The sequence below is a fragment of the Choloepus didactylus genome, chromosome 20 (assembly GCF_015220235.1).
Source record: "Choloepus didactylus isolate mChoDid1 chromosome 20, mChoDid1.pri, whole genome shotgun sequence".
In the NCBI taxonomy this organism is placed as follows: domain Eukaryota; kingdom Metazoa; phylum Chordata; class Mammalia; order Pilosa; family Megalonychidae; genus Choloepus; species Choloepus didactylus.
Genome location: NC_051326.1, coordinates 60,400,602 through 60,688,959, shown reverse-complemented (window position 1 = coordinate 60,688,959; position 288,358 = coordinate 60,400,602). Strand labels below are relative to the sequence as shown.

Below are 288,358 nucleotides of genomic sequence, written 5' to 3'. Positions count from 1 at the left end.
AGCTCAAGATAATGCTTCTCTGGGCCTGTCTAACACATTTAAATGCAAGGCCTGAAAAGGCCCAATTTTTGTCAAGTAACATAAATATGTACTAGAACATAGTATAGGAATATTTGTAGGAATACAAGAATATCCAGCAACAAGGTAGAATTCACAACATCTGCTATCCAACAAAAAAACTTACTGGGCAAGCAAAGATAGAGGAAAGTACAAACAAAATGAGGATAAAAGCAATCAGTTGAAGCTGGCACAGTTAATCCAGAGCTGACACAGATGTCAGAATTAGCAGACAATGGCATTAAAACAATTATTGTAATTGCATCCCATATCAGAAAATATGGAATATATAAAATACCCAAATCAAACTTCTATAGATGAAACTACAATATCTGAGATGAAAAATACACTGACTGAGATTAATGGTAGACTTCATTTTGCAAAAGAAAAGATTAGTAAACTTGAAGGCATACAAACAGAATTTATCCAAGATGAAACAGAGAAAATAAACTATAATAAAAGAGAACATCCTCAAGCTATGGGGCAAGCATCCTATTGAAGAATATATTTGAAATTCTCAAAGGAGAGGGGGAGGCAGAAAATATTTGAAGAAATAGTGGTTAACATTTTTCTAAATTTGATGAAAACTATAAACCCACAAATCTAAAAATATACTGAACTCAAAGAACAAGAAACAGGAAGAAAACTGAATCAAGATGCATCATACTCAAATTGCTCAATGTCAGTGATATAGAGAAACTCTTAACAATAGAGAAAAAAGGCATGTTACATATAGAACAAAGATAAGTATGACAGCTGATTTCCTTTTGGAAGTTATTCAATTGAGCAGACAGTGGAACAATATCTTTAAGGTAAAAAGAAAAAAAAACCTCTTAACCTAGAAGTCTATATTCCAAAGAAAAAGATCTTTTAAAAATGTAGGTAAAAATAAATATGTTTTCAGTTGAAATAAGTCATTACTAGCAGATCCACATAACAAGAAATCTTACAAGAATGTTTTTACAGACAGAAGGAAACTTCTGCACTCTCTCCAAGTGACACGTGGCAATGTCTGGGGATGTTTTGGGTTGTCACCACTGTGGATGGATAGAGAGGAGGCTGCAAAATATCCAGCAATGCACAGGACAGCCATTCATAACAAAAAGTTACCCAGCCAAACATGCAACAGTAGCAAGAGTGGTAACCCCTAGGTTGAAAGTAAAAGAATAAACCACAATAGGGATAATCAAATGCTATAGTGTGCAGAGAAAACTGTAAGACCAAAGACAGGTCATTTCATTTCATTATTTTCAGAGTCAAATTCATTGAGAGAACATAACAACCCTAAATAGACAAATCCACAATTATACTCAGAGATTTCAATGCTTCTCTCATGAACTGATAAGACAAGTGAATGAAAATCAGTAAGTACACAGAAGACTTGAATAATTCCATCAATCAAGTTGAGCCAGTTGACACAGAACCCCCAGGCCAGCAGCTGCAGAACACACGTTCTTTTCAAGTGCACGTGAAGCACTCACTGAAGTAGACCTCATGCTGGGCTCCAAAACACACCTCAATAAGCGAAGCAAAGCTCAAGTCACACCAACAGGATATTTGATCACAGTGGAATTAAATTAGGACTCAAAAGGAGTAAGAAAACTCCTATTTTTTTTAAACAAAGAAAAAAATGTTTCTTCGATGACCCTGAATGTAGCACGCAAAAAAAGTGATGGTTCCCCGGGCTCCATCAGCAATGGAGGAGAACAGAGCTCAGGGGTGTAGAGATGTGTAACACAACTCTAAATAACCCATGGTTCACATAAAATACTCAAAAGGGAAATCAGAACAAAAACAAAAACACAGCTTATTAAATTATGCAATTTGCTGCTGAAGGAGAACTATTTTGAAATTTATGGCACCAAATGATGGCATTAGGGAAAAGAAAGGTCTTAAGTCAGTGATGCAGCTTACGCTCAAGAAAAACACAGCCATCCACCCATCAAAAATATTTGAGTGGCTCAACAGCCTTCCCATAGAGAACACCCCAGATTCAGATGGCTTCATTGGGGAATTCCACCAAACATTGAAAAACAAATAGCAGTGCTAATTGTATGCAAACGATTCCAAGAAATTGAAGAGGAAGAAATAGACTAATTCACTGAGGCCAGCATTGCTCAGATACTAAAACAGCAAACACATTTCAAGAAAAGAAAGCTATAGATCAATATCATTCACGAACAGAGATGCAAACATTTTAAACACTATTTTAGAAAATCTAAAGTATATGACACAACATATAAAACAATGTATGACCAAGTGGGATTTATCCCCCCAAAAATATGTTTGTTTAACACTCAAAACTCAGTCATTCACATCCCAGAGTAATTGGGGCAGATAATAAAAAATATATTTACAGCCTCCCCCTCCCCAGCCCCGAGGATCTGGGGGAAGGTGCGGATGTGTTGGACATCCTCACCTGGACTGGTGTTGATGTTGTCACAAACATAGGGACTGGTGGTTTGATGTGCTGAGCCCTCGAGCATGGGACTTGCCTTTATGAAGCTCATTACCACAAAGGAGAGTCTAAACTTGTATGTAATGGTGCCTAAGAGTCTCCCCCTGAGTACCTCTTTGTTGCTCAGATGTGACCCTCTCTCTCTCTAACTGAGCCATCTCAACAGGTGAACTCGCTGCCCTCCCCTCTACGTGGGACCCTACTCCCAGGGTTGTAAATCTCCCTGGCAATGCAGAATATGACTCCCGGGGATGAATGTGGACCCGGCATCGTGGGACTGAGAGTATCTTCTTGACCAAAAGGGGGATGCAAAATGAGACGAAATAGTTTCAGTGGCTGAGAGATTTCAAATGGAGTCAAGAGGTCACTCTGGTGGACGTTCTTATGCACTATATAGATAACACCTCTTAGGTTTTAATGTATTGGAATAGTTAGAAGTAAATACCTGAAACTACCAAACTCCAACCCAGCAGTCTGGACTCCTGAAGACAATTATATAATAATGTAGATTACAAGGGGTGACAGTGTGATTGTGAAGACCTTGTGGATCACACTCCCTTTATCTAGTGTATGGATGAGTAGAAAAATGGGGATAAAAACAAAAGGACAAATGGGGTGGGATGGGGGGATGATTTGGGTGTTCTTTTTTCACTTTTATTTCTTATTCTTGTTCTGGTTCTTTCTGATGTAAGGAAAATGTTCAGAGATAGATTGTGGTGATGAACGCATAACTATGTTATCATACTGTGGACAGTGGATTGTATACCATGGATGATTGTATGGTGCGTGAATGTATCTCAATAAAACTGAATTTAATAAAAAAAAAAAAGAAGAAGCAATCCAAAAATAAATAAATAAATAAAGGGACTATCAAAGGCAAAAAAAAAAAAAAAAAACCGCAGTCATTATAATTCCCCAGATTAATAAACCAAAAAGAAAAAGAAAAAACACACGATCATCTCAGTAGATGTGGGAAAAAGCTTTTGATATAATCCAATATCCTGAAAAAAGTTCTCAGCCAACCAGGAGTGGAATGGAACTTCCTCCACCTGGTAAGGGCATGAGTGAAGACCTAAAGTTAACGTTGTCCTAAGGAACGAGAGCCTGATGCTTTCCCACTAAGAAGAGGAATGAGATAAGTGTGTCTGCTCTGGCCACATCTACTCAAGAAAAAGAAATAAAGGTGTCCAGATTGGAAAGGAAGGAAAAAACTGCCTTTATTCATAAACGACATGATTATCTCTATAGAAAAGCCTATGGACTCCATGAAAAAAGTACTACAACTGAAAAATGAGTTTAGCAAACTTCCAGGATACAACACATAAAAATCAATTGAATATGTATATACTAATATCAGAAAATTAGAAATTGATTTTTCTAATTTTACAATAACATAAAAATTATTACAATAGCATAAAATTGTGAATGCTTTGGTTACATCTAGCAAAATAGTGCAAGGGCTGCACACTGAAAACTGAAAAATAAGCATTTTTTTTGAGAATAATTAAAGAAGATCTAATAAATGAAGAGATACACATGTTTGTGGGTTGGGAAACTGAATACCGGTAAGAAGTCAATTGTCCACAAATTGTTCTAAAGTTTTAATGCAATTCCAATAAAAAATTCCAGCAGGTCTTTTTTGAAGAAATTGACAAGCTGTTTCTAAGATTCATATAGGAATGAAAAGGACCTGGAATACTAAACAACTTTGAAAGAGAGAACAAAATTGGAGGAATGACAGGACCTGATTTCAAGACTTACTGAAGATTTCAGTAACAAAGGTAGTCTGGTATTGGCATAAAGATAGTTCAATGGAAAAGATAAAAAATTAGAATCTGTTCTTCCGAAGACATTGTTAAGTAAATGAAAAGATAAGACTTAGATTGGAAGAAAAGATTTGCGTATCATATCGCTGATGAAGTTCTTGAATGCAGAATATATAAAGACCTTTTAAAACTCAATAGTAAGAAAACAACCCAATTTAGAAACAGACAAAAGATCTGGACATTTCATAACTGACAACATATGGATGTCAAATAAGCCCATGAAAAACACTCAGTGTCGTTAACCATTGGGAGAATTGACTTACCAACACCATGAGGTACCACGACAGGCTTGTTAGAATCGCGAAAAGTTAAAAGACTGACCATGCCAGGAATTCCTGAGGCTGTGGAGACACTGAAACTCCTGGTGGGAACGGACAAGTGCACTCGCCATGCGGTTTGGTAGTTTCCTAAAATGTTGGACGAGCATCTACCGCCTGCCACAGCTGTTCCACGCCTCGGGTTCCACGGAGAAGAGGCGGCCTGTGTTTAAAGCAGAAAACACCAAGGCTCGCTGCAGCTTTATTTGTAATCAGCGGAAGTCACCCAGGTGCCCGCCAGCGCGAGAAGAGGCGAGGAAACGGGCGTGTCCCCGCGATGGAGGGCGGCTCACAGATGGGGCAGTGAGGGCCCCCCCGCCCCGGGTGCAGAGTCACCGACGTCCAGGGTGACATTCTCGCCAGGCGAGCCTGTCAGGTAATGGGGGCCGCAGGATTTGACAGGAGCAGACCCTGGTGGGCTGGAGCAGGCGGGTCTCCAGGAACGGGCAGCCGAGGGGACTGGAGGTTGCAGACGTGAAGCAGAGTGCCCGGGCAGCGCGTGCTGAGGGCTGGTCGGGGCGGGTGAAACAGCAACTGCTCTCAGTACTATTGCCACTGTCATAGCTTTAGTGCGTGATGGCAGAGCTTTGGGGTCTAGGTTCTGGCCTCAGAAACCCCCCGTTGTGCAAGCAACAAACAGAATTGAACATGGCCTTTCTGGCACTAAAATCTGGGCAAACAAGCGTCTGCCCGAGAGCAGCACCGGAGCTGGCGGCTGCCGCCCCTCGGTCGGCCTGGCGGGGCGCGCCGCTCTGCGCCCGGACGCCAGCCTCCACTCCCGCAAGCCCGTCGAGGCTGGCTCAGCTTCAGCCGGTGCCACCGTGGGTGAGCGGCAACCGGCCCGAGCCCCACGCTTGCCATCCTCCGAGGGCAGGGAGTGTCGACACCGTGAGCTTGTTCACGAGAGTCACCAGACGAGCGAGGGACGTGCTGGGGTCCGAGGCTGACGCGGCTGTGATGATGACAACGACGATTATTGTCCACTCCTTTTCTGGCAGGGAAACAGTCCTCTGACTGACCCGTGATGCCTGGAGGAGGGAAGCAGGAGAAGGAAAGGAGCAGGTGCTGACCCCGGTGCTGACCTCCCAGCTGGTGGAGGAGCCTGGCTGGGGGCTCCGCCTTCTTGGGAAAGTCAAGGTTGAGGCGGTGCAGGAGGCAAACCAGCAAACGCCCGTGTGTGCCATCCTGCGCCCCGTGCGTGCGACAGCCCGGGATGAGCTGTCCTGGCTGCCCAATCCAAGTGCCGCACGCTCGGGGGCTGTGCTCAGCAGACATTTGTTCTCAGAGTCGGAAGTCAGGGTGCCATCAGGCCGCTCCCTCCAGGGGCCCCGGGTCCCCTCCCAGCCTTGCCCTCTCCTGGGCTCCTGGGCTCCTGGGCGTGGCACCTCCCTGGCCCCTGCCTCCCCGTGCCGTGCTCGCCCACACCGCTCTCCTCCTCCCATGGAGCGCCTGCCTCTGCACGCAGGGCCCGCTCCACGCCCAGGGTGACCTCGCCTCCGAGTCCTCACCTGATCACGTCTGCACCGAGTCCAAGCTCGGCCCGACACCCGGCCCAGGGCTCGTCTCAGAGCGTTGCCCGTGGAAGACGAGGGTCCTAGCGACCCACCCCTCCACCTCCGCGGCTTCCGCTGGTCTAGTCAACCCAAATGGATGGGTACCTACCACGACCCAGGAACTTTTCTAGGCCCTGGGGATTCGTCAGCAAAACATAAAACAGACCTGCCCTGTGGCACGTGCAGCCGGCTGGGGGCAGGGGGCAGAGAACACGTGAGATGGACAAGTGAGCTACAGACACATCCTCCACCTCCTCGCATCAGATGCTGCTGAGCTCTAGACCCAGGCTCACAGAACGCAGGTGTCCGTCAGCACGTCCTCGTAGCATTGAAGTTACTGTTATCATCTGTTGTAGCATTATTCATTGTTATGTTTTGTTATGGCATGGAAGAAGGTACAATTTTGACCACAAAACTCAATACAGCACTTAAGCCAAGTGACTCAGGAAACAGTCTTGAGTTAGGTTCTAACACACCTCATGGAAAGCCAGGGCTGGGGTTGGGGTTGAAAAGCGTGTTGGGGTGACTCGGTGGTCTCTGGGGGTCAGTGCCCAAGCAGGAGCCACGGCACAGAGTGGAGTTTTGGCAACCAGGAAGCCGTGCTTTAAGCAGTTTACACCCTAACATGATCGTTTATCACTTACGTGTATAGATTTCTAGGTATTGGGGGTTTGGGGTGGATGTGGACTGTGTTACACATTTCCCCAAATGAAGTAAGGGAAAGAAGCTCTTGGTTAACTTACAGTTTGGGGCCCTGGGCCCTCTCGCAGCCAGGCCTGCTTCTCTGCAGTGGCAGTGCCGGCGGACAGGGAGACAGGCCCCTTCTGTGGGAATCTGACCCCAAAAGTGGCCCCTGGGTGCTGGAAGTCAGGGGTGCACTGGCCACTCGGGGTCTCCCACATGGAACTCGCCCGGCCCGGCCTGACAACCCCGAAGGAAGAGCAGGGCTGGCTGCCTGTCCCGGGGCCTCCGCAGGGGAACACCCGCTTCCAGAGCTTTCTCCTTTCTGGATGGTAGCTGCAGACAGGAAGTCTCCCACAGATTTCCTCCGCTTGTGGTTGTTTCTTAGCTTTGGGGAAAAATGCAGCGGGGGGACAAGAGCCTCCCCCCTCAGGGGGCCTACAGCTCGGAGTGGAAAGGCTGGAGGCAGGAGCTGCACCTGACTCGATTTCTCCTCGTGGGGGGCCTCCCAGCTGCCCCTCCAGGGTGGGGCCCAGAGCTCCGAACGCTGCCCTGTTTTCACACGGGGTCCCCTGGGTGAGAAGTGGTCTCCTCAGGGCTGGGGCCCACCTAAGGGAACCATGTAGTGCAGCAGCCAAATCTCAAAGCTCAGCCTTGTGAGTTCCAGGTGACATAACCGCAGTCGCCCCGGGTGACAGCTGGGCAGGACTGCGGGGTCCAAAGTCCACAGCAGCTGGGACCTCACAGGCGAGTGCTACGTGGTTTACACACACATGTGCACCCGTTGAGGAGCGAGGGAAGAGCCAGCCGGGGCTCCTTGCTGCTTTCTTCTCAGGAAGAGGGTGCAAAGGACACGACACATGGGCTTGGATGAAGCGCGGCCTTGGCTCCAGGAGCTTTAAAAGCTGGAGCTGCCCAGCTGCGGCCCTCCTGCCTGGGGACTACAAGCGGCAATTAGCTGACACATGTGCAGGTGAGAGGCCCGCTCACCGCGGGTTAGAGCATGGACTCTGAGCCAGACCACCCCGTTAGAACCCCTGTGCTCAGTTCTGTCATCCGTAAAACGGAAATATTGGAACCCATGCTTTACAGGCTGTGACGACGGATTGTGGTGGTAGCTCCAGAGTGCTTACAAGGGTGCTTGGCGTATAAGTCCTAGACAATGTCAATTGTTATTATCACATAAATAATGCATGCATTATAACACATGATTATTTATGAATAAAAGCAACCTATACTTCTGGCAAATCAGTGTACAGTGGGATTCTTAAACCAACCCCTCCTACATTCCACAGCAGGACCGTGCTGATAGTGCTTCATAAGAAGATACATGTTTTTTGGTACTTCTGCCATGGGTTGGATCCAGGCCAGAGCCTCTTTAAATTAATTTTTTTTTTAAATTCTAGCAGATAGTGTTATAGCAGGATGCTGGCATGGCACGGGGTAAACCCAACACTCCTGCTTTCCCAGGCTCACCTGCAGATTTCTCCCCTCTGCAGCAAAAGGGGGCATGGAGGTCTCTGCTTGCACACCTGGACACCTGAGCCTCAGGTGTGCCTCCGGTGCGGGATCGCGGGCGCAGAGGACAACAGCTGGTGGCTGCGGCGAGTCAGCTCCTCCTCACCTGCACACGGCTGCACAGATGCTGCCAGCTTTATGCTCAATTAATCTCCATTGAATTGATCATCCACTTATGAAGAAAACCATTAGCAATAAGCAAAACTTCCCAAAGAGCTTTTATGGAAAGGAAAGGAAGTGATTTGGTTTTTAGAGGAAATTGAGATGAACTGTGTTTGAAAAGAACAAGAGCCAGCTTCTCTCCACATGGCTGCCTCAGCCCGAAGAGGGTGGAATAATGAAGTAATTTTTTCACATGTTCATCTCAGGAATCATTAAAGCAAACATGTTTAAAATGAGCAGCACCTATAAACCTCAGCTGGTACTAGGCTTTATTTTAAGCTGGAAACTCTACTCATAGTCGACCAACTCATATAGCTCGCTCACCCTGTGAGGTGGGGGCTTGGTCTGCACCCATTTCCCAGGTGAGAGAACTGAGGCACAGGTGGAGTCATGTGACCATGGCCTCCTGGGACCCCCCCCCCCCCCGACTGGGGTGGCCCCAGTCTCACCTTCAGTTCAGGTGCTCATTGCCTGTTCATGGCATCTGACACTTGTACTAACACCACATGTGTGTGCTTTTAAAAAGTATTACCCAGGTAATACTCAGTCATTTTAGAAAAACATTGACAGAAATTGCTGAGAAGCAAATAGAAGAAAATAATAATTATTCCTACTCCACCTAAGGTAACCCTTGTTCGTATTTTGCCTTTTATTCCCCTGGATTGTTCCTCTGCATGACCTTTTCAAAGAAAAGCTACACACAGTTCTGTGACTCGATCTTGTTCACCCAGCAGTAGAGTGCAAACGTTTTTCAACTTTAATAAATATTCTTCCATGACATCACTTTTAGTTTGTAAGAAATATTCTACCATGCGGCTACATCACAGTCGAGCCAACCCATCCTTTCCTTTCTGGGCAATTAAGTTGTTCCCAAATTTTTGAAAGTAGAAATAAGGCTGCTATGAACATCCTTGTAGCACATTTAAAATATCTTAATTATTTAATTAGCATCAGTGAATGTTAATAATATTACTACTTAATTATTATAAATTCCTATTGCTTCAAAGGTTTATTTTAAAAATGACACTATCTTCCACTTTAAGGTGTTTACCTGGTAGTGGAGGGCACCATTGGGATCAGAAGTAAATACTGTGCATTTCATCAACGTAAATCTTGATTTCATTAAAAACGTTGTGAACCATTTTTAGTCTTTCAAAAGATAACTGGTGGCACACAAACAAACCCAAAGGAAGAAGCAGCCTCCGCTGTCAGCCCTTGGCAGCCCCCCCAGGCTTCTGCACCCCAGATCCTGTCAGCCCTCAGTGGTGCCCCCGACAGGCTCCTGCACCCCAGATCCTGTCAGCCCTCAGTGGCGCCCCCCCAGGCTCCTGCACCCCAGATCCTGTCAGCCCTCGGCGGCCCCCCCGACAGTCTCCTGCACCCCAGATCCCGTCAGCCCTCAGTGGTGCCCCCGACAGGCTCCTGCACCCCAGATCCTGTCAGCCCTTGGCAGCCTCCCCAGGCTCCTGCACCCCAGATCCTGTCAGCCCTCAGTGGTGCCCCCGACAGGCTCCTGCACCCCAGATCCTGTCAGCCCTTGGCAGCCTCCCCAGGCTCCTGCACCCCAGATCCTGTCAGCCCTCGGCGGCCCCCCCGATGGGCTCCTGCACCCCAGATCCTGTCAGCCCTCAGTGGTGCCCCCGACAGGCTCCTGAACCCCAGATCCTGTCAGCCCTTGGCAGCCTCCCCAGGCTCCTGCACCCCAGATCCTGTCAGCCCTCGGCGGCCCCCCCGATGGGCTCCTGCACCCCAGATCCTGTCAGCCCTCAGTGGTGCCCCCGACAGGCTCCTGAACCCCAGATCCTGTCAGCCCTCGGAGGCCCCCCCAGGGCTCCTGCACCCCAGATCCTGTCAGCCCTCAGTGGTGCCCCCGACAGGCTCCTGCACCCCAGATCCTGTCAGCCCTCAGTGGTGCCCCCGACGGGCTCCTGCACCCCGGATCCTGTCAGCCCTCGGAGGCCCCCCCGACGGGCTCCTGCACCCCAGATCCTGTCAGCCCTCGGCGGCCCCCCAGGGCTCCTGCACCCCAGATCCTGTCAGCCCTCGGCGGCCCCCCCAGGGCTCCTGCACCCCAGATCCTGTGGGGTGGAGGTGCCAGCATCCAGAGAAGCTCTTGCTCGTGATATCTGGACGCCCCTCAGGCTGCCACTTGGCCCTCCCTTGGGTCCCGGTGCTCATTCGTCCTTCCTGAAACCCTCCCTGCTGGAGCTCCCCTTCTCCAAGTACCCTGCGCGCTGCCCTTGTCCGTAGCCGCACCCCTGCCCAACAGTGCGCAGGTCCCCGGAAGCCGCCTCGGCCCCTCATTCAGAGTGGAGCACAGCGGAGGGGTCAGCTCAGTGTCAGGCTGCTGACTCGGGTCTCTCCCGCCATCGCCGCTGCCCCAGAACGCCCGCCACTCCAGGCTCGAGCCGGCACCTCCCCAGGAGTGTTTATTGGTGGGCAGGAAGAGCTCAGGGTGCTGCGAGGGGAGCATCGGGTTCCAGACCCTTTCCCAGAGGATCTGGTCCTGGTCCAGAGCTGTCCAGGGACCCCATGGGTGGCATCCACTCTCCTCTGTGCTCACTGCCCTGTGCCCACTGCCCCGTGCCCACCTGCCCCATGCCCACCTGCCCTGTGCCCACCTGCCCAGCGGCGACAGATGACCCTTCCCCTCCGCTCCCAGTTGAGTTGGACGCTGGAGGATGAATGCGCTCCACAGGCCTCGCTTCACAGCTGAGGGAGATAAACTGGAAACAACCTGCCCAAACTGCCCACTGACATCGGTCCTTCCCCCCACCTCGACCCCCACAACCCTGTAAAGGGGCTCGTGACGAGATGACAGGAGCAGAGTGACGGTGCTGCCCGTGGAGTGTGGGCCACAGGTGCGGTGACCGCAGCAGGGCCGCAGACCAGCCACCTGTGAGCTGCACCCAGAGCAGTACCCGCTTCTCCACCACCTGCAACAGCCAGGAGGGGTGAGGCTCGATGGGGCACGGACCAGAGGGGGCTCACGCTGAGTGGAGCTCAGGGCTGGGAGCACAGAAATGCCCAAACAGTAAGACTGAAAAGTTTAGGACATTTTTGGGCATTGATGATATTAACTTCCTTTACATAAATATGCATTTGCCAAATACCCGACAAGGACCAGCTGCTGTGCTGTCCCCGAGAGGGCCCTGGATTCTCCCTGGTGTCGGAGCAGGGGGAGCCTCTGAGAAGTTGCTACCAGGGTGCTGCTGCTCAGCTGTGAGACGGACTCACCTGAATTCTCCCGTCCTCCAGCCCGGGACCCTTCAGTTCCTTGAACCGTCAGGAAATTCCAACACTCTTAAAATTCAAATTAATTATGCCTTGATTCTTTATTTTAAAAATCGAGGAAGATTGCAAACAAGGTTATTACAATAGGGTGGAATGAAATAGAAATGGAAAATTAGACCCAAGGAAAATGAGTCTATGGATATGCTAATTATGATTAATTTGTCTTGATTGCGGCTTAAATCTGGCTCCCAGCTTCACGGAAGCCCAGGTGAAAGGGAAATAAGATGCATTGCATCGTTCTCCACAGCTTCCTTGAGGAGGTGGCCCCGACTCAGCGCTGTGAAATCCCAAAAATGACTTTCATGGCGCTGGACTCGGGGTGTTTGGCCTGAGGCCCACTGGCCCATCCCTGACAGAACAGCCTGAGGCAAAGTGCCCGTCCCTGTGCCAGTGTCCTCCTGGTTCCTGAACGGGCCCTGGTGGAGTGGCCATCTGCACCGTGTGCTGGGATCGCTTGATTTTACCAAACGCGCTTCACTGTCCAGGCCTGCCATGGATTTCCCCAGGCCTGCACCCGTGAGCTGTTCCCCCCACCCACGCCGGACTCCACCCTGGGACCTGTCCACAAAGGAGGCTGGGCCTTCAGGGCCTGCGGGCTCTGCTCACTCTCGTGAGAACACGCCCGTCCAGCTGCAGCCCACGGAGGCCGCTGGCATGGAGCTCAGTGCCCAGGTGAGCATGGGTCTGTTGACCCCTCACCCACCGAGGCCCCCACCGGAGTGAAAGAAAGTCTCAGGGTTGTGGGATGTCTTGTTATGCTTCAGCGTGGAACAGCTGCTGGCTAATACGACAGCTGCAGTGGCCAAACCTGGAAAGGGACATGTGATGTGTTATTGAGTTGGAATAAAAATTTCAAAACCAGAAATCTGCTTTTGTAGAATAATATAAATGCCTGATCTTGTATGGTTAAAAAGAAAAGAATAATATACTAAATATTAAAAATTCTTAGGGGTGGCATTCATTTCTTTAGAAATATATATTTTAAAAGTATATTCTTTTAAAAATTTTGGTGCTGTGAGGGGTAGTTCTTTCTCGCCATTGTGTATGTGTGTCTGTGTGTGTGTGAATGTGTGACTCATGCACTGAGGAGTCTTCACAGACCAGAGGCAGCAGCCTCCCCCGGCCTGGCGAGGTCAGTGGCCACCAGCCAGGATGTGGCTCTGTGCCCCGAGCTCTGAGATGGCACCTCTCTCCCACCTGCCCACCTGCATCCTCTGAGCCAGCAGCCGCTCACCCAGGTGGCTGTGGGACTGCCCAGCGAGGAGGGACAGTCGCCGGCACCGGAAGCCACGGTGGTCTGCTGGTGGGCCCTCGTGTCCTCCTCCGGAAACCTGTGCCGTGGGTGTGGCCACACCAGGTGGCTGTTTCCACGGGGCACTGGCCAATGTCACGTCCGTTCTTTGTTACGCAAATGCATCATTTCACCTAAGTGCATGGGTGGATCTCACAGGCTGTGCTTTTCAATTTAGTACAGTCTCATTTTTCTGTTCTGTCTGTGCTGCACGGCTCCTTCCTTTTGCTCTCTGTCTCGGTGACTTCCCACTTGAACCCTCCCAGCTCCATGTAAACCGCGTTGACAAACTAGCTCGATTCTTCCTGAACTTTTCCCCACTGTGATGTATCCAAGGTCAGACATATTTTTGGCCTAAGGTAGGAAGCCTCGTGTTCTTGCCATTCTATGACCCAGTGGCCACTTCTTGTTTTATAATCAGGAAAAAGGCTCATGCGGGATAAAGTGCTCAGGTCAGTCTAGGGCAGGTGTGGCGATAACGCCCCCAGAATTCTGCCCCAATTCTCTTTCACCAACCGTTGCTTTGCCGTTCACCCCTGGGCTCTCCCCTTCTCTGTTCAGCACCAACACAAGGGGGTCCCAGGCCCAGCGCCACGTCCTTGAGTTCTGGGGTGGGCTGAGGGGGCAGCGGGCAGGGGACGGGCCCCTGGGCCAGTGTCGTGCTCACCCTGAGGCTTCTGGTTGGGATGACGGGTGGGAACTGCATCCGGAATGAGGGCTTTCGAGAGCAAAGGGGGCTCTGTTGGTAATTCCTTCAGGAAAACACGCACGGGGACCTCCAGGAAGCTAGGACCCGTGGCCTCGGCTCCCACGTTACCGAGCAGAGAGGATGTGCCCCCACCTGTGCTTCACGTGACTTGTCTTAACTTTAACACCCCGGGACCCCTCCCCACCCACAGAAGTGGGCCTGGCCTCTCGGCCTCTGGGGTCCCAGGTCCCCACGGCTGCTCCCCAAGGAGTTCGTACTTTAATTTTTCGGAAAGGTGTGTTTAATGGCTGTGTCCCCGGATGGAATAGCCACGGTTTCTCTCCTGGGCGGGTGAGGGCCGTGAGACCGTGCAGGCCCGGCCCCTGGCTCCCCGTTTACTGACTTTGGCTCTTGCCTCAATGGCTGTCGTGACCACCACACAGCAGCACATGCGAACGAGACCGGGGCCCTGTTTCCGCAGCCCTGGCAGCAGTGGGGCCACCCAGAAGTGAGCCTGAGGGCCCAGTTGGCCAAGGGGTGGTGAAGGGATTTGCAAAACTAAAGCACCACGAATCGGGAATTCACAGACTGACGGTGCCGTGTGTGGAGGGGCCGGGAGGGTGCCAGGGGAACGGGGGCTTCCAGGGGGATGTGCCTTGTGCTGCAAAGTTCAGTCTCACTTTATGCTCAGTGAAACCTTTAGCTTAAAAGGAAAAACGGAATGAGATATTTATCACTTATAAACATAAAACAGGATAGTAATTATGATTATTTTAAATTAATTTGCCATCCTGGCGGCTTTGGTTTCCCAGCTGCTAAAACAAATACCCTGCAATGGGTCGGCCTGAACGGGGGTATTCCTGGCTCACGGTTCGGAGGCCGGGAGGAGTCAGAAATCGAGGTGGCATCGAGGTGATGCCTCCCCCCAGGAGCCTGTGGTGTTCCCAGTGGGCGCTGGCTGTCCTCGGTCCCCGGCTTTTCTGTCTCCGGGTGTGGGAGGAGCCGGGAGCCAGTGGGGCCCCACGGAGAACACGGAGGCAGTGCCCCGTGATGTCCTGCGGCTGCCACAAAGGCCCTGCGCTGGCAGCGAGCAGCTCCCCAGATGCCAGGACCCCAGAGTCCCTGCCATCCGCACCACGAGACCACCGACCCCCGCTGCTCAGGGCAACCCACCGTGTGCTGTGCGTCACGGCTGCCCACAAACCAAGACAGACTGTGACCTCAGTTCCTTCCTTAGCCGATCTAACAAGCTGGCGCTTCTGTTCCATTTTATTCTGGAATCCATATGCTCAAATCAGTTTTCACAGGATGAAGTCTCTATTGGACGGAATATTTACAGGAGAGATCTCTTTTTAATAAGATTTTTTTTCAGGTTAAATGAAATTTAGATATTTTAAAGTAATTTTACCCTTCAAATATGGTTTCTAATATAGCATGAGGACAATACTTAGCTTGGTTCTTGGGACACAGAAGGAAGGCTAATAAATGCGGGTTTTTAATAACTCGCTGCGGCTCTCAGTTTAGGTGACACCATTTGTGCTGAGCTGCCTGGGGACAGTCTTGCTCTGCCTGCTTGCTATGGTGGAACTTTGGGCAAAGTCTGCAAATGTTGAGACTTTGTAAAATGGGAATAGCAAAAGTAACTTTTGGATTAAATTGTGAGGATTAAAGTTTTAATAGAAAAAAGTGCTTAGAACAGCGCTTAACATATAAAATTGTCAATGTTTATTTACTGCCATGATTATCATTATAATATTAATAATAATAAGTGACCTGTGTGCCAGGTGAAAAGCCTTCTGTGTATTGGCAGAATTCATGGTGATCACTACTGTTTTCCTTCCTCAGCCCTTTCTTGTTTCTCTCTAGCATCAGTGTCCTAACAAGCGCATGGAGCGCAGTCTTCGATTCTTCTCTCTCTCCCTTCCTCTCCCCAGCCTTCTGCTCCCCGTTAGATCCAGGCAAATTCGAAATGCAGATTCTCTTTGGCGCCTTTTTCTCCTGGCCCCGCCTGGCTTCCCGACCCGCCGCCCGGTGCTGGCTGCCACAGGAGGGCAGAGCGCGGCTCCCGCGCCCGGAACTGGAGACCCCGCCTCGGCCGCCCTCCCTCTCCGAGCCGTCCCCCCGCCGCTCCCTGCGGGCTCCCTGCGGAGACTCTTCCTGCAGATCGCGTGGGGGCGGTTTCCTCGTGAAGCGCTAACACGTCGCGCAGAAGGCACAGGTCCCTCAGCCGCCCCTGCCCGACCCCACGCGCGTCCCCTCTCCCCGGCGATGGCCGCTCTCCCTTGCCAGAGGTCTAGTCTGCCACGCCTTTCCTGTGCATTTGTGCGCGTGTGTGCACACTTCCAGAAAACGCGTGGTGTGCTGTGCTGTTTTGTGTGCGGGTGTGTCTATGACATAAATAACATCAAACTGTAGGTGTCACTCTGCGGCCTGCTTTTCTCCCCCAGCAATACGCCCGGCAGTCTCTCCATCAAGATACATCCTAAACGCAACCACGAATTTCTCAAAACTTCACGAGACACCGCTTACTGGAAGTACTCTCCTGACTGAAGCTCCCCTGAATCTCTTAAGAAACTTCCTGTTTTGTATGTGTGAGTGTGAATGCATAGACTTATGAGTGAGTTTTATATATACACCTTTCTATAATTTCCAAAGTTTCAGCTGTCACTCCATTTTATATTTTAAGCAAATACACGCTCTGCACACACACACGTGCGTTTTCCTTTCCTTGCTCTAACTTTAGACTCACTCAGAAACCTAAGCACTAACTTGTATTCCCAGGCACCTTGATTCTGGGAAGGCAGGTGCCTTGGAGAGAGAGGGGCTTGTAGGTCACTGGGAAAATGTGCTGCTGTGCAAACTCTCCCAGATGCAGCCAATTCCTGGGCTGTTATGGGTAAATAGTAGCAACCAAAGATCTGTGAGGTGGTGAAGTCAGCTTCCCCAGCAGCTGCACCCCAGTTCAGGAGCGCCAGCCTCGGGGGAGACTGTGCACAGTGCTCAAGCCAGAAGGAAAGAGGTGGCCTCTCTATGCACCTACCACAGTGTCCCCATATTTCGACCCAAGTGGAAGAAGTTACAGTTCTACAATCAAAACGTGGGCTCTGCAGGAAGCTTCACCTTGCCCAGTCTCCTTGCTCACCATCCAGGCCTCCAAAACCCACCCAGCCACAATGCAGCGGCGCAGGCCCCGGAGCCGCCAGCTCATCAGAGGCTGCCATGCTTGGTGCACAGTGGTGCAGCCCTGCAAAATGAGCAGTTGCCTGTCTTTATTTTGAATTTTTGATATTTGCTCATTTTGAATTTGTTGCATTAATTTAGATTTGTCTATTTGTTTTCACCATTGCAGTTCCTGGTACTCCTTTCATTTTTGCAGTCAAGGGAGGGCCTGCCTCCGCTGACCCTCGTCCCAGCCCCATGGCCACACATGGCACCGTTTATTCAGGAAGCATTTACCAACAAACAAGCACAGAGCAGCATGCACAGGCTGTTCTGGAAGCTCGATGGAGTTCTCACTCTCTGACCACACCCCACGTGAAAGCTGTGCTCCTCAGAGGCGATCCTAACAGAGGCGGATTCTGTGTCTCTTAGAGCCAGAGTTGGGCAGTGAGACTCTTCCAGGCTGAGGCTGCTTGCACAGGCCTGCTTGGGCCCTGGCCACAGACGCCACCCTCAGGCCTCGCTAGCACCCGTCCCCTGTTCCTGCAAGAGGACGACATGCCTTTGAATGTCTGGGTCAATCCATATTTCTTGACTGCCTTTAATTTTACCAATTTCTAATATTGATCGTGATATTTAGGAAGCGTCATCAATTAAAAATCTATTTGTGACGTTCCCTCTGTCAGCAAAGCGTCAGGTACCGGCCACGATTGGCAGCCGGGCACTCTGGTGGTGATGCATCCGGCTGCATTCTTTCCATTGTGGGCTGGCGGACAACCCCAGAGTGCGGTGTCTGTTGGAGCAACCCAGAGGGAAGCTTGAACTAGTCACTGTTCATAGCATCCACCATCCAGCTGCACATTGGTAGTCTGGTTTCCTCGTCTCAGTTGACTGCAAGTGAGGGAGACTCTGGGTTCTTGGGTAATCCGTCATGGTGTTTGACAAACCGGCTTCAGGGTGGTGGTGGCATCACTCCCTGGCCGCCCCTTCAGCCTCACTCTCCAGGCAGCGTCTGCAGATCAATGTGATGTCAGCAGCCAGCAAGGGGGGGGGGTGGCTGTCTGAGCACATGGTGGTCGAGGGAGGTGTCACAGGCAGGAAAATCATGAACTGCAGCGAGCGGAGAAAGGAGATCCCGGGTATGAAAAATGCAGGGGCCGCAGGAGGGGTGAGCCAGCAGGGCCTGCTGCAGAGAAGGTGCGTGGGAAGCTCGGGGCCCTGGAAACTGAGATGGGTGAGACCCAAAGCCAAGGAATGGTGACTTTGGTGTAAAATCCTCACTGTCCCCAGGCTGCGGTGACCACGGAATAAAGATTGCGTCCAGGCACACGGCCAGCTCTAAGCCGAGGTTCGTGAGGCAGAGGATTTTTGCTGTCATTCCTGGGGACCCTATTTGAGCGGCCATCACACAATTCTGTTTCTCTTCAGATATAGAGACAGGATTCACCCTTTACCAGACTCGAGAAACTGTTCCCTGGAACTCACTGCTCAGCATCCACCTCGTGGATTATTGGTTTAATTTCTAGAGATCTGAAAATTTATCCTAGAAGAAAATGGCAAGAATGACTTCTGGCTCACCAAAGACATGGGTTTGGTTATAGCTCAGTCCCAGCTGGCCAATGCTTTAACAACTGTTGACATTAACTGAATACTGGCTATGTGCTGTGCATGCTGCCCATTTCCCACGCGTTAGTTTATCCCCACATGATGGTGAGAGCCTGCGTGGTTAAGTCACTGGCTCATCTTGGAGCAGGGATTCGAGCTTGGTGCATCTTTCCCCACAACCTGCACTTGGCACTATTGTCTGTGGTCAATGGTGGGTAGAATTTCTTGGAAGAATGCATTTACTTCTTTGTTTTTCCCATAAGAAGGGACTGCTGCTTTGCTGACATACGAGCATGTGAGTTCCTCTGCCTTTGCTGAGAAATAACAGATGAAGCTATCGGAGCGTGTGGCTTTGGAAGGCCCAGCAACCGCTTCACAAGCTGAGGCAGCTGTGAGCCAGGTGGACATGCTGTCTCCTTCCCAGCAATCTGAGAGAGAGCAAAGTGCAGAGTTTAAACTCAGCGCATAGCCATTTGCTAATTTAAAAAGAAAACCTCGAGTGAGTGAGTTGTTAGGAACTGTCTCAAAATGTATCCATCTTTTAATATGATCATATACCCAATAAGTAGTGGGCTAATTTCTGCTTCCCTCCTTCTCATTGGATGAACTTGGAAAGATCACTTAGTTCCTTGATTCTCCGTATTCTTATCAGTGAAGCAGAGTTCTGATAAGATTATTGTCCCAAAAAGGTTGCTTTTGTTATTCCATCTTTCTCCCATCCTGCTTTCAAAGTTTGGAAAACTTTGCCAGTACAACAAATTGTACTGAAGTGAGGTTTCTTTTGATTTTTCATTTTTCCCATGAGTGAGAGACTTTTGAAACAGCCCATGTGGGCTTCGCTGAACACAAGAATAACCTAATGAAAGCACAGAAATGTTTTAATTTGGTCTTCACCATGTTGGGATAGTGGACGGTTTCTTTTACAAATTGAAATATTGATTATACTAGCCTGGATGTCTTTGAAATGCTGATTTGGTGACTGCTGGGCTAGATGATCACAGACTCGTTTTGCTTATAAATTGCAAGTGAGTCTGTGTTTCCTGGTAGCTGCGGCTGCTCGCCCCCCACCAGGGAAGACACGCAGGCCCCAAGCATCCCGACAACTGGCGCCCAGAGCTCGCGGCCGCCTCGCCATGGAGTGCCGACTTCCCAACCGCCACAGCGGCTGCACTTAAACTAAATACGGACCCGGAATTTACTTTGAAATGGGGGGAAATTAGTAAATAATTCACTGCAAATGCTCATCCATAAGGGAAAAATTAATACTTCAAAAGTTAGGAAGGAAACATGCAACGATGCTCCAACCACGGCCGGCAGGTGGGTCTCTCTCGGTGCTCGGGGTTTCTCCCTATCCTGGGGCCACCATGTCCCCCTTCGGCCCACCCCGTGGCGTCATCCCCTGACCCAGGAACTGGAAGACGTGAGTCCTGTTCCCAGATCAAGCTGGGGCCACAGATCAGCCCGGTGGCCGCTCAGCTTTAGCTTCACTGTCTGTAAGATGCAGACAATGCTGAGCTACCGTCCTAGAGAACTGCAAAGCACAAAGCAACGGGTGAGAAAGAACTTATTTATTTATAAAAGGTTATGGCAGTAGCGATATGTGAGGCACTACAACTAATTAGAAATTCAATTAGTTAAATGAATAAATGAAAATGAAAATTAAAAGTTAATGGATAAATGATGAATTAGGCAAAATATTTGAGGGAGTGTTTTACTTTACCAAAGAGCTATCACATCACATTTCATCTACACCGCAGCAAGATTGGCCTGTAGCGAGGTAATGCAGGCATAATTTCTTTTTTTTTTAACAGATAATAAAAGTTAAGAAAACATTTATTGGAACGTGCATCTGGGGTCAATTTTCTAACCAACATTTTATTATGAAAACTTTGAATCATACAGAAAAGTTTGAAGAATTTACTGAGAACACCCAAAAACCCAACACCTAGATTCTGCAATTAGCATTTTACCGTATTTGCTTTATGGTACATCTGCACGTCCATCTGGACTCCCCTCCATCTGTTCATCCATCCCAGATTTTGGATATGTTTCTGAGGAACTTGCAGCATCATTTCTCATCCCCTAACTGGGCGGGCAGCACATATCATCACTTAGAGCTTACCAGCTGCCTGCAGTTCTTTTTTCTCCTGATGTAAATGTGATCTAATTTAATGTCATAAAAATCACGATGCTGTATTTTTTTTTTCTTGCTGTTTTGCTATCTAAGAAGTGAAACCCTCTTCTCAAACTAAGTCCTACGCAGAAGCTGGCAGGTGGGACAAGCACAAGCTGCTTTGGATGACATGAGGGTGGGTCCCGCGGCACCTGCCCCTGAGCCCCCTCCAGGGCTGCCTACAGGGAACTCCTCCGGGGTCTTGGAAAATCAAAATCAGGTGGGTTTCTTAACCTCACAGGCCTCAGTCTGATCATCCATAAAACCGGCGCCTTTCAAGCTGGTCTCTCATTCCTGCGGTGACGGAGCAGGGCACCTGTTTCAGACTCTCACTTTTGTAAACCTTGCGGCAGAAAGCATTCTTTTGTTTTAAGAGAAGCCACATTTAGGAACCTAAAGTCTGGAGTGAGAACCAGCCAGCAGGGCTGCCTGTGGAGTGGGAGAAGGCTGGGCAAACAACAGCCTGACCTGAGCATTTAGCAGGTGCTCAAGGCTCTCTTCACCCATCTCCCAGGGCTCTTGTTGCGTCGTGACCGGGAACGCCTCACAGGAAACTCTGTGTCCCGCCACAGCGGAGTCTGCTTGGGGTGGTGCACACCCTCTCCTGGGACTCCTTGGGACACGGTTCCCCTGGGTGGGTCGGACAGGCCGGTGCCATCTGGAGCCAGGAGGACGTGGCTGGGGATGAGGGCGAGTCCCAGGTGGGTGCCGAGGCTGGGCCAGAGGGGCTGGGGTGGGGTGTTCAGGCCACTGCCATGGAGAGCACGTGACTGTCCAGCTCCACAAGAAGAAAGCGGCCTGTGGAATGGATGGGAAGAAAGGTCTTGGCCACAGAAGGAGTTGTGAAGTGCCGGGGGTGGTTCTTACCAGATGTCAAGACCGTGTGTGGGCTCCGGGCCCCCTTTGTGCCTGGGTCCTGGAAAGGTGCCCGGCCGGGAGCAGCTGGGTCCTGGAGAGGTTTCCCTGGGGGAAGGAAGGAATGGAGAGGAGTGAAGCCGGACCTGGGGGCCTGAGTGTGGCAGGGTAAGGCGGGCCTCCAGCATAACCGCCGCAGCCTGGCAAGCTTGCCATCGAGACCCTGAACCTGACGTCTTCACCAATTCGCCTGTTCAGGGATCTAAAAACATTTGACCACAATGCACAGCAAAGCACGTGTTCTATATGATGGCCCAGTACAGACACATGCACACACACATGCCCAAAAACAACAGTGTCTTAAAATGTGAAGCATTCCAATCATTTCCATGCCTTTCCATCCCATCCTGTTCCAAAAATACTGGCTTGTGATCCAGAGACTGAAAAACTCTGCTCTAGACCCAAACCTTTTTATCTCTTCTGGGACTTCATTTTCGCAATGATCACTTTCCTTTCCAGAAATCTTCACCTCTCACATCTGTATGGGAGTTAATCTTCTTTTTCTACAAACATAGTCAGATTTATCCTGTTTTACAAAAACAAAAAGAATTCTTCTCTTGACCTGCTCTCCTCTAGTGATAGGTCTCACGACATTTTCCTTTTATAGGAATAGCCTCTAAATAACTGGCCTGCTCCTCCTCCTTCCCTTCCTACCCTCCCTCTCATTCCCTAGCTGCCCCCCAACTCTCTCTCAAAAGCCCCTAATGACCTTCGGGGATGCAAATACAACACTGTTTGGTTTTTTTTCTTCATTCTTTTTCTCCTACTTTTCTTGACTGTTGATGATGTTGAACACCCTATTCTCTCAACAAGTCTCACCTTTCTTGGTTTATTTCTATTCATGCAGTCATTCATTTATTTGTTACTCAGTCAGCTATGGCTTAAGGGACATCTGCAATGTATAAAACATGGGCCTAGATGCTACAGGGAAACAAAGACGAGCAAGATGCACAGCCCCCACCACAGCCTGTCTGCCCACCTTCCTCCAGACAGCTGCACCACGGCCCAGGCGCAGGGGGTGCAGTGCCCAGGTGGGGCGGCTGCGGTGCTAAGGGGGCGGGGAAGCACAGGGCCAGCAGGGAGCTAGAGCTGGGGGCTCCTTGTTCCTCTCTGGCATGTGCAGACGCAGGCTTTGATGTTGGCATTTTGGCTCATTAACAACTAATTTACATTTCCCAGACAGCAATTTGTGATCTGACACAAATTTATAAAAGAGCTCCAAATGGTGAGACGCTCTTACACAATGAGTCCTTTGTGGGTTGTTGTTTTTTTTTAACTTAAGGAGTTTGTGATTAAAATTTTAATGGAATCATTGCAGTCTCATGGGCTACTTAAAAACAAGACACCAACTGACTTCCTCTGTTTCCCTTCTCTCAGGGCTCGTGACAACAGCTGGGGGTCCTCCATGGACCCCAAACGCTGCGATTGCTTTCCCATTGCCCTGAGCCCCAGGTGAACAGGAGGGGGGCTGTGGGCAGGGGGCTGCGGGCAGGGGCACCTGCTCCTCTGCTCCTTAGGCCAGCTACCTTGGGTGGCAGACGCACAGGTCCCTCTCGCTGTCCCCAGGATGCCCAGGGGGATTCCCGCTGCCCAGATGCCTGCCGGCCTGAGTAGCTTATTTTGGAGACACAGAGGGGCTGATCAGAGCACCCATGGTTAGGAATTTCATATTGGTCTTTTCCTCCTGCCTGTGTCTTGGAGGCCAAATGCATCCAGGGAAACATGGAGGTTTCTCTGTACTTCGCTCAGGTTTCTGTGGGATGATGTGGAGGTCAAGGGCAGTTGCAAGTGAGCTGCTGGAAGTTGCTTCTCGGTGACGGTGCCCACTCTGCCCTGTGTCTCTGCAAATGGCTCTGCCATCTTCCTGCTGACGACTCAGCGAGTGGGGAGAAGACGCGGCACGTCCGTCACCTGGAAACACCTTCCCTGGACTGCGGAGGGGCCTGGGCTCCGGGCGGTGGGGAGACGGTCCTGAGGCGCGGAGCCGAGCGCTGGCCGGGGTCTGGCTCTGCTGAGGGACAATCTGCTCGGAGAAGGAGTTGAGGAAACAGCCGCTGGGTTGTTGGTGGGAGACATTCCCACAACGAAGAGGTCGGATTTTAAACGGTCACCCGCGGGGACGGCACACAGAGAGCCAACATGCCGCCCTGGTTCCCTCTAATATTTCCAATAACAGAAAGGATGGATTGGGAATTCCAGGCAGAGGCGTGCACTGGACACGGTGCCAGGGTCTCATCTGCTTGTGTCTTTTCACACAAGCGTTTTGCAGAGAGACTGTTTCCCTCCCCACGCTCGTCCCTCCCAGTGGGGGAACCTGAGGCTCCCGGCTCACCTTGGCTGTAGGGACCTGCGGACAATGCCGGGAAAGCTCAGAGCTGGGTGGCCGTGCCGGCCTCCTGGGCACACTCGCCGCTGGCCTCTGGCGTGACCCCAGGGTGCGTGGGAATGGGGAGAACTGGGTTTGGTGGTGTCCCATGGGCCGTGGGTCTCCGACAGGACACCAGTGTGCCATCCACCAGGTTGGTGGGAGCAGCTGGGGATCCACACAGCACCCTGCAGACAACCTCGAGCACCCAGCCCTGTGTGCACCCCGACAGTACTTAGGGGTGCTCTGGGCACCTGGAGCGGGGTCATTTGGGAAGCATGTGCGGCAGTTTCACCCTGGATGGCTCGTATCGCACTGGACTGTTCCATGTCTCGGAGACCAGGCTGGATTTCCTGGAAGGGAGTGAACTCTGTCCCCAGCCACAGAGGACAAAAAGATCCATCTTCCCATTGGTTTGGACGTGGCCTCTTCTCCCGGCTGTGCCGGGCTTGTGTTCATCGATCTGTGGGTCGACTTTGGGGTCAGGTTAGGTTTGGATCCTGGCTCCTCTCCCCGTGGGTGAACCTGGAGCTGCCGCTTCACCGCCCCGAGCTGCTGACCCCTCAGCCCCACGAAGCAGCTGGGAGCAGCTAAAGGGATTTCTTGGAGACTCTGGGAGCCATTTGCAGCGGTTTCTGAAACGAGGCACTTTTCCACGTAACTGTCCCGGTAGATGCTGCTGAAGCCCTTACGCGGAGAACGCCTGGTAGGGTCACTGGGCCCCGGACGGGGACGACCATGCGGCACGGCAGGAAGCTCAGGCCAAGGGGTGAATGCGGCTCACCCAGTGTGGCCACAGCCTCGGCTCCCCCTCTGAATCAGGGCTCTCAGCAGCTGCCTCCCGAGGGGGTCGCAGGGAAGCCGAGGAGGTGACACAAGGGCCGACACCTCCCCGGCTGCACCTGGTCCAACCCTGTCCACCGAGCCCGGACTGAGGGCTCCGACGGTGCTCTGTGCTCTGTCCCTAGCGCCCCACACCGAGCTGCGCCTTCCTGCTAAACTCACGCTGCAGGGAACGGTTTCCTCCTTCTCGATCCTCCAAGCTGGAAAGAAGGGTGGACACGCCCTTGAGGTTTCCCTCTCCCTCTGCCTGGAAATCCCTGTCCGATGGGTGGTGGGAGAATCTGGGAAGGTTGGGTTGGGGGCTGGACGCGACGCTCCAGGCAAGATGCCATCCGTTCCCTGTGCACCTGCCGGCCTCACAATGCAAGTAGTCTTAGGAGGAGAGAGCGGAGAGAACCAACCAGAGTTTCCAGCTAATTCATGCACGATGTGGCAATGAATTATTAGATGGAAGTAGAGGGAAAGGGACAGAGCGGAGAGGCTTTGGAAGCTGAAACTTGGCAAGGGTTGATATGACACATACTGGACTGGAGAGAGTCAGAGAAGATTCCGGAACTTCCTGCTGGGGAGCCAATTTGGAAGGAAAGGTTTATATTCCTTTTAAATGAACTCGGTATCACAGAATTTCAAATAGTCAATGCGTTATGCTTTTTTTGCCCTAGGCTTTAACATGTACCTGTGTCCCCAAAGAGCTGTGGTGATATCCTAGATAAAAGAACAAAGTGTACAGAGACGTATCTTTCATAGTTTTGCCCTTGTTTCCTTATCCCACCATCCCTGCAATGAAGATTATTTATTGATTATTAGACTGAGGGTCTGTGGAACAGCTGCACTTAGTGCCTTTTGTAGCAGTTTCTGAAAATACTGGATTAAATGACAACAACTCTTTAAAAAGCACACCCACCACCCACCGCAGAAGTTTGCAAACCCCGAGGATCACTCCATTCTCCCGAGCTGAAGAGATGCAAAGGCATTGCACCGCAGATCCCACGGGAATCAGGGACTTGCTGGGAGATGCTTTGGGTTGGGGCCGAAGGCTTCCCAGGCTTGGGGTGCCTCCAGGAGGCTGGTGGGGGTGCGGTGGAGGGCTGACGGGGAGCTCACCCCTCTGCACGGCTGCTCCTCTGGTTCAGGCACTGGGTTTCCAGCTGCAAAGCCAACAAGTGCAGACAGAAAGTGCTAAATCTCTAACTAAGCCAGACAAAGCTGGTCAGTCCAGTTCACCACATGTTTGTGGACTTCGTGTTTGATCTGGTTATGATCACAGTGCCCCTTGACCTTGCTTTTGATGTTGGAAATGGAGGCCTGCAGAAGTGCCGCCTTCACTCACAGCAGCGGAGGCTGCTCCAGCCATCATTCTAGCCATCGTTCTCCTTTCTGCCCCCACAGCGCGGCCCAGACAGCCGCGCACTCCCTTCCTGGGCCTCTCCTGCAGCTAGTCACAATATAACCCAGTTCCAGCCAGCGAGACAGTGAGACCACCCTCTCCCTCTGTCTCCTGTCTTATGTGTAGGTCAGATGACTGGGGCTTCTGCAGCTGTTTTATCACAAGTGGTGATGATTACGAAGACGAAAAGCCAACATGCTGAGGGTGCGGAGATGGTGGAACCCAAAGAGAGCCTGGGTCCTCAGTGGCTTCACTGAGCAGCTGAGCCAACATTAGCTACAACCACCCACTGGGCACTTCCACCATGTGAGAAACATAAACCACCGTTTGTTCCGACCACTGTTAGTTGGGTTTTCTGTTCCTTGCAGCTGAAGGCATTCTTAATTGACACTGAGCCAATAGCCAATCAATGGGAGGACCAGGAAGGTAATTTTTTAGATCCATTTCCATCTATGTGACCCTGGACAAGTCACTCGTCTTCAAATGTATCTACAAAATAGTGAATCAGGTGTAAGAGTTTATAATCTCTGACATTTGTGTTCCTGTGATGCCACCAAGACACACACAAACAAATGCAAAACTTACATCAGGTACTTTCTCATTAATCTCTTCAGGGTTACTTGTCTTATAACAAGCACGTTCTCCTCTCCTAGGGTTCCCAGGAACACCTTCACCCCAGATAAAGCACTCTTTCCCCTAAATTATTAAAAGTTTTGATGGAAAATACTTGATAACACACATTTCAGTCACTGAGTGTTCAGCACACGTAACCAACAAGCGCTCCTGGGCGAGGAGGCTGGCAGCCCTGTGCTCTCTGTGGCAATCAGTGACACATGATTTCTTCCTGAACCAGGCGTGCGAGTTCTTGAGGACACTTTTGGTGCTGGGCCTCCTTGACTTCCTAAGAATCTCGAGGAAATGCCGAGTCTTAGAGGAAGGCAGGAACTGCCCCTCAACGTGGCCCCTGTCGGGCTTCTACCTCTTGCTTTGCGGGGCCCACTGCTTGCCCCACGAGGAAACGCAAGTCTCTGGATCCCTTTCTGATTGCACCAGAGGGAGGAGAACTTTATTGCTTTTGCTTGGTGTTCCCAGAAGTGTAATTAAGCGAGATCAGCAGGATAAACTTAGGAATTAAACAAACCAGGGTTTGATTTCCAGTTTCAAATACCACTTTCTCCTTTTATATGCCTATAAAAAGAGTGTCTGGCCTAGTTTAGAGATAAAATGATTTCTCTTAACAAGCATGAAATGCAGATCTGGAGAACTATGCAATGCTTAGGTGGCACTTGAAAATGAGAGCGTCTCAGAGGCTGGAATTGAGTGAGGGTTGAACGGTGTCCCTGTGTTTCCCACATGGGTTCCCCAGCACTCGGCTTCCACACCCTTGGTGCATCCTCATTTCTAGAGCGTTCAGTTCTCTCGGGGCTGTGCCCGGGCGCCTGCCTTCCCTTCTGGAGGGTGGGTTCCCCGAGGGCGGAGTCCCTGGCACTGCCTGGTGGGCATCTGAGGACTGAACTCTGCCCACGCACTGCAGCTTTGGGGCGTCTTCGTCCTTGGGGCATAGACTTGAGTGACCTTAACTAGGCTTCTGAGGCTGTCTCCAAGGTCAATATGTTAGTATCACAGAGCTGATGACTCGGCGTCCCATAATTAGGCCATAATTAAGCTAAAAGTGTGCGGCATATTGAAATAACTCTAACTGCGTTAAGGCTGGTGCGTGACCGGCACAGATGCCCCTGCCCTCCTCTCCTGGAGGGTCATTAGCAAAGGCCGGCCCGTCTGGGTTTGGCGGCACCTGAAGGGAAATTTGGATTTATATGGGAATCCTGGTTAGGGAAATTTGGATTTATACGGGAAAGAGATTGGGGCATTATCATTTCCCTTTTTAAAATGCCTGAAAATAACATTCCTTTAAATGGTAAATCTTTTAAAAGTTTTGAAATTCAAATAATCTTGAGGGAAAGACAACCAATAAGAGACTTTTACAAGTGGCCGCTTCGAGGGAGGAGGACGGGGAGCTGGGCCTGGGGTGGGAGGAAGATGAACTTTTCACTGAAAACTGTTTCTGGGTACAGCACTGCTGTGCATTCAATTGTGCCCCCAAAAGGATTTGCTGATGTCCAAATCCTCTGCACCTGTGCGTGTGACCTTATTTGGAAGCTTGCAGGTGGAATCAGGTTAAAATGAGGCCATAAATCCATGAATCCATCGAGTTGTGTCCTCACGGGAAGGCCACGTGAAGACAGATGTGGAGAAGAGGGTGCAGAGGTAGGCCGAGGGTGGGTCACGGTGGCCGGCGGGTATGGAGCAGACCCCAGGGCCTTCAGAGGGGCACCTGCTAACACCCCATTCCCCACTGGGAAGCAATTCATTTCTGTTGTCTTAAGCCCCCCAGATTGTGGTAATTTGTTACAGCAGCCTAGGAAACTAATACAATTACTATTCAAAGACAAATAAATATACAAACAAGTAAATATAACTCGATACAATTCCAAAAAAGAACAAAGTTAGAGGATTTGCCCTGCCCAGTTTTAATATTCCCTATAAAACAGAAGCGTACAGGAATGTGGTATTGATCTAACCTCCGCTACTCCTCCAGTACAGTGGGTGTAGTCCCGCTAGATACTGGGATGCTGACCCACTTTTTATTTTATTCTTCCCCCTTTATGCCATAAAGTTGGGTTAGACTTTCCAGTGGCTGCCTTACTCTGTCACCTGATGTGGGGCATGTAGGCAATGAATTAAAACTAACCCTAGAATAAAAACCAGAAAGTGACCCAGAACACCACTGCCAGTGACACATCAGCTGGAAAAGTTCTGCTAAATCCACAGGGACCGTGCATTTGGGGAAACCAGGAGTCTGCATTCTGAAACAAGTGAGTGAGTCAGCTGAAAGTCCCAAAGCCATGCTGCGGTGTGGGGAAATGGGGGACTGGCGTTTGGAGATGGACTAGTTCTTTAAAAAAAAAAAAGCCGGGGAATGGCTGCAGATACGACAGGGAGAGCTGCACAGTGAAGCACGGCGGGGTGGGCTGGGCTAACGCCTCAGTGTCTGGCATGGAGGATACCCCTTCCCACACCCGCTGCTGATTGTCTCGGGGCCAGAGGAGCAGAGGGGAGCCAAAAGGAGAAAAAAAACCTCATTCCTTGCAGCCATCTCCCCAGCGGGCAGGAGATGCTCCTGCCTGGGGCCAGACCCACAGTCCCACACCAAGAAACCCAGCATGATGGAGAATCTTTCCCACAGCACTACAGTATTGGCCGTGGACAGTGGCCTTTAATGCAACCGTGGCTGATTGTCCCAGAGCTGGGAGGGCAGAGCTGTGCGAAAAGGGGGAAGTTAACGCGTCCCATTCAACCATCCTTGAAGCGGGCTGGGAGCGCCCCTGCAAGGCCCAGCGACCCAGGGCTTCTCTGGTGGGCTTGTGCACACTAGTGATGTGGCGGGGCCCTCCCTCAGCAGAGGTCCTGGAAGAGCACACCTGGGAAGAGGGACCCACTCAGAAATCCCAGGGACCCTACGTGAATACCAAGGACTTGTGGGTCAGCGGCAGAGACAATTGGTGGAAAGACTGAAATGAAGGCTTAAGCTCCTGCAACAGCCTTAAATCTCCGGGAACACCTGGGAGGTTTGATTATTAAAGATGCCCTGCCTGCCTAACCACCCAGACACACGCCCCACATTCAGGGCGGACAGCACCAGCAACAGACCCAAACATAGTGCACCAATTGGACCCCACAAGAATCAGACCCCAACACACCACAAAGACAAAGTGGGGGAGAACTGACTTGAGGGGAATAGGTGACTCACGGATGCCATCTGCTGGTTAGTTAGAGAAAGTGTACGCCACCAAGCTGCAGTTCTGTCAAATTAGGAATCAAGTAAAGCAAATGCCAAGAGGCCAAAAACAACAGAAAATCTTAAAGCATATGATAAAACCAGATGATATGGAGAACACAAACCAAAACACCCAAATCAAAAGATCAGAAGACACAAAATACTTGGCACAATTAATCAAAGAATTACAGACAGGCAACAAGAGCATGGCTCAAGATATAAAGGACATGAAGAAGAGCATGGCACAGGATATAAAGGACATAAAGAAGACCCTAGAAGAGCATAAAGAAGACATTGCAAGAGTAAATAAAAAAATAGACGATCTTATGGAAATAAAAGAAACCGTTGGCCAAATTAAAAAGACTCTGGATACTCATAATACAAGATTAAAGGAAGCTGAATAACAACTCAGCCTCCTTGAGGACCACAGAACAGAAAATGAAAGAACAAAAGAAAGAATGGGGAAAAAATTTAAAAAAATCGAAATGGGTCTCGGGGATATGATAGATAAAATAAAACATCCAAATTTAAGACTCATTGATGTCCCAGAAGGGGAAGAGAGGAGTAAAGATCTAGAAAGAGTATTCAAAGAAATTGTTGGAGAAAACTTCCCAAACCTTCTACACAATATAAATACACAAAGCATAAATGCCCAGAAAACTCCAAATAGAATAAATCCAAATAAACCCAATCCAAGACATATTCTGATCAGACTCTCAAATACCTAAGAGAAGGAGAAAGTTCTGAAAGCAGCAAGAGAAAAGCAATTCACCACATACAAAGGAAACAACATAACACTAAGTAGTGACTACTCAGCAGCCACCATGGAGGTGAGAAGGCAGTGGCACGATATATTTAAAATTCTGAGAGAGAAAAATTTCCAACCAAGAATACTTTATGCAGCAAACCTCTCCTTCAAATTTGAGGGAGAGCTTAAATTTTTCACAGACAAACAAATGCTGAGAGATTTTCCTAATAAAAGATCTGCCCTACTTCAGATACTAGAGGGAGCCTTACTGACGGAGAAAAAAGCTGAGGGACTTCATCGCCAGTAGATCAGTCCTATAAGAAACACTAAAGGGAGTTGAGCAGGCTGAAAGGAAGGGATGCTAAACAATTGACTGAAACTACATGAAGTAATAAAGGGTACCACTAAAGATCACAGGGTAAATATAAATACCAATACTACTGTATTTTTGATTTGTAACTCCACTATTTACTTCCTACAGGATCTAAAATACATAAACTGTAATGATAAATCAGTGTTTTTGGACTCAATGTAAAATTGTAATTTTTGACAAGAACTACATAAAAGTGGGGGAATGATGGACTATAGGAACATAGTTTTTGTGTAATATTGAAGTTAAGTTGGTATTAAGAAAAACAAGATTGTTATAGATTTAAGATGTTAAATTTAAGCCCGATGGTAAACACAAAGAAAGTATCAGAGAATATGATCATAGAGATGAAAAGTAGAGTAGGGGTTCTGAGAAGTGGGGGAAGGGGCAATGGGGAGTTAAGAAATGAGTGTAGGGTTTCTGTTTGGGGTGAAGGGAAACTTCTAGAAAGGGATGTTGGGAAGGTGATAGCATTGCAACATTCTAAATGTGATTAATCCCACTAATGGAATGCTAGGGAGGGGGTGGAATGGGACAATTTAGGCTGTATATATGTTTCCACAATTGAAAAAAAAAAAAAAGGCAGTCTAAATAGATGACAACTAAATGCCAAGGATGATCCTGGATGGGATCTGAGGATGGAGGAGAGGAGGCTCAAAGGGACACAGATGGGACATAAGGAAAAAAAAAAAAGGAAGTATAGAATGTAAGCTTTGAATCAATGTTGAATTTCTTGAACTTCTTAGCTGTGCTTAATGGGATTGCATAAAAGAATGTCCTTGTTCATGGGAAGTGTATATGTGAATTATATTGTTTGTTCAAGGATGTGTGCAGCTAACTCGTATGTTCAGAAGACAGAGCAATAGATGATGGATGATAGGGAGGGAGGGAGTGAGGGAAAGAAAGAAATGGTGCTGTGACAGGATGTTAAATGTTGTGGATCGGGGTATCGGGGGAGGGGGGTTGGGGTATGCTGGAGTTCTATGTATGGGGTTTGTACTGTTTTTGCAACTGTTCCTGTAAGTTTGAATTTATCTCAAAATAAAATTTCTTATATATATATGTAAAAAAACTAACCCTAAAATTTCCAATATAAATGCTACCAAGTCAAGTCTTTATTTAATAGTCACGTAACTGATTGTTTCAACCCCTGTTTTAGTTTCCTAGGCGGCTCAAGCAAATACCACGAAATGGTTTGGTTTAAATGATGGGAATTTATTAGCTCAGGTTTCAAGGCTAAAAGAAAGTTCAAATCAAGTCATCCTCAAGGTGACATCTTCTCCCCAAAGACTGCGGCCCTGGGGCTGTTCTTAGCAGCTCTGTGCTGTGGCAGGACACATGGCGGCCTCTCCTCGTCTCTCCCCTCATGTTGGATTCCCTCTACGTCCGGTCTCTGGCTTCCGTGGCCCTCTCTCTCCGTGTCTGAGTTTCCTTCTCTTAGGAAGGGCTCCGATCAGAGGACTGAGACCCTTCCTGAGCGGGCCGGGCCGCACCTCAGCTGAAGGAGCCTCGTCAGGAGGCCTCGCTCACAGTGGTTCCACCCACAGCAGTGGGTTAGATTTAAGAACATGTTTTTCTGGGGTACATATAGCTCCAAACCACACACCCCGAAATAAAATTTATATTTATTGCCGTTAACTTTAATTCTGATTTTTGTTTACTCTCCTCAGTCTGTTTCACCTCTTAGTTGAATAAGCAGTGACTTTGTGCACCTGCATCAGGCCTGTCCTGCTCCCGAGAGCTCACCCAGTGCGGCTCAGCAACGGGCTCCGGAGCTCCCCTGGTCATCGGCAGGAAGCCTCTGGCCTGGTGCTCTCTGCAGGGCTGTAAACACCCAAGTCTCTCTTTTAGGGCCTCCAGGAAGCCGTTCACTCTCTTTGGCATTTGACATTTTTATTTCCATTCTCTAGGGTACTGCAATAGCCACTAATGCGGTCTCCGACCTTGTCGCTTTGGGTGCTCATTTTGGGGCCTGAAGGCTTATGCTCACTTGAGCTGCTTCATGATCTCCGACATCTTCTCTCTCTGGGACTTTGGTTTCTTCCAGTTTGAATCTCATTATTCATGGTGCGAGGACAGAAACAAGTTCAAGTGTGGTTCTTTAACTGTCGATGACCTCGGGGGAGCAGGTTGTTCCCTGTGGGCTTGCCGTGGGGGTGAAGAGAAGATGCACGGCAAGAGCTGAAAGGGCAGGGTGGGAGCCAGGGCTGGGTGGCCCTGGGGTGATGGGCACCACAGCCGAGAAGGCTGTCGGGGTTGGGGGCTCTTCTGCAGAGGGTGCCCCTCGCCGGGTCCTCCTCCCGACCTTCCATCACCTCCAAGTGAGACACGGAGGACTCTGTGGAAAGGATTCAGGCTGGGGTCCTGGGTGTCGCCTGGGGGCTTTGTGAGGGGCTGGGGAGTGGAGACCCGGGGAGACCAGGGTCAGCAGTGGGGCCACTCAGCCGGCCACTGGGGGAGGAACTGTGGCTGGAGACGCGTGTCCTGGTGGTTCCGACCCACTGGGGTGCGGTTGCATTTGGGATGTGGTGGGCTGGTGGTGGTGCTTGGCGTAATCCCCCACGAGGACAAGCTGCACAGATGTGGCCGGTGATAAGGTCTCAGTGGGTCCGACCAGCGAGGAGTAAATGTAGTGCAAAGCCAAGTGGACCCACGAAGGCTTCTCGTGGGGGCTCCAGGACGCCCCCCCCCGGCTGCGTGAGGGGCTTAGGTAACTGTCCCAAAGGTCTGCACAAGGCATTCCCGGTGGTAGGTGAGGGCTGCAGAGTCCCGACGGCTGGAATAAAGAGCTAATGATCGGGATGCGATCTGATGGAAAGGGCAGCAGGGACAGCCCACTATTCCAGCAGGCAGGCCCCGTGCCCAGTGGAAATGCTGGATGTGGGCCTGGGAGGGGAAGGTGATCTCCCCTCCCCCCAGGCCCATGCCCCAACCCGTGATGGACAGTGACCCCAACAGGGGATGGTCACCCCTGCTGCAGGGTGCGCTCCCCGCTGAGCCTCCCACCAAAAGTGCTCCCCACCTTGAGGCTCGTGGGGAGCAGGCCGACCCAGATTCTCCACCAAAGGCAGACGCAGCCGTGGGTGTGGGTTGGGCTGGGAGAGGAGCGCGGGCAGTGGTGGCCGAGACATCGTCCCGGGTGTGGGCTGCACGGGAGCTGCAGCTCCAAGCCTCCGCCGTGTGCTCACCTGCAAACCACAAATCCAGAGGCAAGTTGTGGACATTGCTGGCTCCTTGTTGGCACCCCAGTGCCCACACCCTTTCATTCCACGGCATTCACCGAGCTCTGTGAGGGTGGCCAGTGGTCAGCAAACATTCCTGAAGAAGGGAAGGCATTCGTTCCTGTTTCTAATTGATACTGTTTAGGGGGAGATGCAAGCTGAAGTTTACAGACTTTGGGGAATCCTCTTTAAGAAAAAGAATACAAAATTAAAGATTAGGAATGAACATAAACATTTATTTGGAAGGAGTAAAGAGGTCACAGCAATTACTAGAGGCTTAGAGAATCACATCCCTTCCTTCTGAGCTCTTTTCAGCCTGTTTGCCAGAAATGCTTTCTTAGGAATGGTTCCCCCTTGTAAACTGGCTTCCTCACCCCACCGGGAACACTCTGAAAGTCCCAGCAGCTCCCAGCACCTGACAGTTCCACATTGAACCTGCACCTGATTGCTTTATGATGGTCCCGAGAACCTGAGAGGCCCTAGAAAGAATAGGGTGGGCAGAAAGAGAGAAAGAAAGAACTCTGGCCAGGTAGCCATTGGCCCCTTGAGAAAATTGGAAAGAATTAGGACAAACCGGCCCAGAGCAGACAGGCCTCTGCCCCCCGGGCCCCCTGGAGCAGCTCTCTTTTGGCTCCTGCAGGAGCTCCTGACATCGCCTTCTCTTGACCAGGTCTGGGCAGCACTGACTTCTTGTCTCTGGGTTGCCACTGGGTCAAGCCTTGGGCATATGTAGGTTTGGATAAATTCTGTGCTTTACCTGTTGGCAGTCAATGGGGATGGAGTAAGGGCAGTTGTTCTTTCTCTCTTTTCTTTCACCTTATTTTCTATCCTCTCAGAGAGGGGGGCATCTGGGCCCTTCATCTTCTTCTGGAACCTAAAATCAAGCTCTCCAAGGCCATGTGAAGGAGCCCCGATACTCATTTTTCCTTTCTCGCTGGGTCTCTTCAATTCCTTCAGAGATCTTTGAGATCACATTTGCATCATGCATCAGACATGGCAAGTCTTTTCCATAAGATTTCCAGGTCCAGAATATCTTGAAGTGCAGGCACGAGAGTCAGCTGGATTCAGCAAGTATGTGTGGCACTGTGTAAAGGCATCACAAGGAGCTGGGTTAGACATGGAGCCTCCCAGGGGCACATGCTACTTAGGGGAAGATGGAGAACAATCACTGTGCTATGTCCCTGCAACACAAAGCAGATTGCAATGATGTATCATAAGACAGGTTTAAAAAAGGGCAGGGGGAGGGGTTCTAAGAATCCAAGAAGGGAATGTCAAAGGCAGGTAGGAGCTCAGCAAGGATGGACTGGGAGAGTCAGACAGAGGGATGTGTTGCAGGAAGAGGGTGCAGCATTTACACAGAAGACATGCGGGAGTGCGTGGGGCCTGCAGCTTTGCGGTGACATGGTTGAACATGCTGGGAAACAGTGAGAAAAGAAGCAAGAAAGGATGGATTGGGTGTGACCCATAGATGTCCTTGATATAACGGAGCGTGGTGTGTTGACGTGCTCACCCAACACAGAGAGGATGGGGTCATCTGACGGCAACCCATGAGCCGACCAACGCCGGGAAAATTGGTAAATGCCTGGAGACTCACTGACAGAACGGGGACACTGTCTGAACTAAGGGTCGGAGGCTGTGGTGGGGCCCAAAATAAAGGAGAGGAAGGACAGCCATCGGTTCTCCAGCTCTCCCAAGACACATCCCCAGTGCCCGATCCTTGGGGTGGAAACCAGGGCTCTGTTCCCAGGAGTGGACACGTCGGCGCGGGAAGCTGACATGCAGGCACACAGCTGCCCAAAGGACGTGACCAACCTCAGGCAGCGATGATCGCCATGGAGGGTCAGAGGGACGGCACAACAGGACAGGCAGCAGGGCTGGGCTACAAGGTCAGGGGAGGCTTTGTGAGGAGACGTGACGCTCTAGGGGACTGGAGTCCAGACAGACGTAGCAGCCAGGGTGAGGGTCGGACGGAGAGCACTGGGGACACAGGACACGGGGGAGGGAAGGAGCCGGCCCGGAGCAGAGGGGGCCGGGCAGTTTAGCAAAAGGGGTCTGTTTTCCTAATCCAAGGGTATGAGAAGCACGAGCTGGTTTAAAGCAAGGGAGGGCACAGTCCGTTCACTCAGGAGAATTGCCGAGGGAAAAGCGTGTAAGGGAGGGATTCACTGCGGGAATTCAGGCCTGGTGGCTCGGATAAGGTGGATTTGGTACAGAAATGCGTGGCTGGGGTGGGGGCTCCTTAGGGTATCACCACAAAGTTGCTGATAGGTTAGATGTGACTAAAGATAAATCGCTGAGGAAGATGAGTCACAGTGCGCGAAGCCCTGTGTTCCCACGAAGATCAGCACTGCCCTTTCCGTCGGTCAGTGAGAGCAGGCTGATGGTCTCGAGCTCGGGGGCGACATGAGGCAGTGCGTGGTGAGTCAGGGCCCGCGGGAGGACACTTGGATCGCCCGTGCTCCCGCTGGCCTGCGCACGCCCTCAGCTGGGGCCCTGCTAAACCCCGGCTCCCGGCGCCCACGTCCAGGAAAGGGCTGAGTTTCCGGGGGACGTGTGCAGATGGCACCTGCAGCAGCACAGCGTCCAGGAGAGTGACTCGGGGGACATGAACGAGGGCTTGAGGAGGGTGGGAGGGCGGTACAGGGAAGGGGAGTGTCCTTTCGCAGCGCGGCACATGTCCTGAATCACGAAAAGCAGAGGTTTTCAGTCCAGGTGATCGGGAAACTGCAGCATCATTACTTTAAGAACTGAAACCCAGAGGGGGTTTGGGTTTTCTCATCTGCGGTTCCCTTGTGTGGCGGGGGCCCGATCGGGACACTGGGGTGGGAGCCCCCCATCAGTCTTGTCTAGAGGGTCGAAGGGCCAGCAGTTCTGTCCATCCTCCCACGTCTGCCTAATGTGGACCAGAAACCCGATGACCTCAAAAGGGCCCCAAGGGAAGGAGGCCTGGGGACCCAAATTCCAACAGCAAGTCACCCGGACGGACGTCAGGCCTGGCCTCAGTCCCTGAGGGTTTACTCGGGGCGTCCGGAGGCCACCGCGGCCCTGCTCCGGCATATTCCGCTCTGCTGCACTACTGCAGCCCCCGGCCCCAGGACCGGGACACACGCACTGACCGGGCGGTGGCAGGGCTGGGACCACCAGCCCGTCACCTGGAGTCTATTCCAGAACCGAGTTCTCTCTCTCGCTCAGGTGGACCCCGGGCCGGGCCTGTGCCCGCCCCGCCCTGCCCCTGACCCCGTGTGGCCTCAGCAATGCTCTCGCCGCCCCTGAGCCGAGAAGCCTGGAGAAAAGGGTGAGAGGGCCCCTGACCAGTGCTGACCCCCACCCAGCCCCAAGCTCCCAGGTCATGCAGTGCTGGGAAGTACCCGGGGCCCGAACCTTCGAGAGGCTTCCCCGGGACCCCGGGGAGATGCTGGGGCGAGCCCCCGGCTGAGGGCTCCTGAAGGAGCGAGCACCCTCTGCACCAAATTAGTAGGACTTGGTGATGTGAATCTCCAGGGACCAGAATGATCCAGCGGCGCGTCCTTCCGGCCCAGCACCTCCGGGGCTGCAGGGCAGCCGGGTCTGCAGCACACGTGCTGGATCTTCCAGGTGAGAAACACAGATGTGCGGAAGCTGATCCTTCTTTGTTTGTTTGCTTCTCCAGAGGGCCCCCCGGGGGGCCTGGGGTCGCTCGGGGTGCAGGGGGACTGGCCTGCGCCTACCACGCGCCGTCTGTCCGGCAGGACCCACCTCGACATGGCCCCGCGGGGTCTGGGCAGCCTCTGTGGGAACCTCGCCGTGCCCGTCTGGGTGCAGGAGGGTCCAGGCCTCAGGGGGTGTGGCGGGTGCACGAGGAGCAGCGGGCAGCAGCCCTGGCCTCGGGGATTTCTGCCGCCGGCCCCTCCCACCAAACGGCCTGGTCCGTTTTTATTTTAAAACCCCTCGGCTGTGAGGCTGGTGCGTGTCTCTGCGGCCTGTCCACCCCCTCCGATGGCCATGGCCTCTGCAGACACTGGGCCCAGGGGTGTTTGCCTTTCCCCAGCAGCAACATCACGAGGAGGCCGCTTGGCCGCCGGAGCCAAGCCCTCGGACACCAGCTCGGAAGCAGGACAAGTACATTTTGTTTCTGAGATTCAGCCCAGAGAACTGCTTGGTCTCTTAGAGTGTGCTTGTGCAACCCCAGAAGCCACTTCCAAAACGCGGCTCTGGAGTTGGCCAAGGGTTTCGTTTCTCGGGGGATGAACGCAGGCGTGTGGCAGGCCCGGGTGGGCCCGGTGTGCCCGTAGGACTCTGGGGCTCAGCTCTCTGAGACAGCGGGGGTCCTGAGAGGCAGGCGGGGGGCTCACCCCACGGGGACACAGCCTCGGGGACACTGCAGTGAGGCTGCCCGGGGCCAGGAGCTGGCGGACACCGCAGAGGGGAGCAGGGCGAGCTACCGGCTTGGCTGCTGCACTGAGCATCTGCCCTGCTTTCCTGAAGCTGCCGGATAAGGGCTCCCCCACAGTCCCTGCACCCCAGGCCATGGGGCAAGAAGGCACACACACACACATACACACACACACACATGCACACACACACGCACACAATGCACACGCAAACACACCAGGGAGTGGTTGTAACAGTGAAAATCCTCTCCTGCTGCACGTGTGCCCAGTACACATGCTCGTATGCAGAGAAATCAAGAGCTATTAAATGTGCATGCGTGTGTATGTGAGCAGAATTTAAAGGGCTAACATAGGGTGACTTTCAAAGGTCAATCTTACAATAATAAACTCTTACACTTTGTAGTACTTTCCAGTCTACAAATAGGTCACACAGCTGTGTAAAGTGGGCATTTGTTTCTTCCCCATTTTAACACTGGAGGAAACTAAATATCAGAGAGATTAAGTGATTTGCTCAAGATCACACAGCAACTAAGTTCCAGAATCAGAATAAAAGACACGGGCCACCCCCTTCCAATCTTTATACCGTATTGGCTCTCTAACCTCAATGTTAGAAAGGCAGGAGATTTATAGAGCCGGGAGCTAAGGCCTGGCGCCTCCAAGTGTGGCCTGGGACCCGCAGCCACGTGCACCTCACAGGCCTGCCCAGGGCCTCTGAGTCGGGCTCTGCATTTGACAGGACTCCCCGGGCGATTTGTGTGCAGTCAAGTCTGGGGTTTCAGTCTTAGCTTTGCCACACCCGGGGGTCCCTTAGCAGCTGGAATGCATCATCGGGGGGCCTTTAAAAAGCACCTGTGCTGGACCCCACTCAAGGGATCCTAACTCTTCCATGAGACCAGGGTGCCCATGAGCCTTGGAACCCCCAGGTGGTCCCAGCGTGCAGCCAGGTGCAGAGCTGCTGGAAGGGGCTGTCTCAGAGGCCTGTTCCACGTTTTCTGAGTCCGGGAGCCCATCTGTGGGGTTAGGGTTCCCTATATGTGCTTCACCCCCAGCCAATGCTTTAACCTTCTTTTCAGGGTTCATGCAGCATTTTGCAATGAACCCCAAACTCCTCCTTCTGCCCGAAGTCCTGGCTTTTATCAGCTCCTCCAAGAGTGCCAAGTATACTACATGGTAACAATGCTGATGGGATGGGGAATTTTATTCCCTTTCTCTGTCAGGAAAAAGGAGTGAAAGTTGAATGAAGGGGCTCCGGGCACAGCGGCCGCACAGACCTCCGCATGGGGGTGCCCCGCTGCTTCCTCGGAGCGGGACTGGGCACAGGACCTCAGCCGCATAGACGCCCTTGGGTTCAGGCTCCAGGTGATGCTCTCAGGTGCCCCCAGGCCTGACAGAACAGAGGCAGACAGCGAGTGCCACCCAGATCACCAAGGGGGCAAGGCCCAGGCAAGAGCTGGGTCCCAGGGGGACGCAGATCTAACCAACAAAGCCACAACTGCCTTTTCCTGTGTGTGCAGAATCGTGTCGTAAGGTTCCTGCTGAGCCCGTGGCTTGGGATTTCGTGGGAAACCCATGAGGGGCCGTGTCAGTGGAGGACAGCCCCATCCAGCCGAGGCTGCCCAGCCAGCCCAGCATGAGGGGGTGCGGGCCCCTGGCCGCCCTGCTCCCGGGTCTGAGATTTCTGGGGTGAGCCAGGCGGCACCTGAGAAGCTGGCTGGTGAGAGACATCCAGAAACTGGCAGCCCTCCTGGAGCTGGGGCAGGTGCTGCTGCCACGTTCTTGCCGCCAGGCCCCACGGGGACACCTGAGGACATGCACATCCTCAAGGTGCCAGTGCAGAGCATGGCAGCTGCAGGGCCCTGGCGGCCACACGGCCTGTTGGTTTAGCTCCTCACCCCAGACTCATTGGACTCTTCTCCTCACCCCTTCCTTGCTGCCTGGCACCAGCCCCTCCACAGCTCGACCCCCGCCCCGGGCTCAGGACCATGGCCAGGTGTAGAAAAGGTTCTGGGTGCCTCTTGTCTGGAGCCTTGCGGCCCCTCTTTCCACATGCATCGCTTTCCTGTGGCCATCCAGGGCCGGCCAGTGTGGCTGCCCATCCGGGAGGAGGGACAGCGGGGATGCGGGCGTCTCTCTGCAGGTCTGACAAGGCCTGGAAGCGTGGGGGGACTGCTCGAGCCACTGGTTCTCCATCTCACTGCCCGCTCTCCTGACCTCCTCTCCCAAGGTGGGGGATGGCATTTCCCAACTTCTAACCCTAGACTGCGGCTGAAAGGGAGCAGGGGGTCCTCACGTCTGCTGACCCAGTGTGAACACTGTGCCAAAAAGCTGCAGTCCAGCTGCCCTGGTCCACACATGGCTGCTAACCACAGTCACCTGTTGCCCACAGGCACTGCCCATGAACAAGGTGCTGCCACTACACACCGGTGCCGGGAAGCAGCTCACCACATCCCCCCTGCTCTCCTCACAGCCCCTGCCTGGGGCCCCTCCCCACTGCTTGTTCAGTCCTCTTGCCTCCACAGCTAAGAGCTTTCCAATTTGCCTTCACTTCTCTCTCAGGAGCGCCTCTGGGAAGGGTCCGCTGCTGCAGAACCATCCTCACACCATCGTCCAGGCTCACGGCTGAGGCCACGGCCCCTGTCCACAGTGACGGGTCTGAGGGGAAGGCTTTGCAAAGGGCACCCCCATACCGGGCTCTGGTCCCACTGCTGAGGGCCCCCACAAGAGACCAGAGGTCGCCCGGCCTGGGTGCGCGGCCCTGTCTGAAGAACCTTTCCCCCAGTGGGGATGCTCTGGGGCTGCAGCATCCTGGTTGGCAGCTGCCAGCCACGTTCACAATCAGCCAGTGTGTCCGAGGAACTGCACTTTACGTTCACTTATTTTGGTGAACTAACGCTAAGTAGCCCCATGTGGCCAGGGCCGCTGGTCTGGACGGGGTCTGCGGCGTCAGGCAAGCGTGTGTGTGTGGGGGGGCAGGAGGCAGCGTCCGCCCCACGTGGGAATGCCAGGGACTTGGGGGCGAGATGCTCCCGTTTTCAGATGCAGTCCAGAGGTTTGTTTGAAATCTCCCATTTTAAATGTTGCAGACTATTACAGAAATGTTACGTAGCTTGTGACTTTTCACCTAGTACAGCTCCTTCTTTTGCAGATGGTGAAACTGAGACGCAGGGACATGTCGTGTCTTCCCCACACCCACGGGGGTGACGAGCTTTCTTGGCCCAGGACTCCCGGGCCACCGTCCCGTCTCTTACCTGACGTCTCAGGGGAGATTCTGTGCGCCCTCACTCCACACAGGCCTGCTCTGTCCTCCTAACATTTGCGTTTGGCCAGACCAATGTGTGAGTTCATTTGCTGCTCTTATCCCACCAGTGAGCAAGAGCCTTTTGCAAGCCTCCAAAGGGCCCCTTGACAGAGGAGACGAACTTTGCCACATGGATTTAGGGGGCTGGAGGCAGATTCTCTACAGGTCTGAAATTTTTTTGAAGTCTCATATTTTATCTTTTAAAAAAGCATGCAAACTTGGCAGTCTACTCCACATATTTGTGCTTATTTTAACTTTTAAGACAACGTTCCACTTCAAACCCTCGAGCGAAAGTGAAGTTTCAAAGAGAAGCAGCAATTTAATGTTGTGGCTTCACGAATCATCAGACCCACAGCTCAACTCACAGGGCACCCAGTCCCAGTCTGAAATGCTGCTGCGTGGCAGACAACTCCCACGGTCGATTTCAAGTTCTCTGCCCTTCCAACGAATCGTCAAGTACCAGAGGAGATGGCCTGTTTGGGGCTGTCAAGGTTACTAGTCCTTCCTAGGAAGGTGTGGGTCGTTTGGGGGAGCATCAACTTGGGTCCTTGGAGTTAAGTGTTTTGGGGTGTAAATCAGGGGTGAGCACAGCCGGGGAAAGTCTTCAGGATGAGGGGACCAGCCCCCAGCCTCCCAGGCGGCTTTTGCCCTCAGAGGGAAGGACCTTGGGAAGTCACGGGGCTCCAGGGCGGGAGCTGGTGAAAGGGATCTTAGCTCAGCCCTGCACCGTGGTCTTGCACAGTTGGCGCAGGGAGCCTGCCAGGCGCACGGCCGAGCCCGTGGGAGGGACGGTGCGGGCGAGCGGTTGCAGCTCACGGGGAAGCCGGGACGGCTGTCTGGGCCGCTTCTGCTGCTCTGTGGTCTCGTGGGGCATCACCTTGGTTTTGTCTACGTTACCCCCTCCTCACCGTAAATCTCTCAAGTCAGGGATGGAAAGGAAAGCTCAAGAACCCTCACGTGAGTTTGTGGCTAACTGTGGCCTCACGAGGCTGGTGGTAGAGCAGCGGGAGTGTGTCCTGAAGCAGTTTGGGCACAAAGATCGGTGAGACGTGGGACACTGCACGCTTGTGCCGCACGTGGCCACTCTCTTGGACACAACTGGCCCCATAATGAGCTTCAGTCGTCTGGGTGAATCTTTGGGTCTGTTTGTTCTCCTTCCTACGTTTTGTGTTTTATCTGTTTAAATCTGGAATTCATCAGAAGACATCATGGTTTCCACGACCATGTTCCCCAAAACATCACCCTAGTATTTCTAATTGCCGGGTAGTTAGATGTTACCTGTAAGCTTACCGAACTTAAAATTTCCTAAGCTGAGTTCATCCTTTTTTTCTTCCAAACCTGCTTAAATCCCATACTTTCTCTTTCAGGTTGTGGCAAAATGGCTCACTTAGTTTCTCAAGTACGATGGCCCTGAGCTACCTTTGATTTCTCTGTCTTGTTAAATTCCTTGTCACCTCGTTGGCAGGGTCCTTTGTTTGACTTTGATTCTGCCCCTTATCGGGTCTTGTCTAGAACTCTGCTACGGTCTCTAAAGGGTTTCTTTCCTGATCGCCTCTCTCTCCCCTCCCTGGGGTCACACTACCACTGCCCACCTGAAATCATTTTTTAAAAATTGGATGTAGCAATCTCCTCTGTTCCAGAGGCAGGTTCTCTGTGAGGTTTGCAAGGTTGACCCCAAACTGATCTGAGTCCAGCCCTTCACCGGATCCCTCGCCCTGCTCACCCACGTGCACCGCGCAGCCACACGGTGCCGTCCTGACCCTCCCCGTGCCCTCTCGGGACGGCAGGTGGGTGCTCTCCCTCCTGTCTGGGGCACCCTTGCTGCCCTTCTTCCTCACTCAGCTTCCGAGTCCAGTGTCAACGGCCAACTCCTTTTGGATGTTTTCCTGTCCGCTGGTCGGGATCAGCTCTTCTGGCTCTGAACCTCCTGCTGCTTTGCCCAGTGCCTTTCACAGCGGTGGTGCTTTGTGGACAGTTTGTGATTTATCTGTTTTCTCCCCCGGATGCGACTCTGAGGGCTCACCTTGTTTATGCCCAGCAAAGCTTCGCGCAGAAACTCGCCGTCCCCTCCCCAGGGACCAGCTCCGGCCCTGCTGAGAGGTGAGGCCGCGGCTCACGCGTCTTCTTATCAGCACCAAGTGTCTGACTCCGTGAATCAGTGACTCCAGACATGGAGCGTGGAGACGGCTCGGTCACCGCCGTTTGTGGCCTTGGATGGTTCCCAGTCGCTGTTGGAAACCAAGACCTCCGAAGACCAAGACTCCACCATGGTGGCTGCACTTTGTTTCATTTTATTTCTGCCCAGAAATAATACTGAGTGGTGGAAGCCACTAATTACGGAGGGCCTGCCATGTGCCAAGGTTTGCATTAAAAATTACCTCACTCAATTAGCATTTCTTTAAAGTCAGTTATGACTGAACTGAGGGCTGCCATCAGAACCCTGGAATTCATTTAACATCACCTTGTGCACATCTGAAAGACTCAAATTGTTGTGTAAGCCCTGCAGACATCACCCCACTAATCCTCTTCTGATGACCTCATCGCAAGGAACAGGTGGACAGTCACTCTCCTCTCCTAATGACATAACGAGCAGATTCGGGTAGTCACATAATAACGCAGAGTGATTTCAGGGCGTTTTAGATCAAATATACGACTATTTAGATGGCTGTCATTGCAACTATCTCATCACTTTTAGAAATTAAATGGAGATGGAAATGGAAAAAGCAAACATCTGGGAGTTTCTAAATCTGTTGCACTTGGTTTAGCAACTTAAATGCTCTGTGTTTGTAGCAAAGTTAGGAAATTTGGTTCATAGAAAATGCAACCACTAAAGCTCTGCACAAGATATCAAAAATTGATCTGAGGTAGAAGTAACTAGAGCCCTTGGGGTTGAGGTAACGTGCCCACTTGCCAGTTCCTGTCTCTGTGCCTTCCATTATCTCTGACTATTCCCTCGTCTCCATCCCACCGTCATCCCCTGGAGTGCTCCTTTTCGATGCATATTAGACCTTCTCCCTCTCTCCTTCTTGCTCCTTAACCTCCCTTTCATATTTTTCATCTCTTTGCCTATTTATACTGCATTTTTGGTTACTTGTTCAGCCTGATGTTTAAGTTCACTAATTTTCACTTCAGTTCTAACTACTTTTGTTTCTCAAATTTGTGATTAATCTTTTTTCAAAATCTCTCTGATTACATTTGACAGTTTCTTGATTCTCTGCCAACTTTTTGATGCCATTTTTCATTTTTTAGAGATATCAAATAAACATATTTTATATTCTCATCAGATAATCTTGTTATCTGCATTGCTACATGGCCTGATTTTGTAATTGTCCGGCGCCGCCCCGCTCGACCCCTGTTCCCCGGCCGGCGAGGGGAGAAACAAGGGATGAGAGAGAGAGAGATGCAGACCACGCAAACTGACCTGGCTGGAAGTCACGACTCGAGCCACACGGCGGTTGCGAGAGCAAGTCTTTTACTGAAGCTAGATAAGCATTCTCTGTTACAGGTTTCCACGCGGGGCAGAGTGCCTCGCGGGAGAGCAGCCTCGATGTGGCCGTCAGGTACGGCTCCTAGTGGGCTGTCTCCCCGAGGTTCGCTTGGGCAAACTCTTAAGTACTCTACTCATAACCAATGATCTAGCGCCGCGCATATGCACTCAATTGGCAGATAGGAATAGTGAGTGTGCACGTCATAAGCGGAAGCAGGAAATGGGCGCCATCTTGGCTCATTCGATGGGCGGGGGGACTTTGGAGCAGGTTTACAGCGCATGCGCTATGCCCGTCCCGGGAGACGGCTCTCCACATCTCCCCCTTTATTATTTATATCGACCCAGTGTCCCCAGTGATGAGTGTGCTCCCGTGAACCCAGATGGCTCACAATTTGTTCCGGTGCTTTGGGGAGTCTGGACTAGGTCTCAGCCATTTAGCGGCGGAGCCTCTAGCACCGACCAGAATGCTCACCTCATATGGAGACAGGAGAGTCCGTGAGCTGGAAACAACATGACTCTCCCTGCAGTGCTTTGCCTTGCAACTGGGGGACAAAGGCGGGGGCAGGGATAGCATTAACCAGAGTCGGAGGTGTCACTAGGCGTCCCTATGCATTGGCTAGAGTCAAGTCTGGCCACAACTATGACTCTGCCTTAGGGACCTACCTGAGACAAAAATTATGACTGCTGGCGTCGCCCGTTATACCCGGGACACAGCTGCGCGCTTAGCTACAAACCTCGCTCCCGAGTGCCCCGCCCGAGGCGGCCAGGATGGGGTATGGCCATCAGAATGGTCGCTGTTGGGGGTATCAAAGGTGGAGGACATAGCCATCATAGTGGTAACACGGTACTGCCGCGCTTGAAACAGGCGTTCTAGCAAAGATTTAACAATGACTAATCCCACCAATGGTCCCACCATCAAGAGAATCCAATTAGTCAAATTGGGCCAAGAGAACCAAGAGGTGACTTGGTCCCACAGATTTTTTACAGTCTCGCCCAGTGTGGAAAGGTCGAAACTAACAGGCTTCAATTTCCTAATGTTCTCAAGTCCCTGAAGGTCGGATTTCACTTGGTCGGAGAGATTGGTGAAGTTGGGGAGATAAGTGTCCTTGAGCCACTCGGCGACATCTTGCTGCTCCTCTGTCAAGTTCACCCTAACCGGGGTGACACAAAGCCTCCCGAATAACCATCGGGTATCACACGTCTGCTGGAGAACTCTCCAGAGTCCATCTATTTCTAGTCCAAGTTCATCTATCTCCGCTAGGAGTTTCTGAATGGCCTGGAAATTTAAGTTCAGCATCTGATTGTGGTGGCGTAGCACGTCTCGGGTAAGGTATGCCTCTTGGACGCCTAGACTTAGAGAAGGGGATATTGTTAAGTGAAACAACTTGAGAAACAGGGCCAACCCAGTCGGTTGCCTTGATGGGGAGCCAGACATAACTTGGGCGATACACTAGGATAGCGGGGCGGCGAGGCATCCGGGTCTTTGGAACGGTTGCAGACTGTAGGAGCAAACCCCGGAAGGAAAAGGCACCTTTGAGTCTCATTTTTACTCAAGATCCCTTCACAAGACTGGCGGCTCTTCCCTGTAACGTTAAGAAATTCAAGCAAGACTCCCTTACTTAACTCGCCATTACCAGTTTCACAAGTAGCATTCGCCGCAACTGTGGTGTTGACAACCTTGACAGAGAGGTTAGCAAAAGAGAGGATCAGTGTGTCATTGGTGAGGGGGAAGGACTCGTTGAAGCTTGTGGAGGAAATATTTCTGTCAGAAGGCAGGTGGTGGAGACCTAGAGACAGGGTACGAGTGAAAAACACAGGAGAGGCGGGAGACCCAGCAGAGAATGGGGGCCAGGGTCGGGGGATGATGCCACAGGCCCCAAAGACCACTCTCCTGCGCTACCACAGTTCCACTAAAAAAAAGAAAAAGGCAGATTAGAAGGATTGCTATAGGAGAGCAAAGAACAGAGTTACCGATCCTCTTTTTGGGCAACCGCGGGGTGGTCAGTCCTACTATTATCGTCTTGTCGGTCGTCGCCATCATCAGCAGGGTCGGAGGCTTGGTCTAATGGTTCAGGTTGTATATTCGTTGGCGTTTCTGACAGCTGTTCCTTGGCTTCTTCAGGTGATGCCACGGTTCCCACCAGTCTTTCCGGAACCCACACTGGTTGACGTCCTGGTTCCTGGGGAAAAACACAAACAGAGCCTCCGGCCCAGCCGAGCACCGGGTCAGGGCCTTTCCACTGTGACGTGGAGGGAGCGATATGGCCCTTAACAGTCTCCCATATAAGGCCAAGAGGGCAGATTAAGGCTGCCAGAACAAGGAAACCAGGGGGCAAAAGTGGCCACATCATCAAGAAATCGCTGGAGAGAACTTCTCTTAATTGAGATACCCCGCTGTTTCAAAAGGGTCTTTAAGGGGGTTAATAGGGGTGAACTCCCAGACTGCCCCATGCTTGCAGTCGGCACTATCTCTTAATCACTCGGAGAGCTCTTCCGAGTCCCCGGGGCTACCTGAACGCCCACGGGCCCTAGTCCTCACACGAAAAAAGGGGGTGCTTACCTTCTCGCGGTGATCAGTCGCGGAGGTCAAACCACGGATCCCGGGAGCACGTCTCCGTCGGGGCGAGGGGAACGCAAATGAGGTTGCGGGTTCGAAGTTCCCCGTACGGGCCACCACTTGTCCGGCGCCGCCCCGCTCGACCCCTGTTCCCCGGCCGGCGAGGGGAGAAACAAGGGATGAGAGAGAGAGAGATGCAGACCACGCAAACTGACCTGGCTGGAAGTCACGACTCGAGCCACACGGCGGTTGCGAGAGCAAGTCTTTTACTGAAGCTAGATAAGCATTCTCTGTTACAGGTTTCCACGCGGGACAGAGTGCCTCGCGGGAGAGCAGCCTCGATGTGGCCGTCAGGTACGGCTCCTAGTGGGCTGTCTCTCCGAGGTTCGCTTGGGCAAACTCTTAAGTACTCTACTCATAACCAATGATCTAGCGCCGCGCATATGCACTCAATTGGCAGATAGGAATAGTGAGTGTGCACGTCATAAGCGGAAGCAGGATATGGGCGCCATCTTGGCTCATTCGATGGGCGGGGGGACTTTGGAGCAGGTTTACAGCGCATGCGCTATGCCCGTCCCGGGAGACGGCTCTCCACATGTAATGTGTTGTTTCTGTTGACTCTTCTCATGGTGGCCTGTCTCCCTCCTTGCTTTAAAACCTCCTTCCCCCCCTCCTCACTCACTCCCTCCTCCCTCTTTCCTCCCTCCTCCTCCCTCCTCCCTCCCCCTCATTCCTTCCCTCCCTCCTCCCTCCCTCCCTCCCTCTCTCCCCCTATCATTTTCCAGAAGCAGCCCCTGCCCGTGGCCTCTCTCCATCTCAGAGCTCATGGAGACAAGGCCAGCCCACGCCTCATGGCTCCACCGCCTGCTCCCAGGTGACTTGGGTGAAGAACTGAGCTCCTCCACCTCCTTCATCTGTGAAGCAAGGATGAGGCACCAGTCACTGTCTTTCAGAGCATTGTTATCAAGCTAAAGCAAGATAAAATGTGTGAAGGACTTTAAAAACATCGACAGCCATGTACACATGGATGTGCTACGATGAAGCTGCGTGTTCCTGGCCGCCCCACTCAGTGTCCTTGTGACTTCGCACCTGTCCATGGCTGTCAGCTGCTCCCTCACCTGCCCTCTGCACCTGTCGATTAAAACAGACTCGCCCCTTTACCTCCCACAGAATGTGGCCTGAAGCCGAGCCGAGGCAAGCATTCTGGCCTCGTGTTTGCTTATAGGGTGGTCATCATCTTCACTCATCTGCGCGTCGACACATAGTTACTGCCTTTTAACCGTGTTCCAGACACAGCGCTAGTGAGAGAACGAGGCAGACATGGTCTCCCCCATGGGCCACAGTCTCCAGTGGGAGTCGGACAATTAAATAATAACAAACACAGGCCACGAGAAGGGGCTACAAAATGTCCAAGAGGGAACTCACCCAGAGCCGGGACATGAGGCTTTCCGGGGTGGCTTAGTGGGAGAAGCCTGAGGGGCAGGAGCAAGGAAGGGCCCCTCTCAGAGCTTGCAGGGCACCAGCACAGACACTGTGGGCAGCAGGGTCTCCAGAGACTGGGCATCCCCAGTCCATGGCCGGGTTCCCCTGAAGGCGCAGCATCCTGGGGCTGGTTCGCTGTGTCCTGGGGGCCTATGAGCTGCGTCCAGCAAACGCCATCCCTTTCTCCTTGTGTCACTGACTTCCGGATCCTCCCTGTGCCCTCCTGTCCCGTCTGGCTTCCAGTCTCCTCTTTCGAGGCCTGCACCACGTGGCTGGAGACCTCGCTGGCTTGGGGGGGGCATCCTCACCACAGACAGCATCTTCAGAAGGTCCAACTCACGCCCATGCCAGGGGCAGTTGGGACTGAGAGCTCGGCATCCACTGGGGTCCGCGGTTCAGGCCACCCCAGTCCCCTGCCTGGAAATGGGTCTTTGAGGTTGTGATTAGTTACAATGAGGCCGTGCTGCCCTGGGGTCTTTATGAGAAGAGGACAGAGGTAGACGGACACCACGGGGACAGGGCCCAGGGCTCAGGCAAGGAGGCATCTCCCCCCACCTTGACCCCGGCCTGAGACCCATGAGATGATGCTATGCCCCCATCCCGAGCCACCCAGCTGTGGTGCTGTGTCTGACAGCCCTGGGACTGGGGTGCTGGGCAGGCTGCGGGGTGTTTCCAATTGTAGGGTCACAGATTGTGGATTTCAGAGATGAGTATGAAACAGCCCTTCCCGCCACAAAACTCAGAGCCCAGTGTGTGGGTAAACAGAGGCACAAGCCAACTGCAACGTGCGGAGAGGAGGCCTTGTGGCTCAAGGAGTCATGGGGTAAGAGGTCGGCTACCCCGGCCAAGGTTTCGTTGTTGGTGAATGAGCCACAACCCCGGGGTGGGGGTCCTGGGGGCAGAGCAGCTGCTGGGGCCGCCTGGCTGACAAGTGGAGGCCCAGGAGGCTGAGGTCACCAGGTCTTTCTGGGGAGGCCATCGCTCGCCGAGTACCTCCGTCGGGTCTCGCTGGGCTGACCCATCATGTTCTTCTTTGGTGGCTGGAGCTCTGTAGGGGAAACCCTGACAGGTGATCTGCAGCCCCCTCGGCCTCCCCGGTGGCTGGGGGTCCCTGCCAGCTTACCCTGGTGTGCCTGTGGGTAACGGCAATCTTGATGGAGAAGTTGGGGGCAGTCTGCCCTGGCTCTGCCTCAGCCGCAGCTCTTCCGTGCAGGTGGCAGCCGTTTCAGCCGAACGGTTCATTTCAGCCTCAGAACACGCATTAAGTGTGAGCTGTGTTGTCCCCCACCCTTCAGATCAAATGCATTCGGTTGCTGGTTGGGTGCTCAGAAAGCACGTCTCTGATGGAGCTGGAGTTGGGTATCCTGTCCCCAGGCTCCAAGTGCCTCCCACTGACACACTGCCACTGTGTCCCCTGGGGGCTCAGCAGAAGAAACCCTTCTCCAATTCGTCTCCCAAAACTGTCGTGCCTCGTGTCCAGGGACACTCGGCCATCCAGGAGGGCACATGTTGGTGGGCAGAGCTGGCACCATGGCCTGAGGACGGCTGCAGGGAGAGCCCTTGTCACCACGAGGTTTCCACTTGCTTCTTAAAAAGTTACTATTTTGGGCCAATTATATTTTACAATCAACACTTTCCTTTACTAAGTGCATCAAAGACAGGAAGTCAGAGGTACGTGTGCTCTTCCTGTGAGCCGACAGAGAACTCTCTCTCGCCTGCCCTGGGGCCCCCAGACCCAGCGGCACTGGCAGGATGGAGGGCGGCAAGCTGGGCCCACGTGGGAGTGGAGCAGTGGGGCCACACCTGGCAGCACAGCAAAGGGGCGCACGGGGCGGGAGCCGGGCAGGTACGAGAGCCAGGGCAGGTACGAGAGCCAGGGCAGGTACAAGAACTGGGACAGGTGTGGAGCTGGGCTGGGGCAGCAGTGTCCCTCCCGGGGTGCGAGTGTGGCAGGTGCAGCACTTCAGTGTCAGTCAATCTGGAGCGACAACCCTGGGCCTTCTGGGGAGCCGGTGGGAGAGTGGCCGGGGACACAGGGGTGCCAGGGATGGGGCTCGTTTCACCACCTCGTGCTGGATGCTTTCAGCCTCACTGATGCGTCCAGCACTGAGCCACAGACCACCAATTTGCGACGAGTGATCTGTTTTTCAACACGGGCCAGTGAGCCACAGCTATCAGGGAAAGGACCGATGCTGCAGGGCTGAGAGATGGCTCTTCCTTGGCTGCTTGCGAGGAGCCAGTGGCACGTGCTCCCCCAGCCGCACCCACCTGCCTGCTCTCCCCAGGGCCGCGGGGGGCCGAGCACGGGGCTGACACGTTCCAGAGAATGTGCGACGGCCTGGGAACCGGAGGACCTCCCTGCGGAGAGATTGTTCAACCACTATCCCCTGCCCAAACGGGGAACCTGCCACCCCTTATGGTGCCGGGAAAGTGGACTGGTGTCTCTCCCCAGAGCAGCCACTCCATCTTCCCACAGAAGCTGCCCGGAGCCCACACTCAGGCCAGGCTCCGGGTTTCCCGGGAGGCTCCCCGTCCGCTCTGGCTTACCTGCCGCCCCCCAGCACTGTCGTCGTGCTTGAGCCACCACATGGGCCCAGCTGCAAGCTCCTCCTCTGCTGGTGTTCCTGGCCTTTGGCCTCTTTCTTTCCATCATCCTTTCTTCCAAAGTGTTTGTGTTTTCCCTGCCCCTCATGGTGCTGGGGAGCACTGCTGGGGGAGCACAGTTGGAGAGCATTCCTGGAGGAGCACTCCCTAAGAGCAATTGCTGGGGAAGTACAGCCAGGGAACACAGAGGAGCATTGCCAGGGGAGCACTGACAGAGGAGCACTGTGGGGGAGCACAGCTGGGGAGCATTAACCAGGGTGTTGGGGGAGGACTGCCTGTGGAACACTAGTGGGGGAGCAGTGCCTGAGGTGTACAACCTGGGAGCACAGCTGAGGAGCATTGCTGGGGGAGCACTAACAGGGGACCACTGCCTGGGGAGCACAGTCATCAGTGAGATTTTCTTCCGTTTGCACGTGGTGGCTGTTTGGGAGGTGCTGCCTGAACACAGAAGCGGGGAGTCCCAGGGCTGTTCCGAGCTGACTACCGTCAACAGGAGGCTGAAGGCAGGTGAACACATGCACGTTCAAGGACTGTGCTGAGAGGAAGCTTGTGCCCGTGTGTGTCCCCACAGGGAGAGGAGCCACCATCAGTCAGACCACGGACGCGGAGAACTGGAGCGCCTCGGATGGCAGCCACTCAGGCAGGGGAGGCAGCGAGTAAATGACAGAAAAGTGCGGGAAACAGTGAGGTGGAACTCGTGAAACCAAGACACAGCTGACGACAACACGGTATTGCCACAGACAGAAAGAATTTGCGTCCAGGTTTTCTTACCTGAGTGACACCAAAGAAGAGCAAACCCTTGTGCCTTTGCCACTGACAGAGCAGCAGGAGGCCACGGACGTCACAGCTTCAGGGGCTTAAAACCGACAGCGATAAATCAACAGGTCACTTACATAATGTGAAAATAGAATCTTGGGATATCTTAATGAGGAACAGATCTTTAACGTGTTGATTCTTTGAATAGTCATTCAAAGATTCAAGACAGAAATCATGAGAAAACTTCCAGGTACCTGTCTAAGTCCATTTCTTTTAGTACAATTACTTTATTATTATTATTTCTAATTGCTTTTTAATTTATTTCCATTGTGTCATAATATAAGTGATCAGTTTTCTATGAAACTTGAGTTTTGTGTTTAAAAGTTTTAACTATGAAACAATATCAATTACCAGTGAATTCTTGTACTGAATCAGATTTTAGCTCTAGGAACACCCACAAGGTGTGTTTCCCTGACTCGTATCAGCTCTTCTTCGGGAGGGTCATCTTCACCGCAGGACCCAGGCTGGAGGGACAGCCCTGCGGGGACGTCGCCACTCCATGGATGGGGGAAGGAAGAAGCAGCCTGACGACATGGCTCTCAGAAGATGCGGGTGTCATTACTTTAGCTATGTGGCCGAGCTTCAGGGCCAGAAGCTGAGCCTCGTGTCCACCACCCTACGAGCATGGTGCGCACAAGATCGTGCAGCCTTGCAGGCGATCTCATTTGTTCTAGTTTGCTAATGCTGCAGAATGCAAAACACCAGAGATGGACTGGCTTTTATAAAATGGGGGTTTATTTCACTACACAGTTACAGTCTTAAGGCCACAAAACATCCAAGGTAACACATCAGTAATCGGGTACCTTCACTGGAGGATGGCAAATGGCGTCCGGAAAACCTCTGTTAGCTGGGAAGGCACGTGGCTGGCGTCTGCTCCAAAGTTCTGGTTTCAAAATGGCTTTCTCCCAGGACGTTCCTCTCTAGCAAGCTTGCTCCTCTTCAAAACGTCACTCACAGCTGCACTCTGTTTCATCTCTGAGTCAGCACATTTATATGGCTCCACTGATCAAGGCCCACCCTGAATGGGTGGGGTCACGCCTCCATGCGAGTATCCCACCAAAGTCACCACCCACAGCTGGGTGGGGCACATTCCAAGCAAATCTAACCAGCACCAAAACGTCTGTCCCACAAGACCACAAAGATAATGGCATTTGGGGGACACAATACATTCAAACTGGCACATCATTCCATCACTGAGGTTTCTGAATAAGGATCTGAGGCCTCAGAGGGGAAATGGATCTCTGGGAGTCACCACCTTGGGTCATGGCCCTGATGGAGAGACCCTCAGCGGGACTTACCTCCGCGCTTGTGTGAACATATTACCCCTGAGAATGTGCAGGCTGAACTTCAGACTAGTTCTGTACAAAAGCAAAACAATGCCAAAAATAACTGCATTTCACCAAAGAACTCAGACCAGTGCTCCTGCCCTGTGTGTCTCCTCCACACCCACCAAGTACGTACATGGAAGAAATAGAAATTATTATAATAGTCATGGGCATGTATTAAAATAACAAACTCAGGATGCTGAAAGAAGACGGTGCCGAGTGCCTGCTGTGCATCACACCCGAGGGGAGAGTTGGGCTGCACGGATGAAATGGAGCATCGCACACTCGCGCGGCGTTGGGACCAGTGGGAGAGAACGGCACAGACCACATCGGTCTACACTGTAGGTGCGAATGGCCGGACAGCAAATGTGAGCAGAGGGTTTTGTCATACCATGGGAAACTCACTAAAAACGGCTTGCTCCATTTGCTGCCAGGCCTGCCAGCTACACTGGGCCCCAATCCCCTCCTCTGCCGCTTTCAGTCACTTTTGTGGCTCTTCCCTCTGGAGACTCCCAGAGCAATTGAGCCCCTCCTCAAAAGGATGGTACTTTGTGGGAAGCCACCATCTTCTCTTCCAAGGCCAGTTTCTTTGTTGGCTGGGGGCTGCGGAAACAGATCAATAGACAGGCGGCTCACCAGCAGGGTCACTGGCTCACCTGCGGGGTCACTGGGTCACCCATGGGGTCACTGGCTCTCCAGAGGGGTCACTGGCTCACCTGTGGGGTCACTGGGTCGCCCGTGGGGTCACTGGCTCACCCACGGGGTCACTGGCTCACCTGCGGGGTCACTGGGTCACCCATGAGGTCACTGGCTCACCCATGGGGTCACTGGCTCTCCAGAGGGGTCACTGGCTCACCTGTGGGGTCACTGGCTCACCTGTGGGGTCACTGTCTCGCCCACAGGATTACTGGCTCACCCACGGGGTCACTGGCTCACCCACAGGTCACTGGCTCACCCACAGGTCACTGGCTCACCTGTGGGGTCACTGTCTCGCCTACAGGTCACTGGCTCACCCATGGGGTCACTGGCTCGCCGTCTGGAGGCCGCGCCTTCCCCGGGGACTGTGGCACCTGGTGGTGACCATCCATCCATCTCCATCTTTGTGCCACGGCGACACGTTTCCTTGTCTTCCTTCCTGCACAGTCGTCCGTGTGTCCGTCTAGAGCTCCTCTCCTCAGAGACTCCAGCCCACCCTGGTTCCATTGGCCTCGTCCAGGTGGGACCTGTGAAGTTCCCGTCCACGCCCCCAGGACAGGGGTCAGGCCTTGAGTGTGTCTTCATGGGGAACAAGTCTACGAACCACAGTTGACCTTGGTTCTGTAACCTGTTGCTTCTGTGCCACTGGGTCAAGGGCTACCCCTGTTTTAATCACTCTCTTCTGGATACGTTTGACTTTCTCATTATTGTCGTCCTTGGACTGGAAAGCCAGAGCAACACAGCACAATATTCTGGGTTTAGGTGGAAAGACAAATAAATGAGGACTAATTTAAAAGTAAAATAAAAAGGAGCCTGGCTGTGGTTTATGAGCATGTGTGTGAGCGTGTGTATGCAATCGCGTGTTTATGGAATGAGGAGAGAACATGGTTTTATTTCTAATTTTACATAACTCAAAATCAGTTCAAAGATTCCACAGAATAGCCAAGTGGATTTTGACTGTGTTAGATTTTCATTCTTTGGTGCTTTTGTGCTAAATGCTAAGAAATCTTCATGAAAGTACCCGACCTTTTTCTCTGGGAGGTGCTAAGTCGGTCTCAATCGTCACTGACCCTCCTCCATGGCCGGGGCGTCAGCGTCCCGGACGGTCAACCCTACATCATTGGCCCAGTTCTAAGCCGCGTCCTCTCAGGTTGGCGACATCGGAGCCGAGGCCGAGCCCTGCGGCGGAGGAGGATGGCGTGGACTCTGCCTGCGCGCAGGCGGTGGCCGTTCGGGTCACCATCTGTGGCCAGTGCCGGGCGGGCGCGTGAGCCCGTCCCCAGCTAGGGGCAGCAGCCTGCGCGGCCTCTCGCCGCCCTGGGGGTGGACACCTGGCGAGGCAAGATTCCCGCTTCCGATTCATCCTGGGAGACTCTCCCAGGGCTTCCAAATTCACCCGCCACAGGCACCCGCACCTCTTCCAACTGCGCCCTTCCCGGGCTCCCCTGCAGACAGGGTTGTGGAGCGGAGCGCTCCCCAGTGAGAGGCGCTCGCGTGAGATGCGCAGGTGGAAATGCGGCAGAGGCCCGAGGTCTGCAGCTGTCGCTGCGGTTGCGGACAAGCAAGGCCTTGGCGAGGTGGGTTTTCCTGCCGTAAAACTCCGCGGTGCGGTCTCAGCTTCGCGGGAGCTGCAGGTGGTGGGGGCGGCCCGCGGCTGCTTTCCCGACTCCCCAGGAGAGGCGTCCTGCTGAGCCCGGCCCCGCTGTGCCGGCCCAGCGGTGTGGTCCGGGGTGACGTCTGCACACCCGCGCTCGAGCGCCCTGCAGCCCTCCCAGGGCTTCGAAAGCACCGAGTCCCTGTGCTCAGCCCCTTTCCACCGACGATGCTACAGAGGTTTCTGCCCCCAGCAGCTGAGCCCCGACGGGAAACCCTATCAGGGCGGCACACACAAGGGGACGTCCCTCCTCAGTAAAGCGCCTTCGATCGAGCACCACTCGCCGTCTGCACCCGAAGAGCCCGTGTCCACAGCTCTGCCCTGGCCCGTGACCTCGAGACCGTCCTTCCCCTCCGCTGCGTGCAGGCATTGCTCCCTGCCCTGCATTCGTGCGCTCAGGTGGAGGGAATGTCCGTGTAGGTGGGTTCCAAGCAATGGAATGCTGATGCTCTCTTTTCTCCCGAGTGCAGTGTACCCCCAAATGAAACTCAGTCTCTTGATTCAACAAATATCGTTAGAAAGTGTCCACTCATCATAAGTGAAAACTAAATCCAATGTCCTGCCTTGCATTTTCTTTAGGATTCCCTGAAATCAGGTCAACCCCAATGCCTGAGACTCCCAGGGAGAGAGTTGACCTATAAGTAGTAATTTCTATGGGAAGAAGCAGAAATTGACTTCAAGGGACCTTTCAATGTCAGACAGATGTCAGGACAGAGATTTGTTTCATCTAGCACATGAATTGAATGGTCTATTAAAAAGCCCATGGTAAAAGGGACAATTTATTAAAAATGGCCAAAGACATCACATGCTATGGATCCACTATAGAATGTGGAAATGAGAACACTCACCCAATGGGCCCTACTCACTTTTTAGGAATAAAGCCAGGAATCTGCAATTGCAAAAAGTGAATCAGGGATTCTGCTGGGGGGTGGAATCTTGTACTTTGTGAAAGTGTGATTGACAAGCTAAAGTCTAATTCTTAATATAGTCTTGTTCTCCATCAGACATAGTCAAGATGCTCACTCCCATGTTGCTCACCCCTCCCTCTGTTGTAGTGAAGGTACCCCCTGAACCTGCACACTGTTTATGGGTCACAAACTAGTTTGTTTTCTGTCTTGTCCATACACTGTGATTTTACTGGAATTTCCCTCCTATTCTCAATTTTACCTTATTGGACTTATCCTCATCCTTCAGGAATCTACTTACATATATCATCTTGATAGACTTCCCAAACATTTCACTTAACATTGGCCCCTATTTTGTGCTCCCTCAAATCTCCCCATTCCTCCAGCAAGGCATGCACCACTCTTCACAGTGATTTCTAACGTGAATTTCTGCTCTTCTGGACTGTGTGAGCCGAACAGAGTAGAGACCACACCTGTCTGGATCACTCTTGTCCCACAGAGAAGAGACTCGCCAAATGTGACCAATGTATGTAGTAAAGTATAAATAATATATAGAAAAAAGTCTTTGATTTAGACATACCAGCATTGGACCACATTTTCCACACCTTTCTTCTACCTAGTAAAAGGATGGAAAATATTTAAAACCTGTACCTAAAACGAAAATGGAGAGAACATTGATGGAACATCCTCATGGACTGAGTCCACAGTACTTCTCACATCCAAATTCTCTAAGTGAACTTTCAGGATCTGGGGACTCTGTCTCCTTGTAGACAGCCTCTTTCTATGCTGAAAGCCTAACTTCTTGTGGGATTTTTCTCAATTCAGTGAGTATAACGACAAATTGATGTAAGTACCAACTGCTACACAAAATACTTGAGGAGATAAAGGCAAAGCTATGCTTGGGGTCTGTGATGGTTAGGTTCATGTGTCAACTTGGCCAGGTGATAGTACCCAGCTGTCTGGTCAAGCAAACACTGGCCTAACAATTGCTGCAAGGATGTTTGTGGCTGGTTAATAAACCAACAGGCTTGTTTATTAAATCATCAGTCAGTTGACGGCAGCTGTGACTGATGACTCACCAAAGGGCGTGTCTTCTGCAATGAGAATGCAATTGGCTGGATTTAATCCAATTAATCAGTTGAAGAGTATAAGTGAGACAGATAGAGGACTTCACTTCTTCTTCGGCCCCAGCAAAGTGTTTCCTGAGGAGTTTGTCAAAGTTGCCAGTTCGTTTTCTGAGGAGTTCATCGGACATCTTCCTCAGAGTTGACAGTTTGCTGACTGCCCTACAGAATTTGGACTGATGCATACCCACAGTTGTGTGAGTCACTTTTATAAATTTTATAGTCATAGACACCTCTCCTTGATTCTGTTTCCCTAGAGAACCCTAACTAATACAGGGTCCATAGAGTTGTCCCTGGGCCAGTGTTCAATCAGGTGATACTGGTAAAATTGTTGGGAGATAAGTTGAAGTGTGTTACTCAGGCACAGGAAGAGAACTATCTGTCCTTCAAGCTCTGTGTTTCTCCCCCTGTCATATTACAGTACTGTCATTTGAGACTTCCATCTCCTCCATATGGGGACATGCCACTGTCCCTATGATAGAGAAAAGTTACCTGGTCACCTGAAGAGGGAATGCTAGGTGTTCTAGTTTGCTAATGCTGTGGAATGCAAAACACCAGAGATGGATTGGCTTTTATAAAAAGGGGGTTTATTTGGCTATACAGTTACAGTCTTAAGGCCATAAAGTGTCCAAGGGAACACATCAGTAATCGGGTACCTTCACTGGAGGATGGCCAATGGTGTCCGGGAAACCTCTGTTAGCTGGGAAGGCACGTGGCTGGCATCTGCTCCAAAGTTCTGGTTTCAAAATGGCTTTCTCCCAGGACGTTCCTCTCTAGCAAGCTTGCTCCTCTTCCAATTGTCACTCACAGCTGCACTGAGTTCCTTCTGTTATGTCAGCTCATTTATATGGCTCCACTGATCAATTTAAACCCACCCTGGATGGGTGGAGCAACACCTCCATGGAAATTATCCAGTCAGAGTCATCACCCACAGCTGGGTGGGGTGCATTCCAAAGAAACACTCAAAGAATTACAATCTGATCAACCCTGATAACGTCTGCCCATACAAGATTACATCAAAGATAGTGGCGTTTGGGGGACATAATACATTCAAACTGGCACACTAGGGAAAAGAGAGAAATTATCCTCCTGAATGCATAAGCCTAGAAATGCTTGCATGCTGGCTTTAGGTACAGAATGTTTCATAAAGATCAAGTTAGTAGTGATAAACTTTCCTTCAGAAGGTATTTTCTATGGACAAGTAAACATAATGCAGCAACAATTTTTAGAGAACTCAATAAAAAAATTGGGACTATTATGTTTTTGTATGTTGTTTTAAGAGCTTAAATCACATATTTTAAAATTTTTTAATGATTTATCAGTTTTTATCTATTTTGAATGATGCAAATTATATCATAGCATCTAATTGCATTTTTTGGGACTATTGTTTCTATGAAAAGAAAATTTCCATTACCATATTATGTAGGTAAAAGTTTTTCCTGTTTGTCTTAAAATTTTCATTAGAGAAGTTGTAGGTTTACAAAAAATCATGCAGAAAATACAGAGCTCCCCACCAGTATTCCCTGTTATTAACAACTGATGAATTATTAACAATTGATGAAACAATATCATTATAATTTTACTAAAACTATAGTCCACAGTTTTCATTAGGGTTTACTGTTTATGTTGAACAGTCCTAAGTTTTTGTTAATTTTTATTCAAATAACATATATATGTATATATATAATATCCCTTTTAACCAGGTTCAAATACATAATTCAGTGCTGTTAATAACATTCACAATGTCATGCTATCATCACCACTATCCATTATCAAAATGGTTATATCACCTCAAACAGAAACTTTTTACCAATTAAGCATTAACTTCCCATAATCTACCCTAACCCCAACCCCTGGTAACCTGTATTCTAGCTTCTGATTCTGAATTTTCCCACTGTAATTATTTTATGTCAGTGAGATCGTAAGTATTTGTCCTTTTGTGACTGGCTTATGTCACTCACAATAATGTTATCAAGGTTCATCCACGTTATTGTATGTATCAGAACTTCATTCCATTTTTTTTTTTTTTAGCAAAACAAAGCTGCATGTTTTATTTCTCCAAGACAATGGAAAAAATTAGAAAATACAGAGAAATACAAAAGATGTTACAAAGTATAAATTTTATTTTTTCAAAATGGAAAAATGTCCCTGAATAGTTGAATGTACCTTTTAGTAGTCAGATCTAATGATGAATAAGCAACCAATTTTATATGTTTTATATAGTTGTATTAAATGATTTTGAAGTTTAAAAGATATAATTCCCATCAGTTTTTTATGTTGGCATTCAAAAGTAAAGAGATAATGAAAAAGAAAAAACTGGTGAGATACAAAATGATCTGCATGATGCGAAATGTAGTAGCTTATGAATGTAAAGCAGATTCCAGTTGTAATAATGGTTACTATGGTCTATTTTTAATCTCTCCTCCTACACACACACTTTCTCTAAACACACTTACACACCCCAGCCATATTATCTAGAAACATTCTTATTTCCATAGTTTGAAAATGGATATTTTGCATCTCTCAATTCAGGATATGAATTTTACAAGTTATTCATACTACCATAAAGCAAGAAACTATTAATAATACAAGTTTTTATTTGCTAAGCTTAATTTAAACACCTAAAGAAAAAATTATTACAATGACATTGAAAGATACTTTTATTGGCTTTTTAAAAGACAAATGCAAATGTGAATAACTTATTCAGAAAACCAATTGTCAAAACTTAAATGAAATAAATATATCTAATACAATCTCTTCCTACAAGGATCTATATAAGATGGGCATTGCTAAAAATCAATTTCCTCATTTGGGAATTCTTAAAGCTGGTGTATCCCTTAAAAACCAAAAAAAAAAGAAAGAAAGATATTCTTATAAATGACATTTAGTACCCCCAGATTTTCTTAAAATTTGTCCTGACACAATCTATATCTTTAACATCCAAATTTTCTCTATATATATTAAATTCATTTAATTTAAAATTAATGAAAAGATCTCTAGACACAGTTTCTGAGAAAACAATGCAGAAAGTAATTTCTGCATGGTTATTTACAGAAAGAGTTTTACTGAATAATGTAAATAACATGGTCAAAAATCTGACAAAACCTATCTAATAATCTGCACTGCAGGTTTCAAAAGACTTTATATATTTATAACGAAGAATGTTTTATATGCAGTTAGTAGATGAATCTAAGAGCCAGACACTAAAGCATCTGACATGGTAATAATTTCAGTTTTACTATACTAAATGTCAGGTCAAAAGTCAGTGGCACTCATGTGCTAGAAGGCTGTTATCACTCAAATTCCTCAATTATATCAAACACTGATTAACCAAGTGTGACTGGGCATTACTGTAGCCAACTTTAAGGTTTCTTTCAAGTATATGCAAATCTTTTAAATGGGCACATATGCAAATGTGCAAAACAAATAAAATATGAATATTTAAGAGACTGAACAGAAATGGCTTTTAGGCAATAAACCATCCTGCCATTCAATTTTGAAACTGTATCTTTTCTTCACTAATTTGTCTTCTGTTGTAAGTAGTCTTCTATCCTATTGTAGGCTTACAGATCATCTGGAAATTTCATGTTGGTATAGGAAAGGAACGTCTGGTTGCTGCATTCTCTATAAGAAGAAGAAATACCTTGTTCTATGAGCAGCTGCCATACTTTCAGACATATTTCTGACTTGTAGATAATTAACAAATCCTCTGAAGAAAAGAAGTCCAAGTACAAGAAATATCCACCAAAGCCAATACTGTCCATTGAAATATCCAGTAAAGTAATCAGAAAACCTGACAATAAGGATGCATTTGATCAATGAAAGGCCAAATCCACAGATAGCACCATACCTTCCAGCTATGGTATTGGTTATACTGAAGAATAAACAAAATCCAAGCCAGTTGAAAACAAATGCCAGGAAAAACGCCAGCATGAAAATGCCATCATTACCCACTCTAAGCTGGTCTGCATCATTCAAGTCAACCCTTGGTGGACATTCTTCCTCCTGAATTCTTTGAGATGTTTCTGCTGCAGCAGCTGCCATTGCAGCAGCTTTAGCCTTCTCAGCTTCATCGTATGCAGGAAGAGAGGAAGCAACGCTGTACGGAGGTGGCACAGGATAACTCACTGTAAACTTCTGCATCTGAAGTTGTAGGTACTTCCCCAGTAATACTACTGTAAGGTGGAGGAGAAGAGTCAGTTTCAAGGCCTGGTGCTGAAGGAGCTGTGTGCATTATCTGTGGTGCTGGGTTTGAAGCTGATGGCTGCTCTATAGCAGATGATTCTGAACTATCCTCTTCACTGTGAAGCACTTGAGAGCGACCAGTGCCTGACTGGTGAAGGTCCATCCTGCCCGACTCGGGATCCGGCTTCCGAGTGGGCAAGTCTCCTCGGCGCTCGCCCTCTTCGGCCACCCCGATCGATGTCGTCGTCGCTGCTCCCGCAGCGCCCCTTCCGCGTCACTTCTTTCCGTTTCACCTAATACTCCTTTGTATGGATATACCACAATTTGTTTCTCCATTCATCAATAGATGGGCACTTGGATATCTTCCACCTTTTGGAAATTGTGAATCATTCTGCTATGAACATCATGGGAAAATATAGGTTTGACTCCTTGTTTCACGCTTCTGGGTATATACCGAGAAGTGGGATTTCTGGGTTATATGGTAATTCTACACTTGAGTTTCTGAGGAACCACGAAACTGTCTTCCACAGTGGCTACACATTTTACAATTCCACCAACAAGGAACAAGTGTCCTTCCCATTTCCTTCAGCCCAAGAGGCCTAGCGGACTCACTCCCCCTCCCCGCCTCATCGGTGAGAGTGAGAGGACAACACCGGAAGCGCGTTACTTCCTCGGTCCACGTTGCCTGAAGGGCTGTTATCGCGAGAGTTCGGTCCACTGGGGAGCTTCCGTCAACTCCCAGAGCGCCTGAGAGCCCGAGGAAGCTGGAGCCGGAGGCGGTGGAGCCAGGTGTGGTGCGGGATGGCTGCGGCAACCTCAGCCCTGGTGAGTGAGTTCCTCGTGCCCTCAGGCTGCTCCACAGCCGGCCGAGGGGTCGCCGGCCTGGCCCGGGAAGCGCGGGGCCTCGCGGAGGCGGGGAAGCCGCTTCGTGTTCCTTTCGGGCCCGCGCGGCCTGTCCTCGGGAGGGGGAGGGGCGGGAGCGTGCCGGCGGCGGGCAGTGTCTTTAATTGTGTTCTTTTATGTCAGCCAAGCAAAATCGACTTACAGAGGTGTTGGTGTTGTAATAATAACTCATTAAGATTTAAAAAAAGATTGTATGTATTAAAATTGTGAGCAGTCTAGGTGATTGAAGGTACTTTTATTGGACGATGGCATTGCTAGTTCAGTTCTTCTTTATGGTTCTTATCAATTTGCATAGATTTTTTTCTAATATGATGAAAATTTTCGAAAGCATGGGACCTTTGAAACTTTTGAAAACATGGGAGAGTTATCAGGTCATAAGTAAATGTTACTTGATACATTAACGTATGTCAGACAAAATTCTATGTAGCTTGTATATACTACCTCATTATTTCTCACCAAATGTTACATAAGAGGTAGTCATAATTATTGTTCACATTGATAGATGAGAAATTTTAGGCCAAGACAGGAGAAGTGAGGTGACAAATTCAGACAATAAATGTTGTCACTCAGAATCGTCCTCAAGCAGTCTCAGAGAATCAGTGGTTATAAGCCTAAGTTATGAGCTTATGTCCTCTTATTGTTCCCACTTCACAGAGTGGAAAATGAGAGCATGAAAAGGCCAAGTCACCCCAAAACTCCCACTTGTGCATTTGACCCTCAACTTTCCAGCAGATTATGCTGCTTCAACTTTTGCAAGGAAAAGGTTTTAAGAGAGTTAGTACACAAACATTCTGTTTTTTTTTTTTAACATTTGCGACTTGCATTTCATTTATCTCAGCCAGTTTCCATTTTGAAAGATCCTGACATCCTGGTTCTATGATAATATGGTCCTTATTTCTTTGTTTGAGATCAGGTATGATGTTGCCTGGGATTGGGGATTTCTTTCTTATAAAAATAAGTAAGTATCCAGTCGTTCTTTGATGGACATTTGGGCTGTTTCCATCTCTTGGTAATTGTGAATAATGCTGCAGTAAACATTGGTTTACAAATGTCTGTTTGTGTCTTAAGTTTCAGTTCCTCTGAGTATATACACATGATGGAATATTATGCAGCTGTAAGACAGAACAAAGACATGGATCATGTAATAATGTGGATGAACCTTGAGGACATTATGTTGAGTGAAGTTAGCCAGAAACAAAAGGACAGATTCTGTATGGTCTCACTAATATGAACAGACATTAATGAACAAACTTTGGGAGTTAAAAGCTGACAACACAGGTGACCAGGAGATAGAAAGAGGGCAGAGATCAGCCATTTGATGCTGAAGGACTACAGAATGTTTAGGATTGATTGCATAGATCCAGAAATAGATAGCATAATACTGTGTGATGGTAGCACAGTATTGTAAGTACACTGACCAAAGATGGCTGTGAGTAAAGCTGAAAGAGGTGGGATAGGAGAATGTATGACACCAGAGGTAAAGATAAATGATAAAGACTGGGACTGTATAACGTGGCAAAAACTGGAGTGGCCAATGACTGTTACTAAATATACAAATATAAAAATGTTTTTGCATATGGGAAAGCAAATGAATGTCAACCATGTAGAGAGCTGAAAGAGGGATGATATTCAGGAAAAAACATAATCAAAGCAAACTGGAGTCTATGGTCAACAGTAACATTGTAATATACCTCCATTAAATGTAACAAAGGCAGTATGCCAATGCTAAATGTATATGAGAGGGGGATATAGTGGAGGAATATGGGATTCTTGGTAGTGGTGTTATTTGCTGTCCTTACTAGTATATTGTATTGTATGACATGTTATTTTTCTTTTTATCATTTTTTTCTTATTGCTAAAAAAAACAATTTTTCTTGTACTAATCAATATGTTCAAGGGCTGATTGTGGTGAAAAAAAAGTAAGTAATTAATGATAGGAATATCTGTATCATTCTTCCAGATATTGGTGATCTGGTAACCTTTTCTAATTTATGTGAGCTATTGGTTTCACTCATACTTAAAATGAAAATATAATTTAAACTACCATTCACTTCCCGTCCTCAGTATCTTGATATATCAATCAGGACAATTTCCAGTATTCAAGCTGGTGACCTAAGGTATGTGGAGGACATCCCACTCTTCCCTTAAGCAAAAACACTTCTGGGTTTTCTGTGGCTTTACATTGGCCAAATTCTAAGCACTGTAGAATCTGGGATTGGGGATAAGGACAGAAACTCATAAAAATGGAGTATCTTTGGAGCAAGGTCCCTCTGATTCAGGGTGATTTGCTACCCAGGCCTAAAAGAGTTTAGGAGCCCTCTCCAGTAGAAGTAACCAATGTCCAGGACACCTGAATTACTGAGGATCCAGCAGTCTCAGCAATCTTCAAGCCTTGCAAAGGAACATGTAATGGAAGGGAAGAAGCAATCAGCACTGACTCATAATGTGAAATCTCATGGCTTAAATGTGTGTATCCCCACTGGGTTCTAAAGTATTTTCTGTTTCTTCTGGATAGAAGGTGTCTTGATCCCCATTCTGTACTGTTTTAACCTTGACTCTGACATAGGAAAGGTATGTTTCATAAAATCCTGTTAAGCTTAGGCTAGAGCTGGAGACATAATTGTTCTACATTTTTTATTGTGAAATATAACATATATACAGAACAGTGATAACTTTCAAAGTATGATTTAACAAGTAGTTAGAGTGCAAATTTCAAATTTCAAAGAATGTTATAGGTTACAGTTCCACAATTTCAGTTATTTTCTTATTGTGACATATTACTTATATATGGAAAGGTGATAAATTTCAAAGATGGTTTAACAAGTAGTTACATAGGTAATTTCAAAGGTCATTGTGGGTTAAAGTTTGACAGTTTCAGTTGTTTCCTCACTGTGAAATATAGCATATATACATAAAGATAATAACTTTCAAAGTACAATTTAACTAGTAGCTATAGGATAAATTTCAAAGAATGTTATGGGTTACAGTTCCACCATTTCAGTTATTTCCTTCTATCTATTATGATACCCTAGCATTTAAAAAAATTTTATATAAAGATTCAGTATTCAAAATCCTTTGTTAAATCCTGTCTTGTCTGTTGTTACATCTCACTCTTCTTTAATCATTTTCTTGATCTTCAGGGATGTCTAGGCCAGAGACTTCCCTAACTTGTTTATACTGAAAAGAGGTGTCGACATTATGGGGAGGGTCTGGTCTGTCTGTGGTTGATGTTCTTGAAGAGGCTGTTGTCTCTGGGTTTTGGAACTTTTCTGGCATAGAAACACTCTGGAGGATTTAAGTTTCTGAAAATAAACTTAGTGAGTAAAACTTTTATAGAGTCTCAGATAGGGTCCTAGGTATTTTGTGAGTATGGTTGGTTAGGGCTTGGCATACTGTGGCCATTGGGGATATCTAGCTGCAGCTTGGCTAAGTAACTTCCAGGATAGCCTCTTGACTCTATTTGAAATCTCTTAGCCACTGTCACCTTATTTTATTACCTTTATATTTCCCCTTTTGGTCAAGAAGGCATTTTCAATCCTTCAGTGCCAGTGCAGGGCTCATTCCTGGAAGTCATGTCCCACGTTGCCAGGGAGATTCACTCCCCTGTGAGTCATGTCCCATGAAGGGGGAAGTTAATGAATTTGTGGAGTTGGTCTTAGAGGCCACATCTGAGCAACAAAGAAGTAATCTGGAGGTGCCTTTTGGCATAATTAGAGGTGGGATTAGCCTCCTTTTTATAACCCTAAGTTTCACAAGAGCAAACCTCAAGTTCGAGGGCTTGGTTTATTAAGTAGGGGGTTCCTAATTTCACATGGCATATATTCTATCCAAGATAAACAATCAGTGTCTCACATTATCTTCACTTCATCATCATTCTCAATTTTGAACAGTTATCATAACACAATACACCACAAAGTTCTTATCAGCCCCTAAATATTCATCCCTAGTATTAGTGTAGTACTGGTAAGGTATTCCTATAAAATACAGTCTATAATATGCAATGGTTACTTTTTCCCATATCCACTCTGTTAACTGTACCTGTGTCATACCTTGGAAGTATATCATGCAACCAGTTATTTATATTTGTAGTGCTAATCTGTGGGGTACATGCCTTTAAACAACTGCTTTTGATCATCTTCACCTTCAGTGCAGCACTAGTATTTATAATCCCATTAACAAACATCACCCCTGTCCAATCCCATACCTCATTAACATGTCTGTACATATTAACATGTCTGTACATATTAGGTTCTCATTTTCCCTTCATAGCTTCTGTCTCAAGGGCCCCTATATTCTACATTATAATACACTGATTTTACATTGTTAGGGAGTTCATGTTAGTGGTAACATACAAGATCTTTCCTTTTTTGCCTGACTTACTTCACTCAGCATTATGTCTTCAGGGTTCATCCATGTTGTCAGACATTTCAGGATCTCATTCCTTCTTACTACTGCATGGAATTTCATTATATGTATATGGAACCTTTTGTTTTTCCACTTATATGTTGAAAGACACTTGGATTGCTTGCCTCTCTTGGCAATTATGAACAATGCTGCTGTGAGCATTGGTGTGCAGGTGCCTGTTCATGTCACTGCTTTCACATGTTCTTGGAGTATATTGAGAAGTGAAATTATTGGATCATGGGGTTACTCGACATCTAGTGTTCTGAGGAAATGCCAAACTGTCTTCCACAGTGACTGTACCATTACACATTCCTACCAGCAGTGGATAAGAGTTCTAATTTCTCTGCATCCTCTCCAGCCTTCGTAATTTCCTGTTTGTTTAATGGTGGTCATTCCTATTGGTGTTAGATGATATCTCATTGTGCTTTTGATTTGCATTTCCCTAATAGCTAGTGAAGATGAGTATTTTCTCATGTGTTTCTTAGCCATTTCTATATCCTCTTCAGAAAAATGTCTTTTCATATCTTTTGCCCATTTTATAATTTGGCTATTTGTACTATTTTCGTTGAGTTGTAGGATTTCTTTATATATGCTGGGTATCAGTCTGTTACCAAATATTTTCTCCCATTGAGTTGGCTGACTCTTCACCATTTTGACAAAGTCCTTTGAGGTACAGAAGCTTTTGATTTTGAGGAGTTTCCCGTTTATCTATTTTTTCTTTTTTTCCTGTGCTTTGGGTATAAAGTTAAAGAAGCTACCTACTATTATTAGATCTTGAAGATGTTTCTCTCTGCTATCTTCTAGGAGTTTTATGATACTGTCTTTTTTTTTTTTTTTTTTTATCATCATTTTATTGAGATATATTCACATACCACGCAGTCATACAAAACAAATTGTACTTTCGATTGTTTACAGTACCATTACATAGTTGTACATTCATCACCTAAATCAATCCCTGACACCTTCATTAGCACACACACAAAAATAACAAGAATAATAATTAGAGTGAAAAAGAGCAATTGAAGTAAAAAAGAACACTGGGTACCTTTGTCTGTTTGTTTGCTTCCCCTACTTTTCTACACATCCATCCATAAACTAGACAAAGTGGAGTTTGGTCCTTATGGCATTCCCAATCCCACTGTCACCCCTCATAAGCTACATTTTTATACAACTGTCTTCGAGATTCATGGGTTCTGGGTTGTAGTTTAATAGTTTCAGGTATCCACCACCAGCTACCCCAATTCTTTAGAACCTAAAAAAGGTTGTCTAAAGTGTGCGTAAGAGTGCCCACCAGAGTGATCTCTCGGCTCGTTTTGGAATCTCTCTGCCACTGAAGCTTATTTCATTTCCTTTCCCATCCCCCTTTTGGTCAAGAAGATGTTCTCCATCCCACGATGCCGGGTCTACATTCCTCCCCGGGAGTCATATTCCACGTTGCCAGGGAGATTCACTTCCCTGGGTGTCTGATCCCACGTAGGGGGGAGGGCAGTGATTTCACCTTTCAAGTTGGCTTAGCCAGAGAGAGAGGGCCACATCTGAGCAACAAAGAGGCATTCAGGAGGAGACTCTTAGGCACAAATACAGGGAGGCCTAGCCTCTCCTTTGCAGCAACCGTCTTCCCAAGGGTAAAACTTATGGTAGAGGGCTCAACCCATCAAACCACCAGTCCCCTATGTCTGTGGTCATGTTAGCAACCATGAAGGTGGGGTAGGCAAATACCCCTGCGTTCTCCACAGGCTCCTCAAGAGGGCACTACATCTTTTTTTATTTTTTTTTTCCTTGTTTGTCTTTTTTTTTTTTTTTTTTTTTTTTTAACTTTCCCTTCTTTTTTAAATCAACTGTATGAAAAAAAAAGTTAAAAAGAAAACAAACATACAATAAAAGAACATTTCAAAGAGACCATAACAAGGGAGTAAGAAAAAGACAACTAACCTAAGATAACTGCTTAACTTCCAACATGTTCCTACTTTACCCCAAGAAAGTTACATAATATAGCAACATTTCAGTGAACTTGTTCCTACTACATCCATCAGAAATTAACAGACCATAGTCATTTCTGGGCATCCCCAGAACGTTAAATAGCTTATCTGTTCTTCTTGGATTATTGTTCCCCCTTCCTTAATTGCTCTCTACTGCTAGTTCCCCTACATTCTACATTATAAACCATTTGTTTTACATTTTTCAAAGTTCACATTAGTGGTAGCATATAATATTTCTCTTTTTGTGCCTGGCTTATTTCGCTCAGCATTATGTCTTCAAGGTTCATCCATGTTGTCATATGTTTCACCAGATCGTTCCTTCTTACTGCCGCGTAGTATTCCATCGTGTGTATATACCACATTTTATTTATCCACTCATCTGTTGAAGGACATTTGGGTTGTTTCCATCTCTTGGCAATTGTGAATAATGCTGCTATGAACATTGGCGTGCAGGTATCTGTTCGTGTCACTGCTTTCCGATCTTCCGGGTATATACCGAGAAGTGCAATCGCTGGATCGAATGGTAGCTCTATATCTAGTTTTCTAAGGAACTGCCAGACTGACTTCCAGAGTGGCTGAACCATTATACAGTCCCACCAACAATGAATAAGAGTTCCAATTTCTCCACATCCCCTCCAGCATTTGTAGTTTCCTGTTTGTTTAATGGCAGCCATTCTAACCGGTGTTAGATGGTATCTCATTGTGGTCTTAATTTGCATCTCTCTAATAGCTAGTGAAGCTGAACATTTTTTCATGTGTTTCTTGGCCATTTGTATTTCCTCTTCAGAGAACTGTCTTTTCATATCTTTTGCCCATTTTATAATTGGGCTGTCTGTACTATTGTCATTGAGTTGTAGGATTTCTTTGTATATGCAAGATATCAGTCTTTTGTCAGATACATGGTTTCCAAAAATTTTTTCCCATTGAGTTGGCTGCCTCTTTACCTTTTTGAGAAATTCCTTTGAGGTGCAGAAACTTCTAAGCTTGAGGAGTTCCCATTTATCTATTTTCTCTTTTGTTGTTTGTGCTTTGGGTGTAAAGTCTAGGAAGTGGCCTCCTAATACAAGGTCTTGAAGATGTTTTCCTACATTATCTTCTAGGAGTTTTATGGTACTTTCTTTTATATTGAGATCTTTGGTCCATTTTGAGTTAATTTTTGTGTAGGGGGTGAGGTAGGGGTCCTCTTTCATTCTTTTGGATATGGATATCCAACTCTCCCAGCCCCATTTGTTGAAAAGACCATTATGGCTCAGTTCGGTGACTTTGGGGGCCTTATCAAAGATCAGTCGGCCATAGATCTGAGGGTCTATCTCTGAATTCTCAATTCGATTCCATTGATCTATATGTCTATCTTTGTGCCAGTACCATGCTGTTTTGGCAACTGTGGCTTTATAATAAGCTTCAAAGTCAGGGAGTGTAAGTCCTCCCACTTCGTTTTTCTTTTTTAGAGTGTCTTTAGCAATTCGAGGCATCTTCCCTTTCCAAATAAATTTGATAACTAGCTTTTCCAAGTCTGCAAAGTAGGTTGTTGGAATTTTGATTGGGATTGCATTGAATCTGTAGATGAGTTTGGGTAGAATTGACATCTTAATGACATTTAGCCTTCCTATCCATGAGCATGGAATATTTTTCCATCTTTTAAGGTCCCCTTCTATTTCTTTTAGTAGAGTTATGTAGTTTTCTTTGTATAGGTCTTTTACATCTTTGGTTAAGTTGATTCCTAGGTACTTGATTTTTTTAGTTGCTATTGAAAATGGTATCTTTTTCTTGAGTGTCTCTTCAGTTTGTTCATTTCTAGCATATAGAAACATTACTGACTTATGTGCATTAATCTTGTATCCTGCTACTTTGCTAAATTTGTTTATTAGCTCTAGTAGGTGTATCGTCGATTTCTCAGGGTTTTCTAGATATAAGATCATATCATCTGCAAACAATGACAGTTTTACTTCTTCTTTTCCAATTTGGATGCCTTTTATTTCTTTGTCTTGCCGGATTGCCCTGGCTAGCACTTCCAGCACAATGTTGAATAACAGTGGTGACAGCGGGCATCCTTGTCTTGTTCCTGATCTTAGAAGGAAGGCTTTCAGTCTCTCACCATTGAGTACTATGCTGGCTGTGGGTTTTTCATATATGCTCTTTATCATGTTGAGGAAGTTTCCTTCAATTCCTACCTTTTGAAGTGTTTTTATCAAAAAGGGATGTTGGATTTTGTCAAATGCTTTTTCAGCATCTATTGAGATGATCAATTGATTTTTCCCTTTCGAGTTTTTAATGTGTTGTAATACATTGATTGTTTTTCTTATGTTGAACCATCCTTGCATGCCTGGAATGAACCCCACTTGGTCATGGTGTATGATTTTTTTAATGTGTCTTTGGATTCGATTTGCAAGTATTTTGTTGAGGATTTTTGCATCTATATTCATTAGGGAGATTGGCCGGTAGTTTTCCTTTTTTGTAGCATCTTTGCCTGGTTTTGGTATTAGATTGATGTTAGCTTCATAAAATGAGTTAGGCAGTGTTCCACTTTTTTCAATGTTTTGAAAGAGTTTGAGTAAGATTGGTGTCAGTTCTTTCTGGAAAGTTTGGTAGAATTCCCCTGTGAAGCCATCTGGCCCTGGGCATTTATTTGTGGGAAGATTTTTGATGACTGATTGGATCTCTGCTTGTGATTGGTTGGTTGAGGTCTTCTATTTCTTCTCTGGTCAGTCTAGGTTGTTCATATGTTTCCAGGAAATTGTCCATTTCTTCTACATTATCCAGTTTGTTGCCATACAGTTGTTCATAATATCCTCTTATAATTTTTTTAATTTCTTCAGGATCTGCAGTTATGTTACCTTTTTCATTCATTATTTTGTATATATGGGTCTTCTCTCTTTTTGATTTTGTCAGTCTAGCTAGGGGCTTGTCAATCTTGTTGATCTTCTCAAAGAACCAACTTTTGGTGATATTTATCCTTTCTATTGTTTTTTTGTTCTCTATGTCATTTATTTCTGCTTTAATCCTTGTTATTTCTTTTCTTGTACTTGGTTTAGGATTGGTTTGCTGTTCATTTTCTAGCTTCTTCAGTTGATCCATTAGTTCTTTGATTTTGGCTCTTTCTTCCTTTTTAATATATGCGTTTAGTGCTATAAATTTCCCCCTTAGCACTGCTTTTGCTGCATCCCATAGGTTTTGGTATGTTGTGTTCTCATTTTCATTCATTTCTATGTATTTAGCAATTTCTCTTGCTATTTCTTCTTTAACCCACTGATTGTTTAGGAGTGTGTTGTTTAACCTCCAGGTATTTGTGAATTTTCTAAGTCTCTGATGGTTATTGACTTCTAATTGTATTCCGTTGTGGTCAGAGAATGTGCTTTGAATAATTTCAATCTTTTTAAATTTATTGAGGCTTGTTTTATGTCCCAGCATATGATCTATTCTGGAGAAAGTTCCGTGAGCACTAGAAAAGTATGTGTATCCTGGTGATTTGGGATGTAATGTCCTGTAGATGTCTGTTAAATCTAATTCATTTATCATATTGTTTAGGTTTTCAATTTCCTTATTGGTCTTCTGTCTGGTTGATCTATCTATAGGAGAGAGTGATGTGTTGAAGTCTCCCACAATTATTGTGGAAACATCAATTGCTTCCTTTAGTTTTGCCAATGTTTCTCTCATGTATTTTGTGGCACCTTGATTGGGTGCATAGACATTTACGATTGTTATTTCTTCTTGCTGAATTGCCCCTTTTATTAGTATGTAGTGGCCTTCTTTGTCTCTCAAAACATCCCTGCATTTGAAGTCTATTTTATCTGAGATTAATATTGCTACACCTGCTTTCTTTTGGCTGTAGCTTGCATGAAATATTTTTTTCCATCCTTTCACTTTCAGTTTCTTTGTGTCCCTGTGTCTAAGATGAGTCTCTTGTATGCAACATATTGATGGTTCATTTTTTTTGATCCATTCTGTGAATCTATATCTTTTAATTGGGGAGTTTAATCCATTTACATTCAACGTTAAAACCGTGAAGGCATTTCTTGAATCGGCCATCTTATCCTTTGGATTATGTTTGCCATATTTTTCCCTCTCTCTATTAATATCCTTTATTGTACCCATACCGAATCTCTTTAGTACTGAACCTTTCTCCAAGTCTCTCTGTCCTGTCTTTGTTTCTCTGTCTGTAGGGCTCCCTTTAGTATCTCCAGTAGGGCAGGTCTCTTGTTAGCAAATTCTCTCAGCATTTCTTTGTCTGTGAAAAATTTAAGCTCTCCCTCAAATTTGAAGGAGAGCTTTGCTGGATAAAGTATTCTTGGCTGGAAATTCCTCTCACTCAGAATTTTAAATATATCGTGCCACTGCCTTCTTGCCTCCATGGTGGCTGCTGAGTAGTCACTACTTAGTCTTATGCTGTTTCCTTTGTATGTGGTGAATTGCTTTTCTCTTGCTGCTTTCAGAACTTGCTCCTTCTCTTCTATGTTTGACAGTGTGATCAGTATATGTCTCGGAGTGGGTTTTTTTTGGATTTATTCTATTTGGAGTTCGCTGAGCATTTATGATTTGTGTATTTATGTTGTTTAGAAGATTTGGGAAGTTTTCCCCAACAATTTCTTTGAATACTCTTCCTAGACCTTTACCCTTTTCTTCCCCTTCTGGGACACCAATGAGTCTTATATTCGGACGTTTCATATTATCTATCATATCCCTGAGGTCCATTTCGAGTTTTTCAATTTTTTTCCCCATTCTTTCTTTTATGCTTTCATTTTCCATTCTGTCATCTTCCAGGTCACTGATTCGGTGTTCAACTTCCTCTAGTCTTGTAGTATGAGTGTCCAGAATCTTTTTAATTTGGTCAACAGTTTCTTTAATTTCCATAAGATCATCCATTTTTTTATTTAGTCTTGCAATGTCTTCTTTATGCTCTTCTAGGGTCTTCTTGATTTCCTTCATATCCCGTACTAGGGTCTCATTGTTCATCTTTAGTTCTTTGAGTAGCTGCTCTAGGTGGTGTGTCTCTTCTGGTCTTTTGATTTGGGTGCTTGGGCTTGGGTTATCCATATCGTCTGGTTTTTTCATATGCTTTATAATTTTCTGTTGTTTTTGGCCTCGTGGCATTTGCTGAACTTGATAGGGTTCTTTTAGGGTTTGTAGACCAGTTGAAGTCCTTATCTCTAATTTATCAGATCTACAGCTTCGTGGAGTACACTTTCTCTAACTAACCAGCAGGTGGCGTCCACGAGCCACCTGTTCTCCACAAGCCAGATCTCCCCTGCTTAGCCTTTTTGGTGAGTGGGGGAGTGAGTCTTGTGGGGCCCAATTGGTGTACCAAGCTTGCGTGTGTAGTTGGTGTTGCCTGCCCTGTATGTGGGGCGTGTTTCTGGGCAGTCGGGGAGGAGGGGTGGCCCTAACAATCAAATCTCCCTGATGATCCTAGAGTTTTAGAGCTGCTGCAATAGTCTAATCCTTCAGTTCAGTCCTGCCACAGTTTGTCTCTGCCACTGACCCACAAGTCTTTGGTATTGGCGTATGGCTCCTGAGACTTGCAAGTGGGCCCCTCTTCCAGGCTGTGCACCCCGGGTCCTCTGTTGAGGGATGACTGTGCTATGTCACAGGTGAGTGCCGTCTCCCCAGGGCAGTTCTGGGCTGCTGGGCTGTGTTGGGAGGCTCCCAGTCTGCTCAAATGATGGCTGAATGGGGCTCTGTTAATTCACACTGCTCCCCCTTCCCAGCTCTGGGACATTCAGCTGAGGTTGCAGGGAAGGCTAATGTCCACGCCCAGTTTTGTGGTGTGTGCCTGTTATTTGAAGCACTTCCGTCACACTGGGTTGTCTGGGGCAGCTCTGGGCTATGGGGCTGGCGATGGGCAGGAGTGTTTCCTGTCCACCAGGATGATGGCTGTGAGCGGACACCCCCCTTTTCTTGGGAAGTTGTGTTGTTTAGTGAATTTTCTCAGCCACTGGAATATTGCCTTTTGTCTCAGAGCTCTCTTAGTTCTGCTCTTGACTTGACGTGCCCAAATTTCAATTCTTTGAAGCTTTCTGTATTGAGCTTCTTAGAGTAATTGTTTTAGAAAAAGCAAAAAGGATTTAAAAAAAAAAAAAAAAAAAAAAAAAAAAACGGCCCTCCTCAGAGATCTAATGGGTTATTGAAATGCTAATAGACAAAGCAACCAGGGCCATTAAGGAAAGGTGCCCAGGGCAGAGAGATCAGCTTTGCTTCGGGATTTGCATATGCGCCTCAAGGCCTGATCTCCGCCCTTCCCCTTTCTGTGTTCACCAGAACTCGAAAAATCCTCTGCTTTTATTTTGGAGTTTTTCGTGTTGTTTTTTTTCTATGTCTGTCTCCTCTCTGCTGGGCTGGCTGCTCTCAGAGTCTCTGGTGTCTGGTCTCAGTCTATCTATGGTTGGAGTTTGAATCAGTAGAATGAGTTTCCGATAAGAGCAGCCACTGCAATTCTCCCTTCTCCTTCCCGGAGCTGACAGCCCCTCCTCCCCCGGGACTGAGCCTGGCAGGGAGGGGCGCGGGTCCCCTGGCCGCAAAAACTTACAGATTTCGCTGATCTCAGCAGTTCCACGTTTTCATGAGTGTTGTATGAAGTATGCCCAAAGACAGATTGCTCTGTGGTGTCCAGTCCACGCAGTTCCTGGCTTTTTACCTACTTTCCTGGAGGAGTCAGGAGTTGTTTTGAAGGCTTGTGTTCTCTGTGGCATATGGCAGTTATTGCCCACGTGCTGGTGGCCTACAGGTCCCACTGTAGACCGATACTGTCTTTTATATTGAGGTCTTTGATCCATTTTGAGTTAATTTTCTATAGCGTGTGTGGTAGGGGTCCTCTTTCATTCTTTTGAATATGGATATCCAGTTTCCCTGCCCCATGTGTTTAAGAAACTGTTCTGTCCCAGTTCAGTGGATTTTGGGGCTTATCAAAAATCAGATGACCATAGCTCTGGGGCTCTGTTTCCAAAGTCTTGTTTGATTCCATGGATCAATATGTCTGTTTTTGTGCTAGTGCCATGCTGCTTTTACTACTGTGGCTTTATAGTAGTCTTTAAAGACAGAAAGTGTAAGTCCTCTTACTTCATTCTTCTTTGGTTACAGGCCCCCACTCTTCCAAATCAATTTGGTAGCTATCCTTTCCAAGTCAGCAAAGTATGTTGTTGGAATTTTGATTGGAATTGTGTTGAATCTGTAGATCAGTATGGGTAGAATTGGCGTCATCACAATGTTTCACCTTCCTATCCATGAACATGGAAAATCTTACCACCTAGTTAGGTTTTCTTGATTTTGTTTATTAAAGTTTTGTAATTTTCTGTGTAGAAGTTTGTTTTTTGTGTTTTTTTTTTTGTTTTTTTTTTTTTTTGAAATTTTTGAATAAATGTTTAATTTTCCTCATGCAACATAGCTGGAATATTGAAAGTTTTTTTATGCATTTTTACTGAGATATATTTACGTACCATGCAGTCATACAAAGTGTATATTCAGTTGTTCACAGTACCATTATATAGTTGTGCATTCATCACCAAAATTAATTTTTGAACATTTTCATTAGCACACACACAAAAATAATAAGAGTAAAAATTAAAGTGAAAAGAACAATTAAAGAACAGAGAAACTAAGATGGCAGCTAGGTGAGACAGGGCAAAGGAACACCTCTGTGAAAAACACTAGATGAGGACCAGAGAGTGACCCAGAATACTGGTTATAGCAATGCGCCAGCTGGACAAGATCTGCTAGTTCCCAGGGGCTGTATACTTGGTGAAACTGGGAGTCTGTATTCTGAAATGAGTGAGTAAGCTGGCTGGAAGACCCACAGATGTGCGGCCATCTGGGGAAGCCAGGGTTTGGCGTCTGGAGACTGACGGGCTCTCTTAATAAAAAAAAAAAAAAAAAAAAAAGGGAAAAACCCAGGAGCGGCTGCAGCTGCGATTGTGGGAACTATGCAGTAAAACACAGCAAGAGGGGGCTGGTCCAGCCTCTCGGTGTCTGGCCTGGAAGATAGCCCGCTGCAGATATCCCTGGGGCCAGGGGAACAGAGGGGAAAGCCAGAAGCTGAAAGAAACCCCGTGGCTAGCAGCTCACTCCTGGGAGGGCTGGATAAACTCCTGCCCGGGGCCGTGCCCACAGCCCAGAGCCCCGGCAGTTGTCCCGGATCTGGGAAGGAGGAACTGTGCGAGGAGATGGGTGTGGAGATGCCCCGTTCGGCCATTTTTGTATCAGGCTGAAAGTGAGCTGGCACGGCCTGGCGGCCCAGGGCTTCCCTTGAGGGATGGTGTGCACTGGTGATGTAGCACGGCATTCCCTCGGCAGAGGTCCTGGAGGATTGTGGCTGGGCGGGGGGACCTGCTCGGGGAACCCAGGGACACTACGCCAAGTCTGGTGGTTTATGGGACAGCGAGAGAGAGGGGCTGGGGCTGAAATGAAATGAAGGCTTGGACTCTTGCAGTGGCCTTGAATCTCCGGGAACCGGGGGGATTTGAATATTGAGGCTGTCCTTCCTCCCTGGCCACCCATACAAGCGCCCTGCATTCAGGGCGGATGGCTCCAGCAGCACACCCAGTCTGAGTTCTCTGGCTGGACCCCACAAGAATCATTTCCCCTCACACCACGGGGAGAAAGAGAACTGACTTGAGAGGTATAGGTGATTCACAGACGCCATCTGCTGGTTAGTTAGTTAAAGTGTATGTCACCAAACTGTGTTTCTGAAAAGTTAGATAGGTTTTTTTTTACAAATTGAAAGAACCCTGTTGAGCAGAGCAAATGCCAAGAGGCCAAAAACAACGGAAAATCTCAATGCATCTGATAAAACCAGACGATATGGAGAATCCAACTCCAAACACACAAATCAAGTTATCAGAAGAAACAAAGTTCCTCGCAGAATTAATCAAAGAAATACAATTGAGAAATGAAAACATGGCAAAGGATTTATAGGACATCAAGAAGACCATGGCCCAGGATATAAGCAACATAAAGAAGACCCTAGAAGAGCATAGAGAAGACACTGCAAGAGTAAATAAAAAAATAGAAGATCTTATGGAAATAAAAGAAACTGTTGGTCAAATTAAAAAGACTCTGGATATTCACAATACAAGACTAGAGGAAGCTGAACAACATCTCAGTGTCCTAGAAGTCCACAGAACAGAAAATGAAAGAACAAAAGAAAGAATGGAGAAAAAAATTGAAAAAATCGAAATGGATCTCAGGGAAACAATAGATAAAATAAAACGTCCAAACTTGAGACTCATTGGTGTCCCAGAAGGGGAAGAGAAGGGTAAAGATCTAGAAAGACCATTCAAAGAAATTGTTGGGGAAAACTTCCCCAACCTTCTACACAATATAAATACACAAAGCATAAATGCCCAGCGAACTCCAAATAGAATAAATCCAAATAAACCCACTCCAAGACATATTCTGATCAGACTGTCAAATACTGAAGAGAAGGAGCAAGTTCTGAAAGCAGCAAGAGAAAAGCAATTCACCACATACAAAGGAAACAACATAAGACTAAGTAGTGACTACTCTGCGGCCACCATGGAGGTGAGAAGGCAGTGGCATGACATATTTCAAATTCTGAGAGAGAAAAATTTCCAACCAAGAATACTTTATCCAGCAAAACTCTCCTTCAAATTTGAGGGAGAGCTTAAATTTTTCACATACAAACAAATGCTGAGAGACTTTGCTAATAAAAGACCTGCCCTACTTCAGATTCTAAAGGGAGCCCTACCAACAGAGAAACAACAGAAAGGAGAAAGAGATACAGAGAATTTAAACAGACATATATAGTACCTTACATCCCAAAGCACCAGGACACTCATTTTTCTCTAGTGATCACGGATCTTTCTCCAGAAGGGACCATAAGCTGGGACATAAAACAAGCCTCAAGAAATAAAAAAAAAAAAAAAAATTGAATATACTCAAAGCACATTCTCCAACCACAATGGAGTACAAATAGAAGTCAATAATTTTTGAACTGTAACTCCACTATTTACTTCCTACATGATATAAAATACACAAACTCTAATGACAAATCAGTCATTTTGAGCTCAATGTAAAATATGTAATTTTAGACAACTATATAAAGGTGGGGAAATGGAGGAGTATAGGAACATAGTTTATGTGTCCTATTGAAATGAAGGTGGTATCAAAGAAAAACAAGATTGATATGGATTTAAGAGGTTAATTTTAATCCCCACAGCAAACCCAAAGAAATTATCATAGAGATGAAATGTAGAGTTTGGGTTAAGAGAAATGGGGGAAGGAGCAATGGGGAGTTAAGAAATGAGGGTGGAATTGCTGTTTAAGGTGAAGGGAAATTGCTAGTAATGGATGGTGGGAAAAAGCATTACAACATTCTAAAGTTGATTAATCCCACTAATGGAAGGCTAGGGAGGGGGTGGAATGGGAAGATTTAGGCTGTATATATGTTTCCGCAACTGAAAAAAAAATAAAAAAAAGACAGTCTAAATAGATGATGACTGAATGCCAAGGATGAACTTGGATGGGATTGGAGTATAAAGGATAGGTGGCTCAAAGGGACACAGTTGAGACATAAGGTAAAGGAAATATAGAATGTAAGCTTTGTATCATTGTTGAATCTCTTGTACTTCGTAGCTGCCCTTAATGGGATTGCATAAAAGAATGTTCTTGTTCATGGGAAGTGTCTACGTGAATTATAGTGTATGTTCAAGGATGTGTGCAGCTAGCTCTCATATGTTCAGAAGACAGAGCAATAGATGATGGATGATAGATAGGGAGGGAGGGAGGGAAAGAAATAGCGATGTGACAGTGTGTTAAAGTTGGTGGATTGAGCTATCAGGGGAGGGGGGTCAGAGTATGATGGAATTCTTTGTATGTGGTTAGTATTGTTTTTGCAACTGTTCCTATAACTTTGAATTTATTTAAAAAAAAAAAACAAAAAAAAAAACACCTCCCAACAAAGGAAAGTCTAGGACCAGTTGGCTTCACTGGTGATCTTTAGCAAACATTCATAGAAGAATTAATCCCAATCTTCTTCAAGTTCTTCCAAAAAATAAAGAGTAGGGGCGACTTCCTAATTCTTTCTCGGAAGCCATCACTTTAATACCAAAACTGCACAGAAATATCACACAAAAAGAAAATTAAGCATGAAGTAGACTTTTAGGCTGATATAGATGTGTTTTATCATGTAGAAAAGTACTCATTTTAACAAAGGCCTTTTTATCATTTGGGAATAGATTGTATGATTTTTCTCTTTTGCACCAACATTATGGTGAATTATATTACTACATTTCCTAATATTGAACGATCTTTGTATTTGTGGGAAAAAAATCCCAGCATTGTTGTATTTTTGCCTCCTAATACTTTATCTCTCTATATATTTGCAGTGATATTTAAAAATGAGATTGGTCTTTAGTTGTTCGTCACTTTTTTTCTCTGTTATGTTTGTTAGGTTTGGGCATCAATGTCTTAAGCTTCAGAAAATGAATTTAAGTCTTCCCTTTTTTTATGTTCTATAACAATTCAAATAAACTGAAATTCATTTCTTAAAAAAAAAAAGAACAATTAAAATAAAAAAGAACACTGGGTACTCTTTTTTTGTCGTCCCCCCCCCCATTTTTGTACTCATCCATCCATACACTAGACAAAGGGGAGTGTGGTCTATATGGCTTTCCCACTCACATTGTCACCCCTCATAAGCTACATTTTTATACAATTGTCTTCAAGATTCATGGGTTCTGGGTTGTAGTTTGATAGTTTCAGGTATTTACCGCTCACTGTTCCAATTCATTAGAACCTAAAAATGTTGTCTATATTGTGCGTAAGAGTACCCACCAGAGTGATCTCTCGGCTCCTTTTGGAATCTCTCTGGCACTGAAGCTTATTTCATTTCCTTTCACAACCCCCTTTTGGTCAAGAAGATGTTCTCCGTTCTACGATGCCGGATCTGGATTCCTCCCCAGGAGTCATATTCCAGATTACCAGGGAGAGTTACTCCCTTGGGTGTCTGATCCCACATAGGGGGGAGGGCAGTGATTTCACCTGCCAAGTTGGCTTAGCTAGAGAGAGAGGGCCACATCTGAGCAAGAAAGAGGCATTTGGGAGGAGGCTCTTAGGCACAGTTATAGGGAGGCCTAGCCTCTCTGCAGCAACCGTCTTGCCAAGGGCAAGTCCCATCGTAGAAGGCTCAGCCCATCAAACCACCCATCCCCTGTATCTGTGAGCACATCAGCAACCATCAAGGTGGGAAAGCCCAACATCCCTGCATTCTCCACCAGCTCCTCTAAGTGGGCTCTGGAAAAAATATGTGTAGAAGTTGTTAAGTCCTTGGTTAAGTTTATTCCTAAGTACTTGATTTTTTTAAGTTTCTGTTGTGAATGAGATTTTTTTTCTTGAGTGTCTCTTCAGTTAGGTCATTTCTTTTGTATAGGATCATTACTGACTTTTACATATTAATGTTGTATCCTACCATTTTCCTGAATTAGTTCATGTAGCTTTGTTATTGATTTATCAGGATTTTCCTAATATAAGATCATATCATCTGGAAATAATGACAGTTTTACATCTTACTTTCCAGTTTGGATGCCTTTTGTTTCTTTGTCTTGCTGAATTATCCTGGCTAGAATTTCTAGCACAGTGTTCAATAATAGTGGTGACAGTCGGCATCCTTGTGTCTTTCCCCATCTTTGTGTAAGGCTTTCAGTCTCCCATTGTTGAATACTATGCTCACTGTGGGTTTTCCAGTCAAAATTCCAACAACATACTTTGCTGACTTGGAAAGGATAGCTACCAAATTGATTTGGAAGAGTAGGGGCCTCTAACCAAAAAAGAAGAACGAAGTAAGAGGACTTACACTTTCTGTCTTTAAAGCCTACTATAAAGCCACAGTAGTCAAAGCAGCATGGCACCTTTTATATACCCTTTATCATATTGAGGAATTTGTTTCAGTTCCTACGTTTTGAAGTGTTTTTATCAAAATGGGATGCTGAATTTTGTTGAATGCTTTTTCAGCATCTATTGAGATGATCATTTGACTTTTCCCTTTTGATTTCTTAATGTGTTATATTACACTGATTGATTTTCTTATGTTGAACCATCTTTGCATGCCGGGAATGAACCCCACTTGGCTGTGGTTGTATAATTCTTTTAATGTGCCTTTGGATTCGATTTGCAAGTATTTCATTGAGAATTTTTGAATTTATTCATTTGGGAGATTGGCCTATAGTTCTCCTTTCTTGTATTATCTCTTTCTGATTTTGGTATTTGAGTGATATTTGCTTCATAAAAAGAATTAGGCAGTGTTCGTTTTTCTTCAAATTTGGAAGAGTTTGAGCAGGAATGGTGTCCATTCTTTTTGGAAATTTTGGTAAAGTTCTCCTCTGAAGTTATGTGGCCCTGGGCTTTTTATTTGTAGAAAGCTTTTTGGTGACTGATTGGATCTCTTTACTTGTGATTGAGTTGTTGAGTTCTTTTTCTTCTCAGTCAGTCTAGGTTGTTCATGTGTTTCCAGGAAATTGTCCATGTCCTCTAAGTTGTCTAGATTGTTGATGTACAGTGTCCATATATATGTTTTTTTTTAATCATATTTTTTATTGTGGCATATAACATATAGATAGAAGTGATAACTTTCCAAGTGCAATTTAACATGTAGTTAGAGAACAAATTTCAAAGAATGTTATGGGTTATAGTTCCACAATTTCAGTTATTTCTGTATTGTGAAATGTAGCATACATAACAAGCAGTTATGTAGGAAATTTCCAAAAATGTTATGAGTTATAGTACCATAGTTTCAGTTATTTCCTTATTGTGAAATACAACATTTACAAAAAGTGATAACTTTCAAATTGCAAATTAACAGGTAGGTATTTAGCAAATTTCAAAGAATGTTATGAGTTACATTTCTACCATTTCATTTCTTTCCTTCTAGCAATTCTAATACTCTAGCAACTCAGAAAAAGAAAATTGTGTAGTAATTCTGTATTCATAATCCTTTGTTAAATTCCATCTTGTCTGTTGCTACACCTTCCTCTAGTTTAATCCCTTTCCCAATATTCAGGGATGTCTAGGCAGTGACCACGGAACTTGTTCATATTGAAATGGGGTGTTGACATTATAGGAAAAGGGGATGCAGGGATGCATCTGGTTGATATTCTTGAAGAGGCCTTTGCCTTTGCATTTTGGGACATAGGTGGCATAGGAGCTCTCTGGAGGATTTAAGTTTCTGAAGAATAAACTTAGTGAGTAAAAGTTTAAAGAGTCTCAGATAGGGATCTGGGTATTCTTTAGGGTTTTGAGGACTACTGTTGACTTGGGCTTATCATTCTGTTGCCATTTGGCGTATCTAGGTGCAGCTTGCATAGGAGTAATCTCCAGGACAGCCTGTTGACTCTATTTGAAATCTCTTAGCCACTGAAACCTTATTTTATTGCTCTTCTTTTCCCCCTTTTGGTCAAAAAAGCATTCTCAATCCCTCAATTCCAGGTTCAGGGTCATTCCTGGGATCTGTGCCCTACATTGCCATGGAGACTCACTCAGCAGGAAGACCTATCCCATATCAGAGGGAGGGCGGTGAACTTTTTTGCAGAGTTGAACTTAGAGAGGGAAAGGCCAGATCTGAGCGACCAAAGAGATTCTTTTTGGAAATTTGGTAAAATTCTCCTGTGAAAACATCTGGTTCTGGGCTTTTTTGTATAGGAAGATTTTTGATGAGTGGTTGGTTGGTTGATGTGTTCTATTTCTTCTTGGGTCAGTGGAGGCTTTTCATATATTTCCAGGAAGTTGTCCCTTTCCTCTATGTTGTCTAGTTTATTGTTGGTTTAGAGTTGTTCATGGTATCCTTTTAAGATTTTTAAAATTTCTTTTTCTTTGGGGTCCATTGTAATGACCCTGCTCTCATTTTTTTTATTTTATTTGGGTCTTCTCTCATTGACATTGTCAGTCTAGCTGAGGGTTTGTCAATCTTGTTGATCTGTTCAAAAAACCAACTTTTCATTTTGTTTATTCTTATTATTGTTTTTGCTGTTCTCCTGGTCATTTATTTCTGCTTTAATCTTTGTTATTTCTTTTCTTCTATTTGCTTTAGTGTTAGTATGCTGATCATTCTCTGACATCTTCAGTTTTCAGTTTGGTCTTTAGTTTTAGCTCTTTTCCTTTTTGATGTATCCATTTAAAGCTATAAATTTCCTCTTACCACAGCCTTCGCTTCATCCTGTAGAGTTTGATATGTTGTGTTCTCATTTTCATTCATCTCTATATATTTACTGATTTGTCTTGCAATTTCTTCTTTGACCCCCTGGTTGTTTAGGAGTGTATTATTTAACTCCATATATTTGTGACATTATTGGCTTTTTTTTAATTGTTATTGTTCACATACCATACAATTATCCAAAGATCCAAAGTGTACCATCAGTTGCCCCCAGTACCATCATACAGCTGTGCATCCATCACCACAATTAATTTTTGTTCAATTTTTAAAACATTTTCATCACTCCAGAAAAGAAATAAAGACAAAGAAGAGAAACAGAATGAAAAGGAAATGCAAATCCTCCCGTATCCCTAACCACGCCCCCTCCATTGTTGACTTGTAGTGTTGGTATAGTACATTTGGTTATGTTTATGAAAGAATGTTGAAATATTACTAACTGTATAGTTTGCAATAGGTATATATTTTTCCCTATATGTCCCTCTGTTATTAACTTCTAATTGTAGTGTTATACATTTGTTCTGTTTCATGAAAGAGATTTCTAATATTTTTACTGTTAATCTCGGACATTGCCCACCACAAGGTTTACTGTTTTATACATTCTTATCTTTTAATGTTGAACTTTCCTTCTGGTGACATACATGACTCGGAGCTTCCCCTTTCCACCATATTCATGCACCATTCAGCACTGTTAGTTATTCTCACAACGTGCTACCATCACCTCTGTTCATTTTCAGACATTTAAGTTCATCCTAGTTGAACATTCTGTTCATCGTTAGCAACCGCTCCCCATTCTTTAGCCTCGTTCTATATCTTGGTACCTTATATTTCATGTCTATGAGTTTATATATTATAATTAGCTCCTATCAGTGAGACCCTGCAATATTTGTCCTTATGTGTCTGGCTTATTTCACTCAGTATATTGCCCTCAAGGTTTTGTCATAAACCCATTTTTTTTTTTTTTTTTTTTTTTTTCTGGAGGAGAAAAGAATTTATTTACGATCTTGCAAGATGGGGCGTCCAGCCAAACACGCGGAAGGCTGGCGCGCCAGAGGAAGAGAATGGCGATGTTTAAATCTCCTACTCCTAATTCGCAAGTCCCTCCCCTGTTTCCCCATTGACTGGGTACTACAGAGGTTACAGCCTATCCGAGAACACTAACTAATTCATCTTTTGAGATTTTAATTTGTACAGCCAATCCCAGAGAGCCAACTAGCTCATTATTGAGATTTTGAACTGATTAGCCAATGCCCCCCCCAAATTTTTATTTTTTTGCTGTGAGTTCCCGCCTCTGATACTACCTCATGTCTCTTTACATCAGGCAGATTCTCTCTTCTCTTTGTCTGGGGCTTGTTTAAACTGGTTTTGCCTCCATTTCCCTTATTCCATGCTGTCTTTATGTGAAAACGAAACTTATTCCTTTCTTACAGATTCCCTCCTCTTTCTTTTTAAACACTTTTAGTTTTCACATTTTAGATTTTTAAATTTGCTAAGGGCTTTTTTACATTTTTTATCATAGGGATCTTTTTTTATTTTTGATTCTAGTGGTTTTGATGGGTTTTTGAACTAGCCTTTGAGCACACGGGATTATGTAGCACCCAGCTGTTATAAACATTTGGCTGGAATGATAAGGAAAATTAAAATAGATGTTGCAATTCCTTTCCATTTCTCGAACTAATTTTCCAACCATTCTATGAGTGGGTTGTTAATGCTAGAATTCTTTTCTAGTTTTTGAAATAAGTCTGTTAAGTCTTGTAGGGCTTTGGTGATAGTTCCATTAGGTGCAGTATTATTGGGGATGAATGTGCGACAATTTTCTCCAACTATAGCACAGATGCCTCCTTTTTCAGCTAGCGTTATGTCTAGGGCCATTTTGTTCTCCCATGCCATTCGGCTAGTGGCATCTAACTGTTCTGCTATTTTTTTAATGACATTCCTGGTATAGTTGATGAATTTTAGCTGATGATTGACATTTTTATTGATGGTGACCTACCAGAATAAGGATGATTTAAATTCTGCGGCTAATTGATTTTTAGTTTTAAACTTATTAGGAACTTTCTGGGGAACCCCTATACTATCTACAAACATTTTTTATTGAAGGAACTAGGTACACTTTGTACATTTTTCTTTTCTCCTTTGCCTTGGGTTGGTACTTTATTACTTTCAAATGCCAGGGTAAATGAGATAGCCAATTGAACCAGAGCACAGATTCCTCCCCACCTTTCAGGTAGTGTTGGCCAGAGGATGCCCTTCCCACAGTACCACCAGAGGTCTGCTCGGGGTATAGTTAGGCTGGAGAAGTTGCCAGTACTATCCTTGCTCACATTCCACACCTGTGTACACAGAGCCATGGTATCAAGATCCTGGAGCCCTTCTTCCCATCTGGAGAGACAGGCAGAGTGGTTTCCGGGACCAAGGTGAGACGCTGGTATGGCTTTGACACTTCCCTCCTGGACTGGAGGGAAAAGGGAGGACAACGTACTACAACTTTCACCAGGAGTAGCATTTTGAAAGAGGAGTGTTATACATTTAAACTCCCTTTCATGCTTTTTCATCCCTAAGGGGAAGGGCATAATCTGAACAGTGGGTTGTTTGGTTGTACAAGCATAACAGTCACTTCTGTTTAGACTCTGGATGGTATGTTTGCCCCATTCTACCCAGGCATTTGTATTTCCATAACCTGTCTCTATTTCTGTGGTTTGCTTTAAGTCTTTGGTCTTAAGTATTCTAATGACCTTGGGGTCAATTTGTATTGGAGAGTTAAATTTTAGCCAAGTTTCCCTTAATGGTTTTTCCTTCAACCTGGGTAAGACCCATCCCTCATACTGTGTGGTCCACCAAGCAGTGTTCCAAGAATAACAGGGGTTAGGTGTCTTATAAGTTATACTCTTAAATGTTCGCCCAACAATTTTGCTTTCTATTTGAACAGTCTGTTTACATAAATGCTTATATTCCTCCCTCAGTTGTTGCTGATGTTTTAGATTTTTACAGCTCATTACTTGACAAACATCAAATTGTACAGTTTGAGACTTTAACCTTTGACTACACTTATAACCAGCTTAGTAGAACCTGTTACTCCTTGAATATAGAACATTATGATCAGCATAAGCAATTTCATCATTAAGCTATACACAGAGCACAATGCAAACATAGGGTTTAATTCAGCCCTTTCTCTCTTCTAATATGTTTCTTTAACTGTTGCCTATTTAAAGTGATCCTTAGGGGATCTGAGGTAGGAGTCACTTTCCAGGATTCAGGTTGAGTTGCTGGATACTTATCGTCTGGTTCAGGCACCGGTCCCTTCACTTGTGTGTAATGAGTCCAGCCTCTTTCTGCCATTCGGACTGCCGTCTTAGTTGTCAGCAAGACTTGATAGGGTTCTTCCCAGATCGGTTGAAGTTTGGATTCTTTCCACGACTGGATCAGAACCCAGCTGCCAGGCTGATGTCAATGGGCAGCAAATTCAAGAGGCGGGGTCTGAGCCAGCAGTCCACGGTGCCTTGGTCCGTGCACGGAGTTGCCTGGTTAACCAGAGGCAGGCTCTTTTTTTCTTTTCCCCCTTTTCTCATTCACAACCGGCAGATCCAAGTATCTGGTCTCGGGCCCTTTAGCTGCCGGAGATGGGCCCCCAATGGCGGAGTCCGAGACCGCTCAATCAGCGGGGCGCGCCTTCCCTTTGTCCACCTCGGGGGTCCCCCTCCGAAGCTTTGGATCCCGGACGAGCCCCCAAGTTGTCGGAAATAAAGTGGTACCTGTAAGGGAATAAACGCTCTTTCGGTTCTGGAGGAGAAAAGAATTTATTTACGATCTTGCAAGATGGGGCGTCCAGCCAAACACGCGGAAGGCTGGCGCCAAACCCATTTTTTTTTTAAGATGGTTTTGTTCACACCCCATACATTTCATCCTAAGTAAACAATCAATGGTTCCCTGTACAGTCACATATTTATGTGTTCACCATCCTCTATATAAGGACCTCTACATTTCTTCCACAAAGCAGGAGGAAGTGTCAAAGAAGGTAGAGAGGAAAAAGAAAAAAAAAGGGGGAAAAACATGACAGTTAGGAAGCAGCAAAAGGAAAGATAACCTTAGATCAAAGTAGAATAAAGAATCAGACAACACCACCAATGCCAAGAGTCTCACACCCCTCCCCTATGCCCCCCTCTTATCTGCATTTACCTTGGTATATTGCCTTTGTTACATTAAAGGAAGCATAACACAGTGATTCTGTTAATTATAGTCTCCAGTTTACATTGATAGTATTTTTCCCCCAATACTTCCCTATTTTTAACACCTTGCAAGGTTAACATCCATTTGTTCACCCTCATGAAAAAACATATTTGTACGTTTTATCACAAGTGTTGAACCGTCTAGATTTCACTGGGTTATAGAGTCCCAGTCTTTGTCTTTCCTCTTTTTTTCTGGTGTCACACATGCTCCTAACCTTCCTCTTTCAACCATATTCATAGTTATCTTTGTTTGGTGTACTTACATTGCTGTGCTACCATCACCCAAAATTGTGTTCCAGAGCTCTCGCTCCTGTCTTTTCCTATCAGTCTGTAGTGCTCTCATTAGTATTTCCTGTAGGGCAGGTATCTTGTTCACAAACTCTGTCATTGTCTGTTTGTCAGAAAATATTTTGTACTGTCTCTAATATTTGAAGGACAGTTTTGCCGGATATAGGATTCTTGGTGGTTTTTCTCTTTCAATTTCTTAAATATATCACACCACTTTCTTGCGTCCATGGTTTCTGCTGAGAGATCCACACATAGTCTTATTAAGCTTCCTTTGTATGTGATGGATTGCTTTTATCTTGCTGCTTTCAGGATTCTCTCATTGTCTTTGATTTTGGTAATCTGTTATTAAGTGTCTTGGCATAGGCCTATTCAGAGCTATTTGGTTTGGGGTACGCTGTGCTTCTTGGATCTGTAATTTTATGTCTTTCGTAAAAGAGATGGGAAATTATCATTGATAATTGCTTCTGCCCCCTTTCCCTTCTTTTCTCCTTCTGGGACACCAGTGATATGTACATTCTTGTATTTCGTTTTGTCCTTAAGTTCCTGAAGACGTTGCTCATATTTTTCCATTCTTATCTCTATCTGTTCTTTTCTGTGAAGGCTTTCAGATGCCTTGTTCTCCAGTTCCTGAGTGTTTTCTTCTGTCTCTTGAGATCTGCTGTTGGATGTTTCCATTGTGTCTTTCACTCTTGTGTAGTGTCTTTCATTTCCATAGATTCTGCCAGTTGTTTTTTCGAACTTCTGATTTCTGCCTTATTTACACCCATAAGCCTTTATCTCTTTTGCATATCTTCCCTACACTTTTTGAATTGATTTAGCATTAGTTGTTTCAATTTCTGTATCTCAGTTGAAATGTAAATTTGTTCCTTTGACTGGGCCATAACTTTGTTTTTCTTAGTGTACATTGTAGTTTTGTGTTGTCTAGGCACCTGACCTTCTTGGCCACCCCAGACAGGTTTTCTCAGATGAGAACAGGCTCAGGTTCCAGAAACAGGAAATATTCAGGATCCAGTTTCCCTGATGGTGTGTCTTAGAGGATTGGCACACCCTCTGCTTTTCTGCCCGGCAGGTGATGCCTGGCAGCCCATCACTACAGACTGGTGTAAGGAGCTGTGGCCCACGGCTGTTTTCCCCCAGGCTCTGGGATCTGGTTCTGAATGGAAGGCAGGTAGTAGAGCTGGGCCCCACCTCTTTCCTCTTGAGAAGATGTGCCCCCTAGAGAGAGGTCATTTGCATATAAATAGATTCTTTGTTTCTCTGACTCAGCTGTCTCCACCCCTGTCTGGGTCAGAATGCTGCGAGTTTAAAATGGCTGAGGCTTTCTCTACTGCAGAGCATTGCCACCCAAAAATGGTTGAGGTTGTCTCCACTGAGCCACCCAGGTTGAGAGAGAGAGATTGGGACAGAAAGCCCCCAGATTCACCCATCCTCCATAGATAGCATCTGATCCTTTGGGCTCCCCATCCTGAGACACATACGTCCCCTGACTCTCCAAGGTCAGTTGTCAACAAAAGCGTCTGTCTGCTTGTTGGGGATTTGCAGTCTGTATTGAGTGGTTAAGATTAAAACCCCAGTTGAAACTGGGCTGAGGTATATTCACTGGTTCACAGAGTGCTGCTCTCTAGCACCATGAGGCTTCCGTGAGGGAGGGGCTCTTGGCTCGGGACCACAGTTTTTACTTACAGATTTTATGCTATGATCTCAGGCATTCCTTCCAATTCTGGTTGGTTTATGATGGGTGGGCAGTCATGTTTATCTCCCCGAGTTATTCCAGGTTATTAACTAGCTGTTTCTGTTGTTTATTAGTTGTTCCAGGGGGCTAACTAGCTTCCACTCCTTTGTGTGCTGCCATCTTAGCTCCTCTTTCCATAATTGGCTTTTGAGAAACATTAGTGCAAACCTTGCCTTTATTATGTGGAAGATCCCATTTTGTACTGTTTTAAAGTTAGATGAAATAACTTCAGCTGTGGTGCTTGGGAACTTCATTACCTAATTTTCATTTATTTGCCATAGATTAGTAGGGCAAATAACAGGTAAATAATGTTTATGTTAGAAGTTAAATTATTTAGTGTGCTATAGAAAATAGAGATCCTGTACCAAATAAACATCTCTTTCCTTGGTCTCATGCAGAAGTTGAAGTTTTAAAATGCAGTCAGTATCGTCCTTTACCCTTGTGTGTGATTTGCCTTAGTCCTAACTAGATCTGCTTCATTCATCTCTTTAATTGAGGTCTGAACTCTTTTTCAGCTTTTTGAACAGTTGCTGTATGAGGTAGTAATTACGTTCATAAATGACAAGCTCTAGCTCTGAGTTTCAAATGTCACACAGATACCCAAAGTTCCAGAGACCGACCAGGTCATACACAAAGAGCTCAGGATCCGGAATTTAGAGAATTTTAAGATAACCATTACAACTCAATAATAGGTGTGACTTCTGTAAGAGCTTGCAGTCTGGTTACCATTACAATAAGCATTTCCCTGGTAAGCTGTGCTCTAAGATTCAGTTCTCAGAGTTTACACATTATAGGTAGTCCTTATTAGTGAAGCATAGTTTGTCTTTTTGTTTCTGATGTACTTTACTTAAAATGCTGTCCTCAAGATCCATTTACATAGTTGAGTGTCTCACAGCTTCATTCCTTCTTGCCATTGCTCAATATCCTGTTGTATGCACACACCACAGTCAGTTGTTCACAGTATCATATAGTTTTGCCTTTACCCCATAATCAATCTTTGAACATTTTCATTACTCCAAAAAATAAAATAAATATTTAAAAAGAAGAACATCTAAAACATCCCATTCGCTGCCTCTTCCATTGTTCATTTACTCTTTTTAATACAATTTTATTGAGATATATGCACACCCTAAAGTCATTCACATTGTACAGTCATTCATAGCACTGTCATTCAGTTGTGTGTTCATCACTAGAATCAATTTTTGCACCTTTGCCTTACTCCAAAATAAACATAAAAGCAAAAAAGAACACCCAAAACTTTCCATCCCCTCCATCCCACCATATTCTTTATCTAATTTGTCTCCATTTTTCCACTCATCTGTCCATACACTGGATAAAGGGAGTGCGAGCCACAAGGTGTTCACAGTCACACTGTGCAAGCTACATAGTTATACAATCGTCTTCAAGAATCAAGGCTTGTGGGTTGCAGTTTGACAGCTTCAGGTATTTCCCTGTAGCCGTTTCAACATACTAAAAATTAAAAAGTGATAACCTATATAGCACGTGAGAATACCCTCCAGAGTGACCTTTCAACTCCATATGAAATCTCTCAGCCACTGAAACCTTATATTGTTTCATCTCTGTTTCCCCTTTTGGTCAAGAAAATGTTCTCAATCCTGCAGTGTTGGGTCCAGCCTCATGTCCAGGAATCATTTCCTGCTTTGCCAGGGGGATTCACATCCCTGGAGCAACAGCAAGAGCAAGGCTTATATAGGCAGAACAAGACTGTCTTAAAGAAAATAATGCTATTTATTGGCACATGATGGTTTTTCTTGCTTGTCTTCGCCTTGACTTAGAGGAACTAAGCTAGAAGAAAAGGAGAGCTGGCAAGTTATATTTGGCTATTCTCAGGTTTCAGGTTTGGGAGAAGGAGCACTTAGAAGAGAAAGGAAGTTAGTTAAGTTCTGGTTTGATGACATGGGCTTAGCATGAGGGATTCCATCTCAGGCCTACTTTATCCTGTTATGCTTGGGTCTCTGACTTGTTTTGACAATAAAAATCCTTACTTCTTTCTCAAAAAAAAGAAGGATGAATTCCACAATTATTGAACAGATGTATATATGAATGTACCATATCCCAAAAAAGAAAATCTGTCTTTAAAGAGCCCATGGACCCAACAGACTAATGGTTCCTAACATAAGATGGAGGAAAACCTCAAAAATTTGAAAGGGATAACCAGTGTTCTCTAGTCAAAGGAAATAAAGCCAGATAATATAATCTATGAACTGAAAATTAATGGGGAAAACTCTTCACAATAAACTTGGCACACAGTTTTAAAATGTACATTATGAAAAAAATAGTTGAAAATATTACATAAAATTGCTAAAGTCACAAAGATAAACCAGTGTTCCTAGTTGAATTAGTGGCCTTCAAAATACTTATAATAATTAAAATACATAATTAAATGATAACCTCTACCTTAAGAAATTAAAAGAAATGCAATAAAGCATCATTTAAGGAATTTTAGAAAAGAATTAATAAAGCAATGCCAAATAGAAATCATTTGTAAATAGATAATGTGGAACAAATATCCAAGAATCCAGATCAACATGCCTAATAGTACTTTCTATGTGAAGATAATATTGCTTATCTGCACAGTGCATTACAGAAGCTACTAGCTATATGTGACTAGTGGGCATTTGAAATTTCCTAGTGCTACTGACTTTTTTTAAAAAAATTTAATTAATTTAAATTTAATAGCCACGTGTGGCTTAAAAGTATTTAATGTTTACAGTATTGGACAGCAAAGACCTAGAATCTTGGAGGAGGCACTTAAAAGTAATGAAATAGATTCAAGACAAAAATGGGCAAAGGACACAAATAGTCAAAATAGGAAATAAGTATGGTGAGGTCAAAGTGACAAATGTACACTGTTGGTTTGATTTATTATTGAAAGAGTCTGAATATTGTCAGGACTTGTAAAATGTATATAAATGAGGTTTGCTCACATCTGTTTGGAGAACTTGTCAGAACCCAGCAATTGGAAGACTCAGTGAAGTCAACTAGATTCTGAGACTGGTTACAAAGGAAAGCAGCACTTTGCTCTTCTCCCCAGTTGCTGCCCTGTTCAGCTTGTGTTTCTCAAGATGAGTATAACCTCTGTTTTGAATTCCCTATGAAACCTAATAAGGGCTGTATTCCAGGAGTCACACCCTTACTCCACAGATAATAAACCTATTAATGCTTCATCCTGTGGGACACTCACTTGTTGATCTTGATTGGAAATACTAGACAAGTACAAAATTATAACCCTCTTATGATGATATGTAAGGCCATTGTGAAGCCCAGTTTTGAAAATTCATTCATTCCTTTATTCATAAATCCATTTGAATGTATTATGTGTTGCAGGTAATAGTCCAGGTCCTGGAAATTCAGCAGGGAGGCTAATAACACTGGGTCTGTACAAAAAAATGGCTGGAATTTTCTGAAATAAATCTGGAAATAGACATAAATGGAGGATGAATAAACATGAATGTTTTCCACATTCTTAATGGTGTGGCAAAAATACCACAGTTACTCAGATGAAGAATAGAGGTTGGAAGTGGTAGTACTGTCTTGAACAGGTTAAAAATGTTGCTAGTTATCATAAGCAAAATTGAAGCTAATTTTATACTTTTTTTTTTTCTAGGCTGTACCTGATGAGTTTTTGTTTTTTCCCTTTTTTTTATTGTGGAATTTAACATATATACTTAAATGTATGCCATCACTTTCAAAGTGTAATTTAACAAGTACTTAGCAAATTTCAAAGAATGTTGTGTGTTACAGTTCCAAAGTTTCAGTTATTTCCTTATTGTGAGATATAGTCACATACCATACAACAGTCCATGCTGTACAATCACCTGTTCACAGTACCATCATATAGTTGTGCATTCATCACCCCAGTCTATTTTTTGAACATTATCCTTACACCAGAAAGAATCAAAATAAGAATAAAAAATAAAAATAAAAAAGAACATGCAAATCATCCACCCCATCCCACCCTATTTTTCATTTAGTTTTTGTCCCCGTTATTCAACTCATCCATCCATACACTGGATGAAGGGAGTGCAATCCACAAGGTTTTCACAATCACAGTGTCACCCTTTGTAATCTACATTGTTATATGGTCATCTTCAAGAGTCAAGGCTCCTGGGTTGGAGTTTGATAGTTTCAGGTATTTACTTCTAGCCATTCCAATACAATAAAACCTAAAAAGTGCAATCTGTATAGTACATAAGAATATCCACCAGAGTGTGCTCTCGACTGCATTTGAAATCTCTCAGCCACCGATGCTTTATTTCGTTTCATGTTGCATCCCCTTTCAGTCAAGAAGATGTTCTCAATCCCACAATGCTGGGTCCAGATTCATCCCCAGGAGTCATATCCTGTGTTGCCAGAGAGATTTACACCCCTGGGAGTCAGGTACCATGTAGGGGGAGGGCAGTGAGATCACCTGCCAAGGTGGCTTAGTTAGAGAGAGAGGGCCACATCTGAGCAACAAAGAGGCACTCAGGGGGAGACTGTTAGGCACAATTATAATCATTTCCCTGTTAGGCTGTGCTCTAAGATTCAATTCTGAGTTTACACATTGTAGTTAGTCCATATCAGTGAGGCATTATATTGTTTGACTTTGTTTTTTGCATACTTCACTCAAAATGCTGTCTACAGGATCCAGTCCACCTTATGTGTCTCACAGCTTCACTCCTCCTAGTTGCTCAATATTCCATTGCATGCACACACCACAGTTCACCATTCTGTTCCTCAGTCAGTGTACCCTTAGGCCACCTCTACCCACTGCAGATCATGAATACTGCCTCCATAAACACCAGTGTGCAAATGTCCGTTCATGTCTCTGCTCTCAGATCTTCCAAGTACATACCCCGTAATGAGGTTGCAGGACCTTATGGCCCCCACATGCTTAGCTTCTTGTGGAGCCACAACAGTGACCTCCAGAAAGGCTACACCATTCTGCCTCATCAACAGTAAATAGGTACATCCCTCTCTCCATATTTTCTCCAGCACTTTTATCCGTTTATATATTTTCCTACAGTTTTATAGATTTATTCACATAACATACAGTTTTCCACAGTGTACAATCAGTTTTTCACAGTATCATATAGTTGTGTATTTATCACCACAGTCAGCACTTGAAAATATTGATTACTATGAAAAACTTTTTTTTTTGGTGAATGATTAAAAAGGTAACAATAAAAAGAAAAATGAAGTGTCATACAATACAATGTATTAGTAAAGACAGAAAACAGCAGTACCAAGCAAGAATCCCATATCCCTTCCTTGTATCCCCGTGTCATACTTGTATCCCCGTGTCATATACATTTATCTTTGGTATATTGCCTTTGTTACATTTAATGGAAGCATATTACAATGTTATTGTTGACCATAGACTCCAGTTTGCTTTGATTTTGTTTTTATCCGAAATACCATCCCTTTTTCAACACTTGGCATGGTTGACATTCATTTGTTCTCCCACATGTGAGAACATTTTTATATTTGTACATTTAGGAACAGTCATTGGCCACTCCAGTTTTTGCCAAGTTATACAGTCCCAGTCTTCATCATCTATCTTTACTTCTGGTGTCATGCATTCCCCTGTCCCACCTCTTTCAGCCTTACCCACAGACATCTTTGTTCCATGTACTTACAATAATGTGCTACCATCACACAGTATCATGCTATCTGTTTCTGGATCTCTACAATCAATCCTGCTGAATGTTCTGTAGTCCTTCGGCATCAAATGCCTGATCTCTACCCTCTGTCTCCTGGTAGCCTGTGTTATCAGCTTTTAGCTCTCAGAGTTTGCTCACTAGTGTTAGTTCATAATAGACCATACAGTATTTGTCCTTTTGTTTCTGGCTAACTTCATTCTACATGTGTTCCAGGTTCATTCATGTTATTATATGTTCCATGTCTTTGTTCTGTCTTACAGCTGCATAATATTCCATCATGTGTGTATACCACAGTTTATTTATCAACTCCTCCGTTGATGGATATTTGGGCTGCTTCCACCTCTTAGGAATCATGAGTAATGCTGCAATAAACATCAGTTTACTAATGTCCATTTGTGTCTTAACTTTCAGTTCCTTTGAGTATATACCTAGCAATAGAATAGCTGGGTCATATGGCAGATCTACACTTAACTTCCTGAGGAAACTCCACACTGTCTTCCAGAGTGGTTGCAGCATTCTACATTCCCACTAGCAATGAATAAGTGTGCCTCTTTCTCCACATCCTCTCCAGCATTTGTAATTTTCTGTTTTTTGTTTTTTTTTTTTTTTTTTTTTTTTTGGCTAATGACTATTCTGGTAGTTGTGAGATGATATCTCATTGTGGTTTTGATTTGCATTTCCCTAATAGCCAGTGAAGTTGAGCATTTTTTCATATGTTTTTGAGCCATTTGTATTTCCACTTCAGAAAAGTGTCTTTCCGTGTCTTTTGCCCATTTTTTAATTGGGTTGTTTGTCTTTCTGTTGTTGAGTTGTACGATTGCTTTATATATTTGGGATCTTAAACCGTTATCTGATATGTGGTTTCCAAATACTGTCTCCCATTGTGTAGACTGCCTTTTTACTTTTTTTAACAAAGTCCTTTGATATACAAAAGTGTGTGATTTGAGGAGATCTCATTTGTCTGTTTGTTTTTCGGTTGCTTGCGCTTTGGGTGTGAGGTCTAGGAAACCACGTCCTATCACAAGGTCTTTAAGATGTTGCCCTACTTTTTCTTCTAAGAGTGTTATAGTCTTAGCGCTTATGTTTAGGTCTTGGATCCACCTGGAGTTAACTTTTGTATAAGGTGTGAGGTAGGAGTCTTCTTTCATTCTTTTGGAAATGGATATCCATTTCTCCAAACACCATTTGTTGAAGAGGCTGCTCTGTCCCAGTTGATGTGGCTTGGACTGCCTTATCAAAGATCAGTTGCCCATAGATGCCAGAGTCTATTTCTGAACACTCTTTTCGATTCCATTGGTCAGTATCTCTGTCCTTATGCCAGTACCATGCTGTTTTGAGAAGTATAGGTTTGTAATATGCTTCAGAGTCAGGTAGTGTGATACCCCCCACTTAGTTCTTCTTTCTCAAGATATTTTTGGCTATTCGGGACACCTTGCCCTTCCAAATAAATTTGGCTATTGGTTTTTCTGCTTCTGCAAAGTAAGTTGCTGGGATTTTATATTGCATTGAATCTATAAATCAGTTTAGGTAGAGTTGACACCTTAATATTATATTTCGTCTTCCAATGCATGAACATGGTACATTCTTCCTTTTTTTTTAGGTCCTATTCGATTTGTTTTAGCAGTTTCTTGGAATTTTCTTTGTATAGATCTTTTGTGGCCTTCATTAAGTTTATTCATTAATACTTGATTCTTTGGGTTGCTGTTGTAAATGGATTTTTTTTAAATTTCTTCTTCTTGTTGCACTTGTGTATAAGAACATTACAGATTTTTACATGTTGATCTTGTAGCCTGCCATCAAAGTACCAACTTTTGATTTAGTTGATTTTTTTCTAATCCGTTTCCACTCTAATCTTTGCTATTTCCTTCCTTCTCATAATTTTAGGTTTAAGTTGGTCTTCTTATAGTTTCTTGAAATGTAGAGTTAGGTTTTTCTTTTTTTTTTTCCAATTTTTTTTTGTTTTTACAGTTTCTTCACATAGTATAAAATCATCCAAAGTATATAATTCTTTGATCAGATTACTATAATGTAGTTGTTCATTCATTACTGGGAGTCATGTCCCAAGTCACCAGAAGATTCATTCCCCAGGAGTCATGACACATGGTGGGGGCTGATAATGAATTTATTTGAGGAATTGGCTTAGAGAGATAAGGGCCACATCTGATCAACAAAAGAGGTCTGTGGAGGTGACTGCTAGGTATAATTATAGGTAGACTTTGACTCCCTTTTACAGCCATAATTTTCACAAGAATATGCCTCAAGATTGAGGGCTTGACTTATTAACTACAGGGTTCCTAATTTCACATAACGTATATTCTGACCAAGATAAACAATCAGTGTCTCACACGATCTTCACTTAATTGTACAGTCATAATCAGTCAATTTTAAACAATTATCATAACACAAAACACCCCAGAGTTCTTGTCAGCCACTAATTACTTATCCCTAGTTTTAGTTCAGTGCTAGTAACATATTCCTATTAAATATAGTCCTTAGTATGCAATAGGTAGTTTTTCCCTTATACTGTCCTCTTATTAACTTTGTACCAGTGTCATACCTTAGAAGTAGAACATGAAAGCCCTTAGTTATATTTGTGGAGCTAATCTGTGGGATACATGCCCTTCAACAACCCCTTTCAATCCTGTTCGACTTCAAGGCATCCCTGATACTTATAATCCCATTAACAAACTATCATCACCCCTGTCCTTTCCCATATCCTTAAGTTCAAATTTGTTAACAGGTCTGTACATATTAGGTAGTCATTCCCCTTTCTCTAGCTTCTGTCTGTCTCTAGGTCTCCCGTATTCTACAGTTTAAGACACTGATTTTACATTATTCAGGCAGTTCATTGTAGTGATAACATAGAATATGTCTCCTTTGGTGTTTCACTTATTTCACTCAGATTATGTCCTCAGAGTTCATCCATGTAGCCATATGTTTCAGGACCTTATTCCTTCTTACTGCTGCATAGTATTGCATTGTACATATATGCCAAATTTTGCTTATCCATTCATCTGTTGAAGGATACGTGGATTGTTTCCGTCTTCTGGCAGTTGTGAACAGTATACCTATGAACATTGGTGTACAAGTGTCTGTTTGTGTCACTGCTTTTAGATCTTCAGGGTACATAACGAGAAATGAAATTTCTGGATCATAGGGTAACTTGACATCTATTTTTCTGAGGAAATGTCAAACTGTGTTCCACAGCAGCTGTACCAGTATACATTCCCACCAGCAAAGAATAAGAGTTCCAATTTCTTCACATCCCCTCTGCATTTGTAGCTTCCTTTTTGTTTAATGGCAGCCATTTTTAATGATGTGAGAGGATATCTCATTGTGGCTTCGATTTGCATTCCCCTATTAGCTAGTGAAGATGAACTTATTTATTGTGATTTTTCGCCATTTATATTTCTTCTTTGGGAAAATATCTTTTCATATCATTTGTCCATTTGATAATTAAGCTGCTTGTGCTATTGTCATTGTGATATAGGATTTCTTTGTACATGCTGGATATCAGTCTCTTATCAGATATATGTTGTTCCACTTTGCTAATGCTCCTGTTGTGCAAAATAACTGAAAAGGATTGGTTTTTATAAAGGAAGTTTATTAGGTTATAAATTTATATCCAGATTAAGGCAATCAACAAGATTGTACCTTCACTGAAGGAAGGCCAATGACATTTGAAACACCTCTGTCAGCTGGGAAGGCATGTGGCTGGTAGGTCTGCTCATCCTGGGTTGAGTTTTAGCTCCTCTCTCTCAGGTCCTTTGCATCCTTACTTCTTTCTCCCATGGCGTTTCTCTCTAAGCATCTGGGTGTCCTCTCGTAGCTTCTCTGGGGCAAACTCTGGGTCTCATCTCTTAGCTTCTCCAAATGTCTTTGTTTCTGCAATTCCAAGCATCTCTAAGATCAAGCATCAGCATCTGTGTCAGCTCTGGAGCTCTCTTAAATACTCCAGTGAAGTAATCAAGACCCACCCCGAGTGGGCAGGGTCAAGGCCACTGGGTTGGAGTTTGGTAGTTTCAGGTATTTACTTCTAACTATTCCAATATATTAAAACCTAAAAAGTGTTATCTATATAGTGCATAAGAATGTCCACCAGAGTGACCTCTCAACTTCATGTGAAATCTCTCAGCCACTGAAGCTTTATTTTGTTTCATTTCTCATCCCTTTTGGTCAAGAAGATTTTCTCAATCCCATGATGCCAGGTCCAGATTCATTCCTGGGAATCATATCCCGTGTTTCCAGGAGATTTACACTCCTGGGAGTCAGGTCCCAAGTAGGCAGAAGGTAGTGAGATCACCTGCCAAGGTGGCTTAGTTAAAAACAGAGGGCCACATCTAAACAACAAAGAGGTACTCAGTGGGAGACTCCTAGGCACAATTATAAGCAGTTTTATCCTCTCCTTTGCAGCAACAAGCTTCATAGGGGCCAGCACCAAGATAGAGGGCTCAGCACATCAAGTCGTCAGTCCCCAATGTTGTGAGAACATCAGCAACAATCCAGGGGAGGAAGTCCAACACCTCCGCATCCTCCTCCAGCTCCTCATAGGGGCCCTGAATATATATTTTTATTCTCCACCAAAATTAGTTTAGGATGTGTTGCTCTTTCATTCTAATCTATACAGACCTATCATAGCTCACTTCCTTTTCAAAGTTCCATGTAATTGTAGTGTTTGAACAAACTGACTGTAGAAGTTATATTGTTTAGAAAATATAGATCCTACACCAAGTAAACATCTCTTTCCTTGGTCTCACATGGAAGTTGAAGTTTGAACACAGTCAGTTTCAACTTTTACCCTTTGGCCCAATTTGCTCTAGTCTTAACCAGATCTGATTTATTCATATCTCTAATTGAATTCTGGGTGTGTTTCAGGTGTTTTTTTTTTTTTAACAGTTGCTGTGTGTGTAAATACTGATACTCATATCTGCCGTGCTTTAGCTCTGAGTTTCAGGTTTAAATGACACGATGGTTTTTACAAACACTGGTTTATCTTCCTGAATACATGTTAACCCTTTTTTACTTCTCAATAGAAGTCTGTAAAAAATCTAAGTTACATGTTATATTTTTACAGTAAAATGGTAAAGACAGTTAATACTGTCTCAGGCAAACAGAAGAGTTGAAGAATTGTCTAAGACAATGTCAGGGTATCCAAAAATCTCCATAAGTTATAGTGCTTCTCCTCTAGTCAACCAGCTGGAAAAACTGTGGGAGTAAATAATTTATTTCATACCTCATAATAAATCTGTGCATTATCTGGAAGTCAAGTTATTTCCCTATTTCCCCACCCCACCCCTTTTCCCAGGCATTGATTCTTCTAAAAATTGTGGTTTCAGAAGTGGTTCCAAAATGTGGTGAACACTCCATAGAAGGAACAACGCTGAGGTGTTTGCGTCTCGCATTTCTTGCCATCAAAAATCACCCAAGTTGTCCATTGATGATTCCTTCTTTTGGGATCTTTTCCGATCAAGATGCAAAGGAGGGACTTACTGGAGCATGGGACCCCTGGCATCTCAGAACCGAATGCCATGCAGCCACCGGCATGGGCCGGTGACCCACTGTCTGCCCTGGGGCCTGCCTGAAGAAACCATCAGAAACCACAGCTCTTCCTTGGTGGGACCAAGTCAGCCCCAAAGCCTGGAGGGGGCGGGAGGTGAGGTCAGCAGGGAGGAAGCCTGAAGAAGCCACGGAGGATGGGTTGTTTGTGGCAAAGGACCTAGTTCCACAACATGTCACCAGATTTCAGGATTTTTAAAGAGAAGCAAGAAATCTGGATGTACATGTGAAATCTCCTGTGCCACACGCAGCACAGCGGAGGCCAAATGGACCTTGGGCCCCAGCAGTGGCTCCCGCCTGGGCATCATCCAAGTGCCAGCAGCTCAGAAAGTGAACGGAAGGAGTTCTGCTCAGGAGGTCCAGGAAAGCTCCAGTTCTCAATACTTTGACTTCTATCCTTGAACATATGCTGACACAGGTTAGCACATGTCCCCATTTCTCATTTTACAAGTTCAGTTTTGATGGCCCTAGTTCCTGGTTTGGGCCCCCTTGGAAGTCAAGGGCCCTGTAAGGTCAGGGGAGAGAGGAGGATCAGACCTGAATAGGAAAGAACAGAAGAGGGGAGCCCGGGGAAGGCCCCCTTCTCCTTCCACCTCTCTCAGGGAGCCCGGAGCCTGGGTCTTGGCCACTTTCACACTTTCCAATGGAGACATTCCCTGGTGCCTGCAGACTTTGGGTGGCACCAGGAGGTGGTCAGTGGGGCAGCACTTGGAGAACACCGAGGCCCTGTGCCGGGGTCGGATGCCAACAGCCCAGGAGAGTGACCGAGCTCCATCCCCAGCAGCGCCCACTGCGGAGCCAGGAGCAACACCCATGGCAGGTGCCAGGCACGAGCATTGGGAGCCTCCCGGGGTCCTTTACCAGGCCCTGCCTTCTCCAGATGAGGCTCATTTGCTCCTGTTGTGCCAGCTCCAGCAAAGTGAGCTGGAAAGGGAGAGAGAAGGGAATAAATTGTCCACCTTACTGAAAAGGCTCATGATTAATCACACTCATCTGCAGGCATGTGCCTTGCCAGAGCCACTCTGCACAGCAGCGACCCGGGAGCTGGCAGCCTCCCACTGTGGAGCCCGGCTCAGGGACGGGCAGGCCCCGGGGGCCCGGCGCCCGTACCCCGAGATGAGGAAAAGGCCAGGTGAGGCAGGCCTGGTGCCACTGGCCCCCAGACGCTAAGTCAATCTGCCTGTTCTGTGCTCCGTGCTGCCTAAAATATTCAGGAGCTCAGCTGGCATGGAGGCCGTATTCTTTCTTGTTGCACCAGTGACCCCTGACACAGGCCACCTTCGGAGGACCCAGGGCTGCCCTCACCTGCTGCCACAGCTGCAGGGAGCTGGAAACATCCCTTCTCTTTTCCAGGCAATACAAGCCCCGAGGGGCTCAGGGCAGGCCATGGGAATCACCCCAAACAGAAACCCTGCACTCATTTCTTAACTCCCCATTGCCCCTTCCCCCACTTCTTGGAACCCCTGCTCTACTTTTCATCTCATATTCTCTGATACTTTCTTTATGTTTGCCATGGGGCTTAAATTTAACATCTTAAATCTATAACAATCTTGTTTTCCTTTGATACCAACTTAACTTCAGTATGACACATAAACTATGTTCCTATACTCCCTCATTCCCCCACTTTTACATAGTTCTTGTCAAAAGTTACATATTTTACATTGAGTCCAAAACCACTGATTTATCATTACAGTTTATGTATTTTAGATTCTGTAGGAAGTAAATAGTGGAGTTACAAATCAAAAATACAGTAGTATTGGTATTTATATTTACCATGTGATCTTAAGTGGTACCCTTTATTTCCTCATGTCGTTTCAGTCAATTGTTTAGTGTCCCTTCCTTTCAGCCTGCTCAACTCCCTTTAGCATTTCTTATAGGACTGATCTACTGGTGGTGAATTCCCTCAGTTTTTTTCTCTGTCGGTAGGGCTCCCTTTAGTATCTGAAGTAAGGCAGGTCTTTTATTAGCAAAATCTCTCAGCATTTGTTTGTCTGTGAAAAAGTTAAGCTCTCCCTCAAATTTGAAGGAGAGTTTTGCTGGATAAAGTATTCTTGGTTGGAAATTTTTCTCTCTCAGAATTTTAAATATGTCATGCCACTGCCTTCTCGCCTCCATGGTGCCGCTGAGTAGTCACTACTTAGTCTTATGTTGTTTCCTTTGTATGTGGTGAATTGCTTTTCCCTTGCTGCTTTCAGAACTTGCTCCTTCTCTTCAGTATTTGAGAGTCTGATCAGAATGTGTCTTGGAGTGAGTTTATTTCGATTTATTCTATTTGGAGTTTGCTGGGCATTTATGCTTTGTGTATTTATATTTGTAGAAGGTTTGGGAAGTTTTCCCTAACAATTTCTTTGAATACTCTTTCTAGACCTTTACCCTTCTCTTCCCCTTCTGGGACACCAGTGAGTCTTAAATTTGGATGTTTTATTTTATCTATCATATCCCTGAGATCCATTTTGATTTTTTTGATTTTTTTCTCCATTCTTTCTTTTATTCTTTCATTTTCTGTTCTGTGGTCCTTGAGGAGGCTGAGTCATTGTTCAGCTTCCTCTAATCTTGTACTATGAGTATCCAGAGTCTTTTTAATTTGGCCAACAGTTTCTTTTATTTCCATAAGATCTTCTGTTTTTTAATTTACTCCTGCAATTTCTTCTTTATGCTCTTCTAGAGTCTTCTTTATGTCCTTTACATCCTGTGCCATGCTCTTCTTCATGTCCTTTATATCCTGAGCCATGCTCTTGTTGCCTTTCTGTAATTCTTTGATTAATTGTGCCAAGTACTGTGTGTTTTCTGATCCTTTGATTTGGGTGTTTTGGTTTGGGTTCTCCATATCATCTGGTTTTATCATATCCTTTAAGATTTTCTGTTGTTTTTGGCCTCTTGGCATTTGCTTTATTTGATCCCTAATTTGACAGTGCTGCAGCTTGGTGGCATACACTTTCTCTAACTAACCAGCAGATGGCATCCGTGAGTCACCTATTCCCCTCAAGTCAGTTCTCCCCTACTTTGTCTTTGTGGTGTTTGGGGGACTGATTCTTGTGGGGTCCAGTTGTTTGGGTGTGTTTCTGGTGTTGTCTGCCCTGAATGTGGGGCATGTATCTGGGTGGTTAGGCAGGCAGGACAGCTTTAATAATCAAAATCCTGGGTGTTCCTGGAGATTTAAGGCTGTTGCTAGAGCCTAAGCCTTCATTTCAGTCTTTCCACTGATTGTCTCTGCCGCTGACCTGCAAGTCCTTGGTATTCACGTAGGGTCCCTGGGATTTCCGAGCAGTTCCCCCTTCCCAGCTGTGCTCTTCCAGGACTTCTGCTGAGGGAGGGCTGCGCCATGTCACCAGTGCGCACCCGCCTGCCAGGGAAGCCCTGGGTTGCTGGGCCATGCAGGTGTGCTCCCAACCCACTTCAAAGATGGTTGAATGATACATGTTAACTTCCCCCTTTTCGCACAGCTCTGCCCTCCCAGCTCTGGGACAATCAGCCGTGGGTGTATTACAGACCACTGTCCACGGCTGATAGTGTGGCTTGTGTGTAGTGCTGCGGGAAAGATTCCCTGTCACACTGGGTTTCTTGGTGCAGCTCTGGGCTGTGGGTCTGGCCCCGGGCAGGGGTGTCCCCCGCCTGCTGGGGAGATGGCTGCAAGGAATGTGGTTTTTTTTCTTCTTTTGGCTCCTCTCTGCTCCTCTGGTCTCGAGACAATCAGCAGTGGGTGTGGGAAGGGGTATCCTCCATGCCAGACACCAAGGCGTTAGCCCAGCCCGCTACCCCTGTGCTTCACTGCACGGCTCTCCCCATCGTATCTGCAGCCACTACCAGGCTTTTTTTTTTAAAGAACTAGTCTATCTCCAAACGCCAGCCCACCGTTTCCCCACACCGCAGCGCAGCCATGGGACTTTCAGCTGACTCGCTCACTCGTTTCAGGATGTAGGCTCCTGGTTTCACCAAATGCACGTTCCCTGTGGATTTAGCAGACCTTGTCTGGCTGGTGCATTGCTGGCAGTGGTGTTCTGGGTCACTTTCTGGTTTTTATCTAATATTTTTCACGGAGGTGTTTTTTTGCCCCGTCTCCCCTAGCTGCCGTTTTAGGTTCTCCACATTCACAGGGTGGTTCTTAATGCTCTTACTGGAATCCTTTATAAGAGGATAAAAGGCAGAGAGAAGATGCAGAAGAGGGTATCACAGAAGCTAAGAGAGACAGAAGCTAAAGGAGAGAAACTCGCAGAAGGTCAAAGAAGAAGCCACTGCAGCTTGAAGCTGGAAGCAATGAAAATTGGATGAGAAGGAAGAGACCTGCAGACATACCTTGTACCTTCCCATGTGACAAAGGAGTCCCAGATCACCAGCAGCCTTTCTTCCGGAAGAACATATCGTTCTGTTGGTGCCTTGTCATTTTCATGGCCTCAGAATTGTAAACTTGTAAGCTAATAAATCCCCATTGTAAAAGCCAACCCATTTCTGGTATATTGCTTTTCATCAGCTTTAGCAAACTAATACAACATCCAAACTTCTCAGTCCCTGTTCAAGTCCCTGCAAGATCATTCCCTATGCCACCTTCTCAACATCTACTTCTCCCACTTGTAGACCCTGCCCTTTGGCCAAACAGAAGTTCTCAAGGTTATATGTATATATATATCTACACACACACACATACTTTTTCTGCTTTAGTTCATGTTTTTATTTTTTTTTCTGGTCATGAATGTCCTTGCCATGATCCTTGTTTTGACCCATTATAATCAATTCCTACTAGTCAGTCAAAATTCTTGATTATCCCCTTCTGCTCAACTTGCTCTTTTCCAGTGTTTCCCATATCAGTGTAAAGCTCCCCCATCTACCTGGTTGCTCAGTTTCCAAACCTAAGAGTCAACTTCGTGTCTATTGTTTCCTTGATCCCCTAAACCCAATTATTAAACAAATCCTCCCAGCTTTACTCCCAAAATGTGTCTAGAATCTCACCACTTCATTCCATCTCCAAAGCGATCTTCCAGATCAAAGTCACCTTTATCTATTTCCTGGACTTCTAGAGTAGCCTCCTAATTAATCTCCCTATTTTCATATCATTCCATTGTCTACGTGGCATCTAGAGTAATTTTCTATAAATATAAATCAGATCATGGTACTCCTCTGTTAAAAACCCTTAAGTGGCTTCGTATTTCTTTTAGAATAAAACACAATCTTACTTGATCTGCTCCCAGTGTGTTTTTACAAATCTCACTTTATTCCTTCCTTCCCCTTGTTCTCATGCTCAAGCCACACTGATCTCTTTCTATATCTAAAAGAGGCCAATTAATTGATAATTTGCATTTTCTTTCCCATATTCCTGGACCATTCTCTTTCCACATCTTTTCATATCTGGCTCCTTCTCTTTCCTGGCTCATTTCACATGTCTCCTCTTCAGAAATACTGTCCCTGCTCCTATATAAAATAGCTTCTTGTCCTTATTCTATCAAGTAATTCAGATAATTTCCTTTAAAGCATTTATCACAGTCTGCAATTTCTCAATTATTTATCTCTTTCTCTTTGTATTAGCTGTATATCCCCTCCACCCCCAACTAAATGTAAATTTGTCTGTCTTCTTGTTCACTGCACAACTTCCAACATCTGAAACTCGTCTGAACATAACAAGTACCCAGTAAATATTTGCTGAATGGATGAATGAAGGTCCATTGCAAATACCATCTCATCCAGGAGGACTTTCTTCTTTTCACAGTCAGAAGCAGTGCCCTTTACTGGTATTTCAGAGCTTGTTCTCCCTGATCTCAAGTTTCATACTTTCTACTTTCTAGATGGGATTCTATGTATTTATAAGCATATCTAACTTTCCCTAATGGAGTTTGAGGTCATTGTCAGTGCATCTGACTCAACTGTGTGTTGTTACCCAAGTTTCTTACACATAGTAGGTATTCAATAAATATTTCATGAAGTTATAATTAGAAGGAATACTTACTCATTGTGGATTTCAATTAAGGATTCCTTGTTCTTGTTCACTGCACAAGTGAATCCCAAAGTGAGATTCAAAAACTATTTACATTTTCTTTTCTTTGAATTTGGTTGCCCATCACTAGCCAACTAAAGCTGTGAGCATCATTTCATCATTTGCTCCTCAGACTTCATATTTGTGGGTTGCAATGTGGAATTTGTTCAATCCCTAAGCAGGTTATTTTTTTTCCCTTGTTTTTTTTTTTAAATCAACTGTATAAAAAATAAAAAAAAATTAAAAAAAATTAAAAAAAAACATACAGTGAAAGAACATTTCAAACAGACCATAACAAGGGAGTAAGAAAAAGACAACTAACCTAAGATAACTACTTTACTTCCAGCAGGTTCCTACTCTACCCCAAGAAAGTAACCTAATATAGCAACATTTCTGTGAACTTGTCCCTACTATACCCATCAGAAATTAACAGACCATAGTCATTCCTGGGCATTCCCAGAATGTTAAATTTACCCACGATAACTTATATGTTCTTATTGGATTATTGTTCCCCCTTTCTTAATTGCTCTCTATCGCTAGTTCCCCTACATTCTACATTATAAACCATTCGTTTTACATTTTTCAAAGTTCACATTAGTGGTAGCATATAATATTTCTCTTTTTGTGCCTGGCTTATTTCGCTCAGCATTATGTCTTCAAGGTTCATCCATGTTGTCATATGTTTCACGAGATCGTTCCTTCTTACTGCCGTGTAGTATTCCATCGTGTGTATATACCACATTTTATTTATCCACTCATCTGTTGAAGGACATTTGGGTTGTTTCCATCTCTTGGCAATTGTGAATAATGCTGCTATGAACATTGGCGTGCAGATATCCCTAAGCAGGTTCTTTGACTCTACTGCATCACAAGGCTTGATTTAGAAGGTAAATCCCTGCATTTGTTGTCATTACCCAAAGCTTCCAAGCTTCTGTGGCTATTGTCTTGTATTATTGTTATTTCTTCATACGTGTTTCTTTCCTACAGTCATCTTCGTAGTAAGTTGTTCATACACACCCTATCATTGGCCTGTTGTTTCAAAGGCAGCAAAAATTGCTTAAAACAGGTGTGAAATTTTGAAAGGCATGCAGATTTATGGGGCTGACAGTAGCATGTACGTCAACTAAATTAGAAATCCCTCTTTCACAGTTTAGGGAAGACAGCTGACTTAGAAAAATCCAGAACAGGAGGATTTCTCTTGAACTTTATTTTCCAGTTAAATTTTCATTCACCCTGGTTCCCTGAATATTCTCTTTCTAGACCTTAAGCAACTTGAGAACAACAGAGCCTCTGTGTTGTTTACTTCTGTTTTCCCAATAACTGGCTGAAATATTAATTTGCTAACTGAAACTTATGCTACAATAACTCCTTTCCTAGGCCTTGTTTCTTAGGCCTATCTTGGTCTGGTCTGCTAGGTTTGCCAGGCCCTTGCTCCCAGTGTTTTTGGCTTGAGTCTTCTAAAGTCTTCCTTGGCCTCCCAACCAGATTCCTCTCTTCACTTTTGATCCAGGTTTTCTTCTTCTCTGTCCTTGGGAAGAAGCCTTTATTTTCCTATTACTAATTACCTCTTAACAATTAAAGAGACTTGGATGGGAAACTTGGCTCTTACTGGCAGACTTTATGGCCAAGACCTAAGGCTGTTAATTCTATCCTCTACCTGAGCCAAAAGTGTAATACGGCTGCCAAAAGAGAGTTCATGTGGACTTGGAGCATATTAATAGTCTTCATTTGTTGAGTTCTTTTCTCTCTTACTGGCACTTTGCTAAGCAGCTTGCCTGCACTGTCCTCATGTTCAACCCTCCCAAGACTCTCTGGCTAGGTGTGGTTATTTTCCATTTGCCAGATAAGAAATCAGGTTCACATGAAAGTTAAGTAACATGGGTAAGGTCACAGCAGCAAAGTTAGAATTTGGGCCAAGATCTACCTGATTTCAGAGGTTGAGCTTTGAAATCCACTATGATGTTAATGAAAGCCTTATCAATGGAAACATGGTGACCAGAGTTCACTATATTCAGAGCTCTGGAGTTTTGAGTTAGGTCTCATTTTAAAAGATAGAAACGAACTGACCCAGATTAGGGATCATGATCTGTCAGAAACCTTTGAAGAAACTGCAGTTTTAACTGGCAAAATAAGAAATTTAAAGGATAGTGGATTGAAGCCTTCAAATTTTTGTATCAGAGTCTATCCTCTGAAAGAAAATTTAGACTTCATTTGTCTATTTATTTTCTGCAGAAGTCTGAAGAAAGAATGCAAATACATATTTGGAGCCACTCTAAGAAGAAACTTTGTGACCATTCCAGCTGGCCGTCAGTGGAGTGGCTACTTTAAGAACTGATGAAGTTTTGAAATAGTTACTAAATTTTTTCAATATTTAAAACCTTTACAACAGAGTCTTGCATATAGCAAGCATTACATACATACATATATATATATATATATATATATATATATATATACACACGTATCTGCTTGTAATTTTTTGGGACTAACTCCCCATGAGACTTTGAGATCCTTGAGCGAAAGATTTAATTGATGTCCTTAGCCCCTAGGCTAAGGCTGGTGACTGGCACATAGTAGGTGATTGATACATGTTTGTTGAAATGAATATATAACTGTGAAAGGATGAGAGAGAGGCTAGACAATTTAATATGTTAAATTTGGAAAGGACCTTGGTGGTCACCTAGAACAGTGATTCCCCAACCCACCTGCATATTAATATTAGAAAGCCTGCTAAAATTTTGGATTGTGGACCCCACTCCAAAACAGAATCTTTGGGGGCAGGGACCCAGGAATTAGAATCTGTGTCAATATTCCCAGGAATTTTCCAGCAGCCAGCCTAGCACTTTCTTCAGGTAGTCTATAGATGAGGAAACCAAAGCACTGAGAGGTTGAATTGTCTCAGTATCAGAGATCTTGAGATTGACTGAGTGAGATTAAAACCCAGTTCTCCTCATCTTCTTGACCAAAGAGGGGATGCAAAATGAAACAAAATAAAGCTTCAGTGGCTGAGAGATTTCAGATGGAGTCGAGAGGTCACTCTGGTGGACATTCTTATGCACTATACACATGACACTTTTTAGGTTTTGATGTATTGGAGTGGCTGGAAGTAAATACCTGAAACTGCCAAACTCCAACCCAGTGGCCTTGACTCTTGAGGTCGATTGTATGGCAGTGTAGATTATGGGGGGTGGCGGTGTGATTGTGGGAACCTTGTGGATTGCACTCCCTTTGCCTGGTGTGTGGATGGATGGGTGGAAAAATAGGGACGAAAACAAAATGAAAAATAGGGTGGGATGGGGAGGGGGGATGATTTGGGTGTTCTTTTTTATTTTTATTTTTTTATTCTTACTCTGATTCTTTCTGGAATAAGGAAAATGTTCAGGGATGGATTGGGGTGATGGATGAACAACTGTATGATGGTGCTGTGGACAGTTGATTATGCACCATGGATGATTGTATGGTATGTGAATATATCTCAATAAAACTGAATTAAAACAAAATGAAACAAAACAAAGCAAAAAAACACTCAGTTCTCCTGATGCCCAGGCCACTGGGTTGTGGGGAGGATTTCTGGATTGTATGAGAAGGTGAGATAAAATGACCTCTCAGATAAGTATTCAGTCAGTCAATTAGTTAATCAGTCAGTTCTGGGATAGTTGTTGAACATCTGATAATGCTGGTTGCTATGCTCTGCTGTATGGGATGTCCAGAAAAATGAGATATTGATCATTTCCCTGTAGGAATTTACAATCTGGTGCAAGAAATAAGGCTTCTAGGCAGTGCAAGATGGGAAGTGGCAAGGCTGGAGGTCTGCCTACTCGGCCACCATCTTGTGTCCTAAACGTTGTGTCAGGAAGTCCTGCTCTCCTCAAGGGCAATCCCCCACCAGGTGGCTCCTCTTCCTACTCTTGCTTAATAAATCTAAATCCCTCTTCCACAGGAGACCACCTGCTAGGTACTTGATCTGGAATTCATTACACCGATCATTTGATTGCTCTGAGGACACCTCCTTTCCTAAATGTCATGGCACATGCAAATTTCATTCATGCCCTATGCAGTTATATAATCAATAAATATTATTGTTTGCCTATTCCTATATGAGATAACATTGACTGAGTGTCCACTATGCACCAGGCACTCTTTTAAGTTTTGTATTAATTTCTTTAATCCTATATTAAAGGAAGAGTCCCCCTCTCCATATTTGAAACAATATTTGAAGCTGAATTTATTGTTTGCTAAGCAAGGGAGAGCTGAAAATATCTCTGAATAAAACAAAAGTTGAACTTTATATATAGAGTTTTGGAAGGCATAGAGTTGGGATATTAGTGGAAATACACAAGTCAGAGGGTTTAGGGGTTGACTGACTTTCAAATTTGGAAATGTGGTTCCTGGAGTGTACTGTGGTTGATTGAACTGCCTTTCAGATGTCGGTAGACTACAAATGGGAAAAGGATAGAATGTAGGAGTGGCCACAATGAGAAGAATGGAGAGGACAGGAAGGCAGGGGACCCAAAGTTTTTCTTGATCTAGAGACCACACTCTCAGGTTTGCCTGCCTGACCCTGTTTTAACAGTTCTTTCAGTCTTCACTATCTCTGCTCCAGCCAATGAATCGGGCACGATGTCAATTCCATCCTTGGTCATAGGTGTCCTTTGCTTGATTAGGTCCAGTCTCCTCCCTGTGCTATCAAATCATAAAGACATACAGATAACCTGCAATAGCATCTAAGAGGATCACTGGTTGGCTGGAGAAATCAGGGAGGGCTTCTTTCATTTAACAATCGAAATATGTTTATTGAATGCCTACAAACTCCCAGGCACTTTCTCAGTACTGTGGAGACAACGCTGTAACCAACCAGCAGACCTCTCTCATCGAACTTAATCTCTATTAGAGAAACAGATATTTGAATAAATAAATTCATAAATATAGATTGTATGTCACATTTTGATCACTGTTCTGAAGAAAAATAAGGCAGAGAAAGGAAATAAGAGAGGGGTGATTGCAGTTTTAAAAGGGAGGTGAAGAACGGCCTTGCTGAGAAGCTGATGTTTGAGGAAAGAGCTCAAAGGATAGTGATGAGACCAGTGAATATGGAGTTGGGTGAACTAAGAGGACAGTGACAAGAGATGAGGTCTGAGATCCAAGAAATAATGGGAGGAGGGGTTTATGTAGGTCATTTTGCAGACTTTGACTTTTAGTTTGATGAAATGAGGAGTCATTGAATTATTTTGAGCAGAGGAGTCATCTTTTCAAAGTAATTTAGGAGCTGCTGTGTAGTGAATAGTCCACAGAAGGTGAGGATCAGGGAAAGAGTGGAGGCTGGGAGGTTAGTTGGAGGCAACTGAAGTAATCCAGGCATTTTTTTTTTTTTTTTTTTTTGGTGGCTTACACTAAGGTTGTAAGAGGGGAGTTGATGAAAAGCAGTTGGATTCTGGGTATGTTCTTCATAGTAGACTCCCCCAATTTAACAATTTTATTATTAATCATTGTAAGCAGTAGCAATTAAAATGGTAGTCTTCAGTATGGGTCCTCAAACAACAACAATACAGGATAACCTATTGTGGAATCTCTAGAAGGATTTTCACAACCTTGGTGAATTCAAGGGAGCTAAGAGGCACAAAATCACATCTGGTAATAGAAATAAAATGTATCTGTCAAGAAGAGAGGCATAATATCTACATCCAACTCTTCATAGTTTGTTTTTTTAAGAGTATTTTCTCCCAGTTAATTGTATGAATTATGGGGATTTTTCTTGAATTCATTGCTGTGAAGACAATGATGATTTTAATTTTATTGCTATTCTGGTTTAAGTGGGTGTTTGACATCTTTTATTTTATTGCATGTATGTGCATACATGTGTGCATGTGTGGGAAAGAGAGAGGGTGGGAGAGAAGGAGAGAGAGAGACTCAGAGGAGGCTAAAGAGTTGCTGCTATTCCCTGGGCAATAAAAACCTGGAATCCTACTAATGAGGTTTTAAAAAAACACTGACTTTTCCTGTGTGCTTAATAATTGCACTGCCTGCTGAGACAACCAGGGTCCTCTGAATAATTGCCCTCTTTCCCAATTTATTTTTAGGTCCTAAAGAAAGTTTTTGGGAAAATGCCTTCAGGTGTAGAATATTGCCATCTGAGAGTTCAATTCCAAAACTCTTTGGAATGGCCCTAAAACATGTTAAATGTATCCTTTCAAGGGAAAGATAAGTGAAAGTGAAGGATAGAACTAAAATTTGTCATTGGAGCTCTGGATGACCAAACCTTCGGTGTGAGGCTGAAAGACTGATCCTTCACTGCAGATTGTGTCTTTCCCAAATCAAGAAACTTCCTGTGATGTCTTTATCTGCCCTTGTGGACATTATTCTTGGTTTCCAACATTAAAACTAAAGGGTTTATAAAGCCACAGAATTTTACCAGAACCTGTAACTTGGAGGAGAAAATGGAGTCTAAGATATAATTAATATTAATACTGTTAGAGCCCTCAGTTAGTACAGAAATATTCAAAATATGTATAGTGAGGGTCCTCCCCCCCCTTAATAGCCCATCACGTTTTTAATTAAATTAATTTAAAAAATTGTTTCTGGAAAATTCCATGACCAAGTGAACATATATAGTGTAAGGAGGAGAGAGATACTGATTAGAAAAAGAGAACATGATCAGATGAAAGCTTGGGACAGATTTTGGTTGAATACCTGGATTAAGTTGCCAGAATTATTTTTGTGGAAGGCTATTTTGGGTAGGCAGTAATCTTTATTCTCAGATATAGATTTCCATGTTGACTTTATTCACTGACTAGCAATTGTACGGTTCTGAACATAGTTCTGTTCCATCCTTCTAGCTCTGCTTAAACTTCAAGTTTGAAAAGTGTAAAGGCATTAAAGATAGATTTACACAAACCATCATGCTGCTTAATGTTTTTTTAATCATCCTTTCTGTAGAAAATGGTTGGGTAGATTTAAGGAGAGGCTGTCAGGGACAGAGCAGTATCTACAATATAGAGAGTCATTTAAACATAGGTTTGAAATATAAAATGAGGAGCAATGACATGTTGATATCATTCTTATTCTTTAGGAATGATTTATTTAAAGGGAAAATATGGTAATCCTTAATAAATTATAAAAGAGTGTGTGCACATGAAATCAACATGGGCTTGTGTTTATAAAGATCTTTTTGTACATGATTTTGAAAAGTTTTTGCAAGAGTGAGTGAGTAAAAAGGGTTGAATTTACATTTCCTGGGCTTCTCCACATTACTGGATGTGAAACCAGATGATCAGGAATGGAAAATAGAAATAACTTTCTTCCTGCACAGATTTTGTAATCTAGTTCAAGGAAAAATTGAGTAATGGCTGCATACACCTAAAGGAAGAGCATACATACATTCAGAAAAACATATATTCGTGTATGCCATTCCTCCAAGAAAGAAACGGCCAGCTCTCTCCCTTGGAAAATTTCAACATTTACTTTCTTGAGGGTGACCAGATGATCTCTCTCAGTCCTTTCCATAATACAGATGCATCAAACCCAAGATGTAGCTTTATAAAATTCAATTTGGTATTCCAATCTGAAAATGCATCACTGCTTCTTTGAGGTAAAGCAATTGGTATACAACCAGTTGCTGTTTTCTCCTATACCTCTGCGCAGACCTTCATCCTAAGACTCAAAAATGCTAGATGACTTTGCACAAGGAAATGAAACCAGAAGCTTGCTGCCTCAGTTATATGCTCAATTTGCCAGATTCTGAAAGTTAGGAAAAATAGTATATAATTTATATTTTGAAAGGATACTTGTAGCATAGAGGCAATGTTAAATATAGGTAAAATTTCAGGGGAGGCTTTTCCCCATCCTTTTTTCCAATTCCTAAATCCCCTTCCTTTCACCTCACTTTGCCGTGGTGGAGTGGAGAATGTTTCTAAAGAAAAGATCTATTGGCAGTCATTTGGATTTGTTGGAAAGCTAATGAATGTTTTATCCTCTTATAGGGATGGTTCTTCTGTATGCTACCTGTCTAGTTATGGAAATAAAGGCATTATTCTTTCAACTACAGACACCATTCAACAGGGAAATGGTGTACAAGATGGTACCCTTTCTGATCATCCCTGAAAGTATACTGAATAAATGGTCACCCACTCCGTGTTAACCCGGCCCAATACAGAGGAACATGTATAATAAGGTAGATTTACTTAGCCCATAAATTGTGAGCTTTCTGGAATTTGCCTTAATTCTGTCATGCCTTTGGGCACCATAAGAAATGGCAAACTTCAATGCCCCCAAAAGTGCCTTTATGTATTAAAAGAAGATATGTTATTTGGAGCTGGGATGCTGATCCATTTTTTTCCTTCTGCTTTCTTGCATGACTTAATTATATTATCTCTTAAACATAATTCATGTGCTTCTAAGTGATCAACAAGAGATGGTTCCAAGTAAGAAGAGTGCTGTTCTAGTGGATGGGGTCATACTGAATGGTCCCACAACAAATGCAAAAGCAGGAGAAAAGTTTGTTGAAGAAGTCTGTAGGCTAATGGAAGAGGTGGTTTTGAAGGCTATCAATGTCAACGAGAAAGTAAAATTAAAAACCTGTAAGGAATCTCAGGAATGGGAAAGATAAGTTTTTCCAAATTTGGATGGCCAGATGTATGGGATATGGGAAGCACAAGCTTTCATGCCTCTATACCTTTGTTTCAAGGGGATGTTCAGATACTAAAGTTTGCACACACACACACACACACACACACACACACACACACAGCATCTGCTTTTCTTGAAGGGTGCACTCTTTTGTCTGTCAGCTGTCATTTGTTTGGAGATTTGCTGAGGCCCTAGCTGTTAACCAGGTGAGGCCATGAGGCAGGGGGATGGAGCCTCAACCATTCTTCCTTCAGCACTCCCTGCCCTCCAAACCCCAAGAATTCACAAACTTTCTATAAAATAAGCTAGATTGTAAATGACCTGCTGATCCCGTTTATATACTGCCTAAAACACTCTGTTCTCTCCATTTTTGTACACATTTTGTATGTTGCTAGTGAAAATCAAGCAGAAGGTAGAAGAGCATATGGAAAGGTTTTATTTATCTGAGGGTCTTTACCAGAATCTTGTCTGAACTTAGACTAGAACCCTTGGATTTTTACATTTGAGTTCTGACTGGCACCAATATTGATGCTAGTTTTCAATTCAGGTCCAAATTCAGGTTCAAATTGATTTTAAAACTACTATTACTAACATCCACTCTTAGGAATATTCAAAACATGCCAGGCAGTGCTCTAATGACTTATACATATGTACTTGTGTATTTAATCTTCACAAAAACCCTGAGACATATGCTATTATCATCACCATTTTAGAGATGAAGAAGAAACTGAGGCACAGAGAAGTTAAATATCCTGCCCAAGATCATACGGTAGTAAATGTCAGAGATGAGATTAAAATCCAGGCAGTCTGTCTTCAGTGTCTATACCATACAGTTAAAATCGCTAAATTACCCTTTATCACAATGATCACTTTTCATATTGGAATTGGATTGCCAACAGATGGACATGTGGAAGAGATTTTTATTCCAATTAAATTAGCCATAAATAAATGTCATTTAAAAAAAGATTTTGAATGTGAAGTGGTATTTACTCTGAATTTTTGATCAAATGCGTTTGGTAAAACTAATAGGGAAATAGATTGAAATGACCTGTGAACTTGGAATAGTTATGTTCAAGGCAAAATCACTGATGGTATTTCCCATTCAGCTGGATTATATATTTATAATTGCATGTTTTCTGGTCTTGTCTGTATTTAGAAAATATTTTAGATCCTGCTTTACCTTTGAGTACACTGCTCCTCTGGTGAATGTTTTTTTTTTTTTAAATTGGCCTTTATTCAGTCATTAAATATTAACTGTTAGCTATGGGTAAAGCATTATATTAGGCTCTGGGGGATATGAAGAAAAATGAGGTAAAGGCCCAGCTTTGAACAGAATTTACAGTCCAATTGGAAGAATAAGGTTTCACTGGAAAACAGAACACAGTTGCCAGCGAGAGTGTGATAAATGGCATGTGAATGGGGCAGACTTTGGGGATTTCACAGCTGAGTGAGCACTTTGAGCTTTGATATGGAATGTGAAGGCTAAGCATGATTCTGATGGGCAGAGAGGGGTCAGAGAGGTATTGCTCATTGGTAGGGATGTTGAAAAATGCAGAAGTTAAATAATAGGAAGAGTGTTGCAAAAGGAGAAGATGTAGTGAACATAGCTTGGGGACCTTTTGCCTGGAAAGAAGGGATCACACAGTGAGGGCTAATGGGAAATAAGATGAAAATGGGAGGTTTAACATCCTGAGTTATAAACGAAGGATCACAAGTTGATCTCATTATAGGAGACATTCAGGCTATCCATGAGGTGCTGGATTGAAAGGTATGTTTTGCTTGGGGGGGGAGGTGAAGTTTTTATGCCATTGCTAACTTGGCCTATTTTGACAAAGATCCAACAGGGCATTAGAAGGCAACCTGCAAATATATCTCATGCTTAGTGAGACCATTACTTCTGGTTGCTTTCTTCAACTTTACAACTTTGCTCAGCTTCCTTGTTTTTCCCCCTTAAATTAAGGTACAATTTGCATTCAGTGAAATTTACCCTTTTTGGTGTACAGTCTTATGCATTTTGACAAGTACATAGAGTTACGCAACCACCACTGCAATCAAGATATAGAATAGTTCCATCACCCCTGTTGCAGTTTCCTGGCTGCTAAAACAAATACCATGCTGTAAATTGGTTTAAACAATGGGAATTTATTGGTTCATGTTTTTGAGGCTAGAAGTCCAAATTGAAGTATCATGAAGGCAATGCTTTCTCCCAGAAGACTATGACTTTCTGGGCCTGGCGGTATAGATCCTCGGTCCTTGGCTTTTCTGTCTCATGGATGCACATGGTGACCTCTTCTGGCTTCTCTTCCAAGTTCCATTGACTTCCAGCTCCTGGCTGCTTCCTCAGGCTTCTCTCTGTGTGGTCTTCCCTAGAAGCGTTCAATAATAGGATTAAGACCCATCCTGACTGAGTTAGGCCACACTTTAACTGAAGTAACCTCATCCAAAGGTCCTGTTTCCAATGGGTTCATACCCACAGGAGTGGATTAAGATTAAGAATATGTTTTTCTGGAATACACAGCTCCAAGCCACTATCAAACCCAACCCCCACCCCCCAATTTCCCTGTTCCCCTCTATAGTCAATCTCTCCTCTCATCTCTAGCCCCCAACAACCACTCATCTGTTTTCTGTCTGTATTTTTTGCCATTTCCACAATGTCATATAGATAGAATCCTATTGTGAGTAACCTTTGGAGACTTGCTTTTTTCCTCCACAAAATGGATTTGAGATTCACCCTTCTTTTTGCATTTATCAATACTCATTCCTTTTGATTGTCTCAGCCACTTTTGATTTACCTCTGCCTATCATGGTTATAATATCAGGGTTTAATTTCATACCCTTTGCACAACTCAATATTTCCTCCTGGTTCCCCAACCACCCACCTCCCAGGCTTTTCAACCCCTGGCTCCTCCGCTATCTCTCTCCTCCCCTCTTTTTTTGAGTTTAGCAGCCAAACTTTTTAAAAAGTGTCTACACTTCCTCCCTCCCTCTATTTCCTCACCTCCTACCTCCTCACTTCATGGCAATCTGGCCTCTCTAAGTCAAACTACTTTTGCCAAGAACACCTACTTGTTGTTAAACCCCGTGAGCACTTCTCAGTTTTTATCAAATTTGGCTTCTCAGCAGTACTTGACATGGGTGACCACTTCCTCCTCTTTTTTGTTTTGTTTTGTTTTGTTTTGTTTTGTTTTAATAGCACTAAGCTCTCCTAGATTTTTCCCTACCTCTCTGGCCTACCTGCAGGTAAGCTCCTCTTCCCGTGCCTATTCCTTTGGTGTTGGTGTTGTCCTGGTGAGATCCTGAGCCTTTTCCTCTGCTCTGCAGGCTCTTCCTGAACTGTGCCACCTACCATTATATTGCCCTAGGGTATGCCTGTTATTCAGAAGAGCTTCAGACCAACTGCTACTCCCCTTTTAGATGTTCTGAAGGTGCCTTAGACTAAAGACGCTCAAAACACATCATCCCACCTTATCCACCACCATATTCTCCTGTTATTCTCATCACCACTGTCAACCCATGTCCAAGCTAGAAACCTCCAGATCATCCTTCTCCCTCCTTCAACAGGTAATTTATTTCCAAGCTCTATTGATTCTACATTTTAAATATCTCTAGAAACTATGTACTTCACTCCTACAGCCCTACCTTTATCACCTCTCTTGCCTGGTGTATTACGGTAATCTCCTATTTCCATTTTACATGGAATCTCCACATAGCAACAAAAGCTATAGTGCAAAACACAAATGTGATCATATCACTCTTCTGTCTGAAACTTTTCAATCTTTTGCTTAGAACCAAGTGCAAGCTCTGTAGCGTGCCACATGAAGCCTTCATAATCTGAGCCCTGCTCATCTCTTCATTCACTTTTTCATTCATTCACACGTATTTATTGAGCATCTTATAAGGCAGGCTCTGTGTTTGTATCTGAACAAACAGATCTAGAGCTCTGCTTTCATGGAGAATATGTTGGATTTAATAAATAAATGAATTGCATAATATGTTGGAAGGTGATAAGAACTATTGAAAAAGGAAGAGCAGGGCAAGTAAGGAGGTATCAATAGACATGGGGTAAGGGCAGATTGCTACTTTAAACAAGCGAGCCAGAATAGCTGTCTTTGAGGAAGTGACATTTGAGTAACATTTATTTTTAAAGTAAAAGAAGTGAAGAAGTTAGCTATGAGGATATTTGGGAAAGGAACATTTCAGGCAGAGGGCACAGCTGGTGCCAAGACCCTTGGATGGGTTATGCCTGATGTGTTCAAAAAACAGCAAGGCTAGTGTCAGGAGCAGAGTCAACAAGAAAAGGGGGGTATAGTGCTAGAGGAGACTAGCAGAGGGGGAACACGGCCCCTGCTTCCCCTGGAAGCAGATCGTTTAGGGTGTGGTGGTTTGAAGCTGTATGTATGCCAGAAAAACATGTTTTTAAGTTAATCCATTCCTGTGGATGTGGACCTATTGTAAGTGGGACCTTTTGATGAGGTTACTTCAGTTAAGGTGTGTCCTGCCTCAATCAGGATGGGTCTTAATCCTATTACTAGAGCTCTTCATAAGCTGAATGAATCCAGACATAGGAGAAATAAAGCCACAGAATCAAGAAGCTGAAATCAACAAAACCCAGAAGAGAAGGGGGAGACCAGCAGATGCCGCCATGTGACATAGGAGCCATGAACCTTGAATTGTATATTTTCCCAGCCTCAAAGCCATGAGTGAATAAATTCCCATTGTTTAACGCCATCCATTTCAGGGTATTTGCTTTGAGCAGACTAGGAAACTGAAACACTGGGGCATTTTAAATCATTATAAGGACTTTGGTTTTTACTTTAAAGGTAATAGGGAGTCACTGGAGGTGCCTGAGCAGAGGAATGACCATGGTTTACTTTTCAAAGGATAGATCTGGCTGCTAGATTGAGAATAGACTGTAAGGGGGCAGAAGTACAATCAGAGAGACTACTTAGGAAAATATTTTCAGTATCCCACCTTAATTTCTTGCCTCTTCCTTCCTCAAAATCTATGTTCTAGCCACACCAACTTTTCTTCATTCTTCGGATTGCCGTGGACTCCCTTATATTTCAGTCTTTATTACTTCTATTTCTTCTGCCTAGAATGCTCTTTGCATTACCTCCTCCCCCAGCTTTTTTTTAAAATTCAGTTTTATTGAGATATATTCACATACCATACAATCATCCATGGCGTACAGTCAGCTGTTCACAGTACCATCATATAGTTGTGCATTCATCACCCCAATCTATTTTTTGAACGTTTTCCTTGTACCAGAAAAATAGAAAAAAAAAGAATAAAAAATAGAAGTAAAAAAGAACAGCCAAACCACCCCCCCACCCTATTTTTCATTTAGTTTTTTGTCGCCATTTTTCTACTCATCCATCCATACACTGGATAGAGGGAGTGCGACCCACAAGGTTTTCACAATCACACTGTCACGCCTTGTAAGATACATTGCTATATAGTCATCTTCAAGAATCAAGGCTACTGGGTTGCAGTTTGACAGTTTCAGGTATTTATTTCTAGCTGTTTCACTGCACTAAAACCTAAAAAGGGTTATCTATGTAGTGTATGAGAGTGCCCACCAGAGTGACCTCTCGACTCCATTTGGAATCTCTCATCCACTGAAACTTTGTTTCGTTTCATTTCGCATCCCCCTTTTGGTCAAGATGTTCTCAATCCCATGGTATCAGGTCCCATGTTGCCAGGGAGATTTACACCCCTGGGAGTCAGATCCCATGTAGGTCCCCCTAACATTTGCTGAGTTTAGCCTACTCTTGTTTTATGTAACAATGTATTTGTCAGTTCCACCAGGCAATCTTCTTTAATGTTCCAAGTCTATGATATGCCCCTCATTTGTTCCAACAATATCTGCACAGCTGTCATAGTTCTTTTCACACTGAGCTGTGGATGTATGTTTAATTCGCTTTCTCTTCCCCTTGTCTGGAAGCTTCATAAGGATAGGGTCCATGCTTCTAATGTCCTCTCAATACCTGGCTCTAGTGAGTGCTCAATAAATTGTGCCATACTGAATCTCCAGGTTTGTGAATGGCAGCCTCGTGAACAACTGAAGCAGCTTCGTGATTTGGAGATGAGAGACATGGGAGAGCCACACCACAGGCTGCTGGAACTCTGCCAGGATGTCGTACGCTACAGTGTCAAAACTAGTAAGAACCTTAATTTACTTCCTTGATCTGTACCACTGACAGGTTCTTACATTTTCTAACATTTCTTAAAACAGCTGAGTATGGCAATGTTTATGGGGTGAGAAACTTTGATCAAGAAACAGTAGTTTCAATGTTTTTACAATGATCTATTTAATCTTTACTTATACACAGAGCTGTTGTCAAGGCCAAAGATAAGTTGATAGGAAAATTGTTGGCTTCTGTGGTCATAGGTAAACAAAGACTATCCTCTGTTTATAATCAAAAGCATACATAAAATAAACAGTTATTTATTATGTTGGTCCAAATTGGAGGATGATATTTTGGCTATATGGATTTGTTAAGGGATTTAAAATCTTGATGTCCCAGAATATGCTATATATATATATATATATATGTATGTATATTCAAGAGGGTATCTTTAGGATAAACAAGAAGGAATTTATTTGAAAGATACTGATTAACTCTTGGCAATTGGTAATTACCAAGTTATTTTATCAAACCTGGCAAGATAAAAAAACCTTGGGAAGATATAATAAAAATGGATACACGGTTAAGTTTTTGCTGTGATTGTTCACAATGATGCCATAACACTGTAAGCTTTTGTAAATATAGTAACATAATATCAGTCTTGAGGTGAAGTACTATTCCAACTTGACTGTTAGTATCTGATCAACCAGTAAACAAGTTTGAAAAGTAGGAGAATATCTTTTCAAAATATGCATTTCCTGATGTGATGTAAAAGTAATCTAGTGTTTAAGACTGTAGAGGCATTATGTGATGTAAATTCTGACACTGAACTAAATTTAGCAGAAAGAACATAATAAAATCTTAGATAAAAATAATTGGATTATATTCCCTTGGGAAAGTTTGGTGTATGTATCAAAAACCTAGTTAGCATTTCAATAGCAGAGATACATATCTTATTATTGTAGTGCATTTAATGCAGTTAATTCTTCAGTTTACTGGATATTTTCTATAATGTTACCATGGAAATCAATCATAAATTAACACTGAACTTAAAAAAAATCTTATTAAAATTACTCATAGCAGTGTGTGGTTTCCTTTGCCAAATCAGAGAAGGGTTTCCATGTTTAATTTTAAGAGTCATTTTCTTTGGAGATTTTTTTTTTTTGTAATCAAACCCCTAGAATAAAGAGGAAAAATGAAATGAAACCAAATGCTATAAAATTGTGATGGGAGGTCACTAACTCAAATGGTTCCCAAGTACTCAAATTTAGAAAGACTCCTCCTGCCTCTTTGTTCTCCATCATGCTGGGCTTCCTATGATTGAGAATGTCACAAGTGAGCCTGGTGTTTGGTGTGAATATTCACACTGTGTAAAGCCAAGGAACCTTTATGAGACCTTTTATATGAGGAAGCTAAATAGAAGGTTGGAACTGGTCTTAAAGGCAACTGCCTTTGAAATAAGTTGAATCAGAAACTTTATGTAAGCCGGATAATGAATCATGTCTTACTCCATCTACGTAATGCCAGTCACTCTGGGTCAATCTGAAAAATGAAAAGTTCTCTCACTGATGATAGCCTACAGTGTGTTTGAAATTAGGGAAACTGATGTTGATATTGTTGTAAGATAAAGGTAGCAGGCTTTGATACTTGGGCAAACAATGTTCAAATAATCCATTTTTCAAGGACATTGCTTGGTTATGAGTGGTACAAAAATGGAGCAGGTAAACCACAGCTCTTAAAAGTGTACATGAGTTTTACTTAGAAACATTTTATTATTCAGCAGAAAGGTCTATGAGATGGGTCTTCAACCATTCTTCTCCTTGTTTATGATTAGATTTTGACTGTTTCCTTTTTAATTGAGGTATAATTTACCTTCAGTAAAGTGTACCAATCCTAAGTGCTCATCTTGATGAATTTTTGCATAACTGTACACATGTAACCAGCCCCCAGATCAAGTTATAGAACATTTTCAGCACTCCAGAGGCTGCCTCAAGCCCCTTCCCAATCAGTGATTTTTTCCGAAAGGTACCCACAATTCTTACCTCTCTCTCCATGCATCAGCTTGCCTGATTTTGGATGTCACATAAAAGGAATCATAGAGTATTGTCCTCTTTTGTGTCTGGCTGCTTTCACTATCTGAAAGATTCATTCATGTTATTGCTATAATGGCACTTTTAAATTTTCCTTTTTATTGCTGTGTAGATAAATACTCTGTTTTAAAATTTACAAATCACCCAAGATTTTTCAACCAGTTGTATGCTGGACTTGATTACTACTCCTTGGTGGCTCAATTTATGATAGAGGCATTAAACCCAAGTGTGTAAGTGTCATGTTGCTGGAATTTTTCACTAAACCTGGAGTAGAGATGTTTATGAGTAAATGAAATCTTGTTTCATGAATTTATATTTAATGGATTCATTTGTGCAGTGCTATCACAAATAATGATATAGCCTTATGATGTTTGGTAGTATTCAAAGAACTGTTGATTTGTACAGTGGTACTGTGAGATGGGTGAGGTAGACACTATATCTCCAATTTCAAAGATGAGTAAATTCATTAACCAATTTTTTATTCATTCCTTCATGAAGTGCATATCTCTGATAAGTGCTAGAGACACACTGTGAATAAAAACACACCTTGACTCTGCCCTCATGAAGCATAAAGCCTGGTGAGAAAAAGAGAAATGCTAATCAAAATGAATTTTAAAAAATGTAAATTCAAACCCTGATATTAGGTAGAGGTGCACCATGCTATAAATATAAATGGGACAATTTTTTCTACTTGGAGCCAAGGCTTTTCCAAGGAAGTGATAGCTGAGGGATGAAGAATGAGTAAGAATTAGCTAGGCAAAAAGGTGAGAGATGAGTACCAGAGGGAGCAGCATGTACAATGGCCCTGTGGCAGAAGGCAGCATGGCATATTCTGTGACCTGAAAGGCCAGTGAGGGTGTAGCTGAGACAGCTAGAGGAAGTATAATGGAGGGTGAGGCTAGAGAGATAGATAGGAGCCAGACATGTAAGGCCCAGTGGGCCATGTTTATGAGTTATTCAGAGTACAATGGAAAGACACTGAAGTGTTCTAAATCACTGAGTGCCATTTGGAAAGTAGTTTGGGGGGAATGTATTGGGACAGCATTGCCTTTGTCAGATAAGAGATGATGTAGTTTGGACAGAAGTTGTGGGAATGGAGAGAAAAAATGTATTTAGAAGGTAAAACAAAAGGGACTGAATGATATGTTGGTCTTTGGAAATGAGGACAAGGGATAGATTTCTGGGATACTGCCTGGGTTGTTGGCTTTCATAGCTGGGTTGATGGTCATGTCAGTCACTGAGATAAGAAGCACTGGGAAAGGGGCCAGTTTTTAAGTGTGTGGTAGAAGAGGCAAGATCAAGAATTTGATTTTCAGTTGTGGGTTTTTGAGTTTGCAGTGACTTTCAGATATCCAAAAATATATGTCACCAAAGCTGGTAGATACTTTGGCCTGGAATTCTGGTGTCTATGTGGAAGGTATAAATTTAAGAGTTATTGAGAAATAGATGGTAATTGAAATTGTGGGCACAGGTGAGATCCCCAAGGTCAGTCATTCTCAATTCTGACTGTTCATTAGAATCAACTTGGGATCTTTCAAAAAATTGTTGATCCTGGGCCCCAATCCAGATGGATTAAATCTGAATTTCTGTGGGCATGTCCCAAGAATTGATATACTTACAACACTTACCAAGAAATTTTAGTGAGCAGCCAGAAGGGAGAACCATTATCTGAGGATCGAGTATAGAATAAGGAGAGAAGAGGACCTAGGATTGGGCCTTGAGGGCATCCAACATTTAATGATTAGGAGGAGGAAGATGAATCTATAATGGAGAGAGAGAAGAAGGAAGAAAATCAGGAAGGGAGGCTTGGAAGACACGGAGGAGAGTGTCTAGAAGCAGAAAGGGATCAATAGCATCATGTGCTTTTGAGAGTAGTTAACCAAGGTAAAAACTGAAAAATGTCCATTGGATTAGCACTGTGGGGGTCACTGGTGTCCTTAGGCACGGAAGGTTTGGTAGAATGATGAGAGCTATCCACCAGGTTACAGTGCATAGAGGAGCAAGTTGTAGGGATGTCATGAGAGACAGTAAGATTATATTCCGGTATATCCTAAGTTTTCTGACTCCTTATCTGAGTTTTTATCTGAAATATTTAGATAATAAATGATAATAAATAATAAATAAATAAGTAAGTAAGTAAATCTCTCCACTCTTAAAATTGCTTTTACTTGAGAAGGTCTCAGAATCACCTTTTGTTTATCCTTATAATCCTTTTGGACCCAGGCATGAGCATGTATTGTTATTGCCATTTTGTTGATCAGGTGATAGATGAAAAAAAATTATTAACTATGGAGACTGTGTCCAGGTAGGTGCTACCTAGTGCCAAACTGAAAAATCCACTTGAAATGTGGCCAAGACACAAATACATTTTATATTCCCCTCTCCTCCATCTGTGGATGGAGGAGATAGGAGTCAAACTTCAGTGCAGGCTCAGTAATAATCCCAGGTTTACAGTTTAGCCAGTTTTCAAAGAGGAGTTTAAGACTTAACTTTTATTCCTTCAAAAAAAATGAACTATTATTTCATTTATATTTATAGGTACATGTAAACTATTTTCATACTGTTGGTATTTGTAGCCTGGCTTCATAACATGGTTGAAAACAGGACCTAGCTCTTTTCTAAAATTATATAATGTCTGTAGAGTGCTTGACACATAGTAGGTGCTCAGTATTTTTTGTCTCTTTCCCAAAGCTTTACCTTCAACATGTTAAAATAATTGCATTATATTCTGCCACTATAAATTGAGTGTGTCTGCTTAACTCATGTATTGAGAGTATACATTTATTCAGATTCAATTTAAAGCAATCACCTAATTGAGAGGGAGATTATTGGTATTTAGTCACCCTGAAGTTATCTGGAGGGAGAAGAGACTCAAGCATTGTACAACATCATGACTATTGCAGACAGAGTTTCCTGGGAATCAGACTTTAGATGGGGTTTAGCGAGCAGGATGTTTGTTAAGGAGTATCCCTGAGAGCAACACTAGTGGTTGGGAGCCTAAGGAAACAGATAGGAGTCAAGCTTCAATTCAGGCTCAATAATAATGCCAGCTGACCCCATGGAGACTGGAGCGAGAATGGCTCTTCAGAGGGCCAAGTTCATCCCAGATGTCAGGTCTTTATACTTCCACCTCCATGACTCGGGTGTGGACCACCACTGGAAGGGGTATGTCCTCAGGAAAGGTGGCTCCCTATAGATGAGGCAATCCCTAAAGGGGCTAACATGACAGTAGCATTCCAGCCTCTGGTGTAAGAAATTCTTCATTGTCAGGGGATCTGGGTGCTGCCTTTGCTGTAAAATCAGTTACATGGTAAGAGATGTCCCCAAGAACTCTTCCCATTTGTATAACAACAGTCAATGTGGTAGAAGCTCTAGTTCAGGACAGGTAACCTCCAAGTACATATTGAGAGCTGTCAACATACTCATTGTAGTCACCTAATAACACCTGGTTTCCATGGCAGTGACTTTTTTTTAACCAGAAACCAAAGCACATGTTAGAGAGTAAAATGACCACTGCCATGGCTAATACAGAGACTCCAGATGCACCGACTTTATCTCTCCCAATGGAATTAAAGATTCCCTTCAAATAAAATGTGATGAATTAGCATACATATCTCTAAGGTCAATAGCTACTGGCGTTTATATAATCATGACTAGCACTGTCACTGAATGCATATTTCTTTATTTCCATTGGATAAATTTCCAAAGACTCTACCTACACTTCAACGGCCACTTGGTTTAATAAAACTCTGTATGCATTTCTTGGGACACCAAAGGGATGGTTTGGCTCTAGTCATAGAAGTGAGGTGTTTTTTATATCTATCTAGTTATACGTATGAGGTGTCCCCAGTGTTTCTGTTAGTGGAAGAAGCAGTTCTGAAGAAAATGATTGAATTTATTGGCTGGAAAGAAGGGGATGGAATATTTAATCCAGGTAAGTGCAGTTAGTTATCACCATCACCCTTCTATTATAAGCATCTAAAAACTATCTTACTCATATTCTAAATAAGGAACAAAGACTCCTTTCAGTTTTACATATTACAAAAAGTTTGCATATTAATAATACTATTTGATGAGAGCATAGCTTGTGTCTCTCTAGAGAGCGATAATAATATTTTGGATAAATGCTACTTATTTGGATAAATGGTCACACAAATGAGATTTCTACAATTTAGTATTTCTATCTAACACAAATGAGTTTATCTGTTGTTGGGGGTTTGGAAGCGCTACAATTAAGTCCCTCTATTTTACTTGAGAAAGTTTCTGTATCACATTTTGTTTATTCCTATAATTTTTTTTTGTTTTTCTTTTTTTATTTGTTTTTGTTTGTTTGTTTGTTTTTGGAACCAGAGATGAGCATGTAATGTTGCTTCCATTTTGTTGATCAAGTGACAGACAGAAAGAAAATTATTAACTATGGAGACTTGGATCCAAGTGGGTCTTCAGGCCTTAAATCCAGAGCTCATAGATTGAAACTTTAGTTTGGAAAAACCCTGAAATGAGATAAATGGGCCAAAATATCTTTTTGCTGAGATTGGAAATTGCTGGTATTGGAAATTAGGAAATGTGTGAGTGAAATATTCAGAGTGATTGGAGGCGGGGGTAGTGGTCCAGAGGACTTTCACAGGGATTTGTCATTAGACTGGAGCAGCCGCAGCCATTCATGCTTTATGTTGTATTCAGCAACCAGGGAGCTATAATTTCATGTTATTCTACTTTTGTTTTTGCAGGTGGTTCAGTGTCCAACATGTATGCAATGAACTTAGCTAGATACAAATATTGTCCTGATATTAAGGAAAAAGGACTGTCTGGGTTGCCAAGATTAGTCCTTTTTGCGTCTGCAGAGGTAAAAAATTATTCTTGATATCAGGTATAGATTTTATGAGAATGTGTCATTTAAATGGTCTTGTTCATTTGAGAACTTCTAACATGATTTTAGCCGATCTGTGTGACTAATATGTCAAAATATAACATAATATTCATTCCAAAGAGAAATCTAATGGGTTTAATTTTGTACTCTCCAGCCACCCAATTTTATACATCACCTTTATTTAAAATGTTATAACCTGTAACGTTTTTCTTCAGGAAAAAAGATCAAATTTAATTTGAAAGTGCTATCTCTTTCTGTGAATCTCTTCTCTAAGTGTGTTTATTAGAGTATACATGATTGCTACCGATTTAGGCTATGTCCTCCTCACATTTTTTGTGAAATTGATTGCTTTGGGTGGCTAATATGAAACCTTTGCATATTCTTTTTTAAGGGAAAAAGGAAATATCCAGTAACCATGGATATCTCACACACACACACATTTGGACATTGCCGCAGTTCCCTTATCTTTTATTTTACTGCTACTACTTCTGAGTAAAGGGTCAGCTTGTGTTTAAATGCATCTGTAAAATGCATTTAATCTAATCTGTAAAAATGAGTATATCAGTTGCCCCTTGTTTAACAATTTATCTCAAAACCCAGTGGCATAGAACTGCAACCATATATTATTGTGTGTAGGTCTGAGGATGGCTGGGCAGTTCTGCTGCTCACGACTGGGCTCCCTCAGAGTCTGGGGGTTGGCTGGCTGATGGCGATCTGGGAGTGGCTCAGCTGGGATGAGAGCAGCGATCCCCTGCTGTTCCATGGGCCGCTCAGCCTCCGGCAGGCTAGTTCGGGTGTGTCCTCATGGCAGTGGCAGAGGTGAAAAAGCATGGAAATATACCTGGACTCTTTTTTTTTTTTTTTTTTTTAATACAGCAGGACATTATTGAAAACAGCTGCCTTGTAGTACAAAATACTGTACAAGTATACGGATGTAATTAAAACATCAAAAATTCTATTGCTCCCATACAATTTAGGAAATTCTTTGCAACGGAGAAGAAATTAAAAAGGAAAAAAAAGTTTAAAAAAATCTGTTTAAAAAGTCTATTGTGGATGATGAGAGTAGAGAAATAGTCTGAAAAGGGCACCAATGTTTGCAGCGCTTGCATTTTCTAAGAAACAAATCTAAAATCAACAATATTCTGGATCATAGTCTAATTTTTTTAAAAAGCCTAATTTTATATACAGTATCATTTCCCTCCCTCTCAACCACAAATGCATGAAAATGGCCTTTTTGTATATTACTTATTTCCCAATAAATACAAAAAAGATTGTATAGATCGAATAATACCAAAATAAGATAATAAAAAGGGTATGTAATAAATTAAAAAGGCAGCTCAAATAAAGGGCAGGCATGCAGTTTCAAAAAAAAAAAAAAAAAACCAAATACTAAAATTGTGGAGGTGGGGTTACTTGCCTCCAGGGTGAGAGGGTGTCCCACAAGTCATAATTCCTGAAAACTTTGGAAAGAACATTAGATCCCATTCAGTTCAAAGTTATCTAGGTATATAACATTTCTAGGAATACCTTTTGATGGGGGTGGGATTAACTTGATTAGTAAAAATCACTGTTACCGAGAATCCATTGAAAATATAGAAGAGGCGATCCTTGAAACCCCAATTTTTATTCTTGAAAGACAGCTGGATAAACTGGCAAAAGCCAAGGTGTTGAAATTTCAAGATGGTATAAAAATGCTTCCAGATTATAGTCAGTATATTCGTGTTCACTTCAGCTCTTAAAGATGGATTTCAGCTTCTACCAGGTGTGCTGCTTTGAATGGTTTATCCATCATTTGCCAACTTTGATTGTGAGGTACTGATAAAATTAAGAGAAATAACCATAAGAAAAGAGTCAAGGACATTTAGAAAAAAAGTAAAGTTTCAAGGAAATAACAGCAGCCTGCAGAGAGAACAGCACCTCTTCACCGGAGTAAAATCGTCTCAGCCTGTTTTTTTTCCCCAACTGAGGTTTATAAATCCACCAGAGATAACTCTGGTGGGGATAGATCCTCACACTGGTGGGCCAAGAAGTGCATCTGAGTTACCCAGACCCATTGATGACAGCTGAATTTGTGTTGCACCTGGGAAATCAGGTCTAAAAATCTCTCCAGACTTCACCGTGGCAGCCTCTATCCCATCCTTTCACTTCCTTTGAAATCAGCATTTTGGATCTAGGTCTTCATGGAATCCTTGAGAAGATACAGGCCTTTGCAGTTACCCAGTTCTGAGGGTACAGGTTTCATTAAAAGGAATACAACTTGAAATACTTGCGGACAGGACAGAATAAGAACCCAGAAAGCCTTTGGGAAATACAGAAGCAGATCGGATCCATTTAAAAAAAGGTTTGGGGTGGAACCTGGACCAAGGTCCATGTCTTTGCAGATTTGTTTTCCAGAATGAAAATGGATTCAGATGCTTGAACTAGAATCCATTACTAAAATAGTTTAAAGTCAGCAAAAAATGTTCAAAGATAAAAGCATTTTTACATTGGGGTTGCTGAGGTAGGCACAAGAAAAATCAGGCATAAAGCACAAAGAAAACTGTTTGAGTGGATTGGTTGCTGCTCACTAAAGTTCTTCCTCTGATCTCTAAATTTGGAGGTCAGTACAAAGAAATGGCCTAAGTTGTGAATGAGAGCCAGATTCCTATGGCTCCAACAATGAGCCAGTGAATTATGGATAATTCGGCTGTTTAGGCCACTGGTTGGCTGTATTTTAGACCATAAAATATGATGATATCTACAAAAGGAACAGTGTGGCTACAAGCCTGAGCTTTAAATAGAATATTTGTCCTCACAGAAAAGTTGGAAACAAATCAAAACTGAAGTCTTCATTTACCTTCAGTTTAATCTGTGGATTTGTTCAACTACTTAAGAATCCTCAGGTCCAGAATTCCAGCATCGTTTGTTCTTTTAAAATAAGTTTTTAAGAACTTGATCCATTTTATCAATACCTGGACTCTTGAGTCCTAGTTTCAGAACTGGCACATTGTCACTTCTGCCTCATTTTCTTGGCCAAGTAAGTCAAATCTCTGAACCTGGATCCAAGAGGTGGGAAAATAAACTCCACCTCTTGAGAGTATTTGCTTCAGAGTCCCCCTGGCAAAGGGCACAGATACAGGAAAGAGTAAACAATTGGAGCCATTCAAGCAATTCCGCTTAGTTTAACCCAGCACCCTCACTACAGCACCGTTGGGTTGCTGTGAAGAGTCAAGATTTAAGGCACATAAAGTAATATATCTGGACCTTAGTAGATAGTAAAAAATATTAGCTATTATTACTAAGAGAAGGGGAAATAAAAAAAAAATTTGTCATAGAAGTAGAAATTGTCTTTAATAAAAAATCATAATTGAAGTTCTCGTTTTCCTTCCATTAAGATGCTAAGTTTATGTCTGAGCATGAAGAAAAGAACGTGGCTCCCTTACGGCAGGGACGTCTGCCAGTCCAGGGTGGAGGGCAGCTGGGGAGATTCCTTGGAGAGTCCATTCATCATCATCTCCATCTTTCTGGAGGAAGGGAAGGGGCCACATTTCTCCTAACAGTCCAGGTTCTTTCCCAAGGCCGCAGATCAAAGAACAAAAACAAAAAACAAGCCAGCCAGCAACTCTCCAGGGCATCTGGCTATCAGGAAACCCAGAGGCCCAAGGGGTGAGGAGTCTGCCAAGCAGGTTTATGAAAGTACACAAGGGGCAAAGTTTCCTTTTACATTTTAGACAGGAGTGGCCAGAAAGGATTTATAACTACACCAATTAAAAAGAAAGAAGGAAGGAATGGAGGCCTCTTCTTTGGTGTGAAAGTTTGTCCCGTGTTTCCTGGCTGGTCTCCCCTGCACCACGGCTGAGTTCTATAATGTAATGAGGTGGTAGAAGTAGATGGTGCACCGTAAGTGGAGTCTTTTGTGGGAGGAATTCATTTTTCCTTTCTCTGTGTTTGTGTGATTCCAGTGGGTGCCTCTCTCCATTCCACCATTGCTTCTTCCTCAGATCCCTTGCAGAAAGAGTTTAGTTCTGTACTGTCTGCCATAATTCTAGGTCTTCTATCAAGCGCTTGAAGTGGGAAAAGTCTGAAAGTTGTCTGTTATGTTTGGCTAGACTTCCATAACTGTTATTTTCTTTTAAGACCCAAAGTTACTTTCATATTGCAAAAGGATCAGTTATGTTTTAAGAGGTCAGCAGTGGAAGAAAACTTGGCCACCCTTGTGTCTTCCTCCTGCCGTCTGATCCTTGATTTGGTTAGTTCAGTGCCAGGTGCAAAGTGGACATTGAGTGCTCAGAGACACCTGTAGCATGAGAAGAATGTCTGCTAATGTAGACAGCTAGGAAAGATGCTTAGTTATTTGGGATTATTATGGAGTAGAGTTTCCCTCTCGGGGTTCCCACTTTGAAGGGACCCATGCAGATCAGAAATACAAAGTCCCTTCTGTGTTTGGGTTACTGTTTCCAAGTCCAGGAAAGTTGATTAAATAGAGCCCCTACTATCAGCTCTGTGCTTTCACTTTTGCCATTTTCATTCTTTACTGTGTTTAAAAGATGTTGGAGTTCTCTTTCAGACCCTGGAAAAGGGGAAGAAATTCTGTGGAAGCCTAGAATAGAGATTATGTTTGGGAAAGATCAATAATGACAGGTGTGGCTGGTAAATTGAGAATTAAAATAAATTGAAACTTCATGTAGTTGTGAAACCAGAACTAAGCAAACATTACTTTTTAACCTTCAGTGGAGACATAGATGCAAAATGAGACAAAATGTATTCCTTGGCTAACATGTCAGCAGAAGACCGAGCAAGAAAACTAAGGACTTGGTGTGAATTCCATAGAAAAATTACCAGCACTCTGAGAGCCCTGTAGCCCTGAATGATTTCTCCCCATCCATCTGACCCAAGTTTGTGGCTCCGTTCCTTTCCTTGCCCTTCCAAAGAGACTCGGGTCATAGTATTTTCATTATTTTAGTTCATGTTTTAGTGACCACCTTGACCGCCTAGCCCAACAAATCAATCCGTCATTACATTTCAAAAATGAATTAAAGAAGGCTATGTATGTTTCCTGGATGGTCTAAATGCTATTTTAGCCTGTTTGCTATACTTCCCTCATTTTCTTTTTGATGTTTGGTCTTTGGCCTAGTGCTTATTTTCCTATATTGTTTTATTAGGTGGCCTTACTTTTCCAGTTTTTATGCTGCCCCAGATTAACTAGGTTAATTACTTTCCCCTGTCTCATTCCATCAACTGCAGTATATATGCACCCAGCACTGAAGGTGCTTTTGCATAGTTGAGGTTTTGGGTATAATTCAACTGTTGATGGGGAGCTGGAATATCATGACAGAGACCCTTATACTGTCACCGTTTCCCGGTAGCCTCTCCATTGCCTAATGGCAATCCAAGAGAGGGGACGTTTGGAAAAAAGTAGTAAAGTGATCGCCTGTGGCTTGATTAGCACTCCTGTATGAATTCCTTGGGTGTGCAGAAATCCCAGGTTTGTAAGATTCCTGGAAAATTCAAATCACTTTGGGACCCAGCATGAAGCATCATTGTTGTCTACCGCTAAAAAGTGAGGGTGACAAAGGAACTGTTCCTTCCCAGGTCAGTGTGCAACTGGTCTAGTCACTTCTAGTGGGGCCGGGACTAGGGTGAGGACAATGAGGTGTCTAGGGTGCAGATCTCAGGGTCGTGCCTCCTTACATTTTGCACCTTAGGTGCCTCACTTGCCTCACCCTAGAGGGCCCTGCTCTCCAGGAGTGACTGAGCTGAGTTTTGATGTTACTTCAGCGTTCTCACAGGTATTCTTAGGGTGGCATGCAGAGCTCGAAGCTGGAAGCAGTTCGCCTGGATTCTGGTTCTGGTCTCTTCAGGGATGGAACCAACTGGGTGCCCTTGGAGAAGTCCCCTGGAGCTTCCTTTTCTTCATTTCCTAATGTTCAATATATATAAACTCTGCCCTTTCTACCACCTGGAACAAATTTGACCATTGAACTAGTCAGCACTAGAAGAAGTCCCAGTGTCCAGAGCCCAATCTAAATTAAGGGAAAAGCAGCAGTTCTTTGAGAAATGCAATGTCATGTAAAAAAATCCTTGCTGAAACCAGAAAATAAAACTTCAGCTCAATGCTTTCTTCCATGCAGGCACTTGCTGTTTTATCTGTGTAGAAATGAATGCCCGCTGAGAATTTTTAATCTTTTGTAGATGAATCAAACCTAGGGGGAGGTTGGGTCTTAGAATGACTGACTTCTCTTTTGCAGTGATGGGAACAGCCACCCTTTGTCTCTAAATGCACTTGTTACTTCTGAACTCCAGCCTTCTAGGTTTTTCCTTTCCTTGAAACTACTCGGCATGCCTGAAGCATTACTCTCTTTGTTTTTTTCCCCCCTTTTAGAGATCTTTTCCTTCTCTGATGCTTTCAGATGTTTAGACTTCAGGTTTGCCGACTTTTTTATCTGTCCTTACCCATTTGAGATTGACGTTGGGCTATATTTTGCCCTGAGGTACCTAAAGATAGCTGGACTGAAGCTATTTTATTCTGATTGCAAGTTTTTTATTCAGCAGATCCATTGGTTGGGAATATTTTTTTCTTTCTTAGAGGCAGAAAACTGTGATTTTCCTTATAGGGTGTTGTCAATGGGGTAGGCTAGTGTTTATCATCGTGAAATCAATAGCTGTTTGGTTGCCAGAGCCCAAATCTCTGGTGAGAAATAATTCATCTTAGCTATGCTACCTTAGCTATGCTAGGCATGTTACCTCAAACCAGCACAGGCTTATGTAGCAAGCAGAGAATTAATTACATTTTCATGTACATTATTACTCTTCAACAGGCATATGTTCTTGTAATAACCTGAGATGAATGCATCCTACAGGCATTTTGGATCTGTCTTATTTGATATTTGGAAATTAATTATTTAGGATGGTTTCATTTCTCCCGATGTTACTTTTACATTTATTTTTATAGAGTTTTTTTTTTTATAAAGAGTTCCCAGTAAAACCCTCTTGACAAAAGAAGAAAAAAATTACCACATTTGAGGGAATACATCAAGTTAAATGTGAAGACTTGACTACTCTTTTAATGTATTCATACCTACAAATTAAATTACTAAGGTTTTTTTGGTACAATAATGTCCTTGAGCACCTTCATTTTTCTGGCATGAAAAAGGAATTAATTGACCACCTGTCCTTGCTAATATAGAAAAAGCAACATTTCCAATGTTGAATGCTAATTATTTTATAGGCTTTTTGCATGGGGCGGAGGGGAGGTCCGACAATCTAAAACATATACTACTACTTGCCAATAAAAAATAGACCATACCTAATTCCAGAACCATCTATTAACCTCATTCAAGCCACTGCTGAGTTAAGCAGTGTGTTTATAATTTATTACTTTTGTTATGATTTTAACCATATTCCTATGTGTATCATTTCAGTCATGCATTCAATATTAAACAAGATTTGTCAAATGTCTGGTCAGTATTTCAGTCCTTAATTGCTTTTGTCAATAATTGTATTCTTCTCTGGTTGGTGACTGCAATCTTTGATTAAAAGTCTAGCTATAACCTTAAAGGGTTTCAAGTCAGCAATGGACTAGATTCTAAGTTTTCGCTGACACTGAGTCGGTAGCATAGAGAAACTTTTCTTTTCTTAACATTGTAAAGAACAGCCTCCCCTGACCGAGTGTGTTCCACGTGCCAGCTGTATGCTGAATTTCTATAACAAGCCTATGAGGTAGGCTTTATTGCCATGCCCACTCGACAGATTAAGAAACTGAGGCTTAGGGAGTGTGTTATTTGCTCAATATTCCATAGCTGTTACTGGTAGAACTTGGAGTTAAATCCTTGTTTCTCTGCCCCAAAGTCAACATTCTTAACCATTATACTAAGGAACACAAATAAATTACTGTTTTCTTTTTCTTTTATGCAGTAACGTTCCTAAGATTGGGCTCAGTCACAATGACATACCCAGTTAAATAATAAGCAATACATTTTCTGTGCTGTATATTCATGTCTCTCTCTTCCCACATTGCCCCTTTAATTCAGTGTCATTACTCCATGAAGAAGGCAGCCTCCTTTCTTGGGATTGGTACTGAGAACGTTTGCTTTGTGGAAACAGATGGAAGGTAATGGGGACAGGATCTGGAAACCTGGTGGGTGGAGGGGGCAATCCAGACTCTTTAAAAAGCAGTAGTGTTGTCTATTAACTACTAAACATAACTGAAAGTCTCTAATCTGTGTCCTTTAGAGGTAAAATGATACCTGAGGAACTGGAAAAACAAGTCTGGAAAGCCAGAAAAGAGGTGAGATGGGAGAAAGAGAGAGGGAGAGAAAATCTATGTATGGGCGAGAGAAAGAGAATGACGGGGAGCACGCAAGCACAGCCAAACCCATTTCTCTGTGTGTGGGAGAGAGAAGAGTGCCTGTTGAAGTTAAAAAGGGAAATTCATTTACAGATGTTCTATTTCCAGGTGCTTGACTCTCTGTGTTCTATGGTGTTTCTCGGATGTTCTCATTACCAGGTGGCTGGAGCCTATTAAAACATTGACATCATGGTATTCAGGATTCTTGCCTAGAATTAGCCCTAAGGAAGAAACCAGCTTCTCCAGCAGGTCCCAGCATCCACTCTCCTACATAACTCTGCAGGTCAAACCAATTGCCAGGAAGTATCAAATCTGAATTCCCATTGCTTGAGAAGGCAAGCTGTGGCCCTGGTCACCTTCTGCACTCCAGAAAGGGCTGGCCCGACACCTGCTTTTTAGGTGGACCATTCTCTAAAAAACAGCTATCTTGCTCTTGGTGAGCACCCCTGAGACCAAAAGCCTGCTGTTTTAAATGCACCTATGTCATAGCTTTCCTCCCATCCCACCATAACCCCTGTTACTAATGGAGTTTCAGACCACTCTCTGGCAACTTTCCAATAGGTAGCAACAAAGTCAAACATGACTGCTGAAAAAATGAAAAGCCCAGGTGCTGAGCTGGGATATAAGTGTGTCTGTGGTCATAGGATTTCATACTCCAAGGAAAATGGATTCTTTTGTTTAAGTTTTAGTATTAGATTTCTGTTGTTGTACTCTTTATTTTCAAAACTTTTCACAAAAATATCACCATGTCCCTTGAGTATGCTAGATCACTCTATTTGATTTGAAGTTCCATACTTAAAAATTCTGCCATTGTTATATATGTATCGGTTTCAGGTGTGTGTCCTTAGATGTATAAATAGACCTTTTTTTTTTTTTGGCAAGAAAAAAACATGAATTTAATCAAGGCTCTAGATCTAATTTATTAGAAACATGGAAGTTAGAGCAAAAGATTAAGTGACACCATGAGTAAGAAATAGATCAATCCAGAATTCTAGTAGACAATGCATTATATTCTTTTTGTTTTGTTTAAAAAAAACATACCAAGTCGATTTGATATTTTGATGGTACAGACTTTCAAAATTTCTTTGAATTTTGGATAAAATTCTTCATTACAACCTGTGAGACATTTATTCTGGTATGAACTACAGATATTGCTTTCTAGTTTTAGTTTCCTCTTTTTCTACAGCTGTTTTTTATCAGAAAGAGCTTTCATGATGTCATAAATTCTTGTTGTTGGAGAATGTTGATTGTGCTTTTTTGTGTGGTTCATGTGGTTTCTTCCTTCCTTTTTTCCTTCCTTTGTTGTCTCCTTCCCTCTTTCCCTCCCTCTCTTCTTACTTCTGTATTTCTTTCTGTCTTTCCTTTTAAACTTCTTGTATTATGAAAAATTTCAAAGATAAGTAAAACTAGAAAGAGTAGTAAAATGACCCCCCATATATCCATCATACAACTTCAATATTCATTAACTCTTATACAATCCTGTTTCATCTACACCTTCCCCATCCCCTCCCAGACATCGTATCATCTGATATGTAGATAGTTCAGAGTATCTTTAAAAGAAAAGGACTATCTTTTAAAAAAAAACACATGGTTATATTTAAACAAATAAATAATAATTTCTTAATATTATCAAATAACTATTTGAATTAAAATTTCTTCCATTGCCTTTTTTTCTTTTAATAATTGGCTTTTTTGAATCAGGATTCAAACAAGGTCCACATGTTGCATTTGTTTGCTACATCACATAAATCTTTTCTAACCTATAGCTTCCTTTCCTTCTTCTTTTATTTATTTATTTTTCCTTCCTACGATTGATTTGTTGAAGAAACCAGTCCTGTAGAGTTTTCCACATTATGGATTTTTTAGGTTATCAAGAATTTGAGAATCTAAGTGCTTTATTCCCCAACTCTCCTCCATTTCTATATTTCCAGTAATTTGTCAGTTAGACATTTAGGATCCATGAAAGTCAGGTTAGGCATTGGATTTTTTGCCAAGAATACTTCATGGGTAGTATTGTGTCTTTCCATCAGTAGACACCCATGTCTCTTTTTGTGATTAGACTGATTGGTTGGGTTTGTGCGTCCTCAGCTTGATGTATCCGTTATAAAGCTCTCATCTCATGGATTTGCTGCCATTGATGATTGTTGTCCAGTCTCATTATCTCATTAGATGATGTTCTAACTCATGCTCTCATTCCTCCTTCATTAATTGGTTGCCATGATACTTTAAAGATAAACATTCCCTCATCCCTCTTTGGTTTCCTTAAGGAAATGGTTTACACGGGAAAGGCAAGATAAATGCTTTATTCTTTCCCCTTATTTGCCAGTTTTCAGGATAGAGAATTGGTTGTCTAGCATCCTTCAACGAGAGCTGAAACTTGTTTTTATTTAGTATCATTAAGGACTCATGTTTCTAACATTTCTCTGCAGTCATTATTAGTTTCATTGCTCAAGTTTTTGTTTGTTTTGGCAATGAGAGCACATGAGACTGACAAAAAAGTTGAGAACTTGAAAAAAGTTTTTAAAAAGTAAAAATTGCTTTAGGCACATTTGAAAGTAGAACAATGGGGTTAGAGTTGGTTTGTCTCCCCTGTTTTCTTTATGTCAGTCAAATCTCGAGGCTGGATTCGCCAAGGACAAACCTTGCATCCATTCTTAGATCGTAATACATGATGACTAGTTTATTTTTTCTTGGTACCTTCAGATCTAGTTGTTTTGTTTCAAGCCTTTGATTTGTATTGTTTCAGATATAGAGAATAGTACATCAGCTTTTTTTTCTGCTGGTATTCAATTCCCTTGCCAATAACAATCTGTTAAAAAACAATTGAGCAGTGACTTTTACTCGATGCCATTAAAAAGATGGTGAAAACCACAGAGGCAGCAGAGATTCTAACATGCTTATAAAAACCTGAAACTGTATAATATAATCTCTGAGTATCTGGAGATATTTTTTTGTGTTAGTGTTAGAGATAATAAACTTTCTTAGGGAATACAGCTCGTCAGCAGAAAGCAATCAATATTGTTTCCACTGAATTTTCTCATTAACAGCATGAGATGTGGGAGAAAAAAATCTGGAGAGTTAAATTCAAATTTCAAAGTTTAATTTCTGGGCCCGATATTTATAAATAGGATTGTGAAAAAAGGTGAGGAAAACTCATTAGTAGGCTATAATAACTTGTGTAGGTATTTTCTCACCACCATCACAATGTCATTTAGTTTATGTGGTAAAGCCCGTCCATGAAAGACACCTTAAAAGGTTTTAGTAACTTACTTTTCCTGTTGTTTTTAATGATTGATGTAAATCTGTATCATTTCATTTAGGTCACTGGGCATGATGAAGAAATAATCTGTTGGTAGTTGACTATAGGGAAGAATTTCCAATGTCTGTGGTCCCCAGGGGCTGTAAGAGTGTAGATGGACTGGATTCCATGTATCACAGCATCTCCCATAATGGCAAATGGATTCATATGTACCCTTCACTTTGACTCCCATGCATCTCCACTTAGAGGTGTGGCCCATGTCCCTGCTGTGCCCCACTTTCCACTGAGAAATCATATCTTTCCGTCAAAAGTCAGCTAAGTTGAAATGAGTCTGGTTCAAATGCAACAACCCCTGATGTTAAAAGTACAGAAAAATATATAGCAATCTCAATTGCATTTCAAGATAATATTGAGAGAAAAAATGACTCCATCCTAAATGAAGGTAAAATGACTTTTAGAGGCAGTAAGTGTTTTTGTTACTTATTCCTCTGGTGCTCTAGAATTTTAAGATTCTAGTTGCTCTCCCCAACCCCACCTTTATCTGCAAGTTTTCCCTTCAAGGCACTTCTATACTGCAGCCAGACTGGGATCCATCCATTTGGGAACGAACTCATGTACTCTTCCTCCAGCTGGTTGGAATAAAGTCCTTTACTGGGGTCAGGTGCCTGGCTAGCTTGGCTTGATTACCATTCATCCCTGTGTGTGCTCCCACATCCCCCCCACTTCTCCCCTATTTCCCACTGGCCCCTGCTCACTCTGTAAGATGCAGCCATCAGCTGTGTAGGGAGGAATAAATGTGGTTGGAATGATGCAGGCTGTCTTTTCCAGCACATTCCAAGGGATTTCTCTGTTCTCGCACCCATTTTGGAGAGTGTATCCCAGTGAGATTACCTTACTCCCTATGATGTCAAATCCGTACTCAAGTGCATTCTTTGTTTTACAGTGACACTTTACAAGGAAACAAGCAGCCGGGTCTACATAGTTTCTTCCTGGAGCTGGCTGTTTGTCTTCCAATTGAGTTCCTTTTAATTTTGGAGAAGGGTCACAATACTGGCATTAGGGAGTTGCCACTGTATTTCTCCAAGAAGGAGTCAGGAATCATGTAGAATGCCAGTTTGCCATTGTGGTTGAGGTTGTTCAGTCTCTATTTGAGACCTCTATGGAGCAGAATTTACTGCAGAAAGAAAATGAGAGTAAAAGTAGTGAGGATGCATATTGAGTTGAGACAAAGGACCACTTATTGTCATGACATTTTCCCAGTATCCTTAACCTGCTTCTAATGTCAAGAAGCCACATGGCAAAATTTTAAAATACCCAATGAAGTAATGATTATTTCCAAAGAAACCAAATAAGTATCCAGATAAAGAGCTATTTACCTTTATAAACTATACTACAGGGCAAATTTAGTGGTGATGGCAATAACTGTGTGTGTGGCTCCTTCTTACAGGAGGCAGCACCCTTTCTTGTCTATGCCACATCTGGTACAACTGTGTTGGGAGCCTTTGATCCTCTGGATGAAATAGCTGACATCTGTGAGAGGCACAGCCTCTGGCTTCATGTGGATGTAAGTTCATGTATTTAACTTCATTGTCTCTTTGCAGCTTTGGTGGGAAGTTTTTCATCTTACAGGACACTAGATATGAGATTCTGAGCTATTTTTGTTTTTCTGTGTATTTCTAATTGGGGGAAATAAGCATGTTATTTACTGTAAGGTACACAGAAGAAGATTCCAAGATGATGCAAATATCACTTTAGATTTCTGGATTCCATTTTATTTCCTCCTCTCCTGTGAACTCTCTCTTTTGATCCCTCAAAACTACTGTCACTGAGGCAGCATGGTAAAGGGGACACATTTTGGACTATAGAGTGAGGCAACTTTAGGATTCTGATTTCCCTCTTCATTATTGTGATCTCAGCCCTTTGGGCTTCAGTTTCCTCATGTAAACAGATGTGGTCAGTTAAATCTCTACCAGAAAAAATTATATGATTCTCATCAGCTGGAAAATGCAAAAAGCTACATTACAAAATTCCTTCCTATAATTCAAGTTTAGCTTTATCTATATCTATCACAATTGATTATTTGAGAAACGTTCTTCATAATTTTCTGAACAGAGGATTGGTTTTTTCCTAGATAACTTTCTAAGTCCCAAGGTTGTTCATAATCAGTTTTCCCTTAACTAAAGGTAACACTTAAATTCTACTTATCAGGCATTAAAAATTTGAATTCAGTCAGTCATGAAAGTTTGTTGAGCTCTCTGGTGTTCTTATTTTGTGTGTGAAACCAGGAGTTAATTGAATTCTGCCCAGGAGAAGGCACTGTTGAACACTCTGGTGAGATCTTAGGGAACTTTCCTTTAGTCGGTGAGTGGTTTGGAGCCTCCTTATCAGAAGAAGGAAGGACAATATTTTGACTTGTTAAATTGAAGGTAACTAAGCATTTGGGGGATAGAACCACATATAATATCGTAGTTTAGATGACTTCATGTTTTCAAAGTAGAGTGTATATGATATGATGTGGAGAGAAATTTTCAGCAGCTCATGACTTTCATTAGAAGTATGCTAGTATTTGGCAAAAGCAGCACTAATAGAAAGCTCACTGAAGCTAAAAGTTCTATTAGCGTGCCAGTGGCATTACTTGAGGTAGATTATTTGTGATTTCTTAAATGGAACTGCAGTATTTGTATCTGTTCACATTTCAACTTATATCTTACTGATTTTTATAGACTTAGCATAACAATACATTATGTACTAAAAGAGAAAATGAAATTAGTACTTTTTTGTTTGTTTTGTATTTTTATTTTTTTTAAAATCTTCATTTTATTGAGATATATTCACATACCACACAGTCATACAAAACAAATTGTACATTCGATTGTTCACAGTACCATTACACAGTTGTACATTCATCACCTAAATCAATCCCTGACACCTTCATTAGCACACACACAAAAATAACAAGAATAATAATTAAAGTGAAAAAGAGCAATTGAAGTAAAAAAGAACACTGGGTACCTTTGTCTGTTTGTTTGTTTCCTTCCCCTATTTTTCTACTCATCCATCTATAAACTAGACAAAGTGGAGTGTGGTCCTTATGGCTTTCCCAATCCCATTGTCACCCCTCATAAGCTACATTTTTATACAATTGTCTTTGAGATTCATGGGTTCTGGGTTGTAGTTTGATAGTTTCAGGTATCTACCACCAGCTACCCCAATTCTTTAGAACCTAAAAAGGGTTGTCTACATTGTGCGTAAGAGTGCCCACGAGAGTGACCTCTCGGCTCCTTTTGGAATCTCTCTGCCCCTGAAGCTTATTTCATTTTCTTTCACATCCCCCTTTTGGTCAAGAAGATGTTCTCCATCCCACAATGCTGGGTCTACATTCCTCCCCGGGAGTCATATTCCACATTGCCAGGGAGATTCACTCCCTTGGGTGTCTGATCCCACGTGGGGGGGGGGGGCAGTGATGAAATTAGTACTTTTATAACATTGGAAATAAGGGAAAAAATCAACAACATCAGCTGTTATACTTAAATATTCTCATAAAAGAAACATTAAATATGGATTTTTTTTATCATTTACGTAAAACAGTGACTACAGTAATGTCTAAATTGGGAATGATATTAAGAGATTTATGGGGCTTAACAGAAATGCAATTTATAAATATGAATAAAAGTTTTCTAGGTTGTCTAAAAAATAAAGGTTGAATCCTTGAAACAAACACTTTTATAAGGAAATATTTACACCCCACCAAATTATTCTACTAGCACACAGGAGGCAGCTAATAAATGCTTGTAGTGTAACGTTAAATTTAGCAACACCCATCCGAGCTATTAAAGAAATTGGTAAGCTCTAACATTGAGACAGTGTTCACCCATTCTTTAATATTTCGGGCATCTAATCTGTTGATAAAATTCTATACAGGGGTGCATAGTTTATCTTGAATGAACTTTATACATTATACCATGCATAGTTTTTAATTTTAAAGAAAAAAGTTAACAAAATTGCAGTAATTTCTTTGACATGTTGAAAAAAAATTTTAAGATTATTTTAAAGATTCTTCAAAATATTAAAAACTGGTACTTACTGAATCTCTTTTTAAAAATGTAATTATGCTTGCTTTTTCTGCTGGGTTTTCCAAAAAACCAAGTTGCTTTGCTTATGTATATACCATCTTTTATTAATTCTGAGATGACCCCCAGCCTTTTTTAAATTTTTAATATCTTGGAAATTGTTATGTTGATGTTTGTTTTTTTCGTAGTAGCACATAAATAAATGGTGAATCTTATATTTGATGGTGTCTTAAATTTGATTTATTATAATGAATTTTTAAATGACAGATACAGGGGAACTTCATTTTTTTTTTTAAAATAATCTTTTGCCTCCAGTCCCATTCTCTGTCCTTGAGAGTGAATTTTCCTCCAGCCTCTGGCTCAGAGTAGGATGTCATCACTGGTTTGGTTCTTCTCTAAAACAAAGGTTGTGCTGCTGCAAAGCCATCCACTCCCAGCCCAGCTTCCTAAACTCTCCTGTCCTCTCTTCATCTTAAGCCCCAAGGGAGATAGTAAACATTGTATTTAAAATCACTGACTTTTAGAGGCCACCGTATGTAAATTCCACACCTGCCTCCACCTCACTTTCAGGATTGGTCCTGTTATTAATGAATTAACTAATTAATTGAAGAGAAAATGTTTGTGAAATGGTATACCACATTGCCTAGCAGATAGTAATAGGTCAACAAACGTTAGTTCTTACTGAGTTAGAAAATCAAGTTCCTTCCTCCTGTAGGTGATTGCTTAATGTTGTAAGTTTTGAGTTAGGAATTTAGAAAGTAAAGCAAGTACAAGTGGGGCATTGACATGAGGGGCGGTGCTTTTCTCTCTTTCAGCTCTTTTAAGGAATAAGGTTGCGGATGAGCTATGCCCAACTCTCCAAGTCATTCTGTACACCTGTGAACTAATGCCTCAAAAGAGTTTACGTAATTTTGAAACTTTGATCCAGCTCACTAGGCATTGGGAGAACATTTTCTCAGGAGGAAGAGGAGGCAAAGGATAGGGCAGGAGACAGGCATAGTTTTTGAGACAGGCAGAAAGTGGGAGAGTAACTGGGTGTGACTGAGTCTTACTAATTAATCCTACCAGTAGGTATCCCAGGTAGGCCCTCAGTGAGATTGAGGGATCAAAGAATTGAGAAAAGTAGGAAATTTAGTATTTAAGGTGTGTAATGGGAGTAAAGGAACCTAATATGTTAGTCATTTTAATGTTTGCAGGAGTCAGGATCTGGAAATCCAGATCTGGGGTTTTTCAGTCAGTAGGCCATGGTAAAATTTTCCTGGATGCTGAAGTTTTGTAGCCCAGCCATAGTCACACACCATCCATTGTGAATTCCAGTGTGGGGGAGAGTGCAGCAGGAAGGGGACTTCACTGACAACCCAAGACATTAATCCTTTAAGAAACATACCACCCTTGAGATGCATTGAGCTAACAAGACTTGGGGGACACCATGAAATTGTTAGATAACCCAGTCCAATCATGGGAGCAGAGCTGGACCCAAGGTGAGGCGAGTGAGGTGTGTAACACTCAGCACTGAAGGAGGCACCCACTCATGGTCGTGCAAGGGCAGGGTGGGCACTTGTGCAACTGCAAGAGTGAGTGTCTCCTTAAATTCTACCCCCTAGGCAGCTCATTCACCTCTCACCAACCCCAGTCTTCATGACAGGGTTGTTTTAAAATGGAATTTAAGGCCACAAAGTAGTTTGTGTTGTACATTCTCTTTATTTTGCATGAGTGGGCCCAGTTTTGATAAAACTCTGAGAATTTTGAAAATGTCTCATTTTGTTCATCTTCCACATCCATGGAGCACATAATCCTGGCACTTCTTCCAACCTAACTTGGGGGGACAGGTCTACCATATCTTTTTAAATTCTATAGCCAAAGATGGCTTCCATCTATATCCTAGGCAGCCCTTGGCCTCACGTCCTGCCTACAGCATTTTCATCTCCTCTCACATCTCCATGCTCCGGTCCACCTTTTGGCCAAAGGATTACCTTTCCTACATCATGATGTTATATGAACAGGCTTTAGATCCCAGGTTTGATTTTTATTACCTGTGTGACCTTGGGCAATTTACCTACCACTTCTGAGACTTAGTTTATCTGCAGTATCTCGATGAGATATTGTGAGGTTTAAATTACCCTGGAGAACATTCACCATAGCCCAAATTAGTCCATTCCTAATCCTCTTGCTGTAGTCTCTCTTTAGTGCCCTATGAAGTAAAACTTAGAAGTCAGCTCAATTTCAAGGACTAAACTGACTTCCATATTCCCTATATTGATTCTTCCTTCCCCTTACTCCAGACCTATTGACTATGGGATTTCTTTTCATCTCATTCTCAGCTCCTTTTTCCTTTGCTTATAAAATTTACCTTTTGCATGAATGACTTCCATAATCCAAATTTTCCTCTCTCCCACTCTCACAGTTTGGTTTTCAAATATTTCTGAAAGCCATCTGGCTGAAAAGATCTATTTTTTTTATTGGCAGCATCCATTTCCACCCAGACCATCTAGTTGGCTATGACTTCCTTTCCTCTTCTCTATCTACCTCGCCAAGCATATGCCTCATTACTTAAATAGAATGGCAGCTCGGAGTCCATGGCTCATCATGAGCATTTGTACAATTTGGTACAAATATGGATAGAATGTCAGCACTGTGAAGTGTTGTCTGTTTCAGGTTCTAAACTTCAAGAGGGCATGAACTGTGCCTGTTTTACCTCTTTTCAACTACACCCAGCTCAAGTGGTCGATATGTGAATTTCTTTATCTTGTGTCAATTCAAATCCTAAGGGTCACTGGGGGCCCATCTATTGTGATGAGACTCTGGTTCCCTGAGCAAAGCCAGTGATCATTTCCCTGGAATACAAATTGGTTACCATGACTTAAAACAAAGTACCAAATAAGGGAGATGGAGGTTGTCACTCAGGGTTTTCTGTGATAACCAGATGGTAAACAAATAATTGAAATAACATTGTTTTGGTTATGTAAATATCTCAACAGGCTTCTTAGGGTGGCTCAGCTTTGATGTCAAGGAAGCACCGCAAGCTTCTGCATGGCATGCACAGGTAAATGTAGTCTCCCAGGGAATCTCTTTGGACTTTTCCCAACCAAGAGACATTTTGAAAATAGGCAAAAGCCAAATAATTCTTTTCTTAAAAGAGAACTCCAAACTCCCCAAACCATGCAGAAAAGGAATCCTATAGGACACTAAGTTGGGTATGAGTACTGAATGTGGATCCTGCTGATAATAATATTCTTTCTGCCAGCCCAACCAAATTGACTTCCCTCCCTACCCTGTCCCTTTCTTTGTTGAACACAACAGGGCTGACTCTGTGGCCTGGAACCCACACAAGATGCTGATGGCTGGAATCCAGTGCTGTGCTCTTCTTGTGAAAGACAAATCTGTGAGTTTTCCTCATGCAGTCTTTGGGCATCAAGGGGGTTAAGTCACCGTGTTTGCAGAGGACACCATTTGCAGTTATGTTTTGGTGACTTGGGCCAGGAGTAGACGAAGATCTTTGGGAAATGTTGGTGGGATCAAAAGGAAAGATAAATTGGCCCAAATAAAAGATGTAGTATTTCTGCTCTTGTAATTTTGTGGATTAGATTTCGGTATTATATAATCTCATTAGTTACAGCAAAATGGTCTCTCTCACCCTCATTTGGATTTTATTTTAAAACTTGGTTTTAAGTGTTGTGAAGATTTTTTTTCTCCTTGATTAAGTTTGGGATTTAAATTATCTTGAAACTTCTGCTCACTGAGAAAGTGGAACAGATGTGTATCATGTATTAAATTGAATGCTTAATATGCTTAGCTAGGGCTTAATGGCCCATTTATGTAGGAAGATGTTAGTTCAGGGCTGATCATCACGTGCTGATTTATTAGGGGATTGTCTGTCTCCAGTGGTTGATACTTAGCTTTATTTGGAACATTGGGAAGAGTTGAAAACTAGGCTTGATCACTGGGAGGTTAGTGGGAAAAGAGCTGTTGAGGTTCCTCTTTGCCAGAGATATACACCCCAGGTTTTCTGTGGGTTAAATAAGGATCCTTGTGGGGAGTGGCCTAGGCTGGGAGTGCCACTTCACTCTTAGAAATGCCTCCTCAAGATCTGTGTTCCGCATGTGGGTGATCGTTCTTAGCCTTCTGTTTTCATTTTGTTCTTTGGGGACTCCCTTTGCTGAAGCTAAAGTCATTTTCCATTTTTAAGGAATTTTATTTCAAATGAAAAACATATTGCAAACTTAAAACCTCGTCTTGTATGTGTGAATATTTACAACTAATTGTGTTTTAGTTGTTGTGGTATTTGTATGTCAGTGCCCTGTGTGTTTTGACATGTCCATTAGCTACTAGGACCAGATTCTGCCTCTGTAGAAACAGGTACTCTCATGAATTTGCATCTGTTCTTCAGTGTTTTATTAGGTTGGCTATAACTGAGTGTGTTCAATGACATTTGTCTTTTTTTCATTTACATTTTAAAATTTTGAAGTGACTGCATGTCATAACTGAAAGGTAGTTTATGATTACTATGTCATTTGTGAAACAAAGAGCATAATTGATTTGCCCATAGTTACATATTTAAGACATGACAGAGCTAGGAATAAATCCAGGTTTCCTTTGGTATAGATATAAGAACAAAAATGTGTTAGGGATCCTTTATGTTTCAGACATTTTACATTTGCTTTTTTCTTAATCAGCCAATCAGAATGACATATTTATCTGTTTCTGAGGTGCTCTCAGGAGTAGAAAATTCAAATCAAAAATTGTATACTACTCTTTTGAATGGTTTCCTACCTTTTATACATTTTTTTCTTGTTAAATGATACTTGAGTGTTTTAGCCAAGAATTGATTTACATTTGTGTACTTGAGGCAATTTAAAATTTTATGGATCACATAACTCCTTAACAGGAGTTAAAATTTTATTTTTTTATAAGAATTCTTTCCTGGATCTTAATGACAACAATAGTGCCCATGTCTACTCACATGGAAGGAGTTAAGAGGTTAGGAAAATCACATTGATTTTGCAAGGAATTGAGTACTTTCAAAAAGTTGCCTTTTTTTTTTTTAAATGAAAAGACCACTTTCAAATTACCTGGAATGCATTGCTGTATGATGAGATATGTCAGTCAGTGTAAGAAGTTCTGTGTTGACAGTTTTCTGTTTCTGTTGTACCTGTTTTCTACCAATATTGTTCTCATTCATATTCATTCCTTCCTTCATTCAAGCAACACTGATCTCCTTTGTAGGCCAGACACTGTGTCAATTCTAGGCTTATAGCAGTGAACAAGACAGACACATCCCCAGTAGTCAAAGCACTTATAATCTCACAGAGGAGACAATGAATGAAATTCACCTACTTTATTCTTTAATTACAATTTTAAGTGCCCCAAAGAATTATAAAATCAACAGCCATTCCACTATTTTTCTTTTCTGCCCATCTCCTAGACCCCCCTTGCAACTAAGAGTTACCAAATCACACAGAACTGGCCAATATGATATGGGGGAATGTGATGGGAGCTCTTGAGAAAGATTTTACTTTCTGAAAGAAGGAACATAAACAAGAGGAGAGCACTGTGGAGCTATCCTTCCTCATTTTTTCTGCCTTGAATACAGTTGTGTCAGGATGTGATGCATGGAGCCACCTTATTACCATCAAGCAATGACTCTAAATTAATACAGAATGGCAGGGCAGAAAGGAAAAAAAATCTTGGTCTTGGTAATAATTTTGAAATGCGTCAGTAACCCTGGAAATGCCTACTCCTAGATTTTTGGGGGTATGATATAGTAAAATGTTCCAACTGCTGAAGTCATTTCTGTTGGGAATCTGTTAGCTGCAGTCACATGCACTCCTGTGTGGTACAGAGGGGAGTATGGTACTCTGGGAACGCAGATCCAGAAGACATGAGATGTTCCAGGTGGAAGGAACAGCACGAACAAAGTCTCCAACACAGGAAGATCCTTTTTTAATTTTAGAAACTGAAAGAAGTCCATTGTGGCTAAAGCACAGAGAACAATGTGAAGACTGTTAAGAGATGAAACTAAAGGATTAGGCAATGGGTAGGTGTCTCAGAGACCATTCTAATGATTTTAGATATGATCCTCAGAATAATGGAAGAATTTTAAAGCCAAGAAGTAATCTGCAAAGATTGTCATTTACAATAATGAATTGGAGGGAGGCAAGCATGGACGCAAGAACAGGAAAAGGCTTGCAATATCTAAGCAACAGTTGATGGCTGGGGTTGAAAATTTCTGTCTTCCCATTATTCTTTCTCAGACCATGTTCTCTTCCTTTAAAGTGCTCATCACAGTTTGTAATTATGATTTCTCATTTAATGTTTTTCTCTTCCACTAGAATGTAAGCCCCATGAAGGGAGAGACTATGTCAGTATATTCACCACCAGTGCCTAGAAAATATTTGTTTAAAAAAGGAAAAAACTAAAATTCATTGAAAAATATTGGTGATTAATTAAATAAATTTTAAATCCTCAGAAATATCTGCCTTTGTGTCAGCAATAACTAGGAATTTTCAACTGCTCCTTCACCCCAAGTTGTTCCTTTTGAGAAGCCCTGAGATACGATGATTCAAATTATAATTGAAAAGCTTTATTGCTTTTCAAGAGTAATTGATGAATAGTGATTTTAATTTGGACTTACTTCTCCTGTTGCTATAAGGGGATAACTCTAGTTAAAAGAAAGCAAATTACTTGGTGAATATGCTTCTGTTAAGGGAATAACCAGTTCCCTAATTTGTCCCCCCAAAACCCTGACATTCATAATGCTGTTTTCCTAATTGTTGAACTGGTGGTGTCTGCATTTTTAGTTTCCTGTGTTAATAAAGAGAAATGTGTCAGGAACAAGGCAGAGCTGTTGCTCTCCAAGTTGTTCTATCAGGAATTTTCTTTGCATTACAGGGATAAAAAGAAAATCAGAGATTTGAAAAAATTATGTGATTATAAATAGGTTAACTTCATATATAAATGCTGGATCTACATGACTGTTTTTGGATCAAAGACAGTTTTATGCTTTAATCTAAAATAAAAGGCAATATATTCTAAGAATCAGTTGCATGGATGATGAAAAATCTCAACATTGGCTTTTTGATATTTAGTGTTTATTGGAAGTACTCTTTAATTTAAAAAGCCAAACTGATATATGAGAGCATATTGATCAGATGAGTTTTTATTATAGATTATTCCTCTCCACTTCTACCTACCGTTATTGTTACTGGACCAGGGCAGTGGATTCTTTTGCCTGATGTGCTCAAATGACCAATTCCTGAGACACCAGGGTTTCAAAGAGAGAAAGAGTTTTATTGCTAGGCGCAAGGCAGGAGAATAAATGGCCTATCGTTAAAAAATCTGTCTCCCCAAACAGCAGAAATTCTGATAGTTTTACAGCATCAAAAGATGGGCGGGTTTTAGGATAATGAGTACAGTGGCTCCAGATGATGTAATTAGAAGTGATCTAATTGTTGGGCATGCACAGATTGATTACATGCTTAGTCACAGAACATGTGTAAGAAAATGGCAGATTTACTATGGTGAGGGATGTGATTTTTAGTATACCTATGAGGTGTAGGTGACATGTAGGTTAAAGTCTAAGCTACTGTGCATGTCAGGCTGGCCCATTTTGGTTAGATCCAGCTTTGGTTATCAAGATAACTTTGGACTTGGGGTGGGTTAGTTCTGGGCTGGCCCAAGACACCTCATTAATAAACATTAGGGGCTGTCTTTAATGATCATAAGACTCGAAAGCAGAAAAACTTAATAAATGGGTACAAGTGAAGGTTAGTCACAAGGTTTTACAATCACAAGGGCACAAGATAAAGGCTATACAATCATTATCAGAGCTCAAGGCAGCTGGATTACAGTTCAGGTTTCAGATATTTCCCTCTGTCAACTCTAATAATCAGAAAGTAAAAAGGAATATCTATATAATAATTCAGTAATCATCATCAGTCCTTAAATCCTAACTTCTGGGTCACATTATCGCTCCATATTAACTCAGACGGCCTTCTTGTGTAACCTACCAGCTACAAAGAATCCAAATAACTGCTTTTTTTTCAGAAAGTCTATCTTGACACTGGATTTTTTATCCAGTGCATTTTTAAATCTTTCATTTCAGAAGTAATCATAGAGAAATCAGAAAATTCAGATAAGCAGAAAGATTGAAAAAATAGGACATAGAATGCTAATACCTAAAGAGGCCCCTTAATATATTTATATGTATTTTTATACATATATACATGTAAATGTATACATGTGCACACATATGTAATCCACAAAAATTGCAGCATATTTTGTTTTTAACATGCTTTTTCTATTTAACAAAATTGTGAACATTATTCCATGACAATAAATATATGTATCCAACACAATTTCTAAAGGCTGCATAGTATACTATCATTTTGATATACTACAATTAACTTGACCAACCCCTTATTACTGAACAATTAGATTGATTTTAATTTTTGGCTATTACAAATGTAGCTGCAATCTTTGAGGCTAAATCTCTGTGCACATCCTTTATTCTTCCCTGAGGATAAATCCCTAGATCTATCAGTTTTCATGATGCATTTTTACACGTTTCCAAATTTCCCTTCAAAAATTGTTTACATTTCCACTAGCAGAGAATAAGCATGGTGTACATGTGAATGTATGTGTGTGTTTGATCTTTGATGTCACAGGATTGTTTAGCTTTGTCGATTTGATTGGCAAAACACTGGTACACCCACATTTATGGACACCTGAAAACATTTTCTTTCTGACTCTATCTATGGGCATTCAATGCCTCCTTCTCAGGTTTGTTCTTAGCTAGGGGTATCGACATGCAATTCTGGCTATCCAGGTTTGAAAAGTATGGCCTTGGAGATAAACTTACAATTCTCTTCCTCTCATCTTCATTTGAGGGGAGTCTTAGAGTGTAGAAACAATTTTTCTGTAGGAGACAGAATGACATGAAAAAGCAGAGTAGGGAATTCATTCAATACTTATTTATTGAGGCTGTGCTATGGGCCGGGAACCACAATGCAAAGAAAAAAAGGAAACCAGTGTTGTGGGGGAGGGAAGGGTTTTCGCGGGCACACAACGCCTGCGAAACACAGTCCCTCTCGGTCTCATTTTCATTTGTATTCTGAATGACAATTGATACTGCAATTAACAGCTTATGTGCTATTTAAAAAAATTGTGCAAGAAAAAAGGGAAATAGATTTCTTATCAGAGAAACAAGAACAAATATCTGTTTTGTGTGTGTGTGAGGATTTCTTTTTTAACTCTTGTTTTTCTTCGTGGCACTCCTTTGGAAGTGCCATCAAATGCTTTGAAAATGCTGAACAATCTGATCATCAAAGACATTTTTTTTCTCTCATGCCAGAGAGCACTCACACTTCCCCCATACACGTACATTATAAATTTCTTTGGAATGACAGTCTCCTAGCTAATATAGCCTAATAAGGGAAAGTTAGGTATTTAAAACTGATGCAAAAAGAGAAGCATTTGACTTGTAAGAGAGACATCAATCTCCTGTGCTAGTCTCTGCCAAAATTATTCTCCATATCTTGAGTGTTCTTCTGAGCTGGGAATGTTCTTCCCAGACCTCTGAGCAAAACTGAGAATTGCATAAAACTGGCAGTACTCATCACATTCATGATTGGTAAATATCCCTTTTCTCTCTCTCCCTGTTCTGTTTTTTATTTAATGTAATAAAAGCTAATTTTCTTTTCATTGGGTTTTTGGGAATTTTTGTGCATATGCATGTATGTATATGATGCATCATACTTTTAAAAACCCAACGTGGTTTTATCAGTAATAACATTTCTATCATGTCTGCTTTCCTTCTCAATGAGGTAAAGGGCTATATTAATGAAAGTTAGAGTTCCGTATGTTCAAAAGCTACTATGTCTTTGCCAAACAAACCCAGTGAAATTGTGTCTTAGGGTTTACTTGTTGGTATTGCGGTTATTATTATTAGCAAGACAATTGCCACTTTGTTTTAGATCCATTCTCCATTTAGCCTAGTATATTAATGCTATTACTGACTGTGGCCCAAGAGATGTGTTATCACATAGTCGTGATTTTATGACCTGATTTCAATAATTAGTTACGATTTAGTCATAAATGCACACAGGTCCTAACACAGGACTTGAGAATGCCCCCAATAGAACCCATTGCACAGTCTTGGCATCCTCTGTGTATCTGTCTCCCTTGAAGACAACGAAGTACTTGAGGACAGGGACTGGGTCTTATTCACTGCTGTAGTCCCACTGTTCAGTAGAAAGCCTGGTGCTCAATTAATGCTCAACAAAATGTTGAAGTAAACTGAATCTGCATCTCCTTACAATACCAACAGATGGTAATGAGGTTTTTAAGTTTGTTTTCCATAGTGTGAGGTAGTATGTCCTTGGTCATCACAACTTGATGTCTTTCCAGTCAAGGAGTGTCCCTTCTTGCAAGTACATAGAAATTTTTTTAGGGAGTGTAGAAAACAGTGCTTGTCTTATCCATATGGTTTGATTTTTCCATTGCCTTCTCATGTCCCATCTCATGACTTAAAAAAAGTCTGTCCTCCAGACCATTAACATTTGGCCTTTTATCTACATGCCTCAGAGACCAATAATAAATCAGTGACTCATGCTTTCCTTTTTCAGAAAACAAATTGTCTTTCCCCTTGGAAGTTATTTTCCTTTCAGTATCTAATGATGCTTTTCTTTATTGGAGACTGAACAAGCAAGTGGAAGAGACACGTCTTTTTCTAAGGTTCTCTGGGTCCTCTCTTGACCCCTTCTAATAACCATAATGACGTTCACAATCTGCCAGTTCACTAACAGTGTCTGTCTGTAATATCGGATCCAACATCTTGGCCAACAGTTTCCCAATTTCATCCTTGAGTTCGTTTAAAACTCTTGGGTGACTGCCACCTGGTCCTACTGATTGAGCTACATTTATTTTGTAAGTTTGGCTTAGAGGAGTTGGGTTGTTGCCCACTATTGGATTTACTGTCTCTGGCTTTCTATTTCTGGAGGACCCTGAGAGTGTGGGAATCTCTCTGATATCCTTCCAGGTAAAGAATTCAGTCATGGCCACCATCCATTTCAGTATGTGACCCCAGCCTATGCTTCTCTGCCAGTCACCACAGAAGACCTCAGATTCACAAAGAAATAGCCAAAGAAGAAAAAAAAAATATGGAAATTCTACCTTCATGCTCCTTTGTCATCTCTGATTCGACAGACGCCAGTAGTTGAAAATATCCCAGAGAGAGGATTCCACTTAAAAATCTTGATTTTTTTTTTCTATCCTCTTTATAACAAAACTGATTAAGGTTCCATAATACAAGAAGATTATATCAGTTAAAATCTGAGAAAAAATAGAAGCATAAGGATATGGGCATAAAAGGAAATCTGGAATGAAGCTAATGGAAAAATTTATACCATAATTAGCATGCTCCACCTGCCTCAGGGGGTAGGCCCAAATTTGGTTTTAGCATTTTTAAAAGATTGAAGGCATCTGCCTTTTGGCTTTTATTTTATTATTAATTCATAGCACTGAGGCTTTCTCTTCAGTTTCTACTCTCTACTATGATATTTGAGATCCTTTTGATTTCTTGGAGTAAATCATTCTACTTGTTATTCTTTGCACAATTCTAGTTGTCATATTTGTTGTTTTACAGAAAGAAAGATATCTGAAAATATAACTGATAGTCCTAATTAGTCTTTCTAGCTCTTTGTTGTTTTAAGGTCAAAACAAAAAATGCCAGGGAGTCGATTTTTCTTCCTGGGTATTTTTTTTTTCATGACAATTCGAAGTGTCACACAAGTCCGCTTGAATAATAAGTGCTCTTGATTTTGTAAATAACTCATTAGTGCTAAATACAGATTTATTATATTTAGACTTTTAGTAATTGTATTTAAACCCTAATTGGCGTGGCAACTGTTAGTGGCATATGATAAAGAAATTTAGTTGTGGACTGGGTAGAAAAACAGAAACAGTAAATTAACCACCATATCTAATATATAGGGATTGCAATACCCACCGAAGGAGCACCACAAAATAGAGGTGGTAGCCTGGTCTTGAATCTCCTATTTCCAAGATGTGAAGGTGCATATAACTCATAGGCTATTATGATGCTGATAGAAAAACATAATATAAGAAGTTTTGTTCATTGCAAAAGGAACTCGTTTTCTTTGTATTTCATTCTTAGGGCTATGGCAGGAGTTTGGAAGCCGCTTGTTTTATTTTTTATTAAAAATTACTATGAAATATAAGAAAATACAAAAATATGCATAAAACATAAACAAACAGCTTAATTTATTGTTATAAAATGAATAACCATGTCATTCCCACCCAGATTAAGAAAAAGAAACATAACCAGAAACCCGTAAATCCCTCATTACCCCTTCCTAATAAACCCCCCTCCAAATTTCTTACACTTAGTAGAATCCACTATTTGACTTTTATACATTGACTTTCTTGTTAGTTTTGCCATGTAGTTATACATCCCTAAATAATATAGTTTATATATTCTTTTGTATATATTCTATTATACATATTCTTTTGTGTTGGCCTTTTTTTTTTTTCAAGCTTATGTCTGTAAGATTCATCCATGTGTTATGGCACAATCTATTGTTTATTCATTTCATGTTTTATATGAAATATAAATGAATCTATCACAATTTGTTTATCCATTGTATTATTTATGGATATTTGGTTTATTCCAATTTTTGGTTATTACAAAAATTTGCTTTGAACATCTTTGTGCACATATCTTCATTGCTTGCTGTATTTCCATGGTTCCATCTGGGATAATTTTCCTTCTTGTTAAAACCATATTTAAGAATTTTTTAATGGTATATTCAAATGATTGGGATTTGTTTGTTTGAAAATCTTTTTACTTCTCTTCATTCTTTTTTTTCTTTTATCTTCATTTTATTGAGATATATTCACATACCATGCAGTCATACAAAACAAATCACACTTTCGATTGTTCACAGTACCATTACATAGTTGTACATTCATCACCTAAATCAATCCCTGACACCTTGATTAGCACACACACAAAAATAACAAGAATAATAATTAGAGTGAAAAAGAGCAATTGAAGTAAAAAAGAACACTGGGAACCTTTGTCTGTTTGTTTCCTTCCCCTATTTTTCTACTCATACATCCATAAACTAGACAAAGTGGAGTGTGGTCCTTATGGCTTTCCCAATCCCATTGTCACCCCTCATAAGCTACATTTTTATACAACTGTCTTCAAGATTCATGGGTTCTGGGTTGTAGTTTGACAGTTTCAGGTATCCACCACCAGCTACCCCAATTCTTTAGAACCTACAAAGGGTTGTCTAAAGTGTGCGTAAGAGTGCCCACCAGAGTGACCTCTCGGCTCCTTTTGGAATCTCTCTGCTACTGAAGCTTATTTCATTTCCTTTCACATCCTCCTTTTGGTCAAGAAGATGTTCTCTGTCCCACGATGCCAGGTCTACATTCCTCCCCGGGAGTCATATTCCACGTTGCCAGGGAGATTCACTCCCCTGGGTGTCTGATCCCATGTAGGGGGGAGGGCAGTGATTTCACCTTTCAAGTTGGCTTAGCTAGAGAGAGAGGGCCACATCTGAGCAACAAAGAGGCATTCGGGAGGAGGCTCTTAGGCACAATTATAGGGAGGCCTAGCCTCTCCTTTGCAGCAACCATCTTCCCAAGGGTAAAACCTATGGTAGAGGGCTCAACCCATCAAACCACCAGTCCCCTATATCTGTGGTCATGTTAGCAACCATCGAGGTGGGGTAGGCAAATACCCCTGCATTCTGCACAGGCTCCTCAAGGGGGCACTACATCTTTTTTTCCTTGTTTTTCTTTTCATTTTTTTTTTTTTAACTTTCCCTTCTTTTTTAAATCAACTGTATGAAAAAAAAGTTAAAAAAAAACCAAACATACAATAAAAGAACATTTCAAAGAGACCATAACAAGGGAATAAGAAAAAGACAACTAACCTAAGATAACTGCTTAACTTCCAACATGTTCCTACTTTACCCCAAGAAAGTTACCTAATATAGCAACATTTCTGTGAACTTGTTCCTACTATATCAATCAGAAATTAACAGACCATAGTCATTCCTGGGCATCCCCAGAACGTTAAATAGCTTATCTGTTCTTCTTGGATAATTGTTCCCCCTTCCTTAATTGCTCTCTATTGCTAGTTCCCCTACATTCTACATTATAAACCATTTGTTTTACATTTTTCAAAGTTCACATTAGTGGTAGCATATAATATTTCTCTTTTTGTGCCTGGCTTATTTCGCTCAGCATTATGTCTTCAAGGTTCATCCATGTTGTCATATGTTTCACCAGATCGTTCCTTCTTACTGCCGCGTAGTATTCCATCGTGTGTATATACCACATTTTATTTATCCACTCATCTGTTGAAGGACGTTTGGGTTGTTTCCATCTCTTGGCAATTGTGAATAATGCTGCTATGAACATTGGCGTGCAGATATCTGTTCGTGTCACTGCTTTCCGACCTTCTGGGTATATACCGAGAAGTGCAATCGCTGGATCGAATGGTAACTCTATATCTAGTTTTCTAAGGAACTGCCAGACTGACTTCCAGAGTGGCTGAACCATTATACAGTCCCACCAACAATGAATAAGAGTTCCAATTTCTCCACATCCCCTCCAGCATTTGTAGTTTCCTGTTTGTTTAATGGCAGCCATTCTAATCGGTGTGAAATGGTATCTCATTGTGGTCTTAATTGGCATCTCTCTAATAGCTAGTGAAGCTGAACATTTTTTCATGTGTTTCTTGGCCATTTGTATTTCCTCTTCAGAGAAATGTCTTTTCATGTCCTTTGCCCATTTTATAATTGGGCTGTCTGTACTATTGTCATTGAGTTGTAGGATTTCTTTATATATGCAAGATATCAGTCTTTTGTCAGATACATGGTTTCCAAAAATTTTTTTCCCATTGAGTTGGCTGCCTCTTTACCTTTTTGAGAAATTCCTTTGAGGTGCAGAAACTTGTAAGCTTGAGGAGTTCCCATTTATCTATTTTTTCTTTTGTTGCTTGTGCTTTGGGTGTAAAGTCTAGGAAGTGGCCGCCTAATGCACGGTCTTGAAGATGTTTTCCTACATTATCTTCTAGGAGTTTTATGGTACTTTCTTTTATATTGAGATCTTTCATCCATTTTGAGTTAATTTTTGTGTAGGGTGTGAGGTAGGGGTCCTCTTTCATTCTTTTGGATATGGATATCCAACTCTCCCAGCCCCATTTGTTGAAAAGACCATTATGACTCAGTTCAGTGACTTTGGGGGCCTTATCAAAGATCAGTCGGCCATAGATCTGAGGGTCTATCTCTGAATTCTCAATTCGATTCTATTGATCTATATGTCTATCTTTGTGCCAGTACCATGCTGTTTTGGCAACTGTGGCTTTATAGTAAGCTTCAAAGTCAGGGAGTGTAAGTCCTCCCACTTCGTTTTTCTTTTTTAGAGTGTCTTTAGCAATTCGAGGCATCTTCCCTTTCCAAATAAATTTGATAAGTAGCTTTTCCAAGTCTGCAAAGTAGGTTGTTGGAATTTTGATTGGGATTGCATTGAATCTGTAGATGAGTTTGGGTAGAATTGACATCTTAATGATATTTAGTCTCCCTATCCATGAACATGGAATATTTTTCCATCTTTTAAGGCCCCCTTCTATTTCTTTTAGTAGAGTTATGTAGTTTTCTTTGTATAGGTCTTTTACATCTTTGGTTAAGTTTATTCCTAGGTACTTGATTTTTTTAGTTGCTATTGAAAATGGTATCTTTTTCTTGAGTGTCTCTTCAGTTTGTTCATTTCTAGCATATAGAAACATTACTGACTTATGTGCATTAATCTTGTATCCCGCTACTTTGCTAAATTTGTTTATTAGCTCTAGTAGCTGTATCGTCGATTTCTCAGGGTTTTCCAGATATAAGATCATATCATCTGCAAACAATGACAGTTTTACTTCTTCTTTTCCAATTTGGATGCCTTTTATTTCTTTGTCTTGCCGGATTGCCCTGGCTGGCACTTCCAGCACAATGTTGAATAACAGTGGTGACAGCGGGCATCCTTGTCTTGTTCCTGATCTTAGAGGGAAGGCTTTCAGTCTCTCACCATTGAGTACTATGCTGGCTGTGGGTTTTTCATATATGCTCTTTATCATGTTGAGGAAGTTTCCTTCAATTCCTACCTTTTGAAGTGTTTTTATCAAAAACGGATGTTAGATTTTGTCAAATGCTTTTTTCAGCATCTATTGAGATGATCAATTGATTTTTCCCTTTTGACTTGTTAATGTGCTGTAATACACTGATTGATTTTCTTATGTTGAACCATCCTTGCATGGCTGGAATGAACCCCACTTGGTCATGGTGTATGATTTTTTTAATGTGTCTTTGGATTCGATTTGCAAGTATTTTGTTGAGGATTTTTGCATCTATATTCATTAGGGAGATTGGCCGGTAGTTTTCGTTTTTTGTAGTATCTTTGCCTGGTTTTGGTATTAGATTGATGTTAGCTTCATAAAATGAGTTAGGTAGTGTTCCATTTTCTTCAATGTTTTGAAAGAGTTTGAGTTAAGATTGGTGTCAGTTCTTTCTGGAAAGTTTGGTAGAATTCCCCTGTGAAGCCATCTGGCCCTGGGCATTTATTTGTGGGAAGATTTTTGATGACTGATTGGATCTCTTTGCTTGTGATGGGTTGGTTGAGGTCTTCTATTTCTTCTCTGGTCAGTCTAGGTTGTTCATATGTTTCCAGGAAATTGTCCATTTCCTCTACATTATCCAGTTTGTTGCCATACAGTTGTTCATAGTATCCTCTTATAATTTTTTTAATTTCTTCAGGATCTGCAGTTATGTCACCTTTTTCATTCATTATTTTGTTTATATGGGTCTTCTCTCTTTTTGATTTTGTCAGTCTAGCTAGGGGCTTGTCAATCTTGTTGATCTTCTCAAAGAACCAACTTTTGGTGATCTTTATCCTCTCTATAGTTTTTTTGTTCTCTGTGTCATTTATTTCTGCTTTAATCCTTGTTATTTCTTTTCTTCTACTTGGTTTAGGATTGGTTTGCTGTTCATTTTCTACCTTCTTCAGTTGATCCATTAATTCTTTGATTTTGGCTCTTTCTTCCTTTTTAATATATGCATTTAGTGCTATAAATTTCCCCCTTAGCACTGCTTTTGCTGCATCGCATAGGTTTTGGTATGTTGTGTTCTCATTTTCATTCGTCTCTATATATTTAGCAATTTCTCTTGCTATTTCTTCGTTAACCCACTGATTGTTTAGGAGTGCGTTGTTTAACCTCCAGGTGTTTGTGAATTTTCTAAGTCTCTGATGATTATTGACTTCTAATTGTATTCCATTATGGTCAGAGAATGTGCTTTGAATAATTTCAATCTTTTTAAATTTATTGAGGCTTGTTTTATGTCCCAGCATATGATGTATTCTGGAGAAAGTTCCATGAGCACTAGAAAAGTATGTGTATCCTGGTGATTTGGGATGTAATGTCCTGTGTATGTCTGTTAAATCTAATTCATTTATCAGATTGTTTAGGTTTTCAATTTCCTTATTGGTCTTCTGTCTGGTTGATCTATCTATAGGAGAGAGTGATGTTTTGAAGTCTCCCACAATTATTGTGGAAACATCAATTGCTTCCTTTAGTTTTGCCAGTGTTTCTCTCATGTATTTTGTGGCACCTTCACTGGGTGCATAGACATTTACGATTGTTATTTCTTCTTGTTGAATTGCCCCTTTTATTAGTATGTAGTGGCCTTCTTTGTGTCTCAAAACATCCCTGCATTTAAAGTCTATTTTATCTGAGATTAATATTGCTACACCTGCTTTCTTTTGCCTGTAGCTTGCATGAAATATTTTTTTCCATCCTTTCACTTTCAGTTTCTTTGTGTCCCTGTGTCTAAGATGAGTCTCTTGTATGCAACATATTGATGGTTCATTTTTTTTTATCCATTCTGCCAATCTATATCTTTTAATTGGGGAGTTTAATCCATTTACATTCAACATTATAACCGTGAAGGCATTTCTTGAATCAGCCATCTTATCCTTTGGTTTATGTTTGTCATATTTTTCTCCTCTCTCTATTAATATCCTTTATTGTACCCATACCGAATCTCTTTAGTACTGAACCTTTCTCCAAGTCTCTCTGTCCTTTCTTTGTTTCTCTGTCTATAGGGCTCCCTTTAGTATATCCAGTAGGGCAGGTCTCCTGTTAGCAAATTCTCTCAGCATTTGTTTGTCTGTGAAAAATTTAAGCTCTACCTCATATTTGAAGGAGAGCTTTGCTGGATAAAGTATTCTTGGTTGGAAATTTTTCTCACTCCGAATTTTAAATATATCGTGCCACTGCCTCTTGCCTCCATGGTGGCTGCTGAGTAGTCACTACTTAGTCTTATGCTGTTTCCTTGGTATGTGGTGAATTGCTTTTCTCTTGCTGCTTTCAGAACTTTCTCCTTCTCTTCTGTGTTTGACAATGTGATCAGAATATTTCTCGGAGTGGGTTTATTTGGATTTATTCTATTTGGAGTTCGCTGAGCATTTATGATTTGTGTATTTATGTTGTTTAGAAGATTTAGGAAGTTTTCCCCAACAATTTCTTTGAATACTCTTCCTAGACCTTTACCCTTTTCTTCCCCTTCTGGAACACCAATGAGTCTTATATTCGGACGTTTCATATCATCTATCATATCCCTGAGGTCCATTTCGATTTTTTCAATTTTTTTCCCCATTCTTTCTTTTATGCTTTCATTTTCCATTCTGTCATCTTCCAGGTCACTGATTCGTTGTTCAACTTCCTCTAGTCTTGTAGTATGAGTGTCCAGAATCTTTTTAATTTGGTCAACAGTTTCTTTAATTTCCATAAGATCATCCATTTTTTTATTTAGTCTTGCAATGTCTTCTTTATGCTCTTCTAGGGTCTTCTTGATATCCTTTATATCCCGTACTATGGTCTCATTGTTCATCTTTAGTTCTTTGAGTAGCTGCTCTAGGTGCTGTGTCTCCTCTGATCTTTTGATTTGGGTGCTTGGGCTTGGGTTATCCATATCGTCTGGTTTTTTCATATGCTTTATAATTTTCTGTTGTTTTTGGCCTCTTGGCATTTGCTGAACTTGATAGGGTTCTTTTAAGATTTGTAGACCAATTGAAGTCCTTCTCTCTAATTTATCAGATCTACAGCTTCGTGGAGTACACTTTCTCTAACTAACCAGCAGGTGGCGTCCACGAGCCACCTGTTCTCCACAAGCCAGTTCTCCCCTGCTTAGCCTTTGTGGTGAGTGGGGAGGGGTGAGTCTTGTGGGGTCCAATTGGTGTACCAAGCTTGCGTGTGTAGTTGGTGTAGCCTGCCCTATATATGGGGTGTGTTTCTGGGCAGTCAGGGAGGGGGGGTGGCTCTAACAATCATATCTCCCTGGTGATCCTAGAGTTTTAAAGCTGCTGCAATAGTCTAATCCTTCAGTTCAGTCCTGCCGCAGTTTGTCTCTGCCACTGACCCACAAGTCCTTGGTATTGGCGTATGGCTCCTGAGACTTGCAAGTGGGCCCCTCTTCCAGGCTGTGCACCCCGGGTCCTCTGTTGAGGGATGACTGTGCTATGTCCCAGGTGAGTGCCGTCCACCCAGGACGGTTCTGGGCTGCTGGGCTGTGTAGGGAGGCTCCCAGTCTGCTGAAATGATGGCTGAATGGGGCTTTGTTAATTCACACTGCTCCACCTTCCGAACTCTGGGACAATCAGCTGAGGTTGCAGGGAAGGCTAATGTCCACGCCCAGTTTTGTGGTGTGTGCCTGTTATTTGAAGCAGTTCCGTCACACTGGGTTGTCTGGGGCAGTTCTGGGCTATGGGGCTGGCGATGGGCAGGAGTGTTTCCTGTCCACCAGGATGATGGCTGTGAGCAGACACCCCCCTTTTCTTGGGAAGTTGTGGTGTTTAGTGAATTTTCTCAGCCACTGGATTATTGCCTTTTGTCTGAGAGCTCTCTTAGTTCTGCTCTTGTCTTGACCTGCCCAAATTGCAGGTCTTTGAAGCTTTCTGTATTGGGCTTCTTAGAGTAATTGTTTTAGAAAAATAAAAAAGGATTAAAAAAAAGGGCCCTCCTCAGAGATCTAATGGGCTATTGAAATGCTAAGAGACAAAGCAATTAGGGCCATTAAGGAAAGGTCCACACGGCAGAGAGATCAGCTTTTCTTCAGGATTTGGATATGAGCCTCAGGGCGTGAGCTCTGCCCTTCACCTTTCTATGTTCACCAGAACTCCAAAAATCCTCTGCTTTTATTTTGGAGTTTTCATGTTGTTTTTTTCTATGCCTGTCTCCTCTCTGCTGGGCTGGCTGCTCTCAGATTCTCTGGTGTCTGGTCTCAGTCTATCTATGGTTGGAGTTTGGATCAGTAGAATGAGTTTCCAATAAGGGCTGCCACTGCAGTTCTCCCTTCTCCTTCCTGGAGCTGACAGCCCCTCCTCCCACGGGACTGAGCCTGGCAGGGAGGGGCGCGGGTCCCCTGGCCGCAAAAACTTACAGATTTCGCTGATCTCTGCAGTTCCACATTTTCATGAGTGTTGTATGAAGTATGCCCAAAGTCAGATTGCTTTGTGGTGTCCAGTCCACGCAGTTCCTGGCTTTCTACCTACTTTCCTGGAGGAGTAACTAAAACATACCTCTCTTCATTCTTGAAGAGTATTTTCACTGGGGACAGAATTATGTTAGAGATTTTCTTTCAGCACTCTAGTGATACGCTTCTGTTTTCTTTTGGCTGTCCGTGTTGTTGAAAAGTCAGCTACAACTAACTGTCATTCCTTTGATGGCAACATGATGTTTTTCTCTGGCTGTGTTTAAGATTTTTCAAGCTTTCATTAATTTTCTGATGTTTAACCCTACTCTTCTAAGTATGGATTTCATTTAGTTTGTCTTGCTTTGGCTTCGTTGGTTTTCTTGAATCTGAATTCATATGTTGTATCTGTTTTGAAAACTCTCTTTAAATATTACCTCTGTCCCCTGTTCTCTCTCTTTTTCTGGGACTCCGATTAAATATATATTAGACTTTCTCACTGTTTCTTCTTTTTCTTACTTTCTATTTGTATGTTTTACAATATTGTCTTTCCGTGCTTCATTTTGTATAATTTCTTCAGCTTTATCTGGAAATTCACTAATTGTCTCTTTGGCTCTGCCTAATAAGCTTTTGAAACCATCCATTGTGTTCTTACTTCATTATGGTCTTTCCAGTTTTGTAACTTCGCGTTGACTCTTTTTTACTTCTACAATGTCTCTGGGCCCTTGCAGGCATATTTAAAATCAGCTTTTATCTCCATGAAGAGAACGAACACAGCTTGCGGTCTGCGTCTTATGATCCAATGTCTGCTTTCCCTCGGATGCTATTCCTATGGTGTTGGTGTTCGGTGACTACTGTTCCTGGCTCTTATCTTGTCTAAACATGCACCTTATAATCTTTGATGGTTTGCTGAACATTTTATTTGAAATTTACCTTTAGGAATAATTTGAGCCCTGTGATAAAGTTATGTTCTCTCAGAGAGGATTTTATTTTCATTCTGCTGGGTTGGTCTGGGAAATTAACAGCTGACAGCCAAGGCCTGAAGCCTTTTTTGGATCTTCAGAGTATAATTTGCACCTCCATTTTAGGCTGAAGACCTTTCAGTTCTAAAAAAGAGAGGGGGTTCCTTTATTGCCCTTGATGGTACTGAACACCTCTCAACTCTGTGTTTCCTGAAGCCCTTGAGATACCTGCTGGGGAGGATAATGATGATGATATACCAGGTCTCCACGCTTGGTGGCCAAGGACCTCAGCCCCAGTTTCCTCATCTCACCATTCTGGCTCTTGTCCTGGCTCTTCTCCCCGAGTCTGGAAATGTCCCTGGGGAAGAAACATCTCTGGCTCACCTCACTGAGCTGCATTCCTCAACTTGTACCTCCCAGTAATTTATTCCTGTCTTGTTTAGGTCTGTAATGGTTTCCTTTAGATGCAGCTCTTGCATTTTATCCTAGCAGTTTTAGTTGTCTTCAGCAGGAGGGTTTCCAAATCATCTCATTCTCTATTTCTGGAATTGCGGTATGCCAGGTTTTTGACCTTTTTAGTAATCTTCTGTTGTTCATTACCGCCAGTATAGATAAACATCCATTAGTTTATTCCTCCTTTCCTTCACTCTGCAAATATGGAGAAACTACTATGTGTTAGATGAATAAGGCATGATCCTTACCATAAGTGAACTCAAAGGCTAGTAGGGGAAACAGACTCTAAGCAAATAATTAAAATGTAATACCATTTACTTATGTAATAGAGTAATAAGCAGGTATTTTGGGAATGCAAGCAGGTGAGAGAACAACCCTGCTGAAGAGGCTGGTCAGGAACACTTAATTGCAGCAGATGTGACTTTTAAAATATCTGTTATTGGTATTTCTTTTCATCCTTTAAAAGTTATATGTGATAACAATAGCAAATAGAGTCAAGCATAACGAGGAACATAAATATTACTTGTAACCCACTAAACAAAATTAAATCATTTAAAAATCTCTTCATAAATATAGATTAATCTATGCAGATATATGTAGATTAATATATTTTGCTTCTATTACCGTTATTTCCCTTTCTTTACTTCTCCTACCCATCCTATCATCTAAGAAACAGAGATCATTTGGGCTTATGGAATCTTAAGAAGATTCATCTCTTTAATGATGGCCACCATTATCATGGAAGCAGTTAATTTGGCATCCCAAGTCCAACTCAGCGGTGTGAACTGCATGGAGCACCATGTAAGTTTTAAGAAGCCTTTCATCCTTTGCAAATTTTCACAATACTTCCTCTCCTGTCCTCATTCAGACACTTCTTATAATCATAATTACTCAAGCTATCAAAGTTTGTAGGAAAGACAAGAAGCTCAATCTTCTGATATTGCTACTGTCTTCATCAATGAGGAGACATCAATATTTGGAAAACTTCACCAGCCATCTATTCTTGCGGTAGTTCTGCATCCTTTTCTGACACAACACTTTTTCCTCAATGGAGAGTTTTCAAGTGAAACCAGACTCTCATAATAGAAAGTTATTACATTTAAATGCACCAGATGAGACCCAATATTGCATAAAACCTGCTAGGAGAAATGGGAAATAGTCTCAGGTGAAAAAGATTTTTAAAAACCAGGAATTGCAGAACTCGAACAGTACATAAACTGAAGAGCAAAAGGTAGAGGAATGCTAATGAAGCCACGGAAGCAGATGGGGTGAGGACAGGATGTAATCTGATATTTTCCCATTTCAGGAGTAATCCATTCATTGAATCAAACTGCTGTTGATAGTTCTGCTGAGTCCACACTGCTGTAATTATTATGACTTCAAAATATGTTTTATCTAGTAAGACAAGGCTTCAGTCACTCCTACAAAATGATTTATTCCCATCTGTTAACCTGGTATGTGTCTTCATTTATTCAGCCCTCTTTTATCTCACAGTTTCTTTTTAACTTTTTGTTATGAAAAATTTCAAACATATACAAAAGCAAAGATGAACTTCCATATACCCATCATATACCTTCACTAAGGGTCATCTTATAGCCAATCTAGTTTCATATCTATTCCTTCCTACTCTCCCTTGTATAATTTTTTAAAAAACAATTTTAGACATTATATCATTTTACCTGTAAATATTTCCATTCATTAGAGTTTGAATGGTTTTACTCATAGAAGACCTGCATGTGTTTTGCTAGGGCTATTTATAGATTTTTCTATTTGCTAAAATCATTATGTAGAGTTCTTTTTTTAACCTTCTAATCACTAATACTGGTAGAAAGGAAACCTTTAAAATATTTATTGATATTTAATTATTTTTACCAAATTTCATATGATCTTAGAGATTTAAAGCTATTCTTTTGGATTTTCTAAGTAAATAATCATATAAGCGTGTACTATCTGAGCCTCTTATTGGTTATAATCATATTGCACTGTTTGAATTTCAAAAATGATATGTTCAATAATAAGAGTAAATAGAAGGCGTTCTTGTTTTCTTTGTGATTTTATCAAGATCACCTTAAGATATACATTCCTTACAAATCCTCTTTAGAAATTATCTAGGAATGAGTATTGAATTTTACCATATTCCTTTTTATTATTTAATAAGATGGCTGTGTCATTTTAATTTTTGAATAGTTAAATAGGTATTAATAGATTTTCTTCACTACTGATTTACCTTATTTTATTTCAGTAAATTGTTGTTTTAATGTATTAATGGATTTGTATATTTAGATGTTTCTCTCTATATTTATACATATGTGTTATACACTGTTTTTTACATATGTGTTTTATCTTGGTTGGACTGCATTTTGAGTGTCAGTTTTAAAGTGTCTTCTTTGTTTTAGAATAACTATTACAGAATAGGGATCATCATTTTTTAGAAATGCTCAGAAAACTCAATCATAAAGTGCTCTTGCCCAGAAAATTTTGTGGAGATGGTTCTTTGATGGTGTGGTCATTCTTCCCATTTTTATTTAACTATTAAGAATTTCTATCTCTGCATGAGTCAATTTCAATAATTTATATTTTCTCAAATATTTGGAATATTTAATCAATATTCACAAACATATTTAGCACAATGTATAACTCTCCCTTATAATTTTTATCTCATTTTTGTCTATCTCATTCTGAAATCTTAATTTTTAAAATATTTTTTCTATTCTTTTCCTGATTTAGTTTGCTTATCTTATTGTCTTCTTTCCACAAGGAATCACTTCTTGCATTTATCTTTCAGATCAAATGTTTACTGAATTCACTGAATTATTTTTCATTTCCTAATGCTTTCTTTGTATTTCTGTAAGAAGGTTATTTTACCTTCGAGGGTAGTTTTGGCATGACTTCTTAAATTTTGTTTTGCAGTGTTCTTATTTAAATTATTTCCTGGTTAAATGAAATAAGCTTCAGTGGCAGAGAGATTCCAGAAGGAGCCAAGAGGTCACTCTGGTGGGCACTCTTACGCACAACACAGACAACACTTTGTAGGTTCTAATGAATTGGAATAGCTAGCAGTAAATACCTGAAACTATCAAACTACAGCCCAGAATCCATGAATCTTGAAGACAGTTGTATAAAAATGTAGCTTATGAGGGGTGACAATGTGATTGGGAAAGCCATACGGACCACACTTCTCTTTTTCCAGTGTATGGATGGATGAGTAGAAAATGGGGGCAAAAAAAAAAAAAGGTACCCAGTATTCTTTTTTACTCTAATTGTTCTTTTTCACTTTAATTTTTATTCTTATTATTTGTGTGTGTGTGGTAATGAAAATGTTCAGAAATTAATTTTGGTGATGAACACATGACTATATAATGGTACTGTGGACAACTGAATGAATGCTTTGTATGACTGCATGATATGTGAATATATCTCAATAAAAATGAATTTAAAAAAATTATTTCCTGGTTAACCTATAACAACAGCACTGGTTTACTCTTCTAGCCAAGAGTTACTTATAAAAGTGATTTTACCTTATTATGAAATTCTGGATTATTTTATGGTATTGAGATAATGATCAGAATGAAATCAGAGATGAATAATGACAAATTTTTACCTTTCAAACTCAAAAGATGTCCTTGGAAAGATACTTTATCATCCAGAATGCATCTTTTGTTTGCACCCTCTTTTATAAGTCGATAGGTAGCTGTGCTAGTCTGGGAGGAGAGATAAGTGCTTGAGGAGGAAGCAAATGTTCAATGCGAATGTGCAAATCCCAGGGAGATCAGGACAGAATAGAACCTGCCTATACATATAAGGATGTATAGGTTCTTTCCTCCTTTGGCTTGTGTTGTAGGTGATGCTCAGAGAGTTGGGAAGCCTCCCCCACCCCTATCTCCCAGGTCAGTGTGTTAAAGGAGAAATAAAATAGAGGTAGCATGGGGTATATCTAGGCTTGAGAGTGCCTGAGACAGCCCCCCAGTCTTCCTGCAAGCTTCAGAGTGGTATGAGAGTCATCCAAATGGGATTGAAAGTAAGACAGAAGACACAAGGGAGCCTAAAAATAGGAGCAAGGAAGGAACAAGGAGCATGACTCATGTGGACCTGACAGACAAGCAGTAGCCATGGCAGTCTTTAGACATAAGCAGCAAGATGGAAAGACCCTCTTGGGATGAGATAGGGATGGAGCAGGTGGTCAGCTCAAGAACAGCAATGGGCACACTGGAGAAGCAGATAATTTGCCCCCCAGCTTCTGTGTAGGGTTGCCAGATTTAGCAAATAAAAAGGCAGGATGTCCAATTAAATTTAAATTTCAGATAAACAATGTGCAATATTTTAATATAAGTATATCCCAAATATTTCATGGGAGATACTTATACTAAATTTTTATTTGTCACATATATGAAATTCACATTTAATTAGATGTCCTGTATTTTATCTGGCAATCTTCCCCAGTTGCATTTGTGGAAGTCCCAATAATGTTAAATAGGGAGCAAGAAGGGGAAGAAACTCTCAGGAAAAATCTTGACTGTGTTTTAAGTCTGAATGGTCTGAAAAATCATTTAATTTGAGTTTTTCTGGAAGTGATTAGATTAAATATTCTGCATCAGAGATAATAGGGGCTCAAAATAGGAAATGCTTTCAGTTAATAAAAAAGTCACTTTTGCAGAAAGTGATATAATTTCGATATTCATAACAATTATATTTGCTCTTGTTTCAATATTTATAACAATTATATTTGCTCTAAGTTCATGTGACAGGTACAATACGGCATCTCACAGTATGGTGCTTATATCTCTCTTCAAGAGACCAGCACAGGCTGAATTAGAACCTCTCAGTGTTAATTCCAAATCTCTAGTCTTCGCCATCTCTGGTCCAGTCAGCTGGGGATGGGGGATGGAGGGGAGGACAACTGAAGTGTGCCCACCTCTGAGGGAGAGAAGGAAAGTAAGAGGTTGTGGTGAACTGGGCCGAGTCTCAACTGTGGCTAGTAGAAACTTTTTCCATCTCTTGCTGTTGATGACTTACTAATGGATTACTGAGTTTTAGATTTGATCCAGAAACTGAAAAGAAAAAGAAGATGGATTGTATATCTTCCCCACTTCTAGCTCCATAATAATTGTCAGAGGATCACGGCTTCTTTTTCATAAGGCTACTCTCTTCCCAGTACATTTCATTATGCCCTTGTCATGGAGCAGCACACATTGCTATTATATGTCCTTCGGCTCTTATCTTGACATATTATTCCTCTGTTTTATTACTAGTTTTAGCACCATAGAGCAGCCTAAACCCTCAACATCCAGTTACAGAAATACTGATGCATTCATTTACAGTACTGTCAGAATCTTTGTACCATTTCAATAGCTGTCTTGCCAGGGATGTAGTGAAATGCAATGAAATACATAGCTTTTTCTCAGCACTTAGTGAGAACTAGGAATTTATATATAATAAAAGAAAGATTGTTTTCTCCCTGTGAGGTAGCAGCAAGAGGCGTTAGAAGGTTAGCCACTCTAATAGATTTTATTTCCCAATTAGGAAACTTACTGAGTCCCTTTCATTTAAAGGGTTCAGTTGAAATTCAAGAGAAAAATCTCTAGGGGAGAGGAGTTCTTCAAATGTTGCCTTCCTTTAAGAAGAATGTGAGTGTGGAAATAACTTCATCCATGATTGGTAGTGAGGAGTTCATGGAGCTGGGAGTTTTAAGTAGATTCTAGAGTCTGAGATTGACTTTGCAGTAACAATGAATGAATTAATGTGAACCCGTGGGAGGGGCCGTTTAGTTTTCCCTAGAGGGGCATTTTTCCCCAGTACTTCTATTGTTTTAGGCATTCTTCAGAAAGGTTGTTACTTATTTTCAAGGCACTTATCCTGTTTATTTACAACCAAAAAGTGTCAGACTACTGGCGCCAGGCTAGATCAGACTTCAGAGAGGATGTGTTATCCCTCATCATTGTACCGATTTCTTGAATTTTGTGAGGCAGGGCAGTAGGAAGATGTCCATAGTTCATTTAAAGTTACTTTGAATCCAGGGCACTGTGTCTGTCAGCCCACAGTGCTTTCCAGAGGGTACCCTGAGCAGGCTTGGGCCTGTGTACTGTATTTGTGATTGGATATGGGGCAAGAGTAGTGGTGTAGCCTTTATCTGGTGATGCTGTAAAACACAGTTATTCCTGGCTTTCTGACAGTTGCAAGTGTCAGGCATTGAGAATGAGTGGTCTTGTTGCCAAGCAGGAGATTCAACAGTGGAAGGGTCTAATGTGTGCAGGCAGTGACGCCTGTCAGGTGTCTGGGACCTGGGACTGGGGCATGTGTTGGGGGATGGGCTGGGCAACAATCTCGGGTACTATTTTGGGGGGCTTTGGGCATGGTGTTTAAGACTCCATTCATTTTCCTATAGGTAACTTTTTCTCTTCCTGTGGAAAATCAGACAGTCTCTTCCTTGCCTGACTCCTACATTTTCTCTCACAAAACTCAGCTCAAGCATCAGCAACTCTAGGGGACGTTCTTGCTTTCCCAGTCTGCTCCAGAGGCTCCTTTTCTAAGCAAATCTTCGTTCATCAGGTGTCACAAAGTCCTCTAATGGTGGAGCCATTAGCCTGTCACCTACACTTAGCTGGAGACTCCTAAACTGTTCTCTTTATGCCTTACACAGGCGCAGGCACAGAGGAAGTTCTTTGAAAAGTTTGATTGACAGATAAATGTGCAGATAAATATATTAACCCACCTAATCCCCGTATCAATCCTATGAGGTATGGACTATCACACTGCCCGTTTTACAGATGGGGATACTGAGGCTCAGAAAGCATAAATAACATGACCAAGGCTACAAAGGATTCAAAACCAGGCAGTGGCTCTTCTGCAGTCCATACTTTTAATTACACAGCTCATATGATCCCAAGTCACAATGACAGGTAATGGATCAACCTCTTTTCCTGTCCTAAAATCATGAATTTTAAATCCACAATGATGTACAGAAATAGAAAATGTTGATTTAGAAAGACAAAACCTGATTGTTTAATCCCCTTAGATCCAGAAGAAAGTGAAATGCTATTGGTAATGATTTTGCTAATTCCAGCCTGTTTCCCTGTACCCAGCCAGGCTAGTTAAACTGATGTGTAAATCTCCTCCTAACTCAGTTTGGTCCCCAGACTCTTGCCTGCAGGTTTTTCTCATTATACGTTTCCTCTTTCAGCCCATAGTGTCCAAGAATGCTGTAGATGTAGTCACGCTCGACCAGGACTTGCACAGGGTTATTCCAAATGCACCCAGTCATCTCGTCCCTTTTCAGACACTCGCAGTTCATCAGACAAGGGTTTTGTTTGGTTTGGAAAATATAGTCTTCATACCTAGAGACAGAGAGGGCCAGAGAATCTTAGAGGTTATCTCATCCCCTTGCTTCTCCCACCAGGGAGTTTTTCCTTATTGCTCTTTTTCTTTTTCCTTCCTCGTGTTTTGGCCACTCTGTGACCAATAGTAACTTCTACTTGCTGTTTGCATATAATGAGTTTTCTGTTTGAGATTCATAGCCCGTCCTGCCACATTATTTCAGCAAAGATCCATGATAAATAACAAGATCCAACCTTTGAATAAAACAGAAAATGAACCCAGATTTAACCAGATTCATCATAGAATATATTTTTTCTTCTTGGGTTGTTGAAGAAACAAAGGAGATTAGAAATTATAAATAGTTGGGATGTTGATCGTCAGATGCCATTTCTTATGGGAACTGCTTGGCGTGTTTCTTCAATTCAAAAAGGAAAATAATTCATGGCTATTTTATTTTCCAAATTAAGAATTCTCTTTTAAAAGCTGTATATTTACTTATGAAAGGGATTAAAATCTTGATGTGTATTAGGCCTTAATGAAAATGAAAGACAGGATCTTATCCTTTCTTTATCAAAGAAACAACTCTTTAGTTTGGAGATTTTGTGCAAATGTTTCACTTTTTCTATCTTTACAAATTTGGAAATGATTGTGTTATTGAGAGTGTCTCCTCAGGCTTAGGCTTTAGAACAGTTGTGTGCAAACTGCTTTAAAAAAAAAAAAAGTTTTATTAGAACACAGCCATGCCTCTTCCTTTAAGTATAGTTTATGGCTGTTTTTTTTGCTACAACCACAGAGTTGAGTAGTAGTGACAGAAACAGTATGGCTTACAAAGCTTAAAATATTTACTATCCGGGGCCCTTTATGATAATATCCCTGTTTAGAACAGTCAGAGGAGAGGGGCTTTTTGCCTTCTCCCAGTTTCTGGGACCACAATTTGAAAGAGGAAATTCTGAGATTAAATATGCTTCTCTGTGGGTGAATCCACCCATGGGCCTTGAAGCCCATCAAGACCTGTGTTCAAATACTGCTTTTGCTAGGGACTGCCCTGGGTGAATTTGACAAGTTACGCACCCTTTCTGAAACTTGATTCTGTAAAATGGAGACAACTCCTATTTTGAAGATCTTCTATGGCCATAAATGAGATAATGTTCAAAAGTGTAGAGATTCTTTTGTCTGAACAAATGTCCTTTAAGTTTAGTGTAAAAATTTTCTGTCATTTTAGTACATTTCTGTGTTCTATCATGTCTTTGAAAAAAAAAACAAAAGTTTTTGTCCACTACCTCATGGGTTCTATCCAAGGGTTTTACTAAGTGCTTCGTGATTCATTTTAAATGATTATATGAGGCTAGTTTTAAGTAGGCTTACCCATGGTTATGGTAATATCAACAATTCCAAACAATTCTTCAGTGGAATTTATAAAAAGAATAGCAGGGAACTTGCATTTCAGAAATTGCCTTCTTGCATGGCATTCTCCCCTGTATAAAATCAATCTTTTTCCTATACTCCAGGCCTCAGAGGCCAGACCTCTTGAGGATGCTCAAACTCTAAGAATTGTAGGCCAGCGGCCTTGCTGCTGAATGTGTAAAATTCCGTTTTAGAAGGAACAGGCCCCCGTTAACAGCATCACAATAAGCTGGTAGACACAGATTGATTTTGTTAAATGTCACACTCCTGGCATAGAATAGCTCTTCTAACCTCAGTCTAATGGAGCACATGTTCTCTATGTCAGTTTTGTCCAATTTGAAAGAGAGCCTTCCCATACATGTCATGTACACCTATTTGGAGAGATGGAACTAAGTCATCTAAATTGAAGAAATATGTCTTGTGTTAACAAATAATTTTTTACAAGCATCCACTAAACCTTTATGCCATGAATACGCAAAGCATCTACAGGAGGTGAGCTGCAGTACAGTATCATTATCCTCAATTTACACATGAATAAAAATGTGATATGATGAGGTAAAGTGATGTTGTTGCAAGTTGCACAGTAAAGACCCACTGTTCAGCCGCAGCAAATGACTACCGGATGCTTTTGTTATACCTGCCAGGTGTACCAGGAAATTGACAAATAATCTAACCCTCTCTCTATCCCTGCCCAACATGCCTTTTGTGTGCAGATATCACTCCAGGCTTCATTATATTTCCCCAACCATATTTTCTCTTTGCCTTGATCTTATCTCTTCTCCTCCTCTTTCTCATCCTCTCCCCTCTTCCCCCTTCTCTTCCTTCACCTTTTCCCTTCTGCACCCCATCATCTCTCCTACCTCCCCCTTTTCTTTTTTCTCTCCATTCTCCTTTTTCCTCCTAATCTTGCTGTATTGTATTTTTGCATTCTGCCTTAAATCTCTTTTGCAACAAAGTAGGGTATAAATAAATATATACCAAATAGAATAATAGAAACTCAGAATGGGAAATAATGCAGGGAGGGCAAAGATCACAATTTCCCATCAGAATTTAGCAAGCAAAGTTTACTCGTATCCATGTTGAAATAATTAAGCTTGCAAAAACAAATGGTGCTTTGTCAGTTTTGCTTCCTATCGCAAAAACATAGCAGATCATAAATTTGAATAGATTAGGAGTCTAGTGATTTTTTGTTTGTTTACATATCACATCCATGCCACAATCATGGGTATATGTTTCATAGGCCATTTTTTCTTCTGACTGAGATTCCAGTATTATCCATATCTAATCCATATTCTCTTTATTTGAGTAATTAGTATAAAGCCATTCTTCCCTTGATTCACATACAAATAAAACTTTGATTATAGACACTAATAGCATAAAATGAAGTCATATAATCACCCTGGTATTATACACTGTCATAAAAACAACACTTCAAACTTCTCTAACCTCAACAATGTAATGCCGACTGAAATGTCCAGGATTTTCAAAGTGAGGTCAGAGCAATGCTTTTCAATCCTGGTTGCGCATTAGAATCAACCAGTGAGCTTAAAAAAATAGCATGGTCCATATTCCACACCAGAGATTCTGAATTAATTGGTCTGGAATTAAATTGGCATTTTTTTAGACCTCTTCTCCAGGTCTGAAAACTCTACTAATTGGTGGTAAGTTATGCAATCAATTGTAATTTTTACCAGGTTTACATTTTTCCCTTTTAATGAGCAGAATAGAATAGAATGGAGAATATATCAGTATGCATTATATGTAGTTTCATGCTAATAAGGTGCTGTGTCACTACTTAAAAATAATTTCTTACTGTGGGTTTCAGTCAGAGTTTGAGAAATACTGTTTTAGACTATCTTTAACAGAGAAGGTGTGCTGATAGCAGCCTGGGGAAAATCAGAAAATTTCCATCCCTCCTAAGAGAGAAGCTCAATTGCACTATTTTAAAATACTCATAGGGCATGCTGAGGTGTTGCCAAGTGAGCTCTGCACTATCAAATGTTTTTTAACTATTTATAGAAGCACTTACACTTTGTCTAAGACACTGAGCCCAACTTTCTTCTCTCCTGAAGGCAGTGTCATTGTTTAAAATTATAGGCTGCATTTCTTAAAAATATCTTTCAGCTCAGTCTCCTGATTTTCCGTTAGCTCATTCTAACCCTCCGTTAGGGGTATTTAAGGAAGGTTTACCCTTCAGGCCAAAATATAGAACCTCAGTCTTGCACTAAACTACTGTATCAGTTCTCTGAAAATCCCTATCAGGTCTGTAGACCTGGAACTTAACAAAACATTCTGGAATTTTCCAGGAGGCCATCTGGAAGGAGAAGGTGATGTTGATAGAAACCCTAAGTGCTCAAATATTTCAGGACAGTCTGGTTTTCACAGATGATAGAAAGTTAATTCAGCTAGCCTAGCACCTGGTAGCAGCTCGCTTGTCGGTAAGGGAGAAACCCTTCTCCCTGAAGCGAGTCTGTTGACAGGCCTTGGTGGGCACAGAGCCCTCTCGCTTCCCTCCCCCTTTGCTTGCATGTCTGGGCAATGGCGCAGGCGCAGAGGGGCTGCTCTTCACAATGGCCGGTTGGTGCGCTGCTGTGGAGCTGCTGGGAGGAGGAGCAGCTAGGGAGTCCAAAGGTGAGGGGGAAGGAAGCCGGAGGAGGCTGCGGACTGGACTTTCCTCTCCTAGGGAAACGTGAGGGAAAGGCCCCGAGGAGCCGTGCCCACCGCTCATGCTCACACAGTGCTCCTTCTTGCCCCTGGTATCCTGAACTGGGACACGAAGCTGTGGGATCTGTTTGATAACTTAAAACAATATGTCCAGTGGGAAATTGATGATTTTGAAAAATATATCAAATGCTTTAAAGAAGCAATGTAGGACTTTTCAAAGGAATATCAGCTTGAAGCTCAAAGAAGGAAGGCAAATACACATATATATCATGCAAAACTTCCCCTCAAAGCATCGTAAATGAAGTTGTGATGTTTTCTCAAAGAGCAGAACTTCAGAGATTACTCTAAAGTTTAAAGCATTGTGTAAAATAACTAAAAGAGGAGGGGAAATTATCCTTTTTGTGTGGAAAACTTAACACAGCATCTAGAAACTTCCTGGAAACAGTTTGAGTTAGGCAGACCCTTGAACTGGTTTGCACAGAGGGCTATGGCACAGTGGTATTTTGAGAAAATGGAGGCCTAACTGAACTTTACAAAGGGACATGTTGAAAGGGCTGGACAACAGGTTCAAATATGTTACCACATGGCAGAAGAGAGCAAGGCAGACTGCTCACCAGTTCTTCAGAAATTCAATCACAGGCACCATAAGTATCAGCAACCTTGGGTAGCTAACATCTCTCAGAAAATACAAGTGATGAAGGGGAAAGGGGGGTGCAGTTGGAGAATCAGTTGAAGACTTACTCAGAGGTTGGTCCATATGCACAGGTGATACCAATGATTGGAAAATGCTTCAATGGAATAGGAAAGAGAGCTGAATCGGTCCAAAAATGATTCAGAGTTGGTAATAGAAGCCTGTAAATCAGAATTTAAAATTCTTGGAGCAGCTAACACAAAGAAGCACAATGTGTCTGAAACTAGCTTTCAAATTCCAGAGGAGAAGGCAAATAAGAAATCAAATTTAGTGGCAAGTTCAAAAATACTGTGGCCATTCATAAAAAATGATAAGCTTTTTCTCAAGCTGGATGTAACACCAGATGATTTTAACAATTTTCTAGTCCATCAGAGAATGAAAAAGCTACAACAGAAAAGAAAATGAATTAAATAACTAAATCCCCGGAAAAGATGGATCAAAGAAATGCTGTAAGAAAAATGAAAGATGTTTTTCTAAACACTTCACAGATGAAAACACACCTGCTTTGGATTGCGAAGTAAGGCAAAATGCAGAAATATTGGGTGTAGAGGCCCAGAAAATTGAGGCCTGACTGGTTTGAAGTTGACAGCATGCTTCCAATAATTAGTAAGTGAACAGATATTACAAAAGAGTTGAATGTATGAAATACACACCCCCTCACCAGCTGAAAACTTTACATGAGCCAGGGATAGCCAGATGGAAGTTACACTGAGGAACAGAGCCAGGAGAGTGAGATGAAGATAAATGCAAAGATTTTGATGACCAGCTCTCATTCCTGCCATAAGGCCTTAGAAAGTATTTTGTACATTTCAAAGTCAGAAAGAGGGAACATTTTTGAGATCAAAGAAAAAACATTCTAATATAGAGAAAGATAAAAGTAATGGAGGCACATGCATTTAGGAAATGAAGATAGAGGGTTATGTTTTAACTTCATACATCAAAGTCCATTTAGACAAAAATAGCAAAAGTTTCCTAAAGGTGGTATGCTAGTGCAAGAGCCTCGATGTGCTCGAGGAGAAACCAAATGGTCTGCTGGTTTCTACAGGCCTCAAGCACAGCTATATAAAATTCCTTGGGCTGAACTATACTTTAGCAATTGAAATCTCACCTTGAAATAACATCCCATATTGTCCTTTTCCTTTCTCTTCCCTTCTGTTTTTAAGGCAGGCTATTCATGGCTTATCCTAGTACGCAGACTTTCCTGTGGTTCAATCGGGCTTGCCCCCTTTTGGGGAAAATAATGCTGACATTAGTGTGCTCGGCTTACTCTCTTCCCTCCATCCCGCACCAGCCATTCAGTAGTTAGTCGACACATTCATTTTCTCCTCTCTGCATAAGGACACTGAAGCTAGACATGTTATCACCTGGCCATTTGATGGCTGCTTAGCCCTCAGTGTATGCCCTGGCCCATTCTCCTTTCATACTATGCCTTTTGTGTCTTCCATTCAACCCAGCCTGAGACTTGTAAGGGCTCACAACATCTAAGTCCTTCATGTACGGGAGGCTTAAGCAAGATCAGGACTATCTCCATTAGGAGGATAAAGACCAGGGATGACTTTTTCTGTTGCTCTAAGGTTTCTTTTAATATCCTTCATATATGCTGTAACTCGGTCTACTTCTGTAGCGTTACTGGCAGATACATACTTGTTCAAAAGGGGAGATGGATGAGAAGTTGTAATATACTCATTTCATACCCAGTGAGGAAGGCTATAGCTGGTGCCCTGTTCTGCAGCTTGCCTGGGGAGAGAAGTAAACCAAAGGAAGAATGGGTGGTGACATCTGGGAGGAATGTGCAGGAGAAAAAGGGGATTGCATAGGGTTATGGCTACAGACTTGAGAGGTGTTCCCAGTTTACGTTATTTCATTAGATTGTCATGGTATTCCTGTATGGTGGGTAGAGCAAGTATCATTATCTCCATTAGATCGATGAGAAAAATGAAGCTCAAAATGTCAAGTGACTTGCCTTGGGCTCTGGCATCAAGTAACTGAATCAAAAGCAGACTCCACTTCTGCTGATTTTCACTTTATTCTCCCAGATCATTAATGATGTTTAAATGGTACTCTCTGTATGGGCTTGTGAAAATTCCATGACCAATCATTCTTCCCATGGCATTTAAGATCCTTGGTAACTTGGCTACTCTTTGCCTTTCCATCCTACTCTCTAGCTATGCCCTACCTCATTAATTAGTTCCAGTCATATTGAATTAATTTCATCACTCTTCTACCCAGCTGCTCCCCATCTTTCAGCTCTCAGCTGATGCATGGCTTCTCTGGAAAGCCCTAACATCTTCAAGGCTGTGAAAGATGACACCCTTTTGTGCTCCATGGCACCTTGTACTTACCCCTATTCTAGCACTGCACTGTAATTGTCTGTTTTTCTGTCCCTAACTCCTTTCTAAATTTTTTGAGGGTAGTGACTTTCTTATTTACCATTGCATCACCAGTGCCTAGCACATCTTTTGGCATATATTAAGGTACTCAAAATGTTTGTTCAATAAAAATAAAGCCAATATCAGATGGCATAATCATTTTAAAATTCACTTTTATATTTTACATGACAACCCAGCCTTTCTGTTCTTTACAGCCTAAATTTGATTTTGCATATTTAATCTAGGCAATTCATTCTTCAGTCTAGGTAAATGTTAGCCTAGATGCTAAGCACCTCCACAGGGTTGTATGCCCAGGCTCCTGGCATCATAGTGCTTGTTTCATAATGGGTTCTTAATACATAATTTGGGGATGAATTAATTAGTTGAAAGATGATTAATATGCCCATTTTCTAAGGTATTTAGTGTAAACAATTTCTTGCATGTAAATAACAGTGATATGGGACAGAATATGGGAAACGCCATATGGGAAGAGTTTTCTATAGCTTTTGTTTGGTAAATTGGAAAACATGATCACAATGAGTGAGGAAGTTATAAATATCTTTGTAATACACAGAAACTTGACTTAAAGTAGGTCTGTGTGGTTAGGCTCCTATGAAAGAAACTGCAGAATCTGGACTGGCCTGGCTTGGCTAGTCTTGACAAGGAGCATATGCAACCTGCTGACTCATTATGTGTTTTATTGATATCCTTAAATATCACCACACTCAGAAGTATCTAGAAAAATCTAACAAGCTTTATAAACATGATATTAGCACTATGATCAGAGTCATATTTACAGGAACAACATAAGGGTCTGAAACAGGATGTCAGTTGTTTTGATCTATAGTTCGTTAGGCTGTCCACTTCCATTTTCCATTGCAGACAGTAGAGTGTAATGGGTTACAAGTTCAGGCTCTGAATCCAAACAGCCTTGGTTTGAAACCCAGCACTACCACGTAGGAGCTACATGGCCTTGGATAATTAACTGAACATCTTTGTATTGCAGTTTCCTCATTATTACAATGGAATTGATGAAAATAGAATATATCTCGCTGAGTTTTTGTGAGAATTAAATGAGTTCAAACCTATACAGTGCCTGGCACATAGTAAGAACTCAATAATGTTAGCCCTGGTCTTTTTTATCATGTGCCAGGCACTGTGCTCGGTGTTGTGAACACAAAAAAGTAAAGTTGTGGTTTTGGTGCTCATGTAGCCTGCTTGTCATTTGACTGCTGTATAATCCATTCTTCAACTTTACCCTGCTTTGTTCTACAAACAGGGCTTGACTCTTGGCAAACCACATTTCCCAGGCAAGATAGGTTTGACCAATAAAGGAGACTAAGGTAGGAAGGCCAAGGTGCACTCTCTCACTTGCTGGCTCTCTCTCTCTTTCTCTGTCTCTCTGTCTCTCTCTCTCTTTTTCTCTCTTTTTCTGCTTGGGAAGCATCACTGGTAGAAGCTCTCTCTTCTTAATTGTCTGTCTCCCTCCAAACGGAGCTTACCTCATGGTCACAGGACCTACCAGATCCCTAGTTCCCAGGATCCCTACCAGCCATGGACAGTGGGGGGTGCGGAATGGGTAGCAGCTATCTTTTTTGAGAGTGAGGCCAATACTGAAGAAAATAGATCAAAAGGAAGAGATCTATTCCTGATTATGTATATAATTTAATCCTGGATCCAGCTCTGTCTGAAGTTGACATATGCCTGGATTTTTAAAATATTTGAGCCTGTAAAAATTCCCCTTTTTGCTTAAGCTACTTTGATTACATTTCATTCACTTGCCACTGTGAGAGTCTTACTACAATGTTTTCTAATCCCTGAGAACGATTTAAGTTGATATCACAACATAAAGCTATTGCTATTTTCATTAGATTCTTGTCTCTGGAATTCATATAACCAATATTCATTGTCCTGTTAGGATTAAGGGTATGAAGATGAGCAAGATAAACATGGTCCCTCTCTTCGATAGCACAATAATAAAGTTTTTTTTTTCCAAAATGTCAACTTTTGCTACTCTTATTCCAAAATGTGTTTTGTCTGGGATTCTGAGCATCTTCTTAGTTGATGTGTATCTTAAAACTAAAGGACACCTCATCCATTTTTAACGCAAAGATATAAACTGAAATGCAAAGCAGGAACTTTAGGGGAAAAGTTTTCATTTATTTTCAGTAAAGTAACTCCCATGCCTCCAGTTGTTCTTTATGAAACCTTCCTAAAGCAGGAGGATTTTCCAGTGCAACTAAATTAACAGTGTCACCCCTCTAGGGCAATCAGTCATTCTGCTATATGATTTCTTGGCTCTCCTCATCTCCATTTTCCTATGATGATGCAATTTGTCTTCTGGTAATGGATGTGCGTCTTCTTCGTTTCAGTCACCAATATAAGCCAGTGAAACTTGCCCAAGACATGTTCAAAGCTCATTTGCTTTGGGGAACTTTCTGAGTTGAGGAAAGTAAATTTATAATAAAGGTTGAAGAAAGTCAGTTATAATCATGATGCAAGTACAAGTGTGTATGTGCCTGTGGTATAAAAGTGTGAATATGTTTTGTTCTTACAATATATGTGTTGGTCTTTTAATCCTATAATATATGGCCAGGCTGTAGTTGCTACAGAAACAATAATCAAATTTCCTGATCTTTGAGGGTAGGGAGATGCAGTAATGGCAGCTGAGATAAGAGCAGAGAGGATTTTGATAGAATCCAAGTAAATACTTAGAAGTAAGGGGCTTTTTCTACCTTAGTGTTCAGGCCAAAACAATCTACTCTTTCCCTCGGTGTCTAACAATAATATCCATCAGAGCCATGCCAAAAGCCTATTAGTATGCATCTAATTATTACTTAGTAATCAGTTTATTGTGTACACTAGATAAGTAGGATTTTGGGATTCTTGATTAAGTCTGGTATATGTATATTTTCATATTAAAACATCATGCTTTTTGGTAATGGGACACTAATTTGGATATAAATGTATGTTGTTATTAAGGCAGCAAATGCATCCTTTCACTTGGAATGGTATACCTTGCGGGTTTTTGTTGTTGTTGTTTTTTATTCTTTAAGTACGGGTTGATCAAATGAAACACAGATGATACATTTTCTGATCAGCAGGGGTCACTTCTAGGGCCTCCGTGACTACTGGGGAGTTTCTCTGTGACTTGCTGTACGACACTGATAATTTGCGTCGTAAAGGTTTGGAGGATGCCCCAAATGAAAAGCTCATGTGTCTGTTTCTTCTATTCATCCTACAAGCCAGTGAACTGTGCAGGAAGTGTGGAGTGTGGGGAAGGGCGTCTCACCCTGAATGCTAAGTGAGGGAGCCCTGTGCCCAGTGCGGTTTCAGACTCTGTAGGTGTAAAGATGGAGGGGGGCAGAATTCCCGCCGTCAGGACACCGCGTGGCCACATAAGGAGAGAGGATATGCTGACAGCTCCCTGAGTGAAGATAGCAAAGGAATAAGGCCAGCAAATGCAGCAAATATCAAGGAGTGACCCTTATGGAAGGGCTGATAAGAAGCTGAAGGGGAGGACAAATTGAGACGGAACTCGGGGAAGGGCAGACCTAGATAAAGAGGGAAGACACGTTCAGCTTGTTGCTAAACTTCAGAACTCATAAAACATTATTCTTTTGAATGTGTCAAATGTGAAATAAAAATTAAAGAGACAACATCAAGCAGATGGTGTGAGCAATGGTATAAATGGGGCATGATTTTGTGGTTGAAAGAGATTGTGTGGATTGATGACGCTGGGGTTGCAGAGGGTTCTGTGAGTATTTTGAGGGAGTGTAAATGTTCAGGGAATTACGGGGACTCTGACTGGCAGGTTAAGAATTCTGGGCTTCTGTAGATACCAGATGACATTAAAGGTAGCTTGGTTTAAGCTCTAATAATTTGAGGTCAAGATGAAGACTCTGTGATTGTAATAGGGTGAATTGTCGAATTGTTGCCTAGTCCTTCGCTAGAAATATTGTCAGTAAATGCAAATTGAATTTGGTTGCAAACAAAACCAATAAGTGACTCACCCACAAGAACCTTTGGGATGGAAGCTGATGTTTTGTGGTAAAAAAAAAAACAAAAAACAAAAAAAAACCTGTTGAATCTTGTTTAACTCTTCCATAGAACTTTCCTCAGGTTTTTATCTCTGGGTTACTGTCACTTCTGGCCTTTTCAATATGGACATGAGTTGGAAGCCTAGTTTTTTGACTGTGAAAATGTATAAAGCAAGTACAGTGTTTTGCTTTTTATTCCCCCAATGCGGAGCTTTGAGCGAGTTGTGGGCAGATTTGGACACCTTGAGAAACTGGCCCACCTTGACATCATACAGATGATGACATGTGGTCTCCAAGCTTCTCAATACCCCTCAGTCAAATTATGAAGATGGATTCTAGAGTTCTCAACTCTCAGGGTCTGTTTTGGAAGTAAAATGGGTAATCTGTGTCTCAACGTAAAAACACACCTATCACTTGCGACATGGACAATCATAAAGTGATGCATACCTTTGGCACAAAGTAGTAAAACAAGTGAAAAAAGCTTGTGTTCTAAAAATGGAAAGTCTTGTCATCTTTCTTCCTTTCTTTTTTCTTTTCAAAAGGACCTTCTTAAGAAATGCTGCTCTGCCCGAGCATCTTACCTATTCCAGCAGGATAAATTCTATGATGTCAGCTATGACACAGGAGACAAATCTATCCAGTGTAGCAGGAGAGCAGATGCATTCAAGTTCTGGATGACCTGGAAGGCCCTTGGCACATTAGACCTTGAAGAAAGTTAATCGTGCTCTTGCTTTATCTAGGTACCTGTCTGTGTGCGTGCCCCTGTATGTCTGTGGTAGAAAGACTCAATGAAAATAGCATTTGCAAAGTCTGCACATGTTCTTTTATTTGCACATGCCTTCTTTCATCCAGCAGGCATTCTCTCAGTACCTACTATGTGTTAGGGATTGTGAATAAAGCAGTCCTACCCCCTGCCCTCAAAGATCCTACCCTAGTGAGAGATACATTCAGGTGAGAAGGTACATAAAATGCAGGTGAACCGCCATTGTTAAGGGGACATACGCAGTGCTTCAGGAATGTTCAGGAGGCCCCATCCATTATTGGTGGGCATTGGCAGAGGCTTCTTAGAGGAAGGGACATTAAAATGAGACCTAATGAAGAAAAAGGGAGAAGAATTATACAGGCAGAGGGAACACCAGGCACAAGTCTTGGGTTGTGAGAGAGATCACAGAGACTTTAAGGACCTGAAAGCACATCTGTGAGATGGGAGGGTAGAATGTGGGGCTTTGAGAGGGTGATGTGGAAGCACCATATTTGCTCACCTTGTGCAACTTTAGAAATAAAGCTGTTGACAATACTTTAAAAGACGTTAGAAAAGCTGCTGGGATATAGGGGCCAGACTGCCCACCACTTGAACAGGACTGTACTGCTAAACTCGGATCAAGTTGGTTAATGTGCTAGGTTGAGCATAAGTTTAGCCTTCATGGTGTTAAAAAAATCAAACATTTAAAATATTTAAAAATGATAAGAACAGATATGTTATGGAGGGTGTACCGGTTTGTATATATTATGTCCCCCAGAAAAAGCCATGTTCTTTGATGCAATCTTGTGGGGGGCAGACGTATTAGTGGGGATTAATTTGGAGCATTTGGATTAGGTTGTTTCCATGGAAATGCGCCCCATCCAGCTGTGGGTGATAACCTTGATTGGATAATTTCCATGGAGGTGTGGCCCCGTGCATTCAGCATGGGCCTTGATTACTGGAGCACTATATAAGCTCAGACAGAAGGAGCAAGATTTGCTACAGCCAAGAGGGACACTTTCAAGAAAGCACAGGAGCTCCAGATGAGAGACAGTGTGAAGACGGCCATTGAAAGCAGACTCTTTCTCCGGAGAAGCTAAGAGAGGACAAATACCCCAAGAGCAACTGAGAGTGACATTTTGAAGAGGAGCTGCAGCCTAGAGAGGAACGTCCTGGGAGAAAGCCATTTTGAAACCAGAACTTGGAGCAGACACCAGCCACGTGCCTTCCCAGCTAACAGAGGTTTTCAGGAAGCCGTTGGCCATCCTCCAGTGAAGGTACCCAATTGCTGATGTGTTACCTTGGACACTTTATAGCCTTAAGACTATAACTGTGTAACCAAATAAACCCTCTTTATAAAAGCCAAAAATATATATATATATATATTTAAAAATAAAACTTCTCAAAAATCTGGATTCTTGGCTTTCCTTGAAAGATAGGAAGTTTCTCATTCCCACATGATAACAATCAGCTAAACATGATGTTGTCTGGCCCTCCCAAGGACTGCTGTCCCTATCACTCTGTTTTTTTATTAGTCTATTTTATTATAGCGGAGAGATGCAAACAACCTGGATTTAAAACCTAGCTCTACCATTTACGAGCTTTGTGACTTCAGCAAGTTACTTAACTTCACATTACCTCAATTTCATCCCAGTAAAATGGATATATAATAATTGCACCTAGCTCAAAAAATTATTTTGAGGATTATGTTAATTGATGTATGTAAACCACTTGGTACAGTGCATGGCATATGGTGCATGCCCTATATGTCATGCTGTGTTTATTACGAGTTATTATGCGTGTCTGGCCACTGTGGGCGTAAGAGTTTGAGATCCCTGGTTTGGATGTTCTCTCCTTCTTTACTCTCTGTTCACATTTCACTTGCCAAAACTTGAAGCGTCTCCTCACACATTCATGATAATTTCCTCTTCCTATAGGGGAGTGGTATGGTAGTGAGTGGCTATAGGATATTTTTCTAAGGACTTTTAGAAGTAAAATATGGGCTGTCTCACTCAACTTTTACTGTAATAACACAGTGCAACAAGCTGAATGCAAACCCAGCGTTTTAAAATAGTAAGTACTTATTCTTGAGGATCTGCAGGTTTGCTGGAGGGATTTACTTCATATTGTGGTGGCTGGTTTACTCCGCTAGCTGGGGCATATCCTTTTGATGGTGATGCCAAAGGCCCAAGAAAGTAAACTCAATTACGCAGGCCCACTTGAAACTGCTTGGGAGTGCCATACCTATTAATATCCCACTGGCCAAAGCAAGTCACATGGGCCAGTCCAGTGCCAAGAGGTGGGAAGTAAAATCTGCCTTTTTGCAGAAACAACTGCAAAATGACATGACATAGGGCTTGGGGATAAGGAGAGGTAAAGGACTGGGGTCAGTGATTCAATCATCCATTCACTTGAGGAGTTTAGGAACCTACCCAATATAAAACAGCCTTCAGGATCTTGCTTAAAATGACACTTTTTAACTTGTTGAACAACCATGAATTGGACCAGTTTTGCCATGAGATTCATCTGATGAGCACTAATTCAAAGTCCTAGCAATTACAATGTTTGTTTTGTTAGAAATTTTTATATATTTGAAGAACTATTCATAAGGAATTTTGAAATTTGAAATAAGTGTTCAGAGATGGCTTTGAGACTTTCAGAAGACTTATCGAAGTTAGCAATTCTGATGATTATAGTATGAGAAGTAGTTTGAAAAAGTCTGTGAATATTGTATCAGTTAGGATCCTTTTGATGGTAAGCAACAGAAACCCCAACTCAAGGTAGTATGAAAGAAAAGAGAGAATTTATTAGCTCATATTATTTATAAGACCAGGGTAGTGATGACTTCTGGAACAGCTTTTTTACAGAGGCTTAAACAATATCACTAGGCCCAATCTTTCTCTAACTTTCAGCAATGCTGTCCTTCACCTTGGGTTTGTTCTCAAGCTTCACACATGGTTACCAGGAATATCAGATCTATATCATCCCAGGTATGAGTCATGTCCAAAGCAGAGAGTACCACTCTCTCAATAGTCCCAAGGAAAGTTTAATTATTTCTGAATTAGGCCAATCATCTATTTCTGAATCAGTCCCTATTGCCAGGGACACGTGATGCTTTAATTGGGCATGTTTGAATCATTGTGCCCTCCCTTGATACTGAGGCAAGTGTCAATTCCTCTTAATACATATGCACTGAAACTGTATTTCTTTACTAGAAGTAATGTGATATCTATCCAGTGGTAAAAAAGAAGCTGTAGACCATACATATTTCTAGTTATCCATTAAATTAAAACAAAAGTCCAGGAAGCTATGTTCCCTTTAAGCATTTTCTAATGCTATTAAAATGTGGTAGAATCTCTGCATTATTTTATTGTGTAAGCTGCTAAGTAATTCAATGGCAGGTGTCTTGAAATAAGGCTAGACATAAATATTTGATGATCGTATTTATTATAAAGTTAACATTCATCTCAGGATTGAATTTAGTTTACAGTCTAAGGATACTTGCTAATTTTTGCAGGGAAGTATCACAGGAGGATAAATGTTAACATTTCAATTCAATTCAGCAAACACATATTGTTTATAAATGTTTGTCAAGTTCAATTGAATTGAATTTCCATTTCAGTGAGCATCACTGCAGACTCTGTGACCTGTATTAAAATATTTGAAAAATAATCTCTCCTCTTTCATGCTGTTCCTCATACAAATTGACTTGCCTTAACTTTCCACACTCTTGATATACAATGCTCTAGCTCCGGGTTGGGCACAAGTCATCCTGTCCTCCCATTACTATTGCCAAGCAAAAGGGCAAAGTCCATTTAGTCATGTCACTTGGAATGAATGTGAAATGATAAACTTGGAGAGCATATCTCTAGGATTAAGGATTACAGTAAATTAGCAGCAGAATTACTTTATGTGCGTGACTTTATTTCTTTTCAAATTGGTTGATTGGTTTGTGGTTCTGTTCTTTAAAAAGATAGAGCATTCTCTCAATTCTGGGACTTTATTTCGTTTGAGCTTATGTGCAGTGGTATGCTGGCAAACTGCCTCTCAGGAGGAGAAGAAGAAAAAGCCCCAATTGTAATGGCTGCCCATTTCCATGGTATAAATCCTCTCGTCATGTCAAATTGCAAGCTACCTACAGTTGTGGTTTGCAAAAATCCTGAATATTTAACAGTTGGTTTTCACCAGCCACTATAAACTGGGTGTGCAACACCACTGATTATGTGAGCCAACATGATCAGTTCAGACCTCTGACTAATGAAAGTTAAGTTTTCATGTCCCATCATGCCCACTGACCCCCCAATAAACTTTATTTAGAGTTTACCGAATAAGAATGATTCTGTCTATGGTCAGAAGTCTCTACCTGGCACAATTTCTAAATCAGAGTGACACTGTTTTGTTTCCAGGAAGTATAATTTCCTTCAGTAGATAACAACACTAGCAAACCTGCACATGATGATTGTGTTACTATATAAGTTATACCTAATTATTGGCGGTGTGATGTAGCTGTGATATTCATTTCCCTAGGCCCTAGGCCAGGTCTCTAAAATACTAGAAAAGCCTGTAACTTGTTCCCTCTGTCATATTACAGTGAGGATTATACTGTCTCCTTAGATAAAATGTGTCCATGCTCCTGAATCTAAATGGAGCTTAATTTTAAAATGTGTAATTGACCTTAAGATTTAAGTATCAGATTTTGATGGACCAGTGGATTACTATCACTCTGATTGGATAGCTAGCTTACTCTTCTCAAGGGAAAGTAAGAACAGACACTTTTAAGACGATGACAGTTCCTATTTTATAAGTTATTAGAAATCCAGCAAGAAGAAAAAAATTATTGCCAAGAAAGTCTCCAAGGCTTCTCCTAATTTCCATTTTACCCTTGTCATTCTGATTGAGAAAAGAATATTTATCTCAAATATTAATGAGTAAAAACTCTCTTTCTCCTTTGGTTGTTTGAAAATCAGTGACATTGGTTGCTTAAAGCAACAACATGTGATTCTTAAACATAACTGAATCCCAGAGGGCTGAGGTTTAAAACCACCACTTCTGGCATGAGTCAGCCGATGGTGCATCTCTGAAAGCTGCTGAAGAGAACAGGGCTCCCTGTTTCTGAGTTACCTTCTAGACCTTTGTCATGGCACTCGGGTTAAATGGATAGTCTCCGAGGGGTAATTTTTAAAGCGGGCCTAGGAGAGACATATATGTAAGTCTTTTCAACAACAAACAATCAGGAACTCCCATTCTGCTACTTTGTGCAGTCTCCAGTGTATTATTTATCTATTCCCTTGACACACAATCTCTGCAGTCTCTCAGATGGAATTCATTTCATAAACTTGCAGGGATAGTGAGGGATATATTTTTATCAGTATGGAAAGGTGAGAAGTTACACAAGACACTTTTGTGCTAGTGTATTTCTTTAGGCAATAGGGGAGAGAATCTAGAAGACTATCTTCTAAGGGCCAGGGTTTTCATTTTTTTCTTTATTTTAGTAATTTTTTTAAAAAGAAATAATTGCAGTAGAATGTAGCACATGGGTATCGGTATCTGTGATGAATCACACAAGCCATGTGATATGTTCTGATATATGCAGAGTGCAGAAAGCAGATGGAAAAATTCAGGATTTCAGTGCATCAAAAGAAATTTCAAATGAGCAGATGAGACTGAAAGAGGAACTAGGTCCAGAGTGGTCAAAGGGAGACTCTAATCACCTAGTTAATCTAGGAAGGGCCTGGAAAGACTAGTTTTAGAAAAGAGAGAGAAAAGTCTTATAAAAGGACAAATGAAGTCTGGAAAAATTAAGTGAACTCATGTAACAAGTCAGAGCATTTGGGGACCCTAGTGTTGGAAGCATGTTTGTAAGCAAAGGAAGGGGGGGTATATGGAAACAAGATTATCATTATTGTATGCTTCAAAATCAAGCCAGAATCTTTTTTTTTTTTTTTTTTTTTTTTTTTGGCTTTTATAAAGGCGGTTTATTTGGTTACAAATTTACAGTTCTGAGGCCATAAAAGTGTCCAAACTAAGGCATCAACAAGAGGATACCTTTACTGAAGAATGGCCAATGGCATCCAGAACACCTCTGTCAGCAGGGAAGGCACACAGCTGGCACCTGCTGTTCCTTTGCTTCTGTGTTGCATTTTAAAATGGCATTCTCCAACATGTCTCTGGGCTTGTCTCTTTTAGCTTCTCCAGTGCAAACTGTGGGTTAACATCTCCCAATGTCTCCAAGCATCTGCTTTCAATGATTGTCTCCAAAATGTCTCTCTCAGCTGTTCTTGGGGCATTTTGTCCTCTCAACTTCTCCGGAGCAAACTGTGGGCTAGCATCTCAAAGTGTCATCAAGCATATGGGTCTCCTGGGTCAAGCCAGAATCTTGATATAAGTTTTTATTCATATAAGATTGGGGAAAATTCTTGCTAATGTAAATGTTTTTCTCCCTTTCTTTTTTTTTGGCCACGCTTAGTGGGGAGGACAGGGATGAGTTTTAGGAAGCTGTTATTGCTGTTTGTGTCCATTTACCTAGATGCCTTTTGGTAGCAGTTTATGGTTCTTGCATTATGTCCCAAAACCAAATGTGCATCTTTTTTGGTCTAACTTCTACCATGTGAGAATACTTTTTCTAAAATTGATTTTATCTTTAAATTGTTTCTGTATATACTGAAAAGATAAATTTTGAAGAATAAATCATTGTTATGACTATAGACAGAAGTGACCCAAACCCTATTTGGATTCCCCTTCAGCAAATCATTTCATTTCAGGAAGAGTGTAAGGTACCCTCTGGAGGAAGCACTTTTAAACTAGCATTTCTGAAACTATGCTCTGTGGGACAATAGACTTCCAGAAGACATTACTAGATGTTCTTCAAAAAACAGTTCCATTTTCAAATACATTTGGGAAATGCTAACTACTACATTATTTCTCTCTCGGAAATTCACAGTGCCCTAATAGCATATAAAGAGCTCTGAAAAACCTGTGATATAGAACACTTTTAACTTTGTTTTAACCAGTATGCAGACACTGTTGACTGCCCACACAACAACCATTCTCCCTTCTTGATTTTGCCAACAGAACCTTGATTTTGTTGAGGCAGCAATGTTCTAACTGCGAAAGTTGGTCTAAGCCAATGCTCTTTGCTATCAATTGTTGTAGGGATGGGCATGTGACTCAATTTCAGGCCAGAAGAGAGTTCTGTGAAGATTTCTGGGGAAAATATTATTCCCTAAATAGAGAGGAGTGCATGCATAAGGAGAAAGTGCTTTTGCTCATCTCTTTCTTTCTTCATGGAGTACTGCTGTGTGAGGATGTGAGATATTCAGCCATCTTCCGAATAAGAGAAGGCCTCATTAACCCACCGAGCATGGCAGACTGGAGTGGTGGAAAGTGTCTGGCTTTGATGATATTGTGGAACCATCTGACCAGCCCCATAAATGTCCTTCTGACTTAAGACAATTATACTTTTAATTGCAGACAAGAGCAGTTTAATTGCCTGACATTGCTCAAACTATTTGACAGTAGAACCCATTGATGTGGAAAAGCTATTAATATGGTATAACTCTGAAGCGTAGTTTGGAAACTCTAGCTTAAGCTTTTTGCTCTTTGTTTAATAGTAACATCTTCTCTTCCAGTAGATCACCCTGTTAGTTCGCTAATGCTGCCGGAATGCAAAACACCAGAAATGGATTGGCTTTTATAAAGGGGGTTTATTTGGTTACACAGTTATAGTCTTAAGGCCATAAAGTGTCCAAGGTAACACATCAGCAATCAGGTGCCTTCACTGGAGGATGGCCAATGGTGTCCGGAAAACCTGTGTTAGCTGGGAAGGCACGTGGCTGGCATCTGCTACAAGTTGTGGTTTCAAAATGGCTTTCTCCCAGGACGTTCCTCTTTAGGCTGCAGTTCCTCAAAAATGTCACTCTCAGTTGCTCTTGGGGTATTTGTCCTCTCTTAGCTTCTCCGGAGCAAGAGTCTGCTTCCAATGGCTTTCTTCAAAATGTCTCTCATCTGCAGCTCCTGTGCTTTCTTCAAAGTGTCCCTCTTGGCTGTAGCTCCTCTTCAAAACACTCAAAGCTGCACTAAGTTCCCTCTGCCTGTCAGCTCATTTATATGGCTCCACTGATCAAGGCCCACCCTGAATGGGCGTGGCCATGCCTCCATGGAAATATCTCATCAGAGTTATCACCTACAGTTGAGTGGGGCGCATTTCCATGCAAACAACCTAATCCAAAGGTTCCAACTTAATCCCCACTAATATGTCTGCCCCACAAGATTGCATCAAAGAATATGGCTTTTTCTGGGGGATATAAAACATTCAAACCAGCACACACCCCAAACCTCAAACCTTAACCTTGTTGGAGGGCTACACAGGGCTTTTCAGTGTGTGTGATTGCACTGGGGACATTGACCAGGTCTGCCTGGTTAGCAAAAAGCAAAGTTTTATCTAAAATAATTCAGTTCTACTTGAGGACACCTTTTCCCCAGGAACAGCTTTAGCTAGTTGGACAGAACTGTTTTAAATTGAGACTAAAGATAGTTCATGTAGTTTTATATACTCATAGTCTGTTAGAGAGAGAAGGATCTTACTGATTTACTTCCACATCTCCGTTACATGCATGAGGAAACTGAGGCAGGCTCCAGGAGGCACATGCAGAACTTCACAACTAGAATCTTCTAACCTAGTGTCTTCTCAGGATTTCTGGAGGTGCAAAGTGGACCTCATTCACAGTTCTTGCTGAACTGACAGATCTGTTTGGTGTTGGAACCGAGGAAACATGCACTGGTTCGGGGTACCTCATGGTAGCTCGTCTGGCTTTTCATAACCTCAGGGTATCGAGGATCAGTAGGCCTCCCCAGATATCATGCCACCTGTTGTTTTTTTTTTTTTTTAATCATCATTTTATTGAGATATATTCACATACCGCGCAGTCATACAAAACAAATTGTACTTTCGATTGTTTACAGTACCATTACATAGTTGTACATTCATCACCTAAATCAATCCCTGACACCTTCATTAGCACACACACAAAAATAACAAGAATAATAATTAGAGTGAAAAAGAGCAATTGAAGTAAAAAAGAACACTGGGTACCTTTGTCTGTTTGTTTGCTTCCCCTACTTTTCTACACATCCATCCATAAACTAGACAAAGTGGAGTTTGGTCCTTATGGCATTCCCAATCCCACTGTCACCCCTCATAAGCTACATTTTTATACAACTGTCTTCGAGATTCATGGGTTCTGGGTTGTAGTTTAATAGTTTCAGGTATCCACCACCAGCTACCCCAATTCTTTAGAACCTAAAAAAGGTTGTCTAAAGTGTGCGTAAGAGTGCCCACCAGAGTGATCTCTCGGCTCGTTTTGGAGTCTCTCTGCCACTGAAGCTTATTTCATTTCCTTTCACATCCCCCTTTTGGTCAAGAAGATGTTCTCCATCCCACGATGCCGGGGTCTACATTCCTCCCCGGGAGTCATATTCCATGTTGCCAGGGAGATTCACTTCCCTGGGTGTCTGATCCCACGTAGGGGGGAGGGCAGTGATTTCACCTTTCAAGTTGGCTTAGCCAGAGAGAGAGGGCCACATCTGAGCAACAAAGAGGCATTCAGGAGGAGACTCTTAGGCACAAATACAGGGAGGCCTAGCCTCTCCTTTGCAGCAACCGTCTTCCCAAGGGTAAAACTTATGGTAGAGGGCTCAACCCATCAAACCACCAGTCCCCTATGTCTGTGGTCATGTTAGCAACCATGGAGGTGGGGTAGGCGAATACCCCTGCATTCTCCACAGGCTCCTCAAGGGGGCACTACATCTTTTTTTTTTTTTTTCCTTGTTTGTCTTTTTTCTTTTTCTTTTTTTTTTTTTTAACTTTCCCTTCTTTTTTAAATCAACTGTATGAAAAAAAAAGTTAAAAAGAAAACAAACATACAATAAAAGAACATTTCAAAGAGACCATAACAAGGGAGTAAGAAAAAGACAACTAACCTAAGATAACTGCTTAACTTCCAACATGTTCCTACTTTACCCCAAGAAAGTTACATAATATAGCAACATTTCAGTGAACTTGTTCCTACTACATCCATCAGAAATTAACAGACCATAGTCATTTCTGGGCATCCCCAGAACGTTAAATAGCTTATCTGTTCTTCTTGGATTATTGTTCCCCCTTCCTTAATTGCTCTCTACTGCTAGTTCCCCTACATTCTACATTATAAACCATTTGTTTTACATTTTTCAAAGTTCACATTAGTGGTAGCATATAATATTTCTCTTTTTGTGCCTGGCTTATTTCGCTCAGCATTATGTCTTCAAGGTTCATCCATGTTGTCATATGTTTCACCAGATCGTTCCTTCTTACTGCCGCGTAGTATTCCATCGTGTGTATATACCACATTTTATTTATCCACTCATCTGTTGAAGGACATTTGGGTTGTTTCCATCTCTTGGCAATTGTGAATAATGCTGCTATGAACATTGGCGTGCAGATATCTGTTCGTGTCACTGCTTTCCGATCTTCCGGGTATATACCGAGAAGTGCAATCGCTGGATCGAATGGTAGTTCTATATCTAGTTTTCTAAGGAACTGCCAGACTGACTTCCAGAGTGGCTGAACCATTATACAGTCCCACCAACAATGAATAAGAGTTCCGATTTCTCCACATCCCCTCCAGCATTTGTAGTTTCCTGTTTGTTTAATGGCAGCCATTCTAATCGGTGTTAGATGGTATCTCATTGTGGTCTTAATTTGCATCTCTCTAATAGCTAGTGAAGCTGAACATTTTTTCATGTGTTTCTTGGCCATTTGTATTTCCTCTTCAGAGAACTGTCTTTTCATATCTTTTGCCCATTTTATAATTGGGCTGTCTGTACTATTGTCATTGAGTTGTAGGATTTCTTTGTATATGCAAGATATCAGTCTTTTGTCAGATACATGGTTTCCAAAAATTTTTTCCCATTGAGTTGGCTGCCTCTTTACCTTTTTGAGAAATTCCTTTGAGGTGCAGAAACTTCTAAGCTTGAGAAGTTCCCATTTATCTATTTTCTCTTTTGTTGCTTGTGCTTTGGGTGTAAAGTCTAGGAAGTGGCCTCCTAATACAAGGTCTTGAAGATGTTTTCCTACATTATCTTCTAGGAGTTTTATGGTACTTTCTTTTATATTGAGATCTTTGGTCCATTTTGAGTTAATTTTTGTGTAGGGGGTGAGGTAGGGGTCCTCTTTCATTCTTTTGGATATGGATATCCAACTCTCCCAGCCCCATTTGTTGAAAAGACCATTATGGCTCAGTTCGGTGACTTTGGGGGCCTTATCAAAGATCAGTCGGCCATAGATCTGAGGGTCTATCTCTGAATTCTCAATTCGATTCCATTGATCTATATGTCTATCTTTGTGCCAGTACCATGCTGTTTTGGCAACTGTGGCTTTATAATAAGCTTCAAAGTCAGGGAGTGTAAGTCCTCCCACTTCGTTTTTCTTTTTTAGAGTGTCTTTAGCAATTCGAGGCATCTTCCCTTTCCAAATAAATTTGATAACTAGCTTTTCCAAGTCTGCAAAGTAGGTTGTTGGAATTTTGATTGGGATTGCATTGAATCTGTAGATGAGTTTGGGTAGAATTGACATCTTAATGACATTTAGCCTTCCTATCCATGAACATGGAATATTTTTCCATCTTTTAAGGTCCCCTTCTATTTCTTTTAGTAGAGTTATGTAGTTTTCTTTGTATAGGTCTTTTACATCTTTGGTTAAGTTTATTCCTAGGTACTTGATTTTTTTAGTTGCTATTGAAAACGGTATCTTTTTCTTGAGTGTCTCTTCAGTTTGTTCATTTCTAGCATATAGAAACATTACTGACTTATGTGCATTAATCTTGTATCCCGCTGCTTTGCTAAATTTGTTTATTAGCTCTAGTAGGTGTATCGTTGATTTCTCAGGGTTTTCTAGATATAAGATCATATCATCTGCAAACAATGACAGTTTTACTTCTTCTTTTCCAATTTGGATGCCTTTTATTTCTTTGTCTTGCCGGATTGCCCTGGCTAGCACTTCCAGCACAATGTTGAATAACAGTGGTGACAGCGGGCATCCTTGTCTTGTTCCTGATCTTAGAGGGAAGGCTTTCAGTCTCTCACCATTGAGTACTATGCTGGCTGTGGGTTTTTCATATATGCTCTTTATCATGTTGAGGAAGTTTCCTTCAATTCCTACCTTTTGAAGTGTTTTTATCAAAAAGGGATGTTGGATTTTGTCAAATGCTTTTTCAGCATCTATTGAGATGATCAATTGATTTTTCCCTTTCGAGTTTTTAATGTGTTGTAATACATTGATTGTTTTTCTTATGTTGAACCATCCTTGCATGCCTGGAATGAACCCCACTTGGTCATGGTGTATGATTTTTTTAATGTGTCTTTGGATTCGATTTGCAAGTATTTTGTTGAGGATTTTTGCATCTATATTCATTAGGGAGATTGGCCGGTAGTTTTCCTTTTTTGTAGCATCTTTGCCTGGTTTTGGTATTAGATTGATGTTAGCTTCATAAAATGAGTTAGGTAGTGTTCCATTTTTTTCAATGTTTTGAAAGAGTTTGAGTAAGATTGGTGTCAGTTCTTTCTGGAAAGTTTGGTAGAATTCCCCTGTGAAGCCATCTGGCCCTGGGCATTTATTTGTGGGAAGATTTTTGATGACTGATTGGATCTCTTTGCTTGTGATGGGTTGGTTGAGGTCTTCTATTTCTTCTCTGGTCAGTCTAGGTTGTTCATATGTTTCCAGGAAATTGTCCATTTCTTCTACATTGTCCAGTTTATTCCATACAGTTGTTCATAGTATCCTCTTATAATTTTTTTAATTTCTTCAGGATCTGCAGTTATGTCACCTTTTTCATTCATTATTTTGTTTATATGGGTCTTCTCTCTTTTTGATTTTGTCAGTGTAGCTAGGGGCTTGTCAATCTTGTTGATCTTCTCAAAGAACCAACTTTTGGTGATATTTATCCTCTATTGTTTTTTTGTTCTCTATGTCATTTATTTCTGCTTTAATCCTTGTTATTTCTTTTCTTGTACTTGGTTTAGGATTGGTTTGCTGTTCATTTTCTAGCTTCTTCAGTTGGTCCATTAGTTCTTTGATTTTGGCTCTTTCTTCCTTTTTAATATATGCGTTTAGTGCTATAAATTTCCCCCTTAGCACTGCTTTTGCTGCATCCCATAGGTTTTGGTATGTTGTGTTCTCATTTTCGTTCGTCTCTATATATTTAGCAATTTCTCTTGCTATTTCTTCTTTAACCCACTGATTGTTTAGGAGTGTGTTGTTTAACCTCCAGGTATTTGTGAATTTTCTAAGTCTCTGATGCTTATTGACTTCTAATTGTATTCCATTGTGGTCAGAGAATGTGCTTTGAATAATTTCAATCTTTTTAAATTTATTGAGGCTTGTTTTATGTCCCAGCATATGATCTATTCTGGAGAAATTTCCGTGAGCACTAGAAAAGTATGTGTATCCTGGTGATTTGGGATGTAATGTCCTGTATATGTCTGTTAAATCTAATTCATTTATCAGATTGTTTAGGTTTTCAATTTCCTTATTGGTCTTCTGTCTGGTTGATCTATCTATAGGAGAGAGTGATGTGTTGAAGTCTCCCACAATTATTGTGGAAACATCAATTGCTTCCTTTAGTTTTGCCAGTGTTTCTCTGATGTATTTTGTGGCACCTTGATTGGGTGCATAGACATTTACGATTGTTATTTCTTCTTGCTGAATTGCCCCTTTTATTAGTATGTAGTGGCCTTCTTTATCTCTCAAAACATCCTTGCATTTGAAGTCTATTTTATCTGAGATTAATATTGCTACACCTGCTTTCTTTTGGCTGTAGCTTGCATGAAATATTTTTTTCCATCCTTTCACTTTCAGTTTCTTTGTGTCCCTGTGTCTAAGATGAGTCTCTTGTATGCAACATATTGATGGTTCATTTTTTTTTGATCCATTCTGCGAATCTATATCTTTTAATCGGGGAGTTTAATCCATTTACATTCAACGTTATAACCGTGAAGGCATTTCTTGAATCGGCCATCTTATCCTTTGGTTTATGTTTGCCATATTTCTCCCCTCTCTCTATTAATATCCTTTATTGTACCCATAGCGAATCTCTTTAGTACTGAACCTTTCTCCAAGTCTCTCTGTCCTGTCTTTGTTTCTCTGTCTGTAGGGCTCCCTTTAGTATCTCCAGTAGGGCAGGTCTCTTGTTAGCAAATTCTCTCAGCATTTGTTTGTCTGTGAAAAATTTAATCTCTCCCTCAAATTTGAAGGAGAGCTTTGCTGGATAAAGTATTCTTGGCTGGAAATTTTTCTCACTCAGAATTTTAAATATATCGTGCCACTGCCTTCTCACCTCCATGGTGGCTGCTGAGTAGTCACTACTTAGTCTTATGCTGTTTCCTTTGTATGTGGTGAATTGCTTTTCTCTTGCTGCTTTCAGAACTTGCTCCTTCTCTTCTGTGTTTGACAGTGTGATCAGTATATGTCTTGGAGTGGGTTTATTTGGATTTATTCTATTTGGAGTTCGCTGAGCATTTATGATTTGTGTATTTATGTTGTTTAGAAGATTTGGGAAGTTTTCCCCAACAATTTCTTTGAATACTCTTCCTAGACCTTTACCCTTTTCTTCCCCTTCTGGGACACCAATGAGTCTTATATTTGGACGTTTCATATTATCTATCATATCCCTGAGGTCCATTTCGATTTTTTCAATTTTTTTCCCCATTCTTTCTTTTATGCTTTCATTTTCCATTCTGTCATCTTCCAGGTCACTGATTCGTTGTTCAACTTCCTTTAGTCTTGTACTATGAGTGTCCAGAATCTTTTTAATTTGGTCAACAGTTTCTTTAATTTCCATAAGATCATCCATGTTTTTATTTAGTCTTGCAATGTCTTCTTTATGCTCTTCTAGAGTCTTCTTGATTTCCTTCATATCCCGTACTATGGTCTCATTGTTCATCTTTAGTTCTTTGAGTAGCTGCTCTAGATGCTGTGTCTCTTCTGGTCTTTTGATTTGGGTGCTTGGGCTTGGGTTAACCATATCATCTGGTTTTTTCATATGCTTTATAATTTTCTGTTGTTTTTGGCCTCGTGGCATTTGCTGAACTTGATAGGGTTCTTTTAGGGTTTGTAGACCTATTGAAGTCCTTATTTCTAATTTATCAGATCTACAGCTTCGTGGAGTACACTTTCTCTAACTAACCAGCAGGTGGCGTCCACGAGCCACCTGTTCTCCACAAGCCAGTTCTCCCCTGCTTAGCCTTTTTGGTGAGTGGGGGAGTGAGTCTTGTGGGGCCCAATTGGTGTACCAAGCTTGCGTGTGTAGTTGGTGTTGCTTGCCCTGTATGTGGGGCGTGTTTCTGGGCAGTCAGGGTGGGGGGGTGGCCCTAACAATGAAATCTCCCTGGTGATCCTAGAGTTTTAAAGCTGGTGCAATAGTCTAATCCTTCAGTTCAGTCCTGCCACAGTTTGTCTCTGCCACTGACCCACAAGTCCTTGGTATTGGCGTATGGCTCCTGAGACTTGCAAGTGGGCCCCTCTTCCAGGCTGTGTACCCCGGGTCCTCTGTTGAGGGATGACTGTGCAATGTCACAGGTGAGTGCCATCCCCTCAGGGCAGTTCTGGGCTGCTGGGCTGTGTAGGGAGGCTCCCAGTCTGCTGAAATGATGGCTGAATGGGGCTTTGTTAATTCACACTGCTCCACCTTCCCAACTCTGGGACAATCAGCTGAGGTTGCAGGGAAGGCTAATGTCTACGCCCAGTTTTGTGGTGTGTGCCTGTTATTTGAAGCACTTCCGTCACACTGGGTTGTCTGGGGCAGCTCTGGGCTATGGGGCTGGCGATGGGCAGGAGTGTTTCCTGTCCACCAGGATGGTGGCTGTGAGCGGACACCCCCGTTTTCTTGGGAAGCTGTGGTGTTTAGTGAATTTTCTCAGCCACTGAATTATTGCCTTTTGTCTCAGAGCTCTCTTAGTTCTGCTCTTGAATTGACGTGCCCAAATTGAAAGTCTTTGATGCTTTCTGTATTGGGCTTCTTAGAGTAATTGTTTTAGAAAAAGAAAAAAGGATTAAAAAAAAAAAAAAAAAAAGGGTCCTCCTCAGAGATCTAATGGGTTATTGAAATGCTAAGAGACAAAGCAACCAGGGCCATTAAGGAAAGGTCCACAGGGCAGAGAGATCAGCTTTTCTTCGGGATTTGCATATGCGCCTTAGGGCCTGAGCTCCGCCCTTCCCCTTTGTGTGTTCACCAGAACTCTAAAAATCCTCTGCTTTTATTTTGGAGTTTTTCGTGTTGTTTTTTTTTTTCTATGCCTGTCTCCTCTCTGCTGGGCTGGCTGCTCACAGATTCACTGGTGTCTGGTCTCTGTCTATCTATGGTTGGAGTCTGGATCAGTAGAATGAGTTTCCGATAAGAGCAGCCACTGCAGTTCTCCCTTCTCCTTCCCGGAGCTGACAGCCCCTCCTCCCACAGGACTGAGCCTGGCAGGGAGGGGCGCGGGTCCCCTGGCCGCAAAAACTTACAGATTTCGCTGATCTCAGCAGTTCGACATTTTCATGAGTGTTGTATGAAGTATGCCCAAAGACAGATTGCTCTGTGGTGTCCAGTCCACGCAGTTCCTGGCTTTCTACCTACTTTCCTGGAGGAGTAACTAAAACATACAGCTCACCAGTCTTCCATCTTGCCCCGCCTCCCTCCTGACATCTATTTTGAAAGATGATGCTGTGTGTCATGAGAACAAAGGAACAAGGGTGTAGGTGGATAGAGGGAGAGACCAGGAAAGAATAAGTGAGACAAATTTGGACACTGTTGCAGTGATCCAGGTGAGATATGGTGATGAACCTCAGGAAAGTTCAGGAAACACTGCTCCAGAGGTGTCAGATTAGAAGGCTTTAAGATTCCAAAGGTCCTGAAAATTATGGGTACAAGAACTTGCAACAGCTGCAGAAGAATCTGTATTTAAATGATATTCTGGTAACATAGTGAAGAAGCAAGAAGGCTTCTTTGGGACATTCTACAAGACAACTGACATGCTTAAATATGAATTTCTAAAAATGTCTGGACATTTTTTTACATAATCGTAATGCCATTATCATGCCTAACAGAATTATTGATAATCCCTTGATACCATCTAATAACCAATTGATATTCAGAATTCCCCAACTGTTCCAATATTGCTTTTTACAGAAGGTTTGTTCAAATTAGGATCCCAGCAGGTCCATATGCTGCATTTGGTGGTTATGATTCTTCAGTGTCTTTGAACCTACAGTGATCGTCACCAGTCCCCACTTTATTTCCCTTCTTGTCACTGACTTGAAGAAATAAAGTGGGGAATTTCAAACATCAGCTGGTTGTTAGATAGCACCAAGGAATTATTGATAATTTTGTTAGGCATGATAATGGCATCACAATTATGCAAGAAAATGTCTAGGAATTTTTGAAGATGCATACTTAAGCATGTAGTGGTGAAACAACAGGTATATGATTGACTTGAGTTTGAGCTTGAGTTGCCTTCTTTATTTTCTTGAGTTTGTGTTGATATCTGTATTTTCTCTGGCTGTGGGAGCTATAGTAGTGTGCTGATTAGGTTCATGTGTCAATTTGGCCAGGTAATGGTACCCAGGTGTCTGGTAAAGCAAGCACTGGTCTGACCGTTACTGTAAGGACATTTGTGGATGGTTAATAAACCAGAAGGCTGGTTTGTTAAATCATCAGTCAATTGGCTGAAGCTGTGACTGATTACGTCAACGAAGGGTGTGTCTTTCACAATGAGAGAATGCAATTGGCTGGATTTAATCCAATCAGTTGAAGACTTTTAAGTGAGACAGATGGAGGACTTTCACTTTGTCTTCGGCTGACCAGCAAAGTGTTTCCTGAGGAGTTCATTGAAGTTGCCAGTTTGTTACCTGAGGAGTTCATTGAACACATTCATCAGAGTTGCCAGTTTACTGCCTGAGGAGTTCATCAAACATCTTCACTGGAGTTGCCAGTCTACTGCCTGCCCTACGGAATTTGGACTTGTGCATCCCCACAGTTGTGTGAGACACTTTTATAAATCTTAATATTTATAGATATCTCTTGTTGATTCTGTTTCCCTAGAGAACCCTAACTAATACAATTTGGTACTGGGAATGGTTCTTGAGAAACAGAATCTTAAAATGGGCTTTTACAATTGGTTTTCTACTCTGATTAGATTCAAGGGCACTGATGACTCCATTTCCGATAATCAAGATGGCACTGATAGTCCATGGCATGATTTGGCAATGGAGATACGCAAAACATCACCGTTTGATTCTCCTAATCATGCTCTTGTATGAAGCAAGGCTCTGGGTGACGGTGTTTTTCACACCTGAACAGAGTTTTGCAGTGTTAAGAGGTATAATGATGTTGGCTGGTTGCTCTTAGGTAGGCTAGATAAAGTTATAAGAGAAAGAGACAAGCTAAAGGCTTCAAATTTAAAACTTAAGTGCTGTATGATAGATGTAATGGTTTCTATGTGTGCCTCGAAAGAAAATCTTATTTCCTGTGGCCGCAGACTTGAGATTTCTGAAAACCAGATGCAGAGTCTCATTGTGTGAGTAACAGATTCACAATGTAAACTAAAATCTCAGCCTCTGAGGGTGTCTGCTGTTAAAGTAAAGGCATTGACTGGAAAAGAATGGGATCCAGAAGCTTGGGACAGGGACATATGGATTGATAATGATGGCAGTGAGGACAATGGAGCCCTGGATTCTCCTGAGTCATTGTTAGATATACCTGTAGTGGTCTGCCCTGAGGAAACAGATTCCCCACCTTGTCTGCCCTGAGGAGCCTGCCATCCAGCCCCCACCTAAGGAGATTAACCCTTCAGTGCCTGCTAATCCTATAATGACCTCCCCTGAGGAAGCAGCCCTCACTCCTCTGTCTGGAGAAATTAATTGTTTCATGAGATGAAGTTGCAACAGAATGCCCTGAGGTAAATGGCTTGAAGGATACTTCTAATTTTTTTAATGACCCCCACCACCACCAGTCTTTGCTTTAAGACCTATAACTAGACTAAAGTCCCAACAGACCCCAAAGGGTGAGGTACAAAGTGTGACCTATGAGGAATTATGCTATACTCCAAAAGAACTGTATGAGTTTTCCATCTTATACAGACAGAAATCAGGGGAATATGTGTGGGAATGGATACTAAGGGTGTGGGATAATGGTGGAAGGAATATAAAGTTGTATCAGGCTTAATTTACTGATATGGCCCACTAAGCAGAGATTCCGCATTCAATGTTGTAGCTCGAGGGGTCAGAAAGAATGTTCAGAAAGAACGTTAACAGTTTGTTTGGGTGGTTAGCTAAAACATGAATCAAAGGTGGCTGGTATTACCGGAGGTTGAAATGCCAGAACTGCCCTGGTATAATGTAGAGGAGGGGATTCAAAGGCTTAGAGAGATTGGAATGTTAGAGGGGATTTATCATGGAAGACCTGCTCACACACCCTTTGAATGTCCAGAAGACATACCTTTTTCCAGGACTGTGAGGAATAAATTTGTGAGACTAGCTCCATCATCCCTGAAGAGCTCTGTAGTTGCCCTTCTCTGTAGGTCAGATATTACTGTGGGAACTGCTGTCACTGAGCTGGACTCCTTAAACATGATGGGGATAATTGGATCCCAAGTTGGCAGAAGCCATGTGGCAGCAGTTAATCATCAAAGACAAGGTGGGCAGGCTACAATGGAAAACAGGCTCAAGGCAGCAGTCAAAATAATCTGACTCGCAGAGACTTATGGAGTACTTAGCAGTAAAATTGATGGGCAGTCTACTAAATTCTTGTTTGTGCTGTATAAGCAGAATTCTAGCTCTAGTGAACAAAAGTCTACCTTGAATTACAAAAACAGAGAGTCATGGCCCCTTAATCAATTCCCAAACTTGAGATAGTTTACAGATCTAGAGTTTCCTGAATGAGGGGAAGGCTGGGTACCCTTGGGGAAGGATCCTGTTACACTGCCAAAAATTTATCCTGTTAATCTTCCTCCCAGCCTTCCCCAGGGGGACTTACAGCCTTTTACCAGGGTAACTGTGTATTGGGGAAAGGGAAATGATCAGAAATTTCCTGGATTATTAGACACTGGTTCAGAAGTGACATTAATTCCACGAGACCCAAAACGTCACTCTGGTCCACCAGTCAGAGTTGGGCCTTATGGAGGTAAGGTGATAGATGGAGTTTTAGCTCAGGTCCATCTCACAGACGGTCCAGTGGGTCCCGAGACCCATTCTGTGGTTATTTCCCCAGTGCCGGAATGTATAATTGGAATAGACATACTCAGCAACTGGCAAAATCCTCACATTGGTTCCCTGACTCATGGAGTGAGGGCTATTATGGTGGGAAAGGCCAAGTGAAAGCCATTAGAACTACCACTGCTGAGCAAAATAGCAAACCAGAAGCTGTACCAGATTCCTGGAGGGATTGCAGAGATTAATGCCACTCTTAAGGACTTGAAGGATGCAGGGGTGGTGATTCAACTCTTCTATTTGGCCTGTGCAGAAAACAGATGGGTCTTGGAGGATGACAGTGGATTATCATAAACTTAACCAGGTGGTGACTCCAATTGCGGCTGCTGTTCCAGATGTGGTATCATTGCTTGAGCAAATCAGCACATCCTCTGGTACCTGGTATGCAGCTATTGATCTGGCAAATGCTTTTTTTCTCCATAGCTGTTAGTAAGGACCACCAGAAACAGGTTGCATTCAGCTGGCAAGGTGAGCAGTTTACATTCACTGTGCTACCTCAGGGGTATATCAACTCTCCAGCCCTATGTCATAATATTGTCTGCAAGGATCTTGATTGTTTCTCACTCCCCCAAGACATAACACTGGTCCATTATATTGATGATATCATGTTAATCGGACCTAGTGAGCAAGAAGTAGCAACTACTTTAGATTTGTTGGTAAGGTATTTGCGTGGCAGAGGATGGGTGATAAATCCAACAAAAATACAGAGGCCTTCTACCTCAGTAAAATTGCTAGATGTCCAGTGGTGTGGGGCCTGTTGAGTTATCCCTCCTAAGGTGAAGGACAGCTGTTGCATCTGGCCCCTCCTATGACCAAAAAAGAGGCACAACCCTTAGTTGGCCTCTTTGGATTTTGGAGACAACATATTCCTCATTTGGGTGTGCTACTCCGGCCCATTTATCGAGTGACCAGAAAAGCTTCCAGTTTTGAGTGAGGACTGGAACAAGATGAGGCTCTGCGACAGGTCCAGGCTGCTGTGCAAGCTGCTCCGCCACTTGGACTATATGATCCAGCTGATCCAGTGGTGCTGGAAATATACATTTTTTAAAGAGCTGAGAAAAAGTCTACATTATGAGCTCATTAAAAAATTATTCATATATCCTCCCTACACTTAAAAATTTTTTAAAGAAGTAAGGGAGCTAGAGAAGGAAGAGTAAAAAAAAAAAAGTAAGGGAGGAAACTCTTACCATCATCTTTAGGGAATTGCAAGCATTCACATCCTTGTAATGAAAGTTGAGGTGGGTTTTAATCATTAGGTGGCCTTCTGCCCCTCAGTGTTTTATCTACAGGAATTAGCTGGCTCCCTAAATGGTACTCAGTTCCTGTATGTATCAGGATTTTTGCATGTGATCTGCATTTGCCTCTTTTCTTAGTATTCCTTTAGAAGAAATAATTAGTCCTTGCATTTCACATCTAAGTATCAAGTTGATTAGTCTCTTCTTGCTAACAAATACCTTCTTTGGATTGATTGAATAGAATCATAATGTATACTTTAAAAAGGAGATACAATGATTCAGTGGGGCCCAGACCTGTGAAACCACAAGTTTTTCAATTTAGCATAAACTGAAGTCTGTAATTATAGACGCACTCACACTGTTTAGCAGAGAGCAGCAGGAGTGTTGAGTGGAACATTAAAACAGTAAGTGTACATGACAAAACGGAGTACCCAGAACTTGAATATCTTTTCCTGAAAGAAGTGAAAAATAATGCATATCTTCTTGAAGATGATTGAAAATTATCATTTCAAATGAATTCTGCATTATTCATAGACCCCTGAAAATCATATCTCTAGTTTCCTGTGTTGAATCTAAGATCTAATAAATGGATTTCCCTACAGGGATATTCACTCTTACACTATCTTTCACATATTTTATTTTGATCTCTTGGAGGAGTCCTACTTATTTAACTTCTTGTTATTCTCTTCCTGAGTTCTGCATTAGGAAGAGTTGCTTGGGTTTCATAGATTTTTAGAGTTATAAAGGATCTTCAAGGGCAGGATCTTCAAGTTAACCTTCCTACCCAATTTAGGAAACCTCTTTTGGCAATGCCCGTGTGTGACAGGAGGTCAGCCTCTGCCTGAACACTTCCTTTGTCAGAGAATACACTAATTCATCCCTCTTCTAGGTGGCTGTAGTTATTCATTATTATTGAACCTTATATTAATATGTGTCAAGTACATTATAATTTATCTTATGTAGATATATTATTATACTGTTTTACTGGATTATACCAACCTCCTAATTACCAAATCCAATGTGCATTATTTAATCTTCACCTTGTTGGACCACTGCAGCTTTTCATAGTTATCCACTCTACCCCATCCTCCACACTGCCACCAGTGTGAGCTTTCTAAAGTGAAATCTGTCCCTTTGATTGAAACTCTCCAGTGAGTCAACATTGACAGGAGAATCAAGCCCAAATTCCCAAGCATGGCATGTAAGGAAGACTTTGTGAAGAGGCTACCATCCCATTTTTAACCTCCCTCTCTTTAGCAAACCCTACCTCTGCCTTCTATCCATCTCAAGCACTTGCCACCCTCTTGAATATACCAGCTTCTATATGTACATTATTCCTTTTGCTGGAGCTGTTTTTTGGATTATAAGAAATTTCTTCTTTTATAATGCTCATTCCATTGCAGATTAACTACCTGTAATGGCTCCACTACTAGTCTCTGAGGCCCTGGAGGCAGGTATGGTGCTAAATATTGGAAATACATTATCTTTTTACTCATAAAACAAACCCAGTGGGGCAGACAATGTCACAGATGATATAAAAGTTAAGGCTTAGACAACTTGAAAGGTGAAATCACTGCCCTCCCCGCTATGTGGGATCAGACACCCAGGGGAGTGAATCTCCCTGGCAACGTGGAATATGACTCCCGGGGAGGAATGTAGACCTGGCATCGTGGGACGGAGAACATCTTCTTGACCAAAAGGGGGATGTGAAAGAAAATGAAATAAGCTTCAGTGGCAGAGAGATTCCAAAAGGAGCCGAGAGGTCACTCTGGTGGGCACTCTTACGCACACTTTAGACAACCCTTTTTAGGTTCTAAAGAATTGGGGTAGCTGGTGGTGGATACCTGAAACTATCAAACTACAACCCAGAACCCATGAATCTCGAAGACAATTGTATAAAAATGTAGCTTATGAGGGGTGACAATGGGGTTGGGAAAGCCATAAGGACCACACTCCACTTTGTCTAGTTTATGGATGGATGAGTAGAAAAATAGGGGAAGGAAACAAACAGACAAAGGTACCAGTGTTCTTTTTTACTTTAATTGTTCTTTTTCATTTTAATTATTATTCTTGTTATTTTTGTGTGTGTGCTAATGAAGGTGTCAGGGATTGATTTAGGTGATGAATGTACAACTATGTAATGGTACTGTGAACAATCGAATGTACGATTTGTTTTGTATGACTGCGTGGTATGTGAATATATCTCAATAAAATGAAGATTAAAAAAAAAGTTAAGGCTTAGAGAGTTCAGTGCTTGCCCCGGCAAAAGCATAGTGAAGTTGGGATTCAAACCCATATATGTGCGTGACTCCAAAACCCAGGCTTTCCTGCCACCCAGTGCTCTCTTGGAGCCTTTTCAGTAGTCCCAGCAGACATTTAGTACCTATGATCTTGAAGTCATATACAACTCACCATGCCATCTTTTCATCATTCTATACTTACAGGACTAATGGTTTGAATCTGTGTTCTAGATTCTGTATTTATGCTTATTAAAATGCATAATAATAGCTTTGTTTCTTATTACTATTATTCTGACCTAATGGCATTATAAACAAAGGAGATTACTTTCTTTTGGGATGATTCAGTTTTAGAGAATACAAGGTACTACCTCTTGGGGACCACTGATTTCTTTTCATATTGTTTGTTCAATAAACCTTCCTGGAATTGACCTGAGAGCATCTGCTTTAATTCTCAGAATATATCTGTTTTTTTCCTATTTGAAAATCAGGATAGAATGTGTCTATCTTTTCTTTAATGGCACTTCTTTACTTCACCATGAATTCTTAAAGAGTATGACAGTGCATTTACTGTTACTGGTTGTTTTGAACCCTTCACTATCTGTCTGGTCTAGACATGTGGATTCCTTTTTATGTTTTCCAGATAAGACCAGTATGTAGAGAACATAGTCTAAATCTGTTCCTAAGACACCAAGAGGTCAGAACTTTCATCTGTGAAGGGAATTAAAATTAAATGACATGTGAATGGTTCTACTCTGAAATTACTCAGAGCTTTGAAGCCCCTTGAAGGAAGTCACTATATCAAATACAAGCTACAGAGGCAAAGAGACAGGACAAACTCAAGTATGTTCTTTGTGAACATTCAAAGGGATGCTTTTTCAATTCTTCAAATAATTTTGGAAATGACTCCAGTGAAGATACTCCACCCAATGGAGCATCAGATTTCTTCCAACAAAATAAAGTGTCAGAAGGGCTTCATGCATTTTTCAAGTGTCATAGCACTGAAGCCATGTTTGGGGAGAAGGAAACACAGATATGTCACTTCTAAAATATCTACATAGAAGGTTACTATAGAAAATCAATTTAAAAGGTTACTCAGAAGGTCTAGGTCCTAACTTGTAAAATATGGTGCTTATGATAGCAGAGAAAGCTATTACAAACTGTTTCATAATGTTGACATGAAATGAGAAAGAATAACTAATTTAATGATGTAGCTGTCAGGGTACCATGAGGAGACAAAAACACAGTAACTTGAAGTGGGAAAGTTTAATATAAAGAATTATTAACAGGGAACTGGAGTAAGGAGGGATTGCCTCATGAAAGATAAAGAGTTCCCTGAACAGGAATAGCAGATAAAGAGAGCACCGCCACCCCTAGGACTGAGATAGAGCACCCAAGGAAGAGGCCACCCCCTCCCAGGGCTGTGACCCAGACCCCTTAGGAGAGAGGATGCCCATGTTCACTGGATGGAAGAGAAGCTCACTGAGGTGCAGCACCGTCAGGACTCACTGGAAATCCACTCTCTGGAATGCTTGGCAGAGCCATCCACTGGGAGGGGCCATGCCTCGGAACTCACTGCTGGCTACTCAGGGGATGCCAGAGAAGTCAGCCAAGACAGGATCCTGAACTGGCAGCATTGCCTTACGAAATGGTGTCTGGGGATTGTGCTAGGGAAAGCCACTCATCTTCTGACCCTCTGATGTGAAGCCACCTGTAGGGGGCATGCTGGGGGAAGCTGGGGGGGGGGCACTTGCTGCTAGCCATACATTGCTGCTGAAAGAGCCACCTTCTCTGCAGGAAATCAACAAGGTGAGCACATGGGAACTGGGAAGAGATTCCCTTCCTCCACCAGCGTCCCTGCAGCTTCCTCTGCTGCCGGGGTCTAAGATTGAACCAGATGGCAAAGGAGAAATATGAGTCCAGCTCCATTATTGCTGGGCACCAAGACAAGGTTGATTTAGAGCTGAAAGGCAATGAATTGGTAATTGTCAATTTCTAGGATCTAGTAACAGATAACTAGTGTATTTTTCTTCTGGATTCTAATTAATCTAGCTACTTTATTTGAAAAAATTTATTCACATTGAATTGCCAAAGAATTTTGAAGGCTAGTACATTCTATTTTAAAGAAACCTAATCAATTATAAATCATAAATCCAACTACACACTGGGTAGATTTATAAAACTATTATAGTATCATGATTCTTATTTGTGGAATTGAGTTGAATTACATAGTACTTCATTTTGAATGATTTGATATTTCAAAGAACTGTAGTAGCTTTTTTTTCCCAATTCAATAAGGATGTTACAAATTACAAAGGTGAAAGATGATCAGATCAAGAACTTATCTTGCTGAACTGGGAATGTTTCTGGGCATTCACTTGTGATTTAAAATTCACTGAAATTGGAACTCTATATAGTACCAATCTTGATGTTAACATATCATATGAGAGCTGTTTCCTCTTTCTGAAATACTCTGGACCTTTATACTGATACAGAAGCATAATTCTGATGGTTGGTTATTGTACACTATTATAGCATTGTTTATTACCTACAAATTGTCTTTGTGGTGGAAAAATCCAAGTAATTTCAAATCTTGACAATGCTAAGCAACAAATGAGGTGGGTGCTGAGTGAGTGAATGGAACCAGTAATCTGTGGTGATTGCAAGTCTGTGTGTCTAATTTGTGAGCCCCCAACATAAGTGTCAGTCCCATACGTTTTTGACCAGTGAGGACAGAATGTGTATTGGAGAAGGTCTCTGTGTATATGACAACAGCTGGTCTAAAGCCTGTTCTAGAATATTCTGTCATGCTTAGCCAAATTGTGTCTGTAGAAAAACAGAGTACTGGGGAAGGTGGACTGGTGCTCAGACATAGACTATGCATTGTCTGCCTCAGAATCACCTGAGATACTTCTTTAAATGCCAGTTCTTTGACCTTACCTGTGAGGGACTTAGATTCTGGACATCTTGAGCCCAGGATCTGAGAATCTACTTTTTAACAAGTCCCATGCTGATTGATGTCTTTACTCAAGTGTGACAGCCAGGAATCAAGTTGATGCTCCTTTTTTTTTTATGTCTAAGTAATGTTGACAAGCATGAAAGCAGGGCCAGTTAGTGAAGCCCACGTTTGTCAGGCTGCCATCAACTCACAGATAATCTGGAAATCTGCATTTCTCATGTATAGTGGGTAACAGAAGGCAGCTTTGGCTATCTTAAGCAGAGAGAAAATTACTGAAAGGACATGGTAGGATAAGAATAACCCAAGGATCAAGTTTGAAAAGGGAGAAACAAGGGCATCTCTGGGCATATGTGTCTCAGGTGCTAACTGACAGAGCTGGGTGGAGTCAGCTCCAAATTTTATGAAGTTTTTTTCCTGATGTCATGGTCATCCCTTACCTATAGGGATGAAGAAAATTCCCCAATAAGCTGTTATCAGAAGTAAGGCAGAATGGAAAGCAGGTGGCCCCAAATAAGAAATGTCCACTCTTTCTGATTCTAATTTGTCATCAAAGTAATGCACACTCTGAAAGAAACTGGCTAAGGGTTTAAGAAGTATATGTTTAATTGCATTCTAAGCTAAGTCTTAGGTTAACAAAATGACTTTCAAATTTTCTTAATCCTCAGCCTGAATATGCCAATATTTGCTTTTGGTACATTCCACCAAGCCTCAGAGACATGGAAGAAGGACCTGAGTTCTGGGGAAAACTTAATTTAGTAAGTAATAAGTAAATTGCCTTTTTCTTTTTGATTAAATGTTCATTTAATCTATTGATCCTATGAATAATTCTGTGCTATGCAGGCCTTGCTAGGACCTCCTGAAAATCTAGGGAGTTGGTTTGTGGCATATTCAAAAATAATGAACTACTAAACAGTTATAAACATTGTTTACAATTAACAAGGTACCATGCTTGACACACAAAACAAATTCAGGATAATTGTGCCGTTTGCAAGGTAATTAAAAATTTATTACCAGTTCTAATGCCCTTCAGAGAGTATAATCTGCTAATTTAATGCAAGGTTAAAGCTGGATGATGAATGGCTACTTCTTTCAACTCTGCCAGCGAGTATCTATGACTATGTATCCTCTCTTGGAAATAATTTTAAAAGTCTTAATCTGATACATTTTGTGAATGTGCGCCTCTCTGCCCTTTCTTTTGACAAAGTCCCTGGATCTCACTCCCAAGGGACTTCCATGATAAAAGAGAAAAGAGATGCCAAACTGATCACACACACAGCTGGTGAGGGCTAACCATCCAGACTGAGGAGAAGCTCCAGGCTCCAGGAACTTATGTCTCATCTGAACTTCTCCTCATTTGGCCTTGCCAGTTAAAATCCTTCCTCCAGTCCAGGTTTCCAAGAACTGTGGCGTCTCATGAGTCAACACCACTTGATCCCACTGCCCTGCTGAATGGGCATAGCTTATATTGAAAGTGAGCCTGGGGGAGTTTCCCTGGGGATTCTCTAGTCATCACTTATAGAGTGAGAGGCAGCAATAGGTTGGGACCCCCAAAGCTAGGCAATCCCCTAAACTTGCATCTTCCCACTCAAGGGAAGCACAGTTGCCTCCATGACCCTGGTAAGGAAAAGTTCTGACTTGAAAACTCCTCCCTACTCTCAATGGATAAATCAATGATAGTTTGAACATTTTTCTGTTTACTCACAGCTCTTTGAACACCCTTTCTGTCACATAATAGATGGCCAATATATAAATATTCTACCTCTTATCAAAGAGCAGCTAGTAAAGCTGGGGAGATATGGGTGGTGTCCCCTGTGTCGTTGCCTAAACAGCCCTTCATTACCCACTTCAGCAGTTAGCATGGACCTTGGACTTCATCTTGTATTTTTGTCACACAGTGCAAATAGGAAGATGCTTAAGAATATATTTCAGATGGTAAGGAACCCATAAAAAAAGAAACAGGATCTGGACAATATGAGAAATTAATGATGAGGCTTCTAGGGATGCTTTTCGCTTTACTGGAATGCTATTGACATTTTTCAGTGGAGAGGGAGAAGAAACTGCTTGGAATCAAGAAAGACATACTTGCCATTTTTCTAACTAAGCTGGAAATCACTTTTCAATTGCCAAGAAAGCAATCAAGAATGTCATGTTTTTGTTTTACTGACTCAATACTGGTTGCGTGGACATGAATCTGGATAAGTAGATAGTCCCATTATGTTTAGGGATCTTTTTTTACTCATTCCTTGTTAACTTAAATGTATACATTATTCTCAGAAAATTAGAAACTGAGGATCGACATATGAGTAAAACCAGAGAATTTCGGAATATAATATACTTTTAATCTTAAATGGAAATTGAAACTGAATTGGGATTTTTTCTTCTCTTCTCAGTATTTGGCAACAGTGATTCACAGTTAATACACATGACTCTCCATCCCTTCACTCTGAAATCATACTTCCCCCTTCCTTGGTCTAATATCCCATTCTAATTGGCTGCTTCTGATGAGTTCCCATGTGTGATGCAGACAAATTATTGTTGATCCTCAGGTTCTTAGTTTCCTTTTATCCTCTCTCTTTCTCTGTATATAAGTGCATGTGTGCATGAATTTGGCAGGGGGGAAGGGAGACATATAAATCTATAGCTGAGCTATGTGGTTTTATGCTTACTATAGTATGAGAGTGCATGTGTATGATTTATAACCTGGAGTGTACTTACAGTACACTTGAAATTTATTTCAGGAGTTTATCTTGGGTGGAAAATCACAAACAAATAAATAAACCAAACTTCTGAATCAGTGGTGTGGTAAATCTTCCCTTTGGCAGCAGGAGGGGAGAGGGATTACTTGGTAATGAGCCTGGAGTGTCCACGCACGTGTATGTGTGTGTAGGCGTGCCTGTTTGTAGGTATGTGTGTAAACATGAGAGGCTATATTTAAGAAAATCATTCTGCTGTCTAATACTATGATAGTCATTCTGCGACACTGTATTCAGTCACTGAGTTCTAACAAGTTCTTTTTCTAAGATGTCCTCCTTAAAGTGCTCTCCATATCATTCTTTCAGGCATTGCGGTATTCCAAGTCTTCATTACTACCCTGCCCAGATTCAGTATTCACCCCTTTTTTGGTCCCTTTGCCCCTTGCCATCTCCTTTCCTAGTTTATTTTCTTTACTCTCTGCACAGTCCTACCTCCATCTCAGCTACTGGAAGCCTCTGAACGGTGTCCTACACCCTAGAGCAGGGGTGTTCAATGCCATCAGACCCAACAGCTGCTGTTTATAACAAATATTGTTAATGGTCCCTTTACTCTTTTAAAATGAAAATGAAAGAAAATATGACCTACATATGCACATGATTTTGTAAATGGGCAATATAAGAGCTTGCATGTAATATAAAGAAGAAATAAGCTAATTTATAATAAAATATGTATTTCAATATGTCAGTGCTTGGCTTGGGCATGACCCCATTATGGGCAATATAAGAGCTTGCATGTAATATAAAGAAGAAATAAGCTAATTTATAATAAAATATGTATTTCAATATGTCAGTGCTTGGCTTGGGCATGACCCCATTAGAAGACATGATGAGGTAATTGGATTCTAGCTCATACTTCATGCAAACCGTTCATACATGCAAACTGTTATAAGTAAGTTACATTGGTGATGCAAACAGCAGGAACGGTGTGGTATCAGTGACATAATTTACAAAAGGGTGCCCAACTCTTGGTAAAATTCTGAAGAAAAGGTTATTTCCTTAATTTACATGGTAATGAGGAACTTATTGTTTATAAAAACTGGGCACAGAATATTTTGCATTGACATGTAAAAACAGGGTTAAGTTCTGGGCTTGAATAATTATAATGAGGCTTTTCACCTCATGTGTTTCCAGCAGGGCATCTGAAAGTTTTGCAGGATGAGAAACAGTTCTTCCTTGCTCAGGATTGCTGTACATATTGCCAGGCAGCTAGCATCTGTGGTCCCCCCCCCCCCCCCACTGAATGCCAGTAACACTCCCCAAACATTGTGACAACTGAAGACATCTCCCAAAACTTCCAGAATGCTCACTAAGGGTGCAGTACCATCCCTCTTGAGAGAACTTCTGATCCACAGGGTAAAGTCTAGTCTCATCTGCTTGGCTTCCAAGACTCTCCATGTCTGAGCCTAAAGTATTTTTCTGACTTGACCTATATGGCTTCAAATGTTGAGACCTGTGCACTAAGGGCCCCCAGGAAGTTGGCTGATTTTTGTACTAGAAAGCAAGCATGTTAGGAACTAAGTAATAGGTAACCTTTCACTAATCAAAATTGGCAAATTACTGTAGTTTTCAATGTTAATTCCTAGTGTTAGTGAGAATGTCAGGCGACTCACATAAGCTGCTTATAGGCATATAAATTGTACACATTTTCTGAAGAACAACTTTCCAAAACATATCAAATGTCTAATTTTGCATATAGTTTCTTCCAGTGATTCCTCTTGTAAATTTGTATTCTTTAGAAATATTTGTAGAATTGTGGGTGAAGAGAGTTGCCATACTATTTAAAATAGCAAAAAAATTAAAATAACCTATATATTCAACTATAGGAAATCGGTTAAATTTTTTTAAAATTTTTTATTGGCATAGTTGTAGATTTACAGAAAAATAACTCAGAAAGAGTTCCCATATACCCTCTTCACAATGCAGTTTTCCCTATTATTAATAGTTTGCATCAGTGTGGCACCTTTGTAACAATTGAAATATTGTAATTGGACCATTAACTTTAGTCCATAGTTTACATTGTTTCACTGTTTGTTTTGTAAAGTCCTATGTTTCTAAAAATTTTTTATTCCAATAACTAAAATTTCCCCCTTTTAACGACATTCAAATATATAATACAGTGGTGTTAATTACATTCACAGTGTTGCACTACCATCATCACCATCTATTTTCAAAACTTTTTTACAACCCCAAACAGAATTTCTATATGAATTAATCATTAACTTCATATGCTCTGCCCCCACCCCAGCTCCTAGTAATCCATATTCTTGTTTCTGACTCTATGATTTGCTTATTCTAATTATTTCATATCAGTGTGATTGTACAATATTTGTATTTTTGTGTCTAGCTTTTTTCACTTAATGTGAAGTCCTCAAAGTTCATCCATGTTGTCACATGTATCAGAACTTTAATCCTTTTCATAGTTGAATAATATTCCAATATATGTATATACCATATTTTGTTTATCCATCATCTGTTGATGGACACTTGGATTGCTTCCATCTTTTGGCAATTGTGAATAATGCTGCTAGGAGCATTCAGGTCCCTGCTTTCAATTCTTTTTGGTATACACCTAGAAGTGATGTTGCCAGGGCATATGGTAGTTCTTTACTTAACTCTGACGAACTGCCGAACTGTCTTCCACAGTAACTGCACCATTTTACATTCCCGCCAACAATGAATGAGTATTTTCATTTCTCCACATCCTCTCCAACACTTGTAATTTTCCATTTTTATAGAAGCCAGTCTAGTGGCTAATGATGTTGAACGTCTTTTCATATGCTTTATGGGCATTTGTATACATTCTTTGGAGAAATGCCTATTTAAATCTTTGGCCCATATTTTAATTGGGTTGTTTGTCTTTTTGTTGTTGAATTGTAGGGTTTCTTTATATATTTTGGATATTAAACCCTTATTGGAAATGTGGTTTCCAAATATTTTCTCCCATTCTGTAGGTTATCATTTTTTATTTTCATGATGAAGTCTTTTGATACACCAAGTTTTTTGTTTCAATGAAGTCACATTTATCTATTTTGTCTTTCACTTATCTGTTTTCAAAAGCTTATGCTTTTGGTGTAAAGTCTAAGAAACCATTGCCTAACACAGGGTCCTGAAGATGCTTCCCTATGTTTTCTTCTAAGAGTTTTATTTTCTTGGTTCTTATATTTAGGATCTTTATCCATTTTGAGTTCATTTTTGTATATGGTGTGAGGTTGGGGTCCACCTTCATTCTTTTGCATATAGATATCCAGTTTCCCCAGCAACATTTGTTGAAGAGACATTCTTTCCCCATTGAATGCACTTGGCATCCTTGTCAAAAATCAGTTGGCCATAGACACAAGGGTTGGTTTCTGAACTCTCAAGTCTATTCCATTGCTCTATATGCTTGTCCTTGAGCAAGTACCATGCTGTTTTTATTACTGCAGCTTTGTAATAAGTTTTAAAATCAGGAAGTATGAGTCTTCCAACTTTGTTCTTTTTTCAAGATGGTTTTGGCTATTTGGGCCTCTTGTCCTTACATGTAAATGTGATGACTGGCTTTTCCAGTTCTGCAAAGAAGGTTGTTAGAATTTTGATAGGGATTGCATTGAATCTGTGAATTGCTTTGGGTATAATTGACATCTTAACAACATTTAGTCTTCCAACTTATGAACACAGAATGTTCTTCCATTTATTTAGGTTATCTTTGACTTCTTTTAGTAATGTTTTGTAGTTTTCTGTGTATAAATCCTTTACATCCTTGGTTGAATGTATTCCTAGATAGTTGATTCTTTATTTGTGAGTTGCTATTGCAAATGGAAATTTTTTCTTGATTTCCTCTTCAGATTGTTTATTGCTAGTGTATAAAAACACTACTGATTTTTGCAGAAGTTGGTTAAATTTTAATACATAACTTATATACAAATTATAGTGTACAAAATTTTGTTCCAAAATAATATATCCAGAACATATGATTAATTGAAAAAAGGGATTATAAACAGCCTGAATATGTGACAGCCAATTTTGAAAAACTGTGTTTATGTATATATGTAGATATTTATATACATGTAAACCATTGTGTACATGCTCAGATAAGGGGAAGAATACAGGTATCAAAATTTTTTGAGAGATAAAATTTTAAGTGGTTTTTCCTTTATTTTGTATTTTTCTGTAATTTATAAATTTTCTACAATTAGTGTGTATTGCTTTTATTAAAACAATAAAGACAATAATAATAATAAACTGAAGTATAGAATAATTGACCTAATGGAACTCTAGGCTTTCTTGAGTGGTTATCTAGACATAGGCGGTCCAGGTCTTCACCAGGTACTCCAAACAGTTAAATAATAGAACATTCACCCCCCAATATACATCTTTACTATTTTAAAATTAACTACAGGTATTACTTTACACATGTACTATGTGCACGTAAAATATACAAATAGAATTTTTAAGGATGAATTATAAATTTTTTATAATGAGAGATTTTTTGATCTTTTCTTCTTGTACCATGGGGAATCATCTTTTTGGAGACCGTGATCATGCAGTATTCAAACAATTAGTTTGCAAACTATTTTCACTCCTCACTTGCTCCCAGATGTGGGATAAAATTTGTGATCTCTTCCAATCTCTCTCTTTCTCTTTCCTGACTAAAATACTCACAGTACCTGCCCTGGTTTTAAGTTCAAAGGCATTGCCTTTGGTGGTTTATGGTGAGTTCCTGAACAGGTTTCCCAGGGCTTCCTGAAAGCTCCCAGCGTTGTGGTAGAGTTATACTTTGCTCTCTAAAATGACTCCCTATAATTTGTTTATGTGAGTTTGTTTCTTCTGAAGGTGCCCCACCGTGATCAGCAAAGATAAACTGGGAAGCTCGAGACACAAAGAATATAATTGAAAATTCTATTAGCGTGTTTGGCCGCATCATTACTCAATGTTCTAACACAGAAGATTTCCTCTTTTGTAGACACTTCATAAGTAATTCTACATTACACCACTAAAATTTACATTTTTAAAAGTAACTAACAAGCTTTCTTTTTGTACTCAGGCATGGGTATTTCAACTTTTTTTATTTGCTGACCTGCAGATTTGTGACGAATATTATCATTTATAACAACAGGCTGCTTTCTCCTCAACAGTACAGAAGAAATAAATCTTTCAGAGCCTACTTGATGGGCTTGTTGTTTTATTGCTTATCTGGTGATGTAACTTGATATAATATGTCAGATATCTTTGGAGAGAATTTAGTATTCTTCTTGACATGTTTCTGATTAACAGCACTTGCAGACGAGGCAACACATTCTGGGTACGGTGATGTGCTCCACTGGGAGCCTCACAGCAAAGACATCCAAACAGGCCAGCCACTTCCTGGGATTTTAGGCAGGGCTCATTCCCTGGCCACACCCCATTTATTTCCTGAAAGCTTTGCCAAGTCTAAATATCTGGACTCATTACTAACTACTCTGACAGTGGTTTGTATATGGCATCTTCTAGTTTTTTTGTGACATGAATGAGTTCATAAAAATGTTGAAAGCTTTTGCATATTTTTGAGGATTCTGCTTCTGATTATTTTTTTTTCGATCATCATCTGTGACATTGTTATAGCCAAATGCACCCATTTTTGGATTGCAAACAAAAACACCTGTTTCTTTAAAGGTGCAGCAAAGTGCTTTTATATATTCAAAGATAAGTGTTTTTTAACCTTGTGAGATAGTCTATAATATATTCTTCAAAAAACCTGTTTCCTAATGGATGTCACTCATTTTAAAACTGTACTTTCTTTAAAATTTATACTTAAAGAAAATCTAATACAGAAAGGACTTTTAAATAAAATATTTCTGATGCAGCTCCCCTTGTTCTGCTATTGGCTGGGATGTAGATTTTGAAAATGCTTTGCTAACGAATTTCCTATGTTCCTATGTACTGGATGCCATTTTCTTAATCCATTAAGACCTGAGATAAAATGCTGTGGTTTTAAATATTCTCACAGGGAGCGATATCCTTATGTATCATTTTTCAAACAATTTACTAGTTGCTATCAGTTTTGTTCCTCTCTCACTCTGCAATTAAGGATCAAGTAGCCACTCATGTACTTCGGATCTAAGTGTGGCCTTGTTCAGAAATCAGCTGGAGAGTGTTGGCTGAGGAATGGAGGATACTGTGAATGTTTTGCAGCTTTTTGCTCATCTCTCCTCCCCAGTTATTTAGCCATAGTCTTTCTAAAGGACTCTACTTCATTGGATGTACAGAATTTCAACAAACAGAAGATTTCAACAGAATTCTTGTTGGATGTGCATGTACAGTGAGGACGTTCACAATTTTTCTTTTGTATTAACAGCACCTTTAAACATGCCAACAGAAAACATTTTTAAAATTATTGTTATTTATATATTTACTTGCTTGCTTATTTTGCTTTTTGTTCTTTAGATGTTATTTTTCAAACGCAATGAGGAATTTTCATGTATAGTAACTTGAACTCCCCAGGAAAGTCAGACAAGCACACATGGTCTCGTTACAGAATTCTTTTTGCTTTCATTTATTTTTCTCTATTAAATTTAACAGGCTCCTCTCTCTTGTTTCTGTTGGACTTTCCTACTTAAGTGTGCAAGAAGTTCTGAGCTGGGCTTATCTGCTGAAAATTAAAATTGAGCAAAGTGAAGCTGGTTGTCTCTGCAGGCTGGGCCTGAGCTCTTAGGCCTGAGGTCAGGTTGAGACTGGTTTTTAAAGAGGAAGTCCCATGTGGGTGGCCTCCACAGCTCACTGACACCGGTAAACATGTGTCCACTTGTGACTGACTGATCTGCTGGGCACCTCCATCCAGCAGTGATGGAAAATGTGGGCAAGGAACACAGCAAAAGCTGCCATTCACCAACATCTTTTTGTACTCTGGGTCTACCATTCAGCACACATGCATGCACTCTATTCTCTGCTGAGAGTATCACTGGCCTTATCTCTAATGTTTGCATATGAACCAAGTTCATTCTTAAATATGCCAGTTTCTTTAGACTCTGCTCCAATTTCAGGCCAATTGGAATAAATCTGAATTTCCAAATATATCAGAGTGAGAGTTGAGGAAAGTCAGGGTCCTAATGAATGCTTATGGAGCACTCACCACTGTGTCCCTGAGTATATTTTTATTTAGTTTACTCTGACAGGGGTTGCAAACTCAAATACCTACAGATGCTACACAAGTAACATAAATGAGGGAAGTAGATGAGGTATAGCACAATAGGGAGTGTTGAGGCCTGTGGTAAACTGGAGAGCCCAGGCCCCAGCTAAATGGAGCAGCCTCTACTCAGCACCTAGTGGTGACTACCACATGAGGATGGAGCCTAGTTGCCAGGGTTTTCTTTTTATTTTATTTTTAAAGGGAAGCTAGATATAAAGATACTTGCATGAACTGTCCTTTGTTTTTATAGTTTTAAAGTTGGCAAAGGATTTAAGAATTCCTGACATAAATTTGTCAGTGAGATTCAGCCTTCAGGTTTTTAGTTTGCAGCTATGACTTAAATTTGTCAGTCCTTGGTTACCTATTTCTGTGAAAATGTTATTGTGAAAGCCCCACAAAATGAGGGTATGTAGATTCTCTGTCTTGTTCCTCCCCTGGAAGCTTATCTGGTGGTCTGCCCACAGCCCACCATCAACTTTGAAGGATGCTCAAGTTCTCTCCCAGAAAAAGAAATCTAAAACTCACTGCTTCTGTGAGAAGTTCCCAATACTGTCAGATTTGTAAACAGTGTTTTAAAAGCTGTGACATTTAAGCAGCACAATTAAGACATAAAGGTGTGTTTTGTTGTTATATCTTCTCCTTTCCCCATCCCCAAAAGTAGCCAATACCTTTGGGCTCCAGGTTTCTCTTGAGGCCTGTGTGGCCTGAAGACATCCGTCTTCCTAGATTTTCTGGAAACCTAAGCCAGCCAGTGATGAGACCACAGAGGAAGGAAGGGAAGGGATTTTGAGGTCTGAGAGGCAGGCAGAGGGGAGGAATTTCCTTTAAGCCTAAAGAGGATGCAGGAGGCAAGAGTAGGTATGGGCGACCTTAAAGTTCCCTTCTTTGAGCTATATGTGCTTGTGTGTGTGTGTGTGTGTGTGTGTTCCAGACACTGGAACTTCTGCCCATACCCTAACAGGTGAGGATACAGCACCGTCACAGCAGATCAAAGGACCGTGTTGGTTCGGATCATAAGCATTTCACTGGTAATGAAGGTGGGCTGGCAACCTAAACGTTAGCACTGGCTAAGACCCCAGGACCTCTGCAGAGCCTCTGGGGCTGTGGGAACCATAGTAATAATGGAGACTGACTTTCAGTCTGGCTCAGTAGGACAGTGACTTGAGGTTGAATTTGATTTTATTTAAAGGAAATAAAATATTGTGATGTTTTTGCATGCCTGAGTTGAGCAAAATTCATACCACAACACAGCCATTAAGGAAATTGCTTTGGACTCGATGCAGTATTTATCCTCACAAAACAAAGAATGGACCCTATGCTGAAAGAGAAAAGATACTTTTGACATGACTTTGAAGTCCCTTTGCCAGAAGCAAACCTGCCCCCTGGTGGCACTTTTGCTCATTTTACCTTTTTAGCTGAAAGCGATGCACTGAATGCTGACTAAATAAATGTTAAAAATGTTACAGAATTACATCTTCGCGGGTGTCGATGCTACCTGATTCTGCCAGAGAAGGAAATTAGACCTGAATATTCAGAGGGTCGAATCTTTCCTTCCTTTTCTTCACTTCAAACATGTCTCAGTATCTCTTCCTCTTGACTCCAGAGAAAGTCTCTCCCCTCGACAGCAAACGCTCCTAAACTTGCCTTTAATTCTGAGTCTCTCTCTGCCTGGGACGTGTTCCACTTGCTGTCTCAGTGTCCCGGCCCTCTCCAGCCCTCTGCTCTGTCTGCCCTGATCCTCCCTTTTCCTCTCTCTCTCCCTCTCAAATTGCCATTCTTTATTTCTCTGATATTCTGCTCCTCTCAACTGATAAACATGTCCAGGCTTGATAACCTTAAGGAAATAATTACATGATTTGTTCTTAATATTGCTTCTCTCTCGAGCTCTCTCTGTTTTGTTCTCCATTCCTTTGGACTAAACTCCATAAAGGAAAAACTTAAAAAACGTCTTTCTCTGTGTAATGGTCATAGTATTGCAGTGTCAAAGTTTATAAAACCATTCCCATAATTTTGGATGTTTGGATTGTTCCCAGTATTGTGCCACTGTAAATAATACCAGCTGAACATCTTCTTGCTAACACCCATTTTTGCTTTTGTTATTTCCAGAAAAAAAAGTGCTAGGTATATAATTGTTGATTATGGAAACCAGTGTGGTTTTTGAGCCTCACTCTGGCTATGGATTGTGATACTGATCTTTAAGCAGGTTGTATCTATTGACAATGCCACCAGTAAGAAGGAGTGTATTAACTATGGTATATTAGGTCATTTGGGGATAAAAATTATTTGGAAAGGTGAAAAATCCTATCTCAAGTTTGTTTTAGTTTACCTTGTATTAACTGTTGGAGGGATGAACAGTTTTTCTGTTTTTTGTTTACTGATTCTGTTTCTCTATATATTCATTGGTTTTTCATATTTTACATATTTATATTTTAAGCTCTGATGTTTTTCTTATAAATTTGGATGAGGATATACAGCATTTGGGCTTTAAATCTCTCTGTCACATGTGATACAAATATTGTCCTCCATATAATATCCTTTTAATTTTAGTCTTGTAGTTTTTTCATTGTACAGAAATTTTAAATTTTATATATTCAAATCTGTCTGCCTTTTCCTTCATGATTTATTCCACTGCTTCAAAGCTGAAGAAGTTACTGTTTTTTCACAAATCTGATAAATATTCTATTCCTTCTCCTGCTGGTTTTGCTCTCATTTTAATTTTTTTTTTTTTTTTTTTTTGTATTTAACTCAATCCATTTGGAGGTTATTTTCATATACAGAAAAATATGGATTTAATCTGAATGTTCTTCCAAATTATCTATTTAGTCCAATTTGATTTATTAAATAAATCTTCTCATTTTTATTATGGGAAGCTTGTGTTATGTGATACATTTTTAAAAACATTTCATTCTATTTCTGGATTTTCCAGACTGTTCTGTTGATCCATGCTTCAGTTTTTGTGCCTGCAACAAAAGGTTTTAAATGGTATTGGGTTCTAAAATCTGCTGAAACTCTACTCTTCTTGCTCTTTTTAAAAAGAATACCCTTTAATGTTATTTAATGTTACGTATTTTTTATTTTTCCTTACATATTTCAGAAACTTTTTGATCTTTAGTTAAAAGGTATCTTGCCAAGTTTTTAGTTAGAGTTTAGAATCACTGGTTCTGAAGTACAGTAAGTAACGGCTCTGCTGCCCAACAGCTGTGTGGTCATGGACAGGTTACTTAAACTTCCTTTGCTGCCACTTTTTCATCAATAACATGGGTATAATAAAAGTACCTACCTCATAGGGATTTGATGGGAATTACATGATATAACCCATATAAAGTGCTTGGCACAGAATAAGTGCTCAATGAACATTAGCTTTCATTATTATTAATCCCATTATTTGTATTTGAAGGACTGTATGAACCTCAAATGTTTTCCTCATGCTTTTTTTTTGCTTGTGTCTCTCCAAAGTATCTTATCCTCTGCTATATTATTAAACTCTCTAAAATACAGCCTTGATCATGTCACTTCTTCCTGTGGTCTCTGAGTGATTACAGATTCTTTCCTATGGGACAAGGGGAAACAGAAACAATCAGAAAACTTGCATCAAATCCTGGCTTCACCAATTCCTTGTTGTGCCTTTTGGTAAAGTACATTCCCACCCCATGCCTGTTTCCTCATCTGTAAAATTGCAGTGGTAATGATATATTAAAGATTTGCAGAGATTAGATGAGATAATACATGTTAACCAATTAACACAGTTCTAAGCAGGGCTTAGTGCAAAATTAAAATGTGAGGCCTCCTGTTCCAAAGTTATTGAGAATTTCAAGATGGTACTAGCAGAGCATTAAAACAAGTGTGGAACCCTGTGCAGCTGCACAGGTTACACAACCATGAAGCCACCCTGGTGCTGAGTATTTAAAGTGGGTACATATTGTTACGATTCTTACCTCCTTGCCTTTTCTCACGCTGATCCTTTCATCTCTGGTGTCTTATTCCCATGTCCCCCCATCTCTTCATTCCTAAGGTTTATCTCATGTGCAGCCTCCTCCTGGGGGCCCCAGATAGGTGTACTTGCTTCCTTCTCTGAAGAAATATGACTAAGAGCTATACTCCTCTAAGCCACTGAGAGCTTTCAGCCTAGTACATAGGAGTTTGTACGTCTGACCGAACCTGAAAATGAGGCTATCAGCCCCTCGACTTCCCCAGGAAGACCTTCCTGACCCTAAAATGTCAGTGCTCTTTCTGTGTACTTCCAGGACACCTTTGCTTCCCCTGTCTTAGAAATTGTCATTCTACAGCAACATTGTTGGGTTGGAAACTGGAAGCTAAGTGGAGAAGGTTAAGGTTTGGAGGGTGAGAGAGGGGAAGAAATGATGGTGGCAAGCAGTGTAAGAGAAGGGTAGACAGTGAGAACCACCCCCCTCCAGCAAGAAATAGCTGATGAATTTTAACCCAGGGACAATGCATTGTAATCCCCCTGTTAGCAACAAAGATTCAGTAATGTGCTTCAGTGATATTGTTGGTGGAAGGGGAGATGAAGAAAGTGGGGCATTGTGCCACACTGGGAGTCTCCATATTTGAACTTCAATCTCTCAAGCCTGGCTAGTACTTATCACATAGTGAATGCCCAATATATGTTTGCTGAATGAATGAATCAATGACTGAAAACATGAACTAATGTGTTACTCTTTTGGATGACATACATGCTTATTGTGGTCTCCTAGAGACACAGTGGTTCTTACCTTCTTTGTCCATTAACTTACCTGTAGGTGTTTTTAAAAATATGGCTGCTCACCCCTGAATGACTGAGTTGGTCTCAAGTGGGTCTCTGGGATCCACTTTTTATCTGGTTTCTGATGTGCCAGCTATTCTGATGTACAGCCAGGGCTGAGAGCACCCACTTCATATGAATGGTGATTGGTGCGTGGGGTTCTTAAGACAAGAGAAGTTTAATGAAGACAGACATTTTAGGGGAGATGAGCTTTCTGATGGTTCTTCTAGTGTTGCCCTGCGGGCCACCTGCTCTATGTATAAATCTGGCAGAATTGATGTTGTGAGTTATTGTTTAGCTGTGCTCTTTCCACTGAATCATCATTAGTTCACCCCAAAGAGAATTCAGAATAAAAATTCAAAACAGATGTTGAAATTTACAGGTCTGACTTCAGATGGCTAACCCTCCCTTGGCCTTAGTTCTCATGTTTCCTACTATCTATCCTTTGATCAAGTTCTGCTTCTTATGAAGTTGTCCACCATCTAGGATCTCTTAGAAATGGTAGCTTCGCACTCTGTTGGGTGGTAAAGATAATTAAACTCCTAGCAGGATAGCAGCAGAGCTTGCTTCAGTTAGCTGCAACATAACCTATCTAATATAGAATGGAGACTGTCCTCCATTCTACAACCTGGTCCTGAAGTGGACCAGAATATTGTTGCTAGTGCATTGGGTCATAATCAAATCTACCATGTGATTTAGCAGTGCTTGCTTCACAAAGCTGATCAGCCATGGGAGACCAAATTCTGTTTTGAATCTGTCCATTCATTTAAAAAGGACATATTGAGCACCTATTATGTGCCAAACACTCTTCTAGATGCTTGAGATACATCTCTGTTGTTGAGTCATTCTTCTTGCAAATGATGATCAAAGGGCTTAGAAAAATTGTAATTAGGAACTGGAGTTTTATGAAAGATAAGAAAGATAAGGAAAATATAACCAAAAATGAATTGTTCTTCTTCAGTTATTATTTCAGAAATCTCATTTTAGTTTTTAGTTTATAATGCAGTGGTCCTGCATTTTTTCTTACACTCATCCATTGTAAGTGTATTCTAACAGAAATATTGTGAAAGTGAGCTTTGATTTCTACCATAGTCTAAACACCAGGCTCTATCAGATCATGTCTTAGAAACTAGTTTCTGCCATGTATCTTTTTATAGTTTGAGCAGAGAAAATGCCTGGATCTAAAATCTCCTACTTGTCCTATTAAAAGCATTTTTTTCTTTATTTTTTCAGTTATTATTTAACATAACTAAATTTTGAAAATTTTCTTAAAGCTGTTTATTTTTAATTATTTGGGTATGAAGTTCATTGATTAATCTACTTTAATAAATATAATTATATTAAACATAAATATGCTGCATCTTTGTAAAATACTTGTACCATTACAGTTATCTATGATATTACAAAATTTATATTGAATAAAATATTTACATGCTTGATACCCTCATTCAGAGGCTTAAAGTTAGTTTTTAACTACTTTATAGGAATGCCTTTTCAAATTTTGGTTATTTTTGGCAAGGAAAAGAAATCAAATTAAAGGTAGTTTCTTTATACTACTGAACTTATGAAGTCATATTTTTAAAGTATAGACACATTTTAAAAGATAACATTTTTTCTGATAACTGCACATTTGTTCATTTGATAGTTTAACTTTGTTATACAAATTTAAAAATTCTGATTAAAAGATGACTAAAAATTACATACATATATATACATACATAATTTAAATATATGTCTGTATACATTACACCCAAACATACATACATATATGGAAAGAGATACTTTTTAAAGATATTTTATTGAGATATAATTCACATACCATAAAATCCACCATGTTAAGGTGCCCATTCAGTGGATTTTAGTATTTTCACAGTGTTGTGCAACCATTACCACTATCTAATTCCAGAACATTTTCAACCTGCCAAAAAAGAAGCCCCATGTGTACCCATTGGCAGTCACTTCCCATTCCCTGCCCGCTCTCCCCCAGCAACTACTAATCTGCTTCTGGACTTGCCTTTTCTGGACATTCCATAGTGATGGAATCAGATAATATGTGGCCTTTGTGCCTGGCCTCTTTCACTTAACACGATGGTTGCGACTCTTTTTTGAGCCCCTATTATATATTTAGAATCTTCATAACAAATCTGCAAAGTAGAAACAATCTTACTTTTCAGATAAAGCAACTGAGGCTCAGAGAGCTTAAGTCTCCTTTCTAATATCTACAAATCTCTCCAGTTGCACTTCTGCCCAACCTAGTGAATCTGCATGAAGACTCCTTGGCTTGACTTTCCTGCTGGTTGGATGGCTCTGCCCGTTGGAATGGATGGGCATCTCCTTGTCCTGGTACTTGCTTTTGCCCTCCCCACCACCTCATCCATCCTTTGTCTCACTTGTGTCCAAAGAGAGTGGCCTCTCCCGTTGAGATCACCTGGATCCTTTGCCTTCTGGCATCCCTTTGGGTTTGACCAGTGGGAAGCACCAGCAGATGAGAGGGTGGGAGGAGAGGCTGATCTCTTCTCCCCTGCTCTTTCTCTTCACTGCTCTATCTCAGCTCTTGCCCAGCCACCGCCCTCCCCCCATCCACAGCTCCAGTTACACTGTTGCCTTTCCTTGCCTCTCGAATGAGGTATGTAATGGAATTTAAAGGGTAGCAAGTATGTTGAATCAAGAATAGCTTATAACCTTATAAAATAATATTTTTGCTACATTCCTAATCCCTAAATTTGGAGGTAATTTGTTGAACTGTAGAAATCAGACACTTTGTATAATTTTTCGTGTCATAGCAGTTCAGAAAAATCACATGAAAACTTAGAGTACAACCTTCCAAAGGAACCTTATATTGAAGTTCAGGGTAGGAAAGGAAGCTATTTTAAATGTGTGTCCTGCCTTCCTCCTTTCTTGCCTAGATTACTGCCACAAACCATCGCAACCTGCGCCACTTGCTTCTAGTCTCGCTTCTGCTCCGAGCCTCTCTCTACCCGCTGTTAGAGGACCATGTGTAAACAGCCCTCAAGTCATTTTTTTCTACTGCTTACAGACCTTCCCACTACTGTCACTATAAAATGCAGGGCAGTCAAGGCGTTTGACAATATGGGCCTTGCCCCCTCCTGCAGCCATACTTCTTACCTATCGAGGCCACAGTGAGCTTCTTTAGATTCCTAAGAGCGCCAAGCTCAAGGTCTCACCTCTCTCTTTTGCAGCTTTGTTCCAGATGCTCCCTTGTTTTAGTACCTCACTTCTCCTGCAGACCCATTTATCCCCCAAATATTACGTACATATATATATAGATACTTGCACACACACATGTAAGATAAAAATCTGTATGTGTAAATATTATATATAATGTGAAATACAACATATTAGTGTGTTTTACCATTTTAGCATTGTCTTTAAAAATATTAACCCATAGTGTGGATCCTCTAGTAATCTGTGGGGAGTGCTCTACCGAGGATGCAGTGTGGAATAAGTGTTTCAATACGATTTTTTTTTTTTTTTTACTTACTGCTGGCCCAATAAAAAGTAGTTTTCTCTCTGCCTGTTCCCCGAACACACACACACACACACACACACACACACACACACACACACACAGCTCTGCCATCTCATCCCAGTCCCCTTTCTGATCATGCATAAATAGCAAACATTCTGCTAAGTATTAATATTTTCGGCTGGATAAAGTTTGGTCTAGACTAAAAGGACTTTTTGGGTAGATCAGGGTCAACTACAGAGTCAGGAAAGGGAGCTTACCTAATGTCCATTTACACAAAAAACATGGCTAGTGCAGGAGCTAAAATATATCAAATCAGATCAGTAAAAGTAAACATAATACACCTCTGCTTCTGTTAGTTAAGGGGATATGAAATATGTGTGTCTCTGATCCTGGGTGCCTGGAAGAAGCATTTTCCACTTTTTTGTGAATAAATCCCACGTATACTTGGCAAACATAGCCGTTGTTCATGCCTGAAATTCACCAAATAGATATTGTCTGAGACACGTTTAACTCAGCAGCTTGGTAATGAACTCTGGTAGGCTCCAGCTGCCTTCTCTCTGGAGGCTTCTTTCAGAATTCCCGTGGCTATCTGTGATAGAACTTCTCTCAATAATGTACAGTGGGATAGACCTGCAGCCAGATTTGGGGGGAAAGCTGGAATCTTATAAAATGAATAAATAAAGAATATAATATGAGATGTATATCCAGGGTCTTTTCAGAGGGCCTCCCTTAAATGCTGGTATGGAAATCTGATAGTGTTACAACCATTTTGAATGGAAAAAGAAATCAAGTTGCAAACTATTCTTATGGGTTGTGTTCTGCATGGTAAATTTTAATTCTTATTTTGCTAGTCTGAGTTAATGTTGCTTACATTTTTATTAGCCATTGATTTTTGAATAGGACAGCACAAAATACCAGCCTTTAATTTTGCTAATTGAAGTGGGAATGGCTGCAGTTTCCCTGCGTCATCTCTCCCCCAGCAAAACTCTCTAATATTTTTTATTAGTATGGGTGAGGCTCCACCTTCTGTCCATCTTGCCCCCAGTTCAAGAAAAATATTTATTGAAAAAAACCTCTGTAATTAGAGAACACGGTCTTTCAGGGCAGCCTTACAGAAATGATTCCAAATAGTATTCCTTTAACTTACAAGCTCCCCTAGCCTAAATAACTCCTTTTTAGTGCTTATCAGAACTGCCTATTTTAACTACACAGTATTTGGCAGTTATTAAATTTGGAGAGTGGTTGGATACGAGGAATATTACAATTTAATATGGAGATTTTGGAATATGGATGACCTGAAAGATAGAATGGTAAAAGAAACAGGCAGCAGCTGAGTGAGTTTGAAGGAGTTGCAGACATGGTTTGAGGGTCCTCTGTTAGGGATGTTAGGAGAAAAGCCAGCTGGAGATAGTTGGCAGCTAGAACTCAGTGACTTTCAAGGAAAAATTCAGGGCTGTGGAGAACATTTGGGAGTTTTCCACAGGGAGTGATACAACTCCTTGAAAATGAATGAAACTTAAAAGGAGAGAAGAGTACTTAAGAGAAGCAAACATCTTGAACGACAACTATTTATAAGGCACAAGGAGACTGGGGGCATTAAAGTGAAGTCAGAGAAGTAGCTGGAGCTTTAGGAAGATATAGTGTTATGGAAATGGGAGATGAGTGTCAAGGAGGAAGACAGGAGTGGGAGAAAGGGAATGCATTAGAGGGAAGTGTTAACTAAACGAGGGTGCACCTGTCTTTCTAACACACGCAATCTTCTTTGAAAGGGAGCATTTCCTTTACCTTTCCAGGAACCTGCTTTTTTGCCACAGTAATATGGTGCAATAATCACAAAACCTCAGAGATATAAAACAGCAAACATTCATTCCTCATGCATCTGTAGATGAGTGGGGGGTGCGGAGGGTGGTAGACTGGAATGCTGGCTGATTTAGACTGGGCTCAGCTGGAGTGACTCTGCTCCATGCCTGTCAACCTCTTTCCTGGACCAGTGGGCTTTCCAGCACATGTTCTCCTCAGGACAGTGGCAGAAGCACAGGAACACAAGCCCAACTGCACAAGAACATTTCAAGATTCTCTGTCATGCCATGTCTTCTAATAGCTGATTGGTCAAAGCAAATCACAAGACTGAGCCCAATATCAAAAGGGGGCAGAGACTATCCTCCACCCCAGAGTGAGACCAAATCAAGCCGTATAGCCAAACCCATTATCAGTGGAGCAGAGAAATATGCTAGTCCCATGGAAGAGAGGAGGCTAGAATAAATATTTCTGAAGAACAGCCTAATCTACCATACATAAATATTGCCACTTTTTAAGCTAGCAATGTAGATATGGAATAACAAAACCTAATGATATTTCAAAAGCAGGATTTAGCCTACTATAATGTCATTGTGGGAACTGGGAATCAAGGTTGCCCCAGTTAAATTCACAAATGTTTTGTGCTAAGCACTATGCAAGTGCAATGAGGGGAATCAAAGATGAAAATGACATAGCATCTTCCATCAAGCAGCTTTCAACCTGAGAGAGAGACAACCACATCTAAAAGTTACTATAAGAAAAGTCAAGCATGACAAGAATTATGGGCTGGGATGTATACAAAGAGGAGGGCATCTTCCAAGTAATTGCTCAGGGATGAAGTGCAGGAATAGAGTATACTCTAGATACTTTAAGAGGAAAGAAATTTATAGAGAATTAAAGATTGGGAGGGCTAAAGAGACAGATGCTTCAGAGCCATGCCCCAGAACTGGGCAGCCAAGGTAGCTGCTGCTCCTGCCCCTATCTGGAAGTGGCCTGTTGAATTATGAATCTGCCTCCAGTGCTGAGGGCACCAGAGCCATGCCTCCTCTACCACGCTCAGCACTGAAAATGGATTCCATTATTCCTCTTCCCCCAGTTAACTCAGTTCTAAAATTATGGCTTATGCACGTGCATCAGATTGACCAACATTGGACACTTTAGCTGCAAGAGGAGTTTGGAAATGTTTAAGCTTCTGCTCTATAGGAAGAGACTTTAGAAGGAGACAGGGATAGATGCTGAATAGTCCCTAATGTCTTCTGCAGGACACTCAGAAAATACTTCATTGAGAGGGTGGCTTTTATACCAGGCCTGAGAAAGTGCTGCCTTATAGCAAGAATGGCAGAGGATACTCTCTTGAAAATACTTTATAAATTGCAAAGCAGCAAACAAATATAAAGAAGTCTTGCTTTATGGAAATACAATGGAGTCTTCTTGCTCACCATGGAGACCTTTTTCTCTGTAGTAAGAATCCAGGAATAGATTTAAACTTCTACCTCCACAAAATCTGTATGTTCATGGAAAGCCTGCATTTGCTGTATGTAACATTTTGTGAGCATTTACTTATGAGTGCTAAATCTATTACAAATGTGTACATATATGTTTGTGTGTATGTGTATATAAATAATCTCATTTAGTCCTCTCAATCACCTCTGTGAATCAGTTGCTCCCATCTCCATTTTACAGATGAACAAATGAGGCTCAGAGAGGGTTAGACAGTTATTTAGTGGCCTAGTCACTGTAGTTCTTGGTGAGGGGAAGAGAGGAACAAGGATGAAAGGAAATGCAGAAGGCAGAGCTGGAAGAGGCTGCAGAGACAGGCCCAAAGAAAAATTGGCAGCCTGCATGGGGAGGGGCCCCAGGTGAGCTGAGTGCTCCACTGAGCTCTGTCAAGGAATGGGATTCACTCAGAGATATGAAGCACTTGGTTCACGCAACTGTGTTTGTGAAAACCCTTGGAAGAGTGTAACACATTGCAAAAACATTGGTTTCAAAAGTAAAGAATGCTAGCAAAGTCAAAACATAGGGTTCAAATGGCTGTGGAGCGAGTTCTTAAGTATCATCCAGACTGAGTTTTGCTCTTGGCTCTGCCCCTCACCAGCTATGAGACTTTTGGGGCAAGTAACCACATCTCACCCAGCCCATCTGTAAGTGGATTTAATAATACCTAACTTGGGGAATTATTGAGAAGATAAATTTGAGATAAAGGAATGAACACCATGATGCTTCATATATAGGAAAGTGCTCATCAATAACTGTTACCTGCAGTCATTGTTGATGGGTGCTCGGGGTTTCCCCATCTTCATCTCAGGTGCTTTCCCTCATTTTTTTGCTGACCTGCTGGCAGTCTGAACAGCTTTGCTCCTGTCCTACTTTGGTAACAAAGAAGAAAGAGGGAAGGCTGGGGGTGTAGAAGGTACAGTCTAAAAAGAGAACCCTTTAAGCAAGAGTGGGAGTATATTTCTACATATCCTTCAAGTTCTCAAAATTTTGTGACTTTGATATCTACTAATGATGAGGAATATTTGGATGATTCAAGTTCTAGGTCCTCATCCTGTGCTTATGCATTGGGAGGAGTTAAACCCTGGGAAATGAACAAAAAATAAACACAAGGCAAAAATAAAGGGAAATGTTAATGCACAGGCTCTGTAATTATCCCCAGAATATTCACTAATGACATCACATTAGTCTTAGCTCTACACAGTCATAGTTCTGTGAGCAAGGATATACTTGGTCATAAAAAGATGTTGATGGGTTATCCTTTCATTTCTTCTTTAATTCCCTTTCCACTTTCCATGCAAATTTTATGTGGTTTTTATAGGCTTGTGGTGATCTAGCCCCTGATCTGTTTCCTTTTCCACTTTTGCTAACTAATCCTTTCCTGCTTTACTGTATCAGCTGATTTCTAAATGTCAGCCTGGGTAGGTGGATTTCAGAAGCTAAATTTAAAAGAGACCTGGCTGCGTATTTGGTCCTTTATTGGGTCAGCATACTTAAAGAGAGATTTTATAGGGTCCAGGAGACCAGTTTTTTACTTTCTTTTTAGATCACATCCTGGAAGCAGCAGCACAGCTGTTCACATGGTGTTCTGTGAATTAAGGGCAGTCTTTCTGCTGAGATCAGAAGCTCTCAGCCTTATTTCTGAGGTCAGCCAGGAGTTGTGGCTAAACCCCACCCTGGAAAATGCTGAAAGAAGCTTAATAGAAAAGCTGAAACATCCAGTTGTAACATCCACAGTTACGTTTCTGGTCATGTTACCTGCACACTGTCTGACCATTACCCGTGCTTTCTGGGCATGTTCCCAAGGACTCTGGTGGGAGGCTATAATGCTGTATCAGTTAGCAATTGCTATATCACAAACCATCCCAAAACTCAGTGGTTTAAAACAATAAGCTTTTATCATTTCTCATGAATCTACAGACCAGCTGGGTGATTCCACTGATCTTGGCTGGGCTCACCTTTGCACCTGTAGTCAGCAACGGGTCAGGTAGGCAGCTTTGCTGATCTTGGCTGTGTCTGCTTCTAAAGGCTGGACACTAGGAGGCTCTCAGTTTGGACAGTTGAGTACTCCTCCACATGGTCAGTAATCCTCCATCGGGCTAACCTGGGCTTGTTAGACTCCTAGAGGCCTGGGCTCAGAATTAACACATCGTCACCAAAGCAAATCACAAGACCAATCCAGATCAACGGGGAGATATGATGGAAGAATAGTTTCCACCTCTTCATCGGAGGCACTTTAAAGTTGCATTGCAAAGAGTCATAGAGGAGTAGAGGATTGGGGCTATTATTTGCAGTCAGTCTACCACCACAAAGATGGCTTTCTTTATAACTTTAATGTAACACACTGATTTATGGCTTAACAATTGTTTCCACATCTACAATCTCACATGACTTGACAAAGAATCCAAATGAGGTCAATTTCATTCTTTTTATCATTCCCTTCTTTCGTACGAGGAAACAGGTCCACATCAGTTGGGGAACTCAGGGTTTCAGTGGAGCCAGGACTTAAATTTAGTTCTCTTGTCACCAACTCCATGTTCTCCTCATGGTCCATAAAAAATGATTATATGAAAGGAGGAAGTGAAAAAGAAATCCTTCTTGATGTAGCTAAATCATTCAAGTTCAAAGAGCAGTGAGTCAATTCATCCCTCTTGTTCATTTTGTCTACTGCTACAGGTTCCATGACGACAAAGTGTTTTGTGAAGTTCCTTCCTGCTCAGTGAGTAGAGGGGGCAAGTGTCTTCTGTACGGTCCTTGGTCTCTCTTGCCAGGGCTGGAAGAGGTGACTGCATGGATAATCTAGAAGCTGAGGTCTTCATATACGTACAGTAGAAGGCTTGTAGAAGTCTATCAGTGACATAGCGGTGGCTCACACAAAGGAGCCGACCATCTGAGGGTAACTTGGGACCATGTATATGAATGTTGGATATATATACGTATGATTGCCTCTCATTCTCTTTTAGTTGGAAAAGAGGGAGTACTTTGACACAGTTTGAATCATTTTCTGTCACAACATACGTTTCTGGACATTTCCTTTTATTTCATTCATTCATTCATTCAACAAATATTTATTGATCATTTCCAGTTTCTTAGGCACTATTCTAGGAAGGCTTCGTGGCTTCAATGAGCTTATAGTGTACTGGGGTAGATAAATGTATAAACATATAAATAATTATAACATTACAACCATTCAGCAAGTGTATATTCTCCATAACTACCACACTCTAAGGGGGATGGGGGACCCAGAAACTTTCCTGTCTTAACAGAATTGCAAAGGAGACAGCCCTTGTAGGAGAGGCCCAAGAACTTCCCAAAGGAGAGGAAGAATCTTCATCTGTCCTTTAGCTTAATGTATTTTTTAAATGTGTGAATAATCATCTTTCTATTTATTCCAGTGCAGGCTTAGAGAATTTTTTTGGCTTATTAGCAGTTCTACTGTGTAGAAATTCTAAATTTTTGATCGTGGTATCTTCTTCCACGAGCTAGCTTGGAACTGTCCCCTTTTATTGCTATTTAATGAAAAGAAAATGCATCGTTACTTTAATAAATCAGGCTGTTGGTTTCATCATGTAAACATCTCTGTACGTATCTTCAAGTAGTAAATAGTTATTATCTCATTATAATGAAAACAAATCTAGTTGGGATATAATTACAGTAAGGTAAAGGTTAGTTCTTGGTAGAAGTGGAAGATATAGTCCCCTTGGGCAAATTCTGGATGTTTTGCCGCAACAAACAGAATGCTTTATCCAGGAAACCCTCTTCCAAGATGCTGTAATGCTGAAGTGGTTTCCCTTTGGCCTGCTTTCTCAGCAAAACTCTCTCTGTTTTTCGATATTTGACCATCTTACTCAGTTACTGAATATTTTTTTAATTAATTCTTTCTAAGCACATGAGAGACTATGTTTTCAGAAAGGAAAATAAAAAGGAAAATGAATAAACCAGTGCCTTGAAGTTGTTGCCCTCCATAGCACCGAGTTAAGACTCATTTTTAGAAAAACATGCTGGGTAATTACATCTTCTACATTTGCCAGTTTATCTCTGTTAAACATAGTAAACGTCTCATAGCTTAATTTACTCTGTCAGCCACGGCTTTTAAAAAACTAGAGCTCTCAGGCAGTTGAGATTTTATGTCTGCAGTGTAATTTCACTGGCAGTTTTTTTTTTTAAACTTTGTATTCTTGACTCATTTACAGTCAAATATCTTCCACTCTGTGAAGCTTAAATATTTAGCCATTGAGGTAATACAGTCTTTATCATCTGTCAGCTCAGCTGTAGGATCTGGACTCCAGATTCTTGGTGTTCCTGGGTTCCTCAGACTCGAGTTTGTCATTGGTGTGCCTATGAAGCTACCTTTTTTCCATATACCTTCAGAATTTAGGCTTTTTAATGCTTATCACCTTGATTGAATATACTCTCAAAATGTTTTCACAATGTACTCCTTTTGTCTCTCCTGAAGAAATCTAGAAGACTGTATTATTGATAACTTTTATTTCATCATTTGGGCAGAATTATGTGTTCCCCCAAAGGCTTGCATGTGGGTCCTCTTTTACAGATCTTGATTTTAAAAAAAACAGCAAACAGATGGACTTCCTACCTCTTACACTGACCTGGACTTACAAGCCGTGTGGAAGTGGAGAAGGGATGGAGTTGTACTTACAAACCAGTATACCTTCTTTTCTGTTTTTATTAAGAGTTTTTCCTCATCTGGAGGTCACATATCACACAGCAGTGTGCCAATAATTGAGTCTCTCACCTCACAGTGGAAGATCTAGTCCTCAGGCAAATGCTGTAGGTAGCCTTGTCTTTGAGTGTGCTCCTAATAGAATGGTGTGTTTTTTTTCTTAAAACAATTGCTTCCTCTTCTCTAGTCAAGGTTCTACTTACTCATTTGTGGGACCCACTAAAACAAAGCTGCTGAGTAATGAACCTTAAAAAGGGATTAAAATGTGCTACAAGAAAGCCAGCCTGTTTTCTTATAATTTAGGAATTAGCTAAAGCTTATATAGGAACACATGCCCTTATAGGTTTAATAGTTTAAAAGCAAATGAGGTTTTTATTGTTTTTTTAAAATGATGTTTATTATTTAGACACTAGATTCTCATTAGTTTCCTCACTTTATTACTCCGATATCATCTGGGACCTCCTGTAAACTTCATCTCACAGGGAAATGTGGGGTTAAAAGGGTGAATTTAAGTAATGCTCAGAAGGACTAACAAGTTTCCGTTCGAAGTCAGTTGGTCCTTGGTGGTTTTGTTGAGTGAACTCAGTGTTGGTGGTGGGGAATGTGGTTTCCCATTTAGCCACCTTTACGTCAGAAACCATCCCTCCTTAACAGAAGTGGTTGATTTCTTTTTAGATTGGAAAAATGTCTGAGAGGACTATACCGTTTTCCCTAAAAATTAAAATTATGAAAATTTAAAACTAAACAAGCTAAAACCCCAATTAACCAAGATAAATAAGCAAAATGCATATTGTATGCAAATCAGTCACTGATCTTTATAAAGATACATTTGGAACTAGGAAAGCTGTTTTGAGAAAGGATTTCCAAATTAAATAAATACCATTATGTATAGAGCACATAATGTAAATTGGAACTGTCTCAGCTCCAGCAGTCTGAAGGCAATTTCCTTCCTCTTGCATATGGTCATGACAGGATTTTTGGAGTATGGTTAATATTTCACAAGGTTAGCAGATTGGAACCACAGTGGCAGTACATTGCTGTCTTATCAACAAGAGCAAACATTGAGTTTGTCTGTTGGCAGTGACAGTGTTTGTTTTTTTTAAAGAGAAATTGGTTCAAGAAGATGCTTGTTATGACTCTCCTTTAGGAATCTGAATACACTTAAAATTTAATACTTAAAAATACACTGATGGTGGAGTGTTCTAAGCTGATGAAAGTTAGCAAGAATAAAGATTTGCAGTTCCTCAGCCAAGTTCATGGGCCCTACCATTTTGTCTTCATCTTCTTGATCTGGTTTGACTTCTGTCCACCCTTTAGAGCAGTTATCTTTTTGAGAACTGTTTTTTTTTTTTTAGAAAACATTGTTTAGAAACATTGTTTTCCAAATAGTACAAACACTTCAATCTCTTCCAACAGTTTGGCCTATTTTAGTATTTATTATCTCTCAAATGTCAACAGATAAATCCATGGTCTACAACACTTTCAAGAAATTCACAAATTAATTAAGAAAGATGGGGAAGTTTCTTCTAGAAAAAGTCAGACTGCCACTTCGACTACTATTATCCTGCTGTGGAGTGTGCACCAAAATCATTTTCTTGCAATTATCAAATGCTTGAGGGCAACAGGTTAAGAGGAGAAGGACAGAGAAAAGAGTCTCTCATAACTCCTTGAGAGTGGGTTTCTGAGTGGTTCTGGTGATTTAAAGAAGCAAACAGTGTATTATATCATTCTCATTCTCCAGGGCCATAGTAAATTTATAGTAACAATTGGATGCAGGGCATTATCTAAAAGTGAGATCGGCTGTAGCACAGACTCCGTTGTTCCCATCACCTTTTGCCATAAATCCCTAAGCCTCCATGCAAAATGCATCAATTAAAGTGATTTTGTGCTTAAACTATATTGTCAGATATTGTCAGAACTGTCAGATAGGCAGATGTAGGACCTACAATATCTGAAATGAAAGTTGTTTTGTTTCTTGCCAGCCTGTGCCAGTACTTAGTTTGTCATTCTGGGCTCCCTTAAATTAAAAAGAGGAAAGAGCTACTGGTAATAACCGTGAAATGCTCTGAGAAAACCTCTTGAACAGCGCTGCATCAGCGCTGCAGTTTTTGCTCAAGTTTCTGGGTGAAGTACTCAGTCAAGTACCTTGTTCTGCCTCAGGAGCCTGAGAACAGGGCTCTGCCCCTAGCTGGCCTAGAAAGTCTCCTCTGTGGGAGCTCACTTCACAGTTACTGCTGGGACGGGTCAGGCTTGCCAGCAGCATGGGTAGGGAGACAGGTCTGGGGTCTCCTTTTCCAGCTGCAGTCCCACGCACAATGCCTCAGGCACTGGTCTCCATACCCCAGTCTACTAGGGCAGTGGCCACTTTCCACCCAGCTCCACCTCCCACAAGGTTCCCAACTATTTGCCCTTATGGGTTTTTGCCTTTATGAAAACCTTTCCCTATCATATTAGAGGGGTCTCAGGAGGATGAGGAGGTAAATCTGCCATACTTAACAAGAGGATTTCTTTATTAAATATAGACTTCCCTAACTGGGGAAGCCCCTTTGTTGAGGTTCACTGGGCCAACAATCTCAGGTGCCTGAGCTTACAGGGTTGGTTTCTTCTGGGTTGAAAAACTGAATTCCAAGCTTGGGACTAGGTCCAGCACATGGCAGTTGCCCAAAGCAGCTCTTCCAATTCCATGGATGGCCACGCTTAGCCTTTTAAAATTAGTTCAGGGACTAAGGGGACTCTGCTGTTCAAGATGGATTGGTTTCAGGAACCCCATCTCTTGGGTTGAAGTTCTACCTACCGTGTTTCAACAAATGTACAAGGCCATCAGTTTTAGGACGTGCTATTGTTTCCTGAGTCACTAGGAAAGAGAAAATGTTGCCAACTCATTGTTACACACCTCCTGATATTTTAGGGCTGTTAAAATACAAAGAATATGCATATTATTTTAATGTGAGTCTAATAATCTATGAAATATAGGATTCTTTCATCACTTTTCTCGTCTTGATAGTTGGGAGAGGTGGGCTTCTGAGGATGGTCCTTCAGCCCAGGAGAGGTTCGGCAATTCTCTCCCCAGCGTGATCACTGAGAGAGAGCGTACAAACTGGGAGCGTGTCCCTTCCTCCTTCCGCTTGGTCTGAAGAAAGTTCTATTATCGTGAGAGTTCATAATAACAGGAACTTCCACCATTGCCCAGATCATGTGAGAAAGGAAGAGAGCAGGAGCCTGGGGTGTGTGAGGCTGTTGCGAGTGACGCAGGATGGCGACGGTGACCGTACCTCTGGTAAGTGAGTTCGCGGTGCCGGCCGGCAGGGTGCCCCATAGCTGGAGGGAGCGGGTCACCGGCCTGGCCACCCCCATGTTTTTATATCCTTTTATGTGCTCCATGCAGCCTGGAGCCACTCTATCAATAGTACCATTTCAGCACTTAGCCATCCTGAGCCATCAGAGTACCCAAGTACACATCTGGACTTGTTGGCCTGTTCCCACACCAAAGAATATACAGAGGAATGTGTCAGTTTTATAGGGTAAAGCCTTTGGCAATGAGAATGAGAAAAAATATTCCCAAACTTGCTGGTGGGTATTTTGCCATGTCAGCATTGCATCCCACATTGTTCAGCTGGCAGGAGTGACAGTCCAGGGGAGGCTTTTGGCACCGGACAATGGCAACTCAGTGCATACCCAACACTGAGACTTGTGTGCGTAGGTTATAGCAGAAGCCCACTGTAGAAATGTGTTTCCTGCATTGCTACAGGCAAAAAGATATCTGTGGGGAACAGTGAGGGACAGGTCTTGGTGATCTAACAATATACAAGCTAAGTTTCCATTATAAAAGTGTTGCTGGAGAAGGTATGTTACTTAGGGGCTTCAAATGCCATATCTTTTGCCCTTGGGGTTGCAAAGAGCCCCCAGGGGCTACATCTACAGTCTGTCTAGGCATTGTAGGAGTCCAGAATATCATGCATATAGGACCTGGAGGTTATGGGGTGTCCTGGGTTAACAATATACACAACCTGTGGCATCTTTAGCACAAACTGTGGTCTAATAGTCAGATTTTGAACAATCCGAGGACCCCATGAGCTCAGGATGCCTAGGGAGTGGGGCTGTACAAGCCAGGACCAAGGCTAGTTGACCTTATTTTCCCCACTTTCTAATGCTGGTGGCACAGGCAGGAATGGATAGTTTTTATTACCTTGTTGCAGTTGCAACATTGCTGGCCCTTTTACCCCTGTTCACAATGGTTGCATGGGCCAAGGGGTCACCATTTTGACACCAGTGGGGGAAGTGGGTCTGGAGTTGATATTAGTCCATGCTGGATACAGTTGTTGATTCCGATTGCTATAGAGACTTTTTGTCATCCTTCAATTGTTTCTTTAAAAAAGGCCATTCATCCTTTTGATTAACATGGCTGCCGTTGGATTGTGAGGCAGGTGGAGTGTCCATAGGCTTTCATGTTCAGTAGCCCGGGCTTGGGTTAATTGCCCTGTGAAGGGGGTCCTTCTATTGCTGTCCACATATATGGGGACCCCAAAGGATGCAATTATTTTCTCTAGACTATGTATTGTAGCTCAGTTGGCTTTTCCCACGGGTTCAGGAAAAAGTCCTGTAGCTGTATCTACAGCAGTGAAAGCATCTTTTGTACCTTTGGACAGGGGAAGGAGCCCAGTATATTCTACCTGCCACCAGGTGACTGGGAACTGCTCATGGCTGATGAGGGAGCATTCTTGGTCATCGCACGGAGCGGGAAGAGCAGGCGTCTACTCCTTCCTTTAGTTCTTGTCTAATTTTGGGTAACTGGAATTGTTGTTCCAGTTTCCACAAAGTCCGATACCCTCAGTGTCCTGTTTTCCAGTGCAGCCATTCAGCAGCTTCATGTGTTGCTGGCATTAGGATATGAACTTTTGCCAGGACATCTGCTTCAACGTTGCCTGGTAAAGAGTTACTGTTATGGGCAAACACATGGAAAGCAGTTACTTTACGCTTATGGCAGGCAGTCAACGTATCCTTCCCCATTTCTTTCCCCCCCATAGGGGGTGACCAACGATGGTCCATTGTTCATACTTTCATGTGGCCAGCCACACTCCTAAGCGTGGTATGCAGCCAAATTATCAGTACAAATGGTCACGGCACCTCCTGGCTTATGGACAGTAACTATCCCTACAGCCCTTAGCTCAGCCAAGTGGCTGCTCTGCATAGTTTCAGTTTCACATCAGATGGTGTCAGTACTTAGTTGAACGTGTGATGTTAGGTTCATTTGTCAACTTGGCCAGGTGATGTTACTGAGCTGTCTGGTCTTACCATGTTCCCTATCATCCAGAGGCAGCTAGGTTGATAGAACGGTGGAATGGCCTGTTGAAGACTCAGTTATGGCACCAACTAGGTGGCAGTACCTTGTGGGGTTGGGGCAGTGTTCTCCAGGAGGTTGTGTGTGCTCTGAATCAGCGTCCACTCTATGGTGCTGTTTCTCCCATAGCCAGGATTCATGGGTCCAGGAATCAAGGGGTGGAAACAGGAGTGGCACCACTCACTGTCACTCTTAGTGATCCACTAGGTAAATTTTTGCTTCCCATTCCTGCAAGCTTATGCTCTGCTGGTCTACAAGTCTTTGTTCCAAAAGGAGGAGTGCTTCCATCAGGAAACATAATAATCCCATTGAACTGAAAGTTAAGACTGCCACCTGGCCACTTTGGGCTTCTTATGCCTCTGAATCAACAGGCAAGGAAGGGGACTACTGTACTGGGTGGGGTGATTGATCCTGACTATCAAGGGGAAATAGCACTGCAACTACACAATGGAGGTAAAGAAGAGTTCCTGGAATACAGGAGATCCCCTAGGGCGTCTCTTAGTACTGCCATGCCCTGTGATTAAAGTCAATGGGAAACATCAACAACCCAATCCAGGCAGGACTTCCAAAGGCCAAGAAACTTGAGGAATGAAGCTTTGGGTCACCCCACCAGGCAAAGAGCCATGGCCAGCTGAAGTGCTTGCTGAGGGTAAGGGGAACATGGAATGGGTAGTGGAAGAAGGTAGTGATAAATATGAGCTATGGCCCCATGACCACTTACAGAAATGAGGATTATGATGGCATGAATATTTCCTCCTTGTTTTGTTATGAGTATGTTTGTATGTGTCTGCAAAGCAAATATCTTTGCTTTCTTCTCTGTCTTATCCCCTTATCACATGACATAAGCTGTATTGTTCATTTTGCTGTATTTAAGCTAAAGGAAATGAATTTTAAGAGTTAATATCACCCGAGGACTTGCACCCTATTCTGGAGAGATTTAGAGTGTTTCCGGTTGTATGCTACACGGCAGAGTATTGTTAGGTGAAATATATGTCTGTGATTGTTCCTCAATTAGAGATAAAGTATGGTTTTGGGTGATGTGTGTAACTGCCAAGTTAACAAGGGGTGGACTGTGATGGTTAGGTTCATGGGTCAACTTGGCCAGGTGATGGTACCCAGCTGTCTAGTCAAGCAAACACTGGCTTAACTGTTGCTGCAAGGACATTTGTAGCTGGTTAATAAACCAATAGGCTGGTTTATTAAATCATCAGTCAATTGCAGCTGTGACTCCTGATGTCAGTGAAGGGCATGTCTTCCACAATGACAGAATACAGTCAGCTGGATTTATTCCAATCAGTTGAAGACTTATAAGCGAGACACATAGAGGACCATCACTTCATCTTTGGTTGACCAGTGAAGGATTTCCTGAGGAGTTTGTTGAAGTTGCCAGTTTGTTCCCTCCACTCCCTGCTGTGTGACACTTATCCCTGCTTATCACTTGCATAAGCAGGGTAGTGACAGTACCCACTGCACTGGGTTGTTATATGGGTCATGTGATTTAGCACACAAATACTCTGAGTGCTGTATTTATACATCAATGTCAAATTTCACAGGGGAAACAGTGACCAGAGAATGGTGACTGTGGCTGCTCTTGGTGGTGATGGAGAGGCCTAGCCCACCCCTCCCTTCCTCATTCTCCCTTATTGTGGAGGTCATCAGTGTGCCAGGCTTGTTCTTAGCACTGGAGAATGATTAGTGTAACATTTTCTGTTGTTTGGCTTTCTGGTTTTGTTGTTCTATACATTTTTGAGGATTTCAGCCTTTATCTTAAAACCCTTCTGTTGAATTTTGGTTCATTTTCTTCTCATGTTCTTAATTTTAAAAGCACTTCCTCATTTGCCAAATGTTTCTTTATAGCTTTCTGTTCTTATATTTTGGAAGCACAGTTTGTAGTATCTTTGCAGATACTGTTTTTCATTTTTTTCCACTGCCTCCCTTATCATCTCTGTTCCTCCTGAGTCCTCTCTCCTTTGTTATTTCCCCCTCTTATCTGGTGTCTGGGGATCCTGGGCTTTTCAGTCACAGGACCATTGGGGCTGCTGAGCTTTGAGGCCTGCATCTGGTTAGTCCATTCTGATTGGGTAACCCTAACTACCAGTACTTATAATCTGGGATCTGCTGCAGAAAAGAGCCCTCCTCTCCCAAAAGCCTCAGAACAGGGTTGTGCCCCTAGGCAGCAGTGCTTCTGAGCTCCTTTCTTGGAGCTTATTTCCCAGTTACTGCTGGGACAGGAGCCCATGCTTGCCAGCAGCATGGGTTGGGAGAGAGGTCTGGGGTCTCCTTTTCCAGCTGCAGTATTATGCCTCAGGCATTGGCCTACACACCCCAGTCTGCTAAGGCAGTGACTGCTGTCCACCTAGCTCCAGTTCTACAAAATTCCTACCTTTTTGCCCTCATGGGTTTTTGCCTTTATAAAACCCCTTTCGTATTATATTAGAGGGGTCTCAAGAGGAAGAGAAGATAAATCTGCCCTCATTTAACAAGATTTTCTTTATTAAATATGGTCTTGCCCAACTGGGGAAGCCACTTTGTTGAGGTTTACTGGGCCAGTGGTCTCAGGTTACTGAGCTTAGAGTTGGTTTCTTCCAGGTCATAAAAGAGAATGAGTCCCGCATGTGGCATTTGTCAGAGCAGCTCTTCCAGTACCGCTGATGGCCATGCTTAACCTAAAATTAGTTCAGGGATAAGTGTACTCTGCCTGCATACCCTTCAGGAAGGATTCGTTTCACCTACCCCATTCCTTGGGTAGAAGTTCTACCGTGTTTCATCAAATCTATGATGCCATCAGTTTTAAGACACTATTGTTTCCTGAGTCACAAGGAAAGAAAATGTTGCCAATTCAACAACAGCACTCCATTCATTATTCACCTCCTGACTTTTTAGAGATGTTAAAATGCAGAGAACATGTGCCTTAAAATCGATGAACTGTGGCGGGTCGTTTATCACCCTTCTCATCTTGATGGTTTGGGGAGATGGGCTTTTGCGGTTGCGGATGGTCCTTCAGACCAGAAGGCCGACAGCACGTCTTCTTCCAGGTTCGTCTTTGGGCGTGAGGGGACAGTACCGGAAGCCGTCCACGTTGCCTGAAGGGCTGTTATCGCGAGAGTTCGGTCCACTGGGGAGCTTCCGTCAACTCCCAGAGCGCCTGAGAGCCCGAGGAAGCTGGAGCCGGAGGCGGTGGAGCCAGGTGTGGTGCGGGATGGCTGCGGCAACCTCAGCCCTGGTGAGTGAGTTCCTCGTGCCCTCAGGCTGCTCCACAGCCGGCCGAGGGGTCGCCGGCCTGGCCCGGGAAGCGCGGGGCCTCGCGGAGGCGGGGAAGCCGCTTCGTGTTCCTTTCGGGCCCGCGCGGCCTGTCCTCGGGAGGGGGAGGGGCGGGAGGGTGCCGGCGGCGGTCGGAGTCTTTAATTGTGTTCTTTTATGTCAGCCAAGCAAAATCGACTTACAGAGGTGTTGGTGTTGTAATAACAGCTCATTAAGATTTAAAAAAGATTGTATGTATTAAAATTGTGGTAACTTTCAAAGTACAATTTAACAATTGTACTCTCACCATTGATGAGAGCGGTGTATTGAAGTCTTTAACAGTTATTGGAGAGGTATCTACTTCTCCCTTCAGTGTTGTCAGTGTGCCTCATGTATTTTGGGGCAGTCTGTCTTGGTGCATAAATATTTATGATCGTTATGTTTTCTTGATGAATTGTCCATTTTATTAATACATGCTGTCCTTCTCTGTCACTGTTAGATTTTTATATTTGAAGTCTAATTTGCTGATATTAATATAGCTACTCTTACTCTTTTTTTTGCGTGAAATTGCTCATTCCAACTTTTCACTTTCAGCCAATTTTTGTCCTTGTGTCCAAAGTGAGTTTTTTGTAGGCAGCCAGTCTCTGTGTTTTTATTGTGGAGTTTAATCCATTAACATTTAGTTATTGATCTAAGGCAAGAATTTCCTCTGCCATTTTGTCTTTCAGTTTTTATATGTCATATCTTATTTTTTTCTTTCTCTCCTTTTACCCTTCCTGATAGTCTTCATTTCTACACTCTTCTGCAAAGCTCTCTGAGCCTGTCTCCCTCCCTGTAGCATTTTTTGAAGTACGGATCTCTTATTCACAAACTCTCTCAGTGTCTGTTTGAAAATATTTTGATCTCTCCTTCAGCATTTGTAATTTTCTGTTGGGTTTTTTTGTTTTTTGTTTTTTGTTTTTTGTTTTTTTTTTGGCTAATGACTATTCTGGTAGGTATGAGATGACATCTCATTGTGGTTTTGATTTGCATTTCCCTAATAGCCAGTGAAGTTGAGCATTTTTTCATATGTTTTTGAACCATTTGTATTTTTTCTTCAGAAAAGTGTCTGCCCGTGTCTTTTGCCCATTTTTAATTGGGTTGTTTGTCTTTCTGTTGTTGAGTTGTAGGATTGCTGTGTATATTTGGGATATTAGACCCTTATCTGGTATGTGGTTTCCAAATATTGTCTCCCATTGTGTCGGCTGCCTTTTCACTTTATTAAGAAAGTCCTTTGATGTACAGAAGTGTTTGATTTTGAGTAGATCCCCTTTGTCTATTTGTTCTTTCCTTGCTCAAGCTTTGGGTGTAAGGTCTAGGAAATCACCTGCTATCACAAGATCTTTAAGATATTGCCCTGCATTTTCTTCTTAAAGTCTTAGGGTCTTAGCGCTTATGTTTATGTTTTTGATCCACTTGGAGTTAATTTTTGTATAAGGTGTAAGGTAGGAGTCCTCTTTCATTCTTTTGGAAATGGATATCCAGTTCTCCAAGCACCATTTATTGAAGAGGCTGCTCTGTCCCAGTTGCTTTGGCTTGACTGCCTTATCAAAGATTAGTGATTTGTAGATGCTAGAGTCTATATCTGAACACTCAATTTGATTCCGTTGGTCGGTATGTCTGTCCTTATGCCAGTACCATGCTGTTTTGAGAACTGTTCCTTTGTAATATGCTTCAAACTCAGGTTGTGTGAGACCTCCCACTTCGTTCTTCTTTCTCAAGATGTTTTTGGCTGTTCGGGGCACCTTGCCCTTCCAAATAAATTTGGTTATTAGTTTTTCTGTTTCTGCAAACTAAGTTGTTGGGATTTTAATTGGTATTGCAATGAATCTATAAATCAGTTTAGGTAGAGTTGACATCTTAATTATATTTAGTCTTCCAATCCATGAATATGGTATGTTTTTCCACTTTATTAGGTCCTGTTTGATTTCTTTTAGAAGTTTCTTGTAGGTTTTTTGTATGAGTCTTTTGTGGCCTTCGTTAGGTTTATTCCTAAATACTTGATTATTTGGTTGCTATTATAAGTGGTATTTTTTTTTTGCTTCCTCTTCTTGTTGCACGTTTCTTGTATATAAGCACGCTACAGACTTTTGTGTGTTGAGCTTGTAGCCTGCCACTTTGCTGTATTCATTGATTAGCTGTAGATTTTTCTGGATTTTCTACATATAAAATCTTGTCATCTGCAAACAGTGAAAGTTTTACTTCTTCCTCTCCAACTTGGATGCTTATATTTCTTTTTCTTTCTAATTGCTCCAACTAGAACTTCCAGCACAATGTTGAATAACAATGGTGACAGTGGACATCCCTGTCTTGTTCCTGATCTTAGAGGGAAAGACCCATTTGCAAACTGTCTCTGTGTGTCCCTTTTGCTTGGATCCCAGCCTTTTTCCAGTATTCTTAACACCTCAGACTCCAAAAGTGTCTGTTTTTTGTTGTTGTTTTCAGCCCTGCCTTCTTTTTGTTGGATAGGTTCCTCCTAGCTCCTTTGGTACCTTCTGCTGGTTTATCTGTGCCTGGAGCTTTTATTCAGCAGTCCAAATTTGTTAATTAGTTCCCCAGTTGGTGCCAGGTTGAGCCCCCCTCTTTGTTCCCAGCACTGATTGTTTCTTTGCCCCTAGGGGAACCAGCGCCAAGACAGTCTACCTTGCCTGGGGTGGGGGTGGGGCACCAGTCCCCTGGCCGTGGAAAATTAGTTTTTTGCTGTGATCTCAGTGGTTCTACCCATTCCACATTGGTGTATGATGCATGACTCATCACAGAAGTCCCTGAACCCTCTGTTCCATGTAATCCCTGGCTATTTTCTAGCAGCCATAGAGGAGTAATTAAATTCCACACATCACCACTTTGCAGTCTTTGGAAATTAAGATTTTGATATACAGAAACATTTTTCCCCCAAATGAGCCTCTTGCCTTTATAAACATATGTAACTTACTCTGAAAGGAAAGAGGGAAACTGTTTTATTTCACCTCATTGTGAACATGTTCAGTTGTTGTCTTGAAACCCATCACAAATTCCTTCTGTTTTTTGTTTTGGATGTTATCTTGTCTACATAGGGAGCTGACCTTTCCATAGAGAGAAGAGAGATCTGGGAGTCCAGAATGATCCGAACAGTAACTGATTTCTGCCTTCCGTGTCAACGGTCCAAAAAAAAAAAAAAAAAACACAGAAAATTGTTTGGATCTCAGAGCTTTATTAATTGATTCATGAATTGGGTATCATCCAGCCCATAAAATGGATGGGAGGTCTGAAGAGCATGATTAAGGCTAAACAGGCAGAACAAGGGAAGTCTTAAAGAAAATAATCTTATTGGTTGATACAGGAACATTCTCCTTGACTTAGGCTTGAGTTAGGTGAACTAAGCTACAGAGAGAGAGCGAGCTGGTAGTTATAATAGGTTGTTCTCATATTTCAGCTTCTTGACGATCAAGCAATTACAAGAGAAAGGAAGTCAGTTAAGTTCCAGTTTGGTGACATAGGGCTTAGCATGAGGGACACCATCTCATACTCACTTTATTAATATAAGAATTTCCTCCCATTTTGATCTGTCTCAGCCATTGCGACATGGGATCGAGATGTTTGGTGTTGAGAACCAATTTCAGTTACTGCCCAAGGTCTTGGTGTAGTAATTGCAGGTTGTATTGATGTTGGGCTCATAGGTGGTCATGATGTTGTCAATTTTGGCTTGTTCATCACTTTTTGTCATTCTAGGCATAAAGAAAGCACTTCCTGGTTCACAAGCAGCTGGGTACTCCCATTTAATACTCTTGAGAATCAAGAGTGCACCGGGGAGACAATAATGAATGCTATGTGTAATAAAATGCCCAGTGCCCGTCACTTAGTACACTTCTAAGCTCAGGTCCCATGATTTAAATGAGCTGAAATAAAAGTGATGAAAAAAATGCCTCTGAGGAAGACCTTACCTGTTTAAGCCATGTGACTTGTTCAGTTATTTCATGGAGTTGTGTCTCAACTTCCCCAGAGGTGTTTATTCAAGTAGAACATGTGTTTTGGAATGGTAAAAATGCCTCTTTATTCAGATAGTAAGTAATGAAGGACAGCAGTGCTGCTGTGTAAAAGTTTACCTAATGAGAGGAGGCGGGGCAAGATGGCAGACTGGTGAGCTGTATGTTTTAGTTACTCCTCCAGGAAAGTAGGTAAAAAGCCAGGAACTGCGTGGACTGGACACCACAGAGCAATCTGTCTTTGGGCATACTTCATACAACACTCATGAAAACGTGGAACTGCTGAGATCAGCGAAATCTGTAAGTTTTTGCGGCCAGGGGACCCGCGCCCCTCCCTGCCAGGCTCAGTCCCGGGGGAGGAGGGGCTGTCAGCTCCGGGAAGGAGAAGGGAGAATTGCAGTGGCTGCTCTTAACGGAAACTCATTCTACTGATTCAAACTCCAACCATAGATAGACTGAGACCAGACACCAGAGACTCTGAGAGCAGCCAGCCCAGCAGAGAGGAGACAGGCATAGAAAAAAAACAACACGAAAAACTCCAAAATAAAAGCAGAGGATTTTTGGAGTTCTGGTGAACACAGAAAGGGGAAGGGTGGAGATCAGGCCTTGAGGCGCATATGCAAATCCCGAAGAAAAGCTGATCTCTCTGCCCTGTGGACCTTTCCTTAATGGCCCTGGTTGCTTTGTCTATTAGCATTTCAATAACCCATTAGATCTCTGAGGAGGGCCGTTTTTTTTTTTTTTTTAATACTTTTTGCTTTTTCTAAAACAATTACTTTAAGAAGCCCAATACAGAAAGCTTCAAAGAATTGAAATTTGGGCAGGTCAAGTCAAGAGCAGAACTAAGAGAGCTCTGAGACAAAAGGCAATAATCCAGTGGCTGAGAAAATTCACTAAACAACACAACTTCCCAAGAAAAGGGGGGTGTCCGCTCACAGCCACCATCCTGGTGGACAGGAAACACTCCTACCCATCGCCAGCCCCATAGCCCAGAGCTGCCCCAGACAACCCAGTGTGACGGAAGTGCTTCAAATAACAGGCACACACCACAAAACTGGGCGTGGACATTAGCCTTCCCTGCAACCTCAGCTGAATGTCCCAGAGCTGGGAAGGGGGAGCAGTGTGAATTAACAGAGCCCCATTCAGCCATCATTTGAGCAGACTGGGAGCCTCCCAACACAGCCCAGCAGCCCAGAACTGCCCTGGGGGGACGGCACTCACCTGTGACATAGCACAGTCATCCCTCAACAGAGGACCCGGGGTGCACAGCCTGGAAGAGGGGCCCACTTGCAAGTCTCAGGAGCCATACGCCAATACCAAAGACTTGTGGGTCAGTGGCAGAGACAAACTGTGGCAGGACTGAACTGAAGGATTAGACTATTGCAGCAGCTTTAAAACTCTAGGATCATCAGGGAGATTTGATTGTTAGGGCCACCCCCCCTCCCCGACTGCCCAGAAACACGCCCCACATACAGGGCAGGCAACACCAACTACACACGCAAGCTTGGTACACCAATTGGGCCCCAAAGACTCACTCCCCCACTCACCAAAAAGGCTAAGCAGGGGAGATCTGGCTTGTGGAGAACAGGTGGCTCGTGGACGCCACCTGCTGGTTAGTTAGAGAAAGTGTACTCCACGAAGCTGTAGATCTGATAAATTAGAGATAAGGACTTCAACTGGTCTACAAACCCTAAAAGAACCCTATCAAGTTCAGCAAATGCCACGAGGCCAAAAACAACAGAAAATTATAAAGCATATGAAAAAACCAGACGATATGGATAACCCAAGCCCAAGCACCCAAATCAAAAGACCAGAAGAGACACACCACCTAGAGCAGCTACTCAAAGAACTAAAGATGAACAATGAGACCCTAGTACGGGATATGAAGGAAATCAAGAAGACCCTAGAAGAGCATAAAGAAGACATTGCAAGACTAAATAAAAAAATGGATGATCTTATGGAAATTAAAGAAACTGTTGACCAAATTAAAAAGATTCTGGACACTCATAGTACAAGACTAGAGGAAGTTGAACAACGAATCAGTGACCTGGAAGATGACAGAATGGAAAATGAAAGCATAAAAGAAAGAATGGGGAAAAAAATTGAAAAACTCGAAATGGACCTCAGGGATATGATAGATAATATGAAACGTCCGAATATAAGACTCATTGGTGTCCCAGAAGGGGAAGAAAAGGGTAAAGGTCTAGGAAGAGTATTCAAAGAAATTGTTGGGGAAAACTTCCCAAATCTTCTAAACAACATAAATACACAAATCATAAATGCTCAGCGAACTCCAAATAGAATAAATCCAAAAAAACCCACTCCGAGACATATACTGATCACACTGTCAAACATGGAAGAGAAGGAGCAAGTTCTGAAAGCAGCAAGAGAAAAGCAATTCACCACATACAAAGGAAACAGCATAAGACTAAGTAGTGACTACTCAGCAGCCACCATGGAGGCAAGAAGGCAGTGGCACGATATATTTAAAATTCTGAGTGAGAGGAATTTCCAGCCAAGAATACTTTATCCAGCAAAGCTCTCCTTCAAATTTGAGGGAGAGCTTAAATTTTTCACAGACAAAGAAATGCTGAGAGAATTTGCTAACAAGAGACCTGCCCTACTGGAGATACTAAAGGGAGCCCTACAGACAGAGAAACAAAGACAGGACAGAGAGACCTGGAGAAAGGTTCAGTACTAAAGAGATTCGGTATGGGTACAATAAAGGATATTAATAGAGAGAGGGAAAAATATGGCAAACATAATCCAAAGGATAAGATGGCCGATTCAAGAAATGCCTTCACGGTTTTAACGTTGAATGTAAATGGATTAAACTCCCCAATTAAAAGATATAGATTCGCAGAATGGATCAAAAAAAATGAACCATCAATATGTTGCATACAAGAGACTCATCTTAGACACAGGGACACAAAGAAACTGAAAGTGAAAGGATGGAAAAAAATATTTCATGCAAGCTACAGCCAAAAGAAAGCAGGTGTAGCAATATTAATCTCAGATAAAATAGACTTCAGATGCAGGGATGTTTTGAGAGACAAAGAAGGCCACTACATACTAATAAAAGGGGCAATTCAGCAAGAAGAAATAACAATCGTAAATGTCTATGCACCCAATCAAGGTGCCACAAAATACATGAGAGAAACATTGGCAAAACTAAAGGAAGCAATTGATGTTTCCACAATAATTGTGGGAGACTTCAACACATCACTCTCTCCTATAGATAGATCAGCCAGACAGAAGACCAATAAGGAAATTGAAAACCTAAACAATCTGATAAATGAATTAGATTTAACAGACATCTACAGGACATTACATCCCAAATCACCAGGATACACATACTTTTCTAGTGCTCACGGAACTTTCTCCAGAATAGATCATATGCTGGGACATAAAACAAGCCTCAATAAATTTAAAAAGATTGAAATTATTCAAAGCACATTCTCTGACCACAATGGAATACAATTAGAAGTCAATAACCATCAGAGACTTAGAAAATTCACAAATACCTGGAGGTTAAACAACACATACCCGGAAGATCGGAAAGCAGTGACACGAACAGATATCTGCACGCCAATGTTCATAGCAGCATTATTCACAATTGCCAAGAGATGGAAACAACCCAAATGTCCTTCAACAGATGAGTGGATAAATAAAATGTGGTATATACACACGATGGAATACTACGCGGCAGTAAGAAGGAACGATCTGGTGAAACATATGACAACATGGATGAACCTTGAAGACATAATGCTGAGCGAAATAAGCCAGGCACAAAAAGAGAAATATTATATGCTACCACTAATGTGAACTTTGAAAAATGTAAAACAAATGGTTTATAATGTAGAATGTAGGGGAACTAGCAGTAGAGAGCAATTAAGGAAGGGGGGAACAATAATCCAAGAAGAACAGATAAGCTATTTAACGTTCTGGGGATGCCCAGAAATGACTATGGTCTGTTAATTTCTGATGGATGTAGTAGGAACAAGTTCACTGAAATGTTGCTATATTATGTAACTTTCTTGGGGTAAAGTAGGAACATGTTGGAAGTTAAGCAGTTATCTTAGGTTAGTTGTCTTTTTCTTACTCCCTTGTTATGGTCTCTTTGAAATGTTCTTTTATTGTATGTTTGTTTTCTTTTTAACTTTTTTTTTCATACAGTTGATTTAAAAAAGAAGGGAAAGTTTAAAAAAAAAAAAATCAAAAAGACAAACAAGGAAAAAAAAAAAAAAAAAAGATGTAGTGCCCCCTTGAGGAGCCTGGGGAGAATGCAGGGGTATTTGCCTACCCCACCTCCATGGTTGCTAACATGACCACAGACATAGGGGACTGGTGGTTTGATGGGTTGAGCCCTCTACCATAAGTTTTACCCTTGGGAAGACGGTTGCTGCAAAGGAGAGGCTAGGCCTCCCTGTATTTGTGCCTAAGAGTCTCCTCCTGAATGCCTCTTTGTTGCTCAGATGTGGCCCTCTCTCTCTGGCTAAGCCAACTTGAAAGGTGAAATCACTGCCCTCCCCCCTACGTGGGATCAGACACCCAGGGGAGTGAATCTCCCTGGCAACGTGGAATATGACTCCCGGGGAGGAATGTAGACCCGGCATCGTGGGACGGAGAACATCTTCTTGACCAAAAGGGGGATGTGAAAGGAAATGAAATAAGCTTCAGTGGCAGAGAGATTCCAAAACGAGCCGGGAGATCACTCTGGTGGGCACTCTTACGCACACTTTAGACAACCCTTTTTAGGTTCTAAAGAATTGGGGTAGCTGGTGGTGGATACCTGGAACTATCAAACTACAACCCAGAACCCATGAATCTCGAAGACAGTTGTATAAAAATGTAGCTTATGAGGGGTGACAATGGGATTGGGAAAGCCATAAGGACCAAACTCCACTTTGTCTAGTTTATGGATGGATGAGTAGAAAACTAGGGGAAGGAAACAAACAGACAAAGGTACCCAGTGTTCTTTTTTACTTCAATTGCTCTTTTTCACTCTAATTATTATTCTTGTTATTTTTGTGTGTGTGCTAATGAAGGTGTCAGGGATTGATTTAGGTGATGAATGTACAACTATGTAATGGTACTGTAAACAATCGAAAGTACAATTTGTTTTGTATGACTGCGTGGTATGTGAATATATCTCAATAAAAAGATGATTAAAAAAAAAAAAAAAAGTTTACCTAATGAATCTAAGGATTGTTGCCCTGTAGCTGTGGCTCTGGCAGCATACTCAGCAAGTTCCCCTGTTGTGAGCGATAGATTTCTAAGCGTGTTTTCATGATTATCCAAGCTGAGGTAGTAACAGTTTTCCAAGAGAGGCAAACCCACAATCCTGAACTCCCTGGGAAATCCACATTTGGTGAGTAGAATGTAGACTGAATGTAGACTCCTAAGGGGGCAGTGAGGATACCAAGTGCACACTGCCCAGACATTTACCAGCTATTAATGTAATTTAATGCGCAGGCAAATACCTTATCAAAGCCTCCTCAAATAGTAAGATAGCCCGAGAGAACAGTGTAACTCTGACCAAGGTGATGCTAGTAACCAAGGGTCTGTCATATTGGCAGTGCAAATAAGGAGTTGGTGAAAATTTGTGTTGTGACTCTTTGTCATAGCAAGGGTCTTAAACCTGAAAGTGGACATGCATTTTTAATGAAACTTGTAGATCTGGAGGTATGTGCACAATCACACTAAGGTCTCCAAGCTCTTCTATGATATCTCTGTAATTTCTTAGACTACTTGTGTTTATAGTGAAGTTATAGGTCTGAGAAAGGCTAAAGCAGGGTAAAGAGGACCTTGGGTCTGCTATTTGAGTTTGATATGAAAGATACGGTGCCTTTGGATCCAGAAAGACGGAACCATTTGGCACCAGAAAGAAATTTGTTATTTGTAGCATAATGGAGTTCCCTGCTTTGTGCATGGGTCAGGGTTTATGGTGACAAATCCAATATTCTGTGAGGTTACCTTTCTTTGAAATGGCCTGGGAGAGGTGGACAATGGTGTTGCCTTTCTAGAACAGTGTGAGGACAAATAATAGGGAAGTTGAAAGGTTTTTATGCATTATAAGTATTAGTAAGATAAAGACTACATGAAGAATTGAGCAATCATCTTGGGAAAATGTAGTCTACTTCATTACCTGGTCTGCTTCACTTCCTGGCTAATTTGATTATTGTCTCCAGAGTTCAAACAAGTTAACAACATTGGTGGAGCCTTTTTCATTTCAAACATGGTTAAATATGCTGCAATTTAGTTGCATTTTCAGAACTTTGGAGCAATTGATGGTTTTCTTTTTAATGAGGTTTTTGTGCTTTCTTTTGTTGGTGTCATTCCCAGTAGACCCAGTCTCCTGTTTTCGGATTGTGAGTAATGGGGTGTCTGTCATGTGGTCCATGAAAGGTGTCCTTTACCTGTTGGAGAGAATCTTTGGCATAATGCATTAAGGATTTGGAAATTGGGTCATGTCATGGTGTGACAATAAGAGACCAGTGTCAGTTTTATTTGCTGAGTTGAAGGTCTGCCAATAACAATTTCATATGAGTGTAGTTGGTGTTTCACAGGGAAAGGCTAAGAATAATTATCATGGCACAAGGTAGAATATTGGATTATGGAAGGCCAGTTTCTTCAGATAATTTAGACAGTTTTACTTTAAGTATGTAATCTCAGCTGTGTTAACAGAGGTTGTTTCCATATGAAAATCTGCAAGAGCATTTAAAAAAAATTTTAGTCTCTTTTTTTTTTTTTTGAGTGAGCTTTTCTCTTGATGGCAACCATAGATGGGAATAAAGTGACAGAAAGGAGATTATTTACTTGTCTGTTTTAACTGGAGTACAGGAAGATACAAAGAACCATCTTCTTTCCGTGGCATGCTGAAATCAGTAATTGCACCAAAAGCATACCTGTTATTAGTGTAGATATTAAGATTTTCCTTCAGATAGAAAGCAGGCTAGGGTAAGAGGACAGAGGTCATCCTGTTGTGCTTGATGTGGAAGGGTACCTCATTCATTCAGTTCATAGTGAGTGGTAACTGAATAGCCTGCTTGGAATTTGCCATGAGAATTTCTATCTTAAGAAGGATTAACAGATAGTATGTCATCTGGGAAGGTTAAAGGTGCATGTGTGGAGTCATTAATTTTGAAGTCATCAATTTACAGACATGGGATTGGGATTCTATCTCATCAGATAGAGGCAGCAGAGTTGTAACATTAAGAACATTTCAGCACGTTAGGTGAAGATTATGAGGTGAAAATAGAAAAAACTCATATGTCAGATTTCTGGAGGAAAAATCTAGGGTCTGCTTAGAGTTAAGTTTGGTGAGGCTTTAATTTGGCAGCTTCTGCTATAGCTTTTACAGAATTTGGGTATGCACAGGAAATGGCATCAAGTTGCAGGCAACAATAGGCAAGAAGTTTGGAGTTCATTCTATGTTCTTGAGTTGCCATTCCTAAGACTTGGTTATTTAACCAGTGCCTCCTATTATTTCTTGTTACCATGTATGACAGATTCTGTCTAAGCCTATGTGAATAATTTTTTTGCCGCAAGAAAATTTACTGAGTTTCAAATTCTACCATGTCTAACAGGGTGATAAAGATGAGTGCTTTGTGAATTATTGGTAGGTCAAGGGAAAATAGTAAGGGATTCTTTGTATATAGAAAGTAGAATAGTAAAACATTGGCATTAATCCAACAAACAAGACTGTAATTACTATTTATCAGTTCCTTTAGTCCTAGGTAATTAATCCTCATTTTACTTGGTCTTGCATTAGCAATCTCCTGAACCCATCAGCTTTGTGCCCTTTTGCATATTTATATCCCCCAGAAAAAGCCATATTCTTTAATGCATTCTTGTGGGGCAAGGCGTATCATTGTGGATTGACTTGGAACCTGTTGGTTCAGTGTCCATGGAGATGTGACCCACCCAACTCTGATTGGAGAGCATGCAACCTCATTAACATAATCAGAAGACTGCAAATAAAACCCCAAACCAGATCCAACTACACACCCACCAGAATGGTTAAAAATAAAGACCAACATGCACTGTGCTGGCAAGGAAGTGGGGAGACACGCAGCTGCTGTAGGCGTGCCCACTTCAGCCACTCTGGAAAACCACTGCACATTGTCCACTGAAGCTGCCAGTAGGCATAACCTGTGACTGTACGCCTCCATCTCCTTTATGTGCCCAAGAGAAATGCATGCACGTGTGCTCCAAAGAGCATCACAGGAAGATTCACGGCAGCTACGTTCATCACAGGCAAAGCACGAAAACAAACCCAACACCCCTGAAGTGCACAGTGGACAAGCAAATGGGGCGTACTCACAGCAGAAGACGAGGCAGCCCTGAACGTGAAAGCTCGGCTACCTGCAGAAGTGCAGGTGCTCTCCTGCATGTAATCTCACTGAAATGAGCCAGTATGATAGCATGATTGCAACATGTACGTCCTGACTTCATACTCAGAAAGGTTTAAAACTAGAGCACAGCACCCAGGGGCACGAGAAGAGCAGCCAGGAACAGAGGGCACACAGAGGATGAAACTATATGACAGTCACCTGTGTTCCTGTGTACAAGCCTGTTACTTAAACCAAAATCCGCATAGGGTCTTGCCGAGGATGGAGATTACTGTACTTACTGGTAGTCTGTGACATGAGTGGTCTGTTTTTTTTGTATTAGACACATGCTCATAATGGAGTGAGTGTAAACAAGCAAACCTTAGCTCTTTGCCTCTAACCTTGGATGCACACCCACTCTTCCAAAAAAATCCAAGAATATTGCTCTGATGGATAAGTAATGTCCTCACAGATGCAGAGCTGGCAGCTACAACTACTTAACCTAATGGCCAGCAGCCACCAGTAAGCAAACCAGTGGGAAACTAAACTACCTATGTCTTATTCTTGTATTTCTCTTTTCATTATAGATGTGGTAAAGTTCATAAGGGACGTGGAGCTACCTCAGGCATTCAGTGTTTGGAAATAGTGGATAAATCATATAAACAGTTAAAAAAAGATGATAAAAGGAGTAATAGAAATGTCAAAGTGTATTTGAAACTTTTATGTTTGTGTATCAACTCTCGGGAATCCTCTAACCTTGATCAGATAAACTGTTCACAGAAATACAAAGGTAAATAAAAATAAATGTATTAACAAAATTTTAATGTTGCAGTCTAAAAGACCTTTTAAAAGTGATCTTAGAAATTGAAAGAAAGATAAGAACAATCTGGAACTCTAAGTTGTATAAAGAAGGAAATTGAGACTCTCTCTCATGCCAGCCTGGGAAAAAGAATAATTTCTGATTGGCCATCTTCATCCATTTGCTTAACCCACAGTCATATACTGAGCAGCCGTCTTGAGTTTCCACATGCCCTACCATGCACACTGACATCACCCCTGCTCACCTCTGCTGTCTCATTTTTCACAGCTCCCTCCATTTATAGTCTGCTCTGCAGGCACCATGAACCTCACTCATTCTCTAAGGAGGTCATGCTTGTTCTTGCCTCTGGGCCTTTAAACATGCTCTTCCCACTTCCCTTCAATCTGGCTGACATTTTCTGTACTCCAAGGTCTCAACTGAAATTACACCTTCTTGACACTGAGGTCTGAACATAGTGGTCCCTTCCTCAGGGTATCTGTCTGCCCTCAAAGTCAGGTGGATGTCCTCCTCTGGACCTGCCCCATCATGGCACACCCCCATTTGCTGCATTTGCCTCTTGAATTATCTGCTTCCTCCATTAAACTGGGCTTTGTAAGAGCACACGATGTGTCTTCATTATTGTTTTACTCTGATGAAGCAGTCCAGAGCTTGATACTGAGGAGATTCCTTAAGTGTTAAAAGAATTCATGAACACACTAATATCAGTAGAAGAATACCCAATATAATGGGCTCCAAGAACCTGGAGGGTAATCAGGATCTTCTTGGCTCTTCCATGAAGCAGATCACAGTCTTCTGAGACTAGGTCACAGTGCAGCCACTCTCTGAGAGTTACTAAGTTTGAGCAGTCTCAAAAGTATGCCAAATGCATCCCCCAAAGCATCCTGAAGCACTGTCTCATCTTGGGGAGTAAGAAAAACATCCACAAATCCCCTGAATACTGCCCAGTTCTAGGTCTGCGGTGGTGTGGAGTCAGATGCAGGAAGAAGGCTAGAAATTGAACTTGAATATTTATATCTTATTAGCTGTTTGATGAACAGGAAGAGCCATGAAAAACAGACCACACTCATTAATTTGTACCAGGCGCACCCAGGTGTGGGTGAGGATCTTCAGGATGGGCTGTAGCTTGTTTGGTGGACCCGAATCATAGAGCTGGAATGGAGAAGAGTGGGTTTGTAAAGAGAACAGGAGAGGGTGGTCTGGGCAGAAGGCAGCATTTAAAAAGACAAAGCATGAGAATGAACAAGAAGAGGAGAGCAACCTGTCGAGAGTCTGGGTGCTCACCATGACACAGAGCATCCAAAAATGAAGGCATATCAATACAGGATGCTCATTTCTTAGTTTTAACTACCTTTATGAGTATTGCTTCATTAGTTTTGGGGAGACAGCTACAGCAGAGAGTGCCCCATGGAACATGTCAGGGCTGGAGACAAGAGCATGGGCAGGCATCATCCTCCCTGTAACCTCCAGCTCCTCCTTTGACACCCGTCCTTGCTGTCTGATGCCTTTGCTTTGGAGAATCATCTCTGACACTATATGGTTGCTGTTCCTTAATTAGCTTCCAACCACAGACATCACCTGAACCAAGTTCCTCAACTGCTGCCTACAGTCCACTATGTCTGCAGGAAAACAAGCACTTTTCAAACTGCCCTGTGCCTCCATAGTACCCTCGTGTTGCAACATTCATTCCACTCCACTTGTCAGCCTACTGACCAGAATCTTCTGATGTCTGTTCCTTAGCTGTGGCTTGGGTAGAGACTGGCCCAGAGAGTGGCCACACCCAGACAGAGGTCCCCAGAGGCTCGAGGCCAGCCTGGCCTTTCAGAAAGTGAAAATACTTAAGCTGGGTATATAAAAGAGGCCCCTGTCAACTGCAGGACATACAAAAATGGAAGGCCGAGATAACAACAGAGCCTGAGAGCAGCCCTAGAGGAGTGGGCCATTGCGTCCATCTCCGAATTTCAACAAAAGGGTCTGACATCCCTGAAATAGAGATTCACAGATACCCAGGAGAGCAGTTTCCTTCAGTTCGCTGCTACCTTTATGTCTAGGTTTGTGTTAATTTTCATACAGCACTCATGGACAATAACAGTCAAACGTTTCAAATATTCTCCAATAAACACACTTTTAGACAAGACCAAACTAGCAATCAAAGAGTGGAGCAACAGTGATAGGCTGGGCAACTGAATGGTCCACATATATATCACTACATTCAATTGACAAATGGTGGAGAGCCATCTCTGTGCCGAGCGCTGTGCTTGGCATCATGGGTACTCCAGGCAGCCAAAATATTTCAATTAAAATAATAAACAATTTATTCACCATCAAATTTGGAGTAAAGAACCTCCCAAATTTGTCCTTCCACTAAGATGTCAAACATTGTCCAAATCAACTTTTTAGGAACTCTTGGAGTGATATAAAAATGAACAACAACCAGGGAAGTGCTTAATGAATAAGGAGTCACTAAATTTCATTAAGAAAGTGATGCAGCATTATTATTTGCTGGCCCAACATCCCCCAGTCCCCAGAACGGTGAAGGTCCTGGGGTTAGTGGCTGATGTTCTTTAGGTGGCTTGCTGGTGCCAGAGGGGGAAATATGAACCATGTTCTCAAAAAACTGTGGTTCTGCATTATGATCTGCCTGGTATCTCCCTGTGTGACTGGTTCCAGGACTATGCCTTTGTTTCATCCCCCCTGAAAACTCATCCAGGCTTGGTGGGACCTTCCACATAGCGATTGTTGAACATAATTTAAGGCATTTACTAACCATAGGCCCCTGGTTTGAAGGTTAAAAGGGAAATCATAAGGCAGATATAAACACAGAAGAGGGAAGAGCCTGGCAAAATAAAAGGTAGGTGAAGGGATAAAGTCTTTGAGAATCTTCTCTATAAACCGGCAGCAATTATAGGAGGTCAAATACATGCTCAGGGCTTATATACATGCTTACAAAATACCTGGAGAATATCTCTCTTGGTTGATTTGTTTCATTGCATTTTGTTTTAGGATTCAGACACTTAAGGAAGTCTCTACCAAATAATTAGCCACCCACTAAGATAATGTGACGGTCTTCTGAGACCATACATGACAAACATATCTTTAAAAACTGTTTAGACTTATCAAAAAAATTTTTAAAAACTTAAAAATTAAAAAAAAAAATTGTTTAGAAAAGTCACAAACAAAAACTACAAACAACAAGCAGTTACCAAAAATACAGGGAGGGAAGCAATGTGTGGGAGGCAGGGCAAGATGGCAGAGTGGTGAGGTTTATTGTAGTTACTCCTCCAGGGCAGTTGGTAGAAACCCAGGAACTGCATGGACCCTACATCGCAGAGGAATTTGGAATTCGGTAAACTTCATACAAAACTCGCAAACACGTGGAACAGCTGAGATCAGCAAAATCTACTTCGGCGTGCGTTATATGTATCGTCTGGTTTTACCTTTTTTTCCAGTGCGCTAATGCTGCCTTTTCACAAAATACCAGAAATAGATCGGCTTTTATAAAGGGGGTGTTCCAATTTGCTAATGCTGTGGGGACAGAAAACATCAGAAACGGATTGGCTTTTATAAAAGGGGGTTTGTTTGGTTACACAGTTACAGTCTTAAGGCCATAAAGTGTCCAGTGTAATGCATCGGCTGTCGGGTACTTTCACTGGAGGATGGCCAATGGCATCAGGAAAACCTCTGTTAGCTGGGAAGGCATGAGGCAGGTTGTATTTTCAAGATTAAGGTGAACTTACTTACATGAAAGATAATATGAAGATATATTAAATATGTGAGTTTGAGAGTTGTGCCTTGGCTAAATGCTGAGACTATAGCTCATTTTCTTCCACTGAAGTCAGATATTTAAAAATTTTGTTTGGAGATGGTGTTTAGTGTATTTTTCTGTTCTACACTATACATTAGAAGGGGGGTTATCCCAAACTTACAGGAATAAATTTAGATGATAATAAACAGGTTATTTTCTGATTTTAAACTTTCCTGTCAACTGGTACAAATAAACTAAAATATAAATTTATTTTTTATCTGGACTGTACATAAACATTTTCTGAAATGTTCTGTGAATTCTTCCAAAATACAGTCAGGGATCTCCAGGGAAACAGAACTCACAGGCTGTAGTTACACATATTCATACACACACACATTTAACATCATGACATCTATTATAACAATTGTCTCATGATCTTAGGGATTGGCAAGTCCGAGTTCTGTAGTACAGGCAACAAGCTAAGAGTTCCAATGGAGATTTCTTATTCTCATATTTTGACAGTAGAAGCAATCAACCATGGATGCAACAAAACGTTCATTGCTCTTTAACAAAATCAGAATTAAATTTAGTAGGCAAATTTTAACATTTATATGACTTTCTAATTATCAGCAAATATGCTTTTATTTGTAAACACCCAGAATTTCTCTATAAATAGAGCTTGAAAAGAAACATGAAGTTAAATTTGAAGTCCCTACATTTTTCCTACTATGGTCATCTAAATATTGAGTCTCTTACACATTTTCAAGATTAGATTCCATATTCATTTCACAACTGATTTTTGAAATTTTTTTATTGTGGTAATACATATCCAAGGTAACATTTCCTATGGCAGGTTGATTTAAAAACATAAATTTGTTACAAATATTTTCTGATGTTAGATCCTGAACTCTCAAATTTAAGACATCCATTCTTTGGCAATAGTGCAGTATATACCATCGGTGATGGTTAATTTCATGTGTCAGCTTGGTTAGGTTCTGGTGTCCAGTTGATTGGGCAAGCACGCTCTAGCCTGATTGCTACTCTGAGGTTATTTTGTAGGGGGATTTGCATCTATGGGTAGTTGATAGCATCCGTGACTGATTGTATCCACAACCAATAAAGGAGATTGCTGTCCTCAAAGAAGTTGCCTCATCCAAACATTTGGAGGCATTAAGGTAGAACCGAGAATTTTGACAATTAGAAAAAAGGTATCTACCTCTATTTTATCCAGCTCATTTTGCCTGGGGAATTCAATGTAATCCTCATCAGAGTTTCCAAGTTGCTGCCTTTCCTGGGGAACTCACTTTCATTGAGTTTCCACCTTGTGACCTGTCCTTCAGAATTTGATCGTATCAATCCCCACAGTTGCTTGAGCAAATTCCTGTAATGAAACTCTTAATATTTGCATATATGCTTATCCCATAGATTTTTTTCTGAAGAATCCTGAAAAATGTGTGTAATTTTATTTCACATTCCAAATCCAGTACTATTTTGAGACACCCATTAGTATTTGATGATTTTTCATTTTCTTTTATGTTTGGGATTTTGTAAGCCCAGCCATAGTGTAGCATAGCTAAAGGACTTATTTGCTAATGTGCACTGTTTGCCGGTGAAATATTATTGGTTCATGCCTGTTCACCACCAGGATTGCTCACTATATTTAGTATTTTTCTTACAGTAATAATGGTTACTAGGAAGACTTTAAAAAACCCATCCTTAAACATTACATCATAGAATTTAACTTTTATTACCAAAGGAAATAGTAAGGTGCCATTGAACTAATTTTTATAAAGTGTCATTTTTGCCATAAAACACAGATTTTCTTCTTAGTTAAGCTCACACTAACAAGGATGTATTTGCATGAGTATACATGCAAGTATTTATTGTTTATTATGTATCTCACTTCTTAATTTTTAGATACAATTTTAGCACACAAATACAAACTTAAAAGCATCCTTAGAAATTTGAATTGCATTGTATTTGTCAATTTTCAAGGTATTTATGTGTATAGAAACAAATAGTTACACTCAGTTAAATATCTAGTGGCAAACATGTGGAGCCATGAGACTAAAAGTTGGCCCCAGTGGGAGTGGATCATATAGGGTGTTTTAATTGCAAAGAACAGAAATTCCAACACAATTTGGCTTGACTAATGACAAAATGCAATGGCTCATGGAACATATGTCCAAGTGTATAGTGGTGTTCAAGCTAGTTGATGGAGTGTCCCAATGTCGTCTTTAAGGATCCAGATTCCTTCTGTCGGTACCGGCGTCAGTTATGTCTGCTTCATCTTCAGGCCTATTTTCTGAGTGGTCATGGTTTGCCTGTCAATCAGTTAGGGTATTGTTCATCTTTAATCACATCAAATAAGAGAAAGGTCTTATGTTCTGGGGCTCTCTAGAAAGTGAGATACCCACAAACCCAAGCTTCTTTCATTGTATTGGTGTGATTTGTCTGATGCCCATTTCTGACCCAGTCCATAAGGAGGTTGCCTTAGGCATAATTCTTAAACCAACCTCTGGTAAGAGGAAAGGATTGCAGATCTTGGTTTTGACCAGAGTCCATTTCTAGTTCATACAATTACAACAGAAGAGGGAGGCAACTATATTAGCTAGAGGGTGGGGTCGGAATGAGTAAAAGGCAGGTAGGCATAATGTTACTCATAATGCTACTCATTAGCAAAAGGTACAACCCAATTCAAGAGCCAGGCTTTCTATTAAAAGGGTGAGCCAAGGATTGGGCAGAAGTATTAAATATATAACTTCATGGGGCTGACTTTCAGAGAGAAGAATTCAGTAATGATGATGAAGAACCAGAATGCTAGATGAAAAACTTTGTCCCTGAAGGTGCAGGAGAAAGAATTCAGTGAGACAAAGGAAGTGTGAGGAGGACTAGAGGCAGAAGAAGGCAGGGTCTCTATTTCAGGAATCTGAGGATACCAAGGATCAAGAAGGACACTGACTCCATATGTGGCTGCAGGGATTTTAAGCTAAAGTTTTTAGTGTCTTCCTGCCTTTCTCTAGAATGGGTAACGGAGTGTGGGGCTTAAGATTCCTGTGTGGATTATGTGGCACCAGCAGTAAATGTTAGAAAGCAGGACAAAGCATGTCACTGGCTGAGAAACATTTGATATAGGCAGGGGATTATTCTGGCCTGAGTATGTTGGTTAAATCAAGAGGGAAAGGAGAAATTCACTTCATGGATAGGGGGAATGGAGTATGTGCCCTAGGCTGAAATATCATAAGCAACAAGATATTAAAATGGGAGTCTTTATTTCAGCAGAGAACCCAAAAGTAAAAACACAGAATACAGTTGCCAAGTACCCGCAAGTTTTGAACTGTGTGTGTACCGTGAATGTGCAGCATGCAGAGGGCAGGCCTCATCTCAATTCTGTGTTAGCTCACTCCCTACTTCTAGCCTAGATTAGCGCTGAAGCACACGTGATAACAAGGTTGAGGCATTCTTGGATTGAGCTTTTGGAGTGCTGTGGCATATTCTGTCCTCAGGTGCGAAGGGATGGGATGATGCCACTTCACCACAACAAGGAGAAAAGGGGCTTCAAGGAAACCAGCTGAACTTAGTGTCCTCTGGGGTTTGTGGACCCAGGAAGAAGTGTTTAGTTGTTTACAGGGGAATTCTAAGGGGGAGCAAATGGGTCCTTGCCTGACCCTCAGGTTTGCATCAGTGAGAAGAGCACTGCGAGGGTGCTGCGATGCTCCATCATCCACAGAGCAAAGGTGTGTGTTTCTCTGGGAACCATATGTGGAAGCTGTCAGCAAGAGCTGGCCAGGTACACTCTTAAATGGGATCCTTCCCAAGATGAACTCTTGATGGGTGGCATGACCCCAAAGATAGGATGACTCCTGAAAAGGTGTGCTTGAGTGAGGATGGAGTGTCAGGCAGAAGGAGGCCCTTCTGTGTCAGGGAAAGATGGCAAAGGTCTGCAAGGAATGCTATGTGGAGAATGGGAGCACACAGAATTTTTTTTAAAAATTCAGTTTATTGAGATATATTCAGATACCATACAATCATCCAAAGTGTACAGCTGTTCACAGTACCATCATATAGTTGAGGATTCATCACTCCAATCAATTTTTGGACACTTCCATTACTCCAAAAAAAAAAATAAAGGTAAGAAGAAAAGTAAAAAAGAACACCAAAACATCCTGTCCTCCCATGTTCCACTATTATTCATTTATTTTTTTGTCTCCATTTTTCTACTCATCTGTCCATACACTGGATAGAAGGAGTGTGAGCCATAAGGTTTTCACAATCATAGTCACACCATGTAAACTAAATAGTTATACAGTCATCTTTAAGAATCAAGGCTACTGGGTTCCAGTTCAACAGTTTCAGGTATTTCCTTCTAGCTAATCTTCTAGCTAATCCAATTCAATAAAAACTAAAAAGGGATATCTATATAATGCATAAGAATAACCTCCAGACTGACCTCTCGACCCCCTTTGAAATCTCTCAGCCACTGAAAGTCTTCTGTTTCATTTCTCTTCCCCCTGTTGGTCAAGAGGGCTTTCTGGATCCCACGATGCTGGGTCAAGGCTCATCCCTGGGAGTCATGTCCCATGTTGCCAGAAAGATTCACACCCATGGGAGTCATGGGTGGGGGCAGTGCGTTTACTTGCTGAGTTGGCTTAGGAGATAGGCCACATCTGATCAGAAAAAGAGGTTCTCTGTGGGTGGCTCTTAGGCACAATTTTAGGTAGGCTCAGCCTCTCTTTTGGAGTAACAACCTTCATAATGGCAGGCCCCAAGATCAAGGTCTTGGCCTTCTAAATTGTTAGTTCCCAGTGCTTGTGAGGATATCAGTAATTCCCCAGGTGGGAAAGTTTAATATTTCCACATTTTCCCTCAGTCCCTCAAGGGAGCTTTGCAAATACATTTTTATTTTCTGCCCAAATTATTTTGGGATGTATCTGGGCTTCACACTAACCTGTATCAACCAACCAGATATCACCCCCTATTCAAAGTTCATATAATTATGGTGTTTGTATAAACTTACCATAAAAGTTAAATTATATAGTTTGTTACAGAAAATATAGATTTTGCACCAAATAAACACATCTTCCTTTGGTCTCACACAGCAGTTGAAGTTCAAAAACACCATCAATATGGTCCTATACCATTTAGTCTGAGAATTTTAAAGCAATTGTCTGTTATCTGTAGGAAGGGTATTAAAAGGATGCAGGAGGGTGTGCATATTAGCCAGAGGCAGGAGACCATCACACTCCAGTCCCTATACCATCAAAATTTCAGGTTCCATTTCATCCCCAAGTATATCTCATGTCTGTTCAATAACTGCCTGTGATCAGAACAGGAGCAGGGGTTTTGTGAAGCTCCCTTGGGGAGAGGAGGACTTTTACAAGGAAGGAAAAGGTAGAACTTGTAGAACAAACAGAACACATTTGACACAGACTGTTGGAAAAGGATGCTGAGATCAAACATTTGTTAGAAAGAGTCATGATGGTTGTACAGAAAATATTAAAGTTCTATCATTTCTTAGTCTTTTAAGTTTTTTTTCCCTCTTACTCTTATATATAGTAATACCTTAATGAGGGGATGATTTCTTCACAAGAATCAGCCACAGGGCTCCACAGGGAGTTGCCTTTGGAAGCTGACATGGCCAGAGCTCACCGAGAGCAGATCACAACATACTAATCAGTAACATGCCCTGTCCCCTCATCTCCTCTTCCTGGGCCATGTCCCTATGGTGCAAAGAGGTGAAGTCATAAAAGGAATAGATGGGTGAAGAAACAGCACAGGCCAATCATCCCACATTTTCCAATAGGGGATATCAGTGCCTGTGCCAGATGAGCTGGAGGAAGGTAGGAGTTCAAAAGTACATAAGAATTCGTAGTTATAGTTATTTTTCATTGTTGGAATTGTGTCATATCATGACTGACCTGACCTTTCAAATACCAGTAAATAGGAGGGGTGGGGCAAGATGGCAAAGTGGTGAGGTGTAGGTTTTAGTTACTCCTCCAGGGCAGTAGGTAGAAGGCCAGGAACTGTGTGGACCGGACAGAGCAGAGCAATTTGACTTTGAGCATACTTCATACAACACTCATGAATGGGTGGAACAGCTGAGATCAGTGAAATCTGTAAGTTCTTGTGGCCAGACTCAGTCCCATGGGACGAGGGGCCATCGGTGCTGGGAATGAGGAGGGAGACCTGCAGTTGCGGCTCTGGCTCTGATTGAAAACTCAGACTGGTGTTCCAAACTCCAAACATAGATAGACTGAGACCAGAAACCGAAGAATACAGGAGCAGTCAGCCCAACAGGAACAGTCAGCCCAGCAGAGAGGAGATAGGGCTAGCAAAAAGAGCAATAAATAAATAAATAAATAAATAAGTAAGTAAGTAAGTAAGTAAGTTAGTTAGTTTTGGAGTTCTGGTGAACATAGAATGTGATGGGCAGGGCTCAAACAGAGTCAGGCTCTTATGCAAATCTAGAGGGCAAGTTTCCTTGTCTGAAGAGCTGGTTTCTCTGCTTTCTTGATTGTTCCTTAATGGCCCTAATCTCCTTGTCTCTTAGCATTTTGGTAGCCAATTAGATATGCAAGGAGGGCCCTTCTTTTTCTTTTCCCTTTTTTTATTTATTTTTCTCTTTTTCTAAACCAATTACTCTAAGAAGCCCATTACAGAAAGCCTCAAAGACTTGCAGTTTGGGCCCAGATAAGAGCAGAGCTGAGAGCTCTGAGACAAAAAGCAACAAGTCCAGTGGCTGAGAAAATTCGCCGAACACCACAACTTCCCAAGTAAAGGGGGTGTACCGGTGGGCTGGGAACACTCCTGCCTGGTGCCAGCGCCACAGCCCAGAGCTGCCCCAAACAACCCAGTGTAACGGGAAGTGTTTCCAACAACACGCGCACGCACCACATCAGGTGTGAACAATAGACTTTCCCACACCCTCATCTAATTGTCCCAGAGCGGCAAAGGCGGAGCTGTGTGAAAAGGAGGAAATTAACATGCCCCATTCAGCCTTTCTTTCAGCAGACTGGGAATGCCTCCACACAGCCCTGCAGCCCAGAACCTCCCTTGGGGGATGGCACTCACCCGTGAAGTAGCACAGTCATCCCTCAACAGAGGACCTAGGAGTGTGCGGCTTGGAAGAGTGACCCACTCACAAGTCCCAGGGACCATACGCCAATACCAAGGACTTGTGGGTCAGCAGGAGAGACAAACTGTGGCAAGACTAAACTGAAGGATTAGACTATTGCAACAGCTTTAAATCTCCAGGAACACCTGTGAGATTTTATTATTAAAGCCCCCTCCTCCCTAATCGCTCAGACACATACCCCATATGCAGAGCGAGCAACAACTACACACGCAAGCTTGGTGCACCAGTTGGACCCCACAAGACTCACACCCCCACTCACCACAAAGACAAAGTGAGAGAACTGGCTTGAGGGGAATAGGTGGCCCATGGATGCCACCTGCCGGTTAAAGAAACATGTACTCTGCAAAGCTGTAGATCTGACGAATTAGAGATCAGGGTTTGACTCAGTCTGCATATCCTAAAAGAATCGTATCAAGTTAAGCAAATGCCAAGAGGCCAAAAACAACAGAAAATTTCAAAGCATGTGAAAAAAACAGACAATATGGATAACCCAAACCCAAACACCCAAATCGGAAGATCAGAGGAGACACAGTACCTGGAGCAATTAATTAAAGACTGAAAGATGAACAACGAGAGCATGGCACAGGATGTAAAGGACATGAAGAAGACCCCAGAAAAGCATAAAGAAGAAATTGCAAGAGTAAATAAAAAACTAGATGATCTTATGGAAATAAAAGAAACTGTTGACCAAATTAAAAAGATTCTGCATACTCATAGTACAAAACTAGAGGAAGCTGCACAGCAAATCAGGATCTAGAGGACGACAGAACAGAAAATGAAAGAACAGAAGAAAGAATGGGGCAAAAAGTCAAAAAAATCAAAATGGACCTCAGGGATGTGATAGATTATATAAAGTGTCCAAATATAAGACTCATTTGGTGTTCCAGAAGGGGAAGAATAGGGTAAAGCTCTAGGAAGAGTATTCAAAGAATTTGGTGGGAAAAACTTCCCAAATCTTCTAAACACCATAAATACACAAATCATAAATGCCCAGCAAACTCCAAATAGAATAAATCCAAATAAACCCACTCCAAGACATATTCTGATCAGACTGTCGAATACTGAAGAGAAGGAGCAGGTTCTGAAAGCAGCAAGAGAAAAGCAATTCACCACATACAAATGAAACAACACTAAGTAGTGACTACTCAGCGGCCACCATGGAGGCCAGAAGGCAGTGGCATGACATATATAAAATTCTGTGAGAGAGAAAAATGTCCAACCAAGAATTCTTTATCCAGCAAAGCTCTCCTTCAAATTTGAGGGAGAGCTTAAATTTTTCACAGATAGACAAATGCTGAGAGAATTTGCTAACAAGAGACCTGCACTACTTGAGATACTAAAGGAGCCCTACCAACAGAGAAACAAAGAAAGGAGAGAGAGAGATGGAGAAAGATTCAGTACTAAAGAGATTCAGTATGAGTACATTAAAGGACATCAAGAGAGAGAGGGAAAAAATATATCTGACAAACAGAAACCAAAGGATAAAATGGCTGATTCAAGAAACACCTTCACAGTAATAACTCCCTAATCAAAAGGTACACATTGGCAAAATGGACTAAAAAAAAAAAATGAACCATCAATATGTTGCATACAAGATACTCATCTTAGACACAGGGACACAAAGAAATTGAAAGTGAAAGGATGGAAAAAATATTTCATGCAAGTTATAGCCAAAAGAAAGCAGGGGTAGCAATATTAATCTCAGATATAATAGACTTTAAATGCAAGGATGTTATGAGACAAAGAAGGCCACTACATACTGTTAAAAGGGACAATCCAACAAGAAGAAATAACAATCATAAATGTTTATGCACCCAATCAGGGTGCCCCAAAATACATGAGACAAACACTGGCAAAACTAAGGGAAGCAATTGATGTTTCCACAATGATTGTGGGAGACTTCAGCACATCACTCTCTCCTATAGATAGTTCAACCAGACAGAAGAACAATAAGGAAATTGAAAACCTAAACAATCTGATAAATGAATTTGATTTAACAGACATATATAGAACATTACATCCCAAATCACCAGGATACACATTCTTCTCTAGTGCTCATGGAACTTTCTGTAGAGTAGATCATATGCTGGGACATAAAACAAGCCTCAATAAATTAAAAAAAATTTTGAAATTATTCAAAGCACATTCTCTCACCACAATGGAATACAATTGGAAGTCAATAATCACCAGAGACTTAGAAAATTCACAAACACCTGGAGGTAAACAACACACTCCTAAACAATCAGTGGTTTAAAGAAGAAATAGCAAGAGAAATTGTGCTAAATATATAGAGACAAATGAAAATGAGAACACAACATATCAAAACCTATGGGATGCAGTAAAAGTGGTACTGAGGGGGAAATTTATAGCACTAAACACATACATTAAAAAGGAAGAAAGAGTTAAAATCAAAGAATGAATGGATCAACAGAGGAAGCTAGAAAATGAACAGCAAACCAATCCTAAACCAAGTAGAAGAAAAGAAATAACAAGGATTAAAGCAGAAATAAATGACATAGAGAATAAAAAACCAATAGAATAAATAACACCAAAAGTTGAGTCTTTGAGAAGAATAAGATTGACAAGCTCCTAGCTAGACTGACAAAATCAAAAAGAGAGAGGACCCATATAAAGAAAATAAGGAATGAGAAAGATGACATTACTGCGGATCCCAAAGTAATTAAAAAATTATAGGAGATTATGAACAACTGTATGCCAACAAACTGATTAATGTAGAGGAAATGAACAATTTCCTGGAAACACATGAACAACCTAGAATGACCAGAGAAGAAATAGAAGACCGCAGCCAACCAAACACAAGCAAAGAGATCCAATCAGTCATCAAAAAGCTTCCCACAAATAAATGCCCAGGGCCAGATGGCTTCACAGGGGGAATTCTACCAAACTTTCCAAAAAGAACTGGCACCAGTCTTACTTAAACTCTTTGAAAACATTGAAGAAAATGGAACACTACCTAACTGATTTTATGAAGCTAACATCAATCTAATATCAAAACCAGGCAGAGATGCTCCAAAAAAGGAAAACTATAGGCCCATCTCCCTCATGAATATAGATGCAAAAATTCTCAACAAAATACTTGCAAATCAAATCAAAGGCACATTAAAAAAATCATACACCATGACCAAGTGGGTTTAATTCCAGGCATGCAAGAATGGTTCAACATAAGAAAATCAACCAATGTATTGCAACACATTAACAAATCAAAAGGGAAAAATCAAATGATCATCTCAATAGATGCCGAAAAAGCATTCAACAAAATCCAATATCCCTTTTTGATAAAAACACTTCAAAGGGTAGGAATTGTAGGAAACTTCCTCAAAATGATAAAGAGCATGTATGAAAAACCCACAGCCAGCATAGTACTCAATGGTGAGAGACTGAAAGCCTTCCCTCTAAGCTCAGGTACAAGACGAGAACACCTGCTGTCACCACTGTTATTTAACATTGTGCTAGAAGTGCCAGCCAAGGCAATCATCAAGACAAAGAAATAAAAGGCAACCAGATTGGAAAGGAAGAAGTAAAACTGTCATTGTCTGCAGATGATATGATCTTATATCTGGGAAACCCTGAGCAATCAACGATACAGCTACGAGAGCTAATAAATTTAGCAAAGTAGCGGGATACAAGATTAATGCACGGAAGTCAGTAATGTTTCTATATGCTAGAAATGAACACACTGAAGAGACACTCAAGAAAAAGATACCATTTTCAATAGCAACTAAAAAAATCAAGTACCTAGGAATAAACTTATCCAAAGATGTAAAAGACTTATACAAAGAAAACTACATAACTCTACTAAAAGAAATAGAAGGGGACATTAAAAGATGGAAAAATATTCCATGTTCATGGATAGGAAGGCTAAATGTCATTAAGATGTCAGTTCTATCCAAACTCATCTGCAGATTCAATACAATCTCAATCAGCATTCCAACAACCTACTTTGCAGACTTGGAAAAGCTAGTTATCAAATTTCTTTGGAAAGGGAGGATGCCTTGAATTGCTAAAAACACTCTAAAAAAAAAAAAAAAACAAAGTGGGAGGACTTATACTCCTGGATGCTGAAGCTTATTATAAAGCCACATTTATCAAAACAGCATGGTACTGGCACAAAGATAGACATATTGATCAATGGAATCAAATTGAGAATTCAGAGATAGACCCCGAGATCTACAGTCGACTGCTCTTTGATAAGGCCCCCAAAGCCACTGAACTGGGACATAACAGTCTTTTCAACAGATGGGGCTGGAAGAGTTGGATATCCATATCCAAAAGCATGAAAGAGGACCCCTACCTCACACCCTACATGAAAATTAACTCAAAGTGGATCACACATCTCAATATAAAAGACAGTACCATAAAACTCCTGGAAGATAATGTTGGGAAACACCTTCAAGACCTTGTATTAGGCGGCCAGTTCCTAGACTTTACACCCAAAGCACAAGCAACAAAAGAAAAAATAGATAAATGGGACCTCCTCAAGCTTAGAAGTTTCTGTACCTCAAAGGAATTTATCAAAAAGGTGAAGACGCAGCCAACTCAATGGGAAACAATTTTTGGAAACCATGTATCTGAAAAAAGACTGGTATCTTCAATATATAAAGAAATCCTACAACTCAATGACAGTAGTACAGACAGCCCAATTGTAAATTGGGCAAAAGATATGAAAAGTCATTTCTCTGAGGAGGAAATACAAATGGCCAAGTAACACATGAAAAAATGTTTGGCTTCATTAGCTATTAGAGAGATGCAAATTCATACCACAATGAGATACCATCTCACACCAATTAGAATGGCTGCCATTAAACAGGAAACTACAAATGCTGGAGAGGATGTGGAGAAATTGGAACTCTTATTCATTGTTGGTGGGACTGTGGAATGGTTCAGCCACTCTGGAAGTCAGTCTGGCAGTTCCTTAGAAAACTAGATGTAGAGTTACCCTTCGATCCAGCAATTTCACTTCTCGGTATATACCCAGAAGTTCTGAAAGCAGTGATACGAACAGACATCTGCATGCTAATGTTCATAGCAGCATTATTCATGATTGCCAGGCTATGGAAACAACCCAAATGTCCTTCAACAGATGAGTGGATAAATAAAATGTATATGAACACGATGGAATGCCAAGTGGGTGTAAGAAGGAACAGTGTTGTGAATCATGTGACCACATGGATGAACCTTGAAGACATGATGCTGAGCAAAATAAGCCAGGCACAAAAAGAGAAATATTATGTGCTACCCCTAACGTGAACATTGAAAAATGTAAAAGAAATCATTTATGTAGAATGTAGGGGAAATAGCGATAGAAAGCAATTAAGAAAGGGGGAATGATAACCCAATAAGGACAGGTACACTATCGTGGGTAAATTTAACATTCTGGGAATGTGCAGGAATGACTATGGTCTGTTGATTTCTGATGGGTATGGTAGGAACAAGTTCACAGAAATGTTGCTATATTAGGTTATTTTCTTGGGGTAGAGTATGAAGTTGTTGGAAGTAAAGTAGTTATCTTAGGTTAGTTGTCTTTTTCTTACTGCCTTGTTACGGTTTATTTGAAATGTTTTTTTTTATTGTATTTAAAAAATTTTTTTATACAATTGGTTTAAAAAAAGTTTAATTAAAAAAAAAACAGTAAAAAAATATGCAGAGACCCCTTGAGGAGCTGGTGGAGAATGCAGGGGTATTGGGCTTCCCCAGCTCAATGGTTGCTGATGTGCTCACAGACATAGGGGACTGGTGGTTTGATGGGCTGAGTCCTCTACCACAAGACTTGCCCTTGGGAAGACTGTTGCTAGAAAGGAGAGACTAGGCCTCCCTGTAGTTGTGCCGAAGAGCTGCCTCGCAAATGCCTCTGTTTCTCAGATGTGACCCTTTTTCTCTAGCTAAGCCAACTTGGCAGGTGAAATCACTGCCCTACCCCCTACATGGGATCTGACACCCAGGGGAGTGAATCTCCATGGCAACATGAAATATGACTCCCAGGGAGGAATCTAAACCTGGCATAGTGGGATGGAGAACATCTTCTGGACCAAAAGGGGGATGTGAAAGGAAATGAAATAAGCTTCAGTAGCAGAGAGATTCCAAAAGGAGCCGAGAGGTCACTCTGGTGGGCACTCTTACGCACAATTTAGACAACCCATTTTAGGTTCTAAAGAATTAGGGTAGCTGGTGGTGGATACCTGAAACTATCAAACTGCAACCCAGAACCCATGAATCTTGAAGACAATTGTATAAAAATGTAGCTTATGAGGGGTGACAGTGGGATTGGGAAAGCCATAAGGACCACACTCCACTTTGTCTAGTTTATGGATGGATGAGTAGAAAAATAGGGGAAGGAAACAAACAAACAAACAGACAAAGGTACCCAGTGTTCTTTTTTACTTCAATTGCTCTTTTTCACTTTAATTATTATTCTTGTTATTTTTGGGTGTGTGCTAATGAAGGTGTCAGGGATTGATTTAGGTGATGAATGTACAACTATGTAATGGTACTGTGAACAATCGAATGTACGATTTGTATGACTGCGTGGTATGTGAATATATCACAATAAAATGAAGATTAAAAAAAAGATATTCTGGCTATTTCTGCTCTAATCTTAGTCCCTTGCTTCCTCAATTTCTGAGTTTTACTCTTATCTTTCCAGTTCATCCAATGACTAGAATTTTAATCTAGTACTTTCCAACACTTTTAAAATCATGGTACAAATTGGAATCCTCAGGGTTTCTGGTGCATTATCAGCAAAACATCCTTTAATTTCAACCTTTTCTCTAACATTCTATCGTGACTTTGTAGTGGTTCTCAACCATTTTGATGGCAGACTCTCTTCTTATGCAGTTGATGACTTCATCAGCCATATAATCGAAAAGACACACCTTAACTAACACAGATGATAGTCAAGATAAATATAATCAAGGCATGTCTTCTTTAACACAATCTTTTTCCTTGAATTAGGTAAACCATGTAGATTGCAATTAAGGAAAACAGATTGTGTTCTTCAGTTCCTTTTAAAAGTCTCAAAATCAGCCTAGTGGCCTCGTTCCCATGTTGGGCTGCCACCACCTCCTCAGCTTCAGCCTCAAATCCAGGCCTGGCCCCACTGTGCCATGTTGTGTTCTGCAGCATGTGAGGAACCTGCACCCAGGCAGCTAATAGTGCTCTGGGGGAGGCTTTCTGCCAGGCCCAAGCAGGTGGGTGGTCGGCTGGGGGCCCTCATAGCCTCCCAGTGGGGAAGCCTGGGAATCCATAAGGACACCATTGCTGATGCTGTGCAGCAGGACCACCAGATTGCAGCCAAAACTGGAGGTGATGTTGCTGCAACAGTAAATAACAGCACTGCTGATTTTGGTTTTGGAGGCCAAAAGTGACAGTTGGAAGCTGGAGGCCAATCTGAGAGGAAGAAGCTGACTGCCCAGACAGACTCAGTCAGTTCTCAACTTGGACCCATCCATCCTCCCCTGAGGACATCAATGACAGAAGAGCACAGGGTTGCTGATAGCATGGTGGGACTTATCATTGGCAAAGGAGGTGAACAGATTTACAATATCCAGCAGGCTTTAGGCTGCAAAGTAGAGAAAGTGGTGGCCTACCTGAGCACAGCACGTCCTTGACTGGAGCCCCAGAATCTGCAGAAAGGAAAGACAATGCTGGATGACATCATCTCCCAGGGCCATGGTGGCCCTCCAGGAGAGTTCCATGACAAGGCCAATGGGGCCAGAATGTTATAGTGCAGGAGAATATGGTCTACATGGGGAAGGCTGGCCTGGTCATCAGCAAAGGTGCGGAGACAAGCATCTGGAGGAACAAGGTGGTGTTAAGATGATTTAAATTCAACATGGTTCCCAGAGTACAGTTGTGGACAGACAGACCTCTCTGGATCATTGGGTATCCTCTAAAGTGCAGTAAGCCTGAAAGATGGTGATGAACATATTCTGGAAGCATGATCAAGGTGGCTATGAAGAGCAGGAGTATGGATCCTGGATCGTGAGGGACACTGTTGTGCCAGTGCCCAGGCATTCTGTCAGGGTGGTCATTGGCCGTAGCAGAGAGATGAACTAGAAGATCCATATGATCTAGTGACCTGGGTGCAGGACAGAATAATGTATATTCTGCTGCTATTGGGTGCAGAATTTTACATATTTCTATTAGGTTTAGTTGATTTAATAGTATAGTTCAAGTCCTCTATTTCCTTATGGTTCTTCTGTCCAAATTCACTGTTGAAAATGGTGTATTGAAATCTCCAATATTAATGTTGAACTGTCTATATCTCCCTCCAAATCATTCTATATCTGATTCATATATTTCAGGGCTCTATCGCTAGGGGTGTGTGTGTGTGTGTATGATATTGTGTTCTTGGTTAATTGCCACTTTTATTAGTATTTGATGACCTCTTACTTCACAGTATCATCATATAGTCGTGCATTGATCACCACAATCAATTTTTGAATATTTTCATTACTCAAAACAATAAAATGAAAACAAGAATAAAAATAAAAGTAAAAAAGAACACACAAAACATCCCATGCCTCTCTTTCCTCCCTATTATTCATATAATTTTTCCCTGTTTTTCTACTCCTCTATCCATACACTACATAGAGGGAGTCTGAGCAACACACTGTTCATAATGACACAGTCACACGATGTAAGCTATATACTCACACAATCGTCTTCAAGAATCTAGGATACTGGGTTGCAGTTCAGCATTTTCAGGTATTTCCTTCTAGCTATATCAAGACACTGAAAACTAAAAAGGAATATCTATATAATGCATAGGAATAAACTCCATAATGACCTCTAGACTCCATTTGAAATCTCTCAGCCACTGAAACTTCCCCTTTTGATACAGAAGATTTTGTCATTCCTACAATGCCAGGTCCAGGCTTATCCCTGGAAGTCACTTCACACGTTGCAAGGTGGATTTACAACCCTGGTAGTCATGTCCCACATAGTGGGGATGGCAGTGAGTTTACCTGCCATGTTGGCTTAGAGAGAGAGGCCACATCTGAGCAGCAAAAGAGGTTTTCTGGGAGTGAATCTCGGTCACAGTTATAAGTACTGCCTCTCCTTTGCGGTAACAGGCTTCAGCAGGGCAAGCACCAAGATCAAGGACTCAGCCTACTAAACTGTCCCCAACGCTTGCAAGAATATCATGAATTCCCCCACTGGGCAAGTTTACTATTTCCGTTTTACCACAGTCCCCCCAAGATGGCTTCACAAATAGGTTTTATTCTCTGCTCAAATTACTTTGCACATCTCCATGTATAAACCAAACAGAGTTCACTCCCTATTCAAGATTCCATGTAATTTTGGTGTTTGAGTAAACTGATCATACAAGTTAAATTGTATTGTGTTCTACACAACGTATAGATTTTACACCAAATAAACATCTCTTCCTTTGGAGCAAGCAGAAGCCAAAGTTTTAAAACACAGTTAATATCATACTCTACCCTTTAGTCTGTACAGCCACACTCTCAGTCAAGTCCATATTGTTCATATCTCCAATCGATGTCTAATCTCCTTTTCAACCTCTTTAACAGTTGCTGCATTGGGTAATGCTGACACTCACAACTCTAGAACTCTGGTTTCAAGTCCTGGGTACCATACAGACACCCAAGTCTCTGGAGACTGACCAGGTCACAAACAAACAACTCAGCATCTCATAATTTAGAATTAACTTTTACAATTTATGAATAGTTGTGATTGCTGTAAAAGCTTACAATCCAGGAACCTTTTCGTAAGCCTTCGCCTGATAACACATGCTCTCAAGATTCAATTTGCACATTATTGTTCATCCATACTAGTGAGGCATCATAATATTTTTCTTTTCAGGTCTTCAAGGTCCATTCACCTAGTTACATAACACACAACTTTGTTCCTTCTTGCCACCACTCAGTATTTCATTGTATGTGTACACCAAAATTCACCACTCAGTTTATCAGTTTATGTACCCTTTGGCTACCTCCATCCACTGCAAATCATGAATAGTGCTGCCACAAACACTAGTGTGCAAATGTCCACTCATGTTCCCATTCTCAGTTTATGCAGGTATACATCCAATAACAGGGTTGCAGGACCACATGGCAGTCGCGTACTCAGCTTCATGTGGAACCACCACTCTGCCCTCCAAATGGGCTGCACCATTCTACTTCCCCACCAACACTGAATAAGTACATCCCTCTCTCCACAGTTTCTCCAGCATTTGTATTCCTCTGTTTAGTTTTTTAAACATTTTTATTCACATACCGTACAATCCATCCTAAGTAAACAGATGGAAGACAAAATGAAATAAATAAAATAAAATAAAATATAATAAAATAAAAATGTCGTAAAACAACATCTCCAAGAATCCCATGCCACTCCCTTTTATTCCTTTGTTATAGCCATTTAGCTTTGGTATGTTGCCTTTGTTACAATTAATGGAAGCATATTACAATGTTAGTGTTAACTACAGACTATAGTTTGCATTGATTGTGTTTTTCCCCTCTAGCATCCAGTTTTGAACACCTTGCAATGTTGACATTCATTTGTTCTCCTTTATGCAAAAACATTCTTATATTAGTATACTTCATCACCATCATTGACCACTTTAGATTTCACTAAGTTACGCAGCCCCAGTCATTATCCTCCATCTTTCTTTCTACTATCACACATGCCCTAGCCTTCCTCCTTCATACATACTCACGTACATCTTTGTTCAGAGTACTTACCATATTGTGCTACCATCACACAGTACTGTGCTATTTCTGGATCCATGCAGTCGATCCCGTTGAACATTCTGTATTCCTTCAGCATCAGATGCCTGATCTCTTCCCTCTTTCTGTCTCCTGACAACTGGTGTTCTCAGCTTTAGCTTTCAAGGTTCCTTCATTAATTTTAATTCACAATGACACTATGCAGTATTTGTCCTTTTGTTCTGGCAAGTTACGTTCAATGTCTACTATCTACCATTTCACTTTGGGAATTTATATGTCATATTTTATTTTTATTTTTTATCTGTCTCTTTTTACCCTTACTGATAGTCTTCATTTCTACAGTCTTGTCTGAACCTCTCTATCATGTTTTTTCCTCTCTGCCTGTAGTGTTTCTTTTAGTTTTTCCTGCAGAGCAGGTCTCTTATTCACAAACTCACAGTGTCTGTTTGTCTGAAAACATAAAAACTTGCCCTCATTTATGAAGGCCAATTTTGCTGGATATGGAATTCATGGTTAGCAGTTTTTTCTCTTCCACTATGTTAAATATATCAAACCACTGCCTTCTGGCCTCCAGGGTTTCTACTGAGAAATCTTCACATCATCTTATCAAGCTTCACTTTTAAGTGATGGGTCACTTTTCTCTTGCTGCTTTTAGAATTCTCTCTTTGCCTTTGACACTTGATAATGTGATTATTCAGTGTCTTGGAGTAGGTCTGTTAGGGTTGCTCATTTTGGGTTATGCTACATTTCTTGGATCTGTGATTTTAATGTCCTTTCATTAAGAGATAGGAAGTTTTCTGGGATCATTTCCTCCATTATTTTTTGGCCCCATTTCCCTTTTGTTCTCCTTCTGGGACAACCCAAGACAATGTATATTCAAGGACTTATCATTTTGTCATTCAATTCTGTGAAACCCTGCTCATATTTTTCCATTCTTTTCTATGTCTGTACTTTTGTGTGTAGGATTTCGGATGTTTTGTCCTCAATTTCATGAATCCTTTCTTATTCCTCTTGATATCTGCTATTTCATGTCTCCATTGTGTTTTTCATCTCTTCTATTATGCCTTTCATTCCCGTAAGTTCTGTCATTTGTTTTTTCAAGCTTATGAATTCTTCTTTATGGTCACCCAGTGTCTTCTTTATGTTCTTCATCCCTTTTTTCACATTTTCCCTCAACTCATTGATTTGATTTAGAAGATTTGTTTGAACAGCTTTAGTTGTTTCAACTTCTGTTTTTCATTTGTAGTGTAAGGTTTTTCCTTTGACTGGGCCATATCTTCATTTTTCCTATTGTGACTCTTAATTTTTTGTTTTCTAAGCATCTGGTTTCTTTGATTACCCAATCAGAGCAGACAGGCCCAGGTCTCAGGAGGAGGGTATAATCAGTATCAAGTTACCCTGAGGATAAGACTCCACAGGTGGTCAAAGTTCCCTGTGGGGCCTCCAGACTCTGTGTTTTTCCAATCCTGCCCAACAAGTGGCAATTGTCAGAACTAGCTCCCCAGTGGTGTAAAGAGGTTCATTTGTGATGGTGTGATTGTGAAAACCTTGTGGTGCCCACTCCCTTTATGAGTAGAAATACAGGGACAAAACGTAAATGAAAAAGAGAGAGGGATGGGGTATGGAATCATTTTAGTGTTCTTTTTTACTTTTATTTTTTATTCTTATGTTCATTATTTTGGAGTAATGAAAATGTTCAGAAATTGTGTTAATGAATCACATCGTATGTTGGAACTGTGAACAGTTGATTGTACACCATGGATTATTGTATGGTATGTGAATACATTTCAATGAAACTGGATTTTAAAAAATTTTTAAAAGAGGTGCAGTACCTGTGATTCTCATCAGACCCTGTCCCAGCCAGAGGCCAAGGGTGTCAGAAGCCAAACTTAAGTTGTCTCTGCTTTTTTTAATTAACTTGTCAAAAAAATTAAAAAAACAGACAATAAAAAACCTTTTCGATGGATCTAGTAGGAACAAGTTCACAGAAATGTTGCTATATTATGTAGCTTTCTTGGGGTAAAGTAGGAACATGTTGGAAGTTAAGCAGTTATCTTAGGTTAGTTGTCTTTTTCTTACTCCCTTGTTATGGTCTCTTTGAAATGTTCTTTTATTGTATGTTTGTTTTCTTTTTAACTTTTTTTTTCATACAGTTGATTTAAAAAAGAAGGGAAAGTTAAAAAAAAAAAAAGAAAGAAAGAAAAACAAGGAAAAAAAAAGATGTAGTGCCCCCTTGAGGAGCCTGTGGAGAGTGCAGGGGTATTCGCCCAACCCACCTCCATGGTTGCTAACATGACCACAGACACAGGGGACTGGTGGTTTGATGGGTTGAGCCCTCTACCATAAGTTTTACCCTTGGGAAGACGGTTGCTGCAAAGGAGAGGCTAGGCCTCCCTGTATTTGTGCCTAAGAGTCTCCTCCTGAATGCCTCTTTGTTGCTCAGATGTGGCCCTCTCTCTCTGGCTAAGCCAACTTGAAAGGTGAAATCACTGCCCTCTCCCCTACGTGGGATCAGATACCCAGTGGAGTGAATCTCCCTGGCAACGTAGAATATGACTCCTGGGGAGGAATGTAGACCCGGCATCGTGGGACGGAGAACATCTTCTTGAACAAAAGGGGGATGTGAAAGGAAATGAAAGAAGCTTCAGTGGCAGAGAGATTCCAAAACGAGCCGAGAGGTCACTCTGGAGGGCACTCTTACGCACACTTTAGACAACCCTTTTTAGGTTCTAAAGAATTGGGGTAGCTGGTGGTGGATACCTGAAACTATCAAACTACAACCCAGAACCCATGAATCTCGAAGACAGTTGTATAAAAATGTAGCTTTATGAGGGGTGACAATGGGATTGGGAAAGCCATAAGGACCACACTCCACTTTGTCTAGTTTATGGATGGATGAGTAGAAAAACAGGGGAAGGAAACAAACAGACAAAGGTACCCAGTGTTCTTTTTTACTTCAATTGCTCTTTTTCACTCTAATTATTATTCTTGTTATTTTTTGTGTGTGCTAATGAAGGTATCAGGGATTGATTTAGGTGATGAATGTACAACTATGTAATGGTACTGTAAACAATCGAAAGTACGATTTGTTTTTTATGACTGCGTGGTATGTGAACATATCTCAATAAAATTATTAAAAAAAAAAAAAAAAAAAAAACCTTTTCAAGCAAAACCAAAAAAGGAATAAGAAAAAACAAATATGCTAGAATAAGTACATTACTTCCAACATGTTACTATTGTACCCCAAGAAAATATATAGACTATATCCTAGGAAAGGACTAAGAAAGAAAAACAGATAACCTAAACAACTACATTTCTGTGGTCTTGTTCCTACCATACACACCAGAAATTAACAAACCATAGTCACTCCTGAGCATTCCCAGAACATTAAATTTACCCACAGTAACTTACCTGTTCTTATTAGATTGTAATTCCACCTTCACTAATTGCTATCTATCGCTAGGTCCCCTACATTCTACATTATTAAACATCTGTTTTACATTTTTCAGTGTTCACATTAGTGGCAACATACAGTATTTCTCTTTTTGTGCCTGGCTGTGTTGCTCAGCATCATGTCTTCAGGGTTGATCCATGTTGTCATACGTTTCACGACATTGTTCCTTCTTACTGACACATAGTGTTCTATCATGTGTGTATACCACATTTTTGTTTATCCCACTTTCATCTGTTGAAGGACAATTTGGGTTGTATCCATCCATCTCTTGGCAATTGTGACTATTGCTTCCTATGAACACTGGCATGCAGGATTATCTGTTTCATGTCACTGCTTTCAGATCTTTCTTGAAGATACTGACAGGAGTGCAAATTGGCTGGATTGAAGGGTAACGCTGTATCTAAGTTTTCTAAGGACCTACCAGCATTGTTTTCCAGAGTGGCCTGAACCATTATACTGTCCCAGCAACAATGAATAGGGTTTCCAGTTTTTCTCCACATCCCTCTCCAGCAGTTGGTAGTTTCCTTTTGTTTAATGGCAGCGAATCTAATTGTGTGAGATATATCTCTTTGTGGTTTTTAAATTGCCATCTCCCTAATAGCTTGTGATGCTGAAGATTTTTCATGTTTGTTTTGTTTTGTTTTGTTGGTGTTTTGCCATTTGTATTTCCTCTTCAGAGAACTGTCTTTTCATATCTTTTGCCCATTTTATATTTGGGCTGTCTGTACTATTGTTGAATTCGTGGATGTCTTTATATATGCAAGATAGCACTTCTTTGTCACATACATGGTTCCAACTATTTTTTTTGCACCATTGAGTTGGGACACTGCATCGCACCTTTTTGACAAACTCCTGTTGACGATACAGAAGGTTTAAGTTGACAAGTTCCCATTTATCTTTTTTTCTTGTGTTGCTTGTGCTTTGGGTGGGAAGGTCTAGGAAGTGACCGCCTAATTAACAAGTCCTGAAAGATTGTTCCCAACATTAATAGTTCTAGGAGTTTTTGGTACTGTCTCTTATGTTGAGGTCTTTAAAAGGCCATTTTGAGTTAATTTTTTGTGTAGGGTGTCGAGGTAGGGGCCCTGGTCATTTCAGTCTTTTTGGATATGGATATTCAGCTCTCCTAGCCCCATTTGTTGAAAAGACAGTGATGTCCCAGTTCAGCAGTGGTTGGGGGGGGGTGTTATCAAAGAAAAAATCAGTTACTGTAGAATCTGGGGGTTTATTCCAAAGTTCTCAGTTTCATTCCATTGAGCCCTGTGTCCTAAGTTTTGTGCAAGCACCATGCTATTTTTCACTACTGTGGCTTTATACTAAACTTCAGAGTCAGGGAGTGTAAGTCCTCCCGCCGTTTCGTTTTTCTTTTCAGAATGTTTTAAACAATT

At 41.9% G+C, this 288,358-nt stretch overlaps 1 protein-coding gene and 2 pseudogenes across 1 annotated transcript; 2 read left to right on the top strand and 1 right to left on the bottom strand.

Moving 5' to 3' along the window:
- Positions 1 to 61,908: 61,908 nt before the first annotated feature.
- Positions 61,909 to 63,195, bottom strand: LOC119516739 (NEDD4 family-interacting protein 2-like). Its single transcript, XM_037813185.1, is given in 2 exon segments — positions 61,909 to 62,910; positions 62,912 to 63,195. Coding segments are annotated over 2 exon segments (723 nt in total). The 5' UTR covers positions 63,136 to 63,195; the 3' UTR covers positions 61,909 to 62,411.
- Positions 63,196 to 63,652: 457 nt separating this feature from the next.
- Positions 63,653 to 243,338, top strand: LOC119516500 (annotated as a pseudogene).
- A 35,973-nt stretch (positions 243,339 to 279,311) lies between these two features.
- LOC119516634 lies at positions 279,312 to 281,221 on the top strand (annotated as a pseudogene).
- Positions 281,222 to 288,358: the final 7,137 nt, after the last annotated feature.